Source organism: Tyto alba, unplaced genomic scaffold, assembly GCF_018691265.1.
Source record: "Tyto alba isolate M040663 unplaced genomic scaffold, T.alba_DEE_v4.0 Super-Scaffold_8, whole genome shotgun sequence".
In the NCBI taxonomy this organism is placed as follows: Eukaryota; Metazoa; Chordata; class Aves; order Strigiformes; family Tytonidae; genus Tyto; species Tyto alba.
The window spans coordinates 313,013-601,370 of NW_024881329.1; the positions used below are offsets into that span (position 1 = coordinate 313,013).

The 288,358-nt window shown below is 42.4% G+C and overlaps 2 protein-coding genes across 6 annotated transcripts; both read right to left on the reverse strand.

Annotated features, from left to right (window-relative positions):
- Nucleotides 1–23,019: 23,019 nt before the first annotated feature.
- LRP5 (LDL receptor related protein 5) lies at nt 23,020–189,420 on the reverse strand. 2 transcript variants are annotated; one of them, XM_042785220.1, is made up of 23 exons: nt 189,225–189,420; nt 154,065–154,461; nt 135,698–135,895; nt 131,677–131,873; nt 129,576–129,707; nt 110,240–110,636; nt 109,595–109,766; nt 64,477–64,693; nt 62,621–62,910; nt 60,707–60,933; nt 60,169–60,353; nt 57,013–57,336; nt 54,621–54,823; nt 52,045–52,256; nt 49,898–50,088; nt 43,827–44,036; nt 41,481–41,606; nt 36,284–36,520; nt 32,839–32,949; nt 29,687–29,923; nt 27,113–27,252; nt 24,114–24,211; nt 23,020–23,469 (listed from the first exon to the last, which is right to left on the reverse strand). In XM_042785220.1, the coding sequence occupies exons 1-23, from the start codon at nt 189,319–189,321 to the stop codon at nt 23,208–23,210; spliced, it is 4,860 nt and encodes a 1,619-aa protein (XP_042641154.1). In that variant the 5' UTR covers nt 189,322–189,420; the 3' UTR covers nt 23,020–23,207. The 2 variants fall into 2 exon arrangements, with proteins under 2 accessions (XP_042641154.1, XP_042641153.1); XM_042785219.1 differs by having other exon boundaries at nt 29,678–29,923; nt 189,225–189,397.
- A 20,704-nt stretch (nt 189,421–210,124) lies between these two features.
- Nucleotides 210,125–256,192, reverse strand: CUNH11orf24 (chromosome unknown C11orf24 homolog). Of its 4 annotated transcripts, XM_042785500.1 has the most exons (7): nt 256,100–256,192; nt 255,195–255,317; nt 235,535–235,773; nt 230,870–230,986; nt 227,636–229,657; nt 226,489–226,746; nt 210,125–210,396 (listed from the first exon to the last, which is right to left on the reverse strand). In XM_042785500.1, exons 3-5 carry the CDS (start codon nt 235,689–235,691, stop codon nt 228,501–228,503), a joined length of 1,431 nt encoding a protein of 476 aa, XP_042641434.1. In that variant the 5' UTR covers nt 235,692–235,773; nt 255,195–255,317; nt 256,100–256,192; the 3' UTR covers nt 210,125–210,396; nt 226,489–226,746; nt 227,636–228,500. The 4 variants fall into 4 exon arrangements, with proteins under 4 accessions (XP_042641434.1, XP_042641435.1, XP_032845496.2 ...); XM_042785501.1 differs by lacking the exon at nt 255,195–255,317 and having other exon boundaries at nt 256,100–256,184; XM_032989605.2 differs by lacking the exons at nt 255,195–255,317; nt 256,100–256,192 and adding an exon at nt 255,641–255,720.
- Between the last annotated feature and the right edge of the window lie 32,166 nt (nt 256,193–288,358).

A 288,358-nucleotide genomic window follows, 5' to 3' on the forward strand; every position in this document is an offset into this window, starting at 1 on the left:
CTTAGCAGCTCTGCCACACCTTGGAGAACAAGCTTGTCTTCCCAAGCAGTGGCATAGCCTGCCAAGCTAGCTCATCTGTGGCTCTGCAGCTGCTAAATGTGACACCAGAGGAGGGGAGGCAGGACTGTACCCCTTCAGCAGCATTTCACTACTACCCGCTGCTGCGGAGCCATAATGTCAGACTGTGAGCATGCAGAGTGTGTGCTTCTGCTTCAGCTCTGCCAGGACAACCACTGTCCTGTCCTACCAACGTGTTGTCTTCTGTTTACCCCTCCAGGGCAGTGGGGGACCTAACTGAGGGAGCCTATGAAGAGTTATTTGTTTTCTGTTTGACCAGCTTGAAGTCTTGGGTTTCCCCACAGGAGCAGGGAAGCACCAGTACCTGCCAGGCAGTGGGAGCACCCGTGTACAGGTCTGGAGATGAACCTTCCCACTGGTGACTTCTGGCCCTTTGATCACCTCAGCCATAAAATGAAGCCATAGTCTAAACCGGTTTTAATCTGATTGTAGTTAACTCTTCTGAGAACTGACAAGTTACACTTAGGAAACAGACCTAGAAAGAGTGGGACAATTGGGTGCCTTGCACCAAAGAGTCCCCAGCTGTGTTAACACTAAATGAATATTTGTAGAGCAAGGTCAGCTGAGACACAAACACCTCTGGTTTAACCATAGCCCTTAAAAAAATCCTTTATTCCTCTCTTAGTTCAGGAGAGAATAAAGCCATTTAAAGAATTTTAATGGCTTAATGTTTAGCCCAACATCTTATTAAAACTGTGAAAACTAAGTAGCTTTAAGAAGAGGGAAGGAGCATTGCTGAACAGTGACTTCATGGTTATGTTGCTGAGGGTGAAAGTGGATGTTTGGCTGTACCAAACTAAACCCACAAGTTAATCCGTTTAGTTGAAACAAAATGTTCAAATTCAGTTTTCTAATCTTATTCCCAGCACTGATCCTATTAGCATTTCTAAGGCAAAGTTGCTGGGGAGTGGGATGGGACCTCCATACCATTCCTGTGGCCCTGCTGGAAAGAGCATAGGCACGGAGGGAAGCTTTGGCACCAGCTCTTTTGATTTTCACCTGAGCCTTGAGTGCTTTAGCATTTCCATCACCACGAGAGGGCTTATGTCAGCAGTGGTCATCCTTCTCTCTCATGTATTTTCTCTTATTCTGCCCCGCACTAGTAATCATGCCATGTCCCCTCGGAGCAAAAAGAAATCAGAACTTACTAGCTTTGGTGATCTGCCAGCAAGACACATAGTGTGGGCACAGCATGTAGACTGATGAGCTGTGTGAGCCTGCTGGGTGGCCAGGGGAGTGGGGTGGCCCCATAGGACAGCTGTCTTGGCTAACCAACCCCATCCCTCTTGGCAGGATGGTACCTACGTTTTCTCAGAGGATGTTGGAGGCTGGCAAGGTATGTCATCAGTACGGGCCAAGCATGGAGCATATCCCTAATAAACTCAGCTGCACTCCCCCACATGGGCTCTGTGCTGCTCCTGCTGGAGAAGGTATTGGTCTGAGGGTAGGAAAGGGCAGCTTTGGGAAGCAAGTAAGGGAGCAGCAGTGAGGAGATTCCTGAGGCAGTGAGGCCTAATTATAAAAATATGGGTAAGGTGTGTGGAGGGAAACTAAAAAGGAAATAACCTGCAAAAATTATAGGTTCCTTGGGTCTGGGATGGGACTGGACAAGGTTGTTGCTTGTATGAGGTTAGTAGGAATGTTTGCCCTTTCTCTGGGAGGTTTTGCAAACAGAAAGCTTGGAAATTGCTGAAGGACCGGTGAAGTTGGCAGCTGAGATTTACTGAGAGTATAAGTGAGTTTGAGACAGATTCTAATTAAGGCCCCAAGTGCTGTGATGTCATCAAGAATAATTTATTGCACATAGGGGAAAAAAAGAAATACCTGAACTTTCTCATAGATGAGCAGCACATGGGGAAGTAGAAGGTGCCGGCCTTCTCTCCCACGAAAGCATTGCAGTGATCAAGAGGGCTGCTTTGGCAGGAAAGAGCAAAGAGATTCACAAGTGTATCAGGAGAAATATATCCCTGTTTTAGCATCAAAGTCTTCCAGTGAGCCCTGTGGGAGAGAAAAGTCTGCCTTGAGAGGAACCAAATAAAACATTTGTTAACTGTGAAGAATAGAGGAAAAACAGCAAGACTGTCATCTCCACAGAGGCAAGAAACACCTGTACTGAGATCTGAAGGGCTGTTCAAACTCCTCCATTTCTCCAACTATGCTCAGATGGACAGCAATTACATTGTCATTGATAAACACCTGCAAGTATCAGTATATCTTATCCACCTGTAGAAAATCCTCAAAGGACCAGAGACCATGATGTCCTTTATCTGGTAAGTATAAGGGGCTGCACAATGTGCGAGGAACAGAGTCTCTGACTGTAGTAAAGAGCTGTGAGGAATCTTCTGTCAGGTTTGACTCTGTCCTTTTGTCATGTGGGTATTATACAGCCCTTTTAAAGGGTTTGAGCTCTCTGAGGTATCTTTGTGTTTCTGTGCTCTGTTATGTGCACGTGTATATGTGGCCTTCCTTGCATGTACTGCACAACTAGGAAACATGGTTATTTAGTGGAGTGCCTCCCATGATTTATTCCCATCCATTTTCTAAAAGAGCAGAGGAAACAGTGGTATACTTGGCAGAGCACAGTCAAAAGCTGTTTGTGCAGCACAAGGCAATGACATAGTTTGTTGGAAACTCCTTGTACCTTATTATGTGGTAAAATGGGTGCAGAAATGGAAGCCTGATGATCCTGAACATTGCTCCTTGGTGCTACCATCGACCCCATGCATATGGCAGGGTGGTTTCTCTTGAGCAATGAACTGTGAGGTTTTTTTGTCCAGATAAAAGGGTTGGATGTTTATGGTTTATCTCCAATCCAAACATAACACTTTTAATTTACAAATCATGGGGAACAGGGGAAGACCTGGTTACATCAATTATTAACATCAGAACAAAATTATGCTCTAGTAATAAAAGAGGTTGTACTCTAAGCAGAAGAAACAATGAAGTATAGTTTCCAAAAAACATTTGAGACTAAACCCCAATTCTAGGGATAAAGGTGAGCAGAACTTAATTAAATACCCATTAAACACTCACCAGTCAAAATACACTTGCAGCACCCACAGCAGATGCAGAGATGTTGCCTTTGATAACTGGACTATAGCAGCACCTATCTTTCTCTGATCCTGCTGGCCTGACAGGAGGTTGGCAGCACATCCCAACCTCAGAAGAGCTTGTAATCTGGTGGTTACAGGTACATTTGAGAGGTCCAGGCTGAAAATCCCATAAGCAAAGAATGGAATGGGAGCTTGGTGTCCTGCAGCCTCACTAAGTGGGCTAAGCCTTAGACTGTTGTATGTAACGAGCATCCATGTCCATTTCTTTACCCTCTGGCTTTGCTTCAAAAGAAAATATAGCTAAGGACTGTGAGTTGTGAAGATCCAGTATCCTGGAAGCATGCTTAAGACTTGGGATGCCGACCAAACTGAACTCCTGGGGACCCAGGCCAAGCAATACAGAGTTTCTGCATCATGATTTGGATGTGAGCTGCTTGGCTCTCTCAGAGCCCTCCCAGGGATTTTTGATACCTTAAACCTTGTAGAGCAACCGATCAGGAGGATTGCAATTTTAGACCAGAATGTCTAAATCCCATACAAGCAGTTAAATGCTTTGAATATAGATACTAATATCACAGAAGAGAAAAAAGGGAAGAAAGCTGCTAGACAAATAATTGAATTCACATTCAGGGAGAGAGAGTGTTATTTTTGCTTCTTTCTTTAGATGTGAGGGTGGGCACTGTTTTTGTCATGTAGTTACCTATTAAAAAAAATGTAACGCTGAGTTCAGCAGCAGTGCTAATTACCAGCACAGCCACATGACCACTCTAGGCTAATGATAGTGCTAAACCCATGTTATCTTTTAATAGGTAAGCTGATTAAACTAGCACAGAGGAAAAACAAGTTAGAGAAATTACATTCATGGTACTCCTCCTAGGAAAATTAAGGTGCTTTCCAAGCGTGCAAAGTGCATATATCATGTGTCATTTCCCAACCAGCTAAGATATAGCTGCCTAGTAACTATTGAGTTCACATTTCTGTGAAACTGTAGCACGAGACCAAAAGAGATGATAGAAACAGTCTGGATCACCAGGGCAAACTTGTGAACACAGGGAACAGTCATCTACTCAGGTGCATGTCATAAGAAGTGATTTCAATTTATTTTTGCTTTAAGCTTTCCTCTCCCTTCTCTTTCTTCCCTTTCAATTCCAGCACAGAAAAGGGTGTGTCATCCCCCAGGTTGGTCAAGATAGAAACTTGTACAGAATTTAAGTACTGCAGCCTTGAAAGACAGAGCCACACTCTGATTTTACTCCCTTGTTGCACTGGGTAGGAAGGAACAGAGAAACGAGAACATGGTTCTGTGTTTCAAGGCCACAAAGGACAGATATGATGAGCTAGCCCATGTTTTGGTAGCTAAGATAATTAAATGAGCACTGGAAAAACAAGGTAGAGAAATTACTGCCACGGTACTTCTAGGAAAATTAAGATGCTTTCTTTATCTCAGTCTCCTTCTCTTCCTATCTGTCCTAACCTGCTGCCCTCCTAGTATGGTACATGCATGAAAACATGAGGAGTGCCATTCAAACGGATTAGATTCCTAAAAAGCATACAGGATTGCAATTCACTGTTCATGTAGTTCCAACATCTGAGATAGGGAATGCCTTGCAGAGGCCTCATGACCTGCTTGGATGATGCCATTTAAACCTTTCTATATTAAAAGAGACACAGGTACACCAAGGACCACAACCTCAGAAGTATTTGCAAGTGTCTGTCTTCCAAGGACTCACAAAAGCATCAACAGGAGTTAGTAATTAGGTTTGAGAATCTAGGCCTAAATGATGTGCCTAAAGTTGCTGAGGAAAACCTGGAATTAAGTTCATACCTGTTTAAGCCTTGTACATGGGTAATAAGAGAGTTTCTGTTTTTCTTGCGTTTGTAGGTTTTGAAGGTTTTTTTTTAGTTTCACTGTTTTTTTCGTTAACCTTTCCTCTTATGCTACTGTATATATGTATATGCAGGTTAAAATACATTTTCTTAATTAGGCAATCTTAATTAATAACTGTATATGGTGTGTTAGAGTAGCCATGTGTACTTGGAGGATTTCTGTCAGGTTTCCAGGTCTCAGTTTTATTCCTCGCTGTATTACTTGGCTTTGTTTGTACGTTGATGTAGTGTCATTTTTCAAATCCTACATCACTCCCCCTGGCAGAAATAGGTGACCTACTTTTCAGCCCTGGACATCTGCTAACGGTAGCCCATGCCTCCTTTTGTCCTTTAACCCCTTCTTCCCTCCCTCCCTCCCTTCCTGCAGGGCATCTGCAGTCTCCCAGCCCTTCCAGGGAGCTGCTTTAGGACTGGGGGGACCCCTCTGCAGTGGCAGGCAGGTAATCCAGGAGGCAGTGCTGAAGCAGGAGTGCACACATGGCACCAGAGAGGGTTGCAGTTCTGCCTCTGTGCCACAGAACGTCACTCCAGTAGTGTCCCCAAAGCCATCCGGACCCAGGTACCAGCTGTAGAGTCCCAGAGTACCTTGCCTTCCCCTGGCACAGCAGTGACCAAGCCAGGCCTCCTTCTGCTGGCACCGCAGCATCACTGGACATGTTTCCTTGGGTATCTGGATCCAGCCCGTTGGCAGCTGTAGGCTCCATCCTAGCCCAGGCCTGGCTTAGCAGGGCGCAGTGATGAGGCTAGGGTGGCAAGGTGGGAGCCCCAGGGCATGCCTGGCTTCCCACCACGCTGGGAGAGCACTGCAGGAAACCTCTCGCTGCTCCCTCCTTCCCTCACCCCCCGGGCCCCTGCACTAAGGCTGCTGACTATGAAGAGAGGTGGCAGGGTGAAACAAAAAAAGGCCCAAACAATCGGCCTCAAACCAAAGCTAACTTCTGAGTGAATCCCCTGACCAGCAGCCAGCATCTTATCAGCAGCATGAAGCAACCAGCATCTTATCAGCATGAAATGCACCCCTGGGAACAATCCCTGGGAACTATAAGTAAACAACAGGAAGTAACTATAAATCCCAAATGTAAAGAAAAACAGAAACTCCTCAGAGGTGCCTGGATCCTGGCCAGATCTGGACATGCCTGAGGCATGTCAATCTACCAGGTATCTCCTGTGCGTTTTATATAGACTTGTTTGTTAAACTGTATAAAAGCCGGGCCCTCTCACAGCACAGATGCAGACCTCACCTACGAGCAGACGCCCTGTGTGGGACTTCCCAATTTCTGGGAAAGGCTCTGCGACCCTTCGCTGGGACGGGGCTCCCCAGCTGATGCACGGGGCGGGGGGATGGTAAAGTAGGAGGGCAATTGGTGATGGATCTTTCTTAATCACTATAGCTAGCTTTATGTAGTAATGACTAGGTGCGTTACCTTGCTTATTCTTTCTGCTGCTTTAAACTAAAGTAAAATAAGCCTATTTCTTTAGCTTGGTGTCTGTGTCCTTTGTGTTAACCCCGTCAGTTGGCAAAACACAGGGGAACGGGAGAGGGACACAGGGTTGGCTGCAGCCTGGGAACGAGGGAAGGGCTCTCCTTGCCTGGTTCAGATAAGCCTCCAGACTCTGAGACTGTCCCCTCCTGAGCGGAGGGTCCTGGGCCCAGCACTGAGAAAGACTTTTGCTTCCACACAGACTTCTTAGGCACCCTTTCCCCATGCTGAACAGGGATGCTGTGTTTGCTCAGTGGCAGTCTGGTCAGCAGCACCCATGGGGTAAAAATCAAATAGCCATCCTGCTTCTCATGGGTAGAATAGAATAGTTCAGTTGGATGGGACCTACAACAATCTTCTAGTCCAACTGCCTGACCGCTCCACAGCTGACCAAAAGTTAAAGCATGTTATGAAGTCTCTCCATTCACAATTTTCCCTTTTGCAGAGGCACATCCCAGAGACCTCCTCTACTATTGCTGCTCTTAGAAAGCAGCCCTTCAGTGTTGCCTTGAAATCTGTTCCAACACCAGTTTGTCCTTGCCCTGCTAGCCCCTTCCCTGCCCTGTGTTAGAAACCTTCAGCAGGAGGCAGCAGTGGTGTTTGCATTGCCACTTTTTCAGACAGTGCCAATGATGTGCCCTGGCTCTGGATGGTACGGTGGTAGTCTGTAAGGCTGTCTGGGCTCTGGCCTTGGTGTTCCATGGCATTTGTATGGTCAAGAGCATAGTGTTGCAGGGTGATTTTTGCACAGTGATGGAGAGCAGACTCTAACCTGTGGTACCCAGGCCCTTTGGCTAGTTTTGCAATGCAAATATGCTTCTAGTTTGGTCAATTTATGCACTGGATTTAGTGACTCCACAATGTCTCCATTCTGACAAACAGCAGGTGGCATGTTTGGACCAAGAATATAAGTGCTCTGTCTCAGACTTGGGTCAGGGGAAGATACACAGGGATTAGGAAAGAAATGAGGCAGTAGTTACGCCCTTTCACTAATTTTTCATTATAACTTCAAGCTGCCACTGAAAATGTAAATTCTGGCTGAGAAGTCCTGCCTTTTCTTGCTAGTGATGGTCTGACAGGAGGGGAAGGGTAACGTTTGCAGCAGCCTAGATGGAGGTGCTCAGGCACCTCAGTTTATGGGATGGAATGAGAATATACTCATTTTGCCATTGGAATTTGCCCATGCTGATGCACTGCTGTTGCTTTCTAGACCTTTGGTGAGTTTGATGGTGAAAGCCCACACAATGTATAGAAAAAAATAACAATAGGGTCCAGAAGTAGACACTGGCCTCTAATTACTTATGTGTTCTCATTTAAGTAATATGTTGGATTCTGCATCCCCATATGCCTCATGTGCAGGGTGTGAGTTCACAGATATTTCAAGCTTCTGATTTGCCATGCAAGGAGGAGGAAGTCTCCAGTTATTTCATTAATTAGAAAAAGAAGGGACACTCAAAGTGAATCCCTGCCCTCTGGACAAGAGAAGCAAAGTGGTTCCAGAAATTTGATCTCATTCTTGTTGAAATAAACTCTGGGCTTACACAATTGCATGATAAACAGTACAGTCTAGAGCAGGCTTCACTTGGAAATACTAAAGGATAAGGCTGTTTGTGGGCAGGTTGGGCACTGGCATATTTCCTGTTAGAAGCGAGAAAAACAAACGGTCTACACGAGAGAAATTATTTCCACCTGCTGTCAAACAGCACACAGTCTGCAAACAAAAGTAGCTCCAAGTGTCTGCACTTACCCTATGCTTGGTGAGAATAGAAAGACAGACATGCTGATGATTCCCTTTACCATGTTGCTTCTTCCTGATGATGCTAAATCTTCCCCATGCCCCTGCCCCATGGAGGAGTCTCTGCAAACAAGGAATGTAAGGACAGACTTTTATTTTTTTTTTACAAAAGATCCTTTGATCCTTCTGGGCACTTGGGTTTTCCTGATTCTCATGCAGAAAATGCAAGAGACGGGTTGATTAACTTCGTTCTAGAAACCTGCATTTGTCTCATGATATCAAAGCTGAAGTTGGGCACCAACCAATTCACTGCTACAGCTACACAGAAAAAAGTTGCCTAGCAGAGATGCTCCTTTCACCAGCAGAAAAAAGTTTTGGTTTTGTTTTTTTTTTTTTTTATTTTTATAGGGCTGAGGAAAACAAGCAATAGCAGCAAAATGTTTATTGCCATGTAATTATTTCCATGGTAGGGCTTTATTCTATAATAGAAACCTCGCTCTGAGAAAGCTCCACCCACCATCAATGGTTATGAAACCTAGTGCAAAGGGAGGAGAGAGACAGGGCAATTCCTTGTTGAAAAGGGCAGCTGTGGAGCTGTGTTTCCTTTGGGAAATGAAGTTCAGTGAGCAACACTTCACAGCACATGACTGTACCACCTTGTGTCTTTGGTTAGTGCTAGATTCTAAAGTATTTCTGTTTTTTGACATGGATGTCTCCCTGTAAATGCCAGATCTAGTGAAACAGCAAGAAAAATGTCCAGTAGTACTGTGAGAAAAGCAGTAGGAATCAAGAGTCAGCTCTAAGAACTTTACATTTGTTGTTACTACTGTCCATTACTAGTCTACCCGTATGCCCAACTCAACCTACCAGCCTAAAGGGAGGGGCAGACACTTGAAATGAGTAGTTGTTTGCTACACTGGGGGTAGAGCAGCTTATTGGTACTTCTTAACCTGAAATCTTCAAGGTCAGGTAATCTTTCGTCACTTCAGTTGTTTTTTAATAGAAGTCACCTGAAACTCTAGCAGAAGCACCATCACAAATCTTCTCTATGCTGCTCTTCCTCAAGCAGGTGCATCCTTGATGCTCAACCTGTATGCACCAGCTGGATCCTGCTGCATCTGAGGAGGGCACAGATGGAGAGTTCTATAAATAAAAGGACAGCATCTGTTTCAGTCTCCTTGAGCTTAAAATGGAGGGTCCCTGGGACCAGACTCTGTGCGTGGATAGAGGCAGTCTGCCCTATCTCCATGTCAGATGAAGGGAGGAAAGGCCAGCAGAAACACAGAAATGATGCAACCTGTGAAGTAAGATCACAGATCCAGATCAATCACAAAATGAAGAAAAGCCACAAGGTCTCTTGGCTTGAAGTGCTACCAAATGGTACTGAACGCTCAAAGACCAGTCTCTTCTCTTTGAAATGTGCCACTGGCTTGTCCTAAGTAGTCTTGACACACATAAGATGGTCAGGAGGAATTAAACTGCCATTAACTCCTTTTGTTGTTTAGGTAACTAAGCAGCCAGATAGTGAACAGAGGGCTTGGCTGACCCTGGCAACTTTGATTACAGACAGTGAGAGCAGCAAAAAGGAAAAGCTAAAATGAAAACAAACAAACAGAATTACTCCCACGCTTCCCTATGAGGAGGAAGAAGTTCTTCATTCTAATTAGCTAACTTTAGGAAGAAAAATACCCACAGCATCATCTGATGCTGCCAGGTGTCACAGACAGACAGGAGAGAAGCTCTGACCTTTGAATATATCTACCCCACTGCAGCTGAGACTTTAAAGGGCAATGTATTTCAAACCTCCCATGTCTTGTGATGTTTAAAGATTTATAGAATTTACTGGTAAAATTTATGCTTTCAAGCAAGACTCCCACTGGCACATGTTGACATCTCCTAGGAGCTTCACACAACTAGTTTTCTTCCCCTGTCCTTCTCCAGACTGAAAACCACACTGGAAGTTTTATCAAAGATCCCTTGGAACCACTTGGGGGGTTTAAGTCTCACCAGTGTACACCCTCTGTGGTGATCACAAGTTTATCCCTGCTGTTTTACCAATATGAAATAGTCCTTCTAACAAGTTGGATGCAGCCTTTGAGCAAAAGGAGAAGCAATCTTGTTTTTACATCAGGACCGTGGAGATTGGATTCCATTCCTGGTCTTCCTCTTTTACCCAATCTTGGGCAAATCACTGAACCTCTGTGTACCTGTACATGGCACAGGCCAGCCCTACAACTGGTGAGCTACCACATTTGGTCCATGAGTGGTTGGTTGTAGATTTCTGGCCTAGATAGGTTTTACCCTTTTGATCCCTGCAACTTGATTTTTGTTAAAAAACCCTGTTCTTTCCTACTCAAATGTCTCATTCCACTCCTCAGCCTTTTAAGTAACTTTTCTATCTCTAAGCATGGCTTTTATATACTATGATGCTAGAGATCTTTGAAATCCAAATACAGATTCTCATTTCTGTAACTCCAAATATTGCTGGCATGTGGAGACTTTACAAATATGTCATTTCTTGTTAGAATTTAACTTATGAGAGGATGTGAGATATGTTTACTACAGAATAATGTTAATTTGTAAGTGTTCTTTCGAAGATGAAGAAGAAATGACTCTACTAAGAAGCTCACTATCTAAATACACGTGACTTGCTGACATTATTATATAAAATGTTAAATGGTTGTAAGCAGATTTAAGTAAGTATTTTGGCTGTGTGATCCCAGTCTTTGAAATGGGAGAAATGATGTCTGTTGTAGCAGAACAATTCTGCCATAACTACAGGCTTTAATCTCAGATGGATGCATTTGTCTATCTTGGGGGACTGTCTGCTTTCTCTAGCCTGTTGACTTACCTGACTGATCTTTGAGGAACCTATCATATAGACACCCAGGGTCTTTCCTTAGCCTTTTTGATTTATGTCTCCTCCCTAGGCTTTGTTCTAGTCAGTTCTCCCTTAGTCCACAGTTGCAAACTAACATAAATAATTATTCTCATAAATCCGTAATCTATTTTCTATTAAATCAAAGACACACTGAGACCTTTGGAAAACAGGTGATATTTAATACTGAGAACTCAGTGTTACCCTGTCAAAGTTTACCAGATGCACTGAGTTTCAATGACAATTCACTTACACTGATGCAAACATCACAGATAGACACTGGCTTTGTAACAAAGACAGAAAAGGGACCAATAAGGCAAGAGGCCAGTTGTTATATACAGTTAAATCTGATTGTTACTAAATTGCTTCACTTAAATAAGACAAATTGTTGGTAATACGGGTGATTTCAGTCTTACTACACAACCAAAGTTAATTTTTGGAAGATGATGTTCTGTGTTTCTGTTCATGCATGTGGTAGGGAAATATGAATTGTCTGATCTCTTACAGTACAGGCTACAGAATATCACCTCCGCAGAGAAAATAATCCTGTCTGGTTGTAAATCTTAAGAAATAGAATTCGACAGTTTCCTAAAACCGAAAGTGGTTGACATAAGAATGTGGGATAGAACATGCCACTCTGGCTGAAAAAAAAAAAAAAAAAAAACAACAAACCACTAATCCATCTTCAAAAGAACTAGTTGAAAGTGTTTGAAACAACTTTGAATGACACAGAACATGAAGTGAAAATTCCTTTTAAAATGACTGTCACTTATTTTTCTTTAGCCAGAGGATAAATAACCTTTTAGCAAAAGTGGCAGAAAAGATGCTGTCCCTTTGACACCTGCCCTCTCCCTTGTTTTGTGAGCAAGCTGGAAGGCCATCCTAGGCCTCTTCAAGTCATCCTCCCCCAACCTTAACTGTCACCATAAGTTTTACTGAAGTTACAGCAATGGAATCTGATTTTCTGTTGTAAGAGTCCCTACATCTGTCCTTGTCTTTACAATGCCTGACCTCTGAGAAATGCTTCTAGAACAAGGTTGAAGACGGTGGTCCCAGGGATTCCAAGCATTTCCTTGCTGGCTGCATCTCAGAAGTCCAGCAGAATCTGGAAATAAACTGGACTCCTTAAGTGTTCAACTCACAAAACCTATCCTTAAATTTAGGTGGAAAAATGATACCAACTTATAAAAAGAGACGGAATACTTGTCCCAGTGAGCACTATCTCTCGTGAAACCTAAATTAGGAGAGTGGGCTATTCCTCAATGCACATATTCCTCAATCTCTCTTGTCACCAATTCCTGATTTTTCAAGTCTGAATGCTGTATGGGAGAAAACACAGGAAACATTGTTCTTCAGGAACTGGGTAGACCTGTGTGACTGAATATTTGCATAACTCTTCCCCAAACTTATACTTCAGTATTTCCTGGATACACCTGCCAGAACTGCAGAGAAGAGGGGTAAGGATGAGGCCTAGAGCCCATGAGATGCTCACGTTTCTGCCAGGTTCCCTTGTCAGCCTTCCTGTAAGGGATAGGATTAGTGTTCAGGATGAGAAATGTAAAATACCTGGGCTCCAGTTTATTGCTCCTGTAGCATATCAAGGGTTAAAAAGAAGGATTGAACTGAATGGAAGCTATTTTCTTTTTCTTTTTTTTTTTTTTTTTTTTTTTTTTTTGTTATGATCAGTTCTCAACATTTAGTTTAATCTAAGGCTAGGGAACCTAAAGCTCTGAGAGACCAGTTCCTTGCCACTATCAGTCAGCACCCCTCCTGGCTCCAGAATCCTGCTGAATCAAACAGTGGGTTTATTATTTTAGTCCCTAAACCTGTTCACTTCCCTGTAATTATAGGCAAAGGATAGATACCTGCTGTGCAAGAGCAGCTGAGGGCACAGTCTCACCTACATGAGCATTTCTCCCAACTCTAGCTCCAGGGAATATAGCAACTGAACTCTTGCCACTCTGTTGTTCCAAACAGCGGGCCTTTTGTAGTATAACCTACAACAGAAAAGAGAAGCTAAGGATACCAACCTTATGCTGCAGACTATGTATAATGTGGGCACTGACTGTAACTTTTGCAGCCTGAGATTTCCAAATTCTATTTTGAATGCTTCTCAGTTTTATACTGCCTATGTATAGTACAATTCCTACAGAAAAATGATCCTAAGCAGTAAATCTTTTTCCCTACAACCTAGGAAGAATTCAGATCCCTATGAGAGAGAGAGAGAGATTGTCTAATCAAATCTGCAACTAATGAACTAACTTAAAATACAAGAGAAAGCATTGACGTTGTTCTCGTAAGTCCTTCTCATGCCTTTCTAGGCCATGTAAAGTTCAGTAACAAACATCACTCCCTAAGTAATAAATTGTTAAAGCTGTTGCTAGCCCTTAAATCAGATTTATTGCAAAACTAGCTGTCCCTTCAGGATGTTGTAACAGAAGGCATTAGCCTCAATTAGGGCAAGCCCAGATCTTGTATTTGCAGGCTGTCCAGAATATATGTAAGCTGTTGGTATTTATCTTCCTATCCCAAAATCCAACTCTAGCCTCAAGCCTGCTATTCATGTTAATTAGACACGAGACCAATCACTAATTGTAAGAGAAAAATTCAAGACCTTATCCTGCCCCTGCCATCCCTCTTCCAATTCTAGTATTCCACGAGGAATCCATCAAAAACCCAAACTGGGCAGACCCAAGGAAATTGCTTGTCCTAATCTTCACTGTAGTTATAACCTTAACCAGCTGATCTGGCAATACCCCCCTTGCAGTTTCTATCTTCATCTCATTTCTGCAATATATTGAGAGTCCAGCAATTAGCCTGGCTCATCAAGCCTTCGTTTCCTAAATGTTAGTTTTGTCTCCGATCTTAATCACAGGCAGGGGCTCTTTCGTACTGCCTAAAACCACAACCGCACTGGCTCCTGTGCACACCAACCCCCTTACTACCCGTGCTTTCGGAGCAGGTTCCAGCAACCACCTGGACTCTTTGGAGAAAGGTCGCGGTACGTGGTGCTCTGTGTCGTCAGCAGGGAGGTGGGCAGCCTGCTGCGCTCGGGCAGTCAGCTGGAAGCCACAGAGCACACCCGCTCCCTTGCTGTCCCTTCACCCTGCTCTCCACAGCAGCACGTGCTGCCGGAAAGGCTACACCGCTGTTCCCTGGCCTCTCGCGAACAGGGCAACCCGTGTCAAACCCTACCTGGGGAATACCTGTCCTAAAAAGCATTCATTTCACATGAAGAGCTTTATTTATCCCATAACTCCGCATGGGCTTTGTGGCAGCACGTGGCCACAGTTACCTTACTGTATTGGGTCTGGCTGAGATGGAGTAATTTCTCCCCGTAGCAGCCCTCATAGTGCTGTGCTTTGTACTGCTAGCTAGAAGGGCGTTGATAACAAACCAGTGTTGTGGCTACTGCTGAGCAGAGCTCGCATAGCACCAGGGCTGCCTCTCCAACATTCCCTGGACTCCCTAGGCCAGGAGTGGGCAAGATCTTGGGAGGGGACATAAGCAGGACAGCTGACTTAAACTGACCAAAGGGATATTCCATAGCCTGTGATGTCCACTCAGCAGTAAAAGCTAAGAAAAAGGAAGAGGAAACTTCAACACTGCTCTGTTTAGCAGCATTTCATTCCTAGTTGCTTTGGGACTGGCATAAAACATGGAAAGAGATCCAGATAGTTGCATAGTTTGGGATCAGGCTTTTCCTCAGCACAGCTGTGGGTCACCCATGCTCTAGCAGAATGCATTTTGACCACTTCAGCCACTTCCTAGCATATCCAGATGCAATTTGTTATCCACTTGAATCTACGGTGATGATGTGCTGAATCAGCCAAATACCTTGATTTGCCCTACCATGGACGGTAACAGCTGGGACAATTTCGTAAAAGATCAGGACCAGTGGATTTAGAATTAGGCATCCTTCCCTATGAGCACATATTCAGATTCCATTGAGCCAAATCATCTAACAGAGATGTATTTCACAATTAACACATTAAGGAGTCTGTAAACTGGGTGAATGCAAGACTACAAAGATCCAGTCAGACAGCTGAGCAAACTTCTCTGGAGCAAAAAGAAAACACTGGCTCCTCCAGTTTCAAGAGAGACCCTGAAACATCTGGCATTAAGGCATTGGAGGAGCAGGAATGCTAGGTATGCCACACAGAAATCTGTGTTCCTTGTGTGGGATGTATGTATCAAACACCTCTCTACAACCAGCCACTGTGATAGTCGGAGTCCACTCCAAGAGATGAAGATCTTGTATATCTTCTTAAGTGAGAAAGCCCAGCTACACCCAGGACTTCTGGAAAGAAGAGTAGGGCCACTCCACTTCAAGCCATACAAAATCCGAAAAAGCTTTCCATTCTTCTGGGTAATTTGTTCCAACTTTTCTAACATAATAGAGTAATGGATGGTCTGTTCCAGGCTGTGCACAGCACCAGAAGTCCAGATCCTTCAGTTTTTTTCTTCAAACTACAAATGTATTTTAATCATAGCAATGGAATAACTCACTAGGGTTAGACACTCACTACATGGCTGGTCCAGGGTTCATTTATATTAAGCATTACTAACAAGGGTAAGGTGGCTAAGACAGAAAATTTTTCGACATCTTCTGGTTCAGTACAATACAAAACCTGAAAGAACTTTGTAGGAAACAGAAGCATGTCTCTGAGTTTGTATGCTATGTTTTGTTCTACCCTGAAAAAATCCAAAGAAATGGAGTTGGACATCACCAGGACTGCTGATGACTGCTCAGAAAGACTTCCTTTATTCTGAGTCTCACCTAACCAGCATACAGGAGAAAGCACATCTCCATTACAGATTATTTGAACTTTTAGGTTAACATGGTAAATTTCACAAATCAGAGACCACCAATATTGACCGCAGAAATCAAGATTAAGCTAGACTCAGTGGAACTAGTTTTCAGGTATGTTCACCATAAAAAAAAATAATTAGTTAAAAGATTTACTTTGACATCCAATAGCGTCAATTTAAAAGATACCATACAATTTGAAAAATACAGATCTGACCTAGTCAAACTGCAGAGATTATTCCCATGGAGTGTAACATTTTTTATAAGGTCATGATGCTGACAAGCTTGTGGTAAGTCCTATAGCTAGCTAACAACTGTAATTCTAAAGGCAAACAGTTTTCCAATCAACCTCTTCACCTCCTTGCTCTTGCTGTTACTGTACATTCTAAAATTAAAAACAAGGAGACAGCAACACTACCCTTATATTAAATAGTATCTAAATAAGTTGTGAAACTGGCTGGTTGTCTCTACCGTAGATGATGAAACAGCTTCACTCATAAAAAAGCCTGCTAATCAAATCTTTTAAAAGTATTTATTATAAAACAAAATCCACATAATCTATAGTACAAGTGCAGAGTCTGTTATCTGTACAGATATTTATACAAAATACCAGTTACTTCAAACAAGACTTTGGTTTTGTTAACATAAAGAAACATTGCAGTTTCATGACCAGAAAAGTGTTAACGTAAAATGGTCTGAAGTGATGAAAGCCTCAAAGAAATTTTTCTTAAGACAGTATGACCAAGTTCATTTGTATGCTAGAAGGCCATGCTTGAAAAAATAATTGGTAAAGACACAACAAAGATTTTATGGTTCTAATGAAAAATACTGTAGTGACAATCTGAAAATAGTGTCAATTTAATTCCCAAATACGTAAGTGTCAGTTACTGGCCTTTTTTTTTTTTTTTTTTTTTTTTCATTTTAAATGTTATGTATCTTTGACAGGTATTGAAATTTCTGTTGAAATAGATATGAATATATAAATCAAAGTTCACTTGAGATAATGCATTTGAGAGAAATTCCAATATAATATAAATTCAAGACACGCATGCTCTAAAAAATTCAGAAGCTGTCACCTTTCAGTTAGTCCCACAACTTGTGGATGTATGTATTTTAACCAAAGAGAACCCTAACAATGGTATCTTTGTTAAAACCAGTGGAGTACAATTCAATATGATCCTGGGGGCACTTGTGATTTAAGGCTTTATTTTTTTCCCCCATTTAACATGCTGAATGGTTTAAAATACACAAGGCACTGAAGTATTTGGTTTGGTTGTCTTTTGTAGTAACATGCTACAAAAGGATAGACATACAAAGCTGTAACTATTAGGCTGCTTGCAGAATACACATTTTAATATAAATATTAAAAAGACTGTGTGTGGATTTCTTATAGAAATTCCTGGTAGTCTTTGTATATTCATGTATATTTACAATAGCAGCAGAAAGTGGTCTGGGATAGAGTTTTGTGTCTGATGCCCTCTAAATTTCACGTACAACAGCAAAGGATTCCTCCCATTTTCAATAGCTTTTGTTTTATCTATGTAGGCTGACAAATTCCATTTACAGCTACTGTGTTTGTAGTTGCAACCAAAATACTTTTTTACACCTGCAAGTGTACTTGTACTTATTGTACAAAGTACTTATTTACACACTGCAGGATCTCTGTGCAAGTCAAACTGGAATATTGCTCCCTTTGTCAAACACAGCTACCCTGGGACTGCTCTCACAGGGGTAGCATAATTCTTATTTAGAGAAAGGCGTGTCAGTGGGAGTAGCTGCTTTTCAAAGATGTGAATGCCTGTGAATTCGTTTGTCACTTACTGTAGCTGTCAAATTTGCTTCTCCTCTGATAAGTCCTTCTAAGCACAATCTCTGCACATATTTTGTCAATATAAAATGATCCACTTAGGAACTGCCATTACGGTCTTCCATCCACCAGGATCCTGTGCTGGCTGGCGAGAGCCCAGCCCCTGATTCCAGAGGCAGGTTGCAACAAGGGACGCGGTTCAGGCTGGGCACAGCCAGGATGTGGCAGCTTGCTGTCACCAGTGGCTGGGAACACTGTCAGTGTGTCAGGACATGGCATTTTGAAGGATTTTGTTGTGGAATGCAGAAGCCATTTGTATCAGACTAGTTTCCAACATTCCTATCAGCAGGCTTAACATTGATTTTAAACCAATGTTTCCTTTTTTCCCTCTAGGGAGTGCGATTTTATGTGAAAAGGCCCACAGCAGTTGGCCAACCTTAAAATAAACAAATGAAAGAAAAATACCTTTCACAAAAGCTAAAGTAAGTGTTCTCAGGAAGGAGATCTAGAAAACATGACAGACTTGAAATGTGTATTATATATGTATGTTAATACTTCTTTTAACACGTAGTAATTGCCTTAAGCTGTTCAGCTAAACTTACAATAGCTGAAGAAAGAGGTTTTTACCTGTGATGATGAACAGAAAGTGTAGCAATACCTAAGGGAACATCAGCAGAGCCAGCAGACACCTCTCAGAATTTAGGATTCAGCCTTCCTTGAACCTTCTACAGACAAGCCAAATTTATGGTGAGGACTGTACTCAGAGTACATAATGGAGTCATAATAAAAACATAGAAACAACTGAATAGCTGATCTGTAAATAACTATCATCTTTGACTGTGGCTTGTCTAAAGCTCTGTCCAAACATGGACATTTACAAAACGTCCTTCAGCACTGTAACAGCAAATACATTATTTCTAATTCAGGGCTCCATGCCAGTCACTCTTGTGTGTTATTAATTATTGGGAACATGCTTGCCTTCTGTTTTCATTTCCTGACATTAATGGATATCACTTGTAGTACAATTATAAGCACAGCTACTCATTTTGACAGACTCAACATATACCCCAACAAAATGGGTGGAGGCTCTGGTGAGGGGTAGCACAGGAGCTCTCCCTAGCAAAGGGATCTGACCTTGCAGGCAGTGGAGGAACGTCCTTGTGACTTACACGAGCCCAGGGTGACCAGCCCTTATCGAGTGCTCCTGCTTCCAAATCCTTTTCCACTGCTGCACACAGAGCTTCAGAATTGCAAAAGCCCCAGAATCCAAGAGGCACCAGGTGGCATAAAAATGGGGAGAGCATGATGACTTCTAGATCTAGCATATGACCTTCTAGATATCAGACAGAAAACAGATCTAGGACACATGGGCCTGGAGATTTCCTGAAGACCCATCCTAAGTGTGTTAGAACAGGTGTTGAGGGAAGAGACCATTTTAATACTTTGAAAAGAACAGAACTTTTAGGGAAGTGCTTGCACCCTTTGCAAATCAGAGAGATCAAGGTTTATTACTGAAAATCAAACCCATTATTCCAAAAGAAGAAACTTGTTCTCACTCATTTCTGCCCTCCTCTTTAAAACACGCTGATAATGGCACAGCCTCATTTCTAGACAGGGGGCATTTTGTGTTATGACACTATCCTAAAGAAAACATTAGTTGTCATACATACAGATTTAGCTTAATCTGAGCCTAAGTGCACTTTAGAGATCTGTCCAGACAGAAGAAAACCGAACCAGGAAGACAGTTGGAATAGTGATAATGAAGTTTCCTCAAAATCATGCAGCAATAATAAACAAATTAATTACCACCATTGCGAATTTCAGGGTGCAGTGGCTACTGACCAGTCTAGTAGAAGTCAAGCTGTAATGTACGCAAAACTTTTGCTTGATATTGAAGAATACTTCACTGTCAAAGATCACGACTTGTCCATTTACCTTACAGCTTCACACTGCTGCAACATCTGTCCTGCAGATAGGACAAATTCTACAAAAGAGAAGATGACCCAAGTAGCTGCTTTCATGACTGCACTGGAAGGCAGGTAAGCTGCTCTCTGCTAGGACATCTGCCTTTTAAATGTAACACAAAATCAACCATATAAATAGACTATTACTAGCTGCTCTCCAGACACAGTTCTACATTACACCCTGAGTTGCTTCAAGTGCTAATATGCAGTCATAATGGGCTTGGAAAATGGTGGTTGAAAACACCACTTGATTCAAGTAGTCACAAGCTCACATAGGTAGTCCAATCACATGCATCCCACCTGCAGGTTCTCAGGGGAGAACTCTTACAGTCTTTCAGCCAGCTTTCTCATAGAAAGCTTTTGCACTGTTAAAACTATGCCTAAACCTCACCAAAACACAACCTTCCCCCACTTATTTCCTATTCAGCCCTGAACCGTCACAACTTCTCAATATGCATTCACTAATTCCCTGCAACTCTTTCATCCTGATCTAGAAGGAAATAGCACCTATTTTCTACAATTTAGCCTGAAAATTCACAGGATGGAAACCACTAAGGGCACACTGAGGATATTTCTGGAGAAGTAGCTCCTGTCACTCAAATTTTCTTTCTGGTCTTTTCTAGCACTGGGAGTACAGTAATCCTTTTAAAGCACATGGTCTGCAGCAATCAAAAATAATATTTAGTGTTTAAATGTTAAGATGCTAAATTTGTATACAAAGTCTTTTTAAAAGAGGTTTTAAAGTCAGTATTATGCAGCAGTGTGGGTCCTAGCTTCTGATCACCAAACTTTAAGTGCCTCCGAGGAGGCGATTTCTCAGCAAACAGCAACATGAGGCTATGAATGTCCAACTGAAATAAAAATGTACATGCTTAATTCACCCCATTCAGCAAGGGCTTCCTTCCTTCTAAGCTCCAAAATAATTTGACTGTTAAGACAGTTGAGGTCTCAGCAAGAATGCTAATTTTCTTGGACTCAACTCCAAACTTTGTAACAGGATACAAGTCTTCAGATGCAGTGGTTAGGATTGCTATAGTTGTGGATCTTTAAAAAGATCAGTGGTTTAATGAAAAAAAAAAATTAATGCGATTTTGCATCTAGAGTCATCACAAGAATACAGGAAAATTAATGTAGTATGTCTCTAAGCTAGAACTGTTACACAAAACAACTAAACTAATGAATTAATTATAAATGGTGAATAGTTATCATGCACAAAATTACATATGAAATTGGACTACCAACTGCTGTGATGCAGAACAAGTACTCCTTTATATGATTGATGTGATACATAAAAGATCCTGCGGATCTATATTCCTAATTTACTTCACTGAAACGTGATCACATGAGAATTGCTTTGTTTCACCAAATCATTAACACTTGTCCAGAGATCTGCCGAGTCACTCTGAGAGTAACAAACTATGACCTTGTCCCCCTTGGCATACTATAGAATTATTAATGTTGACAGGGGATGGGGAAAGACCCCATTCTTAAACTCCGATGCTGTATCCTCCAATTCTGTATTTTTCTCCATGAAAAATAGGCAACTTTTTTTGCGCTCAATCTCTCAAGTGAAAATTTAGACATGAAGGTAGTAGAAGCTACTTTAAGAGTTTTAGTAACACATCAGCGACAGCACAAATCCTATTCCTGAACAATGTAGATAGTAAGAAGAGATCTGGACTAATAAATCTGAAAACACATACCGGATCAGAACACTGTGGTCCCAGTCCCTCCACCACCACAACAAAGACCTCTGTCCCAGAGTTGTAGGGTTCCTCTGATGTGCCCTCAAATAACTTGCTAAAAAGACCCAAAACAAAGTACAATTTAAGCTCAAAAAAGAAGAAAGTTTTCATTGTTGTCAACAATATTAAGGCTGTCAAAGGTCCAACACATCTGTTATTCAGCAGCTGCAGGAACAGGTGTGAGTCTGCATATTCAGAACTTCCCTCAGATGTCCCAAGTAGCACTCACATTATCGTCACCAGAGCTGAATTCATAAAGTGCTGTACAATACCCAATCCCTTTTGTTGCAGCAGGAAAGCAATCAAAGCAAAAATTTATCTTCTGTATTTTGACAAGGACTGATCCTAGCCCCCCATTCTTAACAGGGGTTTTGGTAGGAGTTAGGAACATGAGCACTTTGCTGATCACGATGTCCTTAGGTTACAGCAGTTTGTATGAGGGTTTTTATTTCAACACAATTAGAAAGAAGTATTTGTCTCTTCTGGTTCCTCCCCCATGCTTTTTCTGTCTATTTCTAAACCTGAACTAATTGTGTGGCAAATTTTATGACATACAACTAAACTGCTTGAATGAAAGATGTTTTTGTTTTGGCTGTGTAGATACCATTTTCTACAAACACCCGATTAAAAAACAAAAAACTTTCCTCATTTAAATGAAGACAACTGACTGTATCATTCCACTTTGGAAAATGAACATTAAAGATGAAGCAATCCTCTGATCAAGTCAACACAGGCGAATACCTCAGAGCCCTGGCACAGTGAATTACTGGACTTTTGGGAAAAAGAGAACTAGCACCGTATTTTGAGAAGCAGCTGACTATTACAGCCTCTTCCCAGATAGTCACCAAAGCCTCACAAGGAAGGATGAAGAATCTTGGTCTCATCACAATTAAAATGATGAGTCTGACCAAATCTGCAGTTTGTCAGGCATTTCTCTTAGCTTAAATACCACTTTAAACTTGCCACTTGCTCTCATCCACAGATCACTACAGTCGCTTCTGCTACCGCTCACCTAGTCAAATAGGGACCTGACTGCACCTAAACCAAGTTTTTTAGGGCTGGTTAACTTTTTTAGCCTGAATCAGTCCCAGAACTGTCCATGTGCAGAGTGGCCCTGACGTGAGGTAGGACATGATGCCTGTGGGCCTAGTTAAGCTGGAAGGTTTGGCCAAAAGAAGTGTTCTTCCCGTTCACTGCTAAGCAAACAGAGAGCAAGGTTTGAAATCAAGGTCTCAGCATACGAGTTCTGCTGGGAAGCATTCAGCTCGCTTGCAAACAGGAGCATCTGAGGGTTGTGATCTTTCCATGTTTTCTCCCAGTGGTGGTGAAGGGACGAGATACTGTCAATTTTAAACATGTTTTTCTTCTCTGCAAAATAAACTTACATCTTTCTTTAGACTCCTCCTCCCACAAGCCACTTTGCTTTCTTGTCTCACATTATTATAAAGAATTACATACACTTTGCACGTAAAAAGGTGACTTGAAAATGCAAAAAGGCTCAACATCCCCTCCCGAATTCCTTTGGAGATTGAGTCATTCTCATGACTTCAAAAAGGCAAATATGGCACAAAAGAATGGAAATTAAGTTAAAAAAATCAATTTTATAAATATTCTTCCTCTGTACAATTTTTCACAGCCCCATCCCTCCCATCCATTTTTATTCACATTTTTTTTAATTCCCACCCCAATTTATTTTTAAATCATAAAATATATATTTTAAATCTGTTCATATTTTAAAATATTTACAGGAAGAGTTCCTTCTGTCGAGGTCATGAGGAGTCTGTACAAGGAGAGGGTGGAGGGGGATAGAGGTGAAAATAGCTTCGTTCTGTGGCAGGAGATGGAGGGCAACTTTCTTCTGCCGACATGTACTGACTGCGAGGTGTGGGTGGAGGGGGATAAGGGTCTGAGTCTGAATTTAAATCTATATAGTATTTGTTGGCTTTCCATCGACTAGTAGTATAGTCACTGTCACATACATCTGTGCTGCATGGGGTTGTGGGTGGAGCTATCCCTCGTATAAGGTATGGCCTGTAAGAAAAAAAAAAAAAAAAAAAAGCACATGCATTAGTTGCAATCTGAGGAAAAAAGAAAGAAAAAGAAAGAAAGAGATTGAAAATGAACAGCTCTGTGACCTCAGTCAAGATGCCTGCTCATTAATACTATGTGAGCCCTAACTCAAGTTTTCACAGGAATCCAACAAGAAGTACCTGAACTGTGTTAATTTTGAATGGCACAACTACCCTCAGCCAGCAGTGCATTCCTTCAGCCCCGACCAACCAGAGGAGACCATGATGGCCATTTAGCCCAGTCAATAACAAATAGGTTGACTTATTAAAGAGTTTGAACATAAGCTTGAGGAACTGAACAGAAAAGGCCAACCTTCTCTATACAGGATACGAAGCGACTGCTACATAGCAATATAACATAGATATATTGAATTGTTACTCAGCAATGCTGTATTGAAACATGCTAAACCCTGTTGTGTCAAAATAAGAATACCAACCCCTTGTTTAACATCAAAACTGGCATAACCTCCATTTGAATAGTCATTTATTGAGGGAAAGGGTTTTTTTTAAACAAGGCAAAGTCTGAACAAGAACATTTTGCTTAAGACCCAAAACTAAAGGACAGATCAATAGAATATTTACCAAACCTCTTTAGCTGAGCTGTACCTGTAAGATCTTGTAGTTGAAGGAATGTTTGAGGAATAAAACATCTCTGCATTATACAGGGAGCGATCGGTAGCTGGGGAAGGAGGTGGGTTCAAGATCTAGGAAGAATAGCAAAAAGCATTGAGAAAGTTTGGGTTAATTATGCGCCTTCACTTATTTTGAAAATATTATTTATGCCTTCACCCTGTCACTCATCCTTATTTTAGTTTCCTCTCCTTGCTGCTTGAGTGGGTTAACGCATTTTAAAGATCATGGAAGTTCATTACGCGACTTTACTCTAGGCTTAGGTACACTGCAGGCCTTCAAAGTTCTCACAGTACAGGGCATTTTCTTCCTTGCCACATCCATTATTACACTGGAAATCTGGGGTAAAGCTGGAAATTAGACCCAGTTTTGCTGAATCTTAATGTATTTCCTTGGACATAAGGACTGACATCATCCTCAGCGGATGCTAATGGGAAATACAGTCTGCTCCACTCCCAGCCCCTAAACATACCTCCAGTAAATAGTAGGGTCAGGAGGCCAAGTTCCTTTACTATAACTAATACAACTCCATCCTTCCCTGAATACTTCCTTTTTACTGCCATTCTGTAAACATGTAATTTTGGCACAGTTCACAATGCAAAGAACCTATGAGCTAAAAAATAGTTATAGCCTGCCCTAGCCTGTGTGTGCATGTACACAGTTGCTAGTAACCCTCACACTATGGAAAAGCTTATTATGCTTCAGAATCCTTCAGGATTCTTCCCCTAGCAGGAAGCAGAACTCCTGACATGGCCAGCAGGACAGTGGCCTAAAAACAAGGAGAGCACTTCATCTCTTCCAGTGTGCAAAATTGCAGCATTGCTGTTGATGGTAGGGCCTCACTGATGTACACAGCCTGTCCTGGGCAGTCTGCCAAGCCTTGGCCTGCCACAGTGACCACGATAGCATCCTTCCCCTGCCTCTGCTCTTCTCTCATAATAACACTGTAAAATCACTGGAGTGGGGATCACTGTTTTGGTCTTCACTGTGCAGTGTCTAGCAAAATGATTCCTGGTCACTGAGATGAGCTCATCATTACTAATACTGACAAGCCCTGCATCCAGATTCATGTGAGGGGAGACGAGCTTGAATACCACCCCTTGCCAGCTGTTGGGAATGATGAGTAATCGCCCCAAGAGTATCTTCCAGAAATCCCTCTTCCGTGGAGAGGCACTGCATGCTACTTCTGGATTCTCTCCTACTAGAGCCCTCAGCTGCATCAACACCACTTCATGTTCAGATTAAATACAGCAAACAGTGTCCGCCAGGATGCCTGTGGCCAGGTTCTCAGGTATATAAACTGGCATAACTCCACTGACACAAACTCCTTCCTAGTCTCTATTCACTGGACCATCTCTCATTACCACTAAGATGTGTTAAACAAAACAAAACAAAAAAGTCAAGATGACTAGATGCTCAGATCTCTCCTTTTTATCATTAATCTAAAGATGAGTAATTAGCTACCAGGTAGAACTGATTAAAGTATTTGAATTAAGCAGTAACTTTAATGTAGCAAAGCCCTTGCAACAGCCTCCTTCTAAAAATCCAGGCATGCCTTCTTTCAAAAAAGGCTGATATCATCCCTGCAGGCCCTGGCTGACATAGCCTGCAATGAAAAGTGTGGAATAAGAATTCCCAGTAACAGTCAGACTAGCTTAGGCCAGAAGTCCAACGGAAGAGTTGATTTTTTGGCCAACACAGATCCCATAGAATAGCACAGGCAGATCAGCTCTTGGGCTTCTTTCCTGTTTCAAGATATATTTAAGTAAAGGTTTCTTAATATAAATTCAGCTAAGTTTTTTCTGTTCATCCTTTTCATTGTGGCACTGACACATCAGTCAGGTACTAGCATGAAATTGTTCAGCATGTTACAGAGACACTGCTGAAGCATGAGAGAAGGTAAATTAGGAGGGCTGCTAAGTTCCAAACTGTGTTAGCTGTGACTAGCTTCCTGATGGCTTCATTGAGAAGGTAATACAAGAAGTAAGTAACAAATTTTACCTTATCAATATATAAGCTCATAAGCCTGTCTTCTCCATCTTTGTCCTTCTTAAAGGGGAGAGAGAGCCCATTTGCCACTGGTCAAAACACTACCAATCAAAATGCCCATACATAGCGTAACAGTCTACATGTAAACACAAACGCACATATACCCATACAGTATGTGGGCTCCTGATAAAACACTACTGAAAAAAACCTCCTTACTAGCTAGCAGATTGACTCTGCAAGGTTGTGTGAACAGAAGAGTATCGCTCAGAAGCACTAAGGAAAAAAACTGTCATATGACAAAACGATGGCAAACAGTAACATAACGAGTATGTTTCTCCTGCATGTTCTTAGAGAACCATTTCCACTCACACTATAATCTGAATTCATGGAACTCTGATATGGGGACTAAAATTCTGTCACTTCCAACAGTTAAAAGCCAGAAATGGAGCTAAATTACAGCTGAAAAAACCCAAGCAATGTAACCTCTGCTGGTACCAGTTTTGTCCCAGTGCACGCACTTGGTTTTCTGAATCAACAGTCAACACTTTAGCTAAATATTAAGCCAAGCTTATTTCTTATGTGTTTGCATTCCAGTCCTGTCATGTCTTGTTTGCCTTTTTATTCCATGTGTTCCTGCACCATTATGCAGTGCAAAATGTCACTGGGCCATTGACATCAGAGTTTACAAAGAACAAAAGAGGTGGCACCTCCAAGGGAGTCAAGACAGAAGTGCCCAGGAACAACCCAGCTGAGTATCACTCTAATAACAAAACATTTTTGACACCATATAGCATTGTGTAATCCTGATGGACTACAACAAAGCCCTTTTGTGAAGTTCAGTGGGTGTTGAACTGGGTCTGTATATCATAAACAGTAACACCCAAGAACAACCATTACTAACATTCAATTCAGTAGCATAAATTTTTATATTCCTTTTCTTCAGAACTGGGAGATAGCTAACTCACGGGTAAATATTCAAGATATACCTGTGGGTAGAAAGTGGCTTTAGTGCTGGATGAGCTGCTTGAAGAGGCTCCAGTAACATGATTTCTGTCATATAAGGGGGCACCACTGCTTCCTCCCATGAGACTCATGGAGCTAATCATGGACTTTCCACAAGAGATGCCTGCAGTGAGACAGAGAAGAAAACAAGGTTAGATAAACCACAATTTTATTTACCAATGCAAAATAGAAAACAAATCCCCAGCTTGGCAAACTTCTGCAACACTGCTGGTTGTCATGTTGGGAACAGTGTTTTATGTAAAACTTCAGGATTACAAGGAACAGCATATTTTGTAAAGGAAACATCTCATCCCCAGGCCACCTCTTGTCTCACTGCAGCACTGAACTCCTTACAACCTGCTGCTCACACTCTGATGAGAAAGGAATCTCCAGAACAGTTGATCCAAACTTTTCACCCAAATCACTAAGCAAGAAATTTTCCAATTAAACAAACTCAGGCATTTGAAAAAACAAACAAACAAAAGCATTATACATTGCCCAAGAAAAACAAGCTAGAGACCTCCAAAATTTTCATTTCCATCCGAAGACAATCAATTGCAAGTATGTGAACAGCAGTCTTTTGAAAAAAAATCACGGCTTAAACAGAAAATCAGCAGAGGCAAAAGAAAGGAAACCTGGGTGACAGAAAAAGGGAAGACAACATTTTCCAATCTGCTTTACTCCAAGATGCACTTAAATCAGACAATACATTTTCAGCTTCTTCCTCTCAGACCACTCATTGCTAATAGAAGAGTTTAGTTTGGGAAGTTTTCAGAAATTTTTCAGATGCAAGAAATATGTATTACAGAGTGATTCCATCTGTGATCATCATTCATGACTATCTTTTTTGGAAATGCCATGGTATTAGGAACCTATGTTTTTTCTTTAGAATTAACATCAACGGTAATACTTTCAGCTGTTGTAACTTGTCACAGGAATATGGATTAGAAAAAAATAACAAATACAAGTGAGAATCAGAATGACAGCTTAGTTTAGTACCTACAGAAGTACAGACAAAAACCACTGATACTTGCTTTAATTAAAAAAGCTTTAGTGTGAAGTCCAATTGAAAGAACCACTGCAAAGATTTCACCTGCATTGATTTCATCCTCAAATTTTACTTCCTACCAAAAAACCTCTTGATAATCATAAAAACATAATTTAAGCAGGAACAGCTGACCACAGCCACTGAAGTGTGAGAAAGACTAAGCCCAAGTTTTATCTGGATATCTTCAAAGCCATGGCTAGAAGAAAACAACAATTAGCACATCTCAAAACTCTGTTTAATATCTTCATGTTAAGTGACACATCTTGTAATTGGTCTTTAGATTTATCACTTATCTGATTTTCAGCTGACATGAAAAGCAGACTCCAAGCCCTCTGAAGTATAGATTTCTTGTATTCTGACCCTGTCTGGCAGGTTTACAGGCAAACGTTTACTTTCCAGCTTCCTGAACAATATGAAGAGATATTCTTTCTTCTCAGGGCTTTGTAGTTAAGAATTTGTTATTTCCTCTATGAAAAGTATATTTTACATTCGTAAAATAATTTGAGGCACATCATTTAAGTGTTTACTTTGATGTCTATATGAGGTTTCTGGGTTCTTATCTTTTAGATGAATATCCTAAGCTTTCATGTCTACTTCAAGTCCTCCTTCAATCTCAGCATCATAGCTGCCTGCAGTTTTCCAAACGGATGGTTTGAGTTCTTTAAGAGGTAGAGAAGCTTTGCTGTTTCACAGACGAAGTACTGAGACACGGGGGAAAAAAAATACTTTGTCCACAAGCAAACAGGAAAGCTGTCTCAGGGATGGGCTAAACCAAAGTGGATGTCTTCATTATACTTCAGGCAACGAGGAGCCAGACTACAAAACCACACCCAGACTACTTGTGTTGTTCCCTGTTGGCTCTTGGAACTTTGGGGAGGGAGGGTTATCCGCTGCTTTTTTGTATTATCGTAAACTAAGCTGCTTTGCTTCTTTACTCTGCTTCTTTCCACTGTGGTATAATTTACCCATCCTGAGCAGACGGGACAAAACTGTGTAAAGACCTTTTATGGACAGGACAGACACACGGACATCTGAGTACAAGACACAAAGAACAACTCAACAGAGCTCTCGCTACAATGTTGAATGGCACATGCATTCTTAGTTTCCAATATTGCGTGTGGTTCACTACTCTTCGGGCTGGTTTGGAGGCCTTAGGTAAGAAGTACTATGCGAAACCTAGGCTTTATTACATACACCAGAATGAACTATTTAAAGAGGATACTTTCACTGACAAAATGCTGTAGGATTTCTATCAAAAAGATAGACACCTGTGCAGATTCAGGCTAGCAGAAAAACTGCATTTGAAAACCTGACAAGATGCCTAATGAAATGCGTCTAATAGTTCTAAGAGTTTTTGCATAAGTGATCCAAATGGCAGATTTATACCAAAACCACCGAGCAACATCTAATTTCTGCTCTTTGAGAACTCTGCATCTATCACTCTTAGTCAAACTCCAAATCCAGACAATGTAATGGTACTGATTAGATGCAATGTCCTTACCATCCTTACCAGTAAAAGTGCCATGTTGAGAACTTCCTGGAGCAATAAAATTAAGAGGGACGTGAGGAGTGCCACTGACATATTCATGTGGAAAAGGACTGTTGGGCCCAGCATATCGCTGACACACCACTCGCTGGCAAACAAAGTACATTCCTCCCATGACAAAAAGTGACAGTATTATACCAATGACAGGACCGATTGCACTACTGTGTGGCTGTGACTCATCTGAGGCTGGCTTTGTTTTTTCTGGAAAGAGAGGAGAAAAAAATAAAGGAGGTCATTAAACATGAGGCTATGTATATGTTGCTGTCCTGGAGCTCGTGCAGCAAATCACTCAAGCCCACAGTCATTCACACTGTCTTTGGAAGTGTCTGCATCAAACTCAGGCATCTGTAACTCCATATATTCTGATTCAATGCACAAGACTTCATGCCTCTTTTTCCCCTCCATGACCATAAAGCTGTATTAGCAAGGTACTCTTCCTTTCTGTCTAGCAATTAATCTCATAACAGGATTATTTATCATCTTGATACAACAACAGCCTAGAAAGTTTCCTTTTCTTCCCCTCACCAAGTCTACCAGTTAAGGATATAGGACACTTATAAATGTGATGTCCTTAATCAGAGAGGAATCTGCTCTCTCAGAAGCCTTTTGGGCTAGCAATAACATTAAAAAATTAAATGATTTACCAGCAGGGAAACTACCATATGTATATGATAGCAGTGGATGTCTTCCTTGCTAATACAGGCCTTAAAATCTAACACTTTTCCTTCCTAAAAAATGACTTGCTTTCTAAAACAACCCTTACATATTGGAAGGAAAACACAATTCAGAATATCTCAAATATTTGCTGCTACTTATTTATTTTCGCCTATACAGTCCAATGTTAAATAATAAAAAGTGCTGTAGTATTTGGGATGAGCTACGTGTCATATCTCCCCCTGATTATGGGTAACACATTCAAAATTCTTGCCAAATAAACCTGACACCTCTATGTTTTTCGCAATATGTGACGTTCTTCAGTGAAAATTATTTCTTTCATGTGATTCACACAACATTTATGTATTTTTTTTTAACATACACAAATACATATAGCATAAAGTGAAAAAATCAAAATAAACTTGGCCAAAGCCTGTCAAATTTACATGTTCAGATCAAACTATAGACCCCTTCCCCCCTTAATGAAGTTTTAGGAAATGAAATGGTTCATGTAAGATTCAAGCCTTCACTTCATAAATTTTTCTCCAGTGGTTATGGTTTCAGTGGAAGGAAATGAAAAGCAACTGAAATTTGAGAAAGAAAACAAATGAAATACAAAGATCTAGCAATAAACTCTTAACAGCTCAGCACTCAGAATTTTTTTCTGTCTTAGGGTCTTTAGCTACTTTTCACACTTCTTAGTGCATGACAGCTTTTATGTCAGCTAAGGCCTTAACTTTCAAATAATCAGATATGATATCAGAAAAAAGCAAAGCACAAATTAGAACATGTTCCCAAATTAGCTAATTTAAAACACACAATCCTCATTTTGGTTAAACCTAGCTTCTTTTGAATGCAAGATCCTTATCTAGAGAGTAGCAATCATTTGTATTCCCTACTTGAGTTCTTTCCCTCAGTCAAGCAAGAAACCACAGAATGCTCTGTTCCACAACGAGACTCCAGAGGAGACAGTCTTATGTCTGCATAAAGACACGTTTAAATCAGTTAAGACCTAATTGCAGGACTGGGCCCAGGGTGCAAACAGGAAACAGCGGCACTAATTTGGCAGCACAAAAGTTTGCCAAGTGCACAAGGAAAATAAACTTAAAACAAAGATGTGGCTTTACGTTATTCAGGGAATTGGGGGAACTGGGTGAGACCTGACAAATGGAAGATGTGGGAGAAGCATGAGAAGCATGGTCAGTCTGAAATTTCCAACAGCAGAGCTAAACAGTTTTTGCCACCATTCTTTTAGCCTTTTCTACTATTCACCACTTGAGCTCCTTTCACCACTCTTGCTCATGAAATACTCCTCCTTGCTCTAGCCACCGTGAGGATGTTACAGCAAGGAAGGATGGGAGGAAGGAACAGGGTTACCCTGACTAGACCTGATGACCCCTCCTTTCATCCCAGCAGTGGCACAGCTTCTGACAACTGGTGCTTCAAAACCTGACACGACTGTAAGATATTAAAAACCTTGCAATTAACCAAGGTCCTAAAGGCAACATTATTAAGTGAAGTGCAGCATTTCTCTACAAAAACCCAACACAAGGTATTGGTTCAGAATGAATTACCAACAGATCAGCACATCTATTTGCTTTTGTTCTAAAATGCTATGTTCCAATTATTTTGCTAAACCACTCATGAGCTACTAAATGCTTCCTTTATCTGCCCCATTGGCTGAAAAATTCATGCACTAGTCAACCCAATGGTACAAAGAGGGAAATTAAAAGCAGAGCACAAATAAGTGAATATTTCTGTCCACTTCAGACTGCAAAATAACACACCCCACTAAGGACTCACATAGCAGCTGCCATCAGCGTGCCTGTAACTTGCATATACCTACTGCCATAAGAATTTAAAGTAACAGTTTGCCCAGAAAAATCAAGGTCTCTCATATTTTTTTTTTTTTACTTGCACTTTAAGAGACCAGCTTGTGGTGTCTTGTGGACATTTACTCATGGCATGCTAGTTCCTCCACATAATTAGCTTCCAGCTTGACCCTGCAATTGCAGTGGATAGGGCTGTGCATTTTTAAAAGTCACTCTAAGCTTAGCAACGGCTCTGCAAGTTCCAGGGTATTGAGCATGGTAGAATCAGGTCCCCCTGGGTATAGATCTGAAGGCCCATCTAAACAAGACAGCCCTGTATCCCATACAGCATTTTAGAACTAGCTTGAATTACACTGGGATTTCAGTTCACTACAGCTGTTCCTGCATTAACTGGAATAATAGCATTACAGACTTGATACACCATGCTGTAAGCTCACACTCTTTTGCTGCATAGACCAATGAAAGAGTATGACTATATTTAGCAGCCAAACACAACTGTGAGAGTATTAGGCCAAGGTTCACTGGGCTTCCTGGAAAGAATATTACTATGCAAAGACTGGGGCTCTGCATGGAGATGTAAAGACATTATGCCTGAACACAGCACTTGAATCTCAAGGAAAGACATCTCACCACACATGAGCTCATCAGAACCGTCAATGCAGTCTGGAAAGGAGTCACACTGCTGCTTCAGGAGGATGCACTGGCCGCTTGCACATCGGAACTGATTGGTTAGACAAATTGCTGCACAGAAAGGAAGAAAAGATTAACTACTACTTGCATGGGAGCATTTGAGCATCTTGAGAAAACCAAAAGAAGTGAGACGTGAAGCCACAGTGAGTTTTATATTATGACCAGGTAGACACTAGAACACCTGCTTTGCTGCTGTGGGTAAAATGCAAGTCTGCATTTCTCTGATCCTTCCTTCTTGTTGCTATACATCCTACTCAGTGGGGCTAAAATAAACCTCTGATCCCGGTAACTCCCCATCCTTTGTCAAATCAGTCCTGTTGGGGCAAAACTGGGATCAAATCAGCAAGAATCTCTTACAATAACTAACAAAGTGTAGTTGATCACCTGACATGTTAACAAAATGTTGTAAATCAGCATATTATAGAACCTTATATAGTCTATACTATCTTATGTAGCCCTGTATAAAATAAACTTACTGAGTAACTGCTGAATTTCTTATCTATATTCAAGAGCTTCTGTTACAGCAAAAAGGACTTATTAATTTATACTTTGGAATCTCTATCAAGTCAAAGCATATTAAATGATCAGTAAAGAGACTGTCTCATGAGGACTAGTAACCAGCAATCCTGGAAGGTTCACAGTATAGGTTATTCAATGCAAAAAGAAGAAAGGTTTTTTTCTTCTGGAGGAGAACATCCACATTCATGTTTTGGATCACAGCACCGGTGGTGTTGTGAAGTGGACCTCCTGAAAAGCCATACTTACACTTTGCCATAGTACAGTTTGCAGAGCAGTTCTCATGTAAGAGAACTAAATCATCTATGGAGAAGAAAAACTTAGCTAGAAGCTCCAAATGCATCAGCTCCTGATTTGGACTGTTACACCCCCAGTATGTTGGATGCAGCTCCACAAGGTCCTGCAGTGCATACAGAACACACACACATTGATAGAAGGCTCTAAAAGCCTCTAGAGCTCCCATCACACCATTTAGGTTCTTGCACTATGTGTGCATCTTCCTATTTGCCAATGACTACCATCCTTCCACTTATTCTTGCAACTGTCTGCTGCTCCTTTGCCTTCCATCAAGACTTCTGTCTCAATATCCTTTCTCTTCTTAGGTGCTGTATCTTCTATTGCTGTCCTGACTTGTTGGACTCCTTGTTTCTTCTTGATCCAGCAATGGACAACTTGAAGCACTGTGTTGTAGAGGAGATGAAGTTTCTTCATTGGCGTGGTAATCCAGTTGCATTATCAAGAGACTGTTAACCTTGTGATTTCCACGGGGTATGAGAGGACCATCTAGCAGTGTCACAATAAACTCAGAAGATGAAAGGCACAGTCTTGAAGATGTGGGACAAGAACCATGAACATACCCAGGGACAATTCTCTGGTCACTTTCAGTCACAGTCTGCAACCCCTGTGCCAATGCTTCGGATTTAACTCTCCAGAAGCATGCCTTGGGAAACCAGGGGACAGGAGAAATGGCTTCTGACAGAATTAAGGCATTGAACTCAGACCTATGGAAAGGCAATGACTATCACTGCTCAGACCAGAAGGCAGTTCCTCTGATGCGTGAGGTATAGTAGAAAAGTTCTGTTAGGCTCAGTTAACCTCACCACTGTAATAAAGCTCATATAAAGAACAAGAATGTACTATATGCCAACCTCCCTTCCCGAAACACAGTGGGTTATAGGCTGACACACACTAAGGGATGAGAAAAACCTATTGGTTTTATTTTCCTAGGTACCCACTCAAGCCTTGGCCTATGAAGATTCTTGAGGACTACAGAGGCCCCATTTGCCACATCTCCCTCAGTCTAACCTTGAACACTGAGTATGCTCATAGCCCTTCTAGGGAAGTGTCAGACAGCATCCTCGACAAAAGTCTAGTCTTGGGTGGCTCAAGTGCTTGCAGAGGACTAGGCATACAACCCCTGAGCATTCAACGCTGAAGAAACATGTCTTCAACTATTCTAGACCAGATAGTAAGGCTCATCTGTGCCCTTAAACGGTCTGTGCAGGGCAAGCCAGGTACCTATAGTTTGTATGATGCCAGGAACATGTGCATTAAGTTTGCTTAGCAGTGCTCACCATTTCACAAGGAGATGACCAAACGCACATTTCACTTTGACTACGTGTGTGTGTAACAGCACCATTACACTGCACATGGGCTCCATGGTGGACAAGGCAGAGACTCTCGGTGAAGCAGTACATGCAGTAAGTACCACCTCCCACAAGAAAGACAGGAACTTGGACATGGCTGATCCTCTTCTTGTTTGCAAAGAAGGTACTGGTATTCTGGTATCCAGGCTCAGAGTTGCAGAAGAAAGACATTGTAAATCCACAAAATTTCTCATTGAAAATGTCCACAAAAATCTACCCTGCTGGCCCAGTGGCGATGGTTAGCCACTGAGTGAGTAGAGCCAAGGGTCCTGAGGCTTCACAGGGCAAGAGCCATGCTACTGAATAGGCTCCTGAAATTTTGTACAGCTCTAAGAAGCCATGGTGCCAGCTCATAGTCAAGTGTCTGTTTCAGCTGTGCCTTGATACTAGACAGAGAATATGCAAGTTTTTCCATCAACCAAAGGATGATGCAAATACACCCATCCATGCTTCTCACCTGGACCTAGATCTGATGGCTGACTGCATACAAAGCAGTTGCAGCAGCAAGAGTTCCTTGGACTTTATTCCACAGATTTAACATAGAAAGGTACACCCAGGTTTATAAGTATCAGCTTGTGAAGAGTAAACTATCAGAACATCCAGTTCAGCTACAAGATTAAGTTTCTCTCTTCCGCTCTATGGCACCTTGCGGTGACTACTGTCCGAAGGCGAAGCGGACACCGTGGAAACTGTGCAAGGCAAAATGGTAATTATGCAGGAAAAAACCTCATGTGGTAAGTTCTGCCAATTTCTTTCCTGTTTTCATTCTGAATAAGGATTAAAGATACTCTCCCCAATCTCCTTCATATCTATAGTTACATGGTCAGCAATTTATGTAGCTACAGAGAAGCTTCATGTGAGCAACAAAATAAAAATAAGGGAAAGAAAAACAGACTCAGTGGATAGCTTAGTTAGGCTTATGGTTAAGTCTGTTTTCCCCATCTGAAACTAAAAATCATCCATCCATCCATCCATCCATCCATCCATCCATCCATCCATCCATCCATCCATCCATCCATCCATCCATCCATCCATCCATCCATCTATCTATCTATCTATCTATCTATCTATCTATCTATCTATCTATCTATCTATCTATCTATCTATCTATCTATCTATCTATCTATCTATCTATCTATCTATCTATCTAACTATCTCAAGAACAGTTAGAATCCCACATGGAAGCTTATGTTAGAATAATGAATTCAGGAAAATTAACTTACTATCACAATCCGCTTCATCGGATTTATCTTGGCAGTCAATTTCTCCATTACACCTCAAGTGTGCATCAATACACTGTCCTTTTTCACATTGGAACTGGGATGCAGAGCATATGGGGCAACTATCTTCATCACTCTGGTCATCACACTCGGGAAATCCATCACACCGCCATGCCATTGGGATACAGTCAATCTCTCCAGTTGCACAGGTAAACTGGTCTGGGGAACAAGTTGGAGGTTCTGGAGAAAAACAAAACAAATCACACTTGTGTATTCAATTTTAGCCCTTACCACAGAGTAAAAATGTGACAGACATTTTCAAGAAAAACATATTTATTCCTGGACTGAAGTATTGTCTGTGACAATAAGATTACAGCAAAGAGGAAAACATGATTGAAATTTTGCCAACTTTATAACAAGAACTGGATGCATGCTGATTGAAGAATCTTTCTCTAGCAGGCAAGCACTGAACTAAGGACAAGAACTACAAATACTTTGGCTCTAACAGCCACCTTTTGGAAGACACTGTCATACACATAAATTCATATAAATACACAATTTCTGATTGCAAACCACATTCTACACAATTTTAATCCCTGAAATTACATTAACCTGGAACAAATCTTCATAAAAAAACCTGGCACATTGGGTTAATTGGCAATGAATACATCTAAAACATGTAACTTCTGCTGCTACAATATCTGCTTCTCTATTTTTCCAGTGAGTTCTCCACAAACGAATTTCTGTGTGTGTGTGGCTGGGTTTTGTTAGCAGGGAAGGGGCTACAGCAGTGGCCTCTGTGAGAAGCTTCTCAGAGCTCCCCCGGCTTTAAGTCAGACCCACCTCTGGCCAGGGCCAAGCCAACTAGTGATGATGGCTGCGCCTCTGTGATAACTTATTTAAGGAGGGGGTACCTGCAGCAGAGAGAAGAGGATGAGGAGTTAGGCAGATACCTCTGCAAACACTGAGGTCAGATGAAGAAAGTGGTAGGAGGGGGATGTGGGCCAGAGCAGAGACCCTCCTGCAGCCCGTGGTGAGAGAGCAGGCTGTGCCCCGCAGCCCAGGCAGGTCACCGGTGGAGCAGATGCCACCTGCAGCCCATGGAGGACCCCACAGCAGAGCAGGCAGCTATGATGAATGTCGTGGTTTGAGCTCAGAGGGCAACTGAGCACCATACAGCCGCTCACTCCGCCCTTCTCCCCCAGTGATGAGAAGGGACAAATAAGCCAGGCTTGGGATTCGAGGTAGGACCGGAAGGGGAAAATCACCCATTATGGTCATGGGCAAAAGGCAGACTCATTAGAGGAAGAAAAAAAAGAACATACATTTATTATAGACACTAACACCAACACGTAACAGAGTAGGACAGTGAGAAGCATTGCCACATCTTGAGAACACCTTCCCCCCACCCCTCCCTTCTTCCCAGGCTCAGCTCTGCTCCCGATATCTCTACCTCCTCCCCCAGCGGCACAGGGGCAGGGAATGGGGGGTGCAGTCAGTGCTGCCGCTTCTGCCATCTTCAGTGGGGGGAGCTTCTGGAACTTCTCCCCCTGCTCCAGCATGGTCTGCCTCTCACAGGAGACAGTCCTCCACAAACCCTTTCCGACGTGAGTCCCTCCCACAGGCTGCAGCCCTTCCCGAGCTGCTTCAGTGTGGGACACCCCCGCATGCTGCAATCCTCCCAGCACTGAACTAGAACATTGGGGATACTTTTTTCCCACCAGATTCTGGCCTTCTTCAGCACAGTCATCTTCACCAGCCATGCAAAAAACACAGGCCATAAATCAGTGTCTGCTCCACCGTAGATCTCCATGGGTGACGGGGGGGGCCGCCCTGCCATCTCCCCACAGGATACAGGGGGGTCTCTGCTCCGGCACACCTCCCCCCTCCTTTCTTCCTCCGTTCCTCCACTGACCTTGGTGTTCACGCAGCTGCAGCAACTCCTCCTCACAAGTCCCACTGCTCCTCACCACGTCCCTTCTTAAATACGTTATCGCAGAGGTGCAGCCGATTGGCCCAGTTTTGGTGCAGAGTTGGGGCTGACTTGGAGCTGGGGGAGCTTCGAGAAGCTTCTCACAGGGGGCCGCCCCGATAGCCCCCTCCCCTGCTACCAAAAAACCCCACCACTCACTCAAAACCAGAAGACTGAAGAATGTCAGGACTCTGAGGGCAGCCTGTGCTGGAGCAGTCTGTTGCTGGGAGGACTGCAGCCTGTGGGAGGAACCCACGCTGGAGCAGCTCAGGAAGAGTTGTAGACCTGTGGGAAGGGCTCACATGGGAGAAGCTTGTGGAGGACTGTCTCCCACGGGAGGGAGCCCACGTTGGAGCTGGGGAGGAGTGTGAGGATTCCTCCCCCTGAGGAGGAAGGAGCGGCAGAAACAACAGGTGACAAACTGACTGCAACCCCCATCTCCTGCCCCCTGCACTGCTGGTGGAGAGAAATTGGGAGCAAAACTGAGCCCGGGAAGAGGGAAGGGGTGGGGGAAAGGCGGTCATTTTTAAAAATGTGGTTGCATTTCTCACTATCCTACTCTGATTTGATTGGTAAATTAGCGGTGGTGGTGTTGTTCAAATTAAGTTGATCTTCTTCCCCAATCGAGTCTCTCTTATGCCCATGACCATAATGAGTGAGCCATCCCTCCCTGCCCTTGTCTCGATCCCTGAGCCTTTTGTTGTGTTATTCTCTTTCTCCTCTCACTGGGTGGGAGGAGTGATTGAACAGCTGTGTGGTGCTCAGTCGCCGTCTGGCCTTAAACCATGACACTGAGTCAGGTACGGACTGAAAAACATGAACGGAGGAAAAATATGTTAAGGCCTGTCAGACATTAAGTTAAGTCCTCTTGCTGGAAAGTCTCTGGGCTGCTGGTCAGTGGAGGTTCAGAGCAGCCTGAGAAGCACTGTTGGCCTGCCCTGATCTTATATTCTTTCACTGTGGTCAGAACACTGGATGTTGTGCGCAGCCATTTTTATGTTTGTTGGACCCAAGAAAGCTGGGACTTCCTTCAAATTTGACTCTTCCTGGCCCCCAGGATCTTAGCATTAATCCATTCCACATCCATACTGTTGTTCAAGTTGCAAACACAGATTGATAGCATTACACAGCAGCTCCAACCTCATGTAGAGATGCAACAATTATGCTGTAATAAGGCATTCATAGTTGCTTTCTTCAGAAAGTCAAAAGTCAAAGACAATTCAGATCAAGAATCTATTGCAAAAAAATGCTCCTAATTCTTATATACAGCAAATTAGCACACACTTTTTCACCACTAGCATCAATGAACAAAACAGTCAATGGGTAAGTTCCTTCAGTTGTTATCAGTAGCAATTATGTTCAGAATGAGGGTCCATCTAATAACACCACTGCAGCAAACAGGTGTATTTCCATTGATTTCAAAAGTTGCTCAGTCAAATCCTGGTGACGTAATTAAATCAGTTAACAGAGGCAGGCACTAGTCCCCACAGCTGCTGTTACTAGCTAATGCTCTAATGCTTTATCACTTGGATTAACAGAGTATCACATCATACCCCGTCTATGACAACAATACTGAGCAAGTCGCAGGTGTGCTCTGACACTGGGTGGTAACACTCCTCTGGAAGCCCAGTGAGCTTTTATTAACATTCAGGCTCAGGAATGGACTTCACAAAGAACCCAACAAAAGGAAACCTCAGTTGTAAGCAATGACAAGACTTTTGTATGAGTATTTTTCTCTTGAGGGTGGTGTTACAGATCCTAGAACTATGCAGTTACACGAAAAACATTTTTGAAGTGCTGCTGTCCTTCCTTCATTAGGGAGAAAAGTTCAAGAATGAGAGTCAAGTATAATCAAGAGCTTGAAAAACAATATGCAAATAAAAATCCAAATGCATTTGATTTTTGAAAATTTTATGATTTTAAGTTTCTGACTTATGATTATTTGGTGTCATAATATAAGAATTACAAACGTAGCCAGTGACCTGACAGGTGTAGGTAAGATAAAGATGCCAGGTACAAATATTAAAATAATTTTTGAGTTAAATTTTGATATGAGTGCGATGTTTAATGTTTAGTGTGCAACATTTAATGTTGCATTATGGTTGCACTTGACAGGCACAAGTTTGCATTTAAAAACTTGCCAAAGGTACATTGACAAAAGATCTCCAGCCAAAATAGCTATTAATCTGTTTTGAAATACTGGCTGTTGGTTGCTACTATGGCAGGCAAGATAGGTTAAAATGTTGTTGCAGGCTTAGTGGAGGATTAGAATAAAAAAAACAGACAATGAAACAGAGGGCCCTTGATTTTTAGATTTACAGCTGAAGGAAACGAAGGAGTGGGATGTAAGAACCTCTCATTTGCCATGTTGCGCAACAACAGTAGAGCAAGAAATATAAGTAGATTGATTTTTTTGTGTCCTGACCCGTTCCCCCACCCGCAATGTAAACAGCACTGCTCCGAAACCACATAGCATGTTGTGGTCATGGGAAAGAAAACAGTTTATAATGGAAAGACTGTCCCATGGGAGGTCAGAGTTCAGCCAGAAAATGAAATCCACAGCAAAATGAATACATAAAAAGAAGTCAAGAGGACCAACAGAGCCAAATGATTTAAGATAGAATGCCTCCCAAAAAGAAACAATGTTTTGTTTTGTTTTGTTTTGAATCCCCTCTGCAAGTGTAATGTAACAATTTTCAAAAATCCTGGGATTGTGAAAGGGAAGTCTAAAGGAAAAGTCTATCACACAGAAAGATGAGAGCCACCTTAATTAAAAAGTATTGCAATGGAGCTTTTGGCCTACATTTCATAACTAGACAGTACAATGTTTCATGTTAGAGGCCAAATTCATTTGAAAGACTGGAGTATCATACTGTGGGAATCATGCACAATTTCTGCTGCTAGGTCATCATGGGTTGGTGCAACATCATCGTATAAGCATTTGTTTAAAGTACAAACCTGTCACATGATACAATTATAAAAATCTCAGTAGAAGATGCAAGTATTTTAAGGTCAAACAAGAATATTCTGCTCACAGTGAAAATTCACATATGTCCAAAAACTGAAGCAGAAGACAGCTGGTAGAAGAGTCAAATGTCAATTTAACACCACGTGTAGGAAAAACACTTGTGTGATTCCACATTTGGGATTGGAATGCAACCTCAACCCCCATCTTTTTTTTTTTTTTTTTATGTAAACTGCTTAGCAGTACCGATAAACTTAACTCACCTCCACATGTTAAGAGATTCTGTAGAAGCACAAGGTGCTCGGGGCATGAACATCTTGGAGTCCCATCCCCTTTGGCAATGCAGATGTGCGAACACCCGCCATTGTCCCGGGAACATGGGTGCACAGCTGGAGAAACACACAGAAAAGAATATTAGCATAAAAGAAATCATAACTACTCCTAGTCAGGGCAAACTCACAAAACCACCTGCAAACCACTTCTGTTCAAGTAACCAAGATTTCACTACAAATTAATAGGAAGATAAATGCAGGATTTTTCAGTTCAGTGTTCAAAAGCTGATTTACTACTTCCTGAGGACTACATTTCTTGCAGTCACAGTGATATGGAGACCTTTAAAGGACTTCTAAAAAGAATTTGGGAGCTCAGGTGAAGAGGAACAAGAGGAATATTTGAGAAGGTCACATGTACAGCTTACCTAGGCATCCCACCCGCATTTCTAGTGAAGCCAGGCAACAAGAATTCACGTATGTCACTGCAGAATGTCAACCCCCAAAAACCTCAGAAATGCTCATTTAATCTTAAAGAGCTCTTAATAGTCAGCTCTTCCACCTCCATGTTACAAAATTGGAATATAATCACACACAGTTGTTTTGGTTTTTTTTTTTTTTTTTTTTAAGATAGGAAGCTACATGGCTGTGTTCCCCAATCCGTTGCCCAGAAGCACTGAGTACCTGCGAGCTGCTAACAGAATCACTCTAAATGAACATTAGGTGGATAAGAAACAGGCACAGAGAAACGAGGTCACTAACGGAAGACTCCAGCGCTACAGAGTCAGAAGAGACCCAGTCTCCTGCCTGCTTATTCGAGCTGACAGTTGAGCATCTGCTGGAGCGATTTGTGGGGCTACAGCCTGTGTTATTTGTGATGCTTCTGAACAGTGCATTCTTTACTACCAGTAAGGACCAGGAATTTCCAGAGAAGAAACGGTATAGATATCGTAATTTCTGTGCCAAAGTTGTTTTCCACCTGTCCAGGCTTCTCAGCAACCTGCCATTACTCTTAACAAATTCATTAATTTAATACAGTGTTGGAGACACTACTGTTTGAGACACGGGTTGCTAGCAGAAAAAGTGCATGCATGTATACTTGTGTGGGCATGCACACATGTGCGTATGTATTTTTATTCCCCTGTTGTAACAGAAGCCACCTATAGAGTACAGTTTTCAGCTTCAAAAGGTGATTCCTTTCAGTGTAACTTAGAAGAAACAGTACTCTTGCCATAAAAAACAAATTTTTTTAAAAACACATGGGATACAATATTTATTTTAAGTGCTGAGAATTAAAGAGAAAATTCTTTTTGCATCGTTCAGTAGTACCTTTGAAATACACTAAAAATATGCAAAATGGCACAGAAGTAAAACTGGGGATTATCACAGAGTCTACTACAGTTTAAACACTTATGCTACCTTATTTGTAACAGCTTACCCACATAGGGAAGTTTGAAAATACTTTCAGCTCTCACAGAAGCTAATGTATGTGGCACAGAGGGTTGCGAAGTGGAATTATTTCTTCTGAAAATTAAAACATTATACACAAATATACCCTCCCTATATAAGACAACTCATCACAGGTAACAAAGTTGAAAGAGGCCACTGTCATTAGCCCTCTGTTTCCCACATCTTTTTTATGCTTTTATATTTTCTTTTATATTCCTGTTAAGCAGAAGGAGCTGTAGGCTGTCACTGTGAGGTTTCTTTAAAGACGTTTCTATACTCTCCCTCAGACAACAGGAACTTGGACCACCAGTCCAAAAAAAGAAGGTCCTGCATGCATGACCCCTTTCAGAAGGGAGCACCTAAAATGGCTCCACTCCTGATGGGAGAGAAATTCCACTACCACAATAACTCCTTGTAGGAGCTTCCTGCCCATTCTCCTTCCCTCACTGGAGGCTTTTACATCACCAGTTGTGCTGAGTCAAATCAGTCATGCTTTGCACAGGGGGCTGAAAATCTTGGAGAAAAGGCAAGTACCATCCTTTTCTTTCTTTTTGAAGGTTTTTTTCAAGTCTTATACTTGGGTGTACTTAAAAAATTAACAACCATAATTGTAAGTAGCTTTTAAAGTGAATTCAATATCATGCAAGCTTGTACAAAGCTGGTAACTAAGTGCCATGAAATCACATATTCTAGCTGTGCAGAAATACTCCTCTGGACAAGAACGAGGAACTTGTTCCTCCTCCTCTTCTAGGATCCTGACTGGCCAAGCTGAAAACTCTCCATGGCTGGCTTGAAGCCTGCTGGGCAACGTTATTACAATCTTCAGCTGGATGAGGACTTTGAGAGACAGTGACCAAGAGTGAGAGACATCAGATACTGAAATAAACTCACAGAATTCCTCCATATCAAGCTCTTCCACAGCATGAATGCCTGTCAGGTGGGCAATTCGCCCTTGAATTCTAGTCCTTTTGTACCCGTTCATTTTCTCCACTCTCTCAATCATCTGCTGCTGACGATCAATCCAATACAAGTGATTCCCCAGCACAGTGAGTCCCATCGGCTGAAGGATGTTGGAGTCCTCCAGGGTCACCCGGTTAGCACCTGAGATGAACAAAACCAAAAACTAGCTTTACACTAGTTGACTTTTTGAAACTAATTTAATTTCAAAAACCCAAACCAAACCCCGCAAATAGTTAGCTATTAGATCACCGGCTTCATTTGTCTACGCAGACCAAGGTTTTGCTGTTCAGTCTCATCTCAGGTAAATGCAACTCGTTGCCATGTTGTGAGGTCAAGCAGGTACAGCATGAAACACAGCACATCCTTGCATATACTGGCTGATCAGCCAGCTCATGTTCACGTGTTCCGTTACATGTGCAGTCCCTAAAAGCTTGTGGCACCAACACAGACTCAGCTCTTGGGCCAAAATTTTCAAGATACATTCACACATTGAGCAGTACACTCTGTTAGAATCTACAAGCAAGAGTGAAATACAACCAACTAGCTTCACTGCCACTACTCAAATAAAACACACTCATCATGATAAGCAAGAGTCAAGTGCACAAACCCTGTCATATGTCACAGCCACAGAGATATGATCATGAAAGAAAAGCTCATATTCTAACAAACAGCCACAATTCTTTCTTCACCTTCTCTTTTTTCTTCAGTAACCAACCAGAAAACTGAAACTCCAAGTAAATCAGCATTCTCTCAAACAGGAACACTATGAAATACTCGGGTTTTCTGCTCTATAGAAATGTGTAAAAACCAGGTTAAGTAAAAATGCATTTTTATTTTAACTGCTTGCAGTCTTCTACTGTGTGCTGCCCTACACTTAGTGGCATCTAATTGTTGCTTTTGTTTTGCTTGTTTAGAGTGAACAAGAGATTCCAAATTATTCTATTAATTCACAGAAACCACTTTGAGGCTGTGTATGTCTATGTATACTGGATGTATTTGATTTTAAAAATGAGAAATCAAAACAAAATCATAACTTGATGCTTTTTCTGCTTTCATATTTCATTTTGGAATAAAGACCTTATGTCTGTTTGTGTTTAAAAAATAAAAGTTTTGAGTATCTATACAAAGTGAGATTATAGAATCTGTATACATAGTAAGAATGCTATGAGCCCTGGATTTAACTAGTTTGCTGCATAAATCACGTAGAACTCCGCCAGGCATAAGGATGCAACATTTATTTCAGTTCCAGTTTCTATTAGTTTTGCACATAAAATTACCACCTAGCGATGACTCTTGCTTGACTGTCGTAACAAACAGCATGCATTCAAATCAAATGTAGTTGTAAATTAATCAGAAATTCTTGGACTTGCAATTGGGGTTTTAGTTCCTTAGCCCCGAATTTCTTTTGTTTCCAAACCAATAAGGAAGACATCTTTGTTTCATTCCATTTTCAGAAGAAACGTGCATGAACTGTATGTGACAGAACAGTTCTGGTTGTAATCTGATGTGTCTATTATTGCATACACTTCCAAGGTACCACTAGATTATACTCTTGTAGAGTAGAAGAACATAACAGATGCACCTACACTAATTTCACTAAATGGGCATGAAACCTGACCCATAGTACTACTCTCTAGCAGTGCAGTTCCCGAGATGTTCTTTGTCTTCTCCTGAACAGGTCTTCAAATTTAAAAATACTAAGAAATATTTTGACAGAAGAAGGAAATCAGTGAATAAAGCACAGGCTGCTTTCTTCATTTGCCCTGCAACCTGCTGAGCACCCTGACCTCCTATGAACTTCAGTGTCATTAGATCTTTCAATGACTGTCCTTTTGCCAGACCAAGGCTCACATTTTGACCCAAAAGCACAATTTTCAACTGCATTCAAGATACTGCCAAAAATAGGAAAGCCTCATTTCAGTTCAACATAAAGAAAACTCCTGCCTTCAAGATTTTCTAAGCGCTAAATTGCTCATCCATTTAGAAATAAAAGGCAAGCTGGTTTCCTGAAGGATATCCTGAAGGCAGTCTGTAATCATGAATACAATAGATGCCAGGTGACATTTACAAGCTAACAGTCCTGCTAGAATCTTAGCCTGTTTGAACAGCCTCCCAAATCCAGGCCTAAACCAGACCACATTTAATGGCTTTTGGGGGGTGTACATCAAGCATCATCTTTTTTCTCCCTCAGCTGCAAAAAGCTGGACACTGGTGATTTGGGAAGCTGCTGGAGATACCACTGGATAAGGTGATTAATCTATGCTATAATTACGTTGGATTTGATCTTGAGTAAATGACAGTCCAAATTATTAATAAATACTTTTAAAAGAAGAGGCAAAGGGCACTCACAGCACTGGATGACACCATGAAATTGTTGTTTAGAAGAATGATCAAAATTAAAAACTTGATCTGAATAAATAAAGGATATTTTCAACAGATATGGGTAGAACAAAAAAGAGAAAACATGTTACAAGTAAAGGAGTGTTGAATTTCCATAGTAATGAAATACTTTGATTAACAGAATGAAACAGATGTGTAATCTTTTCAAGATGGAAATCAATAGTTAAATGTAAAGAACATTAAGCTAGAAGGACACATAATTCCTCTAAAGTCTAACTGGAAAGAAAAGCATGTTTTCACTGCAGCGATTTTATAGCTTTTCCAGTCACTTCGCCAATAATATAGAACACTATTTTCTAATTGACTGGTGTGGCAGACAAGTTATTTGCAAATTGTTTATGTATGTCTGAAAAGCATCAGCAACTTCAACTGAAAAATTCAAGAACCTTGTAAAGAAAACTGTGAGACAGGCTTATACTTCTTTCAACCTTCTCTGAAAGTTAGGCATTGGAGGTCTGAGTTTATTGCATGATTTAGCAGGATGCTGTCAAATCAGAGTGTAGTGCAAGCTTCGGAAATCTCCATAACCACACCATCTCCCCAAGCCTACAAGGGAACAAGGTTGTCTAGACCAGTCAAATTGGCACGAAGGATGCCATACACAATTTTGGTCAAATTTATTCAGCAGCCTCAGTTTACACTAAAATGCTTTTGCTGATATATGCTGATATTAAAGTGTTTTGCTCAGAAAATACTTTTTAGAGGAATTAATTCAAGCAAACATAACTTTGGCTGTCAAATTTCTTCTGAAGTTGTGATGCAAGACTGCAAAATACTTTAAAATAAAAATATGCTGTTAATTTATTTAAAAAATCAACAGCTCAGTGAATCAAATTACAGTGAGCTCAGTTGGATCAAATACAATCATAGATTTCTGGTTACATGGTACATATCCTCCACTTAATAAATCATGTTTTATTTTAATCCTGTAGCTTTCTCCTGCTCTTATCTTACCCACAGGGTTTGATTTTTTAGCTGTGACCCCATCAAATAAACATGCACTAAAATCTTTGTTTCAATATTAACAAGAGAAAGTTTAGTTTTCCCTGTAAAAAGATCCAAAGAATTGGATTAAAATATGTATCTCCAATATGCAAACATAGGCTTACATGGTGTCCTGGTTTGGGCTGGAATAGAGTTTATATTCCTTTTGGATAACTAGAATAGTGCTGTGTTTTGGATTCAGCATGGGGTTTGGTATGAGAAGAGTGCTGATAGCACACTGATGTTTTTGGCTGCTACTGAGATTGCAAGGACTCTCCGACTCCCCATGTCCTGCCCGTGCACAAGGGCACAGGGAGCAGGGAGGGAGCATGGCCAGAGCTCCTGACCCTAACTGGCCAGTGAAATATTCCATATCATGGAACGTCATGCTCACTATATAGAGGAGGGGTCCTTGGGAAGGGGCTCTCTCTCTCTCTCTCTCTCACTTCCAGGATTGTGACTGTGGGATCTTGATATTTCGGGATCACTGGCCGGGAACAGGCTGGGTATTGGTCAGCGCGTGGTCAGCAATTGCATTGTGCATTGCCCGTTTATATTTTCTATTACAGTCATTGTTTGCATTTTATTACCATTATTAAACTGTTCCTATCTCAACCTGCGAGTCTCCCTTTACCCCTCCAATTCCCTCCCCCACTCCCACGTGCGGGGGGAGGGTGGGTGAGTGGCTGTGAGGTGGTTGGCTGCCAACCAGGCTCAAACCACGACACATGGAATTTTAGTGTCACGAAAAGGAAGAATGCACACAAAGGAAGCTGCAATCACAGTATACAATTACCAGCATGTGATGACCTGGCTGCTGATTTATTCACATATCAGTCTACACAAGTCCTACTGTCAGGTCTTATTAATTCAAGACTTAGATCTAAACCAGTAATAAACAGATTCCTCTGCATTTTATGCTGTACTGTGCAAGGACACTGTCCATCTTCCAATCCGTAACATGACAAGCAAGAAGCACCTGCCCCCAGCTGCCAGCTGTGACTCAAACTTGCATGCATGCTAAATCAAAGGGGAAAAAAGGATGCTTATATATATACAAGTAGAAGACCTAGGCATAGGTAGGTCCACTGTCTGCTACAGCTTCGTTAAGTAATATGGCACCCTATTACATAGGGGCCACCTTTTTATCTGTAGCAGCACTAGCTATTGGTCCCATCCTCCCTTCTCAATTTCTGCTTTGTACATTCCCCCTCTCCCAAACCATATGATTTCCACATAATCTTCTTTGGTGCCTCTTCTCTCTCTCTTGCGTTTGTGGATACCATTTCAGCCACAATATCTGCATGATAGGAAGTTTTTCCATCTTGTCATTTCACTTTTGGATTTCCTCTTACAGTACTTCACCTTTCATCACTTGACAAAACCCTCTCAGTATCTCTGATGCATTTTGTGTTATGTGTCCCACTCTGCCAACCTTTTCTTCTCAAACACAGGTCAAATTTTGTCTCACTCCTATCTTCTTTTCTCCTACAAATTTTTATAGGTTCTCTGACACCTATCTTGGATTGAATATCTTGTGGATACACAAGCAGTTTGACAATAACCCCCTATCCAGCTTGATAACTGAGGAAAGACATGGGCTGCTTTACCTTCCCAGCTCCAGCTTCATGGTTTTATCCCCTCTCTGGCAGAAAAGATCTGAGTCTGACCTTGAATCAGTTTCAGGTGCTCAAAAGTGAACTGTTCTTGTAAAAAAATGAACAATTTTATCCTGTTTTAGTTCACTGCCTCACTACAACACAAAGGAAGGATGTGACTACATGGCAGGAAGAGTCACCAAAAATTGGAGAATCAGCCTTTTATGGCAGATGCCAATCACTAGAACAGCCCAGCTTCTACTCCTTCACACTAGTTCACTTCTCTCTGCCCTTCCTTTAAGAGTTTCATTACTTGATACATTGATGATGATCAAATCATGAGTCAGAACGTAGGGCCACCAGATCCTCTGCGCGACACTGCTCATTAGGTGAGCGAGCCCATTTCTCTACTTCAGCACTATCAAGCGCTTTTAAAAGTCAATGAACAGTGCTCTCCAAGATCCATGGTGTGCTACTGCTATGGACGTGAAGTAATGTTTTATATTACAAATATGGGACAACTGCAATCAGTTGACATCCCTCCACTGTTCTGCAACACTGGTATTCCAGGTGAGCTGCCTTATCATCCATCTTAGCAAGAAAGCCATCTCCTTTCCTTCTGTTTGTTTTTCAAGCTAACTTGATTTACTAAGCTATAAACTTGAGAGAAAGAAAAATTGAAGACTTATGCAAACTTTTCAAACCACAAAGGAAAAAAAAAAAAGCACAGAGGAAGTGACTTAGGGGTTCCATGTCTGGCAACACCTATTTAAATCTGATCTTGCAAGAGCTGCTTTCAGAACATATCAAAAGTCAAATGGCTCTCTTGGAGGGTGGCAATCATTACAGTCATGTTTATTCCAATCACAACAAAGATGTGGAGCCCATCAGCAACTGTTATCTGCTGACTATGTCCACAGAACTGGCAGCAGTGCAGAGAGAAGTTACTGGGGTCAGCATCAAAGAGGGAATGATACATACACACACTCTGCTCCAAATGCTTTACTGCATACCACATACCTGACAAGTCACAGCTTTCGATGCGCTTCAGATCTGCATCCACCCAGAAGAGCTTTCCAAGCTTGTTGTCAATCACCAGTGCTACTGGTCGGATCAATCCAGTTGTAAAAAGCACTTCTCTCTCTGTGCCATCAAGGGCTGCACGTTCAATCTTGGGAGCTCGCTCTTGCATGTTGGTGAAGTACATGTACCTGGGAATAAAAGACATCAGCTGCTTAACTGAGAGCTTGAGAAAGGAGGCCACTCACCTTTGCACACAGGCTCTGTGTTGGTTTACACAGGGATGACTGCACTGACTGTTGCTCCCGGCGGCAAAGATGCAGATCTGTCAGCTGCAGAGCCCCAAACATTTGCTAACTGGCATACCGAGAGCCTGACATTAATAGCACTTATCCTTAATACACCAGGCCATAAAATGCCTCAGCACTCAGCACTGCTGTGCTGGCAGCATTGTTCCTGCAGGGAAGGTGGGGCTTGTAAGAGGCTAGCACAGACTTTCTGCAACCATCCTTGGGTAAAGCTGTCCCCATCTGTGAATCAAAGCCCAGCAGCTCTTTCTGACAAAAAACGTTAACTGTCACCTCCTCTCCTTCTGGGTTGCTTTCCTTCTCAGCAAGTAGAATCTCCTACCAAACTTGAGAGAAGCAAAGATCACAGAAGGAAGAACAACTGAGGATGGCATGTTCCTGATGTCTTAGTTCCATGAATTCTTTATATCTGCCTAAGTCAGTTCAGCTGCAAACAGAAGCAGTCTCTGCCCTCCCCCTGCGCAGGGAAAAAAGGGCTTGTGCACCCACATGATGAACTGAGAACTCCCTCGGGGAAAAGTCCACTATTTTTACAATGGTGGATACCATGGGCAAACTCCCGAATACAGCAGGCTACATAGCCTTTCATGATGGCACAAGGAGGGGAGGCAGCAGTCAGAATGTGCAGCCAAGGGGAGAGATGGAGGGAAGGGTTTCTGGAACTAAGGTAGGAGTTCGGTACACAGATCACTCATTCAACTCTCCCAGGTAGTCACAGTTTTCAGCAGTCTCTCCCCATCTTTTCCTCCTTTAACTTAAAACAGATTTAATCTCTAAATCATTTGAAAACCTGACTAGAAAAGTTGAAGAGTTTTAGAGATCAACAAGCCCAAACTCCCATTTTAATGGAGTAAGCAGATAAGCTTTTATAAATACAAGCTATGTCCAAGAGACTCAATCCCAGTAAGACTAGGATCTTTCCTCTAACCCCCCTCTCCTCGCACAAGCTTTTGAACTGTGAAGAGTACACTGAGTATTGTATAAAATATCAATTCTATAAATGCTCTAGAGAGAGTCTCTCGGTACTACTGTACCCACACAGTTACTAAACATTGTCATTCAACATATGTCAAGCACATGGTAAACCATTCGGTAGTAAATTGGGATTTAAGCATCTAACTAATTAAAAAGAACAGTAAAGGACCAACTTTGACCTCTAAGAATGAAGCTACCAACTATCTGAAGTGGAGATGGGGTTTGCTGAATCTAACCAAAACTGCTTCGCTGCAAAACAAGTTTTCTTCCTGTGGGAAATCACTCTAGTGCATCCTACCTGTTTTAATTAATTTCAGAAGTTTTTGAGATACACATCAAGGCAGAACAAACTTAAAAATGTATAGAACATAAGGGGTTTGTTTGTTCGTTTAACTTTATACATTAGCACGAATAGTTGTATTGTAGAAGAGATCCATTTTTTTTCCCGGAAACATTTCTTTTATGATGACCAAGCGTTTATGAGCCAGATGCCTGTATGCTGATATAAACACAGTGAAAACACTCTTGTTTTTCCTATGAGGTGCTGGGGCTGTGCACTCACGCAGCAAACATGATAAGGTGGTTTTGCTTTGCTTTCCCCACCTGGGCTGGTTCCTCACTATAACCAACCACACGGCTGTGTGAACATCTAAGCTGGAATGCCAGAGAAGGCAGCAAAGGAGGGAACAGGAAGAGAAAGCGGGGTACCTTTAAAAGCCAGAATCAGACAGGCAGTCACCTACACCCTGAACAATTAAATATGCAAAAATTCTCCTTTTTAGTACAGATGCAACACAAGATTCACACACACAGTTGACATATATCCCAAGAGTGCTCTGTATGACGTACATAAAGGAATCTCACCCTCGCTCTGCGTTCACTACAATGGCTCTGGGCTTGTCGTGATCCCCTCGCAGCACCATCCCAATGGCCTCGCCGTTCAGCCTGTGGACATTGACTGAATTTGTGGCCTCACAGGTCCAGTACAAGGTATGGCTGTATATATCGATGCTGAGGTCGTGTGGCTGCTTGTCTGGGTTCTGGCTTTGGTTTGGAGTACTCATGACAGTGAAAGGCTGCAAAACAACATTGGGGGAACAAGTTCGAGTAATTATTCTGACTACTGACTGAAGAACTCTGATTGCACAGAAAGCACGGTTTACCTACCTGATGGTCCAGAAACACCTGAAACCACCCAACAAGGAAACAACAAATCCAAGAAATGCGATAAAGTTTAACAAAAAACCAATTTCATTCAAACTGCGGATTAAAGGAAAAAACATCTGAACAAAATCTGCAAGATTATGCAAAACTCCCCAGAAAGCAGTTTTGGGGCCTCCTATAAGTAGAATTAATTAGCGGGAGATGGAAGAAAACAATAGTGCATGTTCACGCATGGAACAATCTTGAATGAAACAATGTAAGAAATAAGGCAGCCTTCTGGCCAAACCTGAACAGTTACACAGTCGGCTGAACAAAACCCTGTCTCTTCCCAAAGTCTCCTTAGTTTACTATTTGTAGTGTAGTAGATACTGATTTTCTTTCAGTCCTGGCTTCTTTTAAAAACTAAAATCTTTTAACGAAACTTGGTTCTGCTTGTTTACATGTCAAATGGCTACAGCTCTGCCTCACATCTATCCTAACAATATTACCTTGCTTTCACTCTCATGCCCTTATGATGGACCTTGCAAAACTTGACATTATTGCCAAGTTCCTGGAATCACTACCCTCAACCGCTCCCAATCTAACTAACATACTATTTACTACACTTTTTAACAATATGTTGAATACTAACATAGACTTCAATACTTTATTTCTGTGAAGAGCACTAGAGCATATTAAAAAAATCCCTAAAGGAAAATATTATTTCTGTTGCTTGTTTAACGTTACACAGGCTCCACTAGTGTACAGCCAATCCAAGTGCCATTGGGATACTAATACTGCTGGCAGGACTCCCAACATCAAAGTAGCCTTCAAAGGTCACTGCTTCTGTTGACATGATAATGGTGAGGGGAAAGTGGTGGCTTCCTTAAGTGTCCTAATGTGGCACTCCCAATCCAAACACAAGAACAGTAACAGGAAAAGTTCATAAGGGTCAAGAAAGCTGAAGACATCATTTCATGCTCAGCTTAAGTTAAATGCATTACCCAACACAGCACTAATTGTGAAAGTTATATTTTCACAATTTGGTTTTAAGCCTCCAAGTTTTGCATATCCATATACAGGCTTTTTTCTTTTCATATAAAGCTTTATCCCTATTCTGTCTTGACACTATGCTTAGAAATTAAATAATTCTTTTCCTGAAATCAAAGGTAACATTACCCAGACATGAAATTCATATGCATCATCTGCAAACAGCACAAATTAGCAAAATTAAGTAAATATAGTTAGTGAAAATTGGAAAGTCAAAATTTGCAGAGGATCTGCATCTTCAAAGCTGTGTGACCAGTGTAGAGGAAAACAAAGCAAATGAATCTCCACTGCAATTTGCACCTAGGAAGTACCAAAGAGAATCTAAACTACAACAATTAGCACCTAGTATAATCCCAAAAAGCAAGAGCAAAACTTCTTCAAAATTCATCCACAACCCAGCTAGCTGCTCATGCCAACATACCTCCTCCTCCCAATCTTAAAAGAAATGGCCAAAAAATAAAATCGTTATCTCTTCCTTTAAAGGAAACTGGAAAACCTCTGAGTCCTTAGATGCATGAAGAGACCAGTCCATTTCCACTGAGGTCATATTGTTTAGATACAACTGCCCAAGAACTAGGAAAATGTAACTTGTCCCTTCTCCATTTCATCTTAAATTCTTATTCAAACCATAATTTTAAAAGAATCTGTTATCTTGACATGGGAGTTAAGCTATGTTAACACATAACACCGCACGGAAGAACAGTTCACTTCTTTCCACTGTTGTGTGCATAACTAGCGCAAAAGAATAATGTCAGTAAAACAATTAAGCATGTGGATAAGCCTATCCCTATCTGGCACAGCAATCAACTCTACATTCACTCAGGGTTTAACTACAGCTTAGATAGCTGAGAGTTTTTATTTTGAGAGAGCTTTACAGTGATGACAATATTATCACACAGTTGGCATGCATGATACTGATTTTAGAATACAATTTATCTGCCCTGAGTATAAATAGTGAGTCTGCATTATTTCAGTGCCCATCCTTAACTGAAGATTGCAATTCAAGGCTTACAGTTTCAGATACATATGAAGTACTATATTCTATTACACTTCTTTGCGTCTAAATAAAAATCATGATCCTAAAAGCCTTCAGTAATTTTCACATAAAAATACATTAATAAGTGCTGGCAAGAGTGAAGTTTAAATCAGTGGTTCCTTGGTGCAGGGAACGGAAGGGAAAAGTCAAGCTTAAAGTATAAAGCATACAAAAAGACCAACACAAAACTGTATGTACCACGTAAACTTGCCTGAGTGCCATCATCTTTGGCCCTTTTTATAATATTCTGACGTCCATCAACCCAGTAGATCAATTTATCTAAGGGATCATAATCAATAGCCTTGACATTCCTTAGACCGTGCATAGGCAGGATGATATCTGGACTTTGCTGATCATCTGGTATCATCCGGCTGATTGCAGATTTCTGGCTGAACAACAGGAAACTGGCAGGGGCTGAAACAGGCCAAACAGAATGAGTAAGAAAATGCAACTCACATGGTCAAAAATACACCCCAGACAAAGAATATTTATGACAAATTCCCAGACAGGCAATTATATCCACAATGAAAACTAAGTTAATTAATAATTAGAGACTTCTGCTATTAAGTTGAAAATGTTTCTCTGTGTACTTCTGGAGGGTAAATGTGCATACGCTCACCCCGAAAGTATTTCCTTTTCATATTATAAAATAACTAGGCTCCTCATGTGGAATTTTAGTAACACCAGTGACAGTGGACAATACACAGTCACAAGTTTTCCTATATTATCATAGAACCATTTAGCTTGGAAAAGACCTAAGATCATTGAGCTCACCCATTAATCCAACACTGCCAAGTCCACCACTAAAGCATGCTCCTAAGTGCCACATGTACACTTCTTTTAAATACATCCTCAGATAGTGACTCAACCGCATTCAACCCTGGGCAGCCTGTTCCAGTGCTTGACAACCCTTTCATTGAAAAAATTTTTCCTAATATCCAATCCAAACCTTCCCTGGTGCAACTTGTGGCTGTTTCCTCTTGTCCTAATGTTTCCTGGGAAAAAAAGACTGACCCCCACCTCGCTACAACCTCCTTTCAGGTAGTTGCAGAGAGCAATAATGTCTCCCCTGAGCCTCCTTTTCTCCAGACTAAACACCCCCAGTTCCCTCAGCTGCTCCTCATAAGACTTGTGCTCCAGACCCTTCACCAGCTTCATTGCTCTTCTCTGGACACGCTCCAGCACCTCAATGTCTGTCTTGTAGTAAGGGGCCCAAAAGTAAACCCAATATTAGAGGTGTGGCCTCACCAGGGCCACGTACAGGGGGACGATCCCTTTCCTAGTCCTGCTGGCCACATTATTTCTGATTTAAACCAGGATGCCATTGGCCTCCTTGGCCACCTGGGCACACTGCTGGCTCATATTCAGCCAGATGTCAACCAACACCCCCAGGTCCTTTTCTGCCAGGAATCTTTCTGGCTGCTCTTCCCCAGGGCTGCGGCGTTGCCTGGGGTTGTTGTGACCCGAGGGCAGGACCCAGCACTGAGCCTTGGGGAACCTCACACAATTAGCCTTGGCCCATCGCTCCAGCCTGTCCAGATCCCTCTGTAGAGCCTTCCTATGCTCAAGCAGATCAATGCTCCCACCCAGCTTGGTGTCATCTGTACTTACTGAGAGTGCACTTGATCCCTTCATCCAGATTATGATAAAGGTATTAAACAGAACCAACCCCAGCACTGAGCCCTGGGAAACACCACTTGTGACCAGCCGCCAATTGGATTGAACTCCATTCACCACCGCTCTTTGAGCCTGGCCCATCCAGCCAGTTTTTACCCAGCAAATACTACGCCTGTCCAAGCCATGAGCAGCCAGTTTCTTCAGAAGAATGTCGTGGGAGATGGTGTCAAAGGTTTTACTAAAGTTCAGGTAAACAACATCCACAGCCTTCCCCTCATCCACTGAGTGGGTCATCTTGTCATAGAAGGAGATCAGTCAAGCAGGACCTACCTTTCATAAACCCATCCTTTCATCCTGTTAAAATTTTCTTATATGCTACTGAGCCAGGATGCCTGAAGGTTTGTTGGTTTATTATTCACAAGTCAACAGTCCACCTTCTATTCATCTGCTATTTTTACTAGAAACTTAAATTTCTATTGGACAATCAGTGAACTGGTAGGCTCATAATATCACATACAGGGGGAACACAAACTTATATGAATTTCAAGTGTATGTGCACATTGCACAGACTACTTAGGAGGCTGCATTACTGTATGTTGTTTTTGCTGACTTCATGAAACACTTAAAAGAAAAAGACATTTTTTTGTTTAGAATTTCTCTTCCATCCACCTACACACTTAGGTAAGGACTGGGAAAGCTTCAATCACATAGCTGAATTGCCTAGAAAGCACTTCTAGTAAAACAAGAAAGACCAGATTTGACAGAGCTGTTCTTTCTAAGGTTTGAACTACAAAACTTCAGCCCTAATTCATGTCATAAAAATGGATACAAAACTCTGTATTTTGTCCTCATATTAAGTATCATCTTTAAAGCCAGATCCTTTGAAATGGACTTGTGAAATCCCTTCCCTTTCTATACTGAAAGGGATCACAAGCACCTGGGAGCCACAAGCACTGAAGAATATAGTAGCAAACAAGAAGGCTTACAACTACAGTTCCTGCTGTTGGGATCCAACGTATAATGAGCGGCACAGCCACACCTAAATCCATTTGGTATGGCGAGGCACAAGTGACCACAGTAGCCATTATTTTGCACACAATCATTCAAGCCATCCTGACGTGAAGAATGGAACACCAATATATCCATCACAAAATCCAGATGGCCCTGAATAAGCGTCCTGTTCTTCCCACTGGTCTTGTCTGCTCTTTCTATGCTGTGAAGATTCCAGTCTGTCCAGTAGATGTAGTCACTGTATTGGGTTAATCCAAATGGATGAGGTAGATCATCTGCTATGATTTCTCGTTCTTGTCCTGCAAAAACAAGTATAGTCAACTAAATGACAATTCCAAAGCCATGATACAAAGACTGTGACTGGCATCAAGAAAAAGTTTTTTCTTCCTTTTTAAAATAAAACCTCATTTCCCAAGTCAGCATCAGGGGATTTGTTATTAAGCAGTATCTGCTCGAAAGGTAACTTGAACACTTGCATTCAAAAACCTTATCCTGACATCCTCTTGCCTATAGAGCAATTTGAAATGGTGTCAGTGTATTGTCATTTAAATAAATACTACTACTTTAAATAAATACTACTCTATATGTCTCATGCTTCTCATCCCAAATAGATATTGGAAAACATATTCAAGCATACTATCAGCCCCAGGAATCACTTAGGTCAATGAAAACCACAATTAATATGCATGAAGGCAACAACATACAATAAAAAACTTGAGATTCACAGAGAAACAGCTATGAGAAATTATGTTGTTTCACTCAAGAAACACAAATCTTTTGCAGTGCAATTTAACATACACCTACCCCAAGAGATTAGGAAACCATTTGTTTGGCAGAAATCCCAATACTCCCACACACAGTGGCTCAGTTAGCAACATTCACAACAGATTTAACACCTTCTAGAGCATTAGATGGTCTGCCAGATATGCACTACTACAGTAGATAGTCTTACTGTAAGTCACCTTCCCAAACATTTTCAAGCATAAACCTCTATGAATCTTTGACACTTTACATCAAATGAAGATGTAGTATCATCTCCGTCAGCACCATCAGCACCATTTCCTCCTGCCTCAAATGTCCAGTGTTAGATTTTACAGAACACCTCATTTTAGTTCCCCTACCCTACTTTCCATCATGTCCTTTCCCATTTGTCCAAGACTGAGGAAGGAATGAAATCCCCAAAAACTAGAACATGAAGCCATTTCTCTGCAAACCACCAGAACTAAATATAGATGCAACCTTCCCAACTATTTTTGGGCATCTGAAGTGTCCAAGTTAGGAACACAGGTATCCTGCACACTCTCAGGTACTTCTTAGAGCAATTCTGGTCCACAGTGACGAATTCAGTGGATAGGCTCTTTTAAAGGAAGCAGATAAGCAGACTAATTGAATTTTGATAGTCAATGGATGGAGGAAAATCTCCCCAAAAAGTGATTTTTTCCTGATGGGTAATGTTTATAATGTCCAAGATTAAGCTGGAACAGCATTCATTCATCCACCTAAGTATGCTTTATTCATTGCTGGTAGGGTACACATTTCTATCAGCAACACTCATTCAGATCGCTCCTAACAAGGAGACCGTCACTGCGTAACACAGGCCAAGTCTAGTAACATTTTCTTAAGCAATGAACCTACCTGATAGAAGTCTAACAGAGTCTTTATAATCTACTAACGAAAAAGACATCATACAACATTGTTAGCTTCAGCATTCATCCTTCTACTTTCTCACCACAAATACATGTTAACAGTAGGTTCAGGTTTAGAACCAATTTAATTTATCACAGACTATTTCAACATTGTGTTTCTTCTCAATGCCACAACCAGTTTCTAGTTCAAGCTTCCCCCACCTATTTTGTTTCTCTAAGTGTAATGCAGAAGCTTAGTGAGAGCTTTGATAGATCATGAACTCTGGATGGAAAAATCCCAACTCTAGATTAAGGAACAATCTTACGGCAATTTCTAAACAGTAACTTCCATTCAGTAGCTGTTATCACAAAGCAACATATATAAGAAATGCAAAATCAGTGATAGCCTTGGAATCCAAAACTGCATCACTCTGTTTTCCTGAGCTTAGCTGAATCTCTGTATTCAATTGATGTGCACACACAATAAATAGCACCTTAAAAAAAAAATCTCACTCTAATGGTAGCTTTTCACAGATTAAAAAAACCCCATAGTTGCAGGGAAATTACACATATGGCCAATCATAGCATTTCTGTAACCATCCTGTATGAGCCTGCTTAAATACTGTATGTTCTGCCACATAAACTTTGACTTTTACATTGGAATCCCAGCAGCATTAATTCCCATCTCACAAAGTCCTCTCCTTGGAAACGGAACAGGGATACGATGTCAGGTCAGGAACTTCCGGATTCCATTTCTGATCCTATCACTGATTCACTGTGTGGCATTTGGAACTTACTTAAGCTCTCTTGTCTCAAAAAGGAATTCGTATCTGCCTCGGATAAACCCTGAAGACCATTTAATATTTACAGAACATCTGGACGATACAAAACCGCTATGTCAGCTGCAGAAAATAAAACTCCCTTCTTTTATCCAGTTAGTTATCATGCCAGTATCAATGTGAAAGTTTAGTAAATCTTAGCACACCCCTTGTATAGATAAACAAAATTCCAATGAAAGATATGAAAATGTGTGAAGTTGTGTACAAACTGTGTTTTGATAGGCTGCAGAAGTAGCTGCACAACCCTGCAGACTTCAGGAAATGCAAGCAGTATCTTGGTTCTGAACTAATACAACTAGTCTGAAGCTGGGAACAGAGATAATACTTCAGCAGAAAATTAGTGTCCAGACTGAAAAGTTAGGGGTGGTTAACAGTGAACCTACAAGTGGTCCTCCCTTTGAGAAACTCGGAGGTCATCTCTGCTTCAGTAAAATACAGGCAGTTTCATATCAACACAGAGAAAAGACACCACATTTCACCATCATTATAAATCATCATATGGTTATTAATTTAGGAAGTTTTTTTAAATCCCATTAAACATTTAACTCTCCATTTCCTCTTATACGAAAAATACACACAGAGATTTAATATCAATTATATTACTCCAATTTCATCTATGATCAGTACATACTTCTGTAATCACTGGTGTAATAGAATACTAGATTACCTAGCATATTTGATGACTCAATCATGCTTGTGTCTAAGTCTGTCCAATATAGCCTTTGATCTGCATAATCAATAGTGAGGTCATTGGCACGACCCACTTTATCCACCAAAGTGATGCTGTTTGTTCCATCCATATATGCTCGAACAATTCTAGGCTTACCTCCCCACTCAGTCCAGTACATGTATCTGCAATGAGAAGTAGAACAAAACCAGTAGATCAGCTAGGTAAGATTGTATTTAGCTGCATGCTTTGATTTTTCTAAATTTATTTTCAGTTCTTTAAAAAAACAAACCAAACCTAACCAAAAAAAACCCCAATAACCCATGTGGTTATGTGCAGTATTACAATACTCCTTTTTTAGAAAAAGGCAGAAAAATACCATTGGCAATTTTAAATTTTTCATTGTAACCCACAGGGTTGTGGACCGTTTATCATCTTTTCAAAGACCCTGAAGAAATAGAGCTATATAAACTGACAATTAACTTCTCGCATACAGGAACAGGCACACAAAGCTTTGAAAAACAACACTGTCCCTTACCCTTTGGTAGGATCAAGAGCCAGAGACCTTGGGTTGTCCAAGTCCTTCCACACAAGGACCTGCCTATACTGTCCATCCAGGCGGGCTACTTCAATGCGATTGGTTCCAGTATCTGCCCAGTATAGGTTCTTTCCCATCCAGTCTACAGCCATTCCCTCAGGATAATCTAGCCCAAACTCAATCACATGTTCAACAGAGCTCCCATTCATAAAAGCTCGGCTTATGGTCTGAAAAACAATATTGTGTATAAATATTACAGCATTTACAAATGTTCCCCTCAAATAAAAAGAAGTAATTATTGTGAAGTTTAGTTTATAAAAAGAAATTAGTAAAAAAAAAATCAGCCAGTGCTACATTTTTAAAAATAAATTTCTATTGTCAAAAAAGATATAGCAATTCACAGGATAAGACGACCAAATTTTCAAAAATCTAGTAGTTTCTGATGACCCCTCCAAGACATCGTAGAAGGATATGATTTTAAGAAAGCACCATGTATCTGCAGATTCTTCCTTGTCCCCTCTCCCTCTCTTTTATTTGCACACAAAAAGTTGTTGTATTTTTTAAAAAATTACTTAATTTGCTATAATCTTTTAAGACTCAGAAACACATCTCAATTCAGAGAAATCTGAATTAAATTGTTTCTCATGATTAGTCACCTGGAGTAAGTTTGCTGATCCCATGATGATCATGGAAGTGGTGCTCACCAAAGTAAAGGGAGATGACTATGGGCTCTGAAGTTATACTACCTGCTGCTAAACTGCAGGAGGTGAGAACAAAGGGGGGAATGAAAACCCAGATGTGCTGAAACATACGCTGATATATTTGTGAAAATACAGTATGCTGAATAATTCAGGAGGCCACAAAGAAATGAAATGTTTTCCAGTTCTGCATCAAGTGAGACTGCAATCTATGCACCAACAGAGCTGAAAGTAATGTATTTTCCACGACCATAACTCCAGCTCTCCACGTGCTTGCATGAGATTTATTTAGTAACTGTGTCGGCAGTATGCTAATTTATTACATTGGCACTGTTCCTGAAGGACAAGTATCTACACCACAAGCAGCACTGTTAATGCTGAAGCACAACCCTCATTAGTCTTCACGGAGAGGCTATGGAAACTGCACGGGCCCTGCAGTCACTAGCACTGAGCTTTTCCCTATTATGGCTTAGGCACACTGGCAAGGAAACTTTGATTGCTCTTGGAAAACCTGTAAAAAGGCTAAACAGAGGAGTTCAGTTCCAGCGAAGTGAATCTGTCATTTTCTACCATTACTTAATTCACTTCAAAAAGCAAAGTAACACTGATGAACAGCACAACACGCACTTCAGCATGCACCTGGGTGTGGCCTAAACTTGTCACACGAATTGTCGAACTCCTGGGGAACACACTGAGATGGAACTGGGGGCAGGTGGGGGCTTAACACAGTGTGAGGGGGACTGGACAAGTTCCCTGGCCTTTTCTGTGCCAAGCTGGAGCCACAGACTAACAGCAGTCAATCCAAAGTTCACTTGCCAAATGTTAGTATTGAACAAGATTGTCTTCCAAGTCAAAACTGGAAGAGGATAGAAAGCTCCACGAATTGCCAAGCTCGATGTTTAAATTACTCTACTCTGTGACATGAAAACAGCTTTTCTAGAATAGATACTTATATGGATGCAACACATGCAGCATCCAAGACTTAGGTATTCGGTATGAGCAGACACCACTTTTGATTTTTATTTGAAGCAGGAAGATGCCTGTCACCCAACTGGGCGTTCAGCAGTGCAACTGTCTTCATCTCCAAGAGTCTCCCTGGATGCAATTCAGTGACAACATTAGCAACTGCAGGACAGATCATGTAACAGAGACCTTTGTTAGATCAAAGTAACTGCTCTGTGGCTTTATATTCAGGGAATTCACACATCAGTAATACCTTCAAACTAACATCAGTCCAATAGATTCTGTTATCAGAGACATCAAAATCCAGAGCAGATGCTTCCTTGACTCCAGTAAGAGGAATAGCAACATCATTATTATTGGTTTCAAGGGAAATCCTATGAATTGCTGCTCTGCTTGTGAAAACTAAGAAAGCTTCAGGAATGATGCAAGTCTTCATGTCACTCAACAGCTCAAGGCCAATGGGACAGGCACACCTGGCCTCCTGGGGTGTAAAGAAACACAGATGGCTGCAGCCTCCGTTGTTCGCTGCACATGAATTAGTTCCTTAAAAAAAAAAAAACAAAACAACAAAACAAAATAGATATTGGTGCATTGTGGAGGTAGGGAGGAAAGGGGAGTGGGGGAAGGCTGAGTGGAAACGCAGTACAATTATAATTTTTCAAAATAACTTAATGCTATGAGTTGTCAACAAGGTAATTCTAAAAAATATATTCAAAACTGTTTCTTTCCTTCTACTCAAGGATTAGGAAGCTGGTCCTATTCCTCGATTAGTATAAACAACAGCTACAAACATATCCTACTAGTTTCCCCAAAGATTAAATACCTTCACTAAAGGCAGGTAACTACATACATGTTCAATTTGGTTATTTTTGGCCAAGTACTCCACTCTTTGAAACCACCATTTTTACAGATGCTCAGTGATACAAAATGGTGAGAAAAGAGATGGATAACTGCAGTTATTTCCCAGCCATTAATTTAAAGCTGAGAATATTCATTAGCAGAAGCAGTCCAACAAGATCACCACAATCTCACACATTTTTTCATGTGAACAACAATGACCAGATGAGGAGGTGATGTGGAGGGGAAAGTAAGGACCAAAAGATAAATGAGTGCCTTTCTCCATCTGCTGAAACCCAGTATTTAGGTATTTAAAGACTGTTACCACAAAAATAAATCTCCAAGATCAGTCTCAACCAGGTTTCTTTTAATTTTCCATTTTTAGTGAACACACATTTCATACTGATGCTGTAACTTGCAGCTAGAGGACTTGTTTATCTTCCAAGCAGAGCTTCCTGAAAGGCTGGAAATCCATGTACTGGCAGGGTGCAACTTGACAACCTGCTTTATGTGGTTCTGTTGTAACTATTTTCAGTAATTTTAATAGCTGACCAAGAAATCCATTTACTGCTATGCCCAGACTCCAGTGTTCCAGGTAGCAGACAGATCTGTGGTGAACACGCACCTCTCATGAGTTACTACTGAAGCCAGAAGGTTCTGTGACATACTCCTCTGCAGAATGCTAGCAGGGGACCTAAAACTCCAGCTGCACCTTTCAGCAGATGCAGTGGAAAAACATGGAACTCCAGCTGCTGATCCCATGCTAAGGGTAAGATTTAATTGTGAAGATTTAAGTACGATTTAGGTGTTAAAGTTAATATTGAAGTGCCATGTGCTTTGTGGCAACCTTGTAATGGCCATTAACTCTGCTTATGCCACCCAACATAGTAAAAAGCATTCTGCTAACTGAACATCACTGGGACTTTGTTCTGGAAGAAAAGAGCAACAGAAAATGGAGAAAGTCTGTGACTACCTGAAGTAATGATTCCCATAGATTGGAGGCAGGAATAAAATTCTCCTCACAAAAAGTCAAAGAGTGTAGTGGAAGCTGTGTAAGACTTATGTCAAATGTCACTAACAACTGGAAGCCCATACCTCATGTGCAACACTGTATTTTCCCAACTTTACAAACAATAAGTGCACTTTTCCCTTCAAATGATTCAAATATATGAGACCACAGTCATTCTCATTACAAGCAATCAATAGTTGCTTAATGAAAGCAAGCCCATCTAGAAACTCCTACAGATCCATTGTATGATTGCTCATGCTTACCAAATACTTTGGTAACACTTGTTGCTTTAAGGCCCATTAAATCTGGCAGCTGATCAATAATGATGTCTCTGCTAGCCTTTATCTTGTGAACTCTTTCAATGCTTCGTCTCTGCCAGTCAGTCCAGTAGATGTAATCTCCCAGCAGCGTGAACCCAAATATATGTGGAAGCTTATCTTCTAGGAGGGTTTTCCTCATTGTTCCATCAACATTTATGACCTGTGGGATGCATGAGAAAAAAGGAAAAATAATCTTCTCTAATGCCAGTACAATCAAAATGGCAGTATCGATCATAGACAGCTCCTGTATTTTTTAATGCAGAGAAAGCAAAATAGTACTGGAGATGGGATAAGCCCCACAGTATGCTACTGGTTAATTATTTCATAACCAATTATTGCAATGATCTTGTGCTACCCCACTTTGCTTGGCATAAGAGATTCATATAGTCTGACCCTGATCAATAATCACTGGGCAAGACAGGAAATTAAAATGTCCACATACAATTCCCCATGCCACACACTTGAAGTCACCTCCATCTACTTCACAAACTGCAGTAATCTTTTCAATCATCCAGACATCTCTTATCCATGTCAAAGAGTGTATATAAGACCCAGGTAAAATATTTATGTAACAAATCCCCAGACACCTTCCCACTTTACTTGTTGCAATTGGTAGATGCAATGTAACTACGATATTTTTAAAGTGCTACTTGAACATTTATGCTGTGAGCAGCATCAAGTTCAGTATCATATTAAGACCACAACTTAAGACAACTTATTTTCCAATGTAATTCAATCAAATCTCCATCTGTTGCTAGAAATGCCTCCCAGGTGGACAACTGCTCTGCTTTAATTTAGGCTACCATGGCTTGTGATTGAGGTTTTAAATAGTCTCCTCTTTACTGTTATTTGGAAATTATTTGTTTATTCAGACTCAAAATACTAAACCTGTACCTTAACCTGTAGGTTAATTGTGATTAAGTTGTCTTTACCATGCAATTCTTCTATATGCGTGTGATTTAAAGACAGCTATGGTTATTTGAACACTGCATTGCCCTGACTTTTGAATTGCTAAGTGTTTAAGTAATATTTATTTCTTATTAAAAATGTCTATAACTTAAATGCAATATAATATTAAACCATTAAATGCCTAACAATATTGTGGGCACTCAAAATCAACCATCAGTTTTATCACAATTTAATACACATATTATAAAACAGTAAGTTATAAGGCTCTGTGCATACACGGTAAGCAGCAGAAGCACCTACAATTTCATTCTGTAACGTGACCAATGACAATCACCACACCTTACTATATTAGCACATGAATTTCAGTTATGTTCATGAACAGCCATGGTAGATACCCAAATAAATTCAAAAATGAAATCTCCACTTTGAAACCTTATAATACTTCACAAATTTGTGAAAACAACATGCATTTCTTCCATGACATAGTTAATTTGGGCTCAGCATTTCCCCTTTAGAGAAATAAATAAATTTCCCCAATTTTACTATAATCTGAAAAAAAAAGTTAGATGCTAACAGAGCGTATTGGGTTTGTGCGGCCAGGCTTTGGCAGTGGGGGGCTACGGGGGTGGTTTCTGTGAGAGGCTGCTGGAAGCTTCCCCCGGGGCCGACAGGGCCGATGCCAGCCGGCTCCAGGACGGGCCTGCCGCTGGCCAAGGCCGAGCCCCTCGAGGACAGGGGTAGCACCCCTGGGGTAATGTATTTAAGGCGGGGAAAAGAACCTGAGCAATGAGAGCTCTTCAGACAGAGAGAAGGGTGAGAACACGTGAGAGAAACGGCTCTGCAGCCACCCAGGTCAGTGAAGCAGGAGGGGCAGGAGGTGCTCCAGGCGCCAGAGCAGATTCCCCCGCGGCCCGTGGTGCAGAGCACGGGGAGGCAGGCTGTGCCCGGCACCCAGGGAGGTCAAGGGGGGAGCAGATTCCACCCGCAGCCCGGGGGGGACCCCACGCCGGAGCAGGGGGATGTGCCCCGAGGAAGCTGTGACCCCGTGGGAAGCCCCCGCGGGAGCAGGCTCCTGGCAGGACCTGTGCCCCCGTGCAGAGAGGAGCCCACGCTGCAGCAGGTTTGCTGGCAGGACCGGTGACCCCATGGGGACCCACGCTGGAGCAGCCTGTTCCTGAGGGACTGCACCCCGTGGGAGGGACCCACGCTGGAGCAGCCTGTTCCTGAGGGACTGCACCCCATGGGAGGGACCCACGCTGGAGCACTCGGTGAAAAGCTGCAGCTCGTGGGAAGGACCCGCACTGGAGAAGTTTGTAGAAGACTGTCTCCCGTGGGAGGGAGCCCACGCTGGAGCAGGGGAAGAGTGTGAGGAGTCGAGTCCTCCCCCTGAGGAGGAAGGAGCGGCAGAGGCAATGGGTGATGATCTGACCACAACCCCCATCCCCTGCCCCCCTGTGCTGCTGGGGGGGAGGAGGGAGAGAAATGGGGACCAAAGCTGAGCCTGGGAAGAAGGGAGGGGTGAGGGGGAGGTGTTTTAAGATTTGGTTTATTTCTCATTACCCTGCTCTGATTTGATTGGAAATATATGAAATTAATTTCTCCAAGTCAAGTCTGTTTTGCCCGTGATGGTAACTGGTGAGTGATCTCTCCCTGTCCTTACCTCAACCTGTGAACCTTTTGTTATATTCCCTCTCCCCTGTCCAACTGAGGAGGGGAGTGATAGAGCAGCTTTGGGGGGGCACCTGGCGTCCAGGCAAGGTCAACCCAATACAACCATGTGGGACACGCACTAGATCTTCCACCCATCGCCAGCCAAACAGCAGAGGTGATCATTTACCGCATCCTATATTTATGTATACTATATACAAAAATCATCACTGTAACACAGTCTGTCTTGCAGAGTGCAGAGGTCTTCAACTGCAGAGAAAAACAACTTCATGAGAACTTTAAGACTATCTAGCAGCTTATGTGAATTTGAACACATGCTACAACATAAACCTCTGGATTCCTTCCAGACAAAAAGCCTCCTGCTGGAGACAGTTAAAAATAGTACTAGCATTCCTGCAAACTAAGTTTCAGGGAGTTTTGTATCAGCCCACAGACCTATGATTCTTCTACTGCTTGATGAAGTAGCAGAGAATGAAGATTAATATTTTTTTTTATTTTATTCTGTTAGGCTAAATAGAAAACATTTTTTCAAAAGGCTACATCTGCAGTTAAAAGCCAAATGGTTCTGCAATTATCTCATTACATCATGTCCAGGCAAACCCCAAATGCTCACTTATTTAAAACAGTATCAATCCCACAGGCAATACTGAGGGTTCAAAAGTTCATCACGCATACTCAGGTGCTGGAGCCAAACTGGTGCCACACTAAGTAAACAAGACACCATTTCCTCTACAACAATGCATCAGCACCATGATGATCAGATTACCACATTTCCAACTACTTTTACAGATACAGACAGTGAAAGTATAATTCAAATACTAGAGCTGCTGACTAAAATACACCAGACGAAGACTGGATCCAACGCTGCAGAAACACGTATTATTTAAAGCCATGCGCATGTGTGGATGTTGCAGATGACACCAAGCTGTTGAACCTCATGAACCTCATGACATTCAACAAGGCCAAGGGCAAGGTCCTGCACCTGGGTCAGGGAAATAAGGGATGGAACAGCCCTGCAGAGAAGGACTTGGGGGTACCAGTGGATGAAAAATTGGACGTGAGCTGGCAACGTGCTGTTGCAGCCCAGAACCCACCCGTGCCCTGGGCTGCAGCCAGAGCAGGGGGGGCAGCAGGGCCAGGGAGGGGATTCTCCCCCTCTGCTCCGCTCTGGGGAGACCCCCCTGCAGTGCTGGGGCCAGCTCGGGGGCCCCCAACAGCAGAAGGACACGGAGCTGCTCGAGCGGGGCCAGAGGAGGCCACGGAGATGCTGGGGGGGGCTGGAGCAGCTCCCCTGGGGGGCCGGGCTGAGAGAGTTGGGGGGGTTCAGCCTGGAGAGGAGAAGGCTCCGGGGAGACCTTACTGCTGCCTTCCTACATTATGTGGCTATTCAAGCACAGTGGGAATGGAGATCCAAAAATGTGGAATCAGAAAGCAATAAAATGTTTAATGGCTTGTATTTTGGCTAAGGCAGTGATGGAATAAGTGTTTGCTCTCTCCCAAGCATCCCTTGCCCAAACCTGTAGGCAGAACACCTATGAAACCAAGCAGGCTTCCTTTGGATGCAGGAGGTTAACTTTGAGGACTTTTTCTGTTTCTTGGGCAAGAGATCCCTCTTAGTGGTAGCAAATCCATGGCAATAGGTAGGAAATGCTAACTAAAAGTGTGACTATCCTCTAGTAGCAGCCAGGGCAAAGCTTGAAGAGTGAGCTGTCACATGCAGTTCAATACAGGTACACATACATAATCTTTACTTCAAATTTTGCTGCCATCCATCTTCCCAAAGATTCACCTCTGTTCTAGCATACTAACCGAAACCATGAGAATACAAAATAAATATCTACAAACAGGCCTCGTAATATGGCCAAACCCACAACTCCTTTCACTAAAATGGCACAGCTAATAAAAGACCATATTAACTCATCATTTAATATCAGAAATAGCGTGTGGCCTGCTGACTGCAGCCAAAGGGAAGCTGTTATGGTGCATTCCTTATCATTTAGCACAAATAAATTAGAATAGGTTTTTTTCTCTTCAGGGTTTTCATCCTCTTTCTACAACTGATAAATGAATGTCAACTTGGGTCAAAGGATAAATGCAACACTACATCTGCTGTGCTTTCCGTATGAAACTCTGAAAGCCCCCCTTGAACAGGGGCACACACTAAAAGCCCCTGATTAGTCTCTTAAGACTTCAATGACAAATCTCCTAATGAGGCATCACCAAGCTCAGCTAAGATCTGTTGTGGGCAAAATGAAATCAACATCAAACACCTTAATGAACTGAATTACACAAAAAACATCATAAGGTGATAAGGTGTGATTTATATTTTTTTTTAGATGCTGCTGCAGTATATGCAAAATGAGTTAACAAGTATTTCCAAATATAGCACTCAAAAGGTCTTGGCTGTTTGAAGAAGATTAAAGTAAAACAACGCAATTAAATTCTGCACATCATGTGATTCATTTAGTCAAGTTATATTTCAGGTGCATCTGTGACAAAAGCACTATTCAGCATACATATAGGATGTCTTTTGACAGAACAACAAAGAGAACTCTGGCACCTTGCTCCTATATTTAATTCATTAAGATAAAACAAAGTTTATTCAATTGTTACAGACAAAGCTGTAGTCAAATGGAAACCAATTCTTGGGCTGAGCTAAATCACTATGTGAGCAGTAAGCAGACATTGCAGGTTGGCAACAGTAAAATGACCTGGCTGCCACACTACGAGGTGACCCATGGGGCGGGCCTGTGGGTCTACGGCTCTTCTCTTGTGGATCCGGTCCTCTTCCCCTATGGAAGAGGAAAGCTACACTTTCTTTTGCGGTGAGGGTGACTGAGAACTGGAATAGGTTGCCCAGGGAGGTTGTGGAGTCTCTGTCCTTGGAGATATTCAAAATCCACCTGGTCATGGTCCCAGTCAGCTGGCTCTGGGCGGCCCTGTCTGAGCAGGAGGGTGACCTCCAGAGGTCCCTGCCAACCTCCACCAGCCCGTGAGGCTGTGAATGGCTTCTAACGATTCTCACCAGAAAACTCTAAAAATGCACCTCAGGTGAACAATGCCCAGTCTTCTTCGGCTGGAGAAAGAACTTGTGAGACAAATCATGAAGGTGTCAGTCAACAGGGAAAGAGACAAAAAAGAAATCGAGAGAAGTGGAAAACTCTGGAGGGTAAAGAAGCCTGCCCCAAAAAGAGAAGCGTGAAACAGCTGTGAGCAGTCTGTACCACAGTCTATATTCAGCTGAGTATGAGCCATTAACATTTCCAACAGCTGAAACACGGTCACCTTTCATCAATGCTTCAGGATAAAAGTGAACTTTTTTTTTTTTTTCTGGTCTGAAGGGGCTTAATGCCAGGCATATATTGGCAGACCCTGGCAAGCAGAAAAGAGAGTAACATTATAACAAACAGTACCAGAACCCACATATCAAAACAGGGTGGGGATGGACAGACAACAGACATATCTGGCCATTTTCCAGAAAAAGAGAATACTTGAGTCTCTTAGTAATCTGTTGCCTCAAAAACTTGAGTGAACACTGAAGAATTTAGAAAGCAGTTCCTCGTTGTTGTCAGTAATTTCTGTTTACCTTAACAATATTTAGGCTACTTGGTAAAACTGCCTCACAAATAAAATTCATCAGATTTCTACTGTCATTACATTTAATGGATTAATCCTACATCTACTATTGTGGCTCTTCTTTCAGAACATTCTCATTTCAGGTAAGTGTTGATGCAGATGTATGTTTTTATTATTATTTTTGAAACTCTCATATTGCTTAGGTGTTAGTGTTGGTTGCCAACTGAAAACCATCAGCACCCACTTACAATTAGAATAAGCTATGAACCAAAGAGCATGGAGAATGAATCTATACAACATAATGAGTGAAACACCCATAATGAACTGTGGATTTGCCATTTGCACATACACGTAGTGACATATCACCACCCTTTTCTTAAATATTCTTTTCCTTTCTTTAAGAGACATATCCTCATTTCTCCCTAAAAATGTCATTTTAGCTTACTGAGGATACACCGTGACAAGGTACTTCTCTATGGCTACACATATGGCTCATATTTTCACTCATAATACAAAACCTACTTTGAGATGCTCAGTAAAGAGAATTCCAAGGAGGATTACTGAACATCAAGTATACTTTTTTGGCATCTTTCCCTCACAAGTACCTTTGCAGCCTCCTAACACTAAGTGCTTTAGCTGGCAGTAATGGCAAACCATCCCTGCTGCCAGGCTCTACCTTGCAGACGTGGGGGTACGCTACAGCTGCCAGGGCAGCCAGGCCTGTCCTACAGACAGGCAAAGCAAAGCAGATGGTGTGTAACACCAAGGTAAAGCCACTGGTAAAACAGCTCGCACGCCAGCTTCTTCTGACAGTCTTACACACGCACAAAACCAACAATCTAGCAATGTTGCCTTCTTGATGGGATGCTCCAAAACTGTTCCAAATCCAATGACTGGCACATTTTATTCACCAAGTTGTTGTTTCATACAAACTAAAATCTACACTTGCAAATGAATGTAAGACAGCTAAGTAGTGACTTGTTTAAAAAAAAAGCCCACCCAACCACCTACAAAGATGCTAAATACAACACAGTATAAATTTACATTATGAAAAACAGTAGTTTATAGTAATCTCCCATTTTCTCTGGGAATAACAGAAACAAAATATATTCTTATCCTTATGCTCATATTATCACCATGTGAAGTGGTTATTTATTTGTATTGTTGACCTGTTCATATTTTTCCATATCAAATCACCACCATACCTGATTTTCTCCTAGGACTTCATAAAATCTTACTAGTTCCAGAAAGAATATCGCATTTTCAGACAGACTTTTCAAAACATGAGCATGTGTAATAAGCTCTAACAGATACTGATCAATGGATAAATTTCTTCTGGTTGGAAAGGTTGTGTTAACATGATTGTGATTTTGAACCTGCTTATGTTTTATAAACCTCATCTAGGAGCAGCTAATGTTCCCCATATGAGTTACATCAGCCTGACATTTCCAGAACTTTGTTCTGCTTACAGGATCAAAGGACTAAGGGTGCAGCTGGTCAATCCTGCAACTTATCTCTCATAGCAGGAACACAACGGCATGCTTTGAAACCACTTAAAATGGGAAAAGTTAAAACACAAATATTCTCAAAATAATTTATGGCAACTGGTGGCTAGACCCTAAAGCATAGAGGATCTACTGAATTAGTATTTCAGTTTTATTTTTAGGTAGACGTTGCTGATTTAATACATTTCAGGGAAATTTCAACTTCTGTAAATACTTTTTCATTCTGAAATGTTGACCACCATGAGTTAAGTTTAAAGGGGCATGCAATAACCCTGAAATTTAGCTAAAATCCATTATGAAAACAATATGCCTTTCTAACTTCTAGTTAACTAGTCTGGGAAAGGTGAAGAAGAATTTAAACATTTTACAATAATATTTTTTAAATGAACATATCTTAATTTTTCTCACTTCTCTCCTGATTTCCCTTTTCCTCAAACGGATTTGAATAGTGATGTAAGATCTTTACCCTCTCATTTTCAAATCCAAACACCTTCTCAACTCTATAGACAGCTAAAAGCCTGTGGAAATAGAATATCATATAAATATTTACTGTATTGTACTCCTGTTGATGAAATTGGGACTGCAAGCTCATTTAAAACCTATATGTACAATAGGGAGGAAAGCCAAACAAATTAAATAATAAACCTGATATGAGAAAAAATTTGTGGTAAATGTTTGAGTCCAAAAACAAATCAGCTATTTCAGTAGCCAAATAGAATCCCTTAAAAAGTCAGAAGGTTGTCAAGAATAACAGCTACACTTGTCCTTGAAGTAGAAAGTGGCACCAGTGATGGACAACCTTTCCAAAGAAACTTGCCTCCCATCCAATGTTACCGTGCTTATAACTTGCAATGAGATAAAAATTAAGCTAAATGTAGTGTTTAGTATTCCTATTTTTCTCCTTTTTGTTTGCTTACCCAAATATATTTGGGATTCAATTTTTTTTTTTTTAAATCATCTTTAATCTTATGGACAATGAGAGGTCTGTGAACAACTGATTGAGAAACACTGGTCTAGTCATGACATCCTCTTGTGGTCTTTCCATCTCTGTTTTACATACAATGCTAGGTCTCAGGCAGTCAACCTCTGTCCACAGTAAACTAAGATTAAGCCAGAAGTGTTTTGTCCAGTGTAGTGTGACCTCTTGCACAGAACTCAGCTTCTTAGTGTTGCCCTGGAGAATCATAACATTTTCATTTTCTTAACCTCACCACAGTGCAATTATCAGAAGCCGCTTGTAGCTCTTCACATCCTCTTCATACTGTGATAGGCACGTACAGTGCTTCAGACAGCCAAATGATGAATCCTTCATGCTCTAAGTCACCAGAAGCATCACATATGAAAATTCCATTGGAAGTCAAAGGTTAAAATCTCTAGATTACTTGACATGCCCATCTATTCATGGCACTACATTTTGAAGAATGGATGCTTTTATCCTCATTTAATAATGGATTAGTCAAGTCTCATGTACCTCCTTTAGTTATTCCTCAGAAATTGAATAAAAGTTGTCTCATTGAACAAGTATTTCTATCAAAGGGAGACAGATGAAATACTAATCTAATACAAATACAACCAAAGGCAGCAGGCATACAGTGCCTCCTTGGAGGAAGGTAATGAATGTCTAAACATACCTGTATGCATCTACAAATATTAGTTCAGTTCCTCATGTCATGAAGCCTTCTGGCCCAAGTAAACAGCAAATTCTGATCATGATTCCCTCATTTTTGTACCATTTAGAGAAACACTGCATTAGACTAATCCAATAAATCCAGTTTTACATATCACCATGCAGGGTGCATGTCAACAAAGCACAAGCAAAAGCCACACACAGAAACCTAAATAGGTTGTCCACAGTTAGCTGGAGCACCAACAGCTGTACAGAGTCCACACTAAGATACTGTGCTAACACAACTACATTGCTAGCTCCCGCAGAACTGAGCCAGGTACCTCAGCACAGCAAGCTCTAACACACTCTCAAAGCTGAAATGTATCTGCTGAAAGAACAGATTATGGCAAGACTCCTGTCTCGATAAGATGCCTGCACTCCACTGTCCCTTGGGATAAGCAATACTATCAATCCTATTTATTTGAGACACTATTAATATTAGTAAGTTATGCAAGTTAGAATTCAGAGAGTTTATGGACAAAATGTAGTTACCAGATGGTCTCCAATATCTGAAAATGGTTAAAAAGGCAAACACAAAATTTTTGGCCACCACAATCTCGATCTGTTTTCAAACAACGCTATCTTTCCTTCTCAGGCCAAAGCCTGGCAGGACAGACAGACCCTTAGAGGATGTTCTAAAGCTCAGCCCATTAGGTTCACCACAGGAAACCTAGTCCTGCAGAGCAGAAGGCCCTGTCTCTGACGACTGTGGTACAGAATATGTTTTGTGGTGTTGCACAGAGAGGGTACCACTACTTCTGCAGCCAAAATTCAATCTCTTGCGGGGTAAACGTAACAAAGGATGATGCTCCATTACATTGCTCTCTCTTCAGCAACCCTCTCTGGAGGTCAGACCACCAGCTGAATTGCCCAGAATGTTACATTTTTCACACAGATCTCACAATTGTATGAGGTAACTGTCCCACTCCAGTTCTTAAACAGTTTTTTCACCAGATGAGCTCAGTGTACTTTAACAAAAGAGAAAAGAACACCCTCTTGTTCTCCTGGCAGGACAATGGAGCCATAGGAAAGAAGTTGCCTTGAATCATCAAGTAATACTGAGAACTCAAGAGCCAAGCTAACATGGGATTCACCACACCACAGTGCCCCCTTTACCATGCTCAGGTAAGTGAGAGCATTTGCCAAGTGGAATAACATTTCAAGTGAGGTTAATGTGCAATATTTATCACTTACTGAAAGAAAATTAAATAAATAAATGTCCTCCCCATGGTTCACAAACAGGGCTGGTTTTACTCAAGAGAATATAAAATCTTCAGTCCATATCACACAGTTTATTTTCAATTCAAGGCCCTAGGCCTAATCAGAGGAGAGTGAGAGATGTGTAGAAGGCTCCTGAGAGCAGATTTAAGTAAGGTTGTTCATCAAGAGCTTCCTAGGTCAAACCAATATGAAATAGTGGTGTCAAGAGGTTAGCTGAAATTTAGGATGTCCTTTTAGCTTACATGACAGATTTTATAGGGTTTGATTCCCTGTACCCCAGCATAAGTAAATAAAAGAGGTATATTTCGCACCTACTGATAGGAGAAGAGCAGACATACACATTGTCTTCAGGAAGTTAGCTACAGTCAACTGCAACTTGCAAGCTGCGTCTCTGTCTTTATTGGGCTAGTCTAAGATCATAATTAAGAACTCCACTCCAGAAGAGAAGCAGCTAAGAGTCCCTTCTATTCAAAGTTGAGCAGTTAGGTATCAGGAGGATGGTTTGGTTTTATGGCTCAAATACAGACAACGGTGGATCCCAGCGCGTAACCTCAAGTAAGTCACCAAATCTCTCCAAACACTGTTTCTCCATGTGCATAACATGGGTAAAATTTCTTCCTCTTTTCCAAACGCTGCCTTGCCTGTTCAAACTGTTTCTCAATACTGAAGAAAGAAGCCAAGCTAATACATCTTTCAGAGCACAGCTAAAAATCTCACAGGCAGTGCTGCTTAGGCCAGTCCGAACAGATGCCACCTTGCCTCTGGCCCCTCATTCCCCTATTCACTCTGACGCCTTCTTGCCATGTCAGCACAACCACTCATGTGGCAGAGAGCATATCGGACTGAAAAATGTAAATCTTTTTGGCTGGTTATTTTTCAGCTGGATCAGTTCCCTGCTCTGGTTTTCCACGTGGCTGCACAGACTGCTATGCCAGCCAGAACAGAGCAGGAACACGCTGTGAGAGAGGGAGGCAGGGACTGCCTGCAGGCACTGATACAGACTACTTGTATAACACCACCTTCAGTGATGGAACAGACCCACGGGAAAAGTATATCTTTATAGTGTGCCTCACTGGGTAACGTGAGAACTCCTTTCCTTTTGAAACAGTAGGAGTGACTTTACAATTAAAATTATTCAGGGGACATATTCTAAAATAATAAATACATTAAATAATTGAAGACTTCTACGTTATATAGTTGATAAATGCACCTGAGGGGGCTGACAGTTAATTAGAAACAAATCATAAAGCTTGTGCTCTCTTATTCCTATGCAAATGCCCCAAAAGCTCATATTCAATGTGAAACCAGCACTATTTGAAGACACTCAATCCCAGTAAAAGGGGCAAAACACAATTTGTGCATGTGACTCAGTCACCCACAAGGCATGTCTGCAAAGCCAAGCAATAAAAACTGGCCCAACAGCACCTCTCATCTGTAATCTGCCCACTAATGACTCTCTCTTGCAATAACTAAAATCCAAAACTCCAGGCTCACTTTCAAATTATTATGTGTGAAAGGTGAAAAGCCTGATGACGGGAAAAAAGCAGTTTTTTCACCCTGAACTTGCAGAGGATGAAAGGATTCCACCTGCTTCCACTCCAAGATTTATTTTTCTGCCCTTTATTGTCTTGACCTTCCAAACACTGGATTGCAGCAAAACCTCATCTTTCCAAAGAGACATTGCGACACGATGCTGCTAAGCCTAGAAAGGTTCAGTAGAAAATCAGGATTCAATTGTAAAGGTGTGGGGAGGAAAATCTACGTGGATCTGAACATTTTTTTAGAAGAATTCATTAATGACAGTATTTCCTTCCCTGAAGGCCAGCACAACTAAAAACTTGATATTACAGGAAATTTGGCTTACAAGAAAAGGACAATGAAACACCAGTAGTTGTATTTTTCTGGTTTTGGATTGGAAGGCTTGTTTTCAAAAGGATGGTCATTTTTAAAATAGTTATTTCTGTAGCATGCAGGCAACTGCAATCATGGCAGCCTAGGCTAGGGAGTAGTAGATTAAAAAATAAAGCATTTCATGTGAGCCACAAATATACTCCTCTAACACTGTATTTTAATATAGGTAAGAGGCAAAGACAGAAATGCTGATCACTAAACTCTTAGCTCCCATGGATCCAAACTATGCAGATCAACTGTTGCCATGCCATGTCAAGGAAAAACCCCTGAGCTTAAAAATATTTTAAAGATGAGAGTAGTTCAGGTAAACAGCATATGCATACCCAGCTCTTCCTCTTCTGTAGATACCTGTTTTGGTTCACTGTTGGAGTCAGATACTAGGATTAGATGGACTTTGGCCTGACCCCTGATGCCCTTTTTAAAGTTCTGACTCAATAATGTGATAGGAAGTCCTGAAAGGAACAGGAAATAAAATCTGACTTAGAAAGAAAGACTGGAAGTTATCATCAGAGCAAAGTGTTTCCTACCTTCTGATCGTAATTAGGAGAGGAAGAATCTCCCAATTAGAATTCTTTCTGCCCCTGAGCTCAGTTATGATTTTAGCAGTACTCATGCTCTCAAATAAAAGAGAGGGATCACAGGAGATCATCAGCTGCACTCACTTCTCCTTGCTAAGATCTTAATGCCTCTTCAAACAATGCAACTCTCAAGTACAAGAGACTGATAGTTGGAACCGATTAATGGAAACCCAAAGCTATGTTTCATTAGTAGTAGGCAGAGTTTGCATCTAGACTGGATGTGACATTTCTAGTTCATAACACTTTCAGTAGATAGAGAAATAAGAGGTGGAAAGAAAGGGAAAATTGGAGACAAATGCAAATACTGTACAATATTAAAGGCTTTGGAGGAACTCAGACAAATATGCATGTACAGCAGTGAGTACAACAGCACTCAACTTGGATGCAACTTCTATCTGCTACTGTAACATAAAGGCATAACGCTGCTACAGCACTTGTCTGTGTGGGTATCTTTAAGAATATATGGAATATATAGCATTACATTGCTCTTTTTTTTTTTTTTTTTGAAACCAGCATAAAAACCACATAATCTAGAATAAAGAAAAATATTTGCAGTCATATTATCAATCTACTTTCCAATATTCCTACAAAAAGCTTACAAATTTATCAGGAACACAAGCCTAAGCTTTGTTTAAACCTCCTGGAAGTTCTGACAAGAATAAAAAAGCTTAAAGGAATCATTGGTAAACTGCCTATGAAAACACACAAAAAAAATCTAAAGTTCTTTATGAAATTCCTGAAGCAAACGAAAAGGGAAAGGGAAAGGGAAAGGTGATCAGTTACCAAAATAAGGTTACTTCTGAACAAGGATTTGAGCCACAAATACTTAGATTTGCAAACAAAATAGGCTCATTTAATTTAATTTAATTCTAAAGGCAATTTATTCAATGTACATTACAGATAATTATTAAAATATTTAATGACTGTTAAAATAGTCAAATTTCACATACACTGTAACAAGGCAAAAAAGCATGAGGCCATTCTAAACTCAGGCTCTCTCACTGGCCTCATCCATTAACATGAATGCTATTAGGGATTTAGCTTTAATTGGAAATGACAGCCTTTACTAAAATTTCATAGAAATCCCCCGCTAATTTAACTGCCGGGCTGGTTCCTTGAATTCTAAAACATTAATCTGGTCCTGAGGGATGGACCCTATAATTTAGTTATTCTGTGAGGAGGACTGGATCACTGCCGATCTTGCTTGAGTGACACAGAAGCGTTCACCTCTCCTGTGTTCAGTTCCAACCTAGCTCTGTCAGCCTTGACCCAACTGAGGCTTCAAAGAGAAAGCAGTTCATCTCAGTACAGAGAAGGAAGTCAATACAAACTCGTTTCCATTTTTTAAACAAGGAATTAAGAGAAGCCTATTTATTCTCAGCTCAGAAGAGGTCAATGGCACAACTGAAAGATATTGCAGGGCTATTCACAGAAGTCCATTTAGGAATCAGATGTCTAATATTAGAAAAGAAATCACATTCTACTGGAGAATGAACCTAAAAGCTGCTTCTGTGAAAACAGTTATGTAATCAAAGAATGTTTTCTGAAAATATTTTTGTGTTTTTATAAAGAAGAAAAAATCTTACCATTTTCTAGCCAAGAAAAATTGAAATACGGTAATTCAAGCAGTATTATTTTTTCTCAAATTAGTACCTCTAGAAACATGTATTAAGATTTCCAATTCCCTTTGGTTGCCTCTTTCAGAGATATGTTAAGGCAAGAAACTGGTTCCCCTGGCTCTCATTGCTACCACTGTAGCACTATTTGATATGCTTCTCAGGAAAAAGTTCTTCAATCTGATTCTCCTCCTGCTTTGGATCAGGAATTACAAACGCCACTGTCATTCGACAGATATCCATGAGAAGGGTTAAGTCTTTTCCTCCCCGGGTGAATGCTTGGCTCCGCATACTTGAGAAAATTGAAGCCAGAGGTAAATGTTTAAGATGCTCATTTACCAACATAAGGTGAGGCTATAACTTTATTACACAATAGCCCTGCAATTTCATCATAATTTTAAGCCACTGGAAGAGGTGGTCCAAGAACGTCTTCTACCCATCACCCTTTGCAGCTCATTCTCTTTTCCTTCTATGCCTCCATACGCCTTTCTGTGGCTGTACAGTCGGCTACACCAAGGATTTCATTCAGGGTAAAACTAACAACTTCTCCTGTCTTCTCTCAGCTACAGTTCTGACTTAAACCAATCGCAACACTTTGGTGTAAATCTGGTTTGAAGGCTTTCATCTCCAAATCAGAAATGCCCTGGTCACCTGAAGCAAAGTGCTCTTATGAATTTTTTCCACCAGTTTTACTCAGAAAACACTGAAGTGCTAGGTTTGTATCAGTGAGTTTTATACTACATCGCCTGTCTTCCCACAGCCATAAGAAGGAATTTACACCAGTGTTGTGCGCTCTGGGTAACACATCAGAAACATCGCACTTCTGCCTGACCCAGGATGTATGCTATCAGGTGTCCTGTGGCCTGTGTGATTGAAGTCCGACTGAAGAAACATTTTAAAGCTGTAAATCGCAAGGAAACCTAAGAGTGAGCCACTGTGAGACACAAGAACCGTGCAGTTTCAGCTTTTAAAAAAACCTGGATATTGTCAACTGCTTGCAATGATAGAAATACAGTAAAGAACTATATATATTGACCACTAATTTATTTTTTTGTGTGTAATGCACTCTATATCATATATTTTTCTTGATTACCCTTGGACAAAACAGTCATGTAGAACTTGAATCACACATAATACTACTTTTTCATTTAGCCTTTTCTGCAGTAAGGTCAATGACATTGTCATTCCCCATGTTACATTCAACACAATTCTACACAGTAAGAACCAACATATGTGTACAGTTTCTTTAACCCCTCCTGCCAATCCTGTGATCCCTTAGCTGAAATTAAATTGTGTTTGGATGTTCATTCAAAGGTTGCACATGAAGGCTGGAGAATCAGGCTGAGATGAACTTCATAAAGTTCAACAAGGAGAACTGTAAAGTCCTGCACCTGGGGAGGAACAACCCCATGGCACCTATATATGCTGGGACCAGCCAGCTGGAAAGCAGCTTGGCAGAAAAGGACCTGCGGGTCCTGGTGGACGCCAAGTTGAACGTGAGCCAAACAATGTGCTCTTGCTGCAAAGAAGGCTAATGGTATCCTGAGCTGCATTAGGAGGAGTGTTGCCAGCAGGCTGAGGGAGGTGATGCTTCTCCTCTACTCAGCACTGGTGAGGCTACCCCTGGAGTACTATGTCCAGTTCTTGGCTCAACAACCCAAAAGAGATGTGGACATGTTGGTGTGAGTCTAGCAAAGGTCTACAAGGATGATTAAGGGACTGGAACATCTCTCCTGTGAGAAAAGGCTGAGAGAGCAAGTCCAGAGAAGAGAAGGCTCGGGGAAATCTCATGAATGTGTATAAATGCCTGCAGGAAGGTTGTAAAAGAGATGGAGCCAGGCTCTTTTCAGTGGTACCCAGTGACAGGACGAACCAGAGGCAATGGACACAGACTGAAACACAGGAGGTTCCCTTTGAACATCAGGAAATACTTTTTCACTGTGAGGGTGACCAAGCACTGGCACGGGTTGCCCAAGGAGGCTGTGGAGTCTCCAACCTTGAAGATATTCAAAAGACATCTGGTCCTGGGCAACCAAAGAGTCATGGTCCTGGGCAAACAGCTCTAGGTGGCCCTGCCAGAGCACAGGGGCTGGACACGATGACCTCCAGTGGTTCCTTCCCACCTCAACCATTCTGTGATTCTGTGTGGCTGCTGTTTTCTGAAGCCTTTTTATTCTAAAAAATAAGCAGAGTTGAGTGCTTCCCATCTCCATTATTTGCACTCCATCTTGTACCCTGCAAATCCCTCCACGCTGTGGTCTCCAGCGCATATGGAGTGCATTGCAAACAGACAATCTGCCAGCTGTGGTGGCAACTAAGAACCGCAACGCAGTTATAAAACAAGAAACTTCAATTCCAGTTTTGGTGCAATTATGTTAATAAGCCTCAAACATAACCATAACAACAAAAAAAAATTCTCTGCATTTTCTTTTGATTGATATAATTAGATTAAGGAAAAAAAAAACAGCTGTACCTTGGTAAGTCAAATCACAGAGCTTTCCATTTTTATTCTAGATTAAAAAAAAAAATAATCTTTTCAAACCTAGTTTTATAAGGTAAACTTAGATTCCAGATATATTTCCAGGTATTGTTTAAATGCATTGTTAACACTGTATAATTTCTGTTTAGTTTTGCTATCTAGAGGTTATTATCCTCCCATAGGTCTAAAGTCCCCCATATGTTGCCAGAAGCTGCATCTTTCTAGACAGTGTTTGTAAGCATATTTTGAAGTAATAATCCCATAATAGATGTCACACCCACTCTTGAAATCTTATTTCCCTTCACGGTCCATCTTTTCATACACTCAACGAACCGTTTAGTAGTAGAAGAGGAAGAACCTCTGCAGTATTATCACAGATTTAATTAAGACTTCTTTTTTATCAGATCTATGTGGTTCCATTCAATTAAAACTTTCACCTTATCACATCAGAAATATTTGAGGATCTGTTGATGTAGTTGGGCAAAACTGCATGCCATGTGTCAGAATAGCAGCATAATTCATACCAGGGATGTCCTGAATCTCATTTTGCCATTGTAATGAAAAAACCTCTTGACAACAACAGACTGGTACCAAAGAGAAAAACAAACATATTTTTCTCACTCTACTGCATGGGCTCGGGAGACTATTATGATCTTAGTTTGAGACACGGGTATCAGACCAGTTTTTGAAAGATCAGAGAACAGACTACTAGTTAACAAATATTTCTGCTATATCACTACCCTCTCTTAGCATTTGTTTTACACTAATTTTAGGAAAGCACTTGCTTACTCTCAAGTTTCCTAGAGCTCCTGGTTAATGAAAGCAAGTGACTTAGCTGCCCTGGGATCCGAATTACATGATTGGCGGGTGGGGGAGTTTCCCAACCCAAGAACGTGGTTTCACTGGCTCCCAGTGCCCTGTTCATTGTACTACATGACTTACTTCCCTCAGTCTCTGCAGGCTTATGCACCTCCTTTACGCATATACTTGTGGACAACATAGAAGTGTTTCCTTTCTAAGAAGATGTCTGTTTTTATAAGGGAACAAATACAAAAAAAAAAAACAAAACAAAACAAAACAAAAGCGTAACATCCAATTTTGGTGTTGCACTTGCCATGTTCTCTTCATGAACTATACTGAGAATCCAAGCTCCTTTTTTTCAGTTGTTCAAGATGCAGTCTTCCCCAGCATACCACAGCTAATATTCCACTCACTCCTTCAGTCAACTTTAAAATAAAGCAGCTCATAAAAAGCCTAGAGAGGCTGTTTTAGCTACCTTCTGCCTTCTCATTTAAGAATTCTGCTGCAAAAGCACACCAGCTATTCAGAAAGAGACATCATGCTGCATTCATACTTCTCCTGTATAAATCATTCCCCCCAGCCTCTCCCTCAAGGGTCACGTCCAGCTCCAGAGAATGCAGGCTGAGATCCACCTCGCAGGAGACAAACCACTTGGAGGGCTCTAGGTCTAAGCCTCCCAGTACCAGTTGAAATACATCACCAGGCTGTGGAGAGACCCCCTCTGCCCTTTACCAGAGACCTCTGCCAACACCACATGATAGTAATTGCTCATTTAGCAACCTTGGTAACTGCCAATGGTTTTGTTTTCATACTAATCTCTACCAAGCTTGCGGACCTGCAAAAAGATCTGGATTCAGTTTTCATTGTCACAAATATTCAACTTCTTTTCTAAAGTTAGATTTAAACTTTGGCTCAAAGTGTGGGGCCCCAACACTTGTGAGGCATTCTACCCCTGTTCCGAAAAGGGCTCAGCATTCCTGCTTTAGGTCCAGCGATCCTTTGGATCTCACGCACTGCACAGCACTTCTGGCTTTAAGGTTGCTGTACCATTCAGTGGAAAGAACAGAGTGAAAGGATGTGAGAATTCCAGGGATAAGACCAGCCTCATCAAAAAGCTAGGTCCTAAGATGTCTACCTGCACATCTGGTTTTTGTGGGTTTATTTATTTGTTATTATTTATTTATAGTTAGCTGGAAGAGATTAATTTCCATACACTATTTCACTAGCAGTGGTTTATAACTCCATTGTAAAACACTGTGAAATACCTACAAAAACAAATAGCTGCAAAACCAAAAAACACACACTCTTAATTGAAATAAAGTGTCCATGAAGCCATTCACCAATCAGACAAACCATTCAGAAGGCTCTCTGGGGACTGAAAAAAAAAATAATAAAAAGAAAGACTTCTCTAAATAGCTAAGGATGAAATACAATTTTTAAGGCATCCATTACCCCATGGGAAGGAAAAATCTACAGCCAGCTGCATTTTGGTATAGTTATGCTTAGCGCCATTTATAGAGAGAAAGCAAGTATCATTAATTAATCTGTGATGTGAGCTTCAACAGTGATATACATCAACATCAGAATTCCTTCTTAAAAAAGGAGAAAGTCATCGTATCATGTAGTCTTCTAGCAGTTAAGTTTACAATGTAGTATTTTCCACTGAGGCACTCCTAGTGCCTTCACCATTGCCAACAGAACAACATCCATCAGGAGTTGCAAGTCAAAGACCACCTAATAGACTTATACTCTGACACAGACTGAAGAGCGCAAGTAATTTCCACCATGATATTTAACCTCAGTCATCTGAGTTTTGGAAAGAGGAAGCTGACTTATATGTTCAGAAACAAAGATTAATTAGAGCCACACTTGTGTGTCTGAGCAGATACTTGGATGCTTTCTGTTGATAAATGCATTTGAAATACTGCTGCCCATGTTTCACATGAAAACAATCTGTAGATAGGCACAGGTATCAGACAGGGCAACTGAGGACCAGAGATTTAGTCCCAGAAAATAGGAAATACCTTGTACTACAGCTCCTCTATGTGCTGGTGTGTCCTTCCCTGTAGAGCAGAGAACTCTCAAAGCAGCTGTGAAGCATCAATAACCCCTGGGCAGTTTGGTGCCACTGTCAGTAGCACAGATGAATTTTTTTTTTCTTTCTTCAGATCCAGGCTCAAATTTAAACACCAGCAACACAGTTTTATTGTTTTCTAGATTCTATTCTAACATGGCAAGTTGTGGTCACTGCTCAGGAAGAGCTCAGATGGGACCTGGTTAGTCTGCAGTCTCTGTGAGGGACCAGCAGATATGTGCTTCTTGTTTTGGTGAGAAGGGGAATTTTTTTGCCAGTTTACTGCAAGCAACTGTCAATCAGAACTGTGGGATCTGACTGTGCTCACTGCAACTTCTGAGAGCCACACGATCTTTCTCCTCTTTACCAAGTCACTTATGATACAACTAGGCTCCACATTATCCCCTCGACCAGAGTGAAAGGAGAAGTTGGGTGGAGAACCTGTGTCTCAGCAGAGCTCAAGGGAGGGAAGCAAAGCAGAACCAGAGTGACAGATGCAAAGGTGGGCAAGAAAAACGAGCCTACCAGTCTGGCTGGGGCAGAGAAGATAAAGACACAGACTGCCATATGCATAAGCTGCAGTTCTGTCTAGTTTGGGGACCACTAGACTTACTACACCTGCCTTTCAGAAGATGCCATTTCCCAAAGAACGAGCTGTGTAACAGGACAAAGTAGGGCTGTTTTGTGAAGATAGTTTACTGACCTGGTGGGAGAGGTAAGGCCATCTTTAACTAACAAGGATGAAGATCAATATAACACAGAGGCTGTGCGTACTCTGTAATGCTGGAAGGCTCGTGTTCCCTCGGATAGAAGACAGACAGAGTAGGCAGGGAGGTAAACTTCACGTGGCTGGGGCAGGGAAATGATAATGTTAGTAATCCCTCTAAGAGTTCTTCCATAAACTGGGATAAAACACATTTTAAACACGTGTAACTCCCTCTTGTGCTTCACAGGATGTCTGCATATGCAGCTGCTAAGGCCATCAACATGCCCTCAGATCTTGTAGCAGGTTACAGAAATTATTGGCACTGTACCTACCTATTAAGTGGTAACTGGGGGCAGTTTCTGGTCTTGGTCTTCACTTATCAGAGGGAACAAAAATCCCGATTTGCCAGTGCACTGGTACATCAGTTCCAGAATTATGTTTGTTTATTAAAGCAGGGTAGGTAGAAATACAGTACAAAAAGGGAAGCATGTAAGATACATCCAAATTCGCCATATTTAAGTGATGCATTGGAAAGCTGAGAAAGCAAGCAAGGAGAAAGAATGACCTCTGCTTTGTTTTGATAAAGAAGAGCTTGACTAGGTCAACACAGGTTTTAACATCTAAGTTAAAGAATGAGAACAAGTTCTTCAAGAACAAGATTAAACAAATGATGTTGTCAGCATGGAAAAGTGGAGGAAAGGGCAGAACAGAATGTGGCTGGAACATAGCCAGCATTAAATATTTATTAAAGAACCCTACAAACAAGAGCTAAATCACTAATTGCAACTGCAGTGATAACACTCATCACTTTCTCCAAATCCCATCCCTCCTTCTGATTCTACAAACTTCTGGAGACTCACAAACCTTCTGTTTTACTCCCTGTGTGGAGGAAATGGGATGCTACAGTGGGAAGACTTCCTTTTTTTCCTGCTACTTGCCACCTGCAAGACTGAACTAGTCTCTTAATTTCAGAGCCTCTGTCTCTCCCTTTCCCCTTTTGTTGTCTCTATTTAGCTTCGGGGCTTGGTGGGTGGCTGCTTGGGTGTTGTGGTTTTTTGGTTTGGTTCATTTTTTTGTTTGTTTTTTTTTTTTTTTTTTTTTTTTTTTTTTAATGATATTTGACATTTTACTTAAAACTTCCGCTCTTGAGAGACAATGACTAGGTGGGAATCTTGAGTTAAATTCTAATATAAATGTTTCAAGTGTCCAGGTTTCAGCGAAATTTAAGAAATGTAACATGAATCCCTGAAAAGCTTAAAAGAAAAGGGCAAAAGGCAAGTTGGAAAAAGACATTTTAAGTCCTGATTTTTAAACAAAACTTTAGGGAGAAGAGCTGTTTCATGCATGAGCTGCACTGCCTGGGGCAATGGGACAAACCAGTCGTCTGGGTTTAGTAATACTGGAACAGCCCCACACTGTTTGTTCAGGCTGTGACAGGCATTAGCAAGATTCACAGTCTCCATTAGAAATCAAAAAAAATAATCTTTACTTTGTCCCTGTCAGGAACTTTCTCATGAAAGCATGCCTTGAGTAAGGGCTTAGAAAGTTTCAGGATCTGGCTACATGTATGTGTGTGCATATGTATAAACACAGACATATACATACATAGATATATTTGTATGTGTGTGCACGCAAGTGCATATCTGTATATTTCTAATATGTTTTCAGAAATCCTGTTTCCTGTTGAAAGATTCAAAGACACAAACAATCCACTCATGGACAAAATAGTTACATATCCTTAACTTCTCAAGCCAAATTTTCCAGGTGATATATAATGAGATTTTACATACTTTGTGCCTCATTGCCTAATTAGATCAATGTGGGCTACTCCCCCTGTCCCTCCCTTTTTGTAGTAGGGATTTTCATTGCCTGTGGCTATACAAGTGTGGTTGCTTTTGCCAAATACTTGGAGATACCGCTAATGGCTTCATCTGAACTCTGCACTGCTGCATATTAGTATGGGGGGGGGGGGGGGGATGTGTATTTTAATCCGTATTGCAATTGCTTTGATGTTGTTTGTAATGAGGAATATGTTTTTATTTATATATATATATATCAGAGCTGTTATAGGAATTTGTGCTTCCCAAAGGATTACATTTCCACTATCAAACACACACAGTGTATACTTAGAAGAAGGGGGAGGCTAACTAGAGGGCAATTTTCCACTCACAAACTACAGTGCTTAGCCTCTTTCACAGTTCTTTCCATCCACAGATCCAAACACTTTGTACAGAAATCTATCAGTTATCCCCACCTTCCATGCAAGGATAAGAAGAGTCAGGACACTGCCACACACTGCTGTAGGTCACATGGACGGTTAATGCAGCATTAGTGGAGTCACAGGACCCACTGCTGCCTCCAGATTGACACTGCCACCCACACATTTTGAAAAAACACATGGGAACTACCAGAAATAAGGATCCGTAGTTTTCACGTCCCTGACAGGCAGCACATAGGAGGGCAGAAAGAACAAAGTTGAGGAGAAGGTTTGGCTGTAAAATTTTTAAAAGGAATACAAAAAGTTTAACCAGGGGAATATGCATGGCTCCTGTTACTCCTCCTGCTTCCAAACGTTGAGACCACAAACTGCAGCACTATTTTTTTCTCCCTTCAGAAGCTTAAGGTCCATGTACAAATTATTACAAACTCTTGAAATTAAGCATTTATGCCCGAGGCAAGAATGAAACTGCACCTCCACAATACAGAAAAACGGTATCTCATTGTTAATCGCCAAGGTCAAGTACTTAATACCCAAGATGGAGAGGACTGTTTTCAGGAAACAACAGCGCCCCCCTCTCCCCCCCCCATCATTAAGTGAAGTTTTTGGCGCAGGTCACTTCCATGTAAATTAAAGCCTGAGTACCAGGTCTTTCTGTACAAAAGCTTGGAAAATAAATCTGTCTTGCCAAAGTGAGTTTTGCCTCCCAGCTGTCGTTTCAGTTTCACAAATTTCTCTCAGCCTCATTTAAACAGTTAAATTCAACATGAGGATCTTTTAAAATTACAGTATCTGACCACTTGCAATGGGAGAATAACTGTTCAGAGTATTTGGTCGACTCTCCAGAGCTTCCTTTTCAGAATGCAATTTCTGTTTGGGGTATACCTTTGTCTCTTCATATTTATTCTGTGTTTTGTTTTGACCAATTTAGTTCTTTGTGATCATTGCAATATTCTGGTGGAAAGAAATTATGATGGTGAAAGTGGAGGGGAAGGAGAGTGACAGTGTTACAAAACACTCCAGGTCTGGTAGAAAAGGCACTTTTACAGACCTTTCATCATCTGAAAACAGTCAGATTCACTGCAGCACTACAGAAGAGAGTCTCACTGTTAATACATGGAGAACCTGGATGCTCCTGGCTGCCAGAACTACACTCTTCACTCATGGGTGTGTGAAAAAACTGGAGTTTTTCTCTGACCCAGTGAGTGGCACGTATTTCTAAGCACTCCTTAGACACTAAGAAAGCTGCTGCAATTGCTCATTTATTTAAGGAAAGCAAACTCCATCTGAATAAAATCTCCCAGTACTGCTGCTGGACAAGACTAAACTGTATCATTCTCCTATGACCCAAGTGACCAAGACGGGGTGGCACTGCACCTCACTGGAGCAGTAAGGAGGGTAAGGACAGATGGACGTGGACCCAGTCTGGCGTGCCTGGCACTGCAGCAACCCCAGCTGAGCACGCAGGGTCTCACCCGCTACAGAGGATGGCTTAAGCCTTAGCTCACAGCTCCCAGTCAGCAAGGATGACAAGTCAGGTCACAAGGATACTGCAGAGAACCCTGTGTGTCAGCAGGGGTACAGACTCATGGAAGACCTCTCCCTCTGCCTTTATTAAACAAGGCTGAAAACCAGAGAGAATAAGCTAAACAGACCAAAATGATTCATTTTCTACTCCAAGTTACTAGGTTGACATAAAAGAACAGCATTTGTAACAATCATTCCATGTGTCTACTGGAAACGTATGCTTTTTTTGAGCCCGAGGACGTGGGAGGAGGCAGCCACTGTGATTACAAAAATATCAGTTTCCTGTTTAAATTTGGGACCATATTTAGACTTGATGGCTTATCGTCGGAGGGGTTTCTCTGGATAGAGAAGAGGTTGGTTGGTTTGCCTGTTTGTATTAGGGATAAGGCAGTTTCCTGACTGGGATCGCAGTGTTTGTATTTGTCAATTTTATGCCAATTGTGAGTATAAAAATCAACTAATTTACTCAAACACTGCCTGTGGTGAATTTGTTCAGTACATTCAATCCCAATTCCTTTTTTAAAAGAATCAGGTTTTTCCACATGAAAAATATTTCAGATTTTGGGAATGCCTGGACCATGCAGCTGTTATATAGTAAACTATTAGATAGTCAAAAGAAGTTCCTCTCAAAAAGGAAGCTGAAGCTGGTTTAATCAGAAATAGGAGACTTCCACTGCCTGTATCTTAATGCCAATGTGTGAGTTCCAACTATATATTCAACACAAGACGCTTTTACTTACCCCTTGACCGTGAACAGCTGGCACTGCCCACTCAGTCAGTTCTCTAAACTGTCAAAAGCAGCTGCAACATGGAGAAAAAAATACTTGCAAAAAACTAGGGTGAAAATTTTCACCCATTTATTTGGAAAGATACCAGGGTGAGAAGTTGACAAGCAACATGCCTTTGGCTTGTCTAGTACTCACCTCTCCAAAGCAGAATAAATCTGAGAACTTAGTAAAATGAGTTTCGTTTCACCTTTTGCTAGGGTCTCTAATGGAGAAGCTCGAGTACATTTACTTTAAATTTACTCTAATTTAAATTTACCCATTTACCCTGATTTACTTTTTCACCTAGGCTGAAAAAGACAGCAGTTCTCAAGTTGATTGACCAATGGATTAGTTGCTCAAAGAAAGGCAAAGACCTGGATGTTACCAGAATAAACTTTCTGAGCCTCATCTGCTGACATAAACTTGTCAGATGTTAATACAGTATATAGATGCATAGGACCTCTTCACTCTGTCTATGTCTCTCCTCCAAATGAATGCTTCAGCATGGAAGAACTGAAAAACAAAGCACATTTGCACCAAGTTTAATTTGGAGAAAAATAAATTATCTCAACTTGTTCCAGCATTCATTCAGAGCGTAAGGTATCCCTCTCCACTTTGGAGACTGGACTGACCTGACATGTTTAAGAACTGTTTGTTGCTCCAGAACTAAATGATTTGTGATTTATTATCAGTCTGTGGCAGCAAATTATCTTTGATCTCAGCCTGTGTTCACCCTCCCAAACCTCACTGGCAATCTCTTCTATTTTAAGAACCATTTGCTACATATTTTCAACTTATTTCACAAGATCTAAGCAAGTTGAGATTTCCATCAACAAAAATAATTTTAACTTTGCATTGACAAAGCTGTCCTGTGTTAGCGGGTGCCCTATTACAATCATAAGTTCAATCTTTCAAAAGCCAGGAAACAGATAATGAAGGCACAAACTGATGCAACCTTTATTGTGTTCTTAAAAATGGTAAGAAACAGCTTATTGGTAAGAAATCAATAAGCTACTGAGAACTATGAAAATGAAGGAAAAAAAGGCCAGTTATCTTGTATATCCTTCTCATCTCAGAAGTAAAGACAGCAAAAAACATGGATGAGAAGCTCTTGACTAGACAAGGGCGGCATCAAGTGCACTGATTCTGTGGAACAAATGGGATTCCTCCTCCCTGAGAAATCTCCATAGCAGGAGCAACCAGGTGACAGACAAGGTGGAACTGTTATGGGGCTGTTAAGCTCACACCAAAAGGAGATCCTGCCAATGCATAAGCACCACACAGTCTCCAGACCCACATTCCATAATGCCACGAATACAAAGTGTCAAAGACAAGGCGAAGACGTTCCTTTTGCTGCCTGTATGGCCACACCACAAGCCTGTTGATAAAACGAGACAAAAGGCAAATGCTTGAACCAAGAACAATTTTGACATTTGGTCTGCTACCGAATCCTCAAAGGCAGACGCACGGGATTGTGAGACAAATCACAGGGAGGAAAGAGCACAGGCCGCAAGAGAGCCAGTGGCACTCCACAGAAGTGCCCTGAATCTCCCCATTTCCCGGCATCAGTAAGTTTGCATTCATGTAGCATTTCATAAACCTTAAGTTAGTAGGGCTTCAACAGGCTGGAAAACATTAACCTTCCTCCACTGCAGGGGCACAGGATACCTAAACACCCAACCCAAGGTCTTGCAGCAAGTCAGTCTGAGTACCACCTACTTTCGTCCTTTGGAGATCTACTTTGTGCTGGAAGATTTCCCCGGTACAACTCTGCCAGAAACACCCACTAGCAGAGGAACATCTGCCGAGGGAAGGAATGCTGGTGCTCTCTGGATGACATAAGCACTCTGAGCAAATGATTCTTCCCAGCTCTAGCGCAGGCGGAGGGGCATGACTTCTTCCACACCCCTAACCCTCCCAACTCTTAGACCTGACCCGAGTCCCAAATCTAATCACCTCCAGGCAGTTCACTTAACTAAAACACATCTCAATTTAATCACCTGTAATGTGAAGGGCAATGATGCTCTCTACCTACATGAGCTCTTCAACTTTCCAGAAGCAGGTGGCACAAAGTTTAATCCTTCTCTAAAAGGAAAGTACTTACGTTTCACTGCCTCACAGGATGCTCTTGAAAAGTTGCTGCAAAATACAGTATCTCCCCAGGGAAGCAAACTCAAGGCTGGGCCTTATTAAACCTCTGCTGGGCCATCAGAAAGTAACCAGCTTTCTTAAAAAAAAACCATAAAATCTCAAGTTTTGTAATTACCGTTCTGGAAGAATCTTCACAGCATCCTGGTTCTGACCTCAGTCACCTCCCAGATTCCCCATGGAACCTGGCATTAATTGCTCATTCCTTTTGTGCCCAACATTTACAAATCACTGAAGTAATATCACACCATAGTCTGGGCCTTGCCATTTTAGAGCAGGAGTTCAGCAGTGCAAAGTACACCTCTTCTATCAGTTTGGACTAGCAAAAATTCTATCTCCAAAGCATGGCACGGTCCTTAGGAGTAACTTCCAATCTAAGCATAAACTCACAGGCATGAGATTTTCCAGCTGCAGTAATTTCTACACAAGCTGTCACAGGTAGCGACAAGTTGGGTGTCAAAAATTTGCTTAAGTTGACATTATTCTTGTGGTAGCTGTGCAAACAAACCCAAGCAATTCTCTTTTTAATGCTCATGACAAATATTTCACTTATACTTTAACAAAGACATGCTTTCTGTGCTTTCAGTCCAAGTCCTGCTTCATGTTGCTACATGCATGTAATACCAGCTCCACATTCAGCTGCTGGTTGCAGTTTCTCTTCTAAGCAATTTTATTAATTTGATTTAATAATATCCCAACCATTAATATCCCGTTCTGACAACAGACTTGAGTAGTTGTATTATTTCCAGTGAGTATGAATCTGCACCAGCAAATCCAGTGTTCAGAAACAATTATACAATGAGAACAGGGAACATGCAAATTATCCTGTGCTTCAATATGATGACACCATTTAGCAGTGGAAAGCAGAGAACTACTTTTGCCAAAAAGAAACATAACTTCTTTGCTTTCCAAAAAAGAAAACAGCCCCCCACGTCCCCGCAAAATCACCAACTCATTAAATAGTTCATAGACTTCAATCTCAAAACCATTTAAGAAAACAGGGTCCACCTCAATTCATATATATTTCTCCATACTGAGCTCCCTCTAGTTGTACTGAAGACAACTAATCAGCATGCCACAGGCAAAGTGGGTGACACCAATATCGCCACAAAGACACGTGGCTCCCACTTCTATACCATGGTAAGAGTAAGAGCATCATATAGCAGATTGGACACCAAGTTCTAGAGAATATCCCTGCCTAACCCCAGATCTTTCTGGCTCTGCACACACAAGGCACACCAAGTACCTATTAAGAAAGGATTGTCTGCATCACCTCAGGCCACTGATTCAGTGTCATGCCTCCAGATGTGGCCAAGGCGAATAGATCTTCTCAGTTATACATTAGACATGGAAATCTTCTGACTGCTACAGGCATGCAGCTGGAGCCCTGAGCCATGAGAGTTAACAACAACGCTACCTTGTGAGGTTAGACTGAAAAAAACTAAAGCAGAGAAAAACCAAAGCAACATACGGAAGAATCCAGTAAAAGCAGTGTTTTCATTTATACCTTACATCATTGGAAAAGGCAATTACATAGCTATATACTGTTCACACAAAGGACAGAATGTGGATGAGACTTAAACAGCCATTGCTTTTGGGTCAGGAAAACCTCACATGACAACAGCAGAGAGGAACCTGAGTAGGTAAACTAGAAGATTTGACTATCCACACTCTCCAAGCACTATTTGTAAAAACCCTCCTTGTTGCTGTCTGAGTAAGGGGAAGGAGGCCTCAAACCAAACCAGATCTTTCACCATAGACATTGGTAAAATTGATGCACTGAGTTTGTTAATTTTTACTGCTTATTGGATAAACCGAAGATTCATTCTGAGATGTCTCCAAGAGACATGGGGTTTATGTGGGGACTCTCCTCATGTAGATCTATGTTAACTGCTTTGAGGCTAAAACAGAAGGACTCATGATAGGGCTGGAAGATGACAACAGGGTAGCTGGGTCTACAACCTTGCTGCTTTAACCAGCTCGGTTAAGGAGAAACCCCAAGGGAGGGAAACAAAAACAGTTCTGCTCTTCTAGAGACAGATCTCATCTGCCTTCTCTCCAAGGACACAGCTTTCATGACTAGTGGTTTCTAAAGCAGGAGGGCCTTCCTGTACTTTACCTGCTAGGTGAGAGCAATGGAGCTTTCAGGCATTCAAAATAAGACTAAAATTTTAATAATACATATGACAGAAAGGAGGCAAGTTTTGTTAGAAGCAACTACCTAGGTTCTATCATGTCCTTCCTGGAAAGTTTCTTCTTGCCTTAAATTTGTCATAACCGTTTGATATTTTAACAAGGAATAAAACCAGACCCATAAGTAGAAGAAAGGTGCCCTCTGTGCTTGTCACCTATTTTACAAATCACAATGTTTTACTTTTCAACAGCATATATATATATAATTATTAAATATACATATTTTACACAACACTATATATAAAAAGATCTTACTAATAAGTTAAAAAAGCACATGATCAAAAATGTCATATAATCATGAATGTGGGCAGCATAGTTAAAAATAAGCTAAAGCAATATTTGATCTAAGAAAAACTGCATGTGTTCTTTTTTAGCTAGAAAGTAACTTTAAGTCAAGTGAAAAACTCAAAGGCAACTCAGATGAACAACTGGCAAAATATAATCTGAGCAACTGTTTGTCTTTCTAAACTAACAGCTCTGCTCAAGGAGATTTATAAAGGTAAAACATTGCATAAAGCAAAGTCACTTCAAGTTAAGAGACAGGAATAAAAAAAAAGTTAAAATATGAGCCTAAGCTGGGAATAGTAGCAGGCAAAATTTGCAGCTGTGAGTGGATGGTAGGTAACATCTATGGAGCAGCTTTAAATGTTGGACAAAAGTCACTGGAGGCAAGGCAAGATGAAAAAGAGCCCAGTGTGTTTGTACAATGGCTCACAAGAGGCTCCCGAGGGAAAGGGAAAAGGCGACAGAAATACCTCCGCTGGCTGCAAAAGCCAAGGGGCAGCAGAGGCCCGTCGTAGATGAAGTCAGTCACACAACAAAGGTGACAAGGAAAACATGAGGAGCCCCAGACAGAAACTGGCACGCAGACAAAATGTAAAATGACAAGGATAATCAAGATGTCCCAATAATTGGGATCAAGAGAAGGAAATGACCAACTTGAATACATTTCTCTATAAAATCTGTTATTCATGTGTCCAGCTATGAAAAATCATATTAAGAGTGACAGTGACTGTTTTAAGCTAAGACAATTACAATTTAGAAAACTATAAAGAAATTAAATACTACAGAATCTCTTATCTCCTTAGCGTGCTTGGCAACCTCTTAAAATCTGCTTTCTCGGGCTTGCTGAAAAGTACATTTCCTTTTCTGCTTTTTCCCCTTTCATTATAAATATGAACAGTAACCTCATACTACTCCATTTATTTCTTGTCCATTCACTGTTGCTCTCATTTGTACATTAGCACTAATGCAAAAAACACTGCAAAGCATGCACAGGCAAAGCCTTAAAAAATTAAGGTGGGTATTTGTCAACCTTTTAGTTCCTCTGTTAAATAAACAAAAAAATCACAACCCACACTACTAGGAATCCATCAGTAACGGAAAGAGCAATGCAAGGAATCTATAAACCCATTCTTTAAAAATCATGAACAGGGAAAAGAAGACTAGGAAGCAGACTGCCCCTGCTAGCTTTTTGAAGGCAGAAAACTATGTGAAACAAACGGTCTGAGGAGAAAATTAGAAGCAGCTTTCAAAATAACAGCACATAAAACACCACTGTGTTAGGAGGGTAAAAGGGGAAGCGGGGAAAGAAAAAGGGAAAGGGGGGGAAAAGAAAAAAAGAGAAAATAAAAAGAAAAAAAGGGGGAGGGGGGTAAAGGGAAGAAAGCCAATCCAGCAGCTCGAGTGCTAGGATATTTAACATTGCCAACCCACAAACCTGTCAAACAGTTTCCTCCCATCTACTATGCTTCTTTCTTTAATACTACAGTCCTTCTGAAAAGGGGAGGCAGAAGAAGAATGATTGCACTAAATTTGCATAACTACACAACACAGGAGATTTATGAGCATTTTTTAACAGCCAAATCAGCCAAACAAATTGTCTGCAGAACTGCAACAGTAAGCTACTGGGGTTCTTACTGTCGGCAACATCACAAGTGTGTTGGGAGAATCAAATCTTTTATTATAAAAATCAATCACAATTCCCATTCTGTTCTTCAATCCCTAAAAAAAATCCTAAAAAACCTGAGTGCTGCTAATTTAGCCTTCTCACTGAAGAATGAATACCAGATAAAAAGGGAGCCGACAGCTGGCCCAGAGCCAAAAAGAAAGCTTTCAGGCACAAAAATTGCCGAGAACAATGTTTGTTCTGCGCTCAGGAATTTTTTTACATGCAATTGTGTAGACAAGACGGGCATATCTGGCGACGTGGCTAAGAATATACATTCATGATGGAGGATACCACCTTTTAAAAGGAGAAATAAATTAGAGATTAATGCCTTTTTATGTAAGCTGCAAGGGGAAGAATTCCTGGAGCAATTCAATTCAGCACAAGGAACAAGGTTTCTTTCAAAAAGTCACCCTTTAACTGGGAAGGGCGCTTCTTTGCAGGGAGTCTGAACTGAGAAATACGCAGCTCCTTGCTTTCTATTTATAGTCATTCAGGCAGTGAATAGTCTCATTCCAAATGCCACAAGGCATTCTCACAACCTTTTATTCCAGAGACCTGATTTGTGTTTCATTTCAAAAAGTCCAGCCCAATGAAAAAAAAAAAAAAAAAAAAAAAAAAGAAAGGAGGGGGACGGAGAGAGAGAAATGGCAACTCAACACGCAACAGAAACGCTTTTTTTTCCCCAACTTTTCCTTTATGAAGCCAGTACTGGAGTGTGGAAAGAGAAGGGTTTTTTTTAGAAATTTCCCTATGGGAAGGAAAAAAAGTGTGAGCTCTGGAAGCGCATGCATTTTTACTCATTAACACTGAATACCAGTTGCCCTGCAATTTAAGCAAGTCTAGGGGAAGGAGGAAAAGGAGTGAGGGGTGAGAGCATTTCAATTACTTGGCTTTGAAGGACCCTTCTGAATAAGAAAGAGACAGAAAACACTTGTCAAATGCAAGTTCAAGTGAAAGCCACTTCTGCCAATGAAGTGTGCAGATGGCTGTGGGGGTTCCACTGAACCCTAACTGGGCCTCTATTATGTCTTTATTGCTCACAAAAAGGCAAGGGTCACTTTCAGTTTAGAATAAGTTAGCATCCTTTCCCACAGAATGACTCTGGTCAATCAAGCCAAGCAAAGGAAGTCTTCCTTTGAGTGATTGCTATCCCATCAGTGCACGGAAGAATTTTTAGAAAGGCTAAATAGACACAAAAACCTTTGGTCTCATCTACACTACAGACATTTATCAGAAAAATTTCCCACCATTGCAGGCAATCCTGGGAGAACTGGGGTAGGCTGGTGGTGGCTGTCATGTATGTCTGTTAAATTTCTTTCTTGTTAGGTCTAGATGATACAAATCTAAAAGCAGTACTGACAGCTTTCAAAATTTTACTAATAAGACGTGGCATGAAAAACAAGTTCTACACCTCTATTTTTGAGGTGCATTCTTCAGAAACACAGAAACCCCACCATGCCAACCCATCACATCAGGTCTCCTGTTTCTAACAGCATCCAGGTTCACATGTTTCACAACCACAGGTTACAGCAATTTCTGCTGATAGGCACATATGGTATGACCACCTGCCCTCCCAGCATTGCTCAAGACAATCCAGCCTGTGCTTTCCAACATTATCTTCTGTGGTGCTGTGAAATACTACCACCAATGCAGAACCCTAAAAAAAAAAAACTAACAAAGCTGAAATAGAAGGTGGATAGAATTTGTGTTTATGGCACAAAACTCTGTATTCATCATTTGAAAAGCGCACACCTGCAGTCACTAAACACCAAGAAGGGTGCAGTGTCCTCCCCAGTGGGTTCAGAGGATTACATTTGAGAAGGAAACTTCCAGACACTGAAAGGTCAAGTATCTCCAATACTTCCCTTCCAAAACAGCAATATGAAAATAAGAACAGGGGAAGGACTTCTTCCCAGTGAAAAGTTACTTCCCAAACTACAGTGACAAACCAACCTTCCTGATATGGTGCATACAATACGGTGACATTGTGCATATTGACACAACTATACCCAAAGTATCAGAAAAACAAGCCTCTCTCAACACTGCTATAAGACAATATTCATGGGATCACAACTCCTAGGCTGCACAAATCACCTTCCCTCTGGATCAGAGGTAAACTGTATGGCAAAGCTCAGTATTATTATTGAAAGATAACAGGTAAAAATAGGAAAACAAAAGCAAAAAGAGGAATAGCATTTAAAGAAATTTCCTTGTAGGTATTGATAAACAATATAGCAAGTAACTTCAAGAAGGTTACTAAGTTAAAGACTCTCTTAACTATTCTACCTGCTAGTCTGACAAAGAAAATCCAACCTCCATAGAAGCCACCTTTTTCTCAGCAACTGGAAAAAGACATACTCATTCTGTGCCAGAAAAGACATAAGGTTCTCATAAGGGGGGCCCCCATTTCCACACTTGATAGGTACAGAAGCCTTCATATCACTAAATACAAAATCCCTCTTTTAAATACAGGAAGTTGATTCCAGCAAGGGAAGTAAAGCAAAATTCTCTCCCTAGCAAGCAGAAAAGGGTGATTTGATATCAGATAGCCTAAAATAATTTTTCAGGGAGAAAGGAGATCCACAAGCATGTAAAATTCAAATAATTCTTCAACTTTGTAGTTTAATACATCCTCAGGATTTCCTCTTGATAAATATAGCAAAAGCTGCACATACAGAAGTTATTCCTGAGCACTCCACAAAGACCAAATTTCAAAGCTGTCTGCCAGTTGCTCATTTTTAAAGTCATCCCTTTAAAAGCAGTAGTACAAAACAATATAGTCCCTGGAAAATTGACAAGATTTAGAAGTCTTTATGACTATACAGCAACCCTAATAAATCATGAATGGCTGTAGATGAAAATAAGTTCATAGAGGTACAGATTCCACTGTGGAAAGACTCAAAGGAGTATTTAAACTGGCAGCTGCTAGTATTTGTAGATTTTGTGCTTTGAAGCTAATGGATACAGTATCAAGCTGGGCATATAAAAGTTTTGAAGAATCCCTGATCAAGAGCATACTATAGAAGGTCATTTAATCAAATAATTATTTGTGACTTTTCTACTAGTGCACTAAGTGGCACGACTAACACCGGCCACATCATCTCCTGTATCCTCTACTTGGGACAAGAAGCCCATGCTGCGACTACTTCCACACAATGGGGTTTTGCTGCAAGGCTGGTTTTGCTCTATTTCCTTACAGACATTTCTGGCTATTTGCGATGCTGAAGGCAAGGTCAACTAATATGAACCTTGCACTTGGAACAGAGAGAACTGAACATTTTCATGTTTTTTAGTTCATGGAAATTGGGAAAAGAGGGGAAGAGGGGAGGTTAATCCAGTACCTCAGCACAACGCTTAAAAAAAATTCTCTTTACTACAGAAAAGATTCACCTTTATTGTGGAAAATCCATTTATGCTCAACAGTACCCCAGACAGCAGTCTGCACTTCAGACATGCAGCTGCCTTTTCCATATGCATGGCCTAGACCATGAAGAAAAGAACTGGAGTCTTGAATTTGATTTGAAGTTCTCTGGGAAATCTCGTCTTAAAGAACTAAGACTGCTCATGGCACTACATGCTGCTGAGGAGACATGGTACAATGTTTACAGTCCAGGACGATTGTCTTGAGGACTGAAGCTTCCACACCCTTGTCTACTGTGCTGCTGCATTTCAGCCAAAAGGTGATAAAGACAAAACTAACTGAGACCAGGTCATCATCCACCTGCAGAGGCATCCCACGTTATCCTGGGTTTGAGTGAGCGGTGGAGTTTTTTGGTAGCAGGGGAGGGGGCTATCGGGGCGGCCCCCTGTGAGAAGCTTCTCGAAGCTCCCCCAGCTCCAAGTCAGCCCCAACTCTGCACCAAAACTGAGCCCATCAGCTGCGCCTCTGCGATAATGTATTTAAGAAGGGACGTGGTGAGGAGCAGTGGGGCTGGTGAGGAGGAGTTGCTGCAGCTGCATGAACACCAAGGTCAGTGGAGGAACGGAGGAAGAAAGGAGGGGGGAGGTGTGCCGGAGCAGAGACCCCCCTGTACCCTGTGGGGAGACAGCAGGGCGGCCCCCCCTGCCACCCATGGAGATCTACGGTGGAGCAGACACTGATTAATGGCCTGGGAGGGGCCTCTCATGGTCGACAATGGTGACTGTGTCCAAAGGAGGCCAGGACCTTGTGGGAAGAAGCAGCTCCCACTGTTGTAGTTTGGCACTGAGAGGACTGCAGCATGCAGGGGTGTCCCACACCCAAGCAGTTCGGGAAGGGCTGCAACCTGTGGGAGGGTCTCCAGTTGGAAAAAGTTTGTGGAGAACTGTCTGCTGTGAGAGCGGGACCACGATGGAGCAGGGGGAATAAGTTCCAGAAGCTCCCCCCACCGAAGATGGCAGAAGTGGCAGCACTGCCTGCACCCCCCATTCCCTGCCCCTGCGCCCCTGGGGGAGGAGGTAGAGATATCGGGAGCAGAGCTGAGCCCGGGAAGAAGGGAGGGGTGGGGGAAGGTGTTCTCAAGATGTGGCAACGCTTCTCACGGTCCTACTCTATTATGTGTTGTTAGTATCTGTAATAAATGTATGTTCTTTTTTTCCTTCCCCTAACGAGTCTGCCTTTTGTCCATTACCATAATGAGTGGTTTATCCCTCCCTGTCCTACCTCAAATCCCAAGCCTTTGCTTATTTTCTCCTCCTCAGTGCTGGGGGGGATGGAGGAAGTGAGCAGCTGCGTGGTGCTCAGTTGCCCTCTGAGCTCAAACCACGACACCCATGCCACGCCATGCCATTCCATGCCATGCCATGCCATCCCATCCCATCCCATCCCTTCTGGAATGGCAGAAATAGTTTTACTCAAGAAGAATGGAAAATTATATGTACCTACAAGAGCACTACTGAACACAGGTTGGAATTGGCCAAAGTTCAGACGTATCCCTTATACCAAATACTTTCCTTTTCAACAATATCACACCATTCTCTTGCTCAGGACCCAGCTACAAGTTCACCTGATAGCTAATTCCTCTTGATAAGTTTATCTTCTTCGATTTGGCCAATGAGTCTCTCTGCTCTCTGAACATTTCCTACATACATAGCTTAGAGCAGAAAGGTACAACACTTATTTTCTCACCAGCTAAAGCATCTCATTTTGTGAACCTGGTTCTGCCTTTCTTCAGCAGCTCTCACACTTTGTAATAGTCCTCTTAAAAGTAAACAAAGCTCGTGTGGTGCAAGATATAAAATAACATACTGAAATTCCTAACTAAGCAGTAAGCAAAATGCAGACAACTTGATCTTGTAATTAGAAGAGTGGAGCTAGAAGGCTCTATGCTCCTAAATAGGATATGGACACTGTATACTAGCAGGTAAAAGCTGGCTATATTTCTGTGTTACAGAAAAAGGTAGTCTCATACCAGGAAATCATGAACCGGAGTTCAGCGTTTAGAAATATGTAACACTGCCAGATAAGTTTAAATTCCTAAGAAACCATTAGGATATGAAATCACTCAGTGATCTGACCTGCTGACCATTACAGATCATTGTATGTCACCCCAGCAGTCTCTGTTCCCCAACTGCAACATCCCTTCTACAGTAGCAAACTAGTTAAGAAAGATCATTACAAATATGCCTGAGCAGAAAACTCTAAATTCTTTCAGCAGAGGAAGTTGAGACTCCACTAATATCCCTGCCAGTCTGAAGTGAGATGCTTATTCTTGACTCCAAAGCTGGTGATGAGTCTGATGGTGCAAGCAGAACAGAGCCAACAGGCAGATGAGAGAAGTGGGGATCCCTGAAGAGGAGAGAATAAAAGACCCTCTTTCCTTAGGTGCCAGGTTTTCCTCTCCTTCCTAAAGACGCACACCCTCTTTTCACTGAAGGAGCTCTGTCAGGCTTTATATAATTTTGTAGAATTAGTGAGAATCTGTTTCATTCTTTATGCAACTCTCCACCGATATTTATAATTGCCATCATTAAAGCACTGAAGGCAAAGATACAGCTCTCTTTCCTCCCAAAGAGCCCGTGTTCCATCCCAGCACTGTCCCTATGGGAACGATTGTTTAATCATAACTAATTTGTCATCAGTCTTAACAAAGTCCAAGAACTGCCAGAATCCTGCGACAACATTTTAAGATAGTCCTTCTTCCAAATGGCTCCTATCCATTTTACAATGACTAACTGGCTGCTGGTAAAAATTTGGTCCTAAGCTCACTAGTATAGATTATTCCCCTTCAGAACCTTAAAAGATAGATAGATTTCAGGTCTTTGGACACAGTTACTACTACAGCTCTCATGCAGTAACGTTTGCTGAGCAGCTCCCTTCACATAACAGTGTTCATGCTTGCTGGTTATTCAAGTAAAACACATAGCAACACAGAGGCCTAACAGCTAGTTAAAACTAATAAAAACACAGTCATATATAATGCTCACAAACCACATATACAACCTCCCACAAAAACCACCCAGTGGCCACAAATGTACACATGTCACTCCCCCGACAACATAGCTTAATCCCAGGCAGGAGAGCAGTACATTGCAGAAGAAAAAGTAGAAGTGGCACTAACAGCAGCAGTCAAAGGAGTGGCCCAGGCTGCAGCAATACGCTGCTGAACACAGCTATACAAACAGCAGGGACATATACACTGTTTGCTAGACCTATTCTGACATGTGCTATCCAACATTAACATATTACATGTCAATATAACATGATACGTATCACTTTACATACGTAGCACTTGCATCTAGACAGGTTATAATTTGCAAATGTATCAGAAACAAAAAGTATAGGATACGCTTCATCTAGGGACTGTAGCATAGGCTTTAATTAATAACTTATTTCTAACAATTACATTAGCTGACGCTTCTCTGCCACAATTCTAAATCAAACCAAATGTCACTGAGAAGTTTCAAAAAAAAAAATCAATGAAATTAAGGCTCCCTCACTATCATCAATTCAAGCGATTTTATTACTGCAGCTGTCTACTTAGATCAAGAAATCCTGTATTTCTTATTTCTATATCCATTTCACTTTTCTGTTCTCATGTATTAATACAAATATGCAGTGTGAGGATTATTTACATTAATATAAACTAGGTCTTCTGAAATACAGCTATATTTATACCAAAACAGTGTTCTGAGTTTTTTACTTCTAATTAGCATGTGGTGGTAAGTTTTGATTAGTTGTTCTATGAGATTTGACTGTAGCAATAAATCAGTCCAGAATATCTCCCAAGTAGTTTATTACACTATATAGTCTTTTTAATCCTCCAGTGAAAAATGCCAAATGGAAAGAAACACACACACACACAAATGTATCGGTTATGACAAAGCATCTCATGTATAAATTAAATATTACGTTTTTTAGGTCAGAAGACTGGAAAACAAAGTGTAATATGTGAAGTACGCTTGGGCTCGTTTAGAAAGAGCAGCCTCAAATTAGTTATTAATTTTTCTCCATAGTACACCTGACTTCTGCAAAGCCTACTCCCATTTAAGTAGCGAATTGTTCCAAATGTCCTTTTACACTAATTATGCAGAATGTAATCAACAACAAATGAATTATAAAGATCGTTTCCTTAAATTTCAAGGACAGACCACATAATTGCATCTTGACAAGCTTTTTCAGTGAATTCCAGGATTGTCATCTGGTGCTGACTTACACTTTAAATACCCTACAAGCTTGCAAAGAATTACTGTACGCAATTATGAGTCTTCTGCAAAGACAAATGAAGGACATTTGTCAATAGAGGGGGAGAGGGGGGACATATGGGGAAGCTGCCAAAATAGATAATCTGCATAACATTTATTCCAAGAATATTGCCCAAACTTAAGTAAAATGTGTATATAATAACAGGCACCTGAGAATTCAGTAATTGCTCATTATTCAATTATACCATAGGCACTTTAAGCAGATGCTGAAGAAATAATACATGGGAAAACCTGGCTAACCACAAAATTGTTTTTAAGGAGAATTAGGAAACTCTACACGTGGATGCCATTGGGTCTTTGCTTCTCTCTCTGCTGGAACCCTGTAATCCTTATTAATCTGCTGTTTGTTCCTGGAAAGTACCTTTTTTCTGTCAGTAAAATCTAGAGTTCAGTTGGATTAAGCTGAAGCCATGCAGACAAACACATGATTTTGACGGACATAACACAAAATTTGCTATATATTTTTCCTTGTCATACACTTTGCCAAACTAATTTAAACATAAATAAATAAATAAAATAAAAAGCTGGCAACAATGTTACGACAGGGTGCCAAATTTGCAGTGAAAGCCCCGTAGGCTCCTGTCACGCAAAATTTTGACAAGCTTTGCCAAATGGTTGCTTCAGGATGCAAACGGCTTGCAAAGTGACTGGGCCCTTTGTGTTGCAGCTGAATGCTGCAGATCAGAAGGTTAGAGAACGTTTTTTGCCAGGAAAGGGTTTTCACCCTGTTTTCACTGCGTGAAGCTTTATGCGCACAAATAAGAACATACTCTCCTGGCTCAGAATGCTGCTTGGTACCCTCAACAGTTCTGCAGTCTTTCTTTTCTAATTCTGGAAGAGCACACCCAAAAGTAATGTCAAAATGTGTTACCAAAACAAACAAAAAACCAAACCAGAGACATTTACAGTACATTTCAAACCTGAGGTCCAGCAAAAATAGGACAGATGTCTTCAGGCTACCAAATTTCCAAGCTGTATAATGTTCAGTCACTGTTTAAGAACTCTGTATATGAACAGGCCTTCCTACAGAGAGTAAGATGACTCCCTGCAGATCTAAAATACCCGAAACCAGAGCAGAATACCAAGCAGAGATAGGCACAAATATGCACAAGCTATAGTCACTCTTGTTTTTTTCTGTATGGAAGGCAGTTGAAGGCATGCTATGTGATGAAAGCAATCCTCATCTACAAGCAGTTTGTCAGAAAGCTACAGAGAAGCCTACATAGTGCACTTTTTACATTATTGGGCATCAGTCTTAATACTACTTCTTCCCTGACGGGCTTTAAGTCCAACCATGCTCTGCACAGTAGCAGAGATAATGGTTTCAGTTCCATTCTATTTTGCAAGTTTACATTGTGACCTTGGGACATTTTGAGGCAGATGAAAGTAGATGGATAGAGGAAGACAGTGGATGTGGGAATTTTCTCCTTTACCTTATGCCTTTCGCAGATCTTTGGTCTCTGGAAAACTTCGAGTTGCTTCAGGAAATCTGGGACTGAAGTTTTCAGATGAGAAAACTGTCAAGTGCTAGCACCGCAAAAGCCCGAGAGAAACTAATTGCTCTATGGGGAAGGCAACGGGAGTAGCAGATGCACCTTAACAGTCAACCACCCCAACGCAGGGCAATATACTGGCCCAGCCACTGTCCCCCTCCCTTGCCATCCAACCTCGCCCGCAGCACGCCCAGGGCAGCATGCAGCGACCCACGTGCCCCACGGCCCCTTCTCTGCCCTCGGCGGTCGTGTCCCCTGCGCCGCCCCTCTCAACCACCGAGCTGCCCTTCCAGCCCGTGAAGGCATTCTTCCTCCTTCAGCAGTGCTCAACATAAACCTGGGGGTCACTGTAGCTGAAACAGGAATTCTCTCCTTGTAGGGTAGCACCACCCAAAACTTCATCAACATTTTTTTTGGGGGGGGGGGCGCTACCTAATGAGTTACAAAATGGAGTTATAGTTTATTATCTACTCTCTCACCTGTGCTGGTTTTAGGTGTAAACATAAACTATATTTATCCAATAACATCCTTCAAGGTAGTTTTAGATGCTTGCCAGGAAAACGAAAAATCCTAATTCTCAGCTAGGTCAACTATAGTCTAAAATAGAACCACGTATCCTTGACTTGCGGTCAGCTGGCATTTGTTTCTGACAAGCTGTGGATTCAACAGATATACGGACACATACAGAACATATCACCTAGACACCAGCTGCATTAGCAAACCACCTAAATGGCATGCAGAACACATGCATGAGAGAATAAGTTTATGCTGAGTAACTTCAACAGCAAGTAGAAGTGGAAATGCCCCACCCTCATTCACCATCCAGTAAGGTTTCACAAGTACTGGGGCCAGCAGAATAAAACAAACCATGGCTTACTGGGAAAATCTGGGGCATCGACAGAACCTCTCAAACCAAGAAATCTTGCAGGAAGGGACAGTGATGTTACAAACACAGCAGGATGAGCAATAAATGTGAAATACAATCCATCAGGTGAATTTGCTTCTATTCTAAAATACTTTCTTAGCACACATTTTTCATCTTGCAGTACAGGAATATTAATGAAAAGCAGCTCTATTAGAGACTAGTCTCAAACTGGCCAGTTTCTGAGTTGCATCAGTGCATGGATACGTCACACAGCTCTTTTCCAAATGAGCAGAATATACAAACATGTCTGGCAAGTCTTCCAAAATGGAAACTGAAAATTTGTGTTCTAATGGAAGTTCTGCAATAGACATCTAACATCCATTTCTACTGATAACGTGGCAGTGTCGTTTTAACTCGTGCCAGTTCAGAATGGACCACAACAGACCCCTCCACAGCATGGTTCAGAACTGCAGGCAAATACATAGGATTTTTTTCCCCATCATACCCTAAATGGGCTTAATTCAGATATCTGTAAATAAATCCTCAGGAAGAGTCTGTTCATGATAGCTAACAGAAGTAAACTCCAAGCCTAAAGATAAAAGTGCAAAAAGGAAGAAAAAAAAAGGGGGTGGGGGGTTGGGGGGTGGGAAGGGAAGACTTAAAATGATACTATTTACACCTGTTTTAATTTAAGAAAATGTGGAATCCATTGCTAGGAACATAGAGATTTCCATCTTTGTGCTAATAATTAAAATGGGGTTGCACAATATATACGAATCAATGTATCTACAGTTGTCACAATCCACATAAAGAAAACATTCTGTTTGCATGACCAAGTGAACTGCACTCTCCTCTCCATTTTTGCAAACAGAAGAGAACCACAAAGAGAAAGTATAATAAGCAAAAGAAAATCTGATGGAGTAAAAAGCCCTTGCTTTGGCTTCTCTGATTTTCCTAAACGTTGATGCCAAACCAAACAGTACCACTGACTTCACTGACTTACAATGAAGTGAGACAGACTGACTAGACAGCTTAAACTCGTGAAATGCATTGCACAGCTATGGTCCCAGCTAGAAAAGACAGCATCTGGAACGTTCCCTGTCCTGCAGGCTGAAAGGTAAGGGAGGACAGGACCTCTCTGACAGTCATCGAGCCCAGGACTTAGCAACTACCAAACACTGAAGTTACATTTCTGGAGCTAGCAGATAGTCTTGCTTCTCCTCTTTCCAAGGGTCAAACCTTTAGAGAGCAAAGTCATTCCTCAAAATTTATTTATCTAAAGATGCTGCATATGCTACTCCCCAGACAACATGAAAACTCAACTGACTTCACAGGCCATGGCCAAGGGAAAAATTTCTATGTTGCTTTTCTTAGGTATCGGTACAGAAATAAACTGTTGTAACAGTACAGTCAAAACATTATTTCAGCAAACTAGCTTATAGCACAGGAAGAAAATTCTTAATTATTGCTTTAAAGAGGAAAACATTTTTTTTTCGGATCTTTACTCTCACATTCTAATTTGATAATTGTTTTTATGAATTGATTTCAATTAACTAGTTATTCCCCCCATCTTATTTTGAAGCTAACTCAAATTCCCTTGAGAATTCCCTTTTCAAGTTAAAAGACTCAGAGTTAATTATTGAGCACTTCTACTTTTCAAACTGTTCTTCCAACATCTTTGAGAAAGATAAATAACTACTTACGGTAAGAACATACCACAGCCAGGTCAAAGGACTTATGAGCACTGGTCACCTGGAGCTTAACAAGACATTAAAAAGGAGCATTTGTCTGGCTGACTAATCTAATGATTTAATAATAAAAGAGTAGGAAGTTTTGAATTTGCCTGATCTCAGGTCACATCTCATGCTGTCATCCAAACCTTTGGGTTAATCATCACCTACTATAACAACTTTAGACTGAGGTTCAAAATCCAAATTTTCCTTCTTAGAAATATGAGCACAAGTGGCCAGTAACCAGATGCACTTAAACAACTATTTTATTTAGAAACTAAGCATTGAGAGTGGCAGTCAGCACCCAATGAGCACAACAGGATCTTATGCAACTGTTTGAGATTTCCTCACATTTGTGTGAAGTATCTGGATCTGTATCCGTATTGTCTATCCATATCCTCAATTGTCTCAAACTAAATGGACACAGTTGTGCAAGTAAGCCCGCTACTACGTACGGGTCTTCAGCAAATCCATGAACACACTGACAACAAATGTATAAAATGGCGGTTCATCAGTATTCCCAGGTTACACAAAAGCCATGTGCCCTTCTGCATCACAATATTATCAATCTCAATCAATTTGCTGAATTTCCTCTCAGTTGAATACTGTTGTTAATAATTCACTGAAACCTCAGAATCTCATGAGCATATGCTCAGAAGGCCAAAAAAGCTTTGCTCCAAACCTTCATTCTAACTCTTTTAATTATTTAATTTATCACCTTCTGTTCTGAGTGAAATGACTTTGGAATTTAGTTCTCTGCAGTGATATCTAAGACTTGTTTCGCTTCTGTGCCAGCACAATTATTCTTTTAGATTAAGATTTAATTATGGGATACTAATGCAAAAACAATGGCAAAAAGGGCATCTCCTTTAGTATAATGTCTCTTGAAACACCTCAGGTCTCCCTGATGTAATTGTTAATGTCCATGACTAGACCAGTACAGATGCCTGCTTTGACCATATTTTAAATTTAAAGCAGGGAATCTCCAGAGATACTTCACTGCCCTACTCCTGGAAGCATATCATAACAAATGAGAGGATAATTTATCCAACTTTGTATAATGTTTGAGCAATAGGTAGACAGGATGAATTTTTTGCATTTTTATGAAAATTCTTCCCGAAGAAAGGGAGGCATAAGGGAATCAGACTGTGTTCTGTCAGATATTCTTTCAACAATTAAGAAATACTAGAATTGTCATAAGCGGCTATCCAACTTTGTGAAGAGGATTTTCCCTCCTCAAATTCGGAGGTAGAATACCTACATCATTTTCAAAGCAGGCAGTAGATTAAAAATTACTTGTTGTCCATGCATCTGGACACCACATAACCCTTAAGGTCCTGAATATGGCTCTCTAGGGCCCCCATATCCACCCTCTCCTGTACACAAACCTTGCATCAAGTCTTCTGCATGCAGCAATTTTAGATATTAGTTCCAAGCACCACAAGTAGGTCAAACCAAGTCAAAATATCTTTTGACAAGGTTGTACCCGAGTGTCCCAATTTGTCACAAAAGTCTCAGGTAAAGCCTGAGATTTCAAGCAATTAAACTACACTTGTAGCAATGTAGACATAACAAACATAACATTTCTTGCAAAAGTTTTCTGAACTATATGTGTTTCCTTTCTTCTCAAATACATCTTGTTATGCTAAATATCACGTTAATATCAATCAAACAACAGACTCCTCAAAAAATGGATAAATGTATCCAAGTCAAAGTGGCACATGAGAACAGCACTTGTTTTTTAAGAACGCACCCAAGTATAGATCTATTACTCACTTCAATTTTATCTGTTTTTGCATCTCCCCAGTAAAGCTTGTCTTTTTCAAGATCCAGTGCCAAGCCATTAGGCCAACCTAGGGATGTATTCACCAGAACTCGCCTTTCTGAGCCATCGAGATAAGCACATTCTATCTTTGGACTTTCACCCCAGTCTGTCCAATACATGTACCTATAAAAAAAAAAGAGGGGAAACAGTCAATGTACATAACATGCAAGGCAAAAAAGTGTCAAGATTTATCCCGCTTTTGAAGGAACTAACTTTCTGCTTCCCCAACCAGAGCAAACAAGCCAACTCAAACCGTAACCAGAAATGACAATAGAAAGATTGAGCACTAAATAAATTAAACTATTAAAACTGTGCAGTGGATGAACTCTTTCATAGTTATGATAACACTGAAGAAGCAGAGAAAAGAAAATTCAGCCAAACACATAATGTATAGGTTCACTGAAGAACACCGTATTTAGAAGTCACCTTTTATACAAGCAGTATCAAAGGGATGAAGCATGGGAAAGCCAGTTATTCCCAGAACATTTCACAAATAAGGCACACATCATCTTGCAAGTTGAAGATTTTTCAGTTTCAGGAGACCATAAACTGGACCCCATGACTATCACAGGGCTATCAATAAACACAAAACTTACCCCATTACAGGATTGAGCACTATTGCTCGAGGTTCATCTAGGTTTTCTGAGATAAGGATCTTTCTTGATGTCCCATTCAACCGGGTCACTTCAATGCGGTCTGTTCCAGTATCAGTCCAGTATAGGTTCCTCGCCACCCAATCCACAGCAATACCATCTGGATGGTTGATTTCTGTGGTTACCAGAGTCTGGGCTCCTGAGCCATCAAGGTATGCCCGACGAATTGCTCGGACATCGTCATCTGTCCAGTAGATGTAGCCTTCCACAGGATCATAGTCTATGGCAATTGCGTGTCTGATATTGTCTATCTGCAGAATAATGTCAGTGAAATCTGGCATGTCCAGGGAAATCCTCCTCAAGTCAGTCCTTCTAGCGAGCAGTAAGACTTCTTCAGCGCCTGAAGAGAAAACCATTCACGGTATCATTTCCTTTGCTATTGATGTGAACACTTCAACACAGCACAGCAGGCTGTGAACTGTCACTGCCACTATAGTAAGGAGAGATTTCCTTAAAATAAGGACATCAAAGTTTCACTGAAATATAGACTTGTCTGAGCAGGGAGTTATCCCTAATCAATTCTTCTCACCTAGCTACTTGTGCTGTCGCTCTTATTTCACAACGACAGCGTCTTTCTCCTGGCCTCCTAAACTAATGTGGAAAATACCAATCTCTATCTAAAATCTAAAATAAATAAATAAATATATGACATTTGGTGGGGGTTTGTCCAAATATTTCAGCACGTTATACAGAATTCCTCAGCTCAGCCAAACTTCCCACTAGCTGTATCAGTGCATTAGACATGGTTTTCACACAGAAGCCCTACATAATAACTGACAAGAGCTCACAGAAGACTTAAGTATTTTGTAAACAAACTACATTAATGATTAGCTCCAGACAGCGCAACAACAAGTCACAACTACAGCAAGTATTTATTATCTGGCCAAAGGTGATGCAAAACTAATTCTAAGGCAACAGGATTGTTATTCTTCTCTCTCCTCTCTTCTTCCTCCCCACTGCAAAGTTTCACTGCTTGTGGAAAGGGTGCCAAACAACACCCTGGAGCACATTTCAAAGACAAACAGCATCTTCAGTGTCATCTTTCTGACAACTTTTATCAATACAAAAACAGGACACCCAGTAAAACATCCAGTTGCTTAACACATTTTCCCCACATTCACCCATGCATACTTCAGCACAAACAGAGCAATATGAGTACGTGTCCTGTTCCTACTCTGTTACTAAATCCATGCTGTGTAGTTTGAAAACTGACAAGGAGTTTTTATCATTTAGCAAGACTGAAAACTGGAAACCAGAACAAAAGTCACTTGTCACATTTCATCAGTGATAATTCAAATCCTCATGAGAATATTCTTCTAGAAATAATTCACACCTAGGCATGTATATGGAGTTCTGGAGACTCAAAAGTTGAATCTGTTGCATATCAAAACCAAATTCACATTCCCTTTTTGAGCTGGAATGTAATGCTATTTGCTTTTGGGTTTGGAAATCACAGCTTAGTCTCAAAAAGAAACAGTGCTCGGGCTGCAAATATATAATAAAAGGAAAGGATCTAGAAAAGCAGTGTTGTAAGATCACCCAAACAAGTTTGTTTCACAACACAGACGGGACAGTGTGATGTGCACTTTGAATTACCTCAAGCCACCGCAGCTCCTGAAGAAGTGGTACTGCCCTTTTCCTTGCCATGGTCTGCTAGTTCTCACCTCTGTATCACCCCTTCTCACATGCAAGCCCTAAAGAGCTGATCCAAATAACAAATAACTCAACAAAAATAAAGCCATCAGTTCACTGCAGAGCTCCATAAACGCTTGAGCAGGCATGGGGAGGGACTCCAGAAAGAATGTTTCTTCCAGCCAGTGTTAGCTGACAAGGTTTGATAACTACAGCATCAGTTGCACCAACAAACTTTGAGGGAAGACTTGGGTAGAAGAAAAGCAACAATAACTCAAGAGCTCAAAAACCGGTGAAGAAAATGGAGGAGGGAAAGCTCATACATTCTTGACAGCAAAGCAAGAGAGATGTCTACCATCATCAAAATTTCCTTAATACAGATTTTCTAACTTCAGAGGTTGCAAAATAAAACCAGATTTTCAGGAAGAGTGGTTTTTACGCTTGAAACTTCTGCTCACTTCTCTGGACATAGCAAAACTAGTAACCTGCTGCCCAAATTGAAAAGGGAACAGCCCCAGGTGACCAAACAACTTCTAAGGTTTCCTTCCTTCATTGCCCCCTTAAGTAAGCACAGCAACAGTTTTTAATTTTTTCAAGTTCCCTTTCTGTTAAGGGAACAGCATGCACCAGCAATGTTTAGAAGACACTGCTAGCAAAAGTAGTAATCTTCAAAAGCTTTATGAATCTCCTGGATTTGAGCACCTTTACTGAATAAAAATTAATGGGATACCTAAAACAGTATTTGGTATTTTACATTATGCTTAAAAATGTTGGTTTACTTCCTGAACAGTGAAAAACCAATCATGGGTTTTCTTAAAAAAGGTTTGCTAGATATTCCAACAAATCTTTGAAAGATTAACTCCATATAATGGCAACCAGCATGAATGCAAGGTGACACTGTCAACTACCTCACTGTAACTGCTTCAGAGTACCTCAAATGCAAAACAGTTTCCACAGAGCTACTTTAAAAAGCTATCTGGGAATGAAAGCAGTCCATGATCTGTGACGCTGTTGTTGCTCTCTACATGAAGGATTACCCCAGGAACTGTAGTCTTGGGGCTACGCCGACATCTCTGCATTGGAGAACAGGTCAAAACCAAGACAGTATGGAGAGAATCAAGTCTAAGCAGAAAGGGGGGACCTCAAAAACAGTAAAAGGGTTGTATTCAAAACCGACCTATGCAGTGTTAAAAATGATATTTTTATGGAGCCTGTTCAAATAGAAAGACTTTTAGGTCTCTTCTGTTTCATTAACTTGTGTTGACATTTTGTTAGAAATACTTTACTGGTATCAAGTCTCATGGTGTTAAGTATTAAACATACTTGGGTTTTTTCTGACATTAGCATCTCCAAAGGACTGTCACCAGACACTGGTTTGTCCAGAGCATGTTAGCTTGACAACAAGAGAAATTAAAAGGAACCCAGGTCATATTATATATGGATTAATATTACTTCCATATTACCTCCAACAGTACAGATTTTCCACCACCCAACAGTCTCTTCAGAGGAAAAATTTCCAAAAGGTCTTATTTTTAAAAACATTTAAACACATAGAAGCCTTTCAATTTTCTAATGCAAATTAAAGTTGCATCTTAATATCCAAAAGGGAAAAAAAATCGCTGTTAGAGAGAGCCTCTGCAAACCAGGACAGTGATCTGCAAGTGCAGAGGTCAGAGAGCAAGCTACAACAGCATAGCAACTACAGCAGAAACAAATACCTCATGTAACAAAGTTTTATGTCTTGCTTCTATGTTTCTGAAATATTTCACTTGTGGGAGTCAAAATAAAGCCTCCTGTTTACTGCAAGTTAAGTAAAAATTCAGGCCTCAAAACTCAACATGGAAAGGGGGATGTATCTGGTCATCCACTTGCCCTACAAACACAGAAGACTTTTGAATTATAAATTAATTTTAATTTATTTTAGCTCAGCTGTCTCAAAAAGTGAGCAGTGCTGCAGCTGTTCAGCTATCCACATCACTCCTTCATATCCATCTTAACTTCTGAATTTCTACTACATTAAAATGTCTGCAATCATAAAGTATGAGTAGTATGAAGCAGAGAAGCACCAAATACATTCCTAGCAACTGATAACACAGCAATTACCAATATTACATGTATTTCTAAAACAATCAACATTACAAGCATGGGAACAAACAGATAAGAATCAAATGCATATGCTTTGCCTCCACACACAACTGATTGCAACTTCACCTCAGTTCACTGTGAGCAAGGTCAGAGTTGAATGTACCAGAGGAAGGAACTGGCAGTCTAAGACCCAAATTATGCCCAGAGATGCTGGCTAGGCAACAGGCTGAAAGACACTATTAATACCCCCCATAAAATTCACAAGTAAAACCAAGGCAGTCTTCAGTTCCTCACAGCAGCAATAATCAGACTCAGTTTTATCTCATCCAGCTCTGTCCTATTTTCACCTGATCACACTTTCACTTGCATACAAAATAATATTTTGACCAGGAACAGGACAACCAGGACCCCTTGAATCAGCAATTTCATAACGAATACAACCTTTTTGCAAAGGGAAGAAAACAATCCCGTTTCTGACATATTCAGCTGCTCTGGATTTTTCTGCAGGCAAACACTACCGTAGAAATATTCCCAACCTCAGTTCTGTCCCATGGACATATACAGTGAAAACGAACATGGAAAAGAAGAAAACTTTTCTCTGCTGACCTGGAAGACAGAAAAAAAATCTTCACTTCAGTTGACAACCAGGACAGTTTATTGGTAGTTGAACTGGCTGCTTCTCGGGAAATTCTTCTAATTTCTAAAATACCTCTAACTGAGACTTACAGGAAAAAGAAATAATAAGGGGAATGAGCTACTTGGCCAATTTAAAGTTCTGGCTGCTTGGCAATTTCTACTGTATAGAGGTTTAAAATTAAGTCAAATTATTACACCACAAGACTCTTGACATACATGCATCTACATCTTTTATACATTAAAAAACACGTGAACAGAGAAAATGTTATCACAGTATATCTCACTACATTCTACCCACTACTTGGAAGTCAGTAAAAGATCATTATCATGGGTAATTTTTGATAGATGCAAAAATCCTGGCTTTTATTGCAACACAGTTTAAAATCACAGTGTTGGTTATAACCGTATTTGACTCTATTAAATTTCTGCTAGAGAAAAAAAGAGCTGGCAGCAGACTCCGAGCACGCACTAAAGAGATGAGAACTTGACATAGGTTCTCTCTAAAAACCTGGACAAACACGCTTGTCTGGCTTATTAGTTTTATCTTTATCATGGAGGTATTTTGATTATTAATGTTGGTAGGAATGTTTTCAAGGCTACAGGAGTGTTATGCTGTGACTTGCCTAGTGTTATCCTAGATACCCTAGAACCTGCCTAACACATTACAGCTAGCTATTTACCTAGTGCTAAAGTGCTATGGTATTTATTTAATTAAATTCATCTTCAGAAACCTCCCTCACCACAGTCACTTTTGTAACCACATGATTAAGAGATTCCCAGCAGAATTGCTAACTGTTATAACATGGTCATACATAACACCATACAATGAACAGAAGTTGTTTTGGAGGGGAGCAGGGAATGCAGGCTATTCCAACATCACAACTGCAGCAGCCAAACACTTCAGCAGCAGTTTATGTAAAGTCTTCCATGTACATCATAGATCAGAAAAACAGAAGGAATTAGTTCTCTCTAAAGTTTCCGTTTAGAAAGCATTTTAAAAGACCAAAGTTCAAATTGTTGTTTTATTTTTCCAACTGGTTTAAACTTTAAACTGTTTATTTTTCTCCAGTCTTCTTTTATTCAGCAAACACTGTCTGCAGACCTTCCACAGAACTTTTCAGTATGTCTAATATCCATAAAAGCCGATGAATTGTTCTGGTTAACATGCAGAACACAATATCTGAAGTTAAAAACCAAACAGAATAAAGAATAAAATAACACCACTCAAGGCAGTTCAGTTATTCTTGCTCTCTGAAGACTATATTCTCTCTTTGCAATCGAGAAATCCTATACAAACAGGTTAAGAGCCTTTTTTTTTTTTTTTTTGCTTTTACATGTGACACTTTCCTCCCATACCCAGTAATCAATTATTTGTAATATTCACGCCAGGTATAGTGTATGCTTTGATTTGGTTGGTTTGTGCTTTCATTATTAAAAATTCATGCTTCAGTGCTGGAAATGGCAACCGTATTGTATTTGCAAAATTAACTGCAATCAGAGATGACAGCAGTGAAGTCGGACGTCTCACCAGCTTGACAAGAGACTTTTTTATTCTTCCCTTGGCTCACTTCACATTTGACAAGTGACAAGACATCTATAATACAGTAACAAATGCTCCAATTTATTCACCCAACCTAAACAAATGGAGACTGCAGTGGCTGCCTCTGCTAATCTATGCCAGAAAATGCCACGCTATTCCTTTCCCATTTGTCTGTCTGCTAATTAGGCTAGAACAATGCTCCATTGTGGGACTCTTCCCCTAGTTTTATGTATGTGCATGTGCGTGTATCTGCATGTATAGATGCAGTCTATTTACAGGCAACTTTGGAAATCTCTATATTTGTGGCGGGGAAAAAAAAAACAAAACAGATAAACTGTAAAAATGGGAAAGCTTAAAACTCTTCTCTGAAGAACAAAATAGTAAGCGCTTTTTGAAAAGAGTGCGTTAGAAGTACTTTGACTGCAGGCAACTCTTTTACAAGCTGTTTGAGTACGCCTATCTCAGCATTCTTGATAAACTAAAAAGATTTATTGGAAAAGCACAGGAATCTGCTGCTTGCTCTAATACACTGAATTACCTGGCAAAGTTTCAGTGTATGGCAAAAGTGGGGGGCGGTACGCATGCAGAATATGGGGGTGGGAGAAAACTTCATTATTCTGTCTGAAGTGTATGAAAATAGGTAATGTTGACGTGCTGTTTAATAAGCTTTCCAATATTTAAAACAATTACTACATCTTGCACAAGGATTTAGCATTAGCCACTCTTCACACCACAGGAAAAATAATGTAATGAAATTCACTATGAGAGGCTTAAATCAACAACAGTGTAAAACCCCATCCCTGCTATTCAACTTTGACAGAAAATAAAAATATTTAAGGAGTTGAAAAGAGAGTTGTTAATACCTAGAAATAAATGGAAATTCTTTCTATATATTCTCCTTGGATACCTTAACAGAGCCAGTTGAAACATGAACAGCACTACGCATCCCAGTTCAGGTCTTTATTTATTTTTCAGTCTGAGAGGAAGAGAGCACTGCTTTGTACTGTGTGATGGTGATGGGCTGGGAAAAGCTGGCAATGTACTCTCCTGTTTGACACTGCGGACTGGGGAGAGCGTGCAATGCAAATCAGGTTTACCAATTCAAAACCAAGAGTTGCACGTGGTGGGAGTATGCAACCAACAAAATAGAAACAGCAAAGGTTTCTTTGAAAGAATGTTTCGAGTGCCCACATTCAGACAAGACTTGATTTAACTGAAAGGTAAGTATACATAAGGAAAACTAACACTTGTGACAAAGAAAGGAAATAACAGAGCCCTCACGTAAGTCAGAAATTACATCATATCTCTCTGCATTTAGCAGTAAAAAGCTATTGTCTACTGTTTCTTCCATTATCTCAGTAGCAGACTTCTAACAGTTACTTTGCCTGAATCAGAAAAAAACCCTACAATTCAGAGTTTTGACACATTTGAACAACCACTAAAAAAATGCCACAAACAGAATATTAATTAAATTGCAGAGCTGGTGACATCATTAGCACAAAACAGCTGACTAAGACAAAAGTAATGTTCCTTCCAAAGAAAGCTGTTGCAACACAGAAGTCATAGTTACCCTACTCTAATTTAGGACTGAGCCTCTGTGAGACACCTTAAGTTTGTATATATGCAGTATTACACTTGCAAGCACAAAGCTTTGTGAAGTTACTGCTGACAGAGGAGTAGATAACTCTTAGAAGACTTACTCAAAATAGCATTAATATAACAGTCAGAACTGTATTGGTAGTAACCAGAATCAAAGATCAGCACAATATTCTGGTTATCACTGTACCAAGCAAAGAATCTGCCCTTATACAGGGGTTTCTTCCAAAGACTTCAAAGTATCTGGAACGACTAAGTCTTACCCGCCCACACGCAGAGGTCTGTCTATACTATATGTGCTTTAAAGAAAAAGAGAGAACTGTAAATGTTAAGTGGCAAATCTGAATGTTAGCTTACAATATCATAGTCCCTTTACACAGAATTCTTAATAACAGTTCATCACAAGCCATAGGAAAAAGGAAGGGCCAAGAAAAAGTCTGTCAGAAATCCCCACCACTAGAAAAAGGGTACAGTCTCTGGATTTTGGCATTTCCTTCCAAAGCATGGTTTTAAAGCTTAAATGAACCTATTCTCTGCTGGAGATATACAGCCCCACTGGCTCAGAGTAAGGAATCACTGACTTTAGAAGTGACAGCCATTTTACCACCTAGTTTCTACTAAACACAGTTTTGGTGTTGATACCTTCAAATACACAGAGATGATGACATAATTAATTATACATAATTAATATAAAAACAAAAGAAAAAAAAAGAAAAACAAACAAACAAACAAAACAACAAAAAAACAACACAAAAAAAAACCAAAACCAAACAGAAATACACTTACAATAGTTTTTCTACAATCCCACTTCTGTTGACTTCTAACTGCAGACATTTCCCACTCACCAAGAAACCCTTGAACAAATTAGTTTCTCTGCATTGCTGTTCTCCTTTACACGAACAGAAATAAATACTTTACATCCCACAGGCCCTCGATAAGGCTGACAGCTGTGCAATGCTTTGAAGTTTAAGCATTATTTATTATGTTCCAAGTATGACGGAGCCACAGAAAATTCAATTCTGAGCTAAAACAATCATCTGTCAAAGGGTAAACATAATGGAAAAAAGTTATAAACAACTGTAAATTAGGGTTTGCAAATCTAGGGAGTATCTCAATCTCACTGTTGCTACATTGATGCATTAAATAGAGCTTGGCCACCCAATGTCTGAAGAGGCAGCCAAGCTACAGCAGCTTAACAAGTTATCACTGCGTTTCAGTAACTCTGCATGCATATGTACCTAGCCCATGGTGCATGCAAGATAGCAAAGTTTCCACATAAACCTTTGCAGTGCAGACCCGGGGTGTGGTACTCCTGCAGCATAAAACCAGAATCAATTCAGAGACTAAACAGTCCTGGAAAGGGAGAGCATTGCTTTTTCCTTTATACACATACCAAAAAAAAAAAAAACCCTAACCACACACAAAATGAGCTAGTTACCACCTCTAACTAGACAGTGTTTCAGCGTCATGGGAAGTATTCATCCATCTGAAAGACATACCGAAGCTCAAAAAGAGAGCCTCATTCACTAGCCTGGCAAAACCACTGACAACAAAACTATATGATATCACAGACCTTCTAGAATGTTCCTCACTCCTTCCAGGTTTCTTCCTTACAGCAGGTTTCTAAAGGCTTTTATCCAGTGAAATTATAAGCAAGGCCATTTCCACATGAGGCTACTTCATTTTGTTACTACACAAAGTACTCCCCATTTAGGAGGATAAATGTTGTTATGACTAGGAAGTAATGTAATTCTTTCACGCAGATCAAATAAAATCATAAACATAACATAGTAACAAAAGCAAGGGAAACGTCTCAAAACAAACAAGATCTATACATTAGATAGATAGATAGATAGATAGATAGATAGATAGATAGATAGATAGATAGATAGATAGATAGATAGATAGATAGATAGATAGAAACACTAATGAATTTTTTATGAAATGGAGTAGAAACAAGAGGTAACCTCTAGATTTCCTGGATTGCCAGGTACTCACTGCTGGACAGTTTTTACAGCCCCTCCTGGTGTATTGCAAAGGTATCTCAGTGAAACATAGTTCCACATCATACTATTTCTTATTGAGTAAATGACACCCTAGCCCATTGTTTTAGTGCTAAAGAATCAATAGGATGTGTTTGGAGTAAGTAGTATAAAATGGGCCCAGATGCAGTGAGCGAAATGGTATTTCCTCATTCAACCCACTGCATCTCATTTTCATAGCCTGGAATCTGTATGATTCTTCACTTTGCAGGAACAACTGTAGAGTACTTGTACATTTGTTCTATTACCCAAACTTTCCCTCTCATCTGGTGCAAAACACCCACAGGTCCTTTCAGGAGATCATCTGCTGGCTGGAGGATGGACACCACCATGAGTAGGGAACTAATGTGGATGCAGGCATTAAGGGAAAAGCCAATTACACAAATCCCTCCTTCAGAGAAGGAGCACAGTAATCTTTAAGAAGCCCCAACTCAGCCTAACAAAGGAAAAACATGAGATCGACAATTCCTTGATAAGCAAAGGAAGCATAATACACCTTTGGGAGTGCAGTAGGGAGAGGGGGAATGAGGAAAAAGTCCTCCAGAACTTCTGAACAACATCTCCCTATGGTAGTCAGTCGCCAGGCACAGCACAGAAGACACTTAGGAAGTCAAAGCATCCTGCAAAGATCATGGTTTTCCATAGCTGCATTTCAACCATAGAGTAGGCAAGTGGGAGAGACAGGCATGCAGGCAGCTCTCAAGGTTCTAGAAAATAAGGTAAAAAAGAGGCTTCCTTTCATTTCTTTTCCTCACGACAAACACATTAGGACGTGAGTGCTCCCTCCCAATACGGCCCCAAATCAGTGCTAGAATATAATCCGAGTTTATCTCTTGACATGCAAGATTTCTATTCCAGCATCTTCCAAGTGCTGGAAGGCAGATAGTTATTTCAGGTTATTCACACAATGTCAACAGAAGCTTTCTAAGGTACCTGAAAGAGCTGATTTACAGAAATTATCCCAAACAAAAGTCTCCCTAACCCTTCCCTTTCGCAAAGAGGCTGTTCATCTCTGATTAACAGTTTATCTACTCAATCAGAAAGCCTGGATTAGTCCATACTGTTTCTCTTCATTAATAAGGAAGATGTGCTAGCAAACGGATCTTCTTTGGTGGTTAAATCGCACGAGAAGAAATACTTTACAGTGGAGGTATTTGTCTGCCTGCTTGTCTTGCCTGTAGGCTTAATTGCTCAGATAAACTTATGATTTCTCAGTCAAGGAACTGTGGATACAAAGCTTTCTAAATGTATGATCTACACCAACAAACACACAGGAGATGAGAAGGAAGTGCCTTAACAATTCTTCCTTTGGTACTCTTCTACCTTCTGCATAAAACCAGTACGATCCCAGAAGTATTAGCCAGCAGGCTCCAAAAATAGTTTTCTGTTTTGCATTGTGAAGAATGGCAAGGAGAAATAAAACACTGGGAATATTACTCAACCCTGATCAACTGTCTCAACAACAGGATCAAGGATAAATAAGGGAAGCCAACTCCAAAATGCCTGAAGCTAGTGCCGCCTTCTCCAGTTATTAAAATATTTAGGGCTTTTTTTTCTGTTCTTCATTTGAGAAAGCAGAATTTCCTTGTTCATTTGAGAAACTACAGCTGTCATACCTTCCCAGCAGAAATCCTACAGCTCCTACCACTCTGTGAGATTGACTCAGCAGCCAAAGCTCTCCCACTTCCAGGCAAATAACAGTTGCCTTCAACTGGAGAAATGCGTCTCTGGTGAGCTGAGGTCAACATGCCATATGTCTTAAATGATCACTGACATTCTGACATACCAGGGAAAACATTACTGCAAAAGCAGCTGGATAGTTAAACATTTAGACTGAGATGTCTTAGAGGAATCAGATTTCTAGCAAGTACCCACCATTCATTTGAGGTGGGGAGGCAGCAGAAAGGGAAGACATTCTCCTTGTTACTGCTTTACAACAACCCACCTCCTGCCACTGATTGACTAAAAGACGGTCACAAAAATGAGTAACTTTTTAAATTTGATTCATATTACTTCTAAAGCGAAAGATATGGCAGTGGCTCTTATGTTGGCTTTAAGGAATGCTCACACTGACGTTAAGAGTGAGTGCTCACACTACAGTAAGAGTTTAATTTCCACATCTCAAGTAGCATAAACCCTCTTTTCTGTAAGGGTAGATTTGCTGGAGTAAAGAAGCCATCAACATAACTGAGAATTCAGGTACCTGTTTCAATGTCAAACCTGCCAGCTATATCAGCAGGCCATTCAGAGGTAACTTGTGACATACTAAAAGTTCCTGCACTTGAGCATTTATAGCACACACTAAGTGTGTGTATATATATATATATATTTTTCAAAGCATTCATATCCTAACTTGTAAGTCAATTTACCCCAAGATAATAAAGCTGATTCTCCTTCGTTCCAGATGATGTAAGGAATTAAAAATATAAAATAACAACAACAAACACTTTAGGGTTATTAAAAGGCATCAAAAAATATCCAAAGAAGATCTTGGATGCAATCCCTGGTCCCAGGGAAACTTATGGAAGCTTTCCTGTGATCTCAGTAGGGCCAGGTTTTCAGTATCATCATGCAATGGACAAACCACATTTCAGTGTACCTTACTCAACTTACCAACTCACTTCAAGATTATGTCTAGCTTAAGAATGAGAAATTAAAACTTGAAAGCGTCTTTTAAAAATCTCACTTTTATGTATAAATGTATATAAAAGCACCAGAGAAGAGGAAACCAGAAAGAACCAAAAGTCACAGAAGAAAAAAGATATGTTAACAACCAAAGCAATATCATTATCCATGTAGGGGACCAAGCAGGCACTTGCCACTTTATTACAGCATTTTTTATATCTGTATTCAGCTGCAGTATCTAACAGGTCCAGCTCTTCAGAGGGATGTAAATACCCAAATTTCCTTTATTTCTGCTCTATACTTTCTATTCTCTCAAATCTTAAAGCAAGTCACTAGTAGGAGTAAATGTAATCTCAGACATTTATCCTTAACATATTAACCAGCTGAAATTTTTTTACACAGCCTTTAGGAAGAGACCCCTGATAGAAGTAAACTATTACTGAGCACTGCAAGTATAGCATCAAGCTCACAAAGATATCCACAGTATACGGGCATTTACTTTTTCCTAGTTCAGTAATAATACCAAGGTAAGCAGAAGCTAAGGTACTATTACTATATTGTCATTATTGCAGCCAAATTCTTTGTCTTCAGTTATTGCAGAACATTGTTTATGGTTTCATAGCCCTTGCTGGAGATGGTTGTGCTCAGACTACTTAGAATCATAGAATATCTAGAGTTGGAAAGGACCCATAAGGACCATCAAGTCCAACTCCCTGTTTCTTGCAGGACTACCTAAAACTAAACCATGTAACTAAGAGTGTTATCCAGATGCTCCTTGACTTAGACCTATACTGAGCAATGCTCAGCATATTAAAGGAACATACTTTGGTTGGCACTGCCCTTAGTTCCAGGCATCACTCTTTTGTTCATGGTTCAAAATACCAAGAGCATTTCTTTGAGTATACAGCAAACCTGGAGGTCATGGACAGAAAGTAGATATCTCATATCAATGGACATCAAGCTCTTACTGGTGTTAAAGATCAGAGCCTGGATTTAGCACCAGAATATAGGAGTAGTCTAGGTACTATGAAGGACTGTTGATGCAGTTTGCCACTAAATATTTCCCCTGCCAAATACTTGTTGAAGTTGCACCTGATGTCACATCTGTCATCTATTGTTTGCATGGCATACAAATACACATATACCTCAACCACCCATATGACTTTTTACCAAGAGGTCTCTCATCTTGCTTATAAGTACAAGAAAGGAAACAGACTCATCATCTTTCCCAGCACAAGTGGAAAGAAAACTAATCAGTGTAAAATTAAATCTCCAAGATATTTCAGTGTAAACAGCACCTACAGAAATGCACAGAGAGGTTTGAGGTTTTTTTGTGGAAGCAAGCACAGAAAGATCCCTCTTACCGGAGACTTAAGTTTAGTTGCAGAGGAATTTAAATATAACAGGTGTGTATAACACTCAGGAATGTTTCATTTATCTGCCACAGGTTGCACAGGAAACAGAGAAATCCCAGCACAGAACGAGCAGATAAAATATCGTCAAGGAACTTCCCTCATGTTAAGAGAGTAAAATATATCACGCAAAATTAAAAGGAAGACTACAGAAATGAATAGTCTCCCCTCCAAACTCCAGAGAAGACAGAGAAAACACAGATACTGTTTGCACACTTGTTGTAGGTTAACCCCAGAGGGCAGCTCAGCTCCACCCACCCGCCCGTTGCTCCCTGTAGTGGGATGGGGGAGAGGACGACAAGGATAAAAGTGAGAAAACCAGTGGTTTGAGCTAAAGACCGTTTAATATGTAAAGCAAAAGCTGTACGTGCAATCAAAGCAACATAAGGAATTAATTCACCGCTCCCCATCGGCAAGCGGGTATTCAGCCGGTTCCAGGACAGCAGGGCTCCGTCATGCATAATGGTGACTTGGGAAGTCAAACGCCATCACTCCAAATGTCCTGCCCTTCCTCCTTCTTTACCCCATCTCTTAGTGCTGAGGACAATGCTGTGTGGTCTGGAATATCACTTGGGCCAGCTGGGGTCAGCTGTCCCGGCTGTGTCCCCTCCCGACTTCTTGTGCACCCCCAGCCCGACTGCTGGCGGTCCGGGCTAAGGAGCAGAGAAGCCTTGACACTGTGCACGGGCTGTTCAGCACTAGCTAAAAAAAAACCCTGTGTTATCAACACTGTCCTGGTCACACATCCGGAACACAGCACCATACGAGCTGCTTTGAAGAAAACTAACCCCATCCCAGCCAAAACTAGTACCAGCAATTTTAGTAAAATGGATCAAAAACTAACGATGCCCAGGCCAAGTGAAAATGCTGCTGTGCAGTTGCATAACAAGTAGAGTAAAATTCTGTAGCATTTACTGAAATATTTTATCCATATACTGCAGCAAGCATTACACATTTGATGAGAAACAAAAATAAAATTGGAGAATAGTGTTTTAAATCCTGGGGTACGCAGCTTCCAGAAGCTGCATGGATCTGGACTAATTCTGACACTGTGTAGCTCTAAGTGCCCTTGCTGAAGTTAAAAAATACACAGTAAAAAAGAGCATTAGCTGAGGTCCTAGTTCATCCTACTTCTTACAGCTACACAGCCTTAGAGACAAGCTAGTAAAAACCTGGGAGAATGAGGTGGGGAGTATTGGAGCTTTCACTCAAAATGTTTTGTGGTATCAGCCATGGATGATAGGTTTTTAAATTCTGTCAAATTAATTTTAGTTCATATACAATTGACTTACCTGGTACCAAGATACCAGAAAATGATGTGCAATGAGAGTAAGATCCTTTGGGAATGCAACAGTAACAGGCAGAGCGGATTTAGGAAGTCAGTGGCTACTTACAGGGAAATATACCCACTGCTAAGAAAAAAGATGAGGCTTTTGACATTCTTCTAGAAGGCCTGGAGCAATAACTGTATGCCAGCAACACCGAATACGGCAGAAGGAAACTATGTATTTTCCAGAAACCTTAAGAGAAACAGGCTGCTGAATGCTGTTTACAGAAACCAGCTCAATCTTGGAAGGATACATACAGATAGCTGTTGTACGAGAGACTGGGATCAGGGTTTAATCACAATTAGCTGACAAGATATACAACAAACCTCTAGGCTTGCTTGAATGTGATTAAACTGAACCACATGGTCAAGCCAAAGAGTGAAGGAAAAAGCAGAGGGAGTCATCCAACACTTTGAGACTGTACCTCTGCCTAGCAGAGCAAAGCAAACCCGCTCCCCATGAAAGCAGAACAGGATGGAAAGATCATGGCTCCATTTTGCCTGGAAATACTCATATTAAGTGGTACAAAATATATCAAAGGTTCACCAGAGCTGCAGTCAGAAACAGATAAATTCATACTGTGCACCAAGGAAAGCAAGAATGAGAAGCATGAGGCAAGTGAAGCTGCTTAAAGGAGATGATATGCAGCTATTACCTGAAGACTCTGTCCTGCAAGGTAAGAAAGGTTCAAATGGTTTACTGTTGGAGACATGACACTAGCTATTAACACCTTTATCTTTCTCACAACACTTCAAACTACTACTAGCCCAACAGCAGAGCTCACTGAAACCTAGGGAGGGATCCTTAGGACAGAAGGAGAAGGAACAGCTTCCTGAAAGGAGCCCTCACAGACAAACAAAAGAGTCATGAATCCAAATAATTCTGTTCATAAAAAAGATAAACATGATCCTTAAACAAAGAAAGAAAGAAAAACCTCAGGATAGCCCTAAGTCAGCAAAATGACCGCAAGAAGGTCCCAAGCTTTTAGAATTTCCACACTTACGTTCTTCTTTCTAAACAGGCCTATTTGCCTGTTCATTGCTGATCAAACCAAACTTTGCTTCCTTGAAAATATGTACAGAACACACATAATTTTTACGTTGGTCTTAAGACTGATTATTTGCATCAGAAAACATCTAAAGCAAGAAACTGAAGATTAACTAAGGCAGGCTTACAATTTTATGACTGCATAAAGAAAGAGCTAATTAGGTAGAATTACTCATCCCTTTTAAATGACTGCATCGAAACCTTTGTTCCTTTCTCACTCATGCCATTGCTCAAGCAGGCTTAGAGACTTTCAAACAAAATAAAAGCAAATTTAAAAAACACAACCAAACAAACCAAACAAACAACCTCCATAAATCAAGAAATTCACCTGGTCTAAGAATGGAAGCTCTGTTTTGAAATAGAGAATTTCAGAGGTTAGTCATCCCTGGAGGTTATGACATACTAAGAGTTAGTACTCACTAGGCCACCCTCCACAGGCTCAGACTAAAGTTATTTGGCTCTGATGGGCATTACAAACTGTGACTTCATTATCTTCTACACAGGCAAGATTGCGTTCAGATATATATCTGAAAATGTGTATTTGGACACATCCACCAAGACAGTAGTAGTCCAACACAACTTCTTAATTCCAAAGACAACACCTTGAATGCTCACTTTACTAAGGGTACATGGTCAGGTGTAGCTGACTTACTTTCCAAACTTATAACCCCTCTGAGGGAACTTCAAACAAGTCCAGAGCATTTTCACAGACAAGAAAGGAAAACAGACTTAATATCACATGTCTGGAGGGAAGCAACACAAAACACCCACCTGAACAAAACTAGCACATATTCCCAGAGAGGAACTTATACTTGATGTCACTTGCAACATACCCATATATTTAATATCTGTTATTAGTGATAGATATCTACTACTGTAGAACTACTTTTTTTTTTTTTTCATTTACTCAGAGCTACTGTTTAGAACCAGAGAGAAAACAAGAATGAATCAACACTGAAAGCCAAAACTACACAATAATGAACTATTAACACAGACACAATACTTACGGCTTCAGCATATCAACAGTTATATGTTTAGAAAAAATGTAAAAACCCAGTTTTGAAGTTTCAATGCATACAGGTACAACCCACAGCAAAGCAAACAGTGGCACAGCCTGTCCTTGAATTCATGTTTTCTTAATTACCTAGGCCCATTACCATTCAACACTCTGTAAAGAGCTACAGAGCACTTATACCTGCACAGTACCAATATATGTATTCTTCAATATCCAAGAGACCTGAAATTGCCTAAGAGCCTCAGAGTTTTTCCATACAAGAATGTTTTCTGACAGTTATACAGTAACATTATATAACTATATTTGCACCAGTAGACTCCCCACGTGGACACAGATTTTGAGAACAGAATGCTTCTTCCTTTTGCAGACAAATCCCCAGTAGCATTTGTGTAATTCACCTAAAAGCCTGATGTCAAAGAAGCTGATATGCCCAAGTGACTTTGTGCTTTTGCATTTTGCCCAAGCCAACAAGGAACAACAGGGAGAGGTGGTCAACACTGTTGCATCCGTAGTTCCTGATACAACCTTACTACAAAAGACTCATGCAGAGAACAAAAAGTCAGTTCCTTGCAACCAATGAGTTAATTAATAAGAGGGGAAAGAGAAGCACATGAATGTTGGCATAAGGCAGACAGGACAACAAAAGATGAGGAGCTTGGGAAAGAAATAATCCATAAAACTGAACCAAAAGGCCACATTCTTATGCAAAACCAGATTTCCTGTTCCCATCCCACTTTTTTGCCCTCCTTTGACAGAATACCCTTGACAGATTGTCTGGCCTGACAATACAAAGGTGAAAGCACAGTATAAGCAGTCACTTTTGCTTGTGCTATCTGCCAAAACAGCAAAAGCGGGCTGACCTTCATTCCCACTGCCAGAAACACGATGCCAATATGAACGTCTAAAAAGGTTGTCCTGAGCATTCAGCAATGTTTTTTTAAAAGCTGTGAAAGGGAAGCTTTCCAAGGCTGGAAGGAGGAAAGAGAAAGGTCTTTCAGCAGCTGCAAGAACTACCTTATAAGCCTTTCAATTGCAGCAGGAGGAGCTAATAAAGCTGGCCCTTAAACCCTGAAGGTTCAGTGTTCAAATTCTGCTTCAAGTTCACAAATTAAAGGAATCTATTACACTTGCTTTAGTACTCAGAGGAATCAAGCCACATCAGAAAACCACTACACTCTTTGACTAGATTCATTGAAAACGCATCAGAGACAGGCAACAGAGTGCATTTTAGTCTGCTGGCAGAATGTTCTCCAAAACCTTGCCTCCTAGAGTCCTGCTGCCATCAGTGTTAATTGCCTGCTTTTGTAAGAATCATCTTAAAAAGAGGCTTCCTGATCAATGATAAAACCAAGCTTCCAAAGTATACCACTAGATTCGTTCAATTTATGGATACGAAATATGCATCTAGTTACACTTTCCAATCAAAGCTTATACTCTAGCTATTATTCTCTCCACAGCTTTCTGCTTGTAATACACAAGCCTCTCCTCTTTCTCAGTGACATGGAACAGCCACCTAGAACATTACTTTATAAGCCTCTTCACACAAAGCCCTGCCTCATTTTTTAAAATTAACTATAATGTACAAAAAAGACAAACTACATCCAGGAAGAAAAAATCCCCAGTGCAATTTTCTCTTAAGTCCTTCCCACATAGCAGCTCAAAGGGAAACAGAGGGATGACTAATCTTCAGAACCAGAAAAATGGTATTTCTAGTTTAAATCTTAATTTTTAATTTTTCTTTACAGATTATTTAATTACAAAACTAATTGAACCGGCAATTCACTGGGTTACCTCTAAATTAGTCCACAGGCACATGGACATGGCCTTGAACAATTTTTTGACACATCTGTGTGCAGAACATGTCTCGAGCATATTGCTAACTGGGGTACAACTGTAAGGCAACAACTCAGCCACCACTACTGCATCATTGACCACTACTAGACAGTGAATGAGAGGGAGCACAAGTCCACCCATGGTCCATTGTCCAAATGGAAAGATGTCCTACAATAGCTTACTTCTAATAAAATCCTTCTGCAATGGGCTGTACATACTACTTCATGCCTACAGAGAACTGGCAACACAAAATACAGTCAAAATTCTCCGATTTCTGATGCAAGGGATCACTTTAGTTCATAAAAATCACCATCTTTGGTAGCTTGGCAGAAGATTTGGGTGCAAAATTTCTGTCATCTTCATCAGGACAAGAGTGACATTTCAGTGTGTCAGGCAGTTCCTCTCAGCCTACTTCTTCAAGGCTCAACTTTTAAGCGGCAAACCCAAACCAAATTGACACTGTCACTGTAGAAAAGCCAAGATCCTACCTGATTTGCACGTCCTGCCATCGTCTTCTAGCTGCACACCAGTGGGACAGGCACAGCTGTAAAAGGGGTCTCTTGGAGACAGCAGGCACAGATGGGAGCAACCACCGTTGTTCTCTTCACATGGAGTGTGAACTTCAAGAAACCAAACAGATTTATTTTGATTTTTCTAGAACACCTAAAGCCCTTTTTTTCTCTATAAGGAATAAATTATAGACCCCAGATGACTGGCAGAAGCCTTAGTGCTAAAAGACAGAGGAACCACAAACCCCCCTCCCCAACATCTTACTGCTAGGGGCACCTAAACTGGGATGCACGCAAAAGCTGATTTTGAAAAAGCTGACAGCTCAGCAAATTCTCACTATACAGTTCTTTCAATGTTTCTAACGCTGAACACAGCTAAGAGCTTTGGCCATCTCCATTACTTTGTGGATGCTGGGTCTGCTAAGCATCATGAGAATGGAAAACAGGGCTTGGAGGATGGTGATAGGGGGAGGGGGTAGGTGACCAGTTCTATGAAAGAAAGGAGAACATAACAATTTGTACAATTCCTACATTACAGTAGTGTTGCATGTTGGAAACATCTTTTCCAACTGCAAAGCTTTCACAGCAAGACGTATCCCTGAATAACCAGGAAATCCAGAGGAGCAATATGTAAAATCAGCAATTTTTAAAATGTGGGGAAAAAAAAAAATGGCAGGGGACAGAGAACAGACACACAACAACTGCACACACCTATCTCATTTACATGGGGAAAAAAATGGCAGCAAGAGATGAAACTGTAACCATAAATTATTATGGGGAATATTGCCAGCTATTTAAAAAAAAAAAAAAATTACACTGCAAGTTGTGCAAGTTCCCTCCAAAATTAATCATAGTTTTAGTAAGCATCTGAAGTGCTTTAATATAAAACCACATTTCTGGCTAATTTGGCTGGTTTTACTTCTACTGACAGTCACAAAGAGGAAAAAAAGGGAGAGGAATGAATCCAAGCATGATCCTAATGAAGTCAATGGCATCTGAGCTACTTTCAGCATATGGTATTCCCCTATGCTCCATATTTTCTTTGTGACTGACCCAGAAATACTATGACCCAAGGCTGGGACATTCCCTGAAGAAAAAGCAATGACAAGAATTCAGCACAGACAAACTCCTATCTGGAGCCATAAGATAAACCAGAGTGCTGTGCATAACTGACAACTTCAATGAAAACTTGCATATGTTCTATCACCAAGATGATCTCCAAACTCCTTTTGATTACTTCCAAGCCTTCTTACTGACATCCTACAAGCTTTACTGCAATAACAAACGTTATCTTTAGGGAAGCATACTTTGCAGCTGGCATAAATAAAGAAGTCAATCCAAATGGCAAGGGTATGTCCCCTAGGCAAGAGATGATTTTTCCCATAGCTACTCAGTTATATCTATTTCCACACCATTGCTTTTAAGCCCCATTCTCACAATCCTAAGAAAAACCTAGACCAACCACTACATGCAATCTCATGCATATACAAAATATATATAGCCTCATCCCATTCTCAATTCTCTACACCTGCCTGCCTTTGAAGTAGCATCATAAAAAACAGAGGCACATATGTGTTTCATATAAAAGCTCAGAACTATGTCCCTTCCATACTGATACCTTTATAAACTAGTTGTTACACATTGAAGACAAACAGGATGAAATCCTGACTGGAAAAACTGCACTTAAAGGTAAAAAATGAACATTACATATTTGGTGGTGATTTTACTTATTTAGAGAAAAAAAAAAAAAAAAAAAGTAATGATATGCATTTTCTTCAGTTGTCCTTAAAATAATGGTGTTAAAGAGACTGAGTCTTTATCATTCTCATTCAGATATTCCAAATCAAAAGAGGTCGTTGAAGTACTGCACTGGATTTTGGGTTTTGTTACCGACTGGGATGATAGGCAAGCTCATCATTCAGTGGAATTTTCAGAGAAAGGTACAGGATTCGGGTACTTATACCTTTAGCAACCAATCCCCTGGCAAGTGTTCAGAGCCTTACAACTTCACACTAACCATTTTTATGATTAAAGTTTTTCCTGATAGGTAAGTAACAGTCATGCAAAAAGCAAAACCTACAGTATGGCTGCCGGTCTGGACTTAAGACCTGGATGTCCATCGGTGAGTAGAGGGCAGACAGTATTTCTCTCCTTTTCTCTCCTGTCCTTTTGTTACAGGCATGAATGGAGCGCGTTTGCCAGTCCGTCCAATACAAAGTGTCACCAGACAACGTCAGTGCAAAGGGATGGGTAAGACTACCTTCAACAACTTTTTGCCTACATGAAAGAAAGAGCAAGGATTAAGAATGTATTGATTCCACTTGTTTCCGTGCAGAAAAAAATCTGGCTTTGCAAAAACTCATATAGGAATCAACTTCTTATAACAAATTCACCGGACCAGAAGATTCACCTGGTGATAAAAGTGATAATCAGACTAATAGATGTAAAACAAGCCTTCTCCCCTTCATAGCAATAAGGACACAAATCTACTGACTTTCATAGCGACACAGTACCTGATTCAGCTCCACTGACCTCTGAAAATCCACAATGAGGTTCCTTAACAGGGCTACTGAAATATCCAAACACAACTGCCTTTTTGAGGAAACACAGGTCCGAAGAGTGCTCCTCCAGTTAAAGCATTACTTTTTTTGTCCCTCTGTGCAATATATGACATCTTTGCCCAGGACTTCAGTTGCACTCAGTCTTTTCTTCCAGCAGGAAAAGAAAGAAATGACCCAAGAGTCTCTTTAAATTACCTCTCTTGGTCAGCAGCAGAGACAAATGTTTTACAGATTATTTTTTTTTAAATGTAGAGCAAGGGTCATTTATACCTTTTCTAAGACTAAATATTTATCATTAATATAAATCAGAAATATTTCATATATTTTTCAACAAAGTCATTCAGTGACACTGCTTTTCTGGGGATGCATATATTTTCACATTGGTTATTGGCTGAACTGAAAACCACAAAACACATGACATTTCCAACATGTTTTCTAAGCTCACAGGATCCCCGAATTTATATATATGGCAAAAAATTTGTATAATTTAGATTCAGTAGTTTTGGAGACATTTACTAAGTCAGTGAAAACATATCTGACAATTCCTCAGTCAAAACAATATGAACTCAGTTTTCACAAAATTCATGCATTTTATGTATGCACAAACACAAAGGCATACACACAACTTCTAAACCAGTGTTCTGTCACAGCAAACCAGTATTCAAAATTTTTCATCATACAACTTTGAGAAAGCTGAAGCCTCAGCGATATGCTGAAGGAAAGTGAGGAACATATTTTTCTTATACCTATATTCAGATTTGCATTTAAATTGTTTCCATTGAAGAAATTAACAAAAATAATAAAAAATAAAATAAAATAAATAAAAAAACCAAACAAATAAACAAACAAACAAACAAACAAACCAAACAGCTAACATTTGGTACAGAGAGGATTCTGTTTCATGTTGAGCAGCACAGATATCATTTGCAGTGTTGGGGTGGGGGGGGAAGGGAGAGGAGAAGCAGGTGAGAATATAAAAAGTACCCCCAAAATTCTTCATAGCTATTCAGACGTGGTCAACTTTAAAACAGACTGACACATGCAAACAAGTATTTGCATATACATGTACAAACGTGGAAAAAACAAAAAAAAAAAGAAAGAAAAGAAAAGAAAAGAAAATTATTATTCTTCTGTCTGTTCTAGAGATAAAATTGAAACTGCTTTAAAATTTCTGTCCTTCAAATTAGCACTACTTTTTCATCATAAAATATGATAGAATAACTAGAAATACTGATTTCACTTTCTCTTTCCACTCTCACCCTTGATGTTGCTTTGTTACTAGTACCAGCAGTGGCTGTATTCCAGTATCCTAGCAGCTGTTTTCCATTATGTATTGCCCCTATTTCCATCATTCTTAGATACTAGGTCTCCCTTTCTCCTGTAATTACATCCTTTTAAACAGTTCTAGCCAATGTGCTTGCAAACTGAAGCTTGCTAAAATGTAACAGGCAGATTGCTCCAGTAACATTAATCCACCATGCAGAACGCCAATTTCCTTTTTACTTGAATTCTCAAGTGATTATAAGACCGCAGGGGTAGAAGCATTCGAAACTCCGTAAGATTTCTTTGTTGACAAGTCTGAGTGAAATTTATTTTGTTCTGTGCTTAAGGAACAGAGGCAACCTCCAAAGCTATCATCTAGTTTGAATCATTATTGAAGTCTACCTCGACACCAGAACCTGAGTGCCATCTTCACAGACTTCTGTTTCAACTGATCAGTGGAAGGGAAAAAAAGCATAAATAACAATTTTGTTTTAAAAGAGTTAGAGTTAAGATCAATATTCATGGTATTTTACTAATATGCATAGCATTTTAAGAAGGAATTACCATATGGTAACAACATAAAATGCACACAGCTAACGGACATCAAGCTATTACATTGGATACCACCTAAAAGTCCACGTGCAGTTAGACTCAATGCATCATGCATAGCAATATCCTGACCTCAAGTGCACATTTACACTCTCCAGCAGTTGAGTAAAATATGTAAGCAGTGTATACCAATGAGCTATTGGTTTTGTTTTGTTTTGTTTTGTTTTGTTTTATGGAAAATACGTAAATTTTTTCCGGCATACTGTTTCATTTATGGTTCAATAGAAAACTGCTTGGAAGGTGGTGGACAAGCACTAATCGATCACAAAGTAATTTGGACAGATTGCTGAAATTACTGCATTCAAAGGCTCGCTCTCTTTCAGGTAGCCTTCCTCTACCTTAAAATAAGCAAAATAAATTTTACTTTCCAATTACAACTTTAAGTTTCGACACATACATGCAAGTAAAGTTTATACAATGTGTATGTGCACGGTAACTGCAGAACCACCCTGGAAACCTTACCCTCTGCCACTTGCCCCCAAATCAGAAAAATTTATTCATGTTGTACTGTACAAAAGTCTCTCTTAAAATTTGAATTTTGAGAGAGCATTTTCTTTCTATGAACCTGCAACCAGCCTTTGAGCTACCACACCCTTCCGCACAGGCCTTTTCCCTTGTCTATACTTCTGACTCTCAGTCAGTACTTATCACTTACTACAATGCCACCATTACCTAGCTCTTACGAGTGTTTTATAAAGAATATCAATATTGTTATTCTTCTTTTACAAGTGTGAAAATCACGCACAGAATGCACCTTGGTAAAAAAACCTGAAAAACACCACGGAAAATGCAGTGGGTTTGGGGGGAGGCATGTTATTCCATTACACAGGTATGTGCAAAGTAAAACTGCTCCAACTTTTTACCAAAGCGAAAAGATTTCATAACACAGACATTTAAAATGTTACAAAATCATGAAAATTAAAATGTCATTTTAAACTATCCGAAGACCAAAGCCAGACCAGAATGCAGAGACCTGCCTCCTCGGCAGAACATTTCACTCTCAGATGACACTCACCCTTCAGGACCAACACAACATGCCCACTGAACACTGAGTAGCTGGAGTCTCAAACATCAAGGTCTGCCCTGTCTGAAGCGTCACCTCTCTGTGTCTACAAAAGCCAAAACTCAACCAACAGCACACTTGGACAGGAGCCACTAACCAAAACTTCCATTCTGTGCTTTCTATTAAGCTTTAGGAAAATCTGCTTCCTGCTTGCTTGTAGTCTGAAATAAGCTAAAGTTGCTTTATTTACAGGCATGCCACAAAGGACATCTTTAGATGGGGCCAAAGACAAGTGTGTCTCAATGTGTGACAATACTGCAAAGTCCCAGTCACTGGTTAAATGTTAGATTGCTTAGGGCCAAGGATAAGCATCTCCAACTATTTTCAAGACAAATACCAGCCCCAAAATAAAAAATGCGGCTGTACAAGCAGGCTGTAAATAGTCTATAGTGAAATATTAATACAAATAGTCTTACTTTTAAAACCAGTTTTATCGGATCTGAGGCTATTTTACTTTTTTGCAAGGCTTTAACAATTGCATTTAAAAAGAACAATAAGGTATTGGAGTTATTCTAGATTACCGAAAAAAAAAATTGCTTCAGTTCAAAATGAATGCAGGAGGTGAGAAATAACTTACACCATACTAATGACTAAAGGAAACTTACCTAAAGGAACCATCCAGATTTGCCCTATGAATGAAACTCAGTTTTGCATCAGCCCAGTAAAGTTTCTGCTCATCAAGATCTATCGTGAGTCCATTTGGCCAATAAATATCTGAATCAACAATTATTTTTCGCGTGCTGCTGTCCATTCCTGCCCGTTCTATTCTGGGTGTTTCACCCCAGTCAGTCCAATACATGTATCTGAAAAAGAAATCGGAGATGCACACAAATTAAATCACAATCCATGTTGATTAGGTTTAAGAACAGAAGGGATAGCAGCTCTTTGCAAAGCCCATAAGTGTATATACATAGAGTGGTGTATACACATAAAAGTATATCCCCAAAACTTTAACATACTCAGTAACATAAGTCAAACCACAGCTCCAGGGGGTGCCAAAAAAGTCCTTCATGGGAGCATCTCTCACAAGCATTGCCTCTGCATAATGTATTCCCATTCCCTTTCAACTACTTGATTGTCATAAGCATTTACAACTGAGCATCATCCTTGTGTGGCCAGCTATTACAAGGTAATACCCCAAATCACATTCCGAAGCAACTAATTACCTATCCAAGCAGGCAACGACCATAGTTGAACTTGCTTTTGCAAGTCTGTACACAGAAAAGAATACAATCAAGTGCCCTGGAAATTTGTTTCTGACAGTAAATAAATTATGAATTTGCACATACTTAGAATGACATTAAATTTGTGGGTGCTTTTTTTCCCCTGCCATTTATGTTCCAGTTTCCCTGTCACTTCACCCATGGGCAATTTAAGTAGCCTGAACAGAGACACTGACAGCACGCATCAATTGGAAAGGACCAGATCAAAATGTGGCAAATCACACAACATCTGCAAGAAAAGTTGAGACTGTACAACATCTGCATGAAAAGTTGAGAGAAATTGTCTGATCAGAAGATGACAGTCAGTTCCCAGCTGGCAAACATTACCAAGAGCCATATATCCAGGTTGCAAATTCAGCATGCCAGGGGTGCAAACACAACACAGCCAACCCCTTGCACAGTTCCCTCAGGCCAGTCAGAGAAACAACTTGGCCTTCCCAATGCTGATACAGGCATTTCTGGCAGGGTCTGTGTCAGGAAGCCTTTGACCTGAGTGAGCCCTCAAACAAAATGAGGTGTTTGTGCACCAGACGCACCAACACTCCAGGTTCATTGCACTTTATCAGATCAACAGCAGTGCCAGATGGGCACCAGCTGGGTAAGTGCACTGAGCCACATCTAAGCTAAGTCCTGCTATCACCAGAGCTCCGAAAAGCACGGTAAAGACACATCTATTCAGTCTTGCAGAGCCCTTGCTTGGCCACATTTTTCATAACCTGGATTATCTCAGACCCTCAGATACCCTGAAGAAGACAGCACTGACTATGCAACCATGCTAGGAACCATAAAGGAAGTAAATGAATGTGCATTGTGAACACACATGTAGGAAAAAAGTTTCACAGTTTCTTTAACGAAAGAGAATGCCATCCAGTTTGGGAATGAATTGGGGACTAATGTCCTGGGTTGAGTGAGTGGTGGAGTTTTTTGGTGGCAGGGGAGGGGGCTATCGGGGCGGCCCCCTGTGAGAAGCTTCTCGAAGCTCCCCCAGTTCCACGTCAGCTCCACTTCTGTTTGGGAAATTGAGCCCATCAGCTGCGCCTCTGCGATAACGTATTTAAGAAGGGACGTGGTGACGGGCAGTGGGACTGGTGAGGAGGAGTTGCTGCAGCTGCGTGAACACCAAGGTCAGTGGAGGAACAGAGGAAGAAAGGAGGGGGGAGGTGTGCAAGGGCAGAGACCCCCCTGTAGCCTGTGGGGAGACAGCAGGGCGGCCCCCCCTGCCACCCATGGAGACCTACGGTGGAGCAGACACTGATTTATGGCCTGTGGCTCCTGCTTGAATGATCAAGGTTCTGTGCCTGAAGAAGGCCGGGGTCTTGTGGGAAAAAGCAGCCCCGCTGCTGTAATTCAGCACTGGGAGGATTGCAGCATGTGCGGGTGTCCCACGCCGGAGCAGCTCGGGAAGGGCTGCAGCCCGTGGGAGGGAATCCAGTCGGAGAAAGTTAGTGACCCATGACGGAGCAGTGTGGGGAACGCTGCAGCCCATGGGAGGAACTCATATCGGAGAAAGTTTGGGGAGGACTGTCTTCTGTGAGAGGGGGACCACGATGGAGCAGGGGGAACAAGTTCTGGACACTCCCCTCACCGAAGAGAAGGGAAGTGGCAGCACTGCCTGCACCCCCCATTCCCTGCCCCTGCGCCCCTGGGGGAGGAGGTAGAGATATCGGGAGCAGAGCTGAGCCCGGGAAGAAGGGAGGGGTGGGGGGAAGGTGTTCTCAAGATGTGGCAACGCTTCTCACGGTCCTACTCTATTATGTGTTGTTAGTATCTGTAATAAATGTATGTTTTTTTCCTTCCCCTAACGAGTCTGCCTTTTGCTCGTGACCATAAAGGGGGATTTTTCCCCACCCCAGTCCTATCTCGAACCCCAAGCCTGGCTCTCTGTCCCTTCTCATTGCCGGAGGGGAAGGGAGAGAGAGCTGCTGCATTGTGGTTGGTCGCCAACCAGGCCTAAACCACGACAACTGCATTTGTAATTGTCATCATGTTCCTCAGCAGGATGTTCTCCCCTTCGCAACAAAAGATGCTCCTGTAAACCGCCGTAGCTCTGTAGCTGCTTCACATGCAGCTGAGGCCATCACTTCGGCCAAGCAAAAACAGGCAGCTGCACAGTTATCCTCAGCACACGCCTCAGCTCACTTGGGCTTAAAATGCTCTGATCAGCATGTACAGCCGTACTTCCAGCAGTCACAGCACCTCTTTAGACCATTCTGATCATAGCGGCATATCTAATTGTTAGCATGTTTATCCCACTGAAGAGGGGAATATAGATAAAAATACAGATAGACAGACTGATAGAAGTGACTCACTGGTATCACAATACACATACACTTGAGTGTGGGAGGGTAAAGCAAGGAGTTTTCTCATTGAAACGGTAAAATCCCCATGCAGGTGAGTCGTCTGGCTTCTGAGACAGCTCACCTCAGAGTGGCTGCCCTGGATTCGTGTCCCCAGGATACCTCGGCTCCAGCAGCCAGGGTAGAGTGACTGCTCCTGAAGAAGTGGCAGCAGTAACTGAGCAGCCCCAGTGCACAGGACAACCTATGAATGTACATTCCCACTCATTTTGGTTTTCCTTAACAAGTCAGGCTGTAATTTGTGGCAGCTCAAACTGTGTGGGGAAGTAGCTATTGACAAACAACACAAACCAGAGAAAAGCAGGCATAAAAAAAACTGTCTAAGGACCCAGCTGGTGAATCAGCCTGTGAAACAGATTCGGCCAAATACTCATTTTTGGTCAGGTCAAATCAGTTCTCTGATCCAGCTCACCTGCACTAGCTTGAAGTATTGAAAGGACACCTTGAGCCACCTCTACAGGAATGAAGATGGACAAAAGATGGACACTTGAATCAAGAAAAACCTGGCTATTAAAGGTGACTTTGGGCTATATCATATGGCTACGACAGTCCCACACTTATTCATATACTGAAATGTATAAATACAGACTAAAGAGGAGCTTAGATCAAAATAAAAAATCCCATGACAGTTATTTAAAAGCAAAAACAAAAGAGACAAAACTAGCTAAATCCAAGTAAACCTTAAAAGCAGGTTAAAATAAAAAGCATGAAAAAATAGCACCCAAATTACCCTTCAGCAAAATTCTTCTCCTCAAGCCTTCCATTAACATTGCAGCCTGCCCCGGAGCTCAATGCATTCAGATTAAGAAAAGAAAGAAAAAATAATCTGTAACTCAGAGGGCCCTCATGGCTTATCTATGATATTAAAGGAGCTTCACCTCAAGAGCCTCTCCCCCACTGCCAAAATGTGTTGCCTAATTTCATAGGTGATGTGTGTTTATCCTTGGCCACAGGACAAAAGCAGTACTTTCAACTTCACACAAAAATTTGCCACAGGAAAATTACAACCTTACATTTTAGCTCATTAGCAGGTACAGATTCAGTTTGCTCAATCCTCATCAATGCCGGTGTCACTCAAAGGCCTAAAACTACACAGTATTAGCAAAGTACCTGTACCACAAAGGAAGGCTAACAGGATGAAGATGTGTTTAGACGACATGCAGAACAATCTGAATGCAGGCAGCTTTCTTTCAAAGCACTTCTCTCCCAGCTGAACTTCTTTAATGCAACACATAAAAGATTGTCATTACCCTGTCACCACCTCGTCCCGACTGTAGGGTGTCTCTGCAGTCCCGTAAGTATCATAAAGCTGATATTCCTGGTGAACTTTTCAGAATATATCAAGTTTCTGCAGAAATCAGGCACCTACTGAAGTAATGGTTTCATTTCCCCCACGTGCTATGCAGCACCCCTGTGGTCCATCACAGGAAAGCATGCCAAGCAATGGAATGGCAAAAGCAAATCTTGTCTTCACTTAACTTCCTCCACTTTTCCAACAGGTTTCCACCCTTTCAGCAGGCAGCAGGCGCTGAATTGCCATGAATTATAGGAAATCAGCTCTGGTTTGGGGATCTCTTAACACATCAAGACCCTGAACTGACAGTTTTGATATCACTGTGAAAGATCAGCTTTTTCTGCAGCAGGAGTGGAAGGCTCTGGTATATGTAAGTGTATTTAAAGCCATGCCGCGGCCAAATGGGGCAGCTCCTTCCCTGATTCCTATCCCTGGTGCTGACATTAGCACCCCAAAAGAAAACAAACCAAAAAACTTACAGTTACCTTAGCAAATGATCAGTCTGACTGATGGTCCCACAGAAGTGGTGCTTATACAGAAGGAACAAATAGCAGCAGCCACACAGATGAAGCCACCTATGAAACTTCCCCAGAGAAAGAGGCATTACTCACCAATTTCCCCTAGATAAATCACTCACAAATTAGGGCCTTGGACTCTACAATTAGCTTGGGCAGTCCTCTTCATCGCTCTTCTCCCACCATAACATGTAGGCTGTTTTGACGTTTTTTGGTCAACACAAGGCACAACACATCATTCGACATCAAACTCTAATAGGCCATAAAATGTCATGTTTTAAATGTATGCCTGTGTGGGATTTTAAAGAATGCACAAAGTGTCAAGCTTTCCTTTTTTTTTTACCCTCCTCTATTTCGAGTGACAAAGCTAGTTCAAACTAAATTAGGTACAAACAGCATCCTGGCTGAGACACCCTATATTGAGAATCAGCTGAAGACAGAAATCTTGGGGCATGTTATAAATTCTACAGAAAAAAAAAAAAAAAAAAAATCCACAGTTATTATGGAAAGAATGACACAAGCTTAGCTAAATCAGAACCACAAACTTAACTGGAACACTAACACCACAAGATAAAAATTTCGTGGGTGGCGGGTGGAAGCTTCTTTGACTTGAGTAGCTATCATGAGAAAGCCAAAGGCTTTATACCTAACCTTGAAAGAACACATGCATGTGTTTAAGAAAATGAACCTTCTGTCAAAACTACTGAAATCTGCTTGCACTAGCTGGGTTCATCAGATAAAGAGCCATAGAGGAAAAACAGTGGAGAAATTAAGTATTTGAGTAATATCCCGTAGAAGCCATTAGGTCTTACACTTTGCGTCTTCCAAATGCCCCCAGGACACAGGATCAATTCTTGCACAAACAGCAGATATTTTTGGCTGGGTCTTCATGGATGGGAGGAGAACATGACAAAAAGTTCAAAGTGGCTTCTTAGAGAAGAAATCAGTCTGCGCACTGTAACAGTTTATATGTGAGGAACTGATTTATATGAACCTGGTTTAGATTAATGTTAATTAATAGACTTTAAACCTATTAAGATTACCTAATCTGGGAGCCTGGAGTGGTAACTGACACATTATTTCTGCAGAAGAAGAAAAAAAAAAAGTAAAAAAAAAAACAACCAACCAACCAACCAAAAAAAAACCAAACAGTTTTTTTTTTTTTAAGACAAACAGACAGACATGCTCAATAGTCCACATTTCTTATTGACCTCAACAAAATCCAAACACTTGGAAACAGTCTAGACATCATCAATGTTTCTGAGACAGATGATGGTTTGGGACTGATTTTTTTGTTTTTCAAATATAACCTTTTTTGCTGGTGTCCAGTACATTAACAATCCCTGTCATTTTCATTTCACTATAAAAAAAAAATGGATATGTAGCTCAGGTAAGGTTTCAGGAAAATTCAGTAGATTAAACAAAGAATCTCAATCCAGTACCTACCTGTGTTACTGAATGCTCCCTGATTTGGAAGCCTGTTGAAAAGTTATATGCTAAATAATGAAGAGCCTAAGCACAGTTATGGGGTTTTATTTGGTTGATTTTGTTGTTGGTGGTGGTGTTTTTAAATGTAAATTACACAGTTTTAAATATCCCTGGGCCAGGGCATACCATAACAACTGTAAGGAGCTAAAAATATCAAAACCAGTATTTGGTATCTTAGCACATATTAGATCAATCACATTTTTAGGACTGAGATTTGGCATCTCAGGAGTTTTTTATCCCGCCTGACTTGCAAGAGGTCAATAAAAGTATAACAGCACTAAGGCTATAAAAGAAAATTAAAACATCAATTACTAATGAGTTAATAATAATAATAATAATAATAATAATAATAATAATAATAATAATAATAATATAATAATCCATTGTGAGCAAAATTCACTGCTAAGCAGCTATCACAAATCAATACTCTTAAAAAAACAGCACTAGAAAAGCACTGAACAAAAAGCAGCCCTGGGACAAACTTTCTGGGTTACTTTCTTCAGTTCTTCAGAGATGCTTAAGTGTCTTCTCCCTTACTGGGTTTTAACTTTTAACTCCAGACTTTCAAGGTAAAAACAAAGTGAGGGCAGGGGAGAGAAGAGATTAACATCTACTAATGATTTCTCATTAATTGCACCAAATCTGTCCCTAAACTGAATTGAACTGTCCTACACCAAAGAAACCAACAGAAACAAAGCAGAGCAAAAGCCAAAGCTTCATCAGGGTGAAGATGTAAATGCATACTTCTTTCTGAACACACAACCACTAACAGTCCATCCAGCCCACCATTCAGTAGCCAGAATTATTGGCAACTGAGTGCCTAAAATCCAGTTACTGCTCTATCAGTAAGCACAGACAGCTTCACTACCAAGCTTTCTAGTCAGAAGGCAATTAAACAAACACAACTCAACTGCAGTCAGCAAATCGCTGGGTTTTAGCACATACTTAAACACCAGGCTGAATGAGGGCTTAAATGCTGCTTCAGTATTATCAGAAGAATGGGACTGAAGGATACCTTGCAAAAATACACAGATTTTAAAGTTGGTAAACTGCAACCCAGTGGTCTTTTTTATTTTTTTGCCTGCTTAACTGATGTTAAAATTCCAGGTGCAGGAGCAAAAACAGGATGAAGACCATATTTCCCTTCAGTTTAAAAGCTGCAGGTCATTTCTTATTTCCTGGTGCTTCATCTCTCTTGTCATCATTTTTGCAAAGATTAGAAATTGCAGCCATGCCCTCAAAGAGCAGCCGACCAGCCATCTGAGCTGGAAGGTATCATGGTCATAATAAAAAGCGGCCAACACTGCCCAAACGCTTTTTCCACCTTCCAAAATGCAGTACGGTTGCCAAACCTTACATAACCTGCTTACACAAAAGGGGCCAGTTGTACAGATGATGTAAATCAGCACAAACATCTCCAATTTCAACAATGTTCTCAAACTTATACAAGCCCAGGGCACAAAACAGGAGTTTACAGGAAACTGCTATGAAGTTTAGACTCCTGCACATTTAAAACTTACTTTCCCCATCGGACCTTTAAAGTTACAAAAACTCAACTGCAAAATTAAATAGCACCAATTGTTTACAGAAAGGAAAAGAATGGCTTTCTTGCACACTATTAAACTGCAAATTACTTAATCAAATTACCTGGTTTTCTTTCAAGCACTGAACTTTGAGAGCTGGATGTTCTTGACAAAAAAACATTATATCAAACCCAAAAATATGCCACAGCAGCTAACCATCACAACTAATCACATCATATTCAAAGACACGTATTTAAAGCAAAGCAAACAAAACACCCAAGAACCACCCTTCTCCACTACAGTTTTCTTACAACATCTTTTGTTCTGACAGGTTTATTCTTTTAAAATAGATACTCTCTCTAAATATATATACCTATATACACACATATGTATATATATATATATATATAGTATACTACTTGGCAACTGAGAACAAAGAGTTAAAGCGTAATTGCCTGTCAACTGATGGATGCTCAAATATTATTGCAATGAAGTGGTTGAGCACATCTTTCCCTGCTCACCTGTATGGAAAGGAGTAAGACACCCTAGTGATTTTTCAAAGGTAAACAAGCACACATTCAATACAACTTCAGTAGACTGTTAAAAAGTCAGGTTACATGACACCGTGAAGCTGATGAATCCTTGGAGAGAGGGACTCAACATTTCCAAACACATTAAGCTAGAGGAGGGCAGTAGTAAGGAGATACGTGCAACACCACTGAGGGTAGTTAGGAAGATAATTTTCAACTTGGAATGCAATATTACTGCAAGTACCTCTGATATATTGACAAAAAGAAATTGCACCAGTAGGATTTCCTGGGGAAAAAAAAAAACAAAACAAAACAAAACAAAACAGGAGTTGCACATGCTCTTTGTGTTATGCACCTTCCCCTCTGAAAGAACATCCATCACATTCGTATGCAAAAACTCTACAGAAAACAGAAAAACAACTATAAGAAGATAGAATGAGTCCTCATAACTACTCCTCGGTAACTAGATAAAGTACAAAAGACAATGCAATATAACTTTTTCTTCCCAGACATTTCTGAGGAGATATTAAGAAATATTATATATAAAGAAATTATTTCATATTGAAAGCACTTCATAAGCAACTCAGCATTATAACACCACCCCAGGGTGGCCAGGGAAGTCACATAAAACAAGATACGGAAAGGACCTCATGAGGTCACGAACCCTGCACCAGAAAGGTTGCTTTTTCATGGAATTGTTGAATACCTGAGGTTGGGAGGGACTTCTGGAGATTGTCTACTACAGCCCCACCACTCAAAGCAGGGTCAACCAGAGCAGGATACCCAGAAGCTCATCCAGTCAGGTTCTGAATATCTCTAAGGTTCGAGACTCCACAGCTTCTCAGGACAACCTGTTTCAGTAATTCACCACCCTCTCAGTATAGAAGTATTTTCTTTTATTTAAGTGGTACTTCCCCTACTTCAGTTTGCACCTATTACCTCTAGTCCTTTCACTAGATACCGCTGAAAAGAGTCTGGCTCCATTGGCTTTACTCCTTCACATCGCACATTTATACACACTGGTAAGATCCCTCGAGCCTTCTCTCTTCCAGGGTACATAATCCCAACTCAATCAGCCTGCCTTCTACGGTGGATGCTCCAATTCCTTAACCGTTTCTGTGGCCCCTTGTTAGGCTCACACCAGCGTGTCCACGTCTCTCTTGTGCTGAGGAACCCAGAACTGGATGCAGTACTCCGGGGGTGGGCTCACAGCACTGAGTAGAGGGGAAGGCTCACCTCCCTCGACCTACTGGCCACGTGCCTTCGAATGAAGCCCCAGATGCTCTTGGCTTTCTTTGCAGCAAGGGCATATTGCTGGCTCCTATTCAGTTCATCAACCCCAGGTCCTCTTCTCCTTTCAAAAGATATGATTTATTTTAGGAAAGGGAAAAATAGTCCAAATCTCACTGCATTCAGTCCATTTTAAGACACACTGCAGTAACTGAAGAGTCAGGGGATCCTCCCATCAAAAGGTGCAGAATGAAATGTTGAACTCTCTCTCCATCAGTTTCTGAGATACCTTCCACCCTTTGCTGTTTACAGGTAGACCCAGTCATATTTTAACCTCTGACTTAACTACCTGTACTATAAATTAAGCCTAGATTTCTTTCTCTCTCCATAAGGAACAGTGGATTAAAGCATGTCAAAATAATCCAAGAAATTATGTCCACACATTGTACTGACTTAATGGAGGACAGGGGTCCACCAAACATATTGAATGACAGTAATTCAATTGTGCAAGTAAGGTGTAGGTTGCTCTCTTACCCACAGATCTCACAAATGCCCTTGAACACTTCACTCTAGTCAATGCATTTTATCTACTTCAGTGTGATGGTGCAATTTAACTAAATGTTTGGGAAAACAGTACACTCAAGTGACAGCCAGACATGCAATCTAAGCATGTTCATTTTCACACTTACAATTTTAAACACAGTTTAACAAACAAAACCCTCTTTAAGTACCCATTCAACAGTTTTATGTGGAAAAATTCTTATCTTACTTCAGTTTATACTGTTGCTTACTTTTACATGAAAAAATTAGAAATGTGGTTTGAGTTAAACCAAAGCCACACATTCATGACAAACAGAATGGTGTCGGTCCAGCCAGACCAACCCATCGTATACACCATGACTTCCACACTGCCTCTGTGCAGCTATAACCTGCACCCACCAAGTCCTCTAATCAAAGAGAATCCCAGCTTCCACCATCTCTTTGATACCAGAGCCAAAGCTACAAGACCAAAGCTACATTCCTGACTTCCCCTAAGAAACCAGTGCAACCTACGCTGGCACTGAGACAACCAAAGCCATTCTGTTGTTCCTTCTGTCCCCTTAAGAAACGGTGTAGAAATTAAAAAGATAAGAAAACCATGATTGCCAAACTACTTAAGAAGACTAAATGTGTACAGGGCAAAGATGCCTCAGCCTCCAGGACTCAAGATATGAAGAATCACAGAAGTTGTAGCAAAAAAAGAGTGCTAACAGTGCAGTGAGTTCACTATTAAGGATGTCTACAGATTTCCACCTCTTCCCCATGCTATTCTAGCTCAGCGGAAAAAAAAAGCAAATCACTTTTTTTCTGCCATCTCTGAACAGGCAGCTCTGCTCTCAAACAAAGCAAATGGACTTTGAACAATGTATGCCCTTTAGTCATATCTATGAACAGGAAAAGGGAGAAATAAGCAGAAGAGACTGATGAAACATTTATGGAAAGGCTGTCACCATCAAGGGCATCCATCTGAAAATTAAAGTAAATAACACTTCCCACAAGAACTTCAAGTTTCTCATGCGTAAGACTATTTGCAGCTATTTGAACATACAACATGTCAACAGCTTTCCAACTCCCAGAAATTACAGCCATATCCAGATACTGGATATGACTTGTAAACAATTTTATGGTTGAGTACTTTTCTTACATTCCAAGAAAACAACTGTGCTGTTCATATATTCATCCTCACTACAGTGTTTCAAATAATTAACCAAGAGCTTCAAAGTAATTTTATACTTGAAATTAATTACTAAATAGAGACACAGGATATAAACTAATCTTCAGCTTTCAAGGCAGCGATAATCATGTTCCACTCAAAACTGGGGCATCTGCTGCATTTTAACTGAGTAGCCATGACTGAAAGCAAGAGTTGCTAAAAAGGGTAATCTTTACCTATACCACAGCGATGCTTTTCTTCTCCAGTATTTGCAACAGTCACAAGTTTTTGTTCAGTATTCTCCTACCTCCCAACTATTCCAAAGGAGGTAAGATCAGATGATACGCTGTTAAAAACATCTCACCATTCACAGTCATTTAAATCAAAATATTCCAAGCCTCAGTCTACTGCAGACTACTGCAGCTCATAGAGATCAGGCTTCGGCATACAGATCTCAATGATTTCAAAACAGAAAGCCAACATGCTTAGCCTTAAGTACACGACACACTGTTGTGTGAGACCAAGGTCTTGGTGAATCAGCAGTAAACACCACTGCAGTTTTATTTAAGTGCTGCTATAAACACAGTTGTGAGTTATGGAAGAACAGCTATAGGTCTGGTTCATGGTTTGCTGTGACCCTGAGGAAATACTGGATTAACAGCTAGGCATGTCTGAGGCTTTTAATTTTAGTCTCTGAACTGAGAGCTTTCTAATCTTGATAGCTGTCCCTTCTAAATCCACGTTTGAATATCCCGCTTGTCCTATTTTGTCATCCAGTCCTTTCCTTCCTTTAGTGCCAAATACAGCTTAGATCAATGGCAGTCATTGCTTGCAGATTTTAGCCAATTTGCCATAAGCAGCCTGAAGCGATGGCTAGGGTGGGCTATGGTGCATGCTTCCCTAACGCTGCTCAGAACCTGAACACACTTGTTTTAATCTCTAAACTAATGGCCATTCTGCAGAATGCCAAAACTGCTGATTAATAGCTTCATCCTTTGTTTTCATTTTTTTTTTTATTGCTGTTTTCTAATCTGTGTCTTATTTCCTTCCCCCAAAGCCTCTGCTATTCCAAAAGGAGAAGACTGCTCCATAAATGAAGACAGCTTCTGTGCTAGTCCGCTGCCACTGTCCAACAGACCCACACAACATCATGAAAGACATTTTAAGAACTAAAATGAGGGAGGAAACATAGAAAGAGGATTGCAGCTTTCCTTCAGCCAGTCAAAGTAATTCAAAGGTGCTTGATCTTCTCCACAAACATAATTTCTACAAACCTCACTGGAGTTAGCATGCCAGCTCAGGTACGGCCAATTCAGCAACCCTAGGGACTACACCGAGTGAAGACTGCTGTTATACACACAGACACAAAACAAAACTAAACAAAACCAAGGCAGCATGGGTTTTTTGGAGGCAATCAATTTTTTTTCTTTAAAATAACCATTTCACAGATGTCTGATTCCACTCTTCGTGCTTCAGCAAACAGAGGGGGCAGAAACTTCAGCAGTATTGTCCGCTGAATAAGCCAAAACATAGAAAATACAGCCTGCACTTGAGTAGTAAGCTTGGTCCAGAAGATATTGCAGCAGCCATCACACAACTAGGAACAAATTCAACATTTATATTAATCAAAGTAGGTGTTTCTAATACACTGTAGGCTTTAATAATGTAAGTTAATTACTTCATTAAACACTTAGCAGTGAAAATCAGATATGAGGATTATGGACATGCTACAGCTTCTCAGAATCAGAGCCCTGTATTACAGATTGAAGGTAGCAAGCCTTGAGACTTAAGAGGTCCTAGATTTAATGACCCTTGACAACATACATTCTAGGCTGTTCAGATCTAAAACATTCTGTACAGGACTAAGAATTAACTCATTTGTTTTGGCTATACATTCGCACAATCTTTTGAAAATTTAATTTCAGGAAACTGAGGTTTGCTTGCCTTGACACACAATAAGGACTTGCTTCTGAAATGCATTCCTGCTTCTCCACACAATGTTCATGATACTTAGGTTCTTTTCACTGTGTTGCATAGAATTTGACCTATCTCTTTAGTTGGGTTTGAGTAAAATCTTTACATACATTAACTTCTGTTAGATGTTGCTGTTCTGAAAACACAGAAATACTTACACAAAAGCTGCAAACTCAAACTTAATAAAACACCAACACTACTGAATCCCCCATCAACAGCCCTCCTAGCAAGAATGTATATAAATGCTAATACTCTCCAAAACAGTGCCAAGAATTTTAGCCTGATGTCTCCCATTAAATAAACTCAGCTTCACGTAACCTACACCAGGTCTGTTATCTGGATATTCAGAACAAAATATCAGTGAATTTGCAGAAAAATGTCTTGTACTCTCTTCTGTCTGCTTAGCCTATCCTTAACTTCAGGGAAGTGGAATAATTGGTTTATCACATATTCTGCCTGCTATGATTCCTACAGTATATAGTGGATCCAGCAAAAAAGCTTCAAGGTGTATGGGAAAGACTGTCATCTTAGATATTAAGTAACTGCCTGTTAATTATGGTACTGACTCAGAGAATCAGAAAATCCTGTACAATTAAGTATTTTCACTAGCTCTGTGAAAAGCAGAGACCCACAGATGATCTGCAATAGTCTTTCACAGCTTGCCTTAAAAGAAATAAATTTTAGAAATGCTCTCAATGATTTTTGGGGGAGATGACAAGGGCATCTCTCTTTCAAGTTATAACCTTCAGATAAGCATTGCCTTGAAAGAAAGAAAGTAGGTTGAGTGTGGAAACAACTAAGCTGTCTTTAAAAACGTCACTAAAAACAAAACCACCCAACTTATTATTTAGCAAGCCTGCCAAAACAACCAAAAAAATCATACTTTTGAATGTCAGCCAGAAGTCACAGAAAAATAGGCTTTGAAAGGAATCTCTAGAAGTCAACTAGTGCATCTCCCATGCCCTAAGGCTTGGTTATTACACCTATAACATTCCTGAGAGATGATCACTGTACATGCAATACATTCTCTATTCGCTCGAACTAGTCTGTATCTTGAAGAATTGCACTCAAAATGGAATAAAACATACATGTACTGGGCAAACATCATGCTGGGCATAACATCCCACTGTATGCACCACAACACGGAGTCCTCCGTACACCTCTGCAGAACAGCCTTACTAAAGCTAAAAGAGAGGAGAAGGTGTCACCAATCTGCACAAGCACACGTTATTTTGTGAAGAGAAGGAAATTAGATTTGTTTGACACAGAGCATTCTTGGCAAAACCATGTTTGGGTACTACTAGTATAGACTAAGCATTTTAAAACTGCTCTGCTTAGTTGTTCTATTTTTCTTCTGGAAACTGAAGTTGACGGGCCTATACCTAAAAAAGATTTCTTCCTCATTTTCTAAGCTTCCCCCACTTCTCAAGAAGAAACCGCTAAAAGGCCAAAATCACATCTATGAAAACTCTTCCAGGCTGAAAGCAAACGTCTAGCAACTTTAAGACTGCATCAACCAGTTTTAAGAATTCTAGTCTAAAGCTCTTCAGATATCATGATCAAGAAAAAAAAAAACACAAACTTATTCAAGTGCTCTAATCTAATTTAATTTTAGCACAAATTCTTACTCTTCTGTCAGTTGTAATAACTGCATTAGCCACCTGATCACAAAAATTTATCAACAAAAATACAAACGAAAAGGTGCTAAATGTTTCTTTTTTCCGACTGTCATCCTCTTTCCTTCCCCAGAAAATACCAGGAAACAAGGAACAACTGGTTCTAGGGGAGCTCAAACCCAGAGCCTGCTGTGCCTAAATCAAATGTAAATATAACTATTTCACAGATGCACCTATGAAATATTTCAGAACTGCCATGTGAAATTAAGTGGTTGTAAAAGCAAATTAAATCATACAATTAAATAATTAAATTGTTTGGGCTGGAAGGGACCTCAAAGCCCCCCCAGTGCCCCCCCCTGCCCCGGGCAGGGCCCCCTTCCCCCAGCCCAGGGTGCTCCCAGCCCCGTCCAACCTGGCCTTGAACCCTTCCAGGGAGGGGGCAGCCACAGCTGCTCTGGGCACCCTGGGCCAGCGCCTCACCCCCCAAACAGGGAAGAATCCTTCCTTACATCTAACCTAAATCTACCACCTTTCAGTTTAAAAACATTACCCCTTGTCCTACTACCACATGCCATCGTAAAAAATCCCTCCCCATTTGAACGTTTTAACCACATTTGAATGTTCTAATCCACAAATATACACAATGTGTGATTTTTCCATTTATTAAGTTTACTATATTAGATGGTTAACCTGCCTTTAATTCAACAGGACCTTTGTGCAATACTGGATTTTGTCACTTTTACCCAGAAGAGCAGCTCTATGGAGGCTGATTTTAACAGACCACAGTGGGTATGAATTGGTTAATCATAAAGGATACATGTATCTTCATAATGCAGATACATGTATCTTCACAGACCATTTATTTACCTTGCTTTGTTGCACTGGATTGATACACAAATCAGACAGGGTAACAATTAGAAATGTCTGCCAGAAGTTAAAACCAATAGAGGCGTTTCATACAAAGCTGCTGCTCCCAGTGGAAAAAAAAACCTGAACCTGTAGACTGAACTAATGTTCAGGACAGCAGCACTGGCAACCCAAGGAATTGATCTGAGCAAAAGTCAGAAGAACTACCATTCTCCCCCCTTCATCTCTAGGAATTTTGTTGATCAGTACCAGGAAGTCTCAAGGCGAGCAGCTTATATAGAGACATCTACATTTTTGGCAAATTAATCTTGTTGCTTGTATTAGCCCATGCCACAGTAACTGTTCATACTTGCACACCTTCCCTGGAGGATTAAATGCAAGATACTTAGAAGCAGAGAAGTCCCGCAGGAAGGAAAGGATAGACTACCACAGACCTACAGAGAAGCAAAACCAAGGTAAGATACATAACGTACACCAAAATTGTGTCTTGTTGTTACACTTACTGGATTTTGTGTATGTTTAAGAAATGCTGTTCTGCACAGAGTATTGCTGTAAAGAGCTGCCTTTCAAAGTCATGTAAAATAAACTATGCTTGCATCCCTCCTTCTTCCAAACACAAACAAGGATTAGATTTGCAGAAGCACTGCAACTTCACCATCACCACTGATGATTTTACAAAAGCTCCCTTTTGAACTGTAGCAACAGTACCCTCTCTCCCAGTTGTTCTAGTCCATTTTTCATTAAAAATAATAATTTCGCATTTCCTGTATTATAGAAGTAATATACTACCAGAAATCCCCAGTTAATCCCTTCAGTTTTTCAAAACAGGAGATTCAAAAGGCACATAATATGGCATGAAATGTACTGCCACGACCAATATTTAAGCTACCATAAAGAAAATAATCAAAAGGCAAAGAACTGCATCCACTTACGAAATGTCAACCTGGCATTGGTTTTTCATGGAAAGTGACATTCCACTCTCTCTGATACACCCCATTATAAAATACTCAATTTAACATCATATTCCCTCTTTAAATTATACTACTGAACTCTAGATCTGAAGTCAGTCTTCAGCATTAATTAATACTGCACAGATTACTTGCTGTCAGAATACACACAGGATTCGTGCTAATTTATTTAAAATACTTCCATATACAAATTTGCTATGGGAAGAATTCCTTTCACCTAAAAGCATCCGTAGTAAAGTCAGGATTAAGAGGACAAGGTCCCCTCAGGAAAAGTCCTTTGGTCCAACAAAGTCACTTCACCTTCCCTTTCACTGATTATGGCTGTACCTTTCCATCAGTTTTCTGAAGGATATAGGCAGCTCCAGTATTTGATGTGTCAACAAAACTAAGGAATTTGTTTCTTTGAGTACACGTAGTTTCATTTAGTACTTGTATGTCCTTTACATATTAACCATATATGTACCCATAAACCCTCACATTCATCTGGGAAGCCTCATGCAAGAACCACTGCAAAAGCAACCAGACAAAACTCCAGCCTGTAGCACTGCAGTGGCTGATATGGCAATCTTAAATTGCCCTCTGTTGCTTAGTTTCAATTTTCACTTCTCACACACCTGAAGAAGGTGGTTCCTCAAGAGATTGCTGTCTCCCAGTGCAGGAGAAATCACAAACTACTTTATATTTCTGGTTTATCCTAAACCTTTGTATGAACCCAGCAACCCTTTGCAAAGAGGCCAGACTCAGTGAAAATGTCAGCTGGTGCCAGATTTTCTTATAGATGAGAAACCTACCGACACATACCGTACAGAAGAGGAAGATAAAATGATCCCTGAGAAAGAATTGTGAACATGGCAGCGGATGAATGGCAAAGCACCTCACACGTGTGGATGTGTGCACAAAAGAGAAGTGCACTTCACTGCTTTTCTCCTTATCTCGGAGGTCCACCTAGCACAGCAGATGTTCAGTCATCACTGCAGTGAACACAGGGCCCAAACTGCACAACATCAGTACTATTTGTGCACAGGGAGAGCAAGTAGCACATGTGAAACAGTGGGGAGTATTGAACAGAGAGGGAGGAACCGTACAGAGATACAAGTATTTTCAAGAGCACTAGCAGTGACACATCCAGCATGCTCCCTTATTACTTCCTAACCTGGTCACCTTAAAGCACAGACAGTCCCTAGTTCTACCTGGATGCTTTTACTTGCCAGCGCAAGCATGATTATTCAATATCACCACTTAAAAATACCCTGGTTTTGTTTACCAGAGCATAGCAAATGAGAATTCCTGTTTCGATTCATGCAGATTTATACATCTTGCTGTCTAGATACATTAACCAGACATCACATATCAAATGAAAGTTAACTTGCCAGACAAAATAACTGAGAAAATAACAATGTAAAAGGCTTGGAAAAGTAATTACTTTTCAAAAGTGCAATGGAATAAGTTAGGCAATCATACTTAGGCTTGGCACCTAAGAACAGCTGTATTTTTCTTTTTGGCTCTATGTCTGGGCTGTCATTTCTTGCCACAAAATATTTAAGCTCAAGCATATGTTCATCTACAGATCTTCTGAAAAATACCTTGGGAAAATGTAAACTTAAACAAAAAGCTATGTTTCTTTCGCAAAAGTAAAAACTCAACATAAATAACCACTGCATCCATTTAAGCATTTAAGTCAAATTAATATTTACCCATGAGCAGGATCCAAAGCTATTGCTCTGGGCTGATCAAGGTCTTGCCAGAAGAGGACTTTTCTAGATGTTCCATTGAGATTAGCTACTTCTATCCTATTGGTTTCTGAATCCGTCCAGTAAAGTTTTTTCCCAATCCAATCACATGCCAGGCCATCCGGGGAAACCAGACCAGAAATGATGACATTCTGCACCACATTCCCAGTTTGGTTAATGTAAGTTTGCTTGATGGCTTCTTCACTCACATCTGTCCAGAAAACGATGCCTTGCGAATACTGGAAGTCAACCGCGGCAGCATCCTCTAAACCACTGACCACCACAGTGGATTCCAGCTTCGTGCCTCCAGCATCCACGAGTCGAACATCCCGCCGGTTGGCAAAAAGCAGAAAGGGAGATGCTACAGAAGAAAAAAAAACAAAAACATGTTAGTATTATTGGCATCTACAGATGTTAAGGCACTCAGTAGGAATACAGCAGAGGAGGATTTATTTTCCCAGATCAGTGGGTCAGGCAGCATAGCAGAAGGAACATGGAAATTTCACATGAGAGAAAAATGCACGCTACCCAAAAGACCTCTTCCTTCCACATGTCAGACAAAGGAGTAAAAGACAGAGGGAAGAGCAGGCCCAAATCTGTATCTACAGGATATAGATAGTATCTTCAACATACTTAAGAGTTCAAACCCTTCAACAATACCTTCTGTCAATCCATAAACCCGGATTTAGAACAAATTAAGTCTTCACAGCTTAAAAGCCAGGTTCACCCAGCTGAAGTGGTAACAACACACAGAAGGCAAGCTCTGACCTTTCAGTAGCAGGCTGGAAGCTAATAGTACTAAACACTACCAAGTACCCCTCCTGGATGGCAGGGGTTCAGAAATACTGTCTTCTCCCCTGTACCAGAACGAGAGAGAAATTCAAGGAAGTTTGAAGGAAGACAATGATGTGGGTTGTGGAAGTTTGCAGGGACTGATGTTAGCTGAATGAGGCAGCCAGAGAAAAAGGACAAAGGTTCTTGCTGTTTGAAGCTCTAAGTGGGTGATAGAAGCTGGAGTCCTACTACTGAATGACAGGGGAGCTAACTTATGACTGATGCAAAAGGGATCGGAAGCTTAATGTCAGAAAGACAGCCATAGAGATGTACCAGCAGTACCTGCACAAGCTCTAGATCTCTTGTGTGCAAGGTTCAGCTGAACAATGACACGACCTCGGTGGATGATGCTGGCATTCAGACAGAAAGGAAAGAGGTGGGGAGAGAGACTCATAAGAGGCAAGGAGATTAACCTCAGTGAGTTGGATCTGACAGTAAGACATAAGCAGTAGTGACACCGGCAGAGATTTTAGCAGAGACAAGATGACTTTGCTGCCATACCAGATCTCATCTGCCATTATACTCAAGGGGAGAGATAGATCTGTGCTTGCAACTGAGGCTGTCATGTCACACTCTGAGAGGGAAAGGTAGGAACGTCTGAGTCCTACAACTCCTCCCTCCGCTTCTCATGCAGAATATTACAAAACTCTAGCAGAGGCAGACTGTAAAGATCCTCCGAAGGACCCACTGTGGGGGGAGGAGGCATGATTCAGAGACAAAGGCATGATTTGGCCCAACTGCTTTTTCCAGAAGAGGACATTAAGGAGACATACTGCAGTACATTCCTTCCCAACCATACCAGTTAGACTGATGGCCCAGTTAGCCACTTCATTTATCTCCCAAAAGTGTAGGCTTGCTTCTTCATCCAGCAGTAAAGAAGCAAAATACTTATCTGCAGATATGGCTGGGAAGACAGCGGCCAAGTACAGTGATGCCACCGTAACAGCCACAGCTGTGAGCACTGCTGGCAGCTAAGAAGAATGCCAGTATTTCAGAAAAAGCCACAAGATGCTGGAAGTAACAGAGCTCCCTCAGCTTCACCTCTGACTGCCAAGGTCTGGTAGGGATCAAAAGAACAGCTATTTTCATTTGCCCCTACTCTTACCTTGAACCCTAGTACCCTTCCTACTCCTCCCCACAATTCTTCTGACCCAAGCAGCATCTGCTGGAGTTCTATCCCAGTCACCAGCTGACTCCTACCTTCATACACATGCATTTCACTCAATGCTTTTGCTTCCAGTGAGTACCCAGCAGAGGTCCAAACACTTGCTGTCAACTCAAAGAACAACACACAGAGCAGAGCAACATATTTTATGTTCTATGGCTTCAAACCTGTGATATAAATACCTCTAGCTTCAAATTCATGTTACTGCATACAACATATAAGTGTTAGCTCTTGGCACTGTCTTTCAGATTCAACTCCTCTTGCACTTTTAAAAGAACACAGTTTACATGAGGTCTGAGTTGCAGATCTGCTATTCTGGCAGCCCTGCCACATGCTATTGGCTTTTTTGTGAACTCTGGCTCCAGCTACATGCTCACTCGAGAGTGTGTGCCACTCCATGGGCCAAAGTGAAGTAAATCTGACAACAGCTTAGGTATTTATGTACAGGCCAAGGACCTCAGTTAGAATCTACAACTCGGCTTCAGATGAACCTAAAAACATGCATAAAATTTCAGCCGTTTTATTATTCTGTATGGCCTTATTTTTCCTCAAGTCAGGAAAGAGATGGCTTTATTTTTCTTTTTGGAGGAAGTCTGTGCTGATGAAAGTAGTAAGGAAAATTTAAATCAGCTGGTGGATTTAGTGAGGATCTTGGACAGCAATGACACAGACAACTGTTATCATGAACGTTTCACTGAAAATGTAATATCTTCATTTTCTACAGTATTTAACTCAAGAAAGTTTACACAGCTTGAAGAGAATTATTTGTTAAGAAATGAAGTCTCAGTATCACTTGCATCTCATTTCCTAACTTGCCAAGTCCTTCTGTCATCTTTAAAAACACTAGAGATAGTATCATGAAAGCCTGACAGGTTAGTTATTGAAAACAGAAGAAAAAATGTCTAGAATGCAAAGTGCTTGTTTTCTTCTCTGCTACTCACTGGTTCCCCATAACCATGTCTATTTTAAGTGGCACTGTACCAAACCATTTGAACGCTTGGAAAGTTTGATGTTAGCAGGCTCTGTCTAAGTCACAAGTTCTTTGGAGAAGAGAACTTCTCAAGTTATGCACATTGCCTCACAAAACCAGCCCCATATCCAGCCAAAGATCAAAGCCATAAAAAGTATATGTACAATTTCTTAAAAAATATTGTCCCAAAAAAGTGTTTTGAGGAATATGAATAGACAGATTTTCATCTAGACATTTCCATGCTGAAGTCTACTACAAAGGAAAAAGGAACATGAAATATCAAGTCCCATCAACAGCAGAGGAACTCAAAAGCTTCTTAACCAAAGATCAGACATGAACAGTGTCTAATCCAATCAATATCAATATTATCCCAGCTCCCCATCCCTTTCAAGAGATTTCTTCCTCACTGATGCACACAGTAGGGCAACAGCATACAGACAACACATGAACCACTGTGTTCTCTGTAACTTCTGTGCTTCAGAGTCATCCTGATTGAAGGGCAGAAGCATTGTGTTGGCTATGAACACACAGCAGGAAAACCACACTGCCCTGCTTGCAATTGTGTTAGAATTTTACTGCATTTATACACTGCTGTAAACTGATTGATTACTACTGAAAATGGCCAGAGATTATCCCTTTTAAGGACAAATGAATATACAATTTCCTTTGGAAAAAAATAAGCGATAAGGCAGAACTTTAATTTTGTAAATCATATTCACTTCTCTGATCCTCCCCACCAGCCTATTTTCTTCAGTCCAAATTTTATAAAAAATGGTTTCATAGTCCTTTCTGAGCATTACTGGTATGAAAAAAAAAAAAAAAAAAAAAAAAAAAACACAAATCAAAACAAATCAAACCAAACAAACAAAACAACCAATCAAACCAAAAAACAACCCAAAAAACAGTGATCAAAACAAGCAACTGCTTCTCAACACAGATTCTTGCCTGGAATGATGCTGGGGAAACACAGGCTCTCCCAGCTTTAAAAATAATGCACAAGACAGAAGAGCAATTAAATGCTCTGTTTCCATGGCCTTGCATTTATTACATCAGGTCAGAGTGTGATGGTTCACTAGCAGGCAAAAGCTAGCTCTGGTAACCCTGCAGTTTCGACTAAATACAGCTTCTAAGACATCCCAAGAGAAGTCCACAGAACTTTTCAAATTTCCAACTTTTCCAGTTAGTAAGCAGTAAATCTGAAAGAGGCAACCAATAAAGCAGATGCCTTTCTAGAAGGATAGATGCATAGCATTTAGTTTCATAAAATTATTAAACTCAACAGTTTAGCAAATCAAAGTACACATTCATACTCTCTGTGATTATAATCAAGATTTTAAAGGCATTAGAAACAAAGAAAGCCCAAAAGCAAAAAAAAAGAAATTACATTAACCAAAAACTTGATTTGCTGTGCCATCAACAAACAATCCTAGAGATTCAAGATCGGCTCATCGATACATGGTGCAAGTTTGTTTATTTTGAATCCAAGTTGGATGTAGAATCAAAGCTTCACTTCCAAGAACATGCAGACTGATCTCCTTCCAAATCATGCTGTCTTCTCAATCCTGAACTGGGCTTAAAGGTCCAGAGAACACTCTTACCCTTGGTGCGTTTAATTCTTTACTGAACAGCTCTTGACAAAACTAACTGAAAGGCCAGTTAAAGGCAGTTTCTGAGGAGAGGAATGGAGGGATGGGGGAGACACAAAAAAAAAACTAGCAACACCTTTGATTCAGATGAACTTATCTGTTGCACAACAGGCTTGAGAAATTATTCCACCATTAGAAAGTTAGGAGCCTCTCAAAGGAACACTTAGTGTTATGCTCTATTTTGATCAGCAATGCTCCTGACAACTGCAAATTGCTTGAAAAGGGAAACACCAGCTTCTGTTTTGAAAAGAGAAAAGAATAAACAGTGACAGGATGAATGAAGAAGACAAGTTGTTTATATCCAGTCTATTACCACCCAATTGAATGGACATTTTAATGTAGTTACAAAGAAAGAAGGACCAAAAAAAAAAAAAAAAAAAAAAAAGCTGTATTCTTTTTCAGTAAAATTAGAACAGTTCATATTTTTCCAGAATGGGCAATATTTAAAACCTCTGATCATAGCTGGAGTTCACAATTATTTGACAAAGCAAAAAAAGAACCTGAAATTCCACAGAGTATCAAATTAACTTTAAACAGATAACAGCCTAAACTGTAGAAAGTTACAGACTTCTTGCAGCAATTCTACAATCTCATTTGGATCATGCAGTACCTGATCAACAACACTTCATTCTAGAAAGACGTATTATTTCTATTCAAAAACCTACCAGTTTTCCAGTGGTTTTCTGCTAGCTGGAAAACACACCCTTGACTTGATAATAGAGCTATCTACACAGAGGCTTATTGCACAACCCTGTGAAAATAGAGCTTCTCATCGGTCTGTTAACTGGAGAAAAGGAAACAATCCTGATCAAGCTGGCTAGGAATCAAGCACAGGTTCAATTTCCAGCTTTGTTCTTGATCTCCCCGAATGCTCTTGGGCAAATCTTCTGTTCCTTCTCTGTGTTGAATTGCTGAATTTTAATTGTTTTACTTGCATCAGGAAAGCTGTCTTGTGCAGACATAATAAAAGACTGGAGGATTTGTACACTTTATGTATAATTCATTTGGTTGATCACTACAAACGGTATCAGTTTTAGCACGTCTACCATAGTTTCCTTCCCACCATCTCTATCACATTCATAAGCAATAAAAAAAAAAGCAATTTTTTTAAATGCACTGAGGCGTAGACTCCTCTGCACTTCACCATACATAAAAAGGCAATAATAATCTTTCTTTTTCTCTGCCTTCCATCCATCTCTTAAAAACATAAACTCTATGAAGTATGGCAAATCTACTGCCACCTGCCCAGCTATAACTACCTTCCTCCAACAGAACAGGCCAGTGTGCAGCTTCTGAGTTCAGCCATGAACTTTCACTTTCTGTTTTAATTGTACAAATCCCATCTACAGCACCTAAATTTTATGAAATGCTTCAGGGGCACCCATTAATCCCAGCAAAGTTACGTGGGACAAACAACTAAAAATTGCACTACATGCTCTTTGCGATTAGTTTCAGTAATAGTTCTGAAAAACAGTTTTATGGGGCTCAACTCATTTACATATTAAGACTAAGATGATCATGAACTATAATCAACAGAGCACAGCGTTTGTCATCAGTTGCTGGTTAGCTGAAACAGTTCTAAGACAAACAGGGCAAGGGAGATTTAATAAGTTATATTTCTACTACTGCTTCATACTTGTTGACATGCCTACATTTTGTCTCCTTCCCCTTAAAGCCAAAATAGAAAGACATTAGAATACTGGGGCACGTGCATGATTCTGACTCTTGAATGCAGCAGAAGTGCAGAACACACACAAATCCTATGTATAGCACAGGAGAAAAGCCTTACTTCACAATTCTTAGACGATGTTAACTAGGCTAGGGGTCATGGAAAGGCTTAACTATGCTTTTAAGAGAAGTGACGGAGGATCTTGGGAGCCTGGTACACAACATAAAATGAAGATCTCATTTTAATAAGCATACAACCTAAAATAGCCATCCAAAATTACAGTATGTGCAAGAACTTATATTTTAAATATTATTTCATTTCTTAACAGGAGAAATGCATAGGGGACCTCTGTGGTTTAGCCATCTGTACTGCTGGACAGAGAGAATAGCGTGTAATTCTTGCAGCAGTCAATGTCCCAAACCTCAAAAACATTCATTACCAAGGAACAAAAACAATTCCTCCACCGCTGCCGCAGGCACACAAGATGGTAAAAAACAAGTGTGGCAAAACTTTTGCACCCAAGGGTGTACAGTCTTACGGAAACTCTAAGACAGAACATGGAGTAAACATGCATCAGCTCTTTATACTTAAAAATAGCTGCTATGCAGAAACAAGTAGGGTCCTAACAGCCATAAATTAAATGGAGAAACCAGTTCTACATCACAAAGCGATCCCTCTTGTCCAGCTCTAAGTCTTTTGGAGCATAAAGAGGCTTAGACCTCTGATGTGGAGTTTAAGGTTCCTTACAGACATTTAGAGAGGGAAGTTATTCCACGTGCTGTCACCGTTTTGGGTGTTATCTCCATTTCTCATGGCTTAGCTCAAGGGGAGAGACAGCAGCTGGTGGCAGCAGGAAGCTCATATGCCAGGACACACAGACACTACTGGAGCCATAAAGACGAAGGAAATAAGGTAAAAAAGAAGAGAGATTCAGGCATGGAATAGAAAATAACGTAATCAAGAGTTCAGCAAAACCTATCTCCTAAAATGAAGCACAGCTAAAAAACCCAGTCTAACACCTTGCTAGGCAAGAAGGGAATATGGCACTTCAAAATCTCACAGATACACAGAAGTTTATTTTATATTTAATGAAACTGTTAAGATATTCAGCAGGGGAAAAAAAGGTTTATTTCTTAAATACTCTAAGGTCTGCATTCTGGGCCCCAGTCCTTTTTACTGGCAGCTGCTGCTGCGGCAGAGAATCTGAAATCACCAACTTCAAAAAACAGATTAAATGTTGATCTTCCTGTACTAACTGCACATGCTCAACCTGAGTTTAAACTTACCAGGTACAGTCCTCTAAAGAATAAGAGGGCTAATGCTTTCATCCTCAAAACACATGACTGTAGATAACGTGAATTCCCAGTGTAATTACTAAATTATGGAATATTCTTGCTGCAACGCAGAGGTAGGTGGTAGCAGTTTGTAGAGTGCATGTTTCACTCCCACATATACCCCTTTAGTGAACCTGAGTAGGTACTTCAGCCCAATGATTTGTAAAAATCATTCCACTCGCTGTAAACACACCCTTCCTTCTGCTGTTAAATATCTCAGATTGCTGCTGTGAAGCCTGCTCGTGCTCGAGCAAGGCGCATGAAGATCTCCCCCTGGAAGGCTCCATGGTGCACTCAGCTTTTCATTCCCGACTCCACGAAGATCTCTCCTTTCTGGGAATCGGGGAGTGAGTGTGGGTCAGGGAGCTGTGAAGGAACAGCTATTCAGTGATGGCTGCTTTACAGTACTACTTCTAGAGAAAAATAAACTCCTACCCCAAATTTCATCCCATTCCTCTATCCCGCCAGCTCAATCCATTCGATAGTAATTTCCCACTCCAAACTATGAAAGAAAGTGTTCTGGTTACCAAGTAAGGAGGATTCACTTCCATTTGATCTAATTCTAGGTAGAATCAAGGTCTGAAGTTCAGGGGGGAGACAGGAGTGTTATTTTAAGCCACTAGGAATATCCCACATTTATGTGTATTGTGTGCAGCAGATGTTCAGGCAATTTTTGTAGATTTTACTCTTTACTAGCCTATAGTTTAAATTGTTTACATGGTCACACCACGCATAAACCAGTGCAAAGTAATCCAATTCACAGTGGTATCCTGTATTATGAAATATATTCAGTGCCAGTTTTATTTATATGTGTTAAGAATTATCTTGAGTATCTCTGCTGAATACCAAAAGACAGCCAGGATCTGTTTGCCATCAGGCTATAGGAAAAGGGGGGCTGTTCATCCATCAATGTACCTACAAGAAGTGACATGGCTTTAACCACAAATATGTTGGGGCGTGGGTTTATGTAAATAAATTGCGTAAGTATAAAGGACATCTGGTTTAGCAGCAGCAAGCTGGAAAGGGTCCATAGAAAAGTATTAAAAAAATGTTTTAAGTGGGTTTAGAAAACATACAACATTAGTTCTTCTCATCTAGGATAGGAGCTGAAAAGTCAGGGAGGTAAAAAAAGAGTAAAACAACAGTCCAACCAGTAAACAAGAGACTGAAGATCATTTGTTCTTAGCTACTGGAGAAAGTCCACATTAAAGAAATCAGATCATGTTAGGCTTTGTGTTTTTCACTGATGGGGAAGGGAATGCAGAAACGATGTAGAGAGAAACATGCTCTGAATATACTAGAACACAATACAGAAGCTGCAGAATTGCTTGCAACAGGTGATTTTTAATAGCAGTTGGATAGCCATTCCCCAGCTATGGCTTTGTTACAATTAATTCCTGCCTCAGCAAAGGAGTTTCATCTCTGTGTCTTGAAATCGAAGACAAAAAAAAAAAATAATAATTTTTTAAAAAATCAGTGGACTGAACACCCCATACCATTTCACTGAAAATCTTGATTATATCTTGATTATAATGGTTTGGAGTTGCTTGTGTTTATGCTTGGTTTTACACAAAAGTTTTTAAAACTCCTCCAGTAACACAACACATCACTGTTTCTGTTGCCCTTCTGAAGCAGATGAATTTAGCAGCTTTATCAAACACTAAAATTAAAATATTCCTAGATAAACTGCTAGCTACCTTTTATTTTATTTTTTTTAAATAAAAAAGCAGTAAGTTTTTTTAAGATCTTGTTATATTTTCTGGACTGTGTAGGGTTCCCCCCTGATAATGACAGGGTTTTAGGAAGACAAGAGATTTACTTCAGACTGTTGGCTTTGTTTGGCAGTCTACAGCTTTTAAATAATAATGTTAGCAGTAACAACAAAATATAGCACTGATTATATACCATTTCATCTCCATTGGCCTGAATTAGCTCATTTCCCTTGGTCAAGAGATGCCAAAGGATTTCTCTGAAGAGCATGCTCTGAAGAAGTTCAGCAGAGGTACTTTTGCATAATTTGTATCATTACGAAATTTAGGATTTGTTCAGATTGTTTGGGATGGTAATAAAAAGTTTTAAAACTCTCCAACAGCATGCTCTGAACTAACTCATTATTGTTTTGTCCTGTTTCAAGTTATATTACCTAGTTCAAGTAAAAATCTTCACATGCCAGAAAAGCCAAATGATTGGATTCCGTGTGCATAATTTGGTGCACTTCCATCTCTGCAGAGGTTGGAAGCAAGCTATGTGTGTTCAAGATCACTTTTCTATGGACACATTATTTTAAAGGAGAGTTCCTCAAACTTTTCTGTCTTTTCCCACAGACCACCCATTAAGCACGCCACATGAACTCTCCTCCTGGTGCACAAGGCAATGACGCTCTCAGACTGTCTTTAATACCCCTGTAGCAAATATTGGAATTGGTTACACGGAACAGCATATTTCATCTTCTTTTAATGCAGTTTAGCAGCTGGAAAGGAGGACAGCCAAGTCCAAGCAGGCAGCCAACATTACATGGACCACCAAGCAGCATACAGAACATATTTAGAGATCCGATGAAAATCTAAACAAAAACCAGAATATCAGCAATAATTTGGGGACACTTACATCAAGTTCCTGAGATACTCATTAGATAAGACTTACAAGTACTTTAACTGTTTTATTTAGAGGAAAAGACACATTCACTAGAGCATAAAACAATTCTCATCTGGTCTGTTTTATTTAGAGGTAAAGACACATTCACTAGAGCATAAAACAATTTTCATCTGGTCTGTTTTATTAGAGGAAATTTCTAAATATTATTGCAAAACTGGCTCTTGGCAAGCTCTCCTTGTGCAACGCACAACTGGTGTTCATCCAAACAGTTGCGAGGACTGCAGCCTCATGCAATCTTGACTAGCTAATGCTAAACAGATAACATCTCTGCAGTCTGAACCCCCACCTCTTCCTGACCTCAGGTTCTCACTGAATCATTTTACAAAGGTTAAAATATACATGGGATTTTCCCTAAACGGATTAATTAATCCAATTGGATAGCAGAGGGAGACCCATTACATATGCATCTATCTGACCTGCACCACTGCCAGCCTCCAAATTTCCTCTAGGTTAAATTAAGAATGGTGTGATGCACGGCAGGCTGGCACAGGTCTCACCCACCAGCTGCTGTCTCAAGATGTAACGAGCAAACTTCTCCAGATCCATCACAGACCACCACACTGGATGCTCACCTCCTCCACCTATACAAAGCTACGGTCCTCACGCTGCCGTCCATTGGAGCGAAAAATGCTGTAAGCACTTACAATGTGTAACCCTGGGTCCAAAACACTAACTGTATGGGCAGTCTTTAATGACAAATTACTTGCACTGAGGGAAGAGGAGTATTCCTTTACAGGGTCTCTCATGCAAAAGCCCGCAGTGACCCTACCGCAGCTAGAAGTTCAGTTCAGAAGTCTCTGAGGACCATGTTCTGAGGGAATTCACTCAGCAAGTCACCAAGAAGGTATAATCATAAAAATACAGATGCTTATGGCAGGCACATTCACTCCACGGGCAGGTCCGTGGCCCTTTTATGAGAATACACCGGCATCACCACCGCAGCACTAGTCAAAGCATTTTCTAAATAAAAACTCAGACTTCCATAGCTGTTCAGATACTAAAGAACAAATACTCTACCTCTCTCCTGAGGCTGTTATACACCTTGGCTGGTTAACTGAATCATAAGTTTGTTGACTGCCTGCTCAGACAGCATGTTTGCATCAACCTATTGTGATGTGGAACTTCAAATGATGGCTTCAACTTTATATGAGTAGTGGTGTTCACGTGCATGGTGCTACCAAAGTCTACCCCATTTCCCTCTCTTTACAAGGTGGTGGATTGAGTTTCTTTGTTGAAGCTGAGTTAGGAAGGGACGTTCATGGGGTAGCAGTACTGTGAAGGCACCTGGCAGATGAGGATTTGAGTTCCATTCTACCAGACCACCCTGTTCAAATATCACTCCTCTTTACACTGATTGTGTAATACTGAATACTTTCATTGTCTTGTCGGTGAGAAGGTTTCATTTGTTGATTAAGGACTCTTTAAAGCACAAAGTTGTATTCTGTCTAATACCACAGTGTCATGGTTTGAGCCCAGAGGGCAACTGAGCACCATATAGCCGCTCACTCCACCTGTCTCCCCCAGTGATGAGAAGGGGAAAGTAAGCCAGGCTTGGGATTCAAGATAGAACCAGGAGGGATAAATCACCCACTACGGTCACAGGCAAAAGGCAGACTTGTTAGGGGAATTAAAAAAGAACATACATTTATTATAGACACTAACACCACGTAACAGAGTAGGACAGTGAGAAGCATTGCCACATCTTGAGAACACCTTCCCCCCACCCCTCCCTTCTTCCCGGGCTCAGCTCTGCTCCCAATATCTCTACCTCCAGTGGCGCAGGGGCAGGGAATGGGGGGTGCAGTCAGTGCTGCCGCTTCTGCCATCTTTGGTGGGGGAAGCTTCTGGAACTTCTTCTCCCTGCTCCAGGGTGATCCCCTGTCACAGGAGACAGTCCTCCACAAACCCTCTCTGATGTGAGTCCCTCCCACAGGCCACAGCGTTCCCCACGTTGCCCTGGTGTGGGACACCAACTTTCTCCAACTGGATTCCCTCCCACGGCTGCAGCCCTTCCCGAGCTGCTCTGGCGTGGGACACCCCCACATGCTGCAATCCTCCCAGCCCCGAACTACAACAGCGGGGGCTGCTTCTTCCCACAAGATCCTGGCCTCTTTTGGACACAATCACCATTGTCGACCATGAGAGGCCCCTCCCAGGCCATAAATCAGTGTCTGCTCCACCGCAGATCTCCATGGGTGGCAGGGGGGGCCGCCCTGCCGTCTCACCACAGGATACAGGGGGGTCTCTGCTCCGGCACACCTCCCCCCTCCTTTCTTCCTCCGTTCCTCCACTGACCTTGGTGTTCACACAGCTGCAGCAACTCCTCACAAGTCCCACTGCTCCTCACCACGTCCCTTATTAGACACGTTCTCGCAGAGGTGCAGCTGATGGGCTCAGTTTTGGTGCAGAGTTGGGGCTGACTTGGAGCTGGGGGAGCTTCGAGAATCTTCTCACAGGGGGCCACCCCGATAGCCCCCTCCCCTGCTACCAAAAAACCCCACCACTCACTCAAACCCAGGACACACAGGACACTAGTTGCAATTCCATAACAACGTTTATCCTATTCAAACCACACTGGAGCTATCTGTCAGCTGACTCACGACAGTTTTCTTTGTGAGAATTAATATGGCATTCTGCTTGTACCCACAAAAATTGGAAACAGCCTGTCCATTGAGATTTCTGGTATTTTCTGATTTTAGAATAAGCAGAAGTGGCATTGAAGTAGTCTCTTACTTGGTATTGCCGTGGGGCTTTGCCAAAGTGGGTAAGTGCAAAGGCAGTGCTTAAAAATAGGGATGGGGGATGTGGCAGGAAAAAAACATTCTTGGATGTTTCACATTCTGTGATGCAGCGTACATGGCAATAATTTTACTGTTATTTTAAATGCAGTAGGCATGGATTTCGCCCCACCACCACGTTATGCCCAGTAGAGTTTTAAAACTGTAGAGAAAACTGAAGATTTATCCTACTTCTGCATAAACTGGTTTAGAAGAATGCAGACAAGGGAGTGACTTCCTTGAACATCCAAACATGACTTTTACTGTGAATATCAGTTCAGGTTAATCCATGAAAGGAAAAAAAAATGTGCAGTGTCTCCTTTTTAGATTCTGGATGCCAATGGGAGCAAGGTTCTTGTCTGGGGTTTTTTTGCAGTTTATTTTATTCCTCCTTGGTTTGGCAGATAGCTGTTTGGCCAATAATAGTAGATTATGCAGTGATGATGGTTCCAAACTCTTTATGGATAAAATAGTGGTTCTACATCATTTGGAAAATTTGGCTTGCAAATTTTCTCTAGGACTTGAACAAATACAGACTTGACAAAGGTATGCTTGTTTCTGATCTGAATTGTTTCCAGTTTCTAGTTCCAGTTCCAGATGTTATATTAACTCCAAAAGAAGCAAATCTTAAGAAAGCTGGAAAAAGACATTTTCATTCTATCTCCACCAATTGTACAATGTGTGCCCTTGAAAATGTAACATATTTGTAAAATGCAGAAAATTACTCAGAAATAGCACGTGCTGGATTCAGCTGCTGGCAAATGTTATTTTTTGGAAAAAAAGTGTACTCAAGTCAGATGCAGAAGACTCAAATGCAGGTTCCACAATTTGATGTAATTTTCTTCAAACAGTTAAGAAACTTCCCAAATAAAATCATCTTTGTAAAGGGAACCTGCCACATGATACTGGGCTTTAAAGGGTATGAAGTTCAGAGAAGTTTTTAGTGCCAAGTAATGGACGGGATTTCTAATTTTTTGTGCAAGTCTCATGATTTTCCTCCAGTCAAATATTCAAGAATTTGTTTTTGTGAGAGCTTGTTAGGAAGGAGAGCAAAAAGAAGATGAAGCAAAAAGGATTATTTAAAATAATGAAATCTCTAATACTGTGCTTGTATTTATACCACTGATACTACTTAATTTGTCCCCTCTAATGTAGCAAATAAATACAGTAATCTGCTCAAAGCTTTGTAAATCACTCCTTGCTAAAGATGACTGCTTTAGCCAAGAACACTGATTAAACTAAATTCATTCCTTATGGCTCCTTCTGTCTCTCTAAGGTCAGTGTTTGTCCTGCTGGAACTACACAGAGGAAGATTTTCTGCTCTTTTCTTTATTATTCTATAAATCTAACTGGTTTTCAATATTGTGGAGCCAAAGACATGGCACTACTGATAATTTAGCTTTTTCTCAAACACCTGTTCAAATATAGTGGATTTGCTGAAGAGAGAGCATGCTTACAATTTCACTAACTTTTCTTCCATTTTTTTGTCAGAAGTCAGCCAAAGGTCAGGGAAAAAAAAAAAAAGTAATCTGACTTGCTTTATTTTGGGGTTAAAATGATCATAGTATATTACAAATTGAGTCAAAGATTCAACTCTTCCAAGGTCTGAAGGGAAGTGTTAATTAAAGAGGTGTCACAATGCCATTGAACACAGCCGTTTTGATAAATGGATTTCATGTGTCTTTGGTAATCAGTGTATGATTTTTATGGACATAATGGAATAAGATCTTATGCTCTTTGGGGCATGCCTGAACTCTGCTGTTAATGCAAATTAACACCTGGATTATCTTCAATGGCATTACAGTTCACATACTTGCAAAGCATGTGGTTAGCCTGAATCGATCTGAGTACGGTAGGTAAATGAATATGGTTCATTAACTGATGATATTCTTGCTTTAGAGGGCAGACAACATTCTATTATCATTTCCCTGTCAGCCATCATCTGCAGCTGTGATATATTTTTACCCAAGTTCAAAAATTTTTGGTAAGGTCTCCACCAGTGACTATATCTACTTCAACAGGGAGTCCCAAGGACTCTTAGTATCAAACTACGATTCGGCAGTATGTCACTGTTGGACAGAAGAGCTTTGAGTGACATTTTCCCCATTAAATTATTTTCCCTTTAAGTCGTAGGTGCATGTGGCTTGCTCATAAATTCTGCTGTATCGCAAATTAGTGAAGATCATAAACCGGCAAAAACTGTTCCTGACTTGAACTGTGCAAAGGGTCCCTAACAGAGAGCAATAAAGTACAAACGCTATCCTAGGTGAAGAAACATAAAATAATCATCTATGCTATTTGCCCCTCCAATATGTGGAATTTAAGGATATTTCCAGAAAAAAACAGTTGTCACTTCCAAAGCTCCACAATAAAAGTGGCTCTCCACATTTGGACCTGTGTTGGCAATATTCAAAAGAAAGCAGATTGTATCAGTCTCCTTGTACATATTTTTATAGGCTGGTAATTTGTGTGTGCAAGAAGGGAAGCATGTTTTGAAATTCAGTCCCTGAATGCTTTATTTGCTGTCTTGGAAAAGGTTTTGAGCCTAGATAATTATTTAAAATTGAAGAAAATCCAAGAGAGAATGGAAATTTGGGGCCTTAAAAGGTGAGCTACATAGGAGCTCTTTAACATTTTCAGTTCTGTTGTTTTTGCAGCTGACCTACTACTGCTCTGTACAATCTCATGGTCATTAATTGGTTACTCTCCTCAGTGTCTGCTGAATTCTGGTGTTTGCAGAATTGTGTAATATGTTAGTGTGATATGTAATCGAAGATAAAGGTCTCAAAAAGGAGACTAAAAACAATATCGAATTGGCGATGCTCTGCACTGAGGGAAGGCTGTAAAGCTGCGAACGGTAGAGCAGTTGGAAGGTTTCCCCAAACTCCAAGGGCAGTGCAGGGTGTAGTACACACTCTCCTGACAAACAGAGTATTCCAAGCCAAACCATAAACTCTGTGGAAATTGAGCTCCAGCTACGTTGTGTTAGGAGAGATCTTGATTTAAATATGCCCTTTGCATTGGGCTGGGTCAGATGTGTTTTGTTCTGCCTGAAGCTGACTCTAGTTGAATTTTTATTCATTTTTTTTCCCCCTGTTCTTGCCCATCCGCAGCTGCATGTTGCTCCCCATCCCCCAGGCTCCTACTACCTCACAGATGTTTTGGTGCCCTGAAATCTGCCAGCATCACTGCACACATAGTTGCTTTCCTTGAGTCGATCCTGTCAAAATGATCTCCGTTTAAAAAGGCAAGCAGATTTAAAAAAAAAAAAAACTACCAAGGCAACCTCTTTGCCCAGCTCAGCTGCAGCCAGAATACTGACTGGTTGCAGACTTGCAGAGCACTGTCTCTGTGCTGCTGTGTCTTGTACACATGATGCTCAGGGAAGGAACTTTATAGGTGGTTTTGTGCTTAAAAAAATAATAATACAGTGGCATTCACAGGCTTGCTTTATTCACATGCTTTAAGCACAGACCTAGCCATCCACAAACCCACAAACTTAAGATTTCAAAATCTTTTCATGTAGACCTACAACATATTATTCATCATCTTTTATTTTTCAAGTTAAGCTTATTTACCTCTTGAAATTTTCACAGGAGTCTCAGTTACATCCTACTGGTATAAGAAATTAACTGTCTATAATGCACACGCAGGAGAAGCTGCTAGAGCATTGTCAAATACTCTCATTTTGCAGAAACACAACATAGGAAAGGTGCTGGAAAAGCATGGTGCACCTCAACTTCAGCAGCAGGTTGAAGCAAAAAAAAAAAAAATGTATTATTCTTATCTTCCCACTTCACTCTGAGACTTAATTTTTCAGTTTTCCTCAACCCATGGTTTCCCCACCCATATAAATAGCCAAGACTAATTATTGTTTTAACGCAACATGTATCTGCCTTTCCCAAACAAGAAAGGAAATTAATGTCTAAAAAGCTTTCAGTTCATCATAAAATGGTCCAAAATCAGAAGGAAGTCAATCTGTTCCCTACAAAGGAACTACGTGGGGTTAAAAAAAAAAAAAAAAAAAAAAAAAAAAAAAAACACAGAACACAAATCAACACAAGCTTCTCACAACATGAACTGTCCTCATTCTTATTATGGTAACACCTAGAAGTGGAAATCAAGATTCACACCCTGAAAGATGCAATGCAGGCACATTGTGAAGGACTGTCACCTGAAGAACTTGCTGTTCACAAGGCAAAGAATGAAAGGGGGTCCACAAAAGACCGGAATTAAGGGTCTTGCCCATGGGCAAGACGTGATCCATGGCAGAGACAAGATGAGAACCTGGTGTGCTATGTAGAGCCCTCATCAGTGTTACTTTCCAGACAGAGTACACCTAGAGCCTTCTTATACCTTCAAGGTACCCCACAAACAAATTTTAATAGAGTAAAAAAAGGCATACATTTTACCGTGGCAAAGTGTTTAGGAATTATCTCAGCCACCTGAACTCTCTCATCCCTTTGGTAGCCTTGACAAAGTATACTGCAAATAAGAAACTAAACTCCTGATATACACCACATCTGAAAAGTGTGACTAAATGTTTTTCCATCTTCTCTATACTCCAATTTCAGCAAATTTAAGTGCCAAAAGAAATAACTCTGGGGCTATGCTACAGTGCAAATGAATCAGATACAGAACGAGGGGAGGGGGGAAAAAAAAAATAAAAAAGACACAAATGACACAGTGCCAGTTCAAAGAAAAACCTAGCTTCCATTTTTGGGATTCGAAAGACACATAGATCATCTCCAAAATCAGAGAGCCACAATATAAGCAACACACTGCTGGAAGAACAGAAAGAGAAACGGGAATGCAGACATTTTTCCCCACATATAAATTAAAATATACAAATTCTAAAACCACTTATAAAACAGAGGTGACAAAACGCATTCATGGGGTTTTTATTTATTTTTGTCCAAAACCTATCCCTTATTTCTGCAGAAGATAGGGTACAAGCCTATTAGCATTACACAGGGAAGCAGCATCACAGAGGGCAGAGCAAAGTGCATTTGTTTACACTAAAACAAAACTAACTCAAGCAATGTGTGGCCTTCACTGATCTGATTGTCCTGTTTTGTGCAGTGTATCGCTTTCCTCCACCCTTCATTTGCACTATTTGGCTGTGTCTTCGTTGCTAAAGATGTAATTATTACATTAAGATAGATATTTCAGTGTAAAAATGCCAGCAAAGAAACGTTTTATATCAAATAGAAAGCCAGTGTCATTATTTCATTCCTCACCTGAGATTTTATCAGCTGCAGGGAGTTGCACTGACTCTATCAGGATTTTTACATTAAGATTGTAATATCCATGCAATCATTACACCTGTTTCAGCACTGAAGATACAGCCCAGGACTTTCAGAGCAGGAAGCCTTCTCCCTTTGTGTCTGGGAAACATCCAGGGCATTTCAGACGAAGTGATATTCCAAACAACTATTCCAACCCTCTGCTATAGTTGAGAAAAAGAAATAAACACTGGTGTCCTTCAGGAGTCAGACTGGGAGTCTGACTAAGGCAGAACACACTTAATATGTTCACCACTGCAATGCACTGCCTAGGATTTACCACATTCGTAGCTGGACTAACTATGAGTGCTATGTGTCCCCTCTCTGGTGAATTCCTTTAAGCCCAGTAAAGTTATTACAACCAGTTTTTACACCTCTTCTATTTCCAGTTGTTACGGTCTGTTCTGAAGTTTAAATGTCCTGGACTCTGCCCTCCCTATTATACATAGGCATATTTTTTTTTACTTATTAAAGAACACTGAAAAATGTAAACGTTAATACAAAATCTATGATCCACAGCCTAAAATCACATTTCCAATCCAGAAACGTGACAAACACGACACATGTTGACATGCCAGACACTAGCACACCGTCCGCAATTAGCAACTGCACTTTAACTTTTTATAAACAAGACCCTGCAGCAGATTATTAATAAACATGAAATACATGCAAGAAATGACCACGTGCATTTAAGTAACACCCTCCAGGTATGAACGATAATGACTAAACTCAGAAGCAGACATCTACCCTCTTAAAAATACAACAGGCAATTATGAACACAATTTAACCCCCATATTTACATGAAAATGAGAAGGGCTGTTTTCCCTACATACTCAAGTTGGAAGTCTTGCTTAAAAAAAAAAAAATGTATTATGGCCCAAATGTAAGCCTTGCGTGAATAATTTAAAAACAAACAAACAGAAAACACCTTAAAATTCATTAGTGAATTGCAAGAAAACTGAACACAGTGCCTGTATCCACCTAGCCTTTGAAGCACTCTCTGAAAGAGAAGGCTGAACAACCAGAGTATTATTAAACCAGAGGAAAAACCTACCTTCTCTAAAAAACAGATGTACACTAGACAACAAGAGCACTTGCTTTTTATGAAAAACAGCTTTCTCCTCAAAAACAGCAACAAAAAAAAGACAACCAACAACAACAAAAAAAAAAGTGAGCGCACACCAAATAGGCACTAACCTGAAGCACAGTTGCCAGAAGCCCTTCACTTCTATACTAACCTTAGGCACCTCATTCTGTAACTAAATACTTGCTCAGAGTTAGGTCAACCTTCACTTTCTACTTGCAGAAAGCACTGTAACATTACAATAAAAGTAGTACACAGTGGAGACAGATAACTCTTTTATCAATCTCATCTAATACAAAAATTAACTAAAGAAGATGCAAATAAAAAAATGAAGATTTCTTTCTCCTTTAAAACGGGGACCTAAAGTCCAGAACTCCCTGCTCACATCGGTCTTCCATTAATTATCATGTGCAATACGTGTCAACCTTGCCATCAACAAACCTCACTTAGGTGACAAAGTAACTCAGTTTTGAGGACAATTCAGGGGTTTTATCTCCTTTTCTGTGACTAATACTGGCAATGTAGAGCAGCACTGTGTGATACGCATTATCAACTTGGTAGGAATGAGATTCAGAACCACCAATGCGCTTTATAAAAGTCACCGAGGAGCCAATAACTAGAAGTCATGACCATCCATCCACTACTCCTCAATAATTGTGCCATGAATCTCTGAAGCAAGAAGATGCACTTTATGTCCTCTGTTATCAACATGTGAAAAACATCTACTTTCTTATGTTTTACTTGGAGGAAGTTAGGGCATCTAAAACCTCTCAAGAATGTGCTCCACTGATTACAGCATTATGTTGTTTCCTTCATAAAACCCCAGAATGCAGAATATGTTTATATATATATATATGTACACACACACTTAATAAGGTAACAAGATTTGACATCAAGTGATACCAAACATTTCTAAAGGCTACTTAAGTTGAAGCTTTCAAACCAAAACCTTCCATCTCATGCAATAATTGTGCAAGGACACCACAGAACAGCGCAACATCAAAGGAAAAAACATCTATTTACTGCAGAACAGTTAATCCATACAATTAACCCTCTATCACATCACACTATAAATGCAAACACATGCTCCATTTCTGTGTTGCTCAGAAGATTCTCCAAGATGCTATTCTAGTCTCTAATGAGGTGCAGAACAATGAAAGACTTGCAAAAATAACAGATTGGGTTTAGATTATATACTTTTATATATATATATATATATATATATAAAAAAATTTAAAAAAAATAACACAGAGAACAAAACATCATAGGCTGTGTAACATCTGAATTGCATGGAAACATGTGGCATTATCTTTCTTTCAAAGTTGAATATGTTAGACCCATCAAATCCTTGATCTTGCAGTATCAGTTTTATTAGACTAGAGGAAAATTTATTTAAATCATATTTTGCCCTGTATCATAAAGCAGTCTCTGTCTTTCTCCTCACTGATGCAGGTATTAATAGCACATCTGATGAGAGAAGGGAGAGAAAGGGGAGGCGAGAAGAAGGGAGAGAGAAAGAGAGATAAGAGAAAAAAATAAAATAATGCAAGAAAATAATTGACCAAGTGAAAAACATGCCACAAAACAAAAGGTAACTAAGATTATTCAGCCCGGTCCACTAATCTAGTTGACTACATGGCCACACATTTTTGTGCTGTCACTGGATGGGGCATGGTATGGAAGCTGGATGCTGCTTAAACTAAAACCCCTGGAGAGAGCACTCCCTTTGAAACGCAGTCTCTTCCTAATCTATGCCAGGTGCTGCAAACAAATTCCTTTTCAGTCAGGCTTAAAGCAACACTGGTAGTTACTAAAAGGTTTCCAGTAGTCTCTAGAACATTTAAATTTAGTAAATCCACTGCATGGTGTGACACTGTTGCAACTTCATTTGTATTGAGCTGTGCCTAAATACTGTTTAAAAAACTCAAACCAAACACAGAAAAACAAAAACAAAAAAAAAACAAACAAACAAACAAAAACACAAAAAAAAAAAAACCATACATATACAAAAAAAAAAAAAACTTCTGCAAGATTTAGGAAGCAACAAGAGAACCATTTGTAGAGTTCAACTTAAGGATCAAATCAGCCTCTGGGGAAGAAAAAAAAATTAATTAAAATCTAAACAATAAGCTGCACATAAACCAAATTCAGGGCTATTCGGGGTTTGCATGTAAACTTTTGTGTACTATTCAAATAGAGCATTTTTTTGTTAGTGATGATTTTACAACTGTATAGAAAATGTGCTTTGAGATTGCTAGCAGACAAATTCCAGGAATTCTTGGTTTTTAACATGAATTTACAGCTGCCACTTCAGACACTGGGAAGAATTTTGAAATCATTACTGCTTTGCTGATGCATCACTGAAGCCAATGTAACAGGTGGAGTTGAAGTTGAAAGATCTGTAGTACCCAGCAAAAAGAGTCTGATCGTACATTTGGCACATATTCAGCTGAACATGGGAGAAAGACAGGCACAGAATGCTATCTGCTGTAGACTGATCCATTTGTTAATGCTTTGGGATCATGACAGCAAAAATTATCCTCTTAGGAATACGCAATATTTATGACAGGACTTTGAATAAATTACCATTCCATGTTTCAAAGTCTTTCTAAATAAAGAAGATAAAACACACTCACCTCTGGCCACACATACAACAGTGATCTGACAACTGACATCATACACATCAATAACTGCAAAAAGAACACTGATTTTTTTTTTTTTCCAGCCATCTTACCTTCCTGATGAAGGCCAAAGTTTTGAAACTGAACTTGGATAGCTTAAAAGTTAAACTTTCATTGAAAGAAATGTTGCCAAGCACACTAAGCAAACACAACTTACTCAAATACTCACAGTAATCTGTTCCCAGTGTCCTGCTGATGTTTAAATAGGAAAATAACCCTGCAAAGTCCATTCCTTTTTATAAACAGCCAACATTAGTTCAGACTTTATAATAACAAATTGGTGCTAAAGCTTCTTTTTGCAGCCAGAAGTGTGTGTGCATAATGCTTACTCATCTCCCACTGTGCTTCACTGCTCTATTCTTGCATACAAACACTTCAGTAGAAAAAAAAAAAAAAAAAAAAATAAAAAGAGTTATCAAAACTCTAGTTCCTGGAGAAAACGGGGAGGGTTTTGTAGAATTCAGTACATTGCTTCTGCCTCACAATAAAGTAGCAGACAAGTTATACAGAAGAAAGCATTGCATGCAGCTGTAATTCAGAGCACAGCAGCTGACAAGTTATATTTTTATCCCTGCAACCTCTCCACGTGCCTGTTGATGCCCAAGCCACCAGAAACCGCACAAAGGCTTTTCATTAGCACTAGTACATAGTCTTGCAATTGCTATGAGGCTTTGCTGAACCAGTGATGAGTACCTGTCAACACAGTGGTTTCCAACAGCAATGACAGTCACACAGCAGGGAACAGAGACCTGAAGTCATTTTAGTTTCCAACACAGATCAAGATTTTATTTATAAAAATAAAATAAATAAAAGAACTGCTGCTAGAGTCTCAAAATGAGCATAGGAGAGGATGTGTAAAGCAGCTTCCTCCCAATTAATTGCCAGGGAACTAAACAGCTGGAGAATTTAGTGGTAATTAAAAAAGAACAGCAGAATTTAGAAGTAAAATAACAATTCCTACCCCATTCTAGTACACTGGTTTGAGTGTACCTGTCCTGCAGCGTGGGCTCCCAAGCAAATCATTACTTTTCTTGTCCATTCAAACAAGTCCTCCCACCTACCTCTGTCTCATTGCCAGCCAATAGCCAAAAAACATGTCTGGAAGACACTCTTGCCACATAACCTGCAATGTTCTCCTAGGCTGTTGGCAATATGTTAAGAGAAGGGATACCTAAAAGAAGGCATCCTTCCTCAGAAACTAGCATTTGTGGGCAGTCTGCTAGGACCTTCTTGCCAACAAGCATATGGACAGGTGTCATGTTATAAACAGCCATGATAATGAATCAGTTTATATCAAGATGCGACCAGCAGATGCTCAGGTTCAGTAACACGAGCCTGTCACACAGTCTCAATCCCTACAGTACAAATTCAGCTCCAAGGTTAGGACTGAGAAAGGGCTATAATGAAGTATTCCAAAACAGATCTTTGTGGGGAAATCATTCCAAAATACAAGCACCTTTTGGGAAGTAATTGTGGAATAGCTGTTAGGTTTTTAATTCATATTCTATTTCAAAGAAAGCAAGTTTTGTTACCCTACGAAAGCCTTATAATCATACAAGGAAGGTGATACTAACAGCTCCCAAGAACATTCCTCAAAGTTGGGCACTGCAGAACATCCCCTTTAAAAAGAAAACCTTCTGTGTCCCTGCAAGATTGACTCCACAGAATCCTAGGAATCAAAAAAACATGCCAGAATCTTTACCTGTATCTATCAAATGCCTTCTGGATGGGCACAGCAGCTTTTACAGGTGCATTTTGCATATGTAATAGCACCCGTGTCAAGGGGCAAGTATGGCTTGGAGGCCTGAGTCAGCTGTATTGAGAACTTACAGTATTCCACATCCTCCCTCATTGCACACAGACTTCCTCAGGAAGACAAAAAAAAAAAAAAAACCACAAAACAAAAAAAAAAAAAGAAACAACACAACCCAAAACCAACAAAAAACAACCCACAACTCAGAATAACCAGGCAAGAGGCCAATGCTTACAAAGATCCCACAGCCATTGTTCAGAGAAAACAAGTCACTTGCATCATTCCCCACATGCAACAAGCTTTGGGCTGGCTGAATTCTGCCTCGGAGGACCAGTGCCAGATGTGCTCTATCTCCAGATGCCAGGAGTTCCACACCCTAGGGATCAGCAACCAAAGTTATTTTCCATGAGCTGTAATTACTGTGGCAGGATGGAGAAGAGCTGGATGTGTCAAGGTGGTAATCCCCAAGGTAAAGGAATCCTAGATCACTTAAAACTTTTGCAGACAACAATGAAGACCTTAATTTGGACCATGCAAGTTGAGAGATAATATGCAACAGAGGTCACAGTTGTAAAGTACTTCTACCTGCTCATCTTCTCTCCATTGTGCACTAGGCTAAACGCCAAGCAGCAATCATCAAACACAGGCTAAATTGCAGCTTCTCCAGTTTTACCAATTCTGTCATGGGCAGCCAATGTTAGTGGAGCCACATGCTAAGGGACAGCAGGCAGGCTCTTCAAACTGCCAGAAATAAGAGGCTGTTTTGGGGTTGGTTTTTTCCTTCCATTCAATGACGCTGCCTCATCATCCTACTTCTCTAAGTAACCCAATAAGTTTCCAAGAGCTCTCTTGACCCCTGTTTTTAATTACCCACCTACAGACATTCCAGCCTTTAGCAATCTTGGTTCTTCAGACAGCAGTGGGGTGGGGGGGAACACAACACAAAGCAAGCCGGTAAAAGAAAAAACAATACACGAGATCCCTGCCTAGAAGAGCTTTCAAACTAAGAAGAAATACTGTCAACACAGGAGAAGGATACAACATGCAGAAATTGTAAAATAAAGACTGCAAAAGGTATGTAAAGTGGTTATGTGCGATCAAATATTTGGGTGCATAAAACTGATCAGGCATACAATTCTGATTAATAAAATACACATTGCCCTACCTTTCAGGGATACTTTACCTAACATCCTGTTTGCAGGTTCACTTCTCTCTAATGAAACACCAGTCACTGGGAGAATAATACAATGCAGTCAAACAAAGCAGGTTTATTACTAGACGGTTATTTTAAAAGTATGTGTATAGGAAAAGACTACTCTGAGGTGACTCTTGCGTAAAACACTCCAAGCTGCATTCAGAGAGACCATTTATGTATCACTGTCACCTTTTCTCATGCGAAAAGCTGGAGTTCACAGACTTAAGGGCATGATTCAATAACAATATCAAAAAACAATCCAGCTATACCGAATTCCAGTCTCACACCTACCGACTGTGAAACTTTCCTCCTTAAAATAATGTATCAAGATCTTCCATGAGGAGTCAAAATCCACATAAAAAGCATGGCTTTTTTTTCAGAAACAGAATGTTATTCAATAATACAACCATTAGAACGAAAGGAAAAAAACAGAGCAGGAGAAACTGGTTAACCAAGCGTTTAAGCACATAAGACTATACATACATATTATATACACACTCAGACATATACATATGTGGAATACCCTCCCCCCCCCTCCAAATATCTCACACCCTTCCACATGTACATACTTCAGCATAAACTATCCAAGACCTTATAAGAGAATACTTCTGCCTAGGTCAGCACTTCTGTGAACTACAGGCAAACCTGTCCCTGCTCTGGGGAGCTGAGTGGTCTGGTAGCACATTTAGACCTCGAGCAACTACTGGTCACTAAGTAAAATCCAGGCATTTTCCAGTTCTCTTGATCATGCCAAACAGCTTCCCTTTCCACAAGTGTCTTGAAGGCTCTTTAAAACACTAACATTTGCAATCAGCCGAATGACCTCAGCATTAACAGGAATCTAACACAGGGATTTTGTCACAACCATCCACGATTCCTTCAAGTAGAAGGAATTACCACCCTCCAATCCTGACAAACATGTTGTTTTCTGTCGCTTTGATAGTGAAAGGGAAGTTCAAAAGTAGCCAGGATAACCCGTGGCCAACTCTCTGCCCTTAATTTAAATTTAAAATCTTCCTAGCTGAGCATTTAATTTTGCAGTTGCAGTCAGATATGACAGTAAAGAGGGTAATGACCACAGCCATGAAAACATTTCAGAGAGAAAATTAATCACAACCTATATCACATTTTTGGCCACAAACTGGCTGTGAACAGACAGCAATTCCTCTGAAAATATTAACCATCTGTAGAACTTGTTTGTCAGTTTATTAGGCAAATAAGATCTAGCAGCAGAGTGTTAATATACTTACTAAGTATCAAGCACACCATTAGAAGTTCAAATGGTACGCATTAGTTCTGCACGCAAGCTACAGAGCTCACTTCAGTTATTCACCTGCAACTCCTACAGAACACCTGCAGATAATGGCTTATTTACTGCAAATATCATCCAACACTAGCTTAAATTTTTGCTGGTGTGTGTGCATTTCTCCCAATTTTACCGTTAGCTACAATGTTCACAGAAACTTAAGTCTTGAGCTCCCTTAAGAGTTGATTGAGTCTGTTCAAAAAAATGTCTCTGGAAACATTCCCTGACTCTTTACAGGGTGGGTGCTTCTAGCAGTTGCCATAACTGACTTCTGCAATTGAAAAATGCACCTTTTTAATGGCATCATAGAAAACCTCCTCCTCCTGTGTACAGATTCCAAAGTCACAGCTGACACCAAGAGTAAGTAGGGGTTTGTAGCTCAGGGTGGGGTGGGTGTTGAAGAAAGATTAGATGAGATGAAAATCCAGGTTCATACAGGTCTTTGGGGCAGGTAAAAGGGAAAAACTTGCAAACGATTCAAGCCCAATTTACTGAGGCTTCACTATAGTTTTGCCTGCATTAGCCACACCCTACCTAACTCTCACTGTGCAGCTTGCCTAAATAAATCCAGATGTGCAACTCTTCCTGAGTATACACTTTCTAACACCTGAACACCTGCAAACTTGATTTTTAGAACATGGGTAACAGTCAACTTTATTCAGACAGTAAAAAACACGCTGTTAAAAATCAGACAAATTCTCAGTAACTACAGATTTCTTTTACTCAGCTATTGAAGACACAGATAATGTATAGACTTTTTTTTAAAAAAAAAAAAAAAATCATCCACAGCCAGGCAGACCTTCTAAGTGGAAAATGCTACCCATGTGCATTTTTATCCTCTCGACTCTGACTTAAGAACATGAATACTAACACAGCAGTATAATCTGCTTTCACATATTTTGTGAAAGATACATCCAGGTAAGTCACCAATACAGAATTCCAAGGCTAAAATATTTTCCCCTCAAAATAAATAAATTTAATGTTTAAACACATCGTACTTCAAGCTGCCACGCTTCAAGCAGGGGAAGCAACTGGAGAAAAATCTGAAGAAAGAGAAAACTATTTATATCATATTTAATGTCAAAATTCATTCCTATAGGGCACGCAACTCTATTCTGAGTTTCTCAATTGTTCTAGAACCAGAAAATTTTCAATGACTGAAATGAAAACAAGTGTGGCAGAGAAAATATGAAACCTACTTGCCATGAGTGACCTAACTTAAACAGGATAGAGTTCATAAGCCACATTTTATTTAAAATAACTAGTTATGCAAATTAAAGCCTCCAAAGCTCCTTTAAACTATATGCACACTATAAGTAGTCGTCAATATATATCTAACACTGGGTAATCTAGGATTCAGCGGTCAAAGGCGATACTTTCTATAAAACAAAGGATTAGATTTTTGGTTTTTAAATTCTTCTGCTTTGAGAAGTTCAAGAAACAGCTTTTGTATTAAGCTACAAGTGCTAATAAAGAACACTAAGTATGTTATACAGACATCCCCTATAGTTACACATCAGAGAATAAATCTCATAACCTTTCAGTCCTTCTTCTTGAATTATTCACTGTCATCAGCAGACACAGCTTGTTATCCAAGAGCAAATTCTTGCTTTTTCTCTTTCTTCATAATGAAATGTAAAACAGATACAAATATACCTCTATTTCAGAATACATTTTCGTGGCATCACCAAGACACTGGTCTAAGTGATTGAACTAAAAACACTATGTGAAGACAGATACACAGCAGCATCATTTCCTAGGTTACTTCGAGTGCCACGGCTTTGTGATTGTTCTTTTAAAGCAATCATTCTTTGCCCAAAAAAACCTTATATTTATATCTGCATAAAAACTTGAAGAAATTGTCCCTTACCGATTATTTAGAAATAATCCTTGAACATCAATAATAGTAATGAAGACATAAGACCTTTCACATCACCTCAAATATCAAGTAGGCACCCCTTCTCAAACTAAAGCTAGAGATATTGGCTTAGAAGACTTTCTAAAATTTGACACACTGAGATTTCAACCCTCAGCAGGCTCTTTGGACAAAGTCTGGTTACATAGGAGTATGTCACAGCTTACGTAGCATCCTAGAAATGATGGGCTGATGGAAAAGGACACGACAAAGTGCTCAAGCACCCCCCAGGGTGTAAGAAAGAGTAAAACCTCGTAACAATGAAGTAGCTGGCAGACCACTCACTCCATGTCACAAAAATTACCTTTCAGTCTCACCTGAAGAGCCACACATAAAGAGTATGTTATTTAGGAAGTCTGAGAAATAAGGAAAAAAAAAATCCACACTACAAAGAAGGAAAGCTTCAGGTGGCATAAGCCAGCTACTCCAGAAAGCTCTGAGAGATGTATCATGGTGGGAAACCTGCAAAACATTTACCTACACCATGCACAACAACCCAGCTCTTTACTTCAGGAGCACGCATGAAATAAAAACAGGGTACTTCTGACCACCACTGTCATAGTGAGTCCACTGAAAAAGCATTTCATCTCTTACAGCAAGGACAAACCCAAATCTTTACTTAAGAATTACCTAGAGGAAAGAGAATGGCAGAAGCGTGAACAACCTTCGTGCTGGCTAATTCGAAGCAATGTAAGTCTCATGAAAGCATTTTGGTTTTGTTTATCCACAAGATATACTGTCACTTAGGTATTCTGTGCCATTGGTTTTTTAATTCATATAAAGACAAGTACACCTCTCAATTTATAAAGGTATAAAAGGAAGCAACTTCACCTTCTTGACAGCCATACTCTATAGTGTAAAGTTTTGCATGTAAAAAATAAATAAATTACATTTCTGGTCTTCTAAACACTTTTTTTTTTTTTTTTTTTTTCCTTCTGAAGTCCAGCTAGGACAGTTTTAATTTGGAAGAACAGACAAGAACATGTTCATGCAAAATGAATGAAAAAAAAAAAGGATATATACTGGACAAAGTATTTATGAATCTGGAATCCAAGTAAACCTGAAATTTCCACAGAAGGTATGCAGGAGTTATTGACAAGGATTTAAGTGCATTACTGCTGTTAGGCATAACCCGTGCCTAATTCAAAACCTGGAGTATATGGCTTAAAGCATAAGTACCTCCACTATTCCACAAAAGTTTTCAAATGACATACCAATAACCCACAGATTACAGCAGCACTGTACACTTTCTCTGCCTTTTTGTCAGATGCTCCACTCCTTTTCCTTTTGGCCTAATTAAAACCAGCACTGAACAGCAGAATATAAATTAATATCTACAAAATCACATTATAGTAATACTGTTTGATTCCCAAACCCAAAAGCCAAGAAATTCACTAAGCAGGTCCACGCAATCCCCAGCTTCTCCTCATCCACCAAGATGTTCAGAAACACAAAGCAGACAACACTTGCTCACACTCTCTGACTTTTCTTGACTGTTAAACACAGCAGAAAGAAGAGGTCAAGCTTCTGCCTTCACTTACTGCCACCTCCTACCTCTGATCTAATTCTTGCAGGCTGAGAATCAGGAGTCCCCCCAGGGCTAACTTATCACCTTCACTATCATGCATAACAAGCCACTTCCAACAAGAAGTATTAATAACTGTTTAATGAATCACATTTAATGCAACAACATGGTGAAATTCAAGTCAATATACACTCAGGACAATCTAAAGAAAGCACAACAGAGAACCTCTGGAATCACCATCATAAAATGTTGTCAAGTCTTGAATCAAATGAAGAGATGCCAAGGGAACTCACTCAACCATTCACCTCCCTCTCTGACAAAACTCAAGCCAACAGGGGCCCTGTAGGAAGGACAGACCCACCGGATAAAGAGCACTGCACTTTCAAAAGACACACACACCCTTTAACAAGAATCCATCAGAAAAAAACTGAAAAGCAAGCCTTCTGTGAAACCACACCAAAGACAGAAATATAATTTCCACCTTTCCTCTTTTCACAGTAGAGGGGAGAGTTATAACCTAACACACTTGCAACTTCGTTTTTCCATCGGCATCACTTTTCACCACAGCTCAGGAACAACACACTTCACAGTTTTGTTGAACAATTACCTGTTTTACCTCTGTAGTTTCAACATGAAGACCAGAGTTCAAAAACCTGAATTCTGCCTGCCACAAAGACAACTTTTATTACCGTTTAAATGAAGTCAACTTAAACTGGGGAAGCTCAATTTCCTTATGTATAAAAGATAAATAAAAGATGCTATGTTAGCAGAGTATTCAGAATTAGCCAGGATTCACACAGCACTTCAGAAAGCCAAAGTTCCAAGCAGTATTCAGCAGCTATTATATTATTAAGCAGAGATATTCTGAAATACATATGCCAACGTTTGAGGTCCTCAGACCATTGAGAGCCACACCAGGAACTTACTATTGCATCTGCTGTCAGTGTTGTTTTTTGTAATAGCAATAAACCTTCGTACTGTGAAATGAAGACAATTCTGTAGCTGATTCACAATTGAGAAATTCCTTGTCCCAGCAGACTGTCCCCATTAAGCTAATCTAACACAACACACTCTTATAAAGTATTTATTGGTTTAAAAGTGGTTTCAGTTGCTTTAGCCCTTTTATCATCCAGAGCAAAAGAACCAATTCAAATCAAGCATGTGTCAATCTACTTGTGTTCTTGCAAAAGTTACCCATGGATTTAACATCAATACAAAATGACACCTTACATCTGTCTATGCTGGTGGGTAAAGCGTGAGTCAAGCAAAAGTAAAGGAAACAACAGCTAAATTAAAAACCCTGTTTATTACGTGGACCCTCAATACCCTTACCAACCCGTCACCCATTCTTTACACTCTTTGGAGCTTCTCAGCAGAATTTTGTGGCTTAAGAGTTATTTTCAATCTTAGTAAACAGAAACCAAAAAGATGAAACACTGGTGAGCTCCACGTTCTGATTTTTCTGAGAAAGAAGCAACCAAAAGAACTGTTGGCCTGTAAACTCTTAACAAACAACTGTACTGAACAATACTTTGTGGGACATACTTCTCATTTTCTCTCCTCCTCTCACCACAACTGTCTAATCACCCAAAATCTCAAGAACTGCCCAAAATATCCTTTGACTCTATCACGAGACTTTCCATGGCCTAACTGAATAGGGATAGGACTCTCCAGAAATATTTTTTTCCAGTCCAGCAGTCCCAGCTGTGGGCTGTCAGCAGATGGCACATCTTTGACTTCTTCAGAAAGTCCCAAGTCTCCAAACAGCACATGGCTTTGGTCAGCCAGCATCCCTAGCCAGTATCCTAATTTGTTCCTGCCCTAAATGAACTTGCAGTGTTGTTGGACACGTCCTGTTGGGAAGTAATATAGGAAAAAAGGAAAATAATCAATATGCCTCAGAAGTCTCTAAACAAAATGTTGACTCCATTGTGCATAGCAGAGTTGTATCATTCCTGGCCTGTGCCATGGACTGGGGCGATACTTAGTCTTCTGTCGTTCTTCCCCCTAGGCTCAGGGTGATACCTATCTGAGCTCTTCACAAAGGTCCTGAGCAGAAAATAACAACTATTTCCTTCAAGTGTTCTCAGTGCTGTGGTTTCTTCATCTGTATCAACTCCCATGAGAAATTCTGAACTTCCAGAGGCCAAACATTTTGAATGTTTAAAGACGGGTTAAAGACATAAGGAAAAATTAAGAGGATTTCTTAGAATGAAAAGAAATAAAGTTATCTATAACAGCTTCCTTCTAAAAAGGAATTTAAACCTAGTTATTGATCTTGTCCTCAAGATGGCAGGTTGCTTTCATACAATACAGTATGCTCACCAAAAATACCGATCTAACATGAAACTAAATCTTGTCATTAAAGCCGTTCCTGCGAGTCACAAACAGTGACATTTCTTTTATTTCTGCTTCGACAAAAAGAGAGACAACTACTTTGAACTCTACATTGCTGGCTAAACTTTAAGTTATGTTAGACACTCTTTGTAAGTCACATGCATCTATATTCTAGGAGAGGTTTTTGTAACCTTTATTTGTTGTTATGCTGCCAGACCTTACCATAACAACAAAGGATAACAGGTTCCCAGAAACAATCTCTGTGTTTGCTGAAAAGTTACCTTGGCTGGAGCTACTCATCAAGAAACATGCAGGACTGAGAAAATTTACAGCCAGAACAAAACCCATGGCCTATTTTACTAACAACTACATTATAAACAAATAAAAATAAATAAATCTTAAGATAAAAGTTAAAGCAGTTGAGATTTTACAAAAGGTTCAAAAATAGCAAGAGGCAATGGTGGAATTTACACAAGCCTATTGATGAAATACATTCATACTCTTCTAAAGTATTGACTTTGTGTGTCACGTTGATGTATTACAGACACATCTTCAGTATGAGGATGAGTTTAAAGCATCTAGAGATGCTTTAAAGACAGTTAAAGCCGTTATCCTTTGTCTGGATAGAGAAGATTCAGTGCTTTGAAAGTACCAACTTAAACTTCAGAGTCAGTCTGGAGTTTTAGTATTTCCCCACTATTTCAAGAGGATTTATAACTGTAATTTGTGATAGACCCTCACATCATGCTAGTGGTAGTTACAAGGAAAATAGCCCTCAAAAATCAATGACAGACTGACTGAAATGGCACCAAAAGGCAGCTGAGGACTCCTGCATAGGAGAGTCAAGTATAACCTGTATCTGAAACAGGTTTATTGTTATTTCAAGCCACATAAATAAAACCACTCCTGACACCACCACATACAGAGCAAGGACTAAGATCCACAGCGAAATTATTTCACAGCAGAAGTATTCAGGATCTATTACAACATGCCAAACTTCGCAGCAGTTTTAGCACTGCATAAGTTCCGACACATCCCCAACCTTGCAGAGATGTCTTCACGTATTTGTAAAATAAGCACATCAAACTACTTTGAAGAGGTAAAAGTCCCTTAAAGTCAGGTGTCTGCTTACACAGTGGGTGTTCTCGGGAATGGAAGCGAAAACATGGGAGAGCCCCTCATGATACATCCATGCTCCTTCTAAAAGGACAGATGAGTTGTCCTTAAAAGTACTGTCCAGATCAACCAAACAAAAGAATCACGTACCTTTCTACTAAGTAGGCAGAACAAAAGCAATGTCATTAAGATTTATAACCAAGACTCTTTAGCTAATTACTACAAAAATGATGTATTTGTAGAAGAGTTCTTCTGTGCATGTTAAGGAAGGTGACCGTGGATACAGAATATACACTATAGTGAAAGGATCACTGTCTCTAACATGAGATGGATGAAAACCAAACTCCAAGTTACAACTTATTTCTTTGTTTTATTGTGAACTCTTATTTTCTTAAGAGTTCTAAATGCAAAATTATCCCTTTTTTAAGATATTCCTTTTTATTAGAGTGTTAAGTCAACGTAAGGAGACCCTCAAAGAACAGTCAGCCTGTTCTCTCTTCATTTAAGACTCCTTAAATTGATTTTTTCCCCCCTAAAGCTACATAGCTTCATTCAGTCACGTAGGAAAATGAACATCTTTACACCGATATAAGTGTTCAGAAAGGAACAAGACACACGTCAGGTTTTCTAAAACGTTTTTAAAAGACTGAGGCAACGTGATCGGAGAAGGTGCTTTCTGGGATGCAAAGGGCATCTTTTTCATGTAATCCCGACCGAATAAGCAATACATAATACACACCCACATAAAGCTACAACTAAAAATACAGAAGGATGATGCCAGCGGAAAATGGTCAGTTCTCGTGCTCTAAATGACAGTTCTAATAATTCTAGACGATTTAAAAAGTTGGGTGGCCTAATAAAAGAGGCCCCGAGGTGATGTTCTGAAAGCCTGAGTTTTCTAAACTCCCTAGGAAATCACAACAACTAGGCTCCAGCTCGCTGAAGCGCCGGGGGTGAGGCATTCAGACAGACGAGATGCGGCAGCAACAAACCAGAAGTCCTACCCCACGCTGCCCTAACTCCCCGTCCTCGGTGGCACCGAGTCGGGACCGAAACAGCGCGCGGGGGGCACGGGCGGGGAACGGAGCAGGGCCCTTCTGTCAGCGCGTTCGCTTTAAAACGGGATGGCAGAGGGAAAGTAAAGGGCCAGGCGGCGCGCCCGGCGGGTTACCGAGGGGCCCAGCGCTGCGCCGCTGCGGGCCGGGCCGGGCCGGGCCGGGCCCCGCGCCCCCGGGCCGACCCCCGCCCGCCGCCGCCTCCAGCCGGGCCGGCCGGTTCCTCCTGCCGCAGCGCCATCCCGCCCGCCCACAGCCTTAAAACGCACCGAGGCGGGGAGGGCGCGGGGGGGGGGGGAACACACTAGCCTTCCCCTCACCCCCCTCCCCAGCCCTGCCAAGAGTTTGATGCGCGACACCCGACACCCGCCTCTCCAAACCCCAGAGAAATCCCTGCCCGGGACCGCGGGAGGACGGGGCCGGGGGGGGGGGGGGGGGGGGGCCGGGGGGGGGGCGACTTTTGTCTCTTTTGCGACTGTACGCGTTCACCTGAGCCACCCCCGCGGGGAAACCGCTTCACCCCCCTCGGCGGGCAGTGTCCCGAGGGAAGGGGGAGGAGAGGCCTCCTCTTCCTGCGCCCCCCCCCCCCCCCTTTCGCAGAAAAGAGGGGCGAGGAAGAATAGTTGGGGGGGGGGGGGGGAGGAGAGGGAAGAGACGACGCATCCAGCCTCCCGTCCTCCTCTCGCCCCGTCCCGTCCATGTGCGCGTCCCGTCCTGGCCCCGCCGCTCTCCCGCCGGAGCGCGGGGGAAAAGTTTGCCCAAGTCCGACAACAAAAGGGGCAGCGGCTCTCGCCCCCCCCCCCCCCGCCCCCCCCAGCTTACCCCCGGCCGAGCCCGGCTCGCAGCGCAGCACCGAGGCGGCCAGGAGCCGCAGCAGCAGCAGCAGCGGGAGCGGGAGCGGCGGGGCCGCCGCCTCCATGTTGTGCCGCCGCGGCAGCAACCGGAGCCCACGGAGCGGCTCAGGCGGGCTCCATGCTCGGGGCGCTGCGCTCGGCGAGGAGGGACAGAGGGAGGCGGGGAAGGGGGGAGGCGCTGGAGCCGATCCTCCTCCTCCTCCTCCTCCTCCCCCCGCCTTTCCCGCCCCCCCACCCGCGGCCAGGGACGGCGCTGGGATTTTCACCTCCCACCCGCGCTCCTTGGGGGGGGGGGGGGGGGGGGGGGGGGGCGCGGGCGCCCCGGCCCGCCGCAGCGATCCCCACGCGTGGGTGCACCTGGCAGGGAAGCGGGGCAGGAGGTGGGATTTCAGTGGTTTCTTTTTTGTTGTTGTTTTTTTGTTTGTTTGTTTGTTTTTTTTTTTATCTCGCTCTTTCTGGAGCAGTTACTCCAAAAACAGCCAGGAAGGTCGGAGAAGGTGGCTCGCTGCGCGTTCAAAAAGCAACCTTGCTTTGGTGGATTTAGAAGTTAAGCTTCGGGACGCCCGCCCCTTTTTACTGTCTCCAGGAAAAAGGGTGGTTGTTTTCTTCCCAGACGGAGGTTCGCCTTTGCCTTCCTCCTCCCACCAAAACAAACGTCTTATAAAGCCACTCTTCTACAAAACATTACTTTTCGAAGAAAGGTGCATTCAACAACAACCTTTTGTTGACTTTTTTCCCCGTGCTGAACATGCCACCTGCTCACATAGACACATTCCCACTCGGAAAGGGGCAGAAGCTCTGTGCCGGGACGTGAGGCCTTTTGCCGTGCTGGGGACAGGCTGCAGGGAGCCCAGCAGCACCCAGCCCACCCCAAAACATCCTGCGCTTCTCCAGCACCAGCTACTGCCCCCGTCTCCCGAGCAGGGAGAAAAAGAAACAGCCTAAGTCAAGAATTTCCCTCAGTCTCCATTTTCCCTTGTGCTGACACCAATTCTACATCAGGGAAAAAAGTTGCTAGGTGGCCTTGTATAGATATGAAAACAAGGGTCTGCCTGGCATCCCCTGAAACCATTTTTTCAAGTCTCGGAGCAGGAGCTCTAAATCACAGGCGAGTACTTAACAAATGGATGTTAAGTTTAGTAGTTTTGTTTCATTTCAGAGATTAGTGAGTTCCAGGTTTCCCAATGGTCATGTACTAATTTATCTGCCTTGCTGTAGGTGCTATAGCAGCTGCCGAGATTTCTTCTTGGTGCACTGTGGATCCCTGCCCATCTCAAATACCAGGATCAAATTTTCAGGAATTGTTTTAGGTCCTTTTGGTTACTCCATTGCAGACTTCCCCTCAAACTTCCTTTCCCCAGAAGGGGAAAAGGTGTAGTGGTTTGGTTTGGCTTGGTTTTAAAGTCAGTGGTATTCAACTTAGCTAAGAAAGCGGTTTAAAATTTCAAGAAGTGAAAAAAGGCTTACAGTGCTGACCTTAAAGTTGACCTGCAAAGGAAAATAAAGTTTTCTTCTCTATCTTGCTGCTGCAACAGCAGCACAACATGGATTTTAAAGAAGGCTCATTTTAGGTGGCATCTAAAACCTAGAAAAATCTCAACTTTCTTGAAGACAGGAAAACCAGAAGTTGGTCTTTCTTGGTAGAAGTCTGTAATAAACTGGAGCCCAAACTGGGCTGCTGTAAGTCATTAATGGCAAAACTTTGTGTGAATACCAACTGAATAGGGTTTTATTTTGGATCTGTTTAAAAAAACCTGCCCGACACCAGACAAATAACTGGAAGAAGGATTTCTTTGTTGAAGACAGTGACCGGACTTTACTTTTGATGGATCCGACCTCCTGCATCGTGGAAATTACCCAGCAGTCCTGGCATCAGTGACTGGGGATAATTAAAGTCAGAGACAGAGAAAGGACACATGAAAGCGTTGCACTTGCAGCAGGCAGTGGGGAACGGCACTGCATGGAGACGAATATCCCAGACCCCTGTCACAGGGGAAGAGCAGCACCCATATGGAAAACCGGCTTGTGTACCTCCACAGAGAGCCATCTGGCATGGATGGCACCACCCGAGTCCCTTGCCTCCAGGGCAATTGGGTTCCCCACCCCATCCTCCCCCCTCACCCTAACAGGACCAGGGACTGGTTGCTGGGATGACTTACCCGTAGCACCAAAACCAGCGTGGAGCCCCGTGGGGCGGGTGACCCTGCCCAGGAGGCTGCTGGAGGGGAGCAACAGCTCCTCCCGGCTGGCAGCTGCTCCCGGCACTTGGGATCTTGGGGCCTAAGGCCCCGTACTAGGGCGTAATATGGCTGCGGCTACCCCTGCTCCGTCTGAGTGTTGCTTGTTTATCTCCTTATCAGACCCTGTCAAACTGCACGGGTGATTTAGGGTTGGCAGCACTTTGTACCAAAAGGGAGAAAGAGCAGCGTGTGAGTGGCCACACCAAAGAAAGAAGCAGTATTTTATACAAGAGGCTAAAAGAGATAAGGACACTGACTGACAAAGGGATTTGGACTGCGAGATTTTGACAGAACATTTTTTGAAGGAAAGTACCTACCATAAGAAGAGAGATTGAGACCAGGTGGATCCGCTGCTGACTGATCAGAGCTACACACCAACCTTGCTGCAGTGGATGACTGTTCACAGGTGTAAACCACAGAGTTTCATACCACACTGAAGTTTGTTCCTTGCCGTAGCACAGTTCTGGTATACACGTTAATCCTCAGAGTGGAGTATTCTTGCCTGGTACCCCCTTTCCTTCCTGACTATGTCTACTGCAATTAGCAGGTTGGGTGATAGCATCAAAGCTAAAACAAAATGAGGAGAGAGACCAGGCCATGGAGGCAGGCAACTAGGGAAGAGAGCCTTACCAGGATGCACTTTTGGGGCTTTGACCATAGCACCTCCACTAAAAAGACATTAATCATGATCTAAAGCAATGACAAATCTAGTAGCAGCCAGGAACGCAGTATTCTTCCAACCCGGAAGATGCCATCTTAAACTCAGTTAATACGTTGTAGGAGAATTTGGAGGAAATTAAAGTTGGGCAACTTTGAAAAAAATTCTCACCCATGTGCTGAGAAAGCTGCCTTCCACCTGTTTTCCAGCCCTGCAAGAATTCCTCCAGCAAAACCTGGGGAGGCAAAGCTGTGACATTCCTGAAATGTCTGATATATAAATTTCTGTAAGAAAGTTAAAAAAAAAAAAAAAAAAAAAGCACTTAAAAAATAAAATAAACAAACAAAGAAACAAAAAACTTATCAGGATAACGAGAGCATGATCCTATCCTTCCTCTTAACGGAAGAAAGAGGGATCCCTTTCCATACTCTTGTACGCTTACAGTACCCAAGTAGGACTGCAAAAAAAGAGCCAATACCCCATTCACCTAAAATTTCTTGTGTAATCCTGGGCAAGTCACAGTCTAGCATGCCCTCAGCTTCTCCTACAATAAAAGGAGCAGGGAGAATAATTTTCCTAACTTTCATCCTTTCTGTGTCTAGTGTGAAGGCAGCTGCAGCAGGTTTGTAGGAAGCAGGAAAGGGAGAAATCCAGACTGGCAGCCCAGCACTCCCCTGCCAAGCTGTAAGCAGACCAGTTTTTGCATTCTGCCATTGCCGTCACTGATGGAAAAGGGAGGGACATGCAGAGACATAGGATGGAAAACAACGAGCCCAGCTGTATCTGAGCACCTGGAGGTGTCTTCCAGGATAACCTAGCCATCCCATTACAGCAGGGAAACTTGCCTTGGCTGAAATGCTCCAAATGTTTTGTGCGTGTTTACTCCTCATGGATTTCTCCCTCCTACCCCAGTTCACAGCATCCTTCTCTCCCAGCTGCCAGAGCCCTCTACGCTCCTGTAGAGCTAACATTTAACGACAACTGCAGAAACCCATAAAGTGAATTTACTGACACCTAAATTTATTTTATGATGAATATGAGCACCAAGACATGCATCTTTATTCCTCTGGGGATGCACTGTTTAGTCAAGATGAAGTCACTAGATCCAGACAGGCTAAGGATGTTCTTTAGTGTTTTGCAAAGGGAGGGTAAGGTGAACAGTGAGAAACAAAGACAGCATCGAAACATTTTCCTTCTCTACTTCTGAGGCCATAGGACAAAATAATTTTCCTTTTCTCATGTCTCAGGTACACTTCTTCACACTTTCTCTTCCAGCTTTCAGCTAGGAAGCAGTCTCAAACTAAATATATGTAGGGACCCCTATTCTTTCTCACCCTGTACCACAAGAGAAAATGTTTGCAAGTAATCTAGAATGAGTTGGAAATTAGAGAAGAAAGCATTATCTGGACACAGGTTCCCTCATCTCCTCCAAAAAATAGACACAATAAGGAAAACTTACACATACAACAGCCAAAGATAAGAGTACACCTCCTGAGGAGAAATCTGAAGTAATCTTAGCGAGGGAGGGGTTTGGTCAATGACTCACCAGGACAAGGTTCAGAAAACCCAGGTTTAGTCTCCAGGTCCATCCATTACAGACTCTACAGACACCACTTGGTTCTTCCTCCAACATCAGGTGCTCATATTTGTCCCATTCAGGTGGTATTTTCACTTTTCCTTAGTCTGCCTTGCCTATTCAGAACGTCTTTTAGCATAAACTAGCCCTGAGGCTGCATGGGGCTTTTAGGCACTGCTTTGAACAAGGTGGCTTTTAATGTTTAAAACTAAATCACTGCACTACCACTCATTAAGCTGCCTGAAAAGGTGGGGAAGTGTTACCATCAACAACTCCTTATCCATAGAGAAGGTGACAGTAAGACAAATAATACCTTTGTTTATATCATACAGTTTCCCTGGAATTGCACAAGGATAAGAGCAGATTTTGTTCAAAGTCATAATTCCCCGAAACATCTCAGCAGCCTAACTTTTTCTACATGGCACTTTTCTTCCTCTTCTTTCTCCCCCCTTCCCTAGATAAACTCTAATACGAACTGAACAGTTAAACCAGCACAATCTGCCATGCAGAGACAAAAAGGAGCGACTTTTTCAGTTTAGATTAAAATCAGTGATCTTTCAGCCTACATTTAAGACACTCCTAAAAGTAACAATGAAAAGCAAGCCAAACTTTGCGCATTTAAATTTTCTATACAGGCCTCCTTATGCTTATTGGGAAAGCTTTAAGGGTTGAAAAAGGTAGAAAGGCTTAGGATGCTCAGGGAAAGGTTAAGGTTAAATATCAAAGGAAGCTACTGTTCTAGAGCCTAGGCAGCCATGCGAAAGAGCAGAGGTGCATTGTAGGTATAACTGGAGAACATTATGCATCATATCATATCATATCATCTAAGCTGGACAACTTTTCTTCATAGGCAGAAAATTCCAGTACCACACTTGGAATTGCAACCCCAGCATTTCCAGTGCAGCCATTTCCAGTGTCATGATCTCAGCAAGGTTGGTTCTGGCAGTTACAAACAGGGCTAGGAGCTCACCAAAAAAACAGTTTTGTCAAATAGTTATGGTATATTTGAAGGGACGGAAGTGCTGCAAGTAATCTAGGTGGGACTACAGAAGGAGAAAGACCAAGAATGGCCATCTTCCAGCATTTGCCAGTGCTTGAGATTTGCCACAATACCCAGGGCCCCTCCACCAAGAGCTTCTGCTCCAACAGACAAATAAGGCACAGGTACCGGTGACATCCAGTGAAATCTGGAGACGTTGCAAGCCAAGTAATCGGAGTGCAACAGGACAGAGACTTCCTGGCAGAAGTGAGTTTAAGGGGAGAGGTGGTTGACATAGGTTTGCAAGAAGAAAACTAATATGAAAAATGTCCTGCTGTTATAATTTGAAACAACATTTAAGGGCTTTCTGTGTTAGTGGGATGGCAAGGGTAAAGAGCCTGTTCCCAAAGCCTCCCGTTGGCTAGCAACCTCGGGAACAGAGGGACTGACACTGCTTGAGAAACATGTCACCATAAAAAGTTCTGAAAACATAAAAATAGTTCAGTAGGGGTTTTTTGGTGGTGGTTGTTGGACTCTGAATGCTTTTCTGGTTACAAATACACTCTCTGCTGTAGCTACCAGCACATCAGTCATCTCATTTCCCTGCACTGTATGAGCAAGAGTTTCTCTTTAAAACCTCCATGACAGCTACCTTTGCAAAGCTGCTTGTAAAATTAACTATTCTTGGCACTGGACCTGCACCTTATGTGTACTTATTAGTCACCAAATTTCTGTATCAAAAAGAGGAAATATTCTGAAGGGACACGGAAATTCAGTTGCAGAGGCAGGAGAAGATTAACATCTCCAGTGTCTCAAAGTAGGAGTCCTCTCCTCAGAGCTCCTTCACCCTATGTTCCTTGCAAAGGACTGACTTTTATTACAAGCAATGCCAATATTTCTGTGGCAATCTTAAACAATAGCAAAAATTAAAGGACTCGGCACAGAGGCAAGTATTGAAGCAATACTAGAAAATTCCCTGAGTGAATCAGAATCATAGAATAGTTTGGGTTGGAAGGGACCTCTAACGCTCATCTAGTCCAACTCTTGCTGCAATGAGCAGGGACATCTTCGACTGGACCAAGTTGCTGAGAGCCCCATCCAACCTGACATTGAATGTTTCCATCTACCACCTCTCTGGGCAACCTGTGCCAGTGTTTCACCACCCTTATCGTAAAACATGTCTTCCTTAGACCTAGCCTGAATCTACCCTCTTTTAGTGTAAAACCATTGCCCCTTGTTCTATCACAACAAGCCCTACTAAAAAGTCTGTCCCCATCCTTCTTATAAGCCCCCTTTAAGTACTGAAAGGCTGCAATAAGGTCTCTTCAGAGCCTTCTCTTCCCCAGGCTGAACAACCCCAACTGTCTCAGCCTGTCCTTATAGAAGAGGTGCTTCAGCCCCCTGATCATCTTTGTGGCCTCCTCTGGACTCACTCCAACAGGTCCATGTCTTTTCTGGCCCCAGCACTGCAGGGGGGTCTCCCCAGAGTGGAGCAGAGGGGGAGAATCCCTTCCCTCGACCTGCTGCCCACACTTCTCTTGATGTAGCCCATGATACTGTTGGCTTTCTGGGCTGCGAGCGCACATTGCTGGATCATGCCCAGTTTTCCATCCACCACTAGCCCCAAGACCTTCTCCACAGGGCTGCTCTTAATCCCTTCATCCCCCAGCCTGTATTGATACTGCAGTTTGCCTTGACCCATGTGCAGTTCCTGGCACTTGGCCTTGTTGAACCTTATGAGGTTCACAAGAACCCACTTCTTGAGCTTGTCCAGGTACCTCTGGATGCCATCCCGTCCCTCAGATGTGTCAGCTGAACCACTCAGCTTGGTGTTATCTGCAAACTTGCTGAGCATGGACTCCATCCCACTGTCCATGTCACTGATGAAGATATTAAACAGTACTGGTCCCAGTACAGACCCCTGAAGGACACTACTTGTCACTGATCTCCATTCAGACATTGAGCTGTTGACCACTACCCCCTGGATGCAACCATCCAACCAGTTCCTCATCTGGGATGAACAGTCCATCCATCAAATCAATATCTATCCAAGCTAGAGAGAAGGATGTTGTGACATATTTTTCTTACAGAGATATTAGAATAAAAAGTTGAGCACACCAAGAAAATATGTTCTGCCTCCTCCTTTTCCTTTCCCCGGACTGCGAGGTCATTGTCCAGCCTAAGCTGCATCTGCATAACCAACAAAGCAGTCTTGTTTGTAAAGCAAGGCACTCCCCTTTCTCCATAGCTTGCAGGAACCTAAATGACACAGGAAAAAGGGTAACAGGAGAAGCCTTCTCTAAATGCAGCATTAATAAGACAGAGATAGTGAGGCTGCAAGAACAGATGCTGAATGGGTTATGGAGAGATGACGTGATTTAGGGTAGCATCTTTACATGCCCCCACTCTGCTCCAAGCATCCCCGCACTGCACAGGTGTCTGGGTACTGAATAGAGCAAGAAAAGGTTATTTTGAAGGAAGAATAAACACAATGTTTATTCATATAACAGCCAACTCCTGCCTCGCTTTACACCCCAACCAGCTGTGGTTGGTATGCACATGTAAAATAATAGTAACCTGCTACAATCTGTGTGGCAGGCCACTGAGCCCACAGCCGCTGTAGTATGGTTACCCTCCCGGTGAGCACTTGGGTGTACAGAAGAAACACTGTAAACTGCTGTGACCTGTTAGCACTGGTACATGCCTGTCATATTCATCCATACCTTAAATGACAAAGCTCACTTTCACCATTAAAAACATCACCGAGACAAGTACTGTAGGATTGGAAAACATAGAAATAGTAGCAGAACAACCCGGTCGTAAGGTGCTCCCTTAACTAGATTACAGACGAGGTCACAGACTGAGGTAATTTATTTGACGTTTTCAGCATTAAAAAAGAAGTTTCTTTTACCCTTGAAAGCTGCTTAAGATGAAGAACATAGTAAGCAGGGGTGAAGCTATGCTTTAATAGTTACCATCTGACTAATTTTTGTGGGTGGCTAAGATGCCAGGCAAGACTTGCTCTGTCCTGGCAAGATGGATATCTATCTTGTACACAGTGGGAAAGGCCCCGTGATATGGCTTAGTGCCATGACTATTTGCATATTAAAATGGTGGATGTCGAAACCAATCCTGAACGCAATCTGTTACGTGAACTCTACCTGCCATCTGCTTGCTGACAGCACTGGGAGTGGTTCTTGCTGGGATTACACAGTGTGCTCCTGTTGGCTGCCAAAGAAAGTAGAAAGAAGTTACGGAAGAAAAAAAAAAGAAGGTGACCCATGGGGGAAAGTTGCAGACAGGTGTAACTGGGGGAGGAAAAAAAAGAAAAAAAAAAAAAAAAGTCATGATAAAGTTTTCTACAAGATCTATGTATTACTAGACATCAATACACACACAAATTTATTGCATTTCACATTCTCTCGAGCAGTACGTGGTCAGCACTCTGTAATATATAAGGAAACACAACTCTGCTTATACCGAGTTCGCTATGAGGCAGATGAGATGGCTGAAGCTGCCTGGAAGAAGGAACGCTGTCGTTTCTGTGGCCGGGCACAGCACGGCTGAGCCCGCAGCCTCCCGGGGCCGCGCTACCACCTCCACTTCTGCACGAAGGTTTTGTACCACCTTTCACTGTGGAAAACAGGTTTTTTCATCATTAATTTGCCTTTCATGATTTGTGCTTTTTAAATAATTAGTATTGTCTCTCTCATCCCTGTTGGACAAAGCACATTGGCCTGACAGCAATAGCTCTCTGAAGAAAATCAGAACTATTTCAGCAGCTCATGGGAACACTGGTCAGTGATAAGGGTCTCACTGCAGTGGGCACTATCTAGCTATAATAAGGGTCGCTGCTGTTACTGGAAGTCATAATTCACAAGAAGTTAGGAGTCTGGTAAAGGCAAAACCTGAGGTCCTGTTGGTCTGTCAACACTACAAATAGTGTGCATTTTCTTTTGCAGGGAGTCCAAGGTTAATTATAAAATGAACAAACTTCTGGTCATACAGAACTACAAAACCTGTTCTCACTTTAGAGCCAATCTGAGTTTCAAACTCAAAAAGCAGATGTCTGTTGAATTTGTGTTGCAAACAGCATTGGGAAACTGATCAAGTTGGACTGTATCCACAGTGATAAGCAAACATGGCAACACTATTTCTGTGAGCATCTCTACCCTCTAACCATTAATTCTTCCAAACTGTTCTTTGGGCTGGATTTTCTGCTCCTAGCATCTGTTCAGTTCTTCACAGTTTGCACCTTACAAACCTCTAGTGTCCAGAAGAGAAGCTGAAAGTCTTGATCAGGGCTCTACCCGGGGCACCTACCAGGTAACTGAGAGGTAGGTAACATCCAACCCACATCTGTCACAAACAGATCCAATGAGGCATGTTTCAAGTGCTTTTTATGACAAAGACCTTGTAGAGAGGCAGGGCAAGCACAGGGAACCACATACCCTGACTCTGCTGAGGGCTTTAACACTGTTTCATGTGACCTTGGCAAAAACAAACTAGGAAAAATATGGTCTGGATGAAAATATTACAGACTAACTGTGATATTCCTTGTAAAACTGCATCAGTAGCTGCAATATTAATCTGGACTGGCAATCTAAAGGAAGGAGGACTGAGAGGAGAGATGCGAACGGTATTAGCTTCTGTAAAGAGGAAAGGAATAACCAACATTCCATGCCCTTGGTAAACAGCGCAAGAAGTACAGGGATCAGATCACAGCAAGAGGGAGGTCCAGGTTAGCTATGAGGAAAAACTTTATAGTGATATGGATAGGTGAAATAGATACTAAAGGAGATTGAGGAATCAGCCTTGCCAGAGGTTTTAGGAGGTCAGGTAAGACAAACACTTCTGAGATTTATTGTACACAGTCAGTTCTGTCCTGAGGCTGGGGCATGGGGCAGCTGACCTCTTGAGGTCCCTTTTCTCCCTTGTTTACCTTAATCTTAACACTTCTTCACAAAAGAATTACATTAGTTTTCTGGGATGTCCAGTAGTTTAGAGAGGTAAACCAGTGCAAACGAACAGAAGTGCAAATTGACCAGCTTCACTCTCACCCAGGATTAAAATATTCAAATATTCACCAAGGGAAAAAAAAAAAAAAAAAAGATAAAAGGAGTAGATAAGGCTGTCGAACCACCTGACTTTTGTAATATCAGACATCACTAGAAAAAAAAAAAAAAACAAAAAAAAACAAACACACATTTTTAAAGAGAGCAATATCAACAACTAATGCAATCTCTTAAAAAGTCCTGTAAGCAAAAGAGCCATTTTCAGTGATTTCATGGGCTCTCTCATTTAGAGGTCAGTGGAGATTCAAGGGAGGAAGGGGAGGTGGTGAGAAAAAAACAAGACTCCTCAACTGTTTCTGTGAATGATCTAGAAATCCAACACATCTTTCTTTCCTGTCATCACCGCAGAATGACCACACACAGGTACCCAACCCACGGCCAGAGAGCCTCCCTTCTCCGCTCCCAAGTGACCTAGGGCTTGCCAGAAGTGGCCTGGTGCTGCTTTCCCCCCCTCCAAGTCTCAAGATTCCTCTCACCCGATGGGTCCAGGACTCTGCGAGAGAGCGAGATTTGCAGTGCCTGACCTAGGATTCCCCATGCCCCACAGATCTCCCCAGCATTTCTTCTTTTTCTATGATGGATCTTCTACCCCTTGCAAGTAAACCCATGTCTTTTCATGCAGCCTCTTGAACAATTCATCATGCTCCCCCATTTAGGCAGTTCTTAAGCCTTCTTTCCCCTTTAAAAAGATTCCTACTTATATTACCAAGTTGCCTGGATCCATCATCACTGCTAAAACTTTGAAAACACATTCCAATCCTTTCAATAGTTTGGGATTTTTCTCCTCATTTGCTATGTGAGCCTTGGAAAAAATTAGCAGGTGTCAACATTGGCTGCCATGAAAGCAATAGCCTAGACAAGGCACAGCTTTCTGGTATCTTTAATCATTCTTGTGCATAAACCCTCTCCACACAGGGGAGGGAGAGGCCATTCCAAGAGGAAGGGCTCTGTCATGCTCCAGATGACTGGTGTGGCTCTTTGTGTTCATGAGGTGTGAGGATGTCCATCCAGGCATGGCACACACCCTTCCCTGTGATTTGGGGTTTCCCACCTTCCAGAGCCGTTCATTGTCTGTACTCTAGGTCTTCTCCCCCTTCCTCCACATCTGCTCTTCAAACCCTACCCAACCAACTGCACGGCCTCGGCAGGACAGTCTCCAATGCTGCCCTGGAATCACACACAAGCCTAATTGTGGATTTGCACCCAGCTCGGACAGGAAGCAAACCTGGGCTAATGCCTAAACCAGTGAGACCTCCCCGTGTGCCATGCAAGAGGGCTGGAAATGCCAGGGAAGTCCTGCTAGCCCACGTAATGTTCATATAATGGGAGTCCTGACACCAGCAGACAGATCTGAATAGGAAGGGAATGAACCTAGAGGCAGCATCACCTAATGAGTAGGGCATGGTCTGAGAGGCTGGAGTCTTGTATTCTGGTTGTATTCTCAGTTCAGCAGCTGATCTGCTGAATAAGTTTTCCATGTGCTTTGGTTTTCCCACCTATAAAAGGGTGAGAATTACTCTTGCTCTCCTCTGAAAGGCTTCTGAGTCCATCAGTAAAGCACAGTACATAACAGTCAGACACTAGGTCCACCAGTTCATCAGGGAGGCTGGCAAAAGCTTCCTCACATTTAAATCACAGCTTATCTGTACCTTCTTTTATGCACTAAAGGACTTTTAGTATGCACTGCTAGTTCATATGAATGGGTACAGTGGGCAATATAGTTTTGCTCTATCCAGTCTGACACAAGAGAAGCCATGCTAACCTCTGTTATTATTGTGAGAAGACACCATAACTCAGGAACTACCCAAAACCAAATGAAAAAGAAAAACATAACATGAATGAAGGATTCTTAGCGACTGGGCAATAATAAGCCAAAATGGAAAGTTTAAAGTGGCTACTCACAAACAAAGAGCTTGCATTTTATCTGCCAAGACTGAAAAAATCAACCTCAGGAAGGCATGACAGGGAAAAAAGAATCTATAAAGGGGCAATAGCCCTGTGTCTGACAACATTAGTAGGTGTAGCCTGTAGCAGGTTATTAAGGATATTGGCTTTGAGAGAAACCCCAAATGTTTATTTCAAAGCCTCTAAAAACAGCAGGCAGAAATATGACCATGAGTCTACCTAGTATAAAATATCAAGACTCCTAATTTTTCAACTAAAAGGTATGTCATTATCTGTGACTAATTTGAAATTAAAAGAAGGCAAGTGATAGCTAAATCTAGGGCAGTTAACTAACAAGAAGCTCTGGAAAGGACTCAGAGTACTGCTGCTTGGTCAAAGGGAGACCACTCAAGTCACTTGACTCATAGAGGCGGGTATGGGGAAATCTGCCCGTGTCTCCTCTCTGAAGTGGCTGTATTTGGAATATGAAGGTCTTGTCCCTGGAGGACTAGAGAGGAAAAACAGAGAAGCCACATCCTGTGACATTTCAGCTGACTGGGAAGCAGGAGCCAGACCTGCTCTTGTTCTCAAATATTGCAACCTGCTTAGGGAACCAAAAGGAAGAGAGACCTAGAGAAACAGCCAGGCTCTCAAGCTATCCTCCTGAAATTCAGCAATGCCTTATCACCACCCTCTCCTTTGGCGATGTAACTGGCACGTCTTTGCCAGGAGCAAAGACATGAAGTCCACTGCTCACCTTGTGCTCCATCCCAAACCATCTGGATGTGAGAAGCAGAATACTTGTTCCCATGTCTCCCCTTTATTTTTAGCCCTTGTAAGTGATTACTAATGGTGATTAGGGACCGAGGGGGGGAAAAAAAAAAAGGTGGAAGAGGGGGGATGGGGGAAAGGAGGGAGGGAAGAAGGAGGTCATCTGAGCAGTTGACTTTGTTGTTATAGCAGAAATTTAAAAAGCTCAAGTTCTTAGCACTCAAATTTCTGAGAAACCCGTGGTGTTAGAGACGCAGTCTGTGCTCATCAGCCTTTGCTTAAATATTTACTTTGGCTCCGTGACTGCTCCTGGCCCAGGCTCTTGGCGCCGTGATGTCACTTGCAAGAAGGCAACACCAGACCCCTGGTAGGAGCGATGGTCATCAGGCTGGCTTTCTGGCACTGCCCTGGGTTAGTCATCAGCTACTCTGCTCCCCATTATCACACCAACATGTCCAGAGGGAGCAGACCAGCTTTTGGCTCTAACTTTCTTACTTCCCTGCTGTCTGCACTAGGAACTCTCCTTTATTTGCTCTGTAACTGTAAGAAAGCAACTAACTTTGAAAGAGTTTACAAATTGTGGGCACAATCCACTCTGGAAGAGGTAGGATCAAGCAGCTCTGAATTCAAAGACCAAGCTCATCAGTATTCCTGTATGGTGGGATATTATCAGTGATAACTAGGAGTCTGACTTAGAGAAGAAGCAAAAATCATTCACCCCCTCCCTTAAAATAGGTGGGCAATTAGGAAAACTAAAGTGAAACATTGTGATACCTTATACACATAATCTGAGGAGCATCGTGGCTCTCTTAAATGGCCATAAGTGGTCAGAAACAGAACTGTATTTTCAGTTTATGTGACGGTGCTCTACCTGTGCCTGTCTGCTAGTCATCATTTTCTCTTTACTCCTGAGATCTTTTTAATCTGTTTGTCAGTCTTGACAGAAGAAAAGAGGGCTCAAAGATGCCAAATTTGCACAAGATCATAGAAATAGCTGTCTAGTTGAGGAGAGAAACCTTACTAGTGTTTCCATAAAAAGGAAAGAAGAGGCAGGACCTTAACTCTTCTTGGAGAGTCTCATCTCTAAGAGAATCTGGACAAGACAAGACCCATTATATGAGTCCCATGTCTAGGTAATTTTTCAAACCAGAACTTCTTTCTTATTAGGCACTGAAGATTCCACTTGTAAAAGACAGATCCATAGGAGAACAGCTTCGTCCTCGCCTCTGCCCAGGCAACTATGAGCTAGATCTCTTATAAAGCACAGTCTGACAGCCGCACTAAAACAGTGATCCATGAGTGACTTGTTGAAAAAGTAACTTTCAGAAGGGCTTCAGCATTCACTTCTTGAGAATTGAGAATTTGAATGAGACTGGCAGTCAGATAAGCATTGAAATAAAGGGCTGGATTTCTTAAACATCTCAGTGCCCTGAGTATGGACAGACTGGTCCGGGGGTTCACACTTGAGAAGTACCATTTCAGCTCCTGGGTGTTCACAGCATTAGGATATCTGGCCCCACTCCACTAAGACATGCGCTATCTGGAAATGTCCCTTTTTCCCTTGGGAAAGGTCCTTCCAACAGCCTAAGCCAGCCAAGCCTGGTGAGGCGAGGATGGCTCACAAACAGGTCACAGGCTGAACCCCAGTGAGGCAGCTGCACAGGAGCTGGCAAACAGGGGTCCCATCCAGGGGACACTGTGCAGCACAGGACACTGTCGGAGTGTCACAGTGTCTGCCCTCTTGGGGCTTTGTTCCAACACTAGGATGATGCACCAAGAGCTTGCCTCAAAGGTGAGACCAGAATGTTCTTGGACTGCAGTCATTTCTGGTGCCTCCAGATCCTCCCTTCGCCAAACACACCACTGGTGGTGGCGTTACTCACATTACAGCACCAAACCTTCTCAGTAGCCTGGTTGAGAAGAAAAAGGTGAAGGTGTGTGTCTCTTCTATTTTCATTCCAGGCTTCATTCAGTCTACACAGACACATCGTGCAGAAAAAGAAGCTGCTGCTCCACACGGAGGACCAGGGAGTGGCTAGGACAGCTTAGACAGGGAAACACGGGGTCCAACAGGGAGGGCTGACACACGGCTGCACTGCTTGTGCTTTGACAGCAGCCTCTTGTGTGGCCCTGGACACGTTCTTTCACCTTTCTGACTCCTGTGAACAGCAGTTGATGGTACATGCCTGTGTGCTGGCACATTTCTAGGTTGGACCTGCAGAGCTCTCCTGCGTGTCCCTCACCTCCTCTTCTACCCTCCACTTTCTCCGGCAGAAATCTTTTCAGAAATTCATCAGAGCAGCCATAAATACTAACACTTCTTCCACAGCACACGTTCAAGCTGGCACAAGAGCATAATTTAAAACATAATTTAAAAAGAAAGCAACACATTCTTAAACACAGACCATAAGGAGGCAAGCACCTGGCCCCTGGCTCAGCTGGGAGCTGCACTGCAGTTCTCTGCTAGGTGAGGTCAGCAATCTGTTGTTTCAGTGGAGGTGGGGAGGAAAGGGCAACCCTGTGCCAAATTCATTCAGGTACCACCTGGGATGTTTAAGCAATTACAAGTGTCTTCCAGGCTCTATCCCCTTTCCCTCCACACTTACCCCTGCCTTCCTTCCTGCATCTTTGACACCATCTCTACCATAGTATACAAGGGTTCCTTGTCACCAAGTTCTCATCTTGCTCTCTTATAATGAAAAACAGCTGTGGCAGGCATGTCCCAAACAAAGCCTTACACATTCCTGGTGGAACTGCCTCCTCACCGCCAAAACCCCCAGACTTTATATTTACTACAGAAAATTCAAAACACAACCACTTTTCCTCCTCCAAGCTGTAATTTCCTCCCTGACAGGCCAGTCAAATTTAAGATTTCATGTACTATTCTTATCTCGAGTCCCTGCTTCCCCCCTGCCTCACCACTTAGCAAAGCTGACGGCCCTCCAGCACCATGCACATTGCTATAAGTAGCTTCTGTGGAGCAGAGTAGCACATTCTTCCTTCTCTGAAAAAGACCACAGAGGGTGGTTTGAAGTAGAGATAGAAAAAGAGCATATTTAAGAGAAAAGATCCTGAGAGGGGGTTGGGACTTGTGAGGAGGAGTTACGAGAACAACACCTATGCAAACATCAAGGTCAATGGAAGGAAGTTGGAGGAAAAGGGGCCGCCTCCCCTGCCACCCGGGGAGATCACCAGTGGAGCAGAAGCCGACTTGCGGCCTGTGGAGGATCCCACACCAGAGCAGGTGGCTGCACCCAGAGGAGGCCGGGACTCTCAGGGGAGAAGCAGCCCCAGTTGTTGTAGTTTCAGCACTGGGACGACTGGAACACGCAGGGGTGACCCATGCTGGGGCAGCTCAGGAATGGCTGCAGCCTGTAGGGAGGACTCACTGCGGAGAAGGTTTGTGGAAGACTGTCTCCAGTGGGAGGGGAGCCATGCAGAACAGAGGGAGAACGAGAGGAGTTCCACCCCCCGAGGAGGAAGGAGCAGGAGCTGACTGTAACCCCCATCCCCTGCCTCCTGCGCTGCTGGGGGAGGAGGGAGAGAGGTGGGGAGCAGAGCTGAGCCCGGGGAGAAGGGAGGGGAGGGAGGAAGGTCTTTTTAAGATGTAGTAATGCTTCTCACTCTCCCACTCTGTTAAGTGTTGTTGTTGCTAGTGTCTGAATTAAATGTATGTTCTTTTTCTTCTCATAATGAGTTTGTTTTTTTTCCGTGACTGTGATGGGTGAATCACCCCTCCCTGTCCTCATCTCGATTCCCAAGCCTTTTTCTTTATTTTCTCTTTTCCATTCCTGAAGGGGAAGGGGTGAGCGAGCGGCTGCACGGTGCCCAGTTGCCCTCTGGGCTCAAACCATGACAAGGGTGAGTTCAGGCACCAGCAGTCCATGCCAGTGTATCCTGTTGTAATGTGGTGACTTTTAAGTACTAGAGTGATCTCTGACTGAACTACCTTGAGTCCCACACAGCCCCCAGCTACCCTACAGGGGGTTCAGGTAAGTTTTAGGGTGCCCACTGGGGCGATTTGCATCTCTTCTCATAGCTGATAACTGGCACCCACCACTACCATGCTGCACCTCTTTCTCACCCCCCAGCAGCAACTGGCACCAGCAGAGGTGTAAGGCTCTTCTCAGCCACTATTGAGGACAAGATAGGTGGTGGAGCTCAGCAGAAGCCTCCCATGAGCAGGATTCAACTCCACCAGCCACAGACTGCAGTCTAGAAATGATGAGGGGAACACAGGGCTGTATATTTGGCAGGATTTGTGCAGCTTTTTGCAGAGGTTTCCTATGCAGGCTGTGCTCACCCCTTAGTCTAGACCAAGCCTTAAAACATGCTCCTGTGAGGCTGAGACCTTGCCTGCCTTTTTGCTGCTCAATTATCCTCCTCTCCATCAATCTTTGTTAGCAGAACAAGGGCAACCTGAGCTACCAGCAGCCTCAGTGATGGGGAAGAGCGGTCACCAGCCAGTGAAAAGCAGTAGCACTGTACTTTCTTTCCTGACCATTCTTGTCTGAGCTCCAGGCCAGCAATTTAAGTTACCAAAGTTTGTTCCAACATTATACAAACAAGTGAGGGAGAGTCTGAAGCAAAGCCAAGCGAAGGAAGGTCAAAAAGCACCCTCTTCTCTCACAAGACCTTTATTGAGTACACTTATTCTTGAATAGACAGGATGGATTAAGACTACCTCAAGGCTTGCTATGCTGCAAGCTGTCTTCAGGTACTCGAGACAGGAATTCCGTAACACTGGAATTCTGCAGGCTTAGAAAGGAGAGTCTTCTGTCAGCCTGACACCCAAAGAAAAAACTTTCCTGCCTTTTAACTCCTACCTGGTTCTTCTCCTCAGCTCAGCAGCAATCATTGCCATACATTCATAGGCAGCAGTCATTCCCCTGCCACTTTCTCCCTACTCCAGAAGATCAGCAAATCACTTGTATACCGCAGGGAGGCTGATCTCCCCAGAGTACCCACAAGCAGCAAACACCAGCGTTTATGGGACTTCCTAGACCTTGTAACTGCAGCTATATTTTTCTTAAGTAAGGCAATCCCTGCCCCATCCACAAGCATCTCAAAGCTTACCTCCCACCAGGGTTCTTGGCCAATTTACTAGAGTGAGTTGATGAGGCTGTTAGCAGAAGTCCCCAGAAGTCTGGAAATACTGCCTCTTACCCACCCTCCCAACAGGTTTTCACAAACTACTGTCAAACTCTGATACTTCCACTCTTCCAGTAGAAAGGGGTATATAAATATATATGCCATTTTAGTACCGTAGCACATGGAGTTTACCTAATTCCTTACCTAATCTGAATCTCCCAGTAAGATGTGACCAAGACAGCCCACTCTGCGTGGGCAGGAGATGCTCCTGACCTCTGGCTAGAGCAGTGCTGCAGCCACCAGCAAGCTGCCTACTCCAGTGCCTCCGAGCCACCGGGTCCGTGGCCTTAGGGAACGCCTGAGCCACCGAGAGTTTCTGGCCACCAGTTGGCAACCAAAGGCAATCTCGGCAAAATCTACACAGGGTGCAGTGGTCAATATTTGGTCTACGATTTCCCGTGTTACACACAACTGTATTACCCTTTAATATAGAGGCAGAGCCACTGTGGGGCAGAGGGATGTGCTTTGATAAGGATATTAATTGGGAGAGGTAACGGGCAAAATAAAGTCTGAACTCTGTTAGTGGAATGATCTTTAGAATCTCTGTAGTTGTAATTGTGGGTAACTTTTTTTTTTTTCCTGGTGTGTTGAAGTAACTAGGGGTGGATTTTCTGTATTGTGTGTCAGTATTTTGCCAATTTTTTTTTTTTTTTTATTATTATTTTTGGGTGTGGGGAAGTTTTTTTTTTTCCCTGTTTCAGTTTGGTTTTGTTTTCTCTTTGTTCTGATGTTGATGTGTATACTATCTTCTGTACTGAATGTTAGATCTCATGATAGCTCTTAAATCCATGATTCGCAGAGGCAAGGGGTGAAATTTCCTGGCTTTGAGTGAGTGGTGGGGTTTTTGGTAGCAGGGGAGGGGGCTACAGCGGTGGCCCCTGTGAGAAGCTTCTTGAAGCTCCCCCAGCTCCAAGTCAGCCCCAACTCTGCACCAAAACTGAGCCAATTGGCTGTGCCTCTGCGAGAATGTATTTAAGAAGGGACGTGGTGACGAGCAAGAAGTTGGGGCAGCTGCGTGAACATCAAGGTCGGTGGAGGAATGGAGGAAGAAAGGAGGGGGGAGGTGTGCCGGAGCAGAGACCCCCCTGTACCCTGTGGGGAGACGGCAGGGCGGCCCCCCCCGCCACCCATGGAGATCTACAGTGGAGCAGACATTGATTTATGGCCTGTGTTTCACATGGTTGATCAAGGAGCTGTGCCCGAAGAAGGCCGGGGTCTCATGGGAAAAGGCAGCCCCGCTGCTGTAATTCAGTGCTGGGAGGATTGCAGCGTGCGGGGGAGTCCCACGCCGGAGCAGCTCGGGAAGGGCTGCAGCCGTGGGAGGGAATCCAGTCGGAGGAAGTTGGTGACCCATGACGGAGCAGTGTGGGGAACGCTGCGGCCCATGGGAGGGACTCATGTCGGAGAAAGTTTGTGGAGGACTGTCTCCTGTGAGAGGGGGACCACCCTGGAGCAGGGGGGGAAGAATTTCCAGCAGCTCCCCCCACCAAAGATGGCAGAAGCGGCAGCACTGACTGCACCCCCCATTCCCTGCCCCTGCGCCGCTGGGGGAGGAGGTAGAGATATCGGGAGCAGAGCTGAGCCCGGGAAGAAGGGAGGGGTGGGGGGAAGGTGTCCTCAAGATGTGGCAATGCTTCTCACTGTCCTACTCTGTTACATGGTGTTAGTGTCTGTAATAAATGTATGTTGTTTTTTTCTTCCCCTGAGTCTGCCTTTTGCTCATGACCATAAAGAGTGATTTTCCCCTCCCGGTCCTATCTCGAACCCCAAGCCTGGCTCATCTGTCCCTTCTCATTGCTGGAAGAGACAGGGGAGAGAATGGCTGCATGGTGTTTGGCTGCTGACCAGGCTCAAACCACGACAATGGTTTTTATGACTCCCTGCACTTATCATCGCCAGCACCCAGCTGCGCTCTCTGAAAGATTTCTGGTAACTTTCCTGAGGTCAGACATGAAGTAGTAAGAGGAAGAGGATCAAAACCTTTTCATGATATTTATAGAGACATCTGTACAGCAATTCTTTTTTTACTTAACCGGACTCATAACATTACTGAAACAGAATGATCAGGGACTACAAACAGCTCAGAATAAAGTTTTAGTAGAGCAGCATCCTCAGTAACATGACTTGGGTGAAAGAAGGGATGAGTGAGCAGGCCTGTGTAAGGATGATGTGAACACATGAAGTTACAGAGTGCAGGTGCAGCCATATTCCCCAGCCCTCCTGAGGTCCCAGCACTGGGCATACGTGCCAAGTAAGTTTCTACTCTACACAGGAGGGGAGGCAAAATCCTTTCTCAAATTACATGCTGTCCCTTCCCACAGGCAATTACTTCAGCAGCTGAAATGTCTGCAATTAATCTGTGCAGGAAACTGCCGCATCTCACCTCCTATTTCAGCAGGAGAGTTGTGGGGTTGCAGAAAGGCAGGAGCGGCTGCTGCTCTATTTTGGGAAGAAAGTGTGCGGGACACTTCTCTGCAGGAAAGAAGTTTTAGAATGGGTTAAGGAATACTCAAGACAAAAAAAAATGACAAAGGTTTGATGACTTCAAACTGTAATCATAGTAGGCTTCTTGATCTTTTATTACCTTCATAAATTAAACAATGTGAAACCTCTTTCCTAAAGCCTCGTAAAATCCCATAAAGTATATTTATCATGTTCTTCCAACAACATTCTGTGAAGCAGGGCTTGTCCTGGTGCAGAATGGTAGCACTTCAGTCCTCCAGAGTAGCATTAAACCTGCAGGTTACTTCAGCCACGACCCTGCAGAGCCATCCCTCCATCTGTGCCAGATCCATGCTCTCCTTCCCTAGCACAGAGGAAATGATTCAATTTAGATTCTTTGTGAAGACAGGCTTCTCCTCCTGTTTCTGCAAAGAAAGATGTTTTAGAAGTGGACACCTCCAAAGCACACTCTTGGTTACACATATGTTGTGAGACAAAAGCTTTGGTGCTGCGGCACAGGGCTCTGCTTCCAGTGGTCTCCACCTGCAAGACAAACATCTGCATCACGAAAAGCAAAGTTCAGTGAAGAAAAGCGGGAGGAGCTGCCCTAAAGAGGGAGAGGGAAAACAATAAATCCAACAGACCTATTCCAAAAGGGGAATATAACTAGCTAGGTGAGGCACTGAAGAAAAGGGTCAGGACTTGGAATAAACCACAAACTAAACAAGAGCAAGGAGTGCAGACCAATTGCTGTAGTTTGTCTAGAGGAGGTCAATCTCATTCGAAGATTTCATAATTGATATGCATTTGGTATTAGGAAAAAAAAAAAAAAAAAAAAAACAAAAAAACCCCAACCAAACCAAACAAACGTGCTGCCACTGGTCTATGCAAACATGAATGATACGGAGAACACTTGCTATTTCTCACAATACAAGAGCTCATGGGGGATAAAAGGAGGTGGGAGCAGTGGTTAAATAGCCAGGCAAACCCATCTGAGACAAGCTGTGGGAAATATGTTTTTTGTGCGGATAGCATGTAAATTGAGGAACTCAATGTCACCAGATGCTTTGAAGATTAACCATAAAATTTGACTAACCTCTTTTCAGCCAATTGAATTAGTCCATCAGGGTCTGTTAAATGTGATGATATAGATGTAACCTACAGTTCAGTAAGTTTTTAAACCACTCGTTGCTGAAAGATGAGAGTGCCTGATGAAGTAAGCAAACCTCAATTTTTATTTTTTTCCCTATTCGTTATTGGACATATGAGACACCTGACACTGGGCTGAACTGTTTTCTATGAGTTGGTATTAAGGTGGTTTTCTACAATTACAGATCTCTGCCTTAGCAGAGTTTTAACCTCTTCAAATTCTCTCTTAAGTTAAAGGAAAATTAATACTATTAACAGTTTAGGAACTATGATAAATAAAAAGTTAGAAAGAACACACTTGCTTTGCCTCACCGGAAGAAAAATAGGAATATATGGCAAAACATCTTGAATACATACTTTTTAAACTAAAGACCATTGTTCAAATTGTTCTCTGCCTGGAAAAGAATATAAAAAGCTAAATTTATAATAAGCAAGACTTCAGTTAATCATTGCAATAAGACTTAATAATTATGAAGTTAGTTAAGCGTAACAGTGGACAACTGAGATTGTAGAATCTTCCTCATGTAGGATTTTCAGGAACAGGTATAGACAAATCATTGTCAAGATCTCTAGGTATGGTCTACAGGATGGTCCAGGTATGCTTGATGCTACCTCTGTTCACAGGAAGAATTGCATGAATTTATCAAGTCTTTTCCAGCCTGCATGTCTAGGACTCCCATGGATTCCAGATGCCAAGAACAAAATTAATGAAGACTAAAGAATGCAATGTGCAGACCAGGGGAGTCAGAGTTGCTCCTAGAAAATTATAAATTTGACCGAGATGTTATTTCTAAAGCCTTGTGAGAATATTCAAAACAATTACTATAGCCCATTTTAGAAAGATTCAACAGCAAGAGAGGAGGGAAAGTGGCATTTGATGATAATAAATTGCTCTGGGAAAAGCAGAATTGATACAACTCTTCCAGCGATGTATGTCCCATGTTCACTGTGAGACCTCCACAGGTCAAAATCTTGCAGCTCCCCTGTTTCATGCCCACCAGGCAAAAAAAATAATGCTTTGCTGCTATGCGTAGGTTGACCAGCTGCCTAGCACATGTAGTAGCTGGCCAACCCCCATTGGGCTGGTTTGGCAAAACAGATACCGGGACAGTGTCACAGCTGAGTTCTGCTAGTCTCTTCCCCAGTTAGGGCACCAATCTGTGTTCCCCTCGTCTGTCTACCCGGGGGGTTCACTGAATTTGGAGGCACTTAGCTACTACTGTGACGGCAAGGGTCATTAGCCTCTGCCTAATTTGTCATCAGTGGACATCACAGGAATCATCATAGGAAATATATGATTCAGGTGGTGACTGGTTCACCTACTGGTTTTACTGAGACACGCCATTCCTCTAGCCCGTTGAATGGAAGGACAAGGGATGATATGATAAGAGTTTAAATGCACCTACACTTCAAAAGAGAAGGCTTTCCTCTACCACCAACAAAAATTAATGAGCTCAAGTGGCCACTTACGGAAATCCTGACTAGCAATGGAGTACACATTTTTAACCCCATTGCAGGACATTTTAGGTCATTTCTCCCCTTGCTCTCATTGCGAATTGCCTTCAAAGAGGAGTGCACCAGGCTCAGTGGGGCATCCCCTCCTGTCCTCCGGCAGCCTCCAGCTCCCCAGCATCACCAACAGCTTGTTTCTGGCACAGGTTTCTTCCCCATATTGGCAGCCATAGTGCTTGTAGCTGACAATGTATTAGCTATAATTACACGGCAGGTGCTGCCTTGGCAATCAGCTGCTATAATCTGCTGTAGTAACAGAAAACAGATTTGAGTCAGATGGTGCAGAGGCCACAGGTTATAGGACAACAGATTATGTTATGGAACGATTTTCAGTAGGTGCAATAACATAGCTGGGTTAAGTTTCAGGGCTTGGTCCAGAGGGCAAAACACTGAATTAAGTCTATATTACCTTCAGCAGCACTGGACCAGACCAGTAGTATTTGCTATCCTAGAGTATGGATGCCTTCACTAAAATCAGTGTTTGGCACTGCCTGATGCCATGGCAAGTGACAGTCCTCCAAAACTGTGGGCATGGCAGGCAAAGTACAGGGAAAACCAGACAAGCAAGCAAGAAACCTTGTTGTGTCCTCTCTCTGCAAAGTTTGTCTGTTCCACTTGAGACTGAGCTCCACATGGATTCCTACTCATTTGTAAAGGAAGATCTCAACAATTGCCAGCACGCACCCTGGGCAATAATGCTCTAACCTCTCACAACAAAGCCAAACAATAGGCAGCTTTAGTCACCAACGGCTGCAAACACAGCTCCTCTCACCACTGCTGTGCTTGCTTCAAAACTGTATCATCCTCTGCCTCCTCCCTGAGTGCGGGAAGGATGTGGTTCACCAAGAATCATTTTCCAAATTCATCTCAATTGCTCAATTAATTATCCTTTAGCTTTGACATGAGGAACCAGTTTCTACCTTCTGCAGCAGGTCTATTTTTAGTGAAGCATCAATTTTCTCTGTTTTGTTATCCCTTACTCACTGTTAGTCCTGCCCACACAACAAATCTGGCATTGATCGCTTGTGGTAGACAAATATTTTTGGCTTAGGCTATGAAAGAGGCAAGAGGAAGGGTGTAGAGAAAAGAAGTCTTAATAAGCGGAAAGCATGCACTACAACGGTGAAGGGCAAAAGATATAGAAATGCTAAAACTAGCTGGAAACTTGGTCTAAAGCCCTATGTTTCTGAGCTTCATCCTGCTTTATACAAGCCCATCCACACCACTAGCTCTGTTTTGTGATCTGTGTTGAAAGTTTAAGAGCCTCGGAGCACCTTGAGCTTACTGCCATCCTTAAACCCCAGCCTGTGAGAAGCAAGGGGCCTCTCAAAATTACACAAGCCAAAGAAAGCCTGAAACTTGATGACCGTAGCTTATTGGACTCAGGACAGCAAGGAGCAGACTTGGCTCTGGCTTAAAGTATTAATGCTATAGGTCCTGCTATAGACTGAGGAACCCACAGCAGAATGGGAGGTAAAGACAGAGGCACCAGGAAAGGCTGAAGGGACCAAACAGGAGTGCAAACTGTTCATGAACTGCTTATCACTGTGTGCATACGTGCCTACCACTTTTACCCCTCAGTCACAATTTTGATCCACGCTAGCCCTGGATGTGATTTCCAGCCACGGTGTGTGTGTGAAAGGAAAACAGTCCTCACTTGATCTGGAAATCTCATATTCCTGACTTCAACTGCTGCTCTAGAACTGCAGAAAGAAACAGCTCCTCCCAGCCAGGTCAGGTGTTTAAATAGCTTGGATGGGAATTCACCATCCTGAGCCACAGTTTGGCAGTTGCTAAACCTGGACATCAGCCAGTGCCCCAGACTATTAACCACCCCAATAACTTCATCAGCATTTTTGTCATCTTCTTCTGGAAAACAGAGGAGCTTGAACCAGACAGATAAATAATAGAAACTAAATATCAGGGATGCCTATGATCAGTCCAAAACCACAAGCTGTCTACAGCTATAAGTGCGTCCATCCCTTCCAATATAAAGGAGAGAGGGAAGGTAAGCCCTGTGGCAAGACAATTATTTTGGTGATAGGCTCCAAAAGAGCTTTCAGGAAAGGAGGACAGTTTGGGAGGCAAATTAGCAACGCAGCCCAGCTTCCAGGACTGCTGTCAGCAGTGAGGAGGAGCAGGGATGGAAGGTTATTAGGCTCCACCTAGAAGTCTGCCCCAGAGCCCCAGGCCAAACGCTGCTGCCTGCCATCCACTCCCCTAGGTGCGGCCAAACCCACCGGTATCGACGTGCCCTCGCCAGCTCTGTGCAAGGTTCACGGGCCCTCTCCCGTCATCCTCCTCGCTGCGTCGCCAAACAAAAAACCCCAAGACTGTACTGACGCATTTTTCTTCTGGATTCCCATGTTCCCAAACCAGTAAATATCAATTCAGCAGGGGTTTTTTTTGCTGTTGTTCACTGTAAGCAGAGGAAAACGGACCTGTTTGGGATTCTGCAAAGAAGAGCTGAAGCTAATGGAAAGTAAGAGCAGAAAACCATTTCAAGGAGCCCAAAGTGTCCCATACAGATGATAAGGCAGCCTGCACAGTACAGAGGGAGGATACGCTCTTTAAGGGAGGTTGCTCAGAAGCCTTCAACTGAGTTTTCAATTACGGTCTCCCTAGGTCATCTTAGGTATGTCATCAGTTCCTCTCAGGCCCTATTTTTCCCCATCTGTTAAAGAGGGGCAGCAAAATATCTCACTTCCCCACATCCTTTTTTGTCTGGTCAGATTGTATAGCCTGCAGTTCTGGTCTGGCTGTGGTCTTAGTTAAGGCTCGAGGCCATGGGTTCACAGCAGAGCTGCGTTTAACCCAAGCTGCTTAAGACACCAAGGGAGGCAAACAGAGATCCCTTCCCATGTTCAGATTTGCATTGCTCTTGTTCCCAAGGAGCAGCACTCATGCGGAGCTCCCGCTGCGGTACCATCCATTCCCACTGTGTAATCTCTCCCAAGAGAAGGAGGCTAACCTTCTGGAAGTGGTCTCCCTCCATCTCAGCAGGGCAGAGAGTCTTTGCTTCCTCCACAGGCACCACACCTAAAGTATAAATTATATTTCAAAAGGTGGGGGATTTTGGGGGTTTTTTCCCCCTCCCCATTTTAACCTTTTGCTAGGGTGTGGAAAGTGAATAATCCCAACTGAGCATTCCTTACCTAACAAGCTTACAGTTGGCTGCTTAATTAGGAATTTAATAAATGTGACTTAATTATGTCTTAACGAGATTGCTTTATTAATGCCCATGGCCATAGCCCTTTAGGGCTCTCAGTCTTGTCAGATCTCAAAAGCTAGGCTGAGTCAACACTTGAATAAACATCTGCCAATAAAATACCTTGTGCTGCCAGAGGTGGCATTTGAATTTTACTAGATGATTCCCTTCCCAGGCTGAGCTCTGTACCTTCGCACAGCTCCAGCTAAAGATTTGCTCTCAGAGAGTTCTTTTCTGTGTGAGATGCAAAGTGGAGAACTGACCACTTTTGACAGAGTTTACAGCAAAGTTTTAGAAATCTTACTGACCAGGCCATATTCCAGCTGGAGAAACTATAGTTCCCCTTACTTCAGTTTTCACCAGGAACCAGTTTTCTCCACTCCTAAAGAGCCGTTGTGCAATGCTGCCATATACTGTTAAGATCTGTCAACATGACGGACTTTTGGCATCTTCTTAGGTACCTGAAGTACCTATAAAATGCTCCTTGGCCATCTAGCACTCCTATTACTATTAATATTAGAAGAGAAGCACATATGGACAGCTCTCATTTCTACCCTCAGATGGCTTTTTTCAGTTGTAAGCAACTTCATTGAACTTTAACCTTTTCGGGTAGAATTTTGCTCTTCTGGTTTCTGCCTAATATTTGGGGAAAGTTTGGTTCAGCTGTTTTTTAGTTTTAAGTCAGTGAGTAGGCAGGGAAAAATACAACTGTTGCCATGATTCAAAAGTTAAAATAAATATTCTGTCACCTTGCCTTGAGCAATCCTGCACTTCACCAGGAAAAGAGAATTTTTAAAGTTGGCACAGACGTCCACTTGTTAGTTTTCCAGTGAAAACACATCTCAAATTAGCTGAATCACATCAATGCCTGCTGACCTAACCTACTCGGAATCCACTACCAAAAATCCAGAATAAATCCAGAGATGACCACTCAATAGAAGCAATGGTGATTGAATGCTAGCCATTGCCCCTGAATGCTAGAAAAGACATTTTGCAGAGTCTGTTCTGCAGGTCAAAGGAAGGTGGTTTAAAGGAAAGGTTGCATCTGAAGAGAGGAAGACGGTGCTGGAGAACAGCTTGTTCCTGATTTTTTTTTGTTGAGAAATTAAAAAAGCAAGCAACACCCTCCCACCCCCAGCAAGTCATGTTGTTAATTCAGTACAGAGCAGAGCAGAGCAACAGAAATAGATGAATCAGTACCACAGAAGATGCAGCAACCCCTAGGGAACAAATGCCTGACAAAGTGGCACCTCAAACAGGGTGTAGAGCTGACAGAACAGCAGCACGAAGCCACAGGTTCAACACAAGACAGCTAGCAGCAGGAGAGTAGATATTAGACAATGAAAAGTGTTTGTTTGTTTGGGGTGTTTTTGTTTGTTTGGGTTTTTCTGTTTGTTTGGTTTGGTTTTTGGGGTTTTGTTTGTTTGTTTGTTTTTTGTCATGGCTACCCAAATCCCAAACAAGGCTAGAAATAGATTTTTATGAAAATCCACGTATGTTAAGGCCTTGTACTCAGCAGACCATCTATGGTCCTTTGAAGGCATGCTGAGCATCAGTACCACGTTCCCTCTCCTGTGATTTCAAATACCCAGGATTTCTTACATGCAAAACAACTGCAGCCCTGTACATATTTTCTCCCAGCCTGCCACAAAATGAAGGCGTGTTTCCTGGCAAGCAGTTTGTTGCTCTTCCAAACCACCCTGAGCGGTCTGCTCAGCATTACAGCCAACACACACTGCTGCGATGCAGTACACCGAGGATATGTCCTGGAGCAGTTTTATTTGGAGCTGACATCTCTGACGGTGAGCCGATGCCGCGTGGAAAGCTTCAAAGCAGAGCTGACAATACCTCTAAAGCAGGACAGCTTCTGTTTCCTTCCCCCCTTACCACGGATCTTTCTTGTATAAAAACAGCAGCACTGTATTGTCAGGGATGGGGCAAGAAGCAATAAACTGGAAACCAGAGGCCCAGCCACTTCTTTTGACTTCACCACTCTTCTCCTCTACCTCCCTAAATTAGCTGCCACTTCTCTCTCTTTTCTACCCCAACGATGTCTAGTCTGTACAGCTCATAAGCTCTTCAAGCCACGGGCAGTGTCTCAATATATGTATGCTTCCAGTCTACTGTAATGGGGAACATGACTAAAATATCTTAAGTAATTAAATATCAACTAATAAAGGCCATATTGTGTAGGAGGGGCTGGTCAGCTTCTCTTCTTTTTGTGCACCTGAAGGCTAAATGTTTTGTAGCACGCTCCTGTGTCAGCTGCTCTGGAGAGTGCAATATTGAGGAAGCATCTCTTGCTCTTCTGTCCCAAGATCTAAAAGCACCTCTGGCCTTTGGGTGATGGCCACAGAAGGATGGAGAGTGGACCCCACCAGTAAGGTGTTCCAGAGCACGAGCAGTAAGGCTGGCTCCGGTCACTTGAATTCACTTGTCACCCATTTCCAGGCACCTGCACTACAGGGAACTGTCAGTGCCACTAACACAACATGTTAGAAGACTACAGAGCCTAAGTGACCCTCTGGCCCTGGCTCCAACCCCACCAAGCCAATGGAGTCATCTCCTCCAGCTTCAGGTGGCCTGCATTCTCTGCAGCAGCCGTATCACGACGCGTGGCGCAGCTTACCAGCGACATTTCCAGGCACACCGAAATCTCCTCGGCTGCTGACAACGTCGGGCACCACGTCCTCGCAAACGCACCGTCAGGAAGGGAGGTTCGCCCGCGCGTCTGGTGACACTGCGCCGCAGCTGGGGTGAACAAGGTGCAGGCACTCTCCCCCTCCGTGGTCACCCCCACTGCGTGGCCGCTGCCTTGCCAGCGATCTGGGCTCATGCCTCCGGCTAGTCTTACAAAAAAGAAGAAAACCTGGTGCTCTTCATCAGCCTGCCCATGCGAGGGCTGCTCTTCCCCAGCAGGTAGCCAAAATTCAACAGACAGGGTGCTTGACAGGACAATTCAAGGACCAGTCCCCTCTTCCTCATGCTCTCTATTTTTACTGTAGCTCGCTGAACATTTTCTGCCCTTCTCTGGCTCTGGTGAACGCAGCTGTGAGAGCCACGGAGCAAGAACAGCTGGCCTGAAAGCAAGCAGCAGCCTCCTCTGCTCCTTTTCAGTTCTCCTAGCCCATTCTCTTCTAAGCCAACAGGAGAAACCCTGCCCTGTCACCAAAGCTAAAAAATCAGCGTTTTTCCCTCCCTTCTGCTGCCTGCACACACAGATCACCCCCAGAGCAGCGCCAAGGGCAGGCAGCAGTTACAGCCCCACAGACACCAAGCCACCAGCATACACACAGGGAGGAGGAAGTAGTTATTTGGCCCCAATAACACAAAACAGCTGCTGCTTTGCTAGGGCAGCCACGGCTCACCCCTGCACAGGGCTGAGCACCAGCTGTGCTCAGGAAACCTTCTGCTTTACTTGTGGTCCAGATTTCCAGTCAATGAGGAGGCACCTAAGGAGGTCCCAATGAAATCAGCACCTGAAGCCTTCGTTTGCCCAAGCTGTTTCAACAACTCAGCCCAGAGACCTCACTAGCATGGCCTTTCTCTTAAGACACCTCTTCTCTAGATTCTGATGGCTCGAAGAGGTGATGCTGCAGCATGACAGCCCAACTCATGACAGCTGTAGCTAAAATGTATTGGCCAAGCCCTTTGGAAATCTTGGACATAAAAAAAAAAAAAAAAAAAAGGCAATCAGCCTTCCAGTGACCTGTCTTGGCACCTCAAGCCAAACTCAGCTTGCAGCACAGTTTGCTCCATCTGTCTCACACCCTTGCCCAGCTCCACCAGTGCAATTCAAAGCCAGCTGTTAGAGGCAAGGGTCTTTAAGGCAAGGGTTTCTTGTGAAGCCTACATAAGCACACAGTGAGAGGGATCTGCACTGGAAAAAGCCTTCAGCACGGCTGCTATGGCTAGGGGAGGAGCAAAAGATGAGGCGAGGTGATTTAAAATCCACCTTCCCTGGAGGTACTTCTGTCTCCTGCCCAGTGACTGTTTACCTGTCAGGAGCAGGAGAACCTTGTGGAAGGACTGATGCCAATGCTCCTGTGACCTCCTCTCTCTCCCGTGGCACGTGGGTGGCCCAAGCCAAAAGGTTGCACAGAAAATAATTTTCCTGTTGTTGGAGGCTAAAATCGTCTGTGTAAATATCATAGCAGTAGGTTAACAATGCAGACTGCATCCCCACCCAGCCCACACAGTATCGCAAGGCAGGCAGGTCACCTCCAGCCCATGTTTCAATTAAAGAGCAGATTGTGGTTAAAAGTAGCTGCTTTTGGGTTTAATGTTCGTCCACAGTGCAGCTGCTTTTAGTGCAAGTTTATTATTAGTCTCATCTACATTACGACCTTCTCGACTCACTGGAATGACCAGGAAACCCAGCAAGAGAGAACAAACAGATAGCACACTGCAAAAGGTACATGGTCATTTGATTAGTGGAGTTTAGTTTTCATTAGCAGTGGTAAAGGGGTGTTGTGATGTAATAAATCTCAGAATAAGGATCAGCCTCCCTCTAGCACCTTGATGGTCATTTTTGGCAGGAAATGGCAAGACATGAAGGAATATTAAACCTCAGGCTTCAGGGCTAGAGCCAAACAGAGATGTGGAAGAGACATCTCACACATGCCTTTTTTTACAGGAGAGGTCTTGCAATTTCCTTTGAAAAGAGCAGCGACATCTGTGTTGGCAATGGGTGAAGTATATACACTTCAAAACTGTTGTGGGATGACAGCTCCTAGACCAACACATGCACACACGAACACACACGTGTTGCAGGATGGGAAGGAGCAGCCACAGTGGGTGTCCATGCACCCTGCTAGGGAGATGAGACAGTCTCACCGTGCCGCTGCAGTGCTCTCTCCCTAGTGAGGGGCGATTGGAAAGAGCTTTAAAGCTGAGCCGTGAAAAGGCCAAGATAAAGAAGCAAACCTTTACACAGTCCTGTGGCCAGCAACTGGCTCCATGGCTCTGCTATGTGGATCAGTAAAGCCCAGTATTTTCAGCTCGCAACTCAAGTCAGTGGGGTGACAACATCATCTCTTCAGCGCTACCACCACATACCTCAAAGAACGCTTCTGTTCTGGCTCTTAATTCCCTCCACCGACAGTTCTGTACAAATGCATGCAGATGTGTATTTCTCTTTCATCTGGCCAGCAATCATGTACACGGGAAGCATGAAGACTAATAGCCCAGTCCAGTTAAGAAAGGACTATTCTTCATGGGAATGCCTAGTCCTTCTTTTCCTTTAGCATGCACACAGTTCTCTTCAACTAATCTGATTTCTTCCATCATCCATTACTTCTTCACAGAAGAGCTCTCAGGTCATCCCATTCATCCCCAGGATTTCTCTCGTGCTAACATTAGCCTGCAAGGTTTTGAACTCCTGTAGTACTGGCTAATGATCTCCTTCCCTCGGGAGATCATTACACAGTCTAACAGCTCTTACTAACATTTTCCAGAATTTCACGCTGGCTAACGAAACTGCAAACATTCCAAGAAAAGGACACTCTACCAAGCCCCATGCATGCTGATGGCAGAACCAAGGCTCACAGCTGGAAAAAACCCACATGGGTTGTCCCAGTGCAAGCTGTATGCATCTGCTGCCCATGTGGAGCCCTCCAATCTCTTTCAGCCACTGCTCCCCTTCCTGCCTTGGTTCACATGCATGTGGTTTTCAACTGGGGAGATCATCTTTTGAAAAAGCTTTATGTTTGGCTACAAAGAAACCCCAGGACTGTGTGTGATCCAGGAGAGGCACGGAGACCATGTTAATGAGGCTCACCATTTCCTTCAAAATGGGATGCCCACAGCGTGTCACCAACTGCTGGGGGATGAGATTGCTCCCTCCTGCAGAAGTCTCTCTACTTCTCCTTGCAGACTGAAGTAGAAAGGAAAGTGCAAAACTTTCCACAGAAATTACTGAGGCAGTTCTGGACCTCAGGAACCTGCCTGACCCTCTGTGAGATGCTGGGGACTTCAAGTCCAGCTGGGGGTCAGGCCTTGGGGAAAGCCCCAGTGAAAACTGACCCACTCCAGGGTGCCATTTCCAGGAAAGCTCATTTTTTTCTAAAGATATTTCACCCAATACTAAGCGCAGTCTAAATACTGAAGACATGTGGGAATATGTAAAAATCAATAAATCAGAAAAAAAAAAATATTTGCCTTCAGCTCATACAACATCCTTGCAATACACTTTGACCCAGCAAACAGGAGAATGGGATCGAAGAGCTGGCTCATATCACACAGATCAGACAGCCTCTCTGCCTGGAACCTGGAGACATCGGCCTGTAGCACACAGCGCTGCTGCTGACCTCTCACCGTTGGGAACATTCACCAGGACAGATGCAGGAAGACTCAGTTCAGAGCCATCTTCCACCAGCAACAGGTCCCTGTAACTGAGTTGGTCAGAATTACTCAGCACATCCATTCAGAGCACGCATCTCTTCCATTTACCCTGTGCACCTTGAATGGTCATATTGGAACATACCTATATAACAGGCTTTACCTAGTTCTGATTAAAGTCATCAGCAAGGATTTCAGCTGCTCTCCAACAGTACTGCCCTGTGCACTTGTATCAGCAAAGCTTCCTCCCTGAGCAAACTCCTTTCTTGGCACTTTACAGGATCATCTGCTTGCTGGCAACACCTGGATCACACCAGGTGCCACACCATACCAAGGGCATTCTTCTCATTGCCTGATGCCACGAGGGTGCAGGACCAGCTGGCAGCTACCATGCACCTCCCCGTCCCCCTGCTGCAGTAGAAGTTGTCCCAGTTTCCCAAGAGCACGGGGAACTTCTGCCCCATGGTACACTTCATGTTAATCATTATCCACCCGCCAACTTCAGCTTAGCTGCATGACCAAGGATATGCAAAGTTGCTCGAAGGCACGCCTACAGCAGGCAGAGGCCACATGTGAGAAATCACAACCTAAATCCAGGATTTTATGTCCCTGTTCAGGTACTTTTGAAAATTCTCACCTTCTAATCTGCAGCAGTGGCTGAAATCTAACCAAAATTTGGTTAAATCTTGACTTTTTTTTTTTTTTTTTTTAAAACTACCCATGAAGAGTCACTTCCAAAAGTGAGAATTTTCAAGCTGAATAAATCTGTCCTCCTTTCTTCTCCACTCCTTAATATTTTAAGAGTTATACAGGACGATTTAACAGTGTTTATATTCACAAGCTTGGGCCCTACGATTTCATCTGCTTGCAGTAAAGAACAGGAACCACTTGCATAAGTCCACGACCCTCAAACCAGTGTAATTGGTTTCACCTGTCCCAGCTTGAAGAGGTTAAAATATTTAATCACTTTTCACGAAGACAAGTTATTTGTTTGCTTTTTCAAACAGATTGTACAATCCCATCCAAACAGCTTTAGTCTTTTTAATTGGGACCAGCAGGATGTTGGGCAAGTTCTGTGTGCTAGCGAAGGACCTCTCCTTCAAACCTACTTCATAATTCAAACGTAACTCCAGCCAAGGCACAAGCTGAACGTTACCCCGGGCTAACCAGGAAGCCCCAGTTCAGATGGAGACTTTTTCTTTCCCAGACGCTTCGGGGTTTCCCTGCCAGGAGGAGACTGAACAGGCAAGCTCGAGCAGAGCTGCCCGGCAGCACAGCCCGCTGGCACCTCGCAGCCAAGGCAGGCCTGGCTCTAAATGCACGATCCGACCCAGCAGCAGCACAGCCAGACAAGCTCCGACGGCATGAAACTACAAGTCGACCCAAAATGCAGTAGCGTAAAGACCAGCTATGTCCACAGTAACTAGCTATCCAGCAAGACCAAAAAGTCAAAGCGGAGTCCTAACCCTGAACTCCTTAGGCCTTCTAGCAGGTAGGAATTGTTACAACTCGAGGCTTTGCAGTTGTTCAGCCTGGTTTCTTCTAGAAAAGCACAAACTTACAAGCCCATACTTTGTGCAAGATGAAAACATTTGCTTTTGAAACCACGGGCCAATTTCAGCCAAGTGCAACAAAGGTAATGAAGTTCCATGAGACTCAGAGGCCAAGGCAAGGGGACAACTAGAGTTTCCCTGGTCAGGGGAGATGCTGCAATATGCACTTGCCTTTTCTGCATACCAGAGAAACCACAGTGGAAAAAGCCTTTAGAAATGCTTCAGTAGGGCAGGGCCCAGGTTTCCTTTTTCGATGCCAGAAGTGAGCAGCCACCGGACAAATCCAGAGAAACCAACTCTCTAGATTCCTCTGTTTCCAGAGCTCCCTGGGTGTTTTCCGACTACATGCATTAGCTGCTTTAAAGGTCATGCTTAAGAGTTCTGCATATGCTCCCCAACTGTCTGGATGCCACGTGGCATATTGCAAACTCACCTTTGCAGTCGAAAAGTTCTTCATTCTTATTATTCCTTTAAATGTTTTAATATTCCTTCATTTTCCTTCTTCTCTGCTGTCTAGAACAACATACTTCTAATATAGGCAATTAAATAAGAGGGAGGTGGCATTTAGAATTAATCTAATCTAAATTTAATTCCAGGATGTTCCTGTGTTTTACTGAGAAAGAGGCCGTGCAACAGGTTGAAGCCTAATGTGCGTCAGATATGCTATGCTTCACAGCAGCAGAATGTTGGTTTTGGCAGTCCTTTGGCAGATGTTTGCTAGATAACTTGGTAGGACCCCGTCTATTGTTATATTGTGAATTCTGCAAGCAAACTTTCAAACGTGTTGCATTTCCTTGTCTAACGTACTCACTATTAACTATTGGAACACTACACCATGAAATGCAATAGACTTGCCACCATTTACAGCTTCAAAAGCAAAACAAGCAAAGCCAATCTAGGAGGCTGACTTTAGCCCAAACAGAAACAATGGGTTGGAGGTAGAAACAACCAGGTGAATATTTGCTGCTGGTGTCCTCCAACACAAAAAGAGCCAGAAGGGAAGAAATCCTAATTGCTTCAGACTTGTATATCAAGCCAGCACTGCAGAAGAGCCCTTTAGAGGACTGCATGTGCAATCCACCTTCCACAGTCTCACTGCTCACCTACTTCAATGTCCACAAATAGCTAGAAGCAAAACAGAACCAGCAAAGCTTCAAATTTTTGCAATTGGGTTTCAAAGTACAAAAGCCAGAAAACACACCTTTACTTTCAGAGGCCAAGCCCCCACCCAGTCTTTTTATTTTTTAATGTCTAAACTGAGCTAATTCAAGACAAAACCAATGGGATGCAAAGGAAAACCTACTTGACATTTCTCCAGCTGGCACTGCACTTAGAGCACCACTGCGACAGGACAAGAGGTTATGGTTTTAAACTAAAAGAGGGCAGATCCAAACTAGATATAAGGAAGACATTTTTTTACAATAAGGGTGGTGAAACACTGCCACAGGTTGCCTAGAGAGGTGGTAGATACCCCACTCCTTGGAAACATTCAGGATCAGGCTAGACAACGTTCTCAGCAACCTGATGTAGTTGAAGGTGTCCCTGCTCCTTGCAGGGTGGGGGTTGGACTATATGAACTTTAAAGGTCTCTTCCAACCTAAGCCATCCCAGGATTCTATGGTAAGCACGAAGATCTCTACCTTCTGTGTAGAAATGCACTGAGGCAAGACTTGCTCTGGTGCTCAGTCTTACACCAACAAGCTCAGTTTCTGCTACGAAAGTAATTCACAGCTAGAAGTGCAGTAACTCAAAGCAGAACAAAAAATGCTGTGCCAGTATCTGAAGAGGAGGCCTGGATGTAAACACACCAGGGCTGTGGGAACTGCAACAAGCTTCTGATGAGTACTCACCTTCCTGTAAGGACCTGTTAAGAAGCCACAAAGATTTTTATGGTGGTGGTTTCTTTTAGCCATGATGTACTTGTAATATTCTCACTGTGTCCATGAGAAACTCCCTAAGACTCTTGTAAATAGAGTTGTAACCCAATTCCAACTCTTGTAATTATACCATACCTACTTAAATTATCCCTTAAGGCTTTTATTTGTTTTTAATACACCACTCTTAGAAAGTATCTGTTTTTAGAAAAGAAAACTCTTTCAGAGTTTTGTTTAAGTAATGCTCCCTTCCTCTCCCTTCCCTTCCTACTCCCTCCAAGAAATCAGTACAGGAGTCTAACATCTCTTCAAAGAGATTAAAAACCAGTGTAACTTCACAAGACTCTACTCAATCTGGTGTCCAACTTTGGGTCTACGAAGAGATCCACAGAGACCAAAACAAACAAGGCCACAGTTAGTGCAAAGTTCATCCAAAAATTTCCCCATTTCCAGGATAAGCAATTACAAATCTGATGATCATAGTTTGTCTTTGTGGAAATGGCTCAGGCAACTTTAAAAAAAAAATAAATACTGCAGAGCACTAGCAGAACAGCTGCAACGTTGATCCTTTTATGCAGAAAGGCACTTCCTACAGTTAGGAATTCACTTACACAGGCAGGGATAAATTACAGGCGTATTACTGCCTGTATTCACCCTATTGAAATGCAAGCATTTATCTTAGATGCGTACATGAGGAGAAAAATAAGTGAGCAGAATCGGAGGTAACACCCATCTCCTTACTTGGGAGGAGACAGCTCTTATCTCAGTATCTGGAGTAGAGCTCAAAGACCACATGCTTAGGTCTGTGGTTAGTGACTCACCTGCAATTAAGGTGAAACCTGAGATTCCTATGTAAAGATAAGTCTCTGGACTTCGTGGTTGTAGAGCAGCATCTGCCTGACATCTGCTAACGGCTCAGAACAGTTGTGCTGAGAGGTGAAGAGTCCCAGGCATGGCAGTGGGGTGCAACTTGCAACTCCCCAGCTATGCTGGGGGATGATCCCAGCACCTCGTTGTAGAGACACTGCACACAGGCACCTCCTGGAAGGTGGCAGAAACCAGGGTTCAGTTGCCCTCTGCTGAGGAGAAACCAATTAAAAATAAACTTAAAATACAATAAAATTCAGTCCCTCAAAATTTTGTTCCCCTCCAAGAAATGTCATGTGAATTTTGTGGCTTATGCTTCAAGCCTTCCAAGGAGGGAGACTCTCAAAACCATACTATCCTTTTACCCTGAGAGATGCCCTAACCTACTGGCATGCAGATGCGGTCCATGCAGAAGCACTGCAAAATGCAACCTGATGCTGACAACCAAGTCATCTCATTTCCAAAGCAATCTCTTTCCTTTTCTCAACATACTTTACTTGATGAAATTTTGTCCTCAAAATTTGTATGAAGCAAGATTCAGAAAACTACCTCCCACTCATTTTGTTCCAACATCCCCCCTTCCCTCTGCTGCTGCTTGTGCTGTTTTCATAGCATGTTTAGCTTTATGATGAACAAGAAGTCTACAAAGTAACCTCTTTCAGAATAAAGACTCCCTCCAAATTCAAGACAGTCAAAGAATTTGGATAAATAATCAAAACCCAACATCTCAAATTCTGAGGTTTGCCTATTATCAGCCTCAATATTACACGTAAACAGGATTACAGAGCCAACTGATTTGAAGTGAGAGACAGGCTATCAATCTGATTAAAAAAAAATAAATAAAATGCACCTGATCCAGCATTTTGCTATTGGTACATATGTGTCATTCCAATAAGATGCATTAATCACTGAAGAATACTTGCTGAAAATCAACTGTCTTCTATTCACTCTCTAAGCTGCAGATCTCAGGAGGTGAGCTGCAACTGCATGTGCCATGTTTCCAAATTAATAGCAACTCTGAGCTGGTCCTAAATGCAAAACAAAAACAGATCCTGGTCGTCTATGCATGAAAGATAAGCAGCATTGAATGGGTCAGCATACCTGGGAGACTGGCAGCATACTGCTCTGAAATTACAGAAGCAGTAGCCTGGAAGATGATCAGCATCTTCTGTGGCATGTCCATATTTCCAGTGAGGTCTTCAAAGCCCCCATACTTGGAATATTGAAGTAGAGCTAATTTGCTTAAGCCCCAAAAGCCCACTAGCCTGTTTCTGAATCGGCAGGGACAGGAATGAAAACAGAAATGCAACAAGATACGCCCGTCCAGGGCCCCATTTATTAAGTGAATACAAAAATAAGATCATTTAGGTGCAGAGGCACAGTAATCCGCTCCATGGTGAAAAGATACCTTGGGTTAGCAGTAAACCGAGTTTACAACGCCTTGTAAACAGACCTCTTCACAAGCAAGAAGCATATTGAAACATGACACACGTTGGATGAAAAGTTCCCTGTTACACTAATACTCCACACTCCTCATCGGGCGATTTCAGAGCACTCCGCAAAAGGTCAGAGCATCCTTTGCTCTGTTTTTGGAGGAGCACACATGAAACAAATGAAACACAAGGAACTTGCACTGTAAACAGTTGAAAAAGTGCCACAGCATTTTCCAAGGATGACGGCTTACCCCTTGTTAGGTTTGTTTTGCAATGAAAAATAATGGCCAAAGCTATTGTGCATTATGGATGGAAGTCTTAAAAATTACTTTGTTTACAGCAACCTGTCGCACAGTTGAATAAAGTTTATCTTTTTTTTCTTAATACAGTACATGGCATTTCTCCTCAATTGCACTAGAAGTAAATTTGGAAGCACTTTCAGTTTGTGTTATAGGCAAAATAGGAAAGAAAAACAAGTCAGGCAGGCTTTCAATCTCCTTTCCATCTCTGCCCACTGTTTTATCCCCACCCTTTCACATCTCCGAGTCCACGTACATTCCATTGATCAGGTAATCCACTTGTGTGTAATCCTTCTTCTTGTAGCTCTCATAGGCCTGCATAAGGAAAAGAACTATAACAGTTATGAAAAAAAAAGTACCAACTAAAAGCACTGCAAGAAGCGAACTTTTATCCACCAAGTACTGAGCCAGGGGCTCAGCAGCAATGAGAAGATATTCATTGTCTGTGTCCTGAGTTTCTGCAAGGCCCGAAGCTGTTGTGTTGGGTGCATCTGCTGGAGTCATGGTTGTTGAAAAAATGCGAGATGTTGACTTTATCCCGTGCCCAGTCGTAGTTTCTGCTGTAGAGGCAGTAGTTAAAACCATGGCACCCCTCGTAGAGCCCAGAAGAGAAGTTGATTTACTCAAGGCTGTTGTGGCTGTATGTGCTTCTGGCTCTAGATACAGCAACGTAACGACAGGCAGTGGGTGTGCAGAGCGTGAACTCTCCACGGGGGTGAGTGCCGTGGCATGAGTGGAAGCACTGGAAGATACTCCTGCATCCTGCGGGGCGAGGGTGGCCGTTGTGCCCAGTGGCTTTGGGCCTGCTCCAACAATGGTGGGGCTACTAGAGCGGAGAGTGCTGGTGGTGGTTGGGTTAAACTGCTCTCCTTGAGACAACTGAGTATCTGCTTCAGGAATGATAGTGAAGGGAGCAGAAGTAGAAGTGGGGGACGATACTGAGACAGAGCTACTATTTCCTGATTTATCAGTGGGGGTCACAAGCTTGGTGACATGGCTGGAAGTGGAAGCAGAGATGTTACCAGAAGTGGGAGAAGAGGCAGTGGATGACACGGCTTCAGTAAGGAGACCAGAACTTCCAGAGACATTGGAGGCTTTGGCAATTGTTTCATGAGCTGTAGTGAGGACAGTTGCGTTTGTAACGTTTGTCGTCACAGCTGTGGCGGTGGTGGTGGTCACATTGCTTGCAATTGGTTTTGTTCTATTCATCGTTACATCTTCACTCCCAACCTCGAGCAAATGCCTCAAGTGAATCTTGTGAGTCGAAGCAGTTGAGGAAAACAGGTTTTCCACGTTGTGTCGGTCAACCCATGCATTCACCATCCCCTCCTTTTTCTGTGGATAGCTTTGGTGGTGAAACGTGACTGTTTCCCTTTTCCCACTGACAATTTCTTCAAAAAGACAAAACCAATGAGTTTCATATGAATAAAACTCTCAAGCTCAAATCTGATCTCATATCCCCAACATGCAAACCAGAACATACATTCTGCAGTACATGTAGTACGATTGGAATAAATCAGTCCTGAAGTCAGCAAGAATATGAAAACTCAATGAAAACTCAGACCCCTGCCTTTATTGCACATAATCCCTTTGGGTAATTTTTTGTTTGTTTGCTTGCTTCGTTTGTTTTTTTTTGTTTGTTTGTTTTGCTTTGGGTTTTTTTTTGCCACAAACCTCAGGCATTTGCCCAACCATGGCATTAATTCCACAAAAGGAGGGTAATGAAAGTAGAGTTACAACTCAGGAGGATGTTATCAACAGGAGCAGCATTACGGATGCCAGCTCCTGAGAAGACAACTCATGCTTTCAAAGTTACACACCATCAACAAAGCTTTCATGCTAAGATTCATAATTTTCACCTCTCAAAACTGAGTGGAAATTTCCACTTACACCTTCATACTTTGGGATAACTTCCTCCACAACTAGTGATCTAGATTTATAGTGACATAAATCCCACCTGCTTATCAAAGGTCTGGTCGCTATGTGGCAGAGAAAGCTTTGCCAACCCAAAAAAACCATGAACAAACTTTATTTTTTTTTAAACTTGGGTACAGCAAACTCTAGAAACATATTTTAGAAGACCGGTTCCCCAATTACCAACAAGCTCCATTTTGTTATTGTGTCACTTAATTAAAATTGAAGATTCTGGCCCTGGAAAGTCACCATGAGCAATTGCTGCTAAGGCTGCTGTGATTATAGAAGCAGCCTGCTGCCTCTGGCCCAGAACTCTGGCGATCTCGGAAAAAACAATGCCAAGATCTATGCCTTTCTCTTAAAAAAATATATATATAAATACAACTGTTACACCTTTATTTTCTAAAGGACAACATGTGGAGTGCAAATGTCTTGAATGAATGATGTCTTCAACAAGGAGACAAACTGTTACTCCGTAACAGTTATGGAAGTTGTTGAAGACACATCATGCACAGGTGAGTGCCAGAGCCATTACCAGGCTAACGAAGGTTTTTCCAGTGCACCAGCTTTACCTACAGAATCCTCCTGGCATTCCACAGCCCACCTCCCTCAGCTGAAAGCCAGTCAAGGTGTTTAAAGTGAAAGGACCAGGATCCTGGATTTAGCAGGAGCCTGAAGCATGGCGTTACCTCCAAGCAGATCTTTGATGTCTTGTTCTCTGGCATTCTGGCACACACTCAGCTGGTGACACCACAAGAGGATGCAGCGATTTCGGTAGGGCACGGACCTGTTACAGGGATGGTTACCTGAAAACAGCAGAGAAAATAGGTCACTGCACACAGTATACTGAATACACTGCTTCATAGCTGTAATCAAAGAATTTTAAAAAAAAAAAAACAAAAACAAAACACCACCAAATGATAGCAGGGAGGTCTGGCCTTAAAGGATCCTGGCTCAACCTCAGTGAAAATAACTAGAAAGCAAATGAAATCAGAATAGCAGCTGCAGCCTATCTACCTGCTTGTCTTCTGGTACCAACATCTCCTAACAGCAGCAATTCACTCACCCAGACAGGGACAAAGAGAGCACACTACAGTTTGGACCCATCTAAATGCTAGCATTCATCTAGACGTCTTAATGAGGGGAGAAAAAAAAAAAAAAAAAAAAGTGAGCCGAAACCAAGACAACACCCATCTCATCACCCACGGGAGACAGCTCTCATCTCAGTGCTTGGAGTTACACAGAAATTTACTCTTCATTCACTGAGCAATGGTACCATTAGCCATGGGAGCCACCACAGAAATTGCCTTTTAGTAAGTCAAATCCCAACACAAGCTAACTAAACTCATCACAGCGGAACTCTTCCACCCTGGCAACCCTTCAAACTCACTAGCGTCTTCCTGGGCTTGTCTACACACACAAAACCAAGTTTTGAGGGAAAAACCAAACCTCTGCTAACCAGTGCTGAGGAGACGTCTCAAACACGGCGCCCAGTTTGGGGATCCCCAGCACACAAGAGCAGTATTAACATACTGGAGTGAGTCCAAGGGAGGCTACTAGATGTCTGAGAGGCTGAAGCAGAAAATTTACCAGGAGGGCTCTCCAACACTGGGCTGGGAGCCAGAGAGGTGGTACACTACCCATCAGGTCTTGAACAGGCAGGTCTAAGTGGGGTTCGGGCCGGAGACTTTCAAAAAGTCCATTCCTGCCTAAATTATGCTATGACTTTATGTAATATCACAGTAACATGCAATTAATTTCTGGGACACGTGCTGTAACAGAAGATAATACAGTGCTCAGTTTGGGATGAAGCAGATGTGTGCCCAACTGACCGCCCATCAGTGGGTTAAAGGGAACTTAAGCGTACGTTAGAAGCAGCTAATGTCTGTGTTTTGTTAGAAGTGTGAGAAAGGGCAAAGAATGAGCCTCTGTGGTACATGTGGCTATATTTAAAGCTCTTATCTACAAAGAGTTACCCTAACTGAGGATTAAGGCTATGGGAAGCTTGAACTTTTAATAAACACACATTTACATTACAACAGTTATTAAAACGAGTTGTGAAAATTCATAAACTTGGAGAAATCCCTGTACGAACAACTGCAATCTCTTTTGACAGCCCTTAAGAAACTAGGAAAGGTGGAATTTTACTGACTCTGATAAAATGTTAAGAAAGTGACTGAAACCAAAGCCTTTAAAAAAATGGTACTTAAAAAGTGATAAAATGAAGAACTTCAACAATCACACAGAGCAGGAGATACAGCAGCAGCCCTTCAAGAAACTAAAATCCACTCCTCAGAAATGAAAACATGCTTGGATGTGCCCTGATTCCCAATCCCACCTCCTGTCCCTCCCTCGATAAGCCTTGCTAGTGGAAAAACACAGACCATCTACAACTGTAAATCATGACATTTCTCAGTTCTTGGGAAGGGGAAAACAAAAAGCCAGCAGCATATCTTGCACTGGCTACATAGCTAAGTCAGTCAGTTCAGAAAGGGCAAGAGACTAATGTGGCCAGCATGGTTAAAGCATCCTCATTTCTTCTGCCATCAGGATGGTATCCAGCTGCTCATGACCTCCCTGTTGCTCCCCAGGACAATCAGATACCTTTAGTGAGCTGGACTGATTAGTACTGATTAGTACTCCCTTTGATGCAACTCCAGATTGAAGTTCCAGCTGCTGTGTCCGCTGCAAGACACGTGCTACCCAGTGGCCCCTTTTTGCTTCCAATTAGGAAACAGAAGAAGAAAAAAAAAAAAAAAAAAAAAAAAGAGAAAGTAGAAGGAGTAGAAGGACAACAAAAGCACTTCAGAGCTAATTTGAAAGGAAACCATGTAGGCAGACACAAAGTTCTTGCCCTACCAAACTGGTTTATTTCATTTTTAAGCCTGCTGTTACTGGAAAGAAATTGCAGATGCCCAAAGACAAGCAGAAGCCAAATAAGCAGATGTATTGTGGAAGCAGGGAGCAGGAATATTTGCTCTTGCAGCCATGTCATATTTTCCCTTTATTTTCCCCAGAGCATACAAGATAGCCCAGAAGCATGGCTCTCTGTCCTCAGAGCCAGACTGGCCATACTGACCACTCAGATGGCCAAGATGTTCCCCCCCAGCCCTGGACAGGCCATCATAGAAGAAACCTGGGAGAGGTCTGAATATGGGTGGGGATGCAAAGGGAAGAGCATGAGCTTATCTATCTCTCAACACAGGTTCAGCACGCTCACCAGGCATCTGGGAACCCTGGATTGCCAGATCTTTGCTCAGATGAACACTTTCTCCATCACGTATATCATTTATCTTAGAGCATCTGAAGACTTGAACTCATTGCATTAGACAACATGCAGTTGTTAGAGTCAGCCCTAGAGAGTTTTGCTGCTTTTATTAGCGCATAACTCAAGTGACAAACTGTCTCATGATACTGGTACAATCATTTTGTGATATGTTAGTTTGCTAACTACATATACTGGCCTCTGGTGTGGATATTTGAAGGTGATGCTGGAATAGCTAGACCAGTAACCATTGCCTTTTCTGTAGGGCACATCCCAGATGTAAATGTACTGGAAAAAGCGGTTCTTTCTGTGATAGTTGCACTACTTAAGTTAGTAAATGTTATTTCAGCAAGGGTCTAAATTACATCTACAGAAGAGATCCTAACTAGCTAGGAATGTTATTTTTCTACTTCTCCAAGAAATGTAGCTATGAAGATGTCTCCCCATGCAACTTTGGCCTGCAACTTAACACCATAAGACCTTCAAAAGTGACCACCACTGCTCCTTTACTGACAGTTACATAGGTGTAACTATTCCGACAGCTAAGCCTCAGGCATCATGTCTATAATGAAAGAAAGCACAAAAATAAATATATTTGGGGAAGGTGGCAATGGAGAATGAGAGTGGTAAACTTGATCTTAAAACTTAAAGCTAATCATTAAAAAAAAAAAAAAAAGAGACATTTCAGGTCCTTCTCTCCAGATGATCTCTCTGCACGTAGCTATGTATTTATGTCAAGAGCTTGTATCTTTTCCATCTCCCTTGACACCAGGTACTGCAACAGACTGGCCACTAAGTAACAAATAGGAATTAAATTGTTTCAGTGGGTTTAATACAGAATGTAAAATCTGAAAAGGTTTATGCCTTTGGGTTTAGTTTTGAGTGGTTTCCTGAAGATGGAATGGGTCACCTAATTCCAGACGCTCAAGCCCCTCTGCCTGGACTTGCTCTGTACAAAACACGTCAGGAGAGAACAAAGTGGAGGATACAAAAAAATGTGGTTGAAGCCAGCGACAGGGTGAAGCATGCACTCAGATCTTCTCCCAGCCCTGATCACATACTAACTCTATGCCTTATGTCCACCCACTGGAAGAGGCAGCTGATAGCACCTTTTCTACCCGTCTTAAAATATCAGGAGGTTAAGATGGCATGTGCACAGTGTTTAGAGACTCTCAGGTGGAACAGACAAACATGCAGTGCTACAGACCCTAAGTGGCAGCACATTCAGTGTGAATGTGTCATCTCCCTAGGGTTTACCACCTTAAAAAGCAGACACTGAAGTTTTCACAGCTCTGGTGCCTTGGGGACAAACCAAACCCACTCAATTTTTACCTCCTAAATAAGACACTTAGTTTATAAAGGTGCTTTCTTTCCGCTATGAAGGGATGTCTCACGTTTAAAATAAAAGTGTGAAACCACCGGGCCTTAAAAAAGTCATCTTCATGATGTCAATCTGATCGTCACCTGAGCCCAGGTCTCATCTTTACCACAGCATCACCAGTTGTTTGTAGGTGCTACAAGCTTTCACATGTGGCTACGATAAGATAGGATCCTTCATAAGGACAACTCTGAATGACTCATTTAGAAGTTTAATGCATTTCAAAGACATCTCAGAGGTAAACAGCAGAAGGCTGTCATCTCCCCACACTTGTTTAACTGTATGTTTGGTTGAAGGATACAACTAGTTTCTTCTAAGGCAGAATAAAGGCACACAAATACCAGTGAGCAAAGACTACTCAATTCCAGTGTATCTGTCTAGAACAGCACTGTTCACTTGCAAACATCTGGCAGCATGAAATAATCATTTTTCAAGTCAGGTGACCTAACACTGCACACTACCAGTGCTCACCAAGCGCACATGCACGCTGTTTCTTACGGAAACTAGAAGGGCCCTGGGAAATGGGTGTTCTGGAGTCAATTTAACCAAAGCTGTCAGAAGTTATTTAGCACCACAGGATTGCACAGAGAAGCCATAACTGTAAATGCCTGTAAACAACTGGAATTAAGAAACAGTTGTCAGAGGAGTAGAGGAGACTTTTCAGGAACAGAAAACCCAGCTGGAATTTCAGCTAAGGGACAAGAACCTCACCTGAAGCACCCGGGCCTTGACAAGCCTGCCTGCACCGCTTTTCAGTTGTAAGCTTGCTTATTCGCACTACGTGGACTCCTCTCCCTTTCAGGACAGAAAACCTGTGTTCGCATATACAGAAGGAAATCAGCAGGAAGAATACAATGGCAGTCCACATCTTCAGGGTTGGCCTTACAGGGAGGCTTCTCTTCCCAGGAGCAATTCTTTCTTATATCACTTCCAGATTCACTGCAATATATCTATTAAAAAAAAAAAAAAAAAAATTGTATCAAGAGAGTGTTCTACTAAATGCACTCCTATCATCAGGAATGGAAAATGTACAAAAGGCAGGCAAATATCATTACACACAACATACATGCAATGACGTAGAGGCAGGAAGAGAAAAGACCATCCCCAAACTTACAGAGAAGCTCTTTCTTTGGAAAGGGTACTTTGCTCTTCCTCCCGCAGACCCCAACAGAAAACAGCTCAAGTCAAAAGCCATGTGTACAAAGCCAAACTGAAAGCCCACAGGCGTACAGCAGCATAGACACGATGCCTTTTGATTCACTCTGGGACCCTTCGTGTTGTTACCAGGGTCAGCAGAAGGATTTGCACCAGCTTGAACACACTGATATATTGGGAACTATCGTCCTGGCCCTGCCTTTACACCAAGTCAGTCAAAACCAAACATCAATCTTTGTTGATTCCTGCTTTGATTTTCCTGCTCATTGCAAAAAGCTAAAAGAAACTTTGACAGAAAACAAGCAAAAGCCAATATTTCAGGTCTTCTATGACATTACACAAACACATCAGCTGTTACTGAGGAAGATTCATACTCACAGTAAGCCTTCATTTCCCCACATAAAACAATAAATAGGCAATGTCTTTTCCTCATTACCAGCACACACATGAGACTCTGTCCCAATGGATGGGCTCTCATCCTTAAAGTCACTGGAGCAGCTCTCTACTTCAGAGCAGATCGTCAGCTTCTACCTGGATTTACCCTCATTTCCAAGAATTTTTAAAGCTTTATATGAGGTTCAGCCTGAACCCGACCAATTGTCAGTCTCTTCCCTAATAATTTTTAAGGGCAACCCTCTTCCGCATCACTGAAGCAAGCTTTACTCCTCATCCTGCCATCATGAAGAGAAATGTCATGGCCTTTAGAGTGTCGAGATTCAACTTTGCATGACATCTCAGAGGTGTATGAGACAACTGAATTTGAAGACGCAAAGGCAGTTCACAACACAGAACGAGGAGCATGTGTGAATGGTGTAAATAATACAGCAAAAAAACACCCAACAGTCATCAGTTACATGTGTAAGACCGTGATTTAGCCATCCACGCAAGAAGTTCTGCCCTGAGCTCTTAAACTCACAAGCGTGGCTGGGACTGGAGTTAAGAATCTGAGTAAGAGCCTTTTTTTTTCCCTTGAAAGCCCAAGGTAACATTTATTAGCTTTGACTCCCAGACTGCATCATTTTGATGCTTCATATCATGAAAATTCTGTATCCAGATTTTCCTCCTTAGTCTATGTCCTAAAGCCCCAAACAGGGTACCAAAGTTTTAGCCTCAAAATCACCCTGCCTGAAAAAGGGTGAAATATAAACAGCTACCTCAAGCTTTGCTGAGGACATATAACATACAGGTCCACACTGGAGTTAAAGGGGACAAAACTTGGTAGTAAAATGCAGTGCCTCAAATTAAGCATCCCTAGTCACCCTACAAGTTCCCTACGGAACTCAAAGCCTCCTTCCTGTTCTTTTATTTATTCTAGTAAAAAGAAAATTTATTTTCTTTAAAATAAATTGAAAATAGATGGAGCATTTCTACATCTTCTGCTCTCCCAGCTCATGGACTTCCCTGCGGCTTTCTTCCTGGGGTAAGCGTGCACAGCATCACACTCATTTTGTGTGAGCAGGTTTCTCACTGGAGCCAAAAGTTCACACCTGGGTCATCCCACCTGGCAGCAGGAAGTATTTCTAAGTCTGCCCTGACAACAGCAGCCTTGGTGGGGAAAGGCAGCCCACCAGCCCCATCTAGTCCCGCGTACCGGAGACTGCGTCTGGTGTCCAGCCAGCACCAGCTTCCCAGAGGTCCCTCTCCCCTTTCGCACTCCACGTGCACAGCGCAGACTGACTTTGCTCTTTCCTTCTCATGGCTTTCTCTGCCAAGTGCACCTCTGGGGGAGCCGAAAGAATCAGCGCAGGAGAGGAGGTGCCCTGTGCGACGGATAACCGCAGCCCCCGCGGCACAGTACGCGGGAATTGGCTGCTCAGGAAAGCAGCCTCACGTTTTCGGCAGGGAGTTGGGAATACGAATTTGTGGCATTCAGTTAAGATAACTTCAGTACTTTTCTCACTGTCCTGAATTACAAAGCACTCCCACAAGTTTGCCTTAGCCTTTAGCACTCTCTTGCTGTCACTCCTGGCATATGCTGTAGTTTAATCATTGAAAACTCCAGTTGACAAGACTAGGAGAAAGCAAGTGAAGGTGTGAAATACTCTGCCCACAAAAGATTTTCCTAGAGCAGCAAGATCCTTATTGCTGACAGACAGCAAAAGTTTGCTTTAAACTCTAAATCCTTCAACTTAAAGCAAGTGATTGGGGTTCCCTCACAGATACTACAGGTCCCTCACCAAGAGACTCAGAGCACCGTTTGTCAACCGGTGCTCCCACCACACTATGCAGAAATAAGTGCACTTTTTGTGAAGTTCACAGGTCACAGGCAGAGATTCAGCAAGCAGTACCTGACCCACAGAAAAAAGAAAAAAATACATCATCATTAAGAATAAATTTTACATTTTAAAGAGAGTCCAACTTACGTTTGCTGTCCCTTTTCAAGGTAAAAGGCTTACAAGAAACAATATTTTATAGTTTAAGAAGTGACCCTGGGAATGAATTTGCTGTGCGATAATGTATGCATTTACTGTTTTAAAGAAGATAATAAAGAATAACAGCAATGAATACAAACACAGAGCACTCTTATTTTGTGTGTGGGGGGGGGGGGAGGGAGGGCAGGGGGTGTTCCCCTACCTTTACTGATACCTTTGTAATTATACTAACCAACCCTCAGAGAATAAACATCTTCCACTGCATTTTGGAAATGCAGATATAGCAGCATTTTATCTAAGCATAAATACTATAATAATTCTTACAGTTAAAAATCTCAGTATTTTAGGACAAATAAAATAATCTTAATCTCTACTGATCCAAGAAGTACATGTATTTGTAAGATCAAGTGTTGATCCCAGTGTCTAGAAGCTGTTGCTTTAACACAGCCATCTGTCCCCTATGCACGGAGATGCTTTGTATCTCCAACCACATTAACCCACCAGAAATCCTTCCCACCATGGCTGACTTTGGTCCCACTTGACTGCAACAGCTCCAGAGGTAAGCATAATCCCAGTAAATGCCTCTCACCTCTTCCAAAGCACCTGGCAGCCTTTCTGGACTAGGCCAGTGATGGTTAAGGGGGACACATCGAGCTCCGACTCTAGAGGTTTGCCTCCCCTTTCCCTCTAACTAAACATGGTCTCCTCAGAGGCCAACTGACAATCCCTCCCCCAGGGTGCTCAATACAAATTTACAAGCTTAAAATAATTGTAAATGTTCTTTACCCAGTTATAAAAAATCCCTTTGCAAATTGCAGAGTGAGTGTGTGAAGTAGACAAACACAATACAGAGACTGTAAGTACATCAGACAAGCAAACAGCTCACTCCCAAGTCCAGCGAGGGGATAACCAGAGGCAGTCATACCTTAATGCTGTCCAGATGATGCCTAGGATGCTCTATTAAATATTCAGAACCTCTAGCTCAGGGCTGGGTTTTTTTTGGCCTCTTCCACCCTAGAAAAATCCCATACATCCAGAACAAGAGTCACAAATGACTTGCAGATCACTTTTCCTGACTTAACAACTGCCTTTTATAAGTACAAGCAATAGGCTTTATTTCTGCCTTCCCATCACAATTTTAGCCAGTACCACATGGCTCCATTTGTACTCAGAAACCCCACTGAGCACCCATCCCATACCTCTACATCCCAGAAAAGCACCAGCTAAAGCTGCTTTTCCAGATCATGTTGCTCCCCAGAAAAAACTTCATGTCTCTGGCTGTAGGAGACAACATGAAGGAAGAGATGAACGCTACTGTTCCCATCAGAAGTAACTTTGAGAAATCAGGGCAAAATTCACTCTTTGAATGCTACCTTCTCCATCTGCAGAGCAACCCCAAGGAAATTAAAAGTCAAACCAAATCACAAAAGAGCAACAAATAAAATCTGGGAAAGGACTCTACTCTGATAAGTGCCAAGTTTACTTTTACCATCTGTGGCTATAACTCAGCAGGGAACAAGCACACTGGAAAACCAGAATAACTTTGAGTAAACTACTGAATGACTGATGACTTTGCAATGTACACACACATCCAGAGACCATTGCCTCCTGAGTTTCAGAAGTGTTCCTGCCTTCTTGCTGATCTTCCTGTGCTCGAGCCAAGGAATTTGTGCAAGAAAAAAATTCAAGGTATTAATTCAAACAACGTTGATTGGGGTGATGTTGTAAGTGCAGAGTGAAGCCTTTGGAATATAACCCCTTGCCTACAAGCCCTTCCAGCCAGCCTCAGTTGCTCCTGGTAAAGCAGTTGCAAGGTACATGCAGTGACTGCACCAAGGCGAAATGAGAAACATAGAACTAGACAAAAAAAAACATAGAAAGAGTGAGTGTGTGTGTGTGTTTTAGAGATGATAGGTATAAAGTGAGCAAAGCAAATCATTTAGGGCAACACATATTCCTTCGAGCTGTCATTGAAGAGCCAGCAGGCACTGCCCCAAAATCCATACTTACTAGGATTGCATGTACTAGACATGAAATAAGGTCAAAGAGCTGCAAAGAAATCTATCCTCAAGATAACAACAAAGCAGGGAAAACAAGTGTGGAATACCTTTTGCAGACAACGATGTTACTCTCCCATCAAACTGAGATGATGAAAGGCCTGGTTTCAACTTGCAATTGCTGCTAAACACTTCATGTGTTGTCAGCTCTCAAAACAAGTGTTATATTTCACTCTTTAGAAAAACAGAATTAAACCAGATTTTTCTAAGGGAAGACAAGCACATCTCATTTTCTGTATTGAGGCTATAACACAGGAGGCAGGGAATCTGTGCTGCAATCTTGAGAAGCATTTGGCTTCCCAAGCTTATCTCCAAGGCTGAAGTTGCACACATGGATAGGTTTGGAGACAGAAGGGGCAGCACCAATGCACATGAGGCTGACACACTGTCAGCTGAGCATGACCAGATGAAGTTATATCATTCTCTGAACGGCAGCTTTAGAGCCATTAAGTTCCTTTGGCTTCCAAAGAAAGTTAATGACAAGTTACAAAGCTATTTCTACAAAATGTCATGTGCTGTCAGCAACGAAGGATGAACTGAACAGAAACTGTCAAGCAAAGAAACATTAGAGACTACAGAGTAGGAAATGTATTATTTGGTCCATGGTCAGGCCACAGTTCCTTTGACTTCCCAAGACGCTTGCACAGCATGAAACATTCCCACTGAGAAAACCCGGGATACAGTGATCAAAGGTCTATTTGCTGCCCCAATACAGGCTCTCCATACCCCCACCATTTTCAGTATTAACAAAATACTCCTCTGGGAGGATGACTGAGGTGGGATGTACACAGTTCCATACTTTCAGAGGGAGTTTAGAAAGAAAACGTGCCTAGAAATCACTGAGTCTTACCTCATGGATACATCATCCAGGCTAAGATGGTGACCAACAAGCTGGATCTGATAAACACCTGGGCTGACATGAGGCCAGCAGAGCATTCGAGGATGATCTGCTGCAACAGCAGGATGCAAGTTACACATGCTCCAAAACGTGATTTGGAGAAGAAACATTACCAGCTCAGGTCTGGAAGAACATCACTTATATTCCTTCTCCTACCACCCAACTTCCTCAGAGCATAACACTGCACAGTGGGCCATGTAATGTATTACAGAAGAGCTGGCACATCCCTCTACATTAGCAGGCACACTCCTCACTGCAGCAGGCAGAATAGGTTATTGGATAGACATCTGCTTGCTCTGCTGCTGCCTTTTCTGATGTTTCTCCTGATACATGTCCACAAAAAAAAGATTTTAAAAATCCTACAAAGCCAAGAGGTCCACACAGACTGCATCACTCTGGAATCTGTTAAGAACAACAGCTTGATAAGCAAAAACATTTTAATTAGGCAGCAACACAGCTATGCATCTTCTCCTGTCCTAAATACAAACCACCTCCTTCAGTTTGCAGTGTAGTCCCCATCTACAGCTGACTCTCCCATCAATCTGCATGACACACACCCCACAGGAAAGGTGGCTGCAATGCCTACAGCAGCATCTACATTCAGGGAGTGAGCCAAAAGATGCCAACCACTCCAGACGGAGTCAAAAGAACAGACAGCATCCTCGCTCAGTGCACCCAACACACCTTCTAGATTCACATTTGACCAACTTAGATGGGAGTTATTAAGCAGAGAGCAATGTCACTGAACAGACAGCCTCTGAGAAGGCTGCTCCATCTTCTGGAACACTGGTGTGGAAATGGTGCTTTTAAAAAGAAGTTTGCAGCCACTAAAGTATTTCTCCAGCTGCCACATACTACTCTTCGCAAGAAAAATCCATTCTTCTGCTTGTAAATGGCCAAACATAATAGATCAGGACTTTCAAGATGCTCTGCATGAATAGAACAAACACCTTAAAGTCTCTTTCAAAGAGGTGGAATGCCAAGTTTTGCTGAGAAACTCTGTGATCACACTTGGACTTGGCTGACACACGAAACTTTCACAAGTATAAAGCACTTCAGGCACCATGCTGACAAAGGCACGTGACCCTACACAGGGCCAAGGCTGTGCAAAGCTCATGAGGAACAGCATCTCTGCAAGGTCAACATCTCCATGCTCCCACAGGAGGAACAGAAAGCCATCTCCATGCAGGAGGTGGATTAATTGCAGGCTCTGAACAGCAGAACTTATTCATGCGGATATTAAAATTCTGTATCCTTCAGGTTCAAAATTTTCAGCAACTTGCGCAATCTTCCTCTCCCTACCAAGAACCCAGAGAGGGAGGTTTTAGTGGTTAGAGCCCGTGTCTGACAGTGACACAACCTGACCTTAGCCTCCTTCCCCCTTTCCAGCTGCCTGTGGAAGTGAGGCAGAGCTACGGATTCACAGGCTTTGGCACATTTAGCCACAGTGGGTTTTACGGGTGGGGTTTTTTTTGGTTAGTTTTGCTTTGAATATTACCAGCCTTACCAGTCTCCATCTTACCCCACTAACAAGGACAGCCCACGCTGGCACCACTGAGGCTTCACGGCCATCACACTTTGCCTCTGAGAAAATAAATGTTAAAGCCTAAAACCCCCAAACCAGCATCGCTCATGCATCATCCTCTCTTACCCATATTAATGCCATGTTCTGCAGTTCAGATGGTGAGAAGTATTACTCAGCAGGATACTTTTTCTGTGAAAAATGACCAGACAGCTACTTCATTTATGAAAATGTGGCTTGTTTTGGAATATCTGAAACAATCCAGTTTTAATATAAAGAAAAATGAACTGCCAAAGGCTAACTGCATAAAGCTGTGACTGGACAATAAATCTGTCAACAAAAATACCTCCAAGCAATAAAAATGTGCACTATGGCTCAACTGCAACCATCCCTGGTCTGATCTGCACCCAAAGCAACTAGCAAATTTTCAGACATGCTGTTGTCTCATGGGAACAGGAGATTATATGCAGAGCATGTCATACCATGTCTTTCAATTTAAACAGCTTTCAACAAGACCCTCAAAGGAACCATCCCAGTGGGCTCCCAAAGAAATTCCACAACCATTGAGCTAATAGAGATCAAGGGTAATAGAAGATCAAGAAGGGTAAAAGGCAAAGTCATGATTTTGGTTTCTCTAAGTGATTGGAGAAGCAGGCACTCTGCAGCATGTGTGCTTCGTGCTTGCTGAGAGACAGCATTAGAAGCTAGAATCAGCACAGTGTACATGCACAGGAATAAACTGTGTCTGAAGGGCTATTAAACTCAAAACTGCCAAGTCTGGAGCTAACACAGACTTAAACCAGCAGTGACTTCAGCCTGAACGTACAATTAACCAAGTGTTACTTTTGGAGCAAATAAAACTGCCAATGTGTTAAAGTCTGGTCACCCACCTACCCTGCACAATTTGACCGCAGTCAGCAATTTCCCAGCAGTACAGGTCAAGTTAAATTTCACTGAAGTTGATAGTTTCAATGCTATCTTTTGCTCCAGGTATTTTTAAGAAATCATTGTGCTCCTTTATAGATTCATGTAGCTATAGTACAAATTTTAGGCATGTAGAAACAGAGGACACTTCTCTATCCAGAACACAAGGTTCTGCAAGTTTGCTCAGGAATTTAAGCCCGTGCATGGTTTTCAGCAGGGTTATGCACAACAGTGGTGACACCCTCTGTTACAAAAGCATCAGGCAACACTGTGGAGAGCTCAGAAATGGAGAAGAAAGTTCAGACAGCCTGGAAACAGCTAAAACGTGGTCCCAGTGCAACAGCTGAAGCGGAACTTCTGCTCAGTGCTAAAAGAACTGTAAGAAAGGAAAGTATTTTGGGCTATTTTTCCTCTCTGCATGGAAGTAGGATCTTTGTGCGTGTCCTGAAATATGAAGGATAAAAATAAATAAATAAAGATACATGCCTCCACCTCCAGTTATCCTCAGGAGAAAAACAACCTGAAGGCTCCTAGATTATAGGAGGTTTTTGCTTTTTAAGCTAACAACTCTGGTTGAAAAACAAAAGTAGCTTTACACAGAAGATCTGCCAGGTGAGATGCAGCAGAAAGACGTTTGAGCTTATTACAATGCAATATGATGCTGGAGAGCTTTTCACCATATATATGTTAACACAAATCAAAAGATTCTTCCCAAACTCTCAAAGCCAGGAAGACATTTACAGCAATACCAAATGAAGGTTGCTGGCACATGCCTCTCTGCTTTGTAATTTTGACAGCTTGAAAGATGTGGAAATCACAGGGCAGGGTGTGTGGGGAAGCTCAGCCAAGTCTATTTTTTCCAAACAAAGAGAGAACTAAATGAAGTAGCAGCTCCCCTCATCCTTGCTAGCCTTCCCTATGGTAGGTTCTTCATAGCCAGTAAGTCTTCAAGTCATGCACCACCTTGAATTTAAACCTATGGGTCATCAGAACCTAAAAGAAAAACATCCTTCCCTCTCTTTACTCTCATGGATGTCCATGGCTGCCAAGGCAGCATCTGTAGAAATGCTTCAACCTGGCTCTTGGTCTCTTGTCTCCTAAGTAGCAACAGGGCAGCAGCCATGCTCTCCTGCCTCATTCTAGGTTCTCTCCTTTCAGTTTCAGAGGAAATCATTTGAGTCCTGATGCTAACTGATTAATAGGTCAAAATAAAATAATCTTGGTTTGAGTTCCTCAAAGCTTTTCCAGTACAGCTGTCTTTACAAAGAGCCCCTTATTCATGGAAGTGGGACTGCACAGGCAGTAGCAGGTGGTTCTGAACCTTTCTGACCTCGATATGGAAGGTCTATCTACCTGTCTGCTGCTGATGCTGCTAACAAGGGCTCCAAAACTATTCCATATGGTTACCTGCATCCCATGGGCATCTACAGTCAGCAGAGCAGCTCACAAAGAGAGACTGCAACTACCATAAACATCAGTTTAACTTATACCAAAGACATGGAAGCGAAAAACTACGTGTTCTCCCATGATCTCTCTCATGTTCTGTGTTTCACTGGATAGATGGGTCCAAATACAGATCTTTCCTGAAGGACTCTTGGATGCCTCTGTGCTTATCTCAGTCTTCAATTTTTACTCAGCAGTACAGCAACAGAATATGAAAAAACCAAGGTTGAAACCTCTCTCCCAACTTGTAACACCTGAACTTGAAACAAAAGCAAGAGGTTATTCTTACTCTTCCAGAAGTTTTGACCTAAATTCAGCAGCACAGACTAAATCCATCAGAAACTTCTGGCTACTGATCTTATGCCAAATAAAATCAAGTATTTATGCTCTGCTCCTGTAACAGGGGTAACAGTGAACTAGAAAAGCCAAAATACCAACAAGATCAGCCCACCCTGGTCCAAAGATGAGCTCAGCATACACTTATTATCTAGGTCAAGAGACTGCCGGGGGGAGGTTGTCCAGGCATGGACAACAAAAACAAGGATAAGGACAAACATGTGAAAGCCACACTACAAGTAGTAACTCTTAACCACTACTTCAATATACTGAATGGTATTTTGAGGACTTGGGCTCCAATGTAATCCAAAACAAACCTGTCTGATACCATCAGATCACAGCAGAACACCACTACAGGTCAGGAGTCAACAGGCAGAACAGGCTGTGACTGAATAAAATCAGATACAAAACAAAGGACATAACAAGAATTAAATTAATTCATACCTGAATTAACATGCACCTCCCGCCCCCAAGCCAAGAGGTACAACACGTCTTCAGATTCGTTCTTTAAAGCAAGTTTAAGATTCTCAGAACTAAACATCAAAGTCCAACTTGCAGACTGGTGAACCCCATCAGCTGGTTGTAGAGGCCTCCCACCCATAAACCCACACCCCTACCCTCTCATCTGCTCTTGCTCCTGCTGGATACTGTTCAGCTACACACGAAGCAGCAGTAAATCACATCAGTAAACTGCATCAGTTTAAAGCCTACAATGTGTACCTACACAAGGTAAACTGGCAAATACTAGGAAGCATATTTGCTTCTTAAATTCATCCAGAAACCTGAAAGCTTCCAAAGGAAATCAGAGAAAACTGCAGAGCTATCAAGTGATTGCATGGGTCAGAGGACCAGCAGTCTCCTCTTCATGCTTCCTCTCTATTCTGGGTCAGTTTAGTGGAGAACCAGCATCTTCTCAGGACTTGAGGAAGAAGAGTCCTTTGCGTAAGGCTGTGGCCATCTCAGTAAGTAGCTGGAAAAGCAACTTCCCAAGCTGTTTCCAGTAAATCTAATGCCAATGCTCACTTACAAAGGGCTGAAAATTAAAGAGGCAGAGAAAGTTAGTTCCCCTAGCCTTAAAGCATGGTTGGGCACAAGGTGCCCTGACAATGCAATCTGAAGGAAAATTGCAACTGATGCCAGGTTTTCACCTTTTTCATTAACAACTGGTGAGCATCGGGCTTCAGCAGTATGAAGCCACCAACTTTCAAACATAAACGCAAAAAAGAACATTTCCACTGGATGTTGGGCAACAACCCTCAGCTCCTCTAGCTCTCCTCCGTAAATCCAAAATTTACTTTTGGTTTGGGCTTTTTGGGGGGTTGGGTTTTTTTAGTTTGGTTGGCTGTTTTTTGGTTTGTGGTTTTTGTTTTGTTTTGTTTTGGGGTTTTTTGTTGTTGTTGTTGTTGTTGTTTGGTTTGGTTTTTTTTTTTTTACAAACTCCAAAGCACCTCTTTAAAAGAAAAGAGGTACTTTGGCCTTCACACGGAAGTCTCTTTAGGCTTACAAAGCAAGAGACAGAGCAAATCTCAATCTAGCAAGGATTAAGTCTTACAAAATTTGTCACAGTACTAAAAAAAAAAAACAAACAAACAAAAAAAAAACAAACAAAAAAACATGCATTTGCTTTAATGGAGAAAAGACTTGGCATGCCCCACTTTATGGAAGAATCAGCTCTAACCGGGACACTGGGATAGCACCTACCTGAGACCAGAAGCTGTGACCGAGTTGACTGTCTCGTTACCTAGCATGGTTAGCCCGCACCTAAACCTAGCAATAAGCTTTAGTTATCATCAGCAAAACATTTGCACAACCCATTCTTGGCTACAGAACATCTATGTATTTAGTAAAAGCAAGATATAATGTGAAAACACAGCTCTAAGCCTGATGACACTGTAACAGACACTTTTTCATCAGCAGGAAGCATATAAGTTATCATCCTAATGTCAGTAACCACGAAGACTTTACAAGGCAGAGTGCAGACAATATTCAGGTGAACCACCATGAAGGGCTTTCCATCAGAAGAGGCTCTGCCCAGGGCCAGGGTCCCAGTTCAGAGCGATGATGCCAGGCACACCGGGAGCATGAGCTTCAGCAGGGCAAGGAGACACACACCATCTCCCCTACCAGCTGCATCTCAAACAACGCAGACACCCACAGGAGGGTCTAACAAAGCTATTACAACAGCTCATACTTTAAACTCATTAATTTTCTTGAGAGCCTGGCTGTAACTGAACAGTCAAATACTTGTAGCATTCAGTGGAAGGTTCTTCATGAGTTTCATTTGCAAGTGCAGAGAAAGTAAATGCTTCCTCTGCCCTAGAAAGCAGCGCTTCTGCCTCTACCAGCTTCTCAACAAAATCCAGCTTCTGTCTCGGCACTCGGCTTCTTGAGCATCTGAGCCACTTCACAGGAGGGAACTTTCAATTCAGCTGCCTGAAACTGTATCATGAGGTAAATCTGCCCAAGCAGATAACAGAGCAGAAAAAGTGCCCTGCAGTGAGGATTAGATGTTCACAGCATGGGCTGGGGTTTTGGGGAGTTGTTTTTGGGCTTGTGGGTTTTTTTTTTTTTTTTATGACAGCCATCTGAAGAGGAATTACATACTAAATCTTGCTTAGCAAATCTAGCACTGATAGGCCAAAACAGAAAACTCTTTCTTCCCGCATATTAATGTCTACATCAAACGATCTCTAACCACTTAAACTGCATGCCCACCATTTCAGTCTTTGCTTTTTAGAGGTGCTGCACATTTCCTTCACTTCCCTCTCACAATAACTTTCCAGGAGACAAAAGAAAAATACTGAAATAAACTTGTACATGGATTTTATTTACAAATTCTCTCCTTCATCCAGACATCCTTTATGCAGATGAATTGCCATATGAAATCCAGTGTTACAGCTGTATGTTCTCTGGATGGCATTCACTGTATCTTGCTCAGAAGTAACTGTAAATGTGAATGCTTGAGCATGCTGTGGGATATACCTAATGAATCCCAATTTTGGAGCACATATTTTAAGTCCAAAAGGAACCTCTACAGTTGTAATATTACTGTTTTCAATATGGCTCTGCAAAAAAATTTGCCCTAAGACGTGCAATAACCTAAGAACTCGTTTAGCACAAGAGTCTGCAGTTTGCATTACATCTGTTTCCACTTTCAGAGGGGTCAAAGACCAAGCGAAGAACATACCACCCAGAAAGAACTGCTCGGTAAAATTGCCAAAATCTGCAGGAAAAAAAAAGCAGTTTCAGTTTGTGCCCATGGCCTCTGGTCCTGTCACTGCACACCGCTGAAAAGAGCACTCTCAAGTGTTTATATACCTTGATAAGATCCCCCTGAGCCTTCCCTTCTCCAGGCTGAGCAGTCCCAGCTCTCTCAGCCTTTCCTCATAGGACAGTTTCCCAGAACAGAAGCCTCTACAAAGGTAGAAAGGAAGGACAGTTCATAGGGGCTGCACTAACAGCCACGTGATACAGCTCAATGCTCTGTCAGGAAGAACTGTCACCCTCAAGGGCATATGTTGTTCTACCTCGCTATCAGGTGAGAGGTGGTCTACAGCCATAGCACTCACACTTCTTGTTCCTAAAGGAGCTCTGCATAGCAGTCCCATGTTGAGACAACGCAGGAGCTGCTGCTCTTGCAGATGAGGCCATTTCCAGGCATAGAAAGCATCGAGATAGATCAGGCTTAGCAGTTTTACATCAGCCTAAGCAGATATTGTAAAGGCACTACATCATCTGTATCACAAACCAAGGAAGATACCGTGACTATCCCACAGAAGCCTTGCTATAAAAAGGAACTGGAAAGATCAAATAGGTTTTGCACATTTTGCAAAGCTCTAGATAATCATTCATTAACAAAAAGGACTAACAACAAAGAAACACCTGAGGAGGGAGTGTGTTTGCTGTTTTCAAAGCTGGTCTCAAGTTTTCACACTCAGAGCAGCTGGTCATGCCTACAGTCCCAGCACTTCCTGTCATGCTCATGAGATACTTTCCTATATACATACATACATAAATAAGTATTAAACCTGGGTATAGAAAGTTTTCTTTTAAAGGAGGGATGCACATTGTTCCTTTTTTAAGCCTCATCAAGTCAAAGAGTGTCAGAAACCCACATGAAGATTCACAGAAGTTACTGTGAAATCATCTTTCCAGATCAGCTAGGATACAAAGAGCTTTAGAAATGGGAAGAAATTATAACTTAAAAGAAAACTGGTCTCAGCAGGAAGAAAACCCTTGATCAGCACAGCTGAGAAAAGCAGAAAAAAAATGTTTATAGCAATACTTACTGTTTATTAAGTTAACAATTAGACTAGCACCCGTTTACTGTGGGTAGAGATCTAGGGAGTAAATGCTCTTTGCTTGGATGTAAAGAATTTCAACACATCACCAGGCATTTCTCACTCATCAGAAACTCCTGTCCTTAGCCCCCTTAAAAAAGCCAATCTCCTGATTATCTTATGGCAAAAAATTAGAGATCTTTTCCACCATGCTCTCCTTTTTTAATTAGATACAGGAACTTTAAGTCCAGATGCTACTGCCAGCAAAAAGGCACGCTGACGATGTAAAGTTTCACCAAAAGGTTGATGAGGTAAAGGAGCTTTGCTGACACAGATACACCAGTCCAATCTTTGTAACACAGGTCAGTTCACAGCATGATGGGACAACAGTTTGAAAGAGCGGAGTGTAGGTAAGCTAGACCAACTCTCCCTTATCTCACAGGGTGGAAAAAGAGGTGTGAGAATACTGACCCATTTGTGTATAGCTACAGGAGGAACTGGTCAGAGCTGAAAATTAAAATCGAGCCTCTTTAAACCCAGCTTAGTGCATGAGCTACAAGACAGTCTACTTTTCCTATGAAAGCATATATTTAATGAGTGTCATGAAAAGCATCTCGGGAACATACAGAAATACCTGCCGTGGGGCTTGCTTTTTCTGAAGAGAGGGAAGAGAAGTGTTCCTATAATATAAATCACATACAAATCCAAAATAATCAATAGTAAGATTCAGGTGATGATATGTACATTGAGAAACAAGGAAGCAAAGAGGTAGTACAAATGCATGAAGTGGCCTCCTCTCCAATTAATGGTTTGCTTGATCTTCAAGGGATCCCAAATATTTTACTTCAACCAGTTTGCATTCATAACATTCCTACCTTTATTCCCTTTTCTTCAATTTATTCCCAGGTCATGAACAGGGATGAATTTTGCCCTCACCCATCCACACATGCTCAGTTCCTGATGACTTCTACAAAATTTCCATCTACTAATGGACTTGTTCCACAGCAGTTTCAAGTTTGTCCAGAAGGATGGGAAAAATGGGAAAAAAAGAAAAAAAAAAAAAAAAAATAGTGTAGAAACTTACTAGGCAAACAGTTGTAACTGTTTTCTTGCTGTCAGGAATTATTGTGCCTTTAGGGGAAGCAAAAGCCAATAAAAGCCTGGATACAGTAGGACTACAGTAGAAATCATAGCAGGAAAAAAAAGGGTGTAAAATATTATTGTATGCAATCAGTGAGCGACTTCCCTGAGACTGTCAAAGCATTTTCACAAAGAGATGCAGTGGAAAGGTTTATCCTGCTTTTTAATACAGAAAAACCAAACAAAGAAAGAGAAGACGACTCAGCAAAAGAACATGCATAATCCTATTAGAATTAATGAGATTTCATCCTGGTCTCCACACACAAGTTGTATTGGGAGTTTAACTTAACTGGATTTAAACACAGATTTAGTTAAAAGTGCTGCAAAGTCTCCTCAAGCCAAACAAATATAAATCCAACTCAAATACACACACAAAAAATTCAATGCAAATTTCATCAAATCACTTTCACCCTGTTATTTTTTTTTCATATAAAACAAATCTAAAACCAGTGCACATTCTTTATCTGAGGTATGTGCTCAAGTGTTTTGCTGAACTATTGCATAAGCAGTTCTCCAGGCACGGCACCAACTCAGCTGGAGCTCAGGGAAGGCAATCCCAGCACCTTCAGGACAGTCAGAGGTAAGAGGGTCATTCTCAGCAGCAGCGGTGATGGTTGTGAAGAGGGCTTGCTGAATGTCTCAATAAATTAAAAAGAATGGCCTTTGTACACAGTCAATCTGCCCTTCCCTCTCTGGGTATTTAGGGAATAATGGAAGAAGCTATAGGGGCTTGGATACTCCACAGCCACACGTGCAGAGCACAATTTAGTGTCCTTTAGGGGACACAGCTCAACAGACTCCCCAAGCAGAGGTGACAGGAGCTGTGGTGATGTACAGAGGTAATCTGGGCATGCAACTGCAGCCAGCACTGACCGCACAGACCTAACCTCCTGCTCAAACAGAGGCCCCAGCTGGCTCCTGGGGAGGTGCAGGATGTACAGATGGGCTATGGGCCCTGCCACATGCACCGGGGGACAGTCCAGCTGGCTGCAAATGAACAAGCACCCATAGCCCTGGCTCTCTGCCCCTTCCTTCTTCGTACCACACTGTGCTACAAGAAAAAACAAACAAGCACCCAGTGTGCCTTCCAAATGGTTGACAAGTTATCACGTGAACTGGGAGGAAAAGACGTGATGGGAAATCCAGGCTCACGCACTGTCATTCCAGAGATCTCACGTTCTGCAAAGTGCATTTGAAGACCAGCTCTCCCACCACAGCAAAGCCATGAGGGACCACGTTTCAGTCCCATCCTGTCCAACGATGCTGCACAACACCGATTTGGTGCCAGTGCAGTAGCACCTCCACGTCTTAGCACTGAAATCCAAGATCTGATCCTTGAGGTCAAGCCCACAACGGCAAATTAAAACAAAGCCAGCAAAGGGAATGGAAGACCGCCAGAAGTTCTGGCATATACACTGATCAACATTCAGAATTGCCCAGAGGAAACCTCATTTCAGTGATAATCACAGTAACAGCACAGCAGAGCCACCACCTAAGTGGAGGGTTTCCATGAATACAAACCTAAAGAGCCAAAGCAGCGAGGAAGCCAGACAGCACAACAGCAAGTGGCCAAGTGCTGCTCTACACACCTGTAAGGTAAGCATGTTGTTCCACTGAGCATTAAAACCCACTTCTGCCATTCTTGTCGCTTTCTTTTGTCAATAAGTTGTCCACATGAACATGTGGCAATGTCCATGCAGACATTCCTTCAAGAACGGGGTCCGCATACCACACCAGAGATACACTGTCCTTTCCTGGATGAATTGTTGTACCACAGTGTCCTGGGCACCCTACCCGTGTGGTGACCTCCCTGGATTTCCAGCAGTTAAAAGCTGGAGATGCTGCAAACAACACTTCCAAAGTGCACAACCAGCTCCTGCCTGCATTCCTGTTCACCATCACTACGATCCCTGCAGCGCCAGCACCATTCTGACACCTCAGCTGCCAACTCACAAGCCCCGCTGACTCCTCCAAGCACTGAGTTGTAGAAAGGGAACCACAGCTTCAGTCCAAGGGAGCAGAATTGACAGGAGGAATGCGCGTGTTAAATGCTTGCTACCATCCAGAAAGAAAGAATTCAAGCGCAGTTTACTCCACGGGACTTCTTAGCCTCCCAGTTGAGAAAGTCAGGAGCCCTTTGGGAGTCCTACCCAGACTCCAATGGGCTGGGTACGATGAAGGGTTACACTGGCTGGACAGGCTGGAAGCCAGGAAGGGAAGCAGCCTTGCTGAGCCCAAGCACACAGCGTCAGATGGCATCCAGCAACAATGCACGCAGCAGGGGTACTGCCCTCCCAGTCCTTTCAAGGGTAGGAGATAAAAAGCCACAAAGATCACCCAGTCCAGCTCCTGGTGCAGCATAAACCATGGAGTTTCATCGAGCAATTACTGCATGGGGGATGGGGAGGGAGGTGGGAAGGTTATCTCATCCACCACACCGATTAGCTTTATACCAGATCAGTGTTTGTAGGAATGAACACCTTCTTCAGCTTTCTCAAGGCACTTCAGAGGGCAAATGGCCAGCTGGTGTGGATCATCATTGCTCTGCAAGGGAGCTGTAGCAATGCACAGCAGCTGAAGATCTACACCTAAGTGCCAGTGAATCGACTGCTTTTTCCTCTGGCTTCCCCAGTGCATAATTGCTCTTGCTGTTAGAAGTTTGCATCAAACACAAAGCAACAATTAAAGGGGCAAGGATAAATCTAAAACAGACATTAGCAGTGCCTGAACATGCTTATACATGGGGTCCAGCAATGAGAGCAGAAACAGGCTAGATCTGATAGAGCTGAGCATGGCTGTTCAGCACATGCACTCAGGCAATGTAGAAGATCTCCATGCAGAGACGAGGGCTACGAGGAAATCCATGTGTGTGATGCCCAACCATCCACACGACTGCTCTGAGCCATGAGCCTCACACCACTCAGAACAGGCACGATGGCCAAGATGAAGCAGCCACTGCGACACACCTGGGTGGTGGGTATGCAGCAGAGAAACAAGTTCATTCCTCCTATATCCAGGTCCCCTGTATTTTTTCACTGCAAATATGCTGGTATAAACCCTTGCTAGACCTGCTTTACAGTGCTTTCAGTTTATGAAACTGTTCCAAGCATGGATGACGATACATAGAACATGTACTCGGTTAACACCGCGTGTCAGAGCATGGGAAGACATCAGCAGAACCGTATACCAAAAGCTTCACTGAGAAAAATTTTCTCCGTGCTTTTAAAAAAAAAACAAAAAAACAAAAAAACAAACAAACAAACAAAAAAAAAAACCAAAACAAAACAAAAAAAAGGCAAGAAACTCTACCCAAACAGATCAATTCTTCACAGTTTCCTCAAGTAAAGTTTTGGACGTTTTCAGCATGCACTGCTTTAAACAAATGCCTCCCTTCCTTGATGTCCCTGCCACATTTTCCCTTAAAAATTTAGTCAGTCACACACAACTGAAAAAGTAGCTACATTACCCAGTCCTGTAAGCCGGGGTATGCAGCCAGACATTTAAAATACATTATCAGGCCTTCAGCATGGATGTTTTTCACCACTGAAGCTTGAAATTTCACTCACAAATTAATCCCATTGCCTTTGAAAAGTCTGTGCTGTGCCAGGAGACTTCCCCTAGAAGGCAGAGGCTGAAGGTTGCATGGATGTGCCAATTAGAATTTCAACAGCAGATAACCAGATGCAAAGTCTGTTTTCTGGCAGATGGGTTTATAAATTCGGCAGGGAATTTGCAATTAAAACAAAAAATAAAGATGTCTGCACCAATGTGTTAAGAGGCATGTAGTCTGAAATTTCCCCCAGAAAAGTACTATAACAATACATGTGTATATACATACATTATATATATATATATAAACTAGAATCAAGCAGCAAACATGTACAGCAAGTGCATTAATGTACTACAGACATCAAAGCTAATAAAAATTGATGGATTCCTTCTAAACTATCCATTACCATGTAATGGACTGCATTAACATATATAGTAGTAGATGATTATGGTATGTAAGAAAGATTAATACAGACACACATGCAATTTTGAGAGAGACACACTGCATCAACATGCATCTTATAGCCTAATTTTCAAAGCTACTGATCAGCCACAAAACCTCTGAGGTCTAAAGGGCACCAAATGCTCACTATCAGCAAGTTTACTTCACCCAGCAAGGCTGTAACTTAGCTCAGGGTGGGGAGGATTACTATTTCTATGGGTTTGTTCCTCCAGTAAACAGTCAGTTAACTCACTTTATCAGGAAACAGGAGTGCTGTGGCATGACCAAGCCTGGCAGGGATTCAGTTGGCTAACATGTAGGACATGAAGGCACCTTACTTGACAGGATCCTGAGACAGGATTTTTCTTTGCCAATCCTAGAAGACAAAGTTTGGGAGACAGCAGAGGGGAAAGTTAAGGGGTTCACGGAACAAGATCCACTGTGGTAGAACATCCCCACGGGATACTGTATTTGAGAGCTTGGTGGAGGAACAGAACTTATTCTTCCTACCATTTACTGTATTCCAGCTGACACCTTGCTAACATTGCAGCAGGTTAAAGCTACGGAAAACCTTTATTTAAGGTACAGTAAGATGAAAAAGAATTCAGTACGATACCGCACAAAACAGGATCTCCTTTACAAAAGTAACCCCAACTGTACACACTCGACGTTATTTATTCAGACACAAGGTATTTTTACCTATCTGCGATCCCTCGCCTCAGAGTGATCTGCTACAGACACCGCATTTTTTAAGCGGTCCACCGGGCCTGGCAGCGGAACATTTCAGGCAGCGAATGACTTGCTGAGTCAATCAGCTCTCTCCCCCAAAACGAACCGGAGCTCCCTCAGCTCCCACCAAGCACAGAATCCCCCCGGGAGCGCTGCAGCCGAGCGGCCCCTCCGCGGCTGCTACGGGGCGGCGGGGAAAGGGGGGTTGCAACTTAATCGCAACTTCTGGGACCAAGTAATTTGCAACTTATGAGGGAGTTTCTGGGAATGGCCGCCCTGCCCCTGCTCCCCGCCCCCGGCCGCGGCCACCCGTGGGCCGCAGCGGTTCAAACCGACCTCCGCTCCGCGGCCTCCCCACCCCGGAGACCCCGGCCCCCACCGCTCGCCCAGGCCCAGGCCCAGGCCCCCGCCCGCCCCCCCCCGGCTCACGGGCTGTCGGCGCGGCAGGGCCGGGCGGAGGGGCGGCAGGACCCGGCGGCGGGAGACAAGTGCGCAGCGACCCCACCACATGCCGCGGCTGCGCCCCGCCCCGGACACGCCCCCCGCCGCCTCTCACTGGCCCGCCCGCCTGTCGCTCCGCCCCCGGGGGGCGGAGCGTCCGGGTGACCGGGCGAGCGCGTCTCACCCCGGAAACACCAGGCGCTGGGGGCGGGGCTGGGCACCCGCGGGGGGAAGTGACGCAGCGGGAGGGGCCGCCCACGCGTGCGGTGTTTGCGTGCCCCGGGAGTTACGGGCGCTGCAGCCGGCGCGTGGGGAATCTCGGCTTGGCTCTGAGGCGTCGTGACGTCACGCGATCTTTTGCAATGCGTCGAGGGACGGCGGCGGGGTTGGTTGGGTCCGAGCGTTCGTAACCACCACCGAGGAGGAAAAATCAGAAAAAAACGTCCGGGGCTGGCAGCTCCCTGCTGCCCTGGGCTGTGAAAAGCAGCGGTGCTCGGCGGTGCTCCCCGCGGGACGCTGCCCACGCCGCCGCTCCGCTCGCCTCTGGCTCCCGGGGCGCGGTGGCCCGCGGGCAGCAGCGCTGTTTAAGTCGAGAGTGCTGCAGAATTAAATACCCCACAGCAGAAATCAGCCCCTTCCTTGTTTCACTGTTTTTAGCGCTGCTGCCCGCGCCAAAAGTTTGCGCACCAGCAGCCCGCGGCTGCTTGGAGCAAACCCTAGCAGCAGTGGAGCTGTGAAGCGTGCCTATAGCTCATTATTTACATGTATATAGGCACATATATGTACATACGAGCCACGTTCTGGAGCACAGAGTCGGCTCCATGAAACGGCAGGAGGTGCAGGACTTGCTTTAAGCCGTGGGGGCTCGTTTTAGAGCAAGCACACCATCTTCTGATTTCGGTTCCTTTGGGTTGTTTCCAAGTAGCCCAGAGAAGAGTCATCCAAAAAAAGGTGCAGAAAACAGCATTGTGCCCACAGGGGCACAGTCCGTGCTGAGAGATGCTTCACATGGTGGTTGTGGCATTGGACAGGTGAGGAAGGAGCCCTCGCTGCCTCAGATCACGTAAGGATTTCAGCTGCTACTGCTAATCTGGCCACAGGTGAAAGTGATGCTGAAATCATTCACGCATCCCAGGGTAATTTTAGAACAAATTTGTTTTTCAAAATGAACGATGAGTAGGAGGAGTTGATACCCTGGTCCATCAGTTAATTAAAAGTAAACAAAATGCAGAGCTGGCCAGCACTCCGCATTAAGGACTCAATTTAACGCATGTCTGTCTGTATATATTGTATAGATACATCATTCCATCATTCATGTAGGACACTGACATCTATTGAAGAATTCCCTCCCCTTCTTTCCAGAGAAGGAAGATCTGCAATTTAAGAGAATTAGAAGAGACAGTTGAAGGGGAGAGGAAGACTGTCTGCTGTAAAACAGATTATCTGGCAGTAACAAGCACAATGATGGAGGAAATAATGTGAAGCCATTGAGCAAACTTTACGTCTCGTGTGAAAAGCTAAGATATGCTTGCGATAGCAGGTTTCCATAGAATATAAATGAGGGCTAAGCCACCACTGAACTTTCAGTTGGTTTGTATTCATTCCAGATTATCAGGAGAGCAGAGATTATGGAATGTAATGAAATGCTATCAAAGGGGCTTGGGCTTGAGGTTCAGGAAAGGAGATGTTAGCATATTAGTTTAAACATAAATGGCTCCAATATAGTCAAGATATGTCCCAGACATTAAGCCGTTCAGGGAATTTGCACTGACTGAGCAAGAGACCAAAAAGCAGGTCAGCATTTAAGAAACAACATATTTCTGTTGTAAGAACAGATGGTGATTGGGATAGGGAATATTTGCTTTTCTGGACTATTCAAATAAATTTAGCCAGTGGATGCAATGGAAAGAATAGTCACACATCTATTCTGTCTAAGAAAAGGTGGAACTACCTCCCTTAAAACATGTGGAAGGTTGAATCTCCCTGCCCTGCATTGTAATGGCCCTTTTCATCCAGTGTCAAGAGAGGTTCCCAGCCTGCTTGGGAGAGCTGTCCCCCTAGAAGCATCATCCCTCCGACTGTGTGTGGTAGGTACAAGCTCCTATAACAGGGTTTTAATTTGGTGTGGGTCAGATTCACCTCGGGTATAACTCCAGTCTAATTTAGCTGAGAACCTATTCAGCCTACTATCATTTTTTTTCCATAACTGTCTTTTCACTGAGGACATGCCTCTGCCAACTCCCAGGCTGCAATTAGGGAAGAGTCTGGATAGAACTGTTGACAATATGTTTGCAGAGTACTAAATACCATTGAATATGATCTGCAAATATTTACACTCGGAGGAAGAGATTTGGCCTTTGCATAGTTTTCATGCTGGCATCTGCTAGGCTGAATAAATTACTAATAAAATTCACAATTTGAAAAAAAGTAGTCCATGCTGATTCTTTGGAGCTATTTTATTAAAGACAATGGCGTGATAAGGAAATACATTCCTTAGGAATTACATTCTCTCCAAAATTTCAGTGCTGGAATAGGGACTATTGCTCTGTGGAACTGAGGCACACACACTGCAGGGGCGCAGGTGTTCCTAAGGAGGAACTCTAAGCTGACACAAGGGCCACTGTAGTTGGGGAAGGAGAGTCCTCCAGCAGGAGCAGAGCCTGCAGCCAGCTGTACAATGGCTCACTTTGGCATGACACTATTCAAGGGATTTGTCCACGGTACTTTCTGGTCTTGCACCTTTCTCAGCCCTTAATTCAGTCCCACCAAACCATGAGTCTGTCCAGCACTTGTAATCTTCAGTCTTTTCTGAGCGTTCTAGCTTCTTCAGTCAACATATGCATGGGAATCTTGACTGTCGTTTTTAACTGGCTTTGGTGTGTATGAGGAAACATCTGGAAATGTGAAACAAGTGCCCCTAAAAGTGGAAACATGGATAAGCGCATCTCAGTTTCAGTTAGCTGAACTCCTCATATTTGAGCATAGGCGTTCCCAGCCACTGGCAGTAGTCACTTAAAAGTCAAATTTCATAATTAAAATTCCAAATGCTCTTTATAAACTTATTTTAAGACCAAGATTATCATGTAGTATCATAATTGTAACAATGTGCACCAAATTAAAGAATTGGTCACAGGGACAGACCATCAGATTGCCTGCATTTTGAATTATTATAAAGAATTAAATACATGCAAACAGCTAAAATTTATCTTCACTGCGAATCCACAGAACATTACAACCGTGCATATAACATTACTCAGGACCCATCAGGATGCTGCACTTATGTTCAGACTCCTAGAGCTATCCTGCTGGCATCCTGTTACTGCAGCTTCATCATGAAAAATGGATATCGTGCTCTGCCAGAAATCCTGCCTGTCTGCAGCCACGGGAATCTCTGAAGCACAAGTTAAACGTACATTAACTCCTCACAGCTAAGAAGCAGCATGAAAGATATTTCTGGCAGTGCTTTATCAGACACGTATTGTACCTGACATCATGGCACAAGGTGTTGCAACATCCCATACCAAACTATGTTTTTCCTTGCTGGTTAGCATTGCCTCCTGGTGCAGCTCCTTGCTGGGCTATCATTCTTGATGGGGTGGAAGTACAAGCTGAGAGCAGAGGGAGCCTGGGACTGAAGATAGCCACAGACTGTGCAGGAGGTAAGACAGAAAGGGGGTGCTAGCAAACTGTTAAAATTGCCTTTGGGCCATGGCACGAGGCAGAAAGCAGCTCTTGGGAAGTTTCTAACCACAGTCCCACCATGTTACCTGGCTACCACACCGCAACCTGGAAAATCTCTTGCCTGAGTACAAATGCATGGTTCATCCGAGGCAGATGCTAAGCCAGCTGAAGACTGGGTGGGAGTGCTGTTGTAGCTCGTCTCTGGGCTGCAGTTGGCAGCTCCGCTCCGCTGCTGTGGCCTGGTGTACACTCCAGTAGGTAATGGTGCCCTCATATACTATAGGGATATATAATAAATCCGGAACTGGAGCTTACAATATAAATTCATTCCGATTCCTAAGGGTCGAAATTCAAGCTTCTTGACTGTTCTAGCATTTTAACTTCTCAAGATGCAGCGACTCCAGCATCACCACAAAGCGGGGAGCATATGGTGTTTTCTACTTCTGGTTTGAAATGTTCTTACTGAACAGACGTGGAATGTGTCTGATGGGTACTGTACAGACACACACAACAGGAGCTGGTCCTCACTCCTAAATCACCATCCCGAAGAAGAGGAGACAGGCTTTGTCTTCACTAATGAGTGGAAAAGGAGAAGGGACATGTTTCCAGTGTGTTAACTGATGAATTTTTCCTAAGGGAAAGCAAAGCATGCTTTGGCTGGTCAATACAACCTGCCTTGTCCACACTAAGACTGTAAGCACACCTCTCCTTCTGGCATAGGTGTGGCCATACAGGGAAGTAGAAGGGTTGGGAGAGAGACAGATCAGAAGTGCCGTGCCAGGAATATAGCTGAATTCTCACGAGAGCTACTGTTGACCTGGTTTATGCTCTGCTGTGTTCAGCTCATCCATAAGGATTCCTGATTCACGCCAGAATGCTTTGCACTGGCTGCATCCCTTTTTGAAGGACAGCCCAAGCTGATGCAAATTATGTATTTGGGAGCAAGAGGCAGTCCCTTCAGAAAATAAAGGTGGAAAAGCAACATAAGCAAGAATACAAATGGTGGAAAAAGTGGGTTGCAGACTGCGGTGGCAGAGGACAGGGAACTGCCATTCAGAAAAGGGAAAAAAAAAAAAAGTAATGAGAATAGTCACCAAATCCCATCTTTGCCTAGAGTTATGCTGGGAGGATTTTTAACTTGAGAGATTAAGAGTCCTTAAAAATAATAACCTGAAACTCGAGCCTGTGTCCTTTATGCTGAAAGCAGGGTTTGTCCTGCTTGGAGATATCAGCCACAATAAGGAGTCAAGCTCAAATGCTGCTTTCCCAATCAAAGAGGCAGCAGACTTTGCACCACACATGATTTTGAGTGCAATGTATTCAAGTCAAATACAGGGCTTCCTGCATCAGACCTCCTTCTCCCTCCCTCCTCACACCACAACCAGGAGCTTGATCCTGTGCCAAGAACACCTGAAGATTACATGTAGCTGAAGCCAGAGATGACTGAATGCTCTGCAAATGTTGCTGTTGATTTTTTTTGTTTTTTTTTTTCCAGCCTGTCTGTGTACAAGCAATGGGTTTGCCAATGAATTTTGCATTGTTTTCTCTCTACTTGCTGCCTTAACAGTAGCATCCATTGAACCATCAGCCTTCTGACCTTAGACAGGCATAGAAGGAGGAGGCTGTATCTCCTTGCATAACTCAAAGAAACAAAGATTGTTGCAGCAGTGCCTGGCAGTCTTGCTGTCAGCCTCATGTCTGGTGGCATTTCTGCAAGACACCATTCTGCCCACCACCTTTCCACTCCGGGGTTTATACCTTTGATATGAAAATGTGAACCAAACAGAAACCTGCACAAATGAACTCAGCATGAAGCAGATGTGATTTCAGTTTGTTGTGCTACAAAGAAAAAATAAAAAAAAAGCTAGTTATTTTAAAATAAAGCCTTTTGACTGTATTCAGACAAGTTTTGAGGCATCTCTGCATAGAAAGAGGCACTGTATTATTAACAAGCCATCACAGTCTCTACTTGTAGATTTTTTTAAAAAAAGAAAAAGCAACCCAAACAAATCACACAGCAGTCTAAACAGTGGGAGTACTGATGGAAGAATGGAGTAGCTGCTCTAATGATACAGCATGCACACAAACACCTACCTCTTTTTAAACAGGGGTCTGTGCAGCGTCTGCAGGAGGACAGCAGTGCATGGTGCCGTTCTCCTGAGATCAGGTACACACAGGGCAAGAGAAGGCAGTTAACCAATAACATGCTTGCTGATGCTTAGTTTCCTAAATAACAAACTGTTTAACATTAACTGAGCTGATTATGGAGTTTTCCCCTTCCATGTGGGCGGCATATTGCAGTCCAGGGATTCAGAAACTTCCCCGGGGCTGGCAGGGGCAAGGGCAGAGGAGGCAGCAGTTATGGGGGGGGGGACATTCCAGGTGCCATATGAGAGTTTCCTCTCCAGCCTACCCGGGACACTGTGGGCTTCTCGGCCTCCACCCACAAAACCCCAGGACTGCCAAAAATCTCAAAGAGGTGCAGTGGTGGAAGGAGATTGCCTGAACACCAGTGGGAAGTTGACTGGAAGGCAGGCTAGGCAAGGAGGTGCATGCACACATCCAAGGGTGGCTTAGGGACTGACTCGCCTTTCCAGAGCCTTCAAGGAAGCAGAGAAGGGTTAGAGCTTCTCCTCACTGCTTTTTCTGCTTGATTGACCTATGGCCATCCTGTCAGCTACAATGAATGTCTTTGTTATAAGCCCACCTTCACGTCACTTTGGCGACAGAGCTGAGGTCACTCTGTAAAGCTCCAAGACCAGCATTCAGCCAGATCCCTTAAGGCTTTTTTGACCTTCTCTTCTGGACTTTACCCCATCCCAGGAGCAGAGCAACCATGTTCCATTCATGCACGTTCCACCACGCACTCCACAAGCACGCTCAGCATCTGGCTAAGGAGCTGCTAATAAACGCAAGGCTGTCCAAGGGGACAGCTTAATGTGGGAGCATGCCGGCGGGGGAGCCTTGTGCATCGCCCCCCAAAACTGTTGCACATTTCTGAGAGAAGCTGGGATGTTTTGTACATGCCCCACCCCTGCTCTGCAATGCGATTGCAAAGCGATCCAAGTTTCATACTGCAACCTGGGCTGTTGGTGAGGTTCCCCAGCCTGCTGGTGTCATGGCAAATGGACCTCCTTGATATCTACACCTCTCAAAGACCACTTTACACAAACAGTGCAGAACAACAGACCGTCTCCAGCTGCTGGTTGTATCTGTTACTGTTCCATCAGCTCTGGTATGTCCTTCTGCCCCTTTGATTCATGGTGATGTCTTCAGAACAAGCAAAGTGCTTTTCAATGGACTTCAAAGTGCTCTTCAAAGTACTTGATCTTACAGCTGCACGATGTCTCTTTGGCCTCTTTCAGACTGGCAGAAGGCGTGTACTGCCTCTGTCCTTACAACTGGGTCATTTAACTCTGAAACCTAATGATAATCACTTTAAAGTGTCAGTTGTTTAGAGGTGGCACCCAGCTGCTCAAACCTGAAAAGACACTATTCTTCACTTAGCCTGTAGCCACACAATTAGGCAGTGGTAGGAAAAATGGAAGTGTCTCCAAAAACTATACGCACAAAAATACATCCATGTCCCTAAATCATCAGTGGACAGATACTTGCTTTCGTTGGCTTCACAATGGCAGACAATATGAATGCAGAAGCACTGGCTAACGCAACAACAAACTATGAGTACCCAAATGTCCATATTAATGGAACAAACTATCAGTTGCCCTTTATAAACAAACAAGTGTTACTTTCTAAATGGTACTGCAATTTATGTTCTTATGCTGGAAAACACTCCTGCATGCACATTCGCTATACCAGAGATCACCATCTGTCAGCATCCATGTTCAGGACTTCAGAGGATCACCTTCAAAACAGAAGAAGACCACTTGGCAAATATGGACTCATGCTGACCCTTGGAGTTCTGCTTGTCCACAGGGCAAATAATAGCCTCTGGCTTGTGTATGTGCAGAAACCAGATCATCAGAGGTCTCTCCCTGGTCATCTCTTTTTCACGTGGCACTCCTGTCTCTGAGGGTTTTCTGTTCATAGCCACGTTAAAAGTACACTTGCAATAGCTCGTCCTGTTGGCTCCTTGGACTGCAAATATAGAGCTAAAGCCCTCCAGGCAGACCAGCCTGGAAGGGGAGGCATGTTGTGGTAATGTAGCTTAATGGTCTCTAAACCTTTTTGATTGCATACCCCTATCAGTAAGAAAATTTTGAGCACACATCCCCAGTAGAGGTATATTTAGTTATTTATACATTATATACATGTACTACTGAAGCAATAGTATTTTTTTCCTGCACCCCAGTGGATTGTCTTGTGCACCTCAGGGGGTGCATGCACCCCGCTTTGGAGACCGCTGATCTAGCCAACAGCTAAATCCTCCTGCCTGTTGCTCTGGGCTGACCCCTTTTGTAATCTCTACTTCCTAAATCAGAAGTGTGGCAACTCCTTTGGTCCAGGCTTGCTCTTCAGCAGTGCCAGTTGCCTTGCTCAAAGGGTATTTGCTGGAGGAGAGAGGGAGACCACTGAAGGGAGAAGTAAGAATGTTCCATTAGGGGAGGGGAGGGGAAAGAAGAGTTTAAGCAGAAGCTGTTGAATGGGTCCCTAAGAAATATTCTTACACCAAAGTCCACCAAGTCTCATGGGTACATTGTGGTACTCAGACTAAAACTGTTTCTTTGTAAGAAGGAAGAGGATAGGGAGGGAAGGAAAGGATGCAAATAATAATAATCACACTGTAGGGGCTGACCTGGCAACTGTGCCTAGGGGCAGCACAATACGTCCAGGTGGTGCAACTCCTGCAAAAATTGTTACAGGCTACAGGGGAGTATCTGCCACCATCAGCCATATGGCACGGGCCGCATTATGTGGCCATGGGTCTATTCAATCAAAATACTTTTTAATGCAACTATGTGGAAGGATAAACAGCAAGAAATAAAAGAGTTTCATCCCAAGCTGACGAGAGGTGGGGTGGAGGAGAGAAAAGCACAGGCTGTATCTTGGATAGGTACATGATAAATGCGATAAAACACAGGCTGAACATAAACATATGGAGCCTTGCAAAAGACTTAGCAAAAACAGCTAATACAACTTTGGGGTTAGTTAACAGGAGCTCTCTGTTGTATAGAGGAGAAACTCTATTTTATTTGATACTAGGAATTACCTTTGGGCTAGCAGAAGCCATGTGGATTGATTGCTCTTGAGAGAAGAGGAGACAAGACACAAAGCTGACAATTCAAACAAAGCTTCTTTTCCTGCCTTTTACTCTCATTAATGTTCCTCTCTTGGAGGGGAAAAAAAAAATACAACTAAGTGACTGGACTCTCTATTTCCCTAGCTCATTTCTTTGGGGATAATAATCCAGTTCAGCAGCTGTTAGGTCCTTTGGGCCAGTAACCTCAGCCAGACATTTCACGCCAAGAGAGAACGAGCAGCAGTTGAGGAGGGAGCAGGTGGCTTGGGAGCTCATATCAAAGATCTGTGTATCCGAAAGAGCTGTATATAGAGGGAACACAGGAAAAGGAACCTGGAAATTATTCAGGGCTGGCAACTGGCAATCAGATTTAGAGTTGCGAGTCAATATCTATGTTAGGCACCTCTTTGGTACTTTACAAGTATTCCATCAACAGTGAGAAATAAGAGAGGACTCTACATCCCTGATATTGCAAAAGGATAGCAAAGAAATGCATAATCACATCAAGAAATAAAAACCCTTAAGCAAACAAATATACTTGCAGGCTTTTTTTTGTCTATCAGTATGAAGCAATAGGGCCACATGCCACTTCTCTGCTCATTCACTCATCAGAAAGAACCCAACTAGAGCGAGTTCATCGCTCCTGTCCTGAGCAAATGTTCACAGCTGTTGGCATAGAAAACAATGCAAACAAACCACTGACACTGCATGAGGTCCCCAGCTCCCCTTGATCTGAGGCTGGCACCATGTTATTTAAGTTAATAAGGTACTGGGTGCAGTCCTGAACCCTGAGTGGTTGCACAACCCTGAGTGGGAGCAACAACATAACACACTGAAAAAATCTGTCATTGCTGGTATATGAGCTGAATGAGATATATGGAACTTCATCCATTAATGACTAAGTACAGCAACTGTTCTTCACTACATCACTTAAGCCACGTCAGACCTTCAGCAGACCAAGCAAGTTAGGCAGTACTTCACACAGTTCATACAGTTACCCAAAGTGCTAGATAAAACTCCCTAGATTCTTAGTAGATCACAAACCTTTTTTAGTAGTTCTTAACTTACAAACAGTAACATCTAAGAGACTAGAGAGCAGAAGAGGTTGTGAAAGCTGGAGTTCCAGCAAGAGAGGGCTAGCACCCTTCAAAGAAATAATTAAATTTCAAAGATCATATTCATGGATTGCAGCCATGGCTTGCAGCCTTCCCTTTGAAAGGTCTAAAGCCTCTGAAAGAGCCAGTGAAGACACTTGCTTACTGGGTATCTTCCACAAAGAGAGGTATTGCTCAACTCGTTGTGCTTACTGCAGTGATGTACCTCCCCTTTGGTGTTTGCAGGAGCAGTAGGTGGGATTCAGTGATGATCTCAGTGCAGAAGCTCAACCAGCTGCTGAAAACTGATCTGGGAAATGGTATAGTTTGTACCCACTACACTGGTTCAGGAGCTGCCAAGAGCAGCACCACAGCTGCCCACCCGTGGAGTACCAAAGGGGTCAGTTATTATCATTAGGCACCTCAGGAGGCTGCTTCCTGAATTTACCCTCCAGAATGATCACCTGCTGATGTCGCTGCAAAGCATGGGATCATTCAGCATCTTTCCTGACTTCCGCTAGCTTGATGTTGACTGCTTGCTAGGTGCCAGGAGACGTTACTCATCACATGAGAATTAAAATTTTTATTAGCCATATTTTTTTGCAGCTGGGCTTTCAAACTGGTTTCATTTTGCCAAGGGTTTGTCTTGTTGAGCTGCTTTTTTCTTTTGGGTTCACGTGTAGTTTCATTTGAGCTGGTTGTCACTGCATGCACTGAGGGCTACCTGTCTGAATATGGAGGTGCATATATGCCATCGGAGCTTGCACCTCTGGACATACCAGTAATGTTGCTTCTCACACATCTCCAGTTTGCCTGCATTCATTGCATCATGTACCCAGTATGAACAATCACATACATGTACCATTTATTCCCAGCCCAGGGAGTGGGCTGCAGTCTTAAAGCTGGGGGTAGAGCCCAGAAGCAAGAAGGCCTTGGGATCCTGGGCTCCCAGGACAGTTTTGGGGAGCTGAGAGGAGCAGCAGCACTGTCTGTAGAAGCGTGTCAGGAGGGCGTTAAATGGAGCTGTGGCTGGTTGGACCAGCCAGTGAGATGCAGGAAGGCAGAGCATGGTTGCAGTAGAGGTGGTCCAAGGGTTTGTTCAGGACACAGGGGAGGACTCCTAGGCTAGATCTGTGGGTGAGAAGATGGGATGATCTTCTGAAGGGAAAGGAGCACTGACATTTTATCCACACTGAGAACCTGCACTCACTGCCTCTACCAGCACTGAAACACATCTGAACAATGTGAATAGAGAATGGGAGGTTGAGCTAATCAGGGAATCGTTTCAATCCACAGGATACCATGAATCTTAAATAAATTACCATGGCAAGAGCATTTTGACCATGTTTGCTAATCCTAGGCCACTCCATTCATTTTGCACCTCCATGGTAAAGCAGTCCCAGACCTGACACAGAAGAGGTTCCCATTCCTACCACTTTTTTTTTGATCCTCAGCTACATATTTGTTTTTCTGGCTTTCCCACAAAGTGAAGGTTATAGTCCTGCCCTTCAGTACAGCTGGTGTCCAGGGGGCAGAAAGATTGTGTTCTCTGATGCTGAGTTCCTACGAGCTGAGACAATAAGAAGAAAGGATCTTAGCAGTACCCCCACTGAGGAAGAGGAGGCATGAAGCTTATATCCAGGATGAGACAGAATGGGAGCCACACAAGATGTCTATTTCTCCAGGGGTCACCAGAACCAGCCCTCCTAGCTAGCTTTTCTTCCACCTCATCACAGCACTGCTAGGTTAAAAACAAACCTCGGGGAAAATCAGCATTTGTTGCTTTATTGAACTGTCTGTAGGGATTGCTGCTGATTTTGCCTTCTCAAACAGCTCTCCGTCATTAATCAGGATCACCCTCATCAGAGCAGCTGGGAGCCCTTAGGAAGAACTGCAGGAGAGCAACCTTGGAAACTAACTCAGATGCTTTGGGCCTGACTTATCTTCAGCACTGTCAACTCTGGCTATTGTGCAGTCATGCAGTAGGGCATGGGGCTGTGGGTTTCCAGCTCCTTAACAGTGTTTTAGATATCTGAGCTTTCACCCATTAGCAATAATACAGATGTATAATCAATCCTTAGTACTGGACAAACAAGTCTAAGAACAAGTGCACCCTGTAGCCTACATTAACCAGCAGAGCTATGTTTTTAAGGGGAACAAAAAACCAACTTAATATTTCAGGATGCTTAGCACTGAACTAGCACATATGATGCTTATGGTCACTGTCTCCTGCCCCCAGCTTCACTCCCCCCTTGAGGCATCCAAATCTTACAGTAATTTCTTGAATCTCCAGCCAGACTCTCGCTGGCATAGTAGAACACCTCCTTCCGACCTAGTTGTCCCATCACCACTGCCTAAGGGCACCAGTCCTTCTTCACCATCGTGTGACAGCTGAGCTAAGCCTTTTATTGCTCTCTATGCATCCAACAACTTTTGCAGGTCGAGCAGAACACAGTGAATTCATCTATAATTAACCCCCTCTTGGTCATCCAAGACCTATATCAGAAAAAAATGGTAGCCACTCACTCCTTGGCAATTGCTGGGGTCACAGTGTCATAGCAGGGCTAAAAGGCCCAAATCCAACAGGGATATACAAATTTTGTTGTGCTCTCAGAAAGAAGTATTCTGTCCTTGCAGCTTGTGTCCGGATGCCTCTGATGGTCCCTGGGGCTGTTTCACCCCGCAGGTGCCCCTGGAACCTCGGTTGTGTGGCCTCACATTGATGAAGGGAGCTAAGCCCTTGCTGAAGGCTGGCAGGAGAAGTGACCATAGGAAGCTAGGTCACTGAAGAGGAGAGCCCTCCCTCCTCCCCGTGGGTTTTGCTTCTGACTCCACCAGAAGTCAGTACATATTTAATGAAAACATGGTACTTCTTTTTGCAGCTATTTTTTCCTGACTGTGGCAATCTTCATGCATGGCCATGAATTTCAGATGTGTAATGTGGCATCTCTATATGCCCTAGATGTTGCTGGTTCCTGCCAATGCCAATCCATATGGGGTTATTCAAGCAGAAAAGAGTCCAAGATTTGACCCCTAGCCTATGAACATTTCTGTTTCCAAGTGAATTTTTGAAGTACTTCTGATTTTGGGGGTGGCTGATGGTCTGCCCCCATGTGCTGACCCCCCCAGACATCTAAGGAAACATTAGCAGGTAGATGAGGTTCAGAATTCACCCTCATAAACCAGCTGAGTCATCATCAATGCAATAAAACCACATTCCAGCTCAGCTAGCAAGAGCTCTCCCTCAGTGCTGGACCGCAGTGGCTGCCAAAGGAAAACAGAAAGGCTTGAAGGGCTCCAACGACATTGACAAACTTCAGAGCAAGGACCTGGGCAGATCAGTGGGTGTCCTGACTTCATCTTTTGCCAACCAACCTTTTCCCTCTTTACTGTTGACTAATGTAGATTTAGCATCAGCTGGCAGAAAAAAGGCACAGACCATACAAAGTCAGAGATTCCCGTATTTCCCATGATCTCAAGCCTGCAGAGTTTTCTCAGGCTTCATCATTTGCTGGTGGAACCATTGCCCTTAGTACCATGTTACAGATAATGATGTTCCCTCTTAAGCTGGAAGTTTTCATTAATGGCGATAGCCACAATAATAGACAACTTTCTGGACAGCTTGGGTTGCAGCATTTGCTGCTGGGGTTATGAAGGACAACTGACTGCTGGAACTCTCTACCTAACCAGAGAGGTACCTCAGAGGGGGGGAATCGTATGCAGAGGAACATGCAGGGTTTTTTTCGCTGCACTGTTCTGTATTCACACATGAGATCTAGGTGGAAACTTAGCTCCCTGCCCCCTAGAAAACAACCTGGACCTTCAAACCTGCATCATACTTTCATTTTATAACTACTACAATTGCAAAACGTCTTCTCTCCCCTTTAAATGCAGTCACTTGCTGAGAAATAATAAATCAAACCTTAGCTGGTGTTTATACAGATTAAAAATTATGTAGCAAATTCACTTTTTACACTTGAGTTTGCAGGCCAGGTGTCCATCTGTGTCAGCCTGAGACTGATTCATGGCTGCAGGACCCCGGTGGTGGAATCGCAAGCCCTGTAGCTGAATGAATCAGACCTCTCCCCTTCCACTGCACACCAGGGTGCGTTTGCACAGCTCGACACACCAGGCAGCTGCAAATACAGCCCAAGGTGTGCTGCAGGCACGGAGTCCAGCTGCCACCATCAGCAGTGCCAGGGCAGGATAGGTGAGCACAGGGTCTGCGCAGAACTCAGCCAAGCTAGGAGCAGGGAAATCTCTGCCAGGAGCACACGACAGAGGAGATAAATGAGTCTGCAAGATTTTAGAGACTGTTCAATGTAAATGAGAGGCAGAAGAGGAAAAATGCCAAGCCTTACGTAAGAGTGGTGGCTTGCAAACGGCTGTGGGAGAAGAGGTCTCCGGGAGGATGCACCAAGTTTTGCTTTCCTGGGGTGGGGGAGAAACAGTGTATTTCTGTCCAGCAAAACCGTGTAAAGGCAGCAATGACTTGTCTGCAAACCAAAAAAAGGAAGGATAAGGCAGGAGAGGGCGCCACTGGTTTGCTGGCATCTCCCACCTCATCTGACAGGCTTTGCTGATCCCTGCTGACATAGGTCCAATCCAAAACTGACTGGACTGTTCCCACCAAGTGCAGCGGACACTCGATAAAGTGGACAGCAGAGACATCAGAGAGACACATGCTGAAACTTCCCTTCAAGGAGAGGCAGACAGGGTGGTAACATCTCTCGTGGATGCATTTCTCCTGATGCACACCCCAAAACCAGACTGGCTTCATCCCAGAGCCGTCGCATAGAACATGCTCATCGCCCGTGCAGCATGGAGCAGCTGTGGCTCTGTGAGTCTCCTGGTGTGTTGGGTCGCTACCTGCTCGCTGCTGGGTCACACGCTGCGGGGAAAAATACGTCCCCTCTGCCCCCCTCACTCTTTGCCTTGCTCCTGCCACTGCCAGTAGAGGAGTTGCTGCAGGAAAAAAAGGCACAGCCTGGGCGTGAAGGGAGCAAGGAGGCAGGGGGGTGGGCAGACACATCTGGGCTGCGAGTCCCTTTGTGCTGCTTGCGTTGTGAGAGCCCAGCTCGGAACTCTGTCGCGCTGATGCAGCTCCCCGGCGTTACGGGCAGGGGAGGAGGAGGGCAGGCTGCGGAGGTGGCTGCGGCGTGTTCTCAGGGATGCAGCCAGGCCCAGCGAGGCAACCCTGGCTTCTGTGCACGGGAGGGGCGGTGGAGGCTGCCCCCGGGGGAGGGAGAGAAAGGCAGAGGGGTGGAAAGCCCTCATTTGCAAATATGAGGTACAACTCCTTTTCCTTACTTGGGGTACGCCAGAGAGCCCACAGGCCTCACAACACACTGGCTCCACTCGTGTTGGTGAACAGCAGCAAACAGGAGTATTTGGGAACAAGAACTGGAGTGATCTGGAAAGGGGCGGGAACTGCAAGTGGTCCCTGAGTCTCCTGGCAAAGCATCAGGGACTGTTTTTGAGAGCCTGCACTCACACTCTTGCAAATGCCCAGCTGAGGGTGGTGCAGCACGGCGGGGTGTTGAGGGGGAGGAAGGGATGGGGTCCACTGGGGAGCTACACCTGGCAGCTGGGGCTGAGGATGGCACAAAGCCCAGCAGGCAGACGAGCCGAAAGAGCAAAATAGGAAAAGGTCTGCAGTGGCACAAGAGCAAATTCTCCTGAGTCCCCAGGTATTCCCCTGCTTCCTGAAGCAAGGCAGAGGGCCTGGCAGAGGCTTCAGGGTCAGACAGAGCTCTGGAGAGGGCTGAAGTTTCCAGCTACTGGAGCGGACTTTGGGGGGAGAAAACAGAGGGGCTTTCTTCTAAGGAACCATGCCCCCACCTGTCCACTTCTCCCCACCGAAGGCTGCTGGTGGTCCTCACCACCTGCAGGGCACCCAGGGGCCATCCTCAAATGATGGCTTCTTTGGCTTGTGCTCAGAACCAGCCTGGCCCTCAGGAACAATGGTGTCTCTGCCTCTTAGAGCAGAGGATGACTCCAGGTGAGAAAAAAAAAACCTGTGTGACTACAACATGGCTATTTCAGAAAGGATATCCAGCCCTGGTGTTGCTTCCCCTCAGCAGGAAATGCACCAGCATCTTCCAGCTTCTCTCTGCTGTTTCTTCTCAATACTTGCAGGTGCTGTGTCCTTCTGATGATGCATTTTTTCACTTGGTGCTTGGTACCTTCACCTCGTTTCCTCCTACCAACCATTCTTCCAAGAGTCACCAGTCGGATCACCAGCACAGCAGTGTGGTAGGAGGTCCAGCAGCACAGGGGTTAAGCCATTCTGCCCTGGCTATCTGGGTCTCTCCCCTCCCATCTTCTCCCATGAAATAATCAGTGAGTTTTCGCCTTGCAGGCATGCAGGGGGAGTCCAGCTGCTCTTGTGCAGGCAGTATCCTCTAAGCTGCTGGGGAATAGCTGTCTGAAGGAATCATTTCCAGGGACACAATCAGAATTGGAGGGTAAAATTGAAAGAAAAAAATAAGCAGAGAGAAAGCAGAGAGGTGCTGCTTATTTCAGCGATGTTTAACAAAGAGACCAAGGTCTCAGTGTATCTCCCAGTATTTTAAGGAGAGGAGGGATTGTTTTCCAGAGTCACCGACTTTAAAAAAATCCACAAACATAGAAAGAAATACTAATCTTTGTGGAGGAGAGAAGAGCACAGCTGAATGTCATTCCCTGTCTCAATCTGAATTTCTAGAGGCTGGCTCAGGAGGTGAGTGGCAGGTAAGAACATGGACAGAAAAAGTACATTTTTCAGCATCAGGTCACAGCAGCAATGAGATGCAATGGGATTGGACCTGCCTAGCTGGCCTAGCAAGCAGCCAGCCTGGGGCAAGGCAAGAGAGGCCATGGTTTCACAGCACTGGTAGCTTGCTTTTATCTGAAAGAGTCTAGCGGTAGTGAGACTAGAGAGAAGCACCTGCCTGGGTACCTCTATCTCTTTCCGTTTATGCCATCAAGTTACCAAAATCAGCCTGTTCAAAGGCAGAGAGAGGACACAGAGTCTGCTACCAAACGACTGCATGTTCGCTGACATGTTGGAGCACACAGAGGTTGCAGCCTTCAGCCATTCCATGCCCGCTGGCGTGAAGTCAGTGGTTCAGATGGCATGAATGAAATTAGCAGAGATAACTAACTCTGCCACCTCTGATACAAAAGCTCAGGAGGTTTAAATGGAGGCAAGAGGTGGCAGATTTGAAACGTTCAAGAGGAAGCAGCTTTCCATGTGGTGTGTAGTGACACTGCAGAACTGCCCACGGCAGAATGTAGAGGATGCTGGACAGGAATGACCAGGCAGGTTCAGGGAAGACAAATCCAGCGGGACACAGTAGCTGTACTTGGCTTGGGTAGTGCCTAAATCATACATTGGTGGAGGCTGCGAAAACCCTCAGAAGTTTGTTCTTGGGCTCCTCTGCAGGTGCCTGCGATTGCCCACTGCCAGGCACAGGAGAGGAAGGAGGTGACGTGGAGGCTGTCACTGTACTGACTCTTGTGAAGAGTCATTCACGCCTTTTACATCTGCTCATTTGCAGCTCTGTGTCAGGGCCCTGTGGACATCCCTATCCCTTAATTAACCCAACCAGCCTCACCTGGAACCCGCAGCCTCTGCCCAGGGGTCCAGGAGCCCTGTTTAAGTTCATCCCCGGCTCTTTAGTTCTGGCCTGATACATGTTGTCGGCATACCTGCTGCCACACCTCTTCCCGAGGTGTTTGGTTTTCCTGGCTTGACCTCAGACCTGACTTGCATCCTGCCACAAGATCAGTGATGGGGCCTGTTGCCATTACCATCCCTGTGCCCCTCACCCAGCTCAGACGCTGTGGGACCATGCGCTGTGCGTGAGGGTGCCACAGCCCTGTGTACACTTGGGGCTTAAAACTGGCTGTAATGGGGGTCTTGTAAGCCGGTGCCAGAAGACTAGTTTCTGTGTCCTCTCTCAGCTTGGCTGGAGGAGGGCTTGCAGCAAGGCTGTGTTGCTGGAGTGGACAGAAGGCTGCAAAGTGACCAGTGTGTGTCAGGCTCACACCAGAAAGCACAGGACACAGGGACAAAGCCAGGGTGGTTCAAGAGGACAACAGGCATCTGAGGAGGCGGAGAGCCCTGAAGCTGAGTCCACAACAAGATTTGGTCAGATAGTTTCTGACCTGATTTCTCATCAGTTGGAAATGAGATACTCTATAGGAAAAGGACTGGATGCTGGGGGCCTATGCTAGTTCTGTAGTGGTGAGGGACACTTCAAAAAAGTTGGATTTCTGTAGTTAGATCATTCAGCCAGGCAGGAGGATGAAACTGCATTTGTCCTATAGGGATAGTGTTTACCAGAAGCAGAAGACTGCTTTGTGTTTTGAGGTCAGGTGTTGGCTGCATCTACAGTTGCTGTTTTATCATCAGAAGGTTTTAGCCTGGCCTCAGAGCCTCTAGGCTTGCCGGAGGTATCTGCTGCACACGAGTGGGCTGCTGGAACTGTCCAGCTTGGAGGGTGTTTCAGCTGACTCCTGTAGCTTCATCAGGGCTGTGCTGAGACTGGCAGCCCCAGATCTCTGCCTGGGAGCGACCTCCAGTTCCACAAAACTCCATGGTTTAACCCTCTTCTCCAGGGAGACTTGGCAGACCATAAGAGAGGCCAGCTAGTGATGGCCTCAAGCTCTTCCTTACCTACCCGTCTACTTTGCCGCATTTGCTTCTCTTCTCATTGTGTTATTTCAGTTACAAGTAATTTATGTTTTTGATGAGCAATTGATGAGATGCTGTGACTCTTCTCCATTCTGTACTGGGGCCTCTGCTCATGCTCTCCCAGTGCTTTTCTGGGAGGTAGTGATCAGCTGCATGGACATCCTCAGGTGAAATTCTCTGGTTTTATGTTGTACCAGCACTGATTGCTGTTGTGCAATGCAGACCTGGAGCTTGCCTTTTCTGCCTGGGCTACACAAAGTGTTAGGTTCACTGAGTGGCTCAAATCTTCTCAGGAACAAATCCTCTTCCCCTTTTCTGTCTTCTGTTGCTTGCAGATACACAGGGAACCAGTGGTGGGATTTCCTCCAGGTCTCTTCTACTTATTCTAGGGAGTTTCAGACTTGCTGTAGCTTTCTGTCATTTGTCTGCCAGGGTTTCTCCTCAGTTTTCTTTTATTCCCTATATCGACTACAGGAACATATGAGTGTTTCAGGACTCTACAAGAACTCTCCCATGTCCCATTTTCCTGGGTAGCAAAAAAAGAGCCGCTCTATGTCCAGGTGTACATCCCCTCATGCAGCATGGAGATCTCCACATTCCTTGGCCGTGCTTTCTCCCTGGCTGAGAGCAGAGCTGCTGCTGCCCCAGCAGAGTAAAGCTCCTCCCTTTCAGCTTACCAGGTCATGGAATCTCTGGGAAACAGGCCAGGCTGAGTGGAAAACACCAAGATGGAGGCAGTGCTGGATGCTGCAAACAGGGGAGAAATTTGTCTGCCGCTTTTTAAATTGATAGGCTGTCCCAGTTTGGCAGATTTCTGCTATCTCCTCCTGTCACCATCCCAGTATAAAAAGCTTAAAACCCTTCTTATTCTGGTCTGAGAGGAAAGTTTATAGCCTCGCTCCTCCCTACTTGTTGTGCCCCAATTACCTGCATTAACAGTGAAGTGAATGCTAAGAGGGAAACTCTGCACCCCGTTGTCCATCCCTGGTACACCCTGCACCAGGGCGTGACACCAGTGGAGGTGGAGGTCTTCTCTTGCTTGTTTGACAACTCAGCTGAAGAGTTTTGGAAATCCAGACTCTTGTTTACCCTCCTGAACAGAATCAGGAGCACTTGGAAGAGCCAAGGCCTTTCCACCTGAACGTCATAAGGCACCACAATCTGAGCATGGGATACATGTGGTAGCCTGGGGTTAATCAGAGCAGAAAGGGCTCTGCAGACCGAGGGTCGTGGGTTGACACAGAGTGGGCAAGTGCTTTTCAGGGAGGAGCAAACTGCTCCAGATGGAAGCAAAGTTTCCACACGGGGATGCTCCCAGGGCTGTGAGAACACTAGTCCTTGGCTCCATGGAGAGACCCAGTGATTTGTGGCCTTGCAAAGGGCCACCAAGTCCACAGCAACAGGACTTGCTGTTGCACAAAGCTTAAAGCACCAGTTCACAATGTATAAAGGAATGGAGAATTAGACCCGTATTCTTTGCCGCATACTGGTCGATCCTCAGCAGCAGGTGGCTGCACATTGAGACTGCAGCAATGTAACTGAGCTGAAGTGCTGCAGGAGGCTTTGCATGATACTCCAAGTACTCTGCCACACCACTGATCTTGGGGAAAATTGTTGAGATAAGGACCACCCACATTTAATTCTTTCCTCATAGGCAGTGATTACCTGCTAACATAGAAAATGTATGTGTATAGAACTATGGCCTAGGAAAAAGTAATTAGGACCATTTAGATTTTTTTTCCTGCTCTTTATATCGACAGAAGAAGACCAGCAGACATGGTTGGTAGCATTCTGCACAAGCCTGGGATCAGCCCCGTAACAGGTCCGGATTGATGCTGCGCCATTTGCACTGCAGCAAACAGATGCTTTTCCTGGGGTTCTCTTCCAGGCTCCAGATCTGCCTCAGCTTCTCTGCTGCTTTAAATTAAAAACAGAATAATAATATGCAAAAAGAGATGCCATTATACAATATTTTCTAGCAGTTGGCACAGCAAACAGAAGCACAATAAGAGCTATGGGAAGGGAATCGCTTGGCAAAGCCTTGCATGGTCAGGAAACCTCAGCTCATCAGAGGAGAAATTAACTGCCCCTGCTCTCCCTGTAAATGTTTCCCTGTTTGTAATCTCTGTGAGATTTGAACTTTAGCCCCCGACCAGACACTAGGGAGGACAGGATAGGTGGAACTCCTTTAGTGAGAGGAGAAAACTGTTTCCCTGCGCAAGGTTGGGTGCTCCAGTTGCAGCACCCAAACAAAATGACAAAGTGACCAGGGTGCATGGATCCACAGGCACAGCAAGCGTTGTGGGAGATTCCCTGTGGTCCTGGAGGGCTTGTGAACTCTTTTCAGAGTCTTTTCTCAAAGCTCTCTGTTGAAAATCTGAGTTGATTAAGAGTTGACAAAAGCAAACATGGTTTTAAGTGGGTCTCTTTTCTTCATTGGTCCCCTTCAAATGAATCCTCTTGGCATCTGCAATGTTCTAATGGTATTAGCTCACCCATTTCTGTACTACTGTAGAGGAAAAGCCAGGTGATACTTGGCTTTATCTGTAATGAAAAAAAAAAAAAAAAAAAAAAAGCCTGAGTAAAAAATGCTTCATTTCTCTTTTCAAAAAACCAGGAGATTTCAGGCCTCGTTTTATCAGCCCATTAAAACCTTCCCCATCACCCAAAGAGCACATCCCCTTTGTTAAAGGAGGAGAGCAAAGGACCTCCAGAAGGCTCTGGAAATACACCAGCAGATTTGGCTTTTTTTTTTTTTTTTCTTCTTAGTGGGGTGCTGACATCTCAGGAGGGGGATAGAGTCATTTGTGGATGATGCACCTTTTCTGGCTTGTCAGAAAGGCAGTTTCAGTCCCCCTTACGTGTTGTGCTCCAGCATGGTCAAAACCCAAGGCCCACATGACGCTGTGCACTGTGCAAGCCACCTGCATGGGGGAGGGAATGGGGGACGCACAAAGTTTTGCTCAGCTCACCAACTTCAGCACTGGGATGGGGAAAATTCTCACACAGCTGTTGCTTTTTCTAATGAGCCCTGAGTGGCTGAAATATGGCTGTTTAATTAGCATTTGCCCCATAATTTGGGGCTACCAGCTCCTCAGAGGCTAAAATTTGGGTTATCTAAGGCAGGGAAAGAACTGAGGCTTGTGGAGGTTTTTATTGGAGCACGGGGAAATTGGCTGCTTGCAGAAATTAATCATATCAGCATGACACATTGAAAATCTGGAAAAGCTGTTGGCCGTATGATCAATTTGAACCCCCATGTCCTCTGTGGAGTCTGGTGACTGAGCTGGGGAAGGATCAAAAAAGTCAAGAGTCCATTGACTGGCATCACCATTAATTCAACCGTTGTCTGAGATAAGGAAAAAGGGTATTGTCTTTGCCTTAGCCAGAGGTGAATTATGCATGTTTACAGATGCATCCCTCCGTGGGTGTCACCACTTCTCAGCAAAAATAATAGCAGAAATAGAAAATACCCTTAAAACAATAGAAGAGAATTAATTAAAAAAAAATCTTAACAGTGGTGAATGCGGTGTCCTGGCAGCATCCCTTTGGAATTTGTTTAATAAAGGCCTTAAAAAGGCTGGGCTGGCAGGACACACAGCTCTGGACAGAGAGATGAACCCACCCAGAGAGGAAGGCTGCCTGGCTGCAAGATGCCATTTGCTGAAAGTCTTCCAGAGATGAGGCTATGCTCCCTACCAAGAGTCCTAGGAGTCCCAGGTCCGACGGGATTCTAGGTCATGGCATAGACCTTTGGTTTGCTCTGTTTTTTAAAGGAAAAAGAAGTCATTGCATAGGGGACTGAATTAAAGGCTTGAGCATGTGAGGGGGAGGTGATCAGTGATCTGCATCCTGTCTAGGGTGATAAATTCCCAGCCACTTGATGGTTTCAGATTTGCTGACATTAGACTGTTGTTAGATTATTGGCAATCTGAGGGGCAGGGAGAGGCAATTTATTATGTTTGTACCATGCCTGGTAAAAGGGTTGATATCTCTAATCATCATCATAATAAAAGGGAATATTGGTAATAAAACTAATCCTTTGCTCAGGACTTCAGCACCACAGTGGGGGGGATTTGCATGATGTTCATTTCAAAAAATTGACTTCTCACTCTCTGCTTTCCCCTTCTATCACTGTTTCAGCAAAACAAAAATCTCCCCAAGCAGTTTGCAGCATGAAACATATGACAAAGATGAACAGTCTGACCTCTCTGGAAAGCAATGATACAACCACATGCACATACACACACAGTTGCAATAGCTTTCTGTAACCAATTTATCATTAAGCTATGAGGAGCATCTCACATGTCAGCTTGTCAGAGTTCCCTTAGAAAGTTAAATGGTGCACACTTTATTTGTAATTGGATGCAAATTAAAATATCACTCATGGGAGGGCTGAAATCCTGGAAGGGCAGATTGCATGCATTAAGCCTCAGGATTTGAATAATGTCAAAGAATATGCTGTTCCTTTTTACAGTTTGTTTCTGTCCTCTGCCACCAAGCAAAGTGAATAAATCAGTCTCTCCCGCCTTCTTGGAAAGTGAAAGAGGAAGATTCAACATCTGCTGATGAAGAGCATTTGAGTCATTCACAATCTGCCGATTGGAGCTGCTCAGTCCAAAGTCTGAAAGGCAGGGCTTGGAGCAGGGACAGCCAGCCTGAAGCCACGTGTCTCATGGGGCATGCAGAGACCAGCCTGCTCCCCAAGGCAGCCTGCAGCATCCTCAGCGGCTGAAGGCAATCAGCAGGTCTGCCCTCAAATTCAGCTGTGAAGAGGGGGACGGGGTTGGGAAATAGCTGCCTTCCTCGTGCTTGTTGTGGGGTTGGCCTCTGAGGAGAATATGCCCAACCTCCTTCGTGCCCTAAGGAGAAAAACATCTTTCTCAGAAGCAGTGAATGAGCAAAAGCAGCTGGAACAGATTTACCCCGAGTTTTTCCTTCCTGTTTAGTGGTACACAAGAAAAGGTCTTGTGCCTCCCTTCGCCCAGCCCTGTGGATATGGACTGGCAGATTCCTCCCTTGTTCATCCACAGAGACATACCTTTAGGGGGTGGACAAAATGCAGCAACTGTCTATATCTTGAGGGATCCCTGGCAGAATCAAGGGATGAAAGCCAGGCTTGTCCCAGCTTTCATAGAGTAGCCATTGGCCAGGGATGTATTTCTGAGGAGAGACCTCTCTAAACTGCTCCAGAAGGGATGGGTGAAGTTCTCTACTTGGCCCCACTCCCAGCAGAAGGGTTGAATCCTGAAGGAATTGCCATAATGAAGATGGGTAACATGAAGATGGAGGCCTCACTCAGAGCTTCTAGCTGGTCTGTTTAGTCAGTAGCTGTTTTATTTCATGCCTTTCACACACAAATATATGCCCCAAACGTGCTCCAAATCCGCAGCCATTGTGTCTTTCTGCCTCAATCCTCCGGCTGAACTACCAGCTCACATTTGTACCCAGCCCAGCATGATCAGTCTCACCACAGCCACCATTCTGCTGCCATTCTCCATAATCACTGCATTATTTCAGGGAGGGTGGAACATCGCCCCCCCAACCTGTCAACCCCAGTACTACTCATGCAGAGAGAACAGGGCAAGACCATGGTTGGCTCTAGCAGGGCAACCTGGGCTAAGCCTGGTCTGAAGGGGTTTTATGAGGACTTCCCGTCTTCAGGGTAATGTCATATCTATGGGTGACATCCCATTGTTTCCTGGGATGTAACAACAGACTCTGAGTGCAGAGGGAAGGCAGCCAAGGAAGGAGGAGGATGGTGTATCCATGCAGGTGTGTGGAGGAAGCTCCTCAGGGAGATGGAAGACCCTTCACTATCAGGCTTCCCTCAAGCAGAGCCATCCCTTTAGCAGTAAAAGAGAATTAACAACATCGGGTATTTCTGATGGAAAGCAAAATAATCCCTCTAAGCAAATAATGACAAGTTATGTTGGCCTGTGCAGCCCGGAGGTAGGTATAAAAGATGGAGAGGTGCAAAACTGATGGCCCTGCAAGAGGACATTGCCCCTCCTTAATTACAACTGCCACTGTATTACCTGTGATAAATATTGTCTTTGGGAGAAGTTTTTTTCAGTGTCTCACCACAACAGCTTCCTGTGCTATGCTGTGGTTTCTTTTTATTAACAGGCCCACGGGATTATAAAGCTGGAAGGGAGCAGGGAAAGTCTTCCCCACAGCACATACAGAAGCAGCTTGTGGGGAGGTCAGGACCAGTTTCTGAACACTAACAGTTCAGATCACTGGGAAGATGCTTTTCTCCTACCTAGCTGAAAGCGCCTGTCCTCCTGGGTGTCTCAGCTCCTTGGCACATCCTGGCATCTGGAGATGAGTTGCAGGCACCACTTTCCTGGTGTCTCTTATTCTAGGGAAACTTAAGTAAAACCTAAACGCAACGAAGCAGCTCCAAAAGCAATTAAACCTTCCCAGCTTCACGAGAAGCATATAAGCACTCTGGCATCACGCATCAGCCTCTCTCTGACCAAGGCACCTCATTCCCCGCTGCAAGGCAGGAGCTGTTCCCTCACATATGCCCAGAGAAAATTCTCAGAGGAGGTTTCATAAAGGGCCTCCCCTCCCTAAAAAAAAGGTGTGCCATCAAGGCAGGACCCTTATGGGTTAGGAACAAGAAGAGAGGCACACCATCTTCCACCTTCGCTCTACATGTGGGAGCTCAGCTCCTCCAGTTGCCCTGTTTTCTTCCCCTGCCCAGCACCTGAGTGGGGTCTAGGAAGGTCTCTGCCACCTCAGGAAGAACCAGCCGGATGGCTAATACTGAGCATGGCTGCTGTCAACTCGCTGCCGTTGTTTCCCCCAGCTCAGGCAAGACAGAAGCACCGCTACACTTGAATACCAAGACAACTTGTGCTAGTGGCTGTGAGCCTGCAGAGGGGAAGTGGGGATGCAGGATCGATTCCACACAGGAATCGGGTGTCAGTCGCATCCCGCACAGATGGACCGGTTTGGTTTCCCTCCTGATGCACATGGCAGGCAGGGAAGGATGCGCCTATTACACGGCTTCTCTGGGACAACTGTCAGCCAAGTCCTGAGCATTTCCAAGAGAAAGGATGGAAGAATAGTGTCCAGGCACTGCATTATACAGGCATTTAGGCACCAGCTGAGAAGAGGACGTGACACCAGTAACACCAAATGGCAAGTACTTGAAGATACCAAAGACATTTGTTCTAACTACTTCCTTCTCCTAGTCAGCTTCATATAACACATATAGCAGCTGTAGGTATCTTCTTTGTTAGTAGCCCCCAGGGTACCACCAGCTTTGCTCTTTTACCTATATTATCTTTGAAGCTTGCCTTTCTGCTGACAACAGGAGTAAACATGGCCTTTCTTTTTACATAGGATAGGAGATAGTCTCAAAGGTAGGATCGTTTTCCAAATGCATGGGTTTTCCCCCTTTTGCTCTCTAGAATTCCAAAGATTCAGGACTGAAACTTTGCTTGGAGCCTTTATCTAATACAACCAACAAATCCTATGACTGTAATCAGTTTTGCTAACTGAATAAATGAATAAAACTTTGCTGAGTAAATCAATTAAATTCCAGTATCTCTACAAATATATGGGGACAGGATTATTTGTGGTCTGTCACAAAGCCACCAGCTTCTGATTAGCCAGATGCAGGTCATGCGACAATCCCATTTTATACCTCATAGCATGATACAAACAGGAGGTTGTTCACTAGGTAGCACTGGTCAAGTACAGCTGGTTGTTGTAGATCTGCTATGCGGTTTAGCCATTTTGAACCTCAACATTTTTTATCTAGGATTACAAATGAGCAGATTATTTTTTCCCCTTTTTTGACACTGCATGTGAACCAAAGTATGAGTTAAAGCTCTGCAAATAATGTCTAGCTAGCCCTGCACCAATTGTTAACACTGTTGCAAAGAAAACTCTATGCAGAAAATGACACTGCAGAGGAGTTGCAAAAATCACAGTGAAACCCAAAAAGCAGGAGCAGGTGATTTTGCATGGGTCTGGATTACTTCCATAGCTTTTTACTTTTCCCCATTGCTGGACACAGATGCAGAACCCTGTCAATATTTCATTTCAAGTTTTCATCTGAAAGGGCACAATGGAGAGGAGGTTGCTAAAGATGAGTTTCTACACATAATTTATAAACCTAAGTGTGCTGATGAGAGCATATGCAACTGTGCCATGATGACAGAAAGAAAGTAAACTTTCTAATATTCTTGCTAACACTGAAATGCCAAACCTAGAGAGGCAGAAACAAGGGTTTCTTGGGCACTGACTTGCCTCATCCTGTTGCTAGTGTTGCACATGAAGATCTACATAGCAGGTGAGATTGAGATGGTCGGGGTTTGATGATGGCTGCTGCAGTGCTGACAGGTGTTTCCTTTTCTAAATCTCTTGAGAGGCTACTTGGCTACCTTCCCTGAGGAGATGCTGGTTTTCTGAGCTGGTCTCCTTTGTGTTTTAGCTTCTATGAAGCATTACAGGCAATACTGTATTTTATGTGCACTGCAAAAGAGCCAACTCCTCTCAGAGCTTATCTAGGGTGTCTCTAGGGCAGCATTAACTCACTCTGTTAAAGGACTTGGGATAAAACTCTGCTCTGAGTCCATTTCTTTTGCTCTAAAGAGAGATGCTCTAATACAGCGAGTACTGTCAGTAGAACAATCCCACAGCTTTAATAGGAACTACTTGGTTCTCAGCCTAGACTGGTTCCAGTTAATTAATGGTTTCATTATCCAGAAGGGTGTTTATGAAGTCCTTAGCCCTACTCCAGTCTAAAAGCTTTCATGGTTCTATCACCTTCTACCTTAAGATCTCAAAACAATTTATTGTACTACCTGATACCGTGGATGTTATCTCCCTTCTCCAAAAAGAGAGCAAAGCCAGCTTTCCAAAGTGGCACATCATTTTTGGGTGCCTGAGTTTTGGCCAACTTTTGGACTAGTTTTCAGAGCTGCAGGCTTTTCTGGGTTGCACAGGCCAACAGTACCACAGAGGTCTAGTACTTATAAAAAGCAGAACAGATATTTTAAGTTTGCTGTTAAGAGGAGCTAAAGATGATGAAAAACTGGATTTAAAAATTCAGAAAGATTACAGGATTAGATAACAGAGCATGGAACTGGATCTGAGGGATCCCTGGGAAAGCTCTCCAGCCAGTCAATTGTTAATAACCCCCCTCTGGAGTCTATGGAGGGTTGCTGCCAATGGAAAGTCCTGCAGCTGGGTATCTTTGGGAGCAGGCTGAAGAGCTCCATTGCAGGTGACTTCAGCATCCTGCCAGTATACCCCAGAAACACAAGGGTGGTGGGTTGACCTTGCCTGGATGCTAAGTGCCCCCCAAAGCTGCGCTATCACTCCCCTCCTCAGTTGGACAGAGGAGAGGGAATATAACAAAAGGTTCACGGGTTGAGGTAAGGACAGGGAGAGATCACTCACCAGTTACCGTCACGGGCAAAACAGACTTGACTTGGAGAAATTAATTTCATATATTTCCAATCAAATCAGAGCAGGGTAATGAGAAATAAACCAAATCTTAAAACACCTCCCCCTCACCCCTCCCTTCTTCCCAGGCTCAGCTTTGGTCCCCATTTCTCTCCCTCCTCCCCCCAGCAGCACAGGGGGGCAGGGGATGGGGGTTGCAGTCAGATCATCACCCATTGCCTCTGCCGCTCCTTCCTCCTCAGGGGAGGACTCGACTCCTCACACTCCTCCCCTGCTCCAGCGTGGGCTCCCTCCCACGGGAGAGAGTCTTCTACAAACTTCTCCAGTGCGGGTCCTTCCCATGAGCTGCAGCTTTTCACCAAGTGCTCCAGCGTGGGTCCCTCCCACGGGGTGCAGTCCCTCAGGAACAGGCTGCTCCAGCGTGGGTCCCCGTGGGGTCACCGGTCCTGCCAGCAAACCTGCTCCAGCGTGGGCTCCTCTCTGCACGGGGGCACAGGTCCTGCCAGGAGCCTGCTCCCGCGTGGGCTTCCCACGGGGTCACAGCTTCCTCGGGGCACATCCCCCTGCTCCGGCGTGGGGTCCCCCCCGGGCTGCGGGTGGAATCTGCTCCCCCCTTGACCTCCCTGGGTGCCGGGCACAGCCTGCCTCCCCGTGCTCTGCACCACGGGCCGCGGGGGAATCTGCTCTGGCGCCTGGAGCACCTCCTGCCCCTCCTGCTTCACTGACCTGGGTGGCTGCAGAGCCGTTTCTCTCACGTGTTCTCACCCTTCTCTCTGTCTGAAGAGCTCTCATTGCTCAGGTTCTTTTCCCCGCCTTAAATACATTACCCCAGGGGTGCTACCCCTGTCCCCAAGGGGCTCAGCCTTGGCCAGCGGCAGGCCCATCCTGGAGCCGGCTGGCATCGGCCCTGTCGGCCCCGGGGGAAGCTTCCAGCAGCCTCTCACAGAAACCACCCCCGTAGCCCCCCACTGCCAAAGCCTGGCCGCACAAACCCGATACAACAAGCTAGGAGTTTGAGGATGTGTTTTGCCCTGCTCGTGGTCCCAGCGGGCTGTGATCCTCCTACCCTGGCGAGAAAGAGGATGAATGCATCTTCCTTCCATCATGTCCCAGAGTAGTTGCAAAACAGCCTGGAGTGACTCAGGCTCAACTGGAGAAAACATCATGTTTTCAGGACCATAATGTTCCTGGCCTACAGTCTGGGGCCTAGTAGTTGTGATAGATTTTAACTAGGAACTCAGCTGATGCCCAAGATTTGCTCCCTTTGAGCTCTGCCGCCTGAGCCTTTGATTTCTTGGGCCCCCCATTTATAATTGTCTACTGCTGCTGCAAGGAATTATATGTTCTAGACTGGGTGGAGAAGTAATCAGTTTGGGATATTCAGTCCCAGATTAGTAATTAAGGAATTCGGTAACACTCACAAATTTATTAGCATGTAGCATTGTTTTGGTCTCCCTTACAATGATGAAGAAGTATGTCTTATTCTAGCACTATGATGTCCCTCATTTCTGTATGCAGCTTGAAATGGATTCTTTAGACTATGTCTGTGGTATAGGTGTTTAAAACCAATCAGAAGCATGAGGGAATATGTGTGTGAGTGCTTGGACCACAGAAACACCCATTTTCTTAACAGATTCAAACAAGTTATGTTGATAAAAATGAAAGATAATGCACATCACAGCTAGAAAGCAGAACCCTTACAAAGTTTCCTGGTATAGCAATCAATTTGCCATAAAATTAAAAAACTAGCTTGCAAAGTTTATGTTATTCTATATTACCTATATTCTGCTATATTCTACCTATCTATATTCTGCTAAGATTTTTTGTCATAAAACATGTATCAGTATTCATTTGTTGTTTTGACTTGTTTGATTTGTCCTAAAATAATTATTATTGTCATTAGACTGGCTGAAAAACATTCCAACAGATATAAAGTATTTTTGCAAAATGGTGGCAATACTGACATAGGCTGCAGTATGTCTGTAATAAGCAACTGTAACACTAGCATTTTGCAAGTCATAAACACAGTGATGGCTATATTATGGGGAGGAACTATCATGATACTGAGTTTAAATGCATTTGTTTGTATTTAAATGATTCATTGAATAATTGCCAGGTTTGTGGCCATCATTAGGCTTCAGGATTAATGGCTGTACTGAGATGAATGGAGGTTAGGTTAGACTGTGCAGGATCCCTTGCTGCGTGCAGAAGCTGTCTTGCACGCTGCTCGGGCCAGGAGCCAGCTCAGCACAGCAAACGGCTCGGCTGCACATCAGACAGTGATGAGATGGGAGCTGCAGTGATTCTTGTCACCCTGTGACTGGTACAGGTGTAGCAGACACTTCCATCCTTGGGACACTGAGCGCCTGACACGTCCCCTTTTCTGTGCAGGGCTGCAACGTGCCACATCTGGGCAGGGGAGCTCCACGTCCTGTGCTCCTGTGGTCACAACGTGACACCAGATGATGCAGGGCACCAGCCAGGGCCTATGAGAGGGGGAGAAGCAAGTCTGCAAGACAATTTATACGGGATGCCTATGTCTTCCCATGTAGGAAATGCAGATGGAGTTTTTGTGTGAATTTGTTTTCTCTGCAGGACCAGGGAGTAACCAGTAACTCGTTCATTTTTCCCACTCATCTGTTTTATATGTATATATGAATTTTATAGTGTTAGAGAATTAAAAGCAGGAGAAACCACAGAGCATTTTCTGCTGCCAGTGAGCCAGTGACTTACCTGTAATTAAAGAGGAGGTAAACTCATTTATTTGTTGATTCAGGTTGGGCAAGGAGGAGTACCTTGACTCTTTATTGCCCAAATTGGAATTGGGTAGACCCCATTCACTGTTGTGGATAGAGAAGTCACACATATCTTCACTTACACTGAAAAAAAAAAAAAAACCAATCAGTCCAACAAAACAGATGACATGTAGGAGAGCTCTGAATAAATAAATTCTACTTTTTGCAGCATTAAGTTACAATACGTTGTTTCTCCCACTCTAGATAGGAGGGGAAGTCTGTCCTACCAATCAAAATTGTTATAAATTGTAGGCTTAGTCCTTAATACCACAAGGCAGTCTCCATCACGTGAGTGTTTTGGTGCAAGGAATATGCAGTACTGCAGATAAAGAAAGACAGATCTTATTACAAGTAAAATTCCCCCCTGCTCATTGCTGTCTTCTGGGTTAGGGGACATGCAGCATGACAGCACTGCAAGTGGACAAGGCTAAGGCAGAATCTGTGGTCTTGAGGGTTTATTTAAGATATGGTCAGGATGCAGCCTTTGTGGCTTAAAAGCTCGTTAGCTTTGTTCCCTTATGAGCTGTCAGTGTAATATATGAAGCCATGATTCCTCTCCTATGGGCTGCAGATCCCTTGAGATCCCGCTTGTAAGAGGTCCTGGAAAGTATTGTCAGGAGGCTCAGTTCACATCACTACAACCTACCCATCCACTGGAAAAATATTCACCACTGGAAAAGGCTGGAGATGGCTGGTGTTGACCAAGTACACTAGTTATAGTTTAGACAAAAAATGATGTTTGTATTTAAATTCTACTACTGCATCTCTTCCATTCCTGTTACTGCTTCCTTTTGCTTTGAATGGAGTGCACCCTTCTCCTCAGCAGTGCACACATATTCCTGTAAGGAAGCAAGCACTGCACTACCTAACTAAAGATCATGCAACAGGTAAGTATAACAGATGGGGGACAGCAAGGTAACGGTGAGATAATTGGGATTAGAACCATAAACAGTGGTGGTGGCAGACATTATGAGAGATATTTGCATGAAAATTGGATCTTTGCTTATGAAGAGTTCATTGCTTCCTGCTGTTCTCCCCCCAAAAAAACATGTTGCTTTGACATCACATTGGTTGCTATGGAAATGCTGATGCTACCAAAGATAGGACTGAACTGGAGGGCTATAAAAAGTCCTGGAGATCCAACTGAGTCCATACGCATTTGGGAAAGGCCAGCACAGCATTTATTCTTGGCAGTGGCACAGCGGCCCATTTGTATGACAGAATGTGACACCAGAAGTGGATAAGGGGACATCACAATACAACAGAGTGCCATGATGCTGGGGCAAGTGGGGAGGGGTCATAGCCAGGGGTAGGGGGAAAGGAGGGTACTTAAACCAGTACTACCCTGACAATAAAGAATAAAGCTTC

Coding starts and splice junctions, on each gene's coding strand:
- CUNH11orf24 (XM_042785500.1), bottom strand. CDS start 235,691: ATGTGGACTGCCATTGTATTCTTCCTGCTGATTTCCTTCTGTATATGC. Junction 230,987..235,534: donor TCAAGGCCCGGGTGCTTCAG/GTGAGGTTCTTG, acceptor TGCTGTTTTCAG/GTAACCATCCCTGTAACAGG. Junction 229,658..230,869: donor CATCAAAGATCTGCTTGGAG/GTAACGCCATGC, acceptor GTCTTTTTGAAG/AAATTGTCAGTGGGAAAAGG.
- LRP5 (XM_042785219.1), bottom strand. CDS start 189,321: ATGGAGGCGGCGGCCCCGCCGCTCCCGCTCCCGCTGCTGCTGCTGCTG. Junction 60,354..60,706: donor GCTCTTGATCCTACCAAAGG/GTAAGGGACAGT, acceptor TTCTCATTGCAG/ATACATGTACTGGACTGAGT. Junction 52,257..54,620: donor CCAAAGATGATGGCACTCAG/GCAAGTTTACGT, acceptor GTTGTTTTGCAG/CCTTTCACTGTCATGAGTAC.